We start from the raw sequence: 288,358 nt of genomic DNA, 5'->3' as shown, positions 1-288,358 counted from the left end.
ACGAATAATCAAGAGATGATAATGCAAATACATTCGATCAATATGCAATCTAACAATTCCAACATGCATTTAAGTGACACATGTGGGTCTTGAGTGTTGTTTAAGTGCATCTGTCTTTGCGTCCTCACGTGGTGCAGCTGACCCAGGGTGGTCACCGGCCTTGCCTTTGTGACCGCTCTCCACGCTCTGGTTGCCCTCTGACGCGGAGCTCTTTCGACTTGTGTCTGGTGTGTACTGCAAATGGCAAAGAACTGTCAAGCCAGAAGGCTGTGATGCATTACGCAACACAAGCTGTCACAGCTCTGAAATCTAACATATATGAATTTAATGTACAGGCCAGGCGGTATACTACTTGTTAACTCTTAATTATCCACATTATGGATTAACTGTGAGTGCAAAAAGAAAATCTCTATTCCCTCTGGTTTTTAGCTGCTCCTCACTTGCTAAAGGTCAGTCACTCAGTGCAAACATGTCGGCAAGAAAACCGATTACTTTTCAAGTTGTTTCAAAAATATTATGCAAGTTATGTTTTCACTTCCCTCCGAATAAGGGAAAGAATAAATATGATATTGCCTAATTTACAAGTTTTTCTTCATAGATATTTTTGCGTTATCCAGGTCACCCCTCTACCCCCATTATCCCAAATAATTGAGAGTTGACTGTACTCAACTTTCTTACATATTTTTTCTCGATAAATTTAAAACCATTTATTTTACAGTACATTTATAGCGCCAAACAGAACCACCGGGGTACTGCTTACGCTGGTACTTGTGCTTGTGTTGAGGAGGAAGTTGGCAGTGTGTGCATCAGCCGGCAGCATGTCTGGGATGGGTTTGAGTCCCAGAGCCATGCCTACAATGGCAGTCATGTGCGTCTCTGTGCCAAACACGTGGATGGGGATCCCTGTTGTACGCCCTGTAACATCAACAACACGTGCCTATTATTTAAGATTCCATCCAACAAATCCATCGGTTAAAATACATATCCTGTAACAGTTTTGATTCACGGTTGGGGTGAAGTGCACAGCACCAGAAACCACTCAAGCTTACAAAACCATTCACAATTATAGCATTGCTGCATTATAGCCCAACTTCCCAAACGCTTAAAATGCTTATGGAGCTATATATTACATACAGTGGCATGCACGATACATGACACCCTTGACAATATATTACATATATTAGATACATACCAATACAAGATACCCGAATTAACCCAATTTTCATTTATTAAATCACAATGTATTGTGGAAAAAGTATTAGTTTGAGATCACGAACCAACTTCTCGCATGACACGCAGGCCCTCTTGGTAGTTGGGGCCTCCACGGCGTACAAACACACTGACGCTGTGCTCCTTCAAACGTGTCTGGAAGTCCGTAATCGCTCGCACAATGCCCTATGCAGATGCACGAATTCAAACGCCAGGTACAAATGTTAAGAACATTTCACAGTCTTAAAAAGCACGTTCGTGCTAATCAGCATTAATTTCAGATTAAATGACCTAGGCAACTACATTAACATGCTTCTTTGTACAAGTCATGCACAATTACATATAAGATACGTACAATGAATCTTTAGTATTTGTGACATTATTTTTATTTCCGTGTAATGTAATTGGAAAATGACAATACATTACACAAAATGCAGCCCAAGCAGCACACTATTTGAACACGTAAAAAATGGGAATAATGACATGTACAGCTAACCTTTAGCAGCTACCGTTGAATAAAGAAGTGTTTTAAACCATACATAATTCATGAACCTGGCATACAGGGCAACAAACTGGACAGAGATTTAACCCGTAATCTGTGCCAACGATTCTTTAAGGTTTCACTTTCCGATGTCATTTCATGCCAATTTTTAAGGCAGCCAATATATGCATGTTTACAATAAATTTGCTATAAAACATGATTAAATGTGCCTCCAGTCATTGACAAGTGACTAGACGATTTAAAAGGTTTGATCACTTTCCAGTTGTTATATTTGTAGATTCATAAGCATCGTGCCCATTTGACAGCTGTAAAAGGCTATATCAACTTCTTCAGGATGAGCATTGACAAGTGAAGTGCCGAGGTTAAATCTCGTCGGCACCTCCTACTGCCCGGCACTGTTTACTTCAAGGCATGTCAAAAATACTGCAATATTAACCGTAGAGATTGTCCTTCACTCCATACCCATATGTTTATTGTGACAGCTCTGAATATGATTTACGGTTCAATTTTACAATTGTTATTCAGCTGAAACTGGGCATCACAGAACTGGTTGACATTTCTTCCCAAATACATTTTTTTTAAAATACATTTTAAAGAAAATTACAATACCTTGAATGTTGCAGCAACGTTTGTGAAGTTTGCAATTCCTCCTCCTATAATCAAAACTTTTCCTGCAAGAAAAAAAACAATATACATTTTTATAAAATCACAGCTGCTGAACACAGGCCCCAAGGCCAAAATCACCAAGCAGCCAGCAACAAACAATACGACTGAGGGTGTAAACAAATTATAGTTCATACGTTTCTTGATTGAGCAAGGAAATTAGAATCAAAATACTTGACAAGCTATGCTTTAACATGTCAAATAAATTCACGGCATTTTTATTAAAAATTTCAGTTCACAACTTCTCAAAAATTACAAAAGCGAAGACGTCATGATGCTTACAATTACAGTACAGATATTAAACAGTGGTGCATGTCAACAAGCGCGAACCCAAGGGCAAAGCTACCATCGTCATGCCTCTCGCGGGTCATGAGGGAGAGGATGGTCTTGGCGTAGTCGTAGGTTTGCTGCTCGCTGGGTGCTCCCGAGTACTCGCCATAGTTTGCCAGCTCCTGCACCCCTCCCAGGTCACAGATGGTGTCGCTGGCACGAATGAAAAAACTATAGTCAGCATCATCAGTTTAGTGAGGGTTTTTTTAAACCAATATTAAGGAATAATCGAAGCATATGTTGTCGAAATTATGTTCATATTTTAAAACGTGAGCACTTAAAATAAAGTGCAATAAACTGACTGTTATGCACATTAGTGCCAAATAAAATGTGGTGCTGTAATTATATTTCTATTTTTCACCGTTATATTTTTTATTGCACACCTACATTGAAACACCCAAACTGACGACCGTGAAGTACGGTCAAATTACCTGCTATAACCCTCACTGTGTGGAGTGGCCCTCATTCAGCGATGGACTAACAAAGGAGCCGTACATGTACAATTATGGGATCTCCGTGGATGTGTCGTGGCTACCTGTAAACAACCGAGGCCCCGCCGCCAGCAACCATGGTCCAAATACGCCCCTTGGGGTTCAGAATGGTTAACTTGAGGCTCGCTCCACTCTTGGCATCCAGCTCGGCAATATAGGCTTCCTGCAGAATTGTAATGAAGATATACCTTTTACACCAAAACAAACTGCAATGGATACAAAGCAATATAATTTTATCCTGAAAGATATGTATGCTGTTCTGTAGATTATCCAACATAATGCAAGCCTAATGTCTTCACAGAAAAATTCTGCATAAAAAATAACGACAGAAGATTATAACCAATATATTTTATTTTAAATCAACAACTGCATTATATTCAGTTATAGAACACGTGTTCTAAAGCATCTTGTGTCGCCCAATTCCCTGCACATCCTGAGGTTAAAATGCCAAATCCGACTATGACCGCAGGAAAGCAATTTTTCACATATAAGCAAGATTACATTACATGTTTGCTGAATGGAAGGCTGCAGCATGTTATTATGTCTGTAATGAGTTTACAAATTACAACAAAATACCTGCAGTTGTCAGACCATGTTTCTAAACGTACATATAAACATATGCATTGTACTCCGTTTTTATAATTGTTATATGGTATCATTATCCCAATACAAAAAGGCAAATTATTTGCATGAGGGAATTAGAGCAAAAATGCCATTAATATCCTAATTAATTTCATGACAGTTCGATTTATATATATATAGAATCCCTCACCAGAACCTGAAAACTAAGCAGGCTTGAGCCTGTACAATGCTTGGATGGGGGACACAATGCACGTTTGGAGGGCAGTGCAGCAAATTCCATTGTTCTGTGAAATTACAATTCTCGCGCTTTCATCTCAAACTCACCGAGCATGGTGAAGTATGGTCAGATAACCCCATGATACGCACGGAACAAGGAGTGACCTCGCCAGCAGCATTACCTATTATGTAATGTGTTTTGTCATAGTGGCTTTAATAACGATGTATACAATCAATCAAATCTCGGGAGCAAGGTACAAGGTCTTTGTGTAGATAAAAGCAACGTATACTGCACCTCTGGGTAGGCTTCTCGGCCAAAGGGAGGAGGGAAGTCAATGTCTCCCCACTTGGTCTTGCAGAGGTAGTCAGCGGTAGCATCAATCTTTGCAGCCATGTCCAGCACATACACTCCATTGTCCGTCACAACTGCGTGATGGTATCACGGAATAATAAGTATCACTATGCAATTGTTTTGCAAGATAAGCGTGAATCTAGTTTTAATGGCAAAAATCAACAAAGGCTACATTGATGAAATATTTTATTTAACACACAATGGAGAACATGTAGATGAACAATATGACATTCAAATGTAAACGCAAAAATAATGAATGTAACTTTAAAACTTACTTAACATTTGGAAACAGTTGTACTTTAAATCTTTTGAAGAATGTATTAGAGAGAGCACAACTTGCCAATGAAAATACATTACCTAAAGGATTGATTTCCAGGTAGGTGAAGAAAAGATCTTCATAAACCTTAAAAAGTCCAGCTATAAATTTAGCCAAAAGCCTAACAAAAAAACAAACACAATTAAATTCATGAAAACATCATTTACATGGATCAAGATGAGATTTATCAATTAAATATATTGCATTCTACAGATTTTTGCACCCCCCCCCCCGCCGCCGCCATTTTTTAAAGCAAATTTTTAGTGCATTTTATAATCTGGTAGGTGTTTTAATGTGCCCAAATTTGTATAACTGTATTGTCGTGAGAATTATTTTATTATGTTTTATTTTTATTATTTTATTACTTCCCTTCTACGTGACTTTACCGAAAGAACCAAGAAGATGAATCCCTGCAGTCACGAAAGCTTTAAATCGAAATTTAACTGTATTGGTCTTAGATGGAAGTTTTGGGTGCATCATATAATCCTGAGAATACAGTAGATGATTCTCCTCTAAGTAATCTTCCCAAGGGCAGGTCCATGGCTCAAACTCCTTCTATCACATTCATTCAATTTAACCTAATTCTCATGGAAACACCAATATTTACACGAGGGTTCTTGAGCCATAACTATGGCAGAATAGTGGAGGTGGTTCCCTTGCCTTTCTCATCAGTATTTTTGGTTCTTTCGGTAAAGCCACGTAGAAGGGAAGTAATAAAATAAAAAAAATGTTTAAATTTTTTCTTGTTTTAGATTTTTATTATTTTATTATTTCCCTTCTACGTGACTTTACCAAAAGAACCAAGAATATGAATCCCTGCAGTCATGAAAGCTTTAAATAAAAATGTTCTCATCAGTGTTTTTAGGTGACATCACCAGATGTAATTTAACATTATACAGAGGATGAACAATATAGATGCACATGTACACCCCATTTGTCATTCCACTGTTGAAGAATAGCTTCCCCATGTCATGTGGGTCGTAGGGGCTATATGACCACACTTCACCATCATGGTCAGCGCAGGTTGGTGAAGGCAGGAGCATAGAAGTACAGTACAAGGATATATTGTGTTGCAGTTCTCTCTGCTTCCGAACATGTAGCCCTCAAACATGATTGTAAACACTTTTACAAGATGAAGTGGGGGGGGGGGAATTCCAGGCGATTTGGTCATAGGCTTGGATATAGGTATAATGACAAAAATTGAAGACAGAAGTGTGTAACTGAATGCATTTTTAAGCACTGAGCAACAGCAACACATACTCACTCTTTGCGCTTTGCGGGTACATTCTGCAAGAGTTGCACCTTGACACTGTCAGCAGTGAGGCCACCCTCCACCCCCACAAGCAAACGCAGAGCCTTGGCATCCACGTCACCAACATCTACCCCGCCCTCGTGGTGAAACAGCACCACGTCACCCTCCCGAGTTGCGTACACACAAACATAGAACTCTTCCTCCTGCAGCGGGCACATATTAGACACATATTACAATATGACTCCTTGTTTTTTTAACATTCGGTAAATTAATTAGGTCTGTCCATCTGTATATCTGTAATGGGGGATCCAATAACTTTCGTAAAGAGAACCAATATAATTAAAACATTTGTATAAAGTTGTGCTGTTATTGGGAAGTTACACCATTAAAAACAGCCAAATCGAAATCTGAGTTATATTTTGAGATGACATAATTACGTATGAATTAATTTTATTGTACGCCTTGAAAAGAAACATCATTATCACTAGTTATATAATTTCAGCAACACGCACATGTAAGAAATCTTTAAAGATTCCATGCATCGGTAAAGTCACGTGACTTTACCAAAAGACCCAGAGTATGAATTCCTGCAGTCACGAAAGCTTTAAGTCAAGATATAAAATATTACTTATAAAACTGGTAAAAAATGTTTACTTCACATCCATATCACACGTATAAATTACACGGGGATTGCTGAAGGAACTATATCCTTCTTAATGAATTTATAATTTGAAAGACAAACAAAACATATTTGGGCAAACATTTGTTTTTAACATCAATAGATCAGAAAAAATAGCAAGAGCAAGAATGGCATTTTAAATAGCGTAAATATACCCGCATGCAATTAATTTGCATGCTCTGCACACAGCACATGAATGCCGTTCAATCTATTTAAGAGCCTACCCTGCACACGGCGATTTGAAAGATGGCTTGATGTCCTGCCACCAAAACCTGATTGCTACATTTCTGTCTGGTCAGGAAATATTGCTCATCTCGTAAATGGATTGCACTAGGGGAAATGAAGGTTAAACTCGTGGTAGCCTAAAATTGAATCAACCGTTTAGTAACAGTGGACCTTTTCTTACACAATGTCTATCACTGAAAATTTACTTTAACATGTACATTTACTTTTTCTATAAGCTCACATCATTACCTAAACAAATTAATCTGGCACATACAGTAAGCATTATTGAAAAATGTATTTACAGCCCATTGTCAGCCACTGCTGGATAATTGAACCCCCCCTCCCATTCCATATTGGTTGTGGGGGATGTTTGACTATACTTCACCACGCTGATCAGTGCAGGTTGATGAAGAGGAGCCCTGGACAGATTCAGATATCACTTGCTACTTATTTAAGCTGGTTAGCTGGGAACTGAAACCAGGTTAGGTGGGTCCATAGCTCAATGGGCATTCCATGTGACGATATGCTTCTGTATCCCTTATCTGGCTAAAAACATGATCAGGATAAAGTAATGACAACCCACGTACCTGCTTATGTGGTACAAATGGTTCAATGACAAAATTCTTCAAAATTCCTTTTGCTGCGCCAACCTAGAAATAATATAATAGGCACATGTTAAAATGGGCAACTTTATTTTGAACACAGGCTTGTTGACATGTTACAGGTCTCTGATACACGAGTAATTTGCAAAACTAAGCAAACATTCGCTGGAGTCGTATATTATCATACACATTGCAGTGAAGGCAAAAAATAAAAATTCCAATGCTGTCAATGACCACAAAGCACATCATGGGTGTGTTTGGTATTATATTTACGTCCGCATGCCACTTACCACACCCATGGCAAGTTTTAACCTGGAAATGTTGACATAGCCAATTTTATTTTTTCTAGTATTTATCATTTTTCAATCTTAATATTTTCCATAACTTGCAAAGGTAACTCAGATCAAAATCATCTGTGTACCAATCTCTATTTTATTTGCATGCTATAATTTTTGTGAATAAAGCCGTTTTTACCTAATTAAGTCCAAAGACGATGAGCCTATTCATATGTGAAACAAACCTGCACTTCCTTGCCCATGCGTGGTTTCAGCCAATCCCGCACGCCCTTTAGGTCCAGGTTGACCCCAACGAGCCCAAGCTTCCCACGCCGCTTGATGAGCTGATCTGGCTTCACCACCAGCCGCTGATGTAAGAATACAAAAAGAAAAATGATCAGACACTTAATTGGAAAAAACTCTTAACCTTCCAGATTCTTGCACAATTACATAATAACAATGTTCTGTGCACCACTAGCCAGAGATTACAACTCTCAAATTCAGGGGTGAGTGCCTTGGTAAAAAAAGAAATTGAAAGGAAAATACATATAAGTAATATAAAAGAAAAGTAATACAACTCCAAATTAAACTACCAAAAATCACAAGCCAATTACAAATCGCACTATCCAATGCTACAACAGTTACTGAATAGTGTTAACATAAATTACCTGGCAGGTAATAGCACTTCACGGAGTGGAGAGGAAGCAAACAACAATTTAGGATTGATTTGGATGCCGGTCAATTTTGTGGGTTTCAAGAGTGTGATTTTTCATTTATTTTGAAGGTCGCCCAAAACCCCCTCCTCCCCTCCTATATACGCAAGACATAGTACATCCGAAAATGTTATTTCAAGGACGTACTATTTAAATTGTACAGGTTTAACAGAATACATAAAAACGTACCTGTGTGAGGAGCCAAGAGTGCTGCTGGATAAGCTTATCCCAGTTAGTATCTGGGCAAACCGTTGCATAGCGAAATTTATTTTGCACCGAGGCCACACTGTCGAGGTGTTTGTACAGCAGCTCTTTGCCGGTCACCTCCAGCACTGCTTTTGCAGACATGTTTGCGTGGGCTTTGCAGTCAGCACAATATCCTGTTAAAAAAAACCCACAGATTTTAAATAACAGAACAGTGGAAATCATTATTACAAAACACTGTTACTCATTCCTCACAATGCAAATTGGAAATTGCAGTACATTACATTAACTCCGTGTGACATTTACATCAATCCAATTACCAAAAAGCATGCGTTTTTAACAGAAAAGATCGATAGAAGGGGCTGTAGCTCATTTTTAAAATGGAGTATGCATGCAAATGTCACGTCCGGTGCCAATGGTTAACACAAACCAAAAACACAAAGTCAATAATAGAGGGGTCTTCATGAATGAAACAGCTTCCAGATAAATTTCCGTTTAAAGCGTTCGTGACTGCAGGGATTCATCTTCTTGGTTCAAGAAGAAGCTTCCAGATACATAAATTCATACCTCCAGCCAGAAAAAAATGCCAAGTCATTTTAATACTAAGGCTTTTCAGGTCTATATTTTAATGACGCTCTGTATTTTACTGGTACTGCTGTTTGATGTTGGCAAAGTACAGACAAACTGCTATACAATGAAGACACGAACAAAAGACAAATGCAGAAATGCATTAGATACACAGAATCTGAACATTATATTATTAAATTACCAACAAAGATAGTAAATTACAATTTAAGTGGTATGAAGTACAGTTGATTGATTGTTTTATTTAAAATGTATGACAACGTCGATTATTTTGATAAGTAAAATAAAGCAAACGGGAATGTTTAATACGGACACATTCTCCTTCCCCAGAATAAGAAATGTAATAAGCTTGGCATGAAAGAAAAACATTTATGATTTTAAAAATACCTTGGTTGAACCATTTTTAAGGTGAAATGGCAGAGTTAATACTTTTGCAAATACCCTCGCAGTCCTTGAAAAGCATTGTTCTCTCATCCCTCGGGTATGCAAGAGGATAAAAGCTTCATGCTTTTGTGATGCCCATTCATGTGTAACTTGAATAATAGCTTGCGGTAAAAAAAAGCATTAGTTATTGTTCTCTACGCTCCATTATCTAGATGGCACCGTGCCATAGGCTAGAAAAGTACTCAAACTAAAAGCATCATATGATTAAATCACATTTCCCTATAAGTCATTATATCAGTCATGCAGATTAGTTGTGTACAAGATTAAGAATATGTGCATGGTGCAATGGCAAGGTAGGTTTGTCTTTGCATGTCGGATTCAAAGCAGTGTACAGAGTATAATGTGTTTGCATAGTAAGTTTCTAGTGTTGAACCTATGACCCGCGTCCCTCGTGTGTCTATAACCTTTGCCTAAGGCTGGCTACTGCCACATCACTGATTCCTCCCTGTCTCTGTTTATTGCCTCATACCTTGGCTGATGATATATGTCTGCCTATACTTAGTTGCATTGCAACACATGCAAATTCAAATTACATTCATCCCTTACAGCTCGTCTATGGAGTGGGCCAACAGCTAATTCAATGATTTCCCATGAGGGTGACCTGGGTTCGATTCCAGATTCCAACATGCAAATCTTCAACAAGACTTCTTTGTTCTCGGTTTGGCCTTTGTTGTCGTAGCTGAGCATGGGATGTCCACCCAATGGGAAGAGGGCCCTGTGAGAGGCAATGCCCATTCACTGGAACCTGTCTGTGCTCATGCCCTGCAATACCATACAGTATTTTACATTTGAATTTAGTTGTTACTGTGCTCACACACCACGGATGTCCCTTTTAAAATAGGCGGACAACTGGCTAAACGGGATTAACAAATACAATAATAAACCTAAACATTCGTGGTCATCAACACTACCAAGATAGTCTATGGGACCCAGCCAGGCATCCCTTTTGTCAACATCTCTGATTTTGAATTAAAGCTTTCGTGACTGCAGGGATTCATATTCTTGGTTCTGTCGGTAAAGTCACATAGAAGGGAAATAATAAAATAAAATAAACATAATAAATGAAAACATTAAAAAATGAGAATTTAATTTTATGTTTATTTTTATTATTTTATTATTTCCCTTCTATGTGACTTTACCGAAAGAACAAAGAATATAACATCTGTGATGTTGCAAAACTTTCACCACCACCATCATCCTCATGAGCTCTGATCTATAATGTGCTGGATGAAGGCCTCCTTTACCCGTCACCATCTCAGTCCTGTGATGTAACGATCCATCCGGCTCTGGCAAAGAGCAGATCTATTTGCTGTATCACCTTGGTGGACACAATCTCGGCGTGATGCAACCTTTGGCTGTCACTCCGTCGTTAGTCTTAATCTACTGGCGATTTGTGAAAAAGAGCTTTATAGCTCATCCGATTCCTCCAGTATAAATATTGATTCCGATTAACTGGCCTTTGAGCGACACATCCTGTCCATAAACCCAGTTTTCATCACTTTGGGTGTATCAATTTCTCCATGACCAATACAAGTGCATTATGCATGACCTTTTAAAATGAGATTAGCACAACATTAACGCTTTACCACTTCAGGTGGCCCGTGGACTGATCAAATATGTGGCCAGAAGAAGTCATTGTCCCTAGATAAAGCTAATTTCCACATACAGAAAATATACCCTGGCAGCTCTTGCTTAATGAACCGAAAACAACTCCTGTAGAATGTCATCAGTGCACACCTTTGAAACAACAATTTCAAGTCGGTCTTCACTAGCAAGTGATTATCTTTTGACAAGTCTAAGCCCAGACACGTACTGCAAATATAAAACTGAGGAATACATTATGACAGTGTTATATACCCTACCCTGCGCAGCATCCAGGCTTTTGCCACCAACATTATCAATTTACAACGCAGACAGCAATGAAAGTGCAGCAAACAACGAACATCGATCCATCTGTCTCGAGACAACACCCACTGGCATCAATCACATCAATCACTCCCCTTTAAAGTGGGCGACAACTCATCACGCAGCAGTACAATGACAACATTACGTATCACACGCGCCCTACACGGTGTATAAATACTTCATAACACGCGTGAATGAATGTAGCCAAGCTGGCAAAAGTAATTCATGCAAAAAGCGGCAGCAAGCTACAGCTGGTTAAGACTTTACACAATGACGGCAGCATCATCATCAGTAGCAGTGACGACCCAGCACTTGCAAGCAGCGTTGAACGCAGTGCACCCAAGTTCGCTGAACGTCACCAAATCTCTCCCATTGACCAGCGTGGTGAAGTATGTCAACAATAACTCCTAACGACCGACACGGAGCGGGGGAGGCTGCCTTCGTCTAGCAGTGGATGGACACATGAGCTATGCATGTGCTAGTACAGTCGTAGCAGTGTTAGAACGTGAGCATTGGTGGTAGCAAGGGCTTAATTTCTCACGGAAAGCTGGCTTGAAAGCAAGGATTACCGGCGTAAGGCACTACCACTTAGAATATAAGCCTCACAATAGTTGCAATCCTACGCAACATGAATTTCACCCTATAGTGCGCGAATACCAAATGCACGAAATTCATATTCATTAAATCCCTACAATTCCCTGAACACAATTATACAACTTAAGATGCACAATATACGGCCGGATGGATGTGAAGCGCTATTGCAATGACAACTTGCCGGTGAAACGAGGCACTGATTAGTCGCTGGAACGAAGCACCGATTAAGTTCTGTAGGTTTAGTTGGCGTTGAGAGACTCACTGGGATCGACTGTCGGCTGCAAGAGCAGAGAGCGGAGCTCGGGGAGTCGGCGCGGCAGCGGTGGTGGTGGTGGGGCAAGTCGCGGGGGGGCTTCGCGCACTCGCTCCTTATTTGTCTGCTCCCCCCCTGGCCCCTCCCCCATTGGCCCCTCCCCCTAGCCCCTCCCCCACTATCCACCCTTCCAACCCAGCCACCGCCACAAACCCCCCCCCCTGACTCCCTCAAACAACCACACTTCTCACGCCCACACCAAACCCCCCTATTCATATAACGGCACCAACCCCTCCCCTCAACAACCCCTCCCCTCACTAAACCCCTCCCCTCACCAACCCCTCCCCTCACCAAACCCCTCCCCTCACCAACCCCTCCCCTCACCAATCCCTCCCCTCACCAACCCCTCCCCCTGACTCCCCAACAACCCCTCCCCTCACCAACCCCTCCCCTACCCCTCACCAACCCTTCCCCTCACCAACCCCTCCCCTCACCAACCCCTCCCCCTGACTCCCCAACAACCCCACTTGTCACGCCCACACCAAACCCCTTATCCATATAACGGCACCAACCCACCCCTCCCCTCACCAACCCCTCCCCTCACCAACCCCTCCCCTCACCAACCCCTCCCCTCACCAACCCCTCCCCCTGACTCCCCAACAACCCCTCCCCTCACCAACCCCTCCCCCTGACTCCCCAACAACCCCACTTCTCACGCCCACCAAACCCCCAATCCATAACCCCACCAACCTCCCCCCCCCTCTCCACGTGTCCCCGCCCAAACGCGCGAGCTCACGCCGGCCCCTCGCGCGAGCCTTGCGCGCCGCCGCGCCATTGGTCAGCGGGATCGCGCGGCCCCGCCTACTCGCGCCCGGATTGGTTGGCGCTCGTAAGGTAGGCGGGGCTAGAATGCGGGTGGGGCGTGGCTTCTCGCGCTGGCGGCGCGCGGATTGCGCGGGAGAATCGCACGTGGGTCCCGTGGGTGGAAGTGGAGGGACGCGCTCATTATGTATTGTGGTGGTGGCGGTAGTGGGGGATTTGTAAGTGGGGGTTTTTTGGCTTCCAGAAGCCCAAGCCAAGGAGGCGCGGCTTTGGCCACAGGTCGGCCGATCGTGAATTGGTCCACGCATTTTTGGCGTGGCGCAGGGGTTACAAACGGGCGTTTGATTCCCTTTTATAATTCTGAAATTGCGAAATGCATTTACAAACGTCCCTCTTGTCGTGTATACAATTGTGAAATAGCATTTTTCCACATGTTGTTGCATTGTCTGCCCCCCTCTTTGTATTCAATTTGAGGCATTATCTGGCCATTGTACTGTGTCTATCACCACCCATATGAAGACATTTCACAATTCCCAACTGGTGCATGTGCAATCCGATTGACAGTCCACTGCTGAATGAAGACCTCGTCGTGGGGGTTATTTTAACATCACGATTAGTTGCGCACCTCCAATTAGCACTGGTTGGCTACGTACTGTGCGAAAGAAGTTGAACATACAGTAAATACGCTGGTCAGTGTTGGGAGAATGTAGGGAGAACTTAATAAAATAATTTGCTGTCCTGTCTTCTACTACTGCTCACGACGCCTACTACGCATGTTTGTGTATCCAGGCTGAATACCGCTGAGCTTCCCAGGTCTCGGGCGTATTCCAGATTTGGCCAGATGCAGGCATAATAGTGCAAAGCCTGTACGTACTCTTTATTTTTCAGGTATTTTGCATACAAGGGGAACAGATGAAATCTGTTTAATATTTTTATTATTTCCCTTCTACATGACTTTACCAAAAGAATCAACAATATAAGAAGAAATCTAGTTTCAATGCAGCGTATCTCGTAGACATTGCGTAACTATATTTTCCGTAACGCAGTTGCGTATTTGCATTAGTACGCAATTAAATCGCGTTGCGGTTTTTTTTTAGGGAGTCGCACGGGCCACCGTAGTCCAAGCAGTTGCAGGAGGGGTCAAAGTTAGCCGGAAGCCAATCCGCCTCCATGCCGCCTGAACCATCTTCAAGACACGGCGGGGGTGGTGGCATTCGAGTGATTGCGTCGCATTAACGAATCGAGCGAAATATTTCCACGGGGGAACAAAAAATCCCAGCAGCTATTCATTCGACAGCTTTACCAACGTGCTACGTGCCGTGCACTCGCCTCGAGGTCGTAACACGGTAACGATTTTACGGAGTACACCGCGGGCGCGGCCCCTCTTGCGTGTGGAGATCCAAACTCGACGTCTGCAGCTCGCGATCAGAGTTGTTGGGAGCGAAAATAAATAATAAAAATACCCGCGTCAACAACGAGGATCACAACAACAACGACGCGGCAACATAAACTCACCATCGCACACCTTCACTAAATAACCACGTAGTAGTCGCCGGGCGGTAGGGGACACCCCCCCCCCCCCTGCTCGAGTGTTATTTTACTCGTGAGTAGATTAGAGAGCGCCGGGCATTTCCCTCTTCTTTTTTCTTTCCGCCCCCCTTGCAAAGCGAGGGATGCGAGCAGGGACCTCCGTGCATGGGAGCGGCAAGGGGACGAACGCCTCTTGCCCTCGCTGCTGCTGCCTCTCATCGTGCTCCCTCTCCCGCCCAGACTGAAGCGGGAAACACGCAGAGTCGCTTTCATTTCCCCCCACCACCCACCCACCCACCCCACTTCCCTCCCTTCCCCACTGATCCTTCTTCTTCTCCCTCTCTTCTTTCCCTTCTGCTAGCCGCTGCTTGCTCCGGTTCCTACCTGGACTGAACCGGGAGATGCATTGAGTAGTGTTCCCCTCCCTGCTGTTCACTCCGTCTGCACTTCCTCTTGCTAGCACCCGCTCGGGACTGAGAAAAAGAGATCTTCATCCTGCTGCATCTCTTCCCCTCCCGTCCGTCTCCCTCCCCTCTCCGTCAACCCCCTTGCATCCCCGTCGCTCACCCAACCACACGGACAACAATTACAGTATTACAGCTGTAAATAACGCAGTGCGCCGGTAGCGGTTACAACAACAACGACGACGACGGCGGCCGGGGAACGAAGACGGCGGCGTGGCGGCAGCGGCCAACAATTCATTTCAGCCGCCGCCACCATCATCATCATCACCATCGCTACCACCACCATCGCTGTAAATAATCACAAGGACAACACCACGAAGGCGAGCACGACGACGACCACCACAAGATGTCTGCCGCCGCGGCGCGGGCGGCGAGCGGCGGGCGAGACGTGGAGGGGGAGCCCCGCGCCCCGGCCCCGCAGCAGCAGCAGCCTCCCCCCGCCGCCGCCGCCGCGCCCAGAGCCCTCGCGACGCCGGGCGACGCCGCCGCCGGCAAAGCCGCACGGACATGCGGGGTCGGCCTGGGCGGAGGAGGCGGCGGCATGGGTAGCCTCGTCGTCGTGAGCGGAGTGGCCCGGTGCCCCGTGAAGACCGCCCCGCCGAGGCCCGAGCAGCAACAGTTTCAGCAGCAGCTGCAGCAGAGGCCGCAGACTGCGACTGCTGCGGCCCCGCTCGGCCCGGCCAAGGCACCGTCGGACTCCTCCTCCACGCCGCCCTTCATCGCAGAGAGCGCAGCGAACAGCAGCAGCAACAACAACATCAGCAGTGGCGGTATCGGCGTCGTGGTTGGCGGTGCCACCACCGTCACGGCTGCCCCGGCGGTGGCTGCCGAGGGCGGCCAGGGCAGAAGCCGAGGCAGGAAGACGCGGCGCAAGAAGTCGGGCGGCCGTGCCAAGGGCAGTGGCGGCAGGGGCTGTGGTGGGGACGATGGCGGCGACGGTGATGGCGGTGGTGGTGGTTCGCAGGTCGACCACGTGAAGCAGCTGCTGTTGCTTCACCTGGACATGATGGAGGAGCAGCAGCATCAGCTGCAGAGCAAGGAGAAGGAAATACAGGCGCTGAAGACGGAGAAGGAAGCGGTATGTTGGGGCCATTGCAATGCGGGATGGGGGGAGGTTGTGCTGGGGATGTTGAGGTTCAGGAACTAGCCATGGGCTCTCATAGCTCGTGTTGTGTAACCCCCCTTCTTCTTCTTACTGGCTGTGCTTATGTTGTGGGTTGATGTTTGTAACTATAAATGTACTGTTATGTGCCCAGCTGTGCGTGTGTATAACTCAGTGGTTGGTGTTTATTCATGATTGTCCATCTGTGACATGCAGTCCAGCGTCTTGTTTTTACTGTGTGCTTCATGTTGACGGCTTGTGTACTTTTAGAAATGTGCAAATTGGACGGGAAGTACTTTTATAACCATTCACCTCCGTGACTAAATAGGATATTATAGCCTTCCCACCCTTTGCAAGCACACGCCTCGACAATATCCTCCGTACGTTTGTGTGAATGCACCACAGTATGTGCTCGTGTCCTGGGATATATAAAAGAGACCAATGTTGCAGCACAGGGATTCCCTCCCCGTCGTCACCGTCGCCATGCTGCTGCCCGCCAGGCTTTAATATCTGGGGGACCTTGGCCATTGCGGCCACAAGGAAGCCCCCTGCCGAGCAACAACAACAAAAACCATCGACCGGGGACGGGGGGGTGGAGGCGAGTTTCTGCCTCGCCCGGCGGGAATCCGCTTATGGGAGTAGGAGGAGGTAGAAGCCTCCCATGGGCAGGTGGGCGGGCTGGTAGGGGAAGGCCCCCTGGGATGTAGAAAAAAAGAGACGCATTCCTCCGTACGCTGGGTTCTTATGTCTCCATCATCAATCTTCATATGACGCCATCATGATTGGCCCCTTTATGATGTGTGACCGCGTGTTTGGGAGGGTTGGGGTGGGTGATGTTCGACGCTTTGTCCTCCACGTGCCCAGGGGAGCTTCTTCAAGAAACTCAATCCAGCACGTGGACGAAGCTGACTGGTCATTGTCGACTGGCAAACCATACAGAGCTATCCTCCTTGAAAGTTCTCTCCCGCACACACGGAAAGGACACCTGCCGTGCGAGTCACTTGGAGTCGTCCGGAAGGGGGTTACGATGAGTGAACTAAGCAAAGACAAATCACAACTTGAGTCTTGAGCGACATGCCGAACGACATATCTCGAGAGCTTTACGGAACACAACCACCGAGCACCACTTGTGTGGTAGTCGATTCTTTATAAATGACCAAGCCCCATGCTTTAGGCTGCTGCTGACGGTGACTCTGGGGTTCTGTGCCTCTACCCCGAGATGTAGAGATGACGTCTTGCACTGCTCCTGCGACAGTTACCAAATCAGAGGTTTTTTTCTTCAAATTTCTTCCACCAAGGGTCTTGAACGTCGATGTTTTTGTCAGTGCTGGTACAGTATTGCTGTACCATTTTTGAAACTTACAGGGCCTTGTTATAAAAATACTATTTTTTTAAGGATGCGTTTAAGTTGGGTTTTGTTTTCATCGAATCTCCGTCGACCCCAGTGACTCACAGCTGATGTATTTTTAGTGTGTATGTTTGAGCTTTTAAGGAAGACTGGTACAGTTTGTCGATAACGATCCGTTCGTTTCGTAATATAAAGGCGGTGGTCTAGAAACTTGCAGGGGTTTTTTTGCGCGTTTGCATCGTTTACCTTTTCTTTTAACCTTGGAGAAGCTGTCAACAACCGCAGGCGTTGTTGCTATCAACCCATCCAGCAGCCAACGTTGCCGGTGCTGCCGCTCACACAAACACGTGAAACTAAAGGCCAGACCTGCACCACCGTTGCACTGAGTTGGTAGGATACGGATATGGTGGGGGGGGGGGCATGTTGGTTAGTGGTGGTAGGAGCAGCACACCACGGTACGAACGACACTGTTAACAACGACGACGTTAGGGACTTCATTGCGCTAACGAACGTGGCGTCGGCTTCGTACATTTCCCAATATCGTCCCCCATCATCGGCACTTGTAATTCAGTCACGTACGGGGACCCTCCACACTGCGGGTCCACGCATGGCCCGGGAGGCGGGGGGGGGTCATGGGGCCCGAAGCAAAATGAACCCGGGAGAATGATTGTGTGTGTGTGATGCTGGTGCTTGCTGTTTGTATGGTTATGGGGGACAACGGGCTTTGCGCTACTTAAAGAGGATACCCGGTGCAAGGTACACACGTATGATGTCGTACACGTACCGAGGTCGTCTGTGTCCTTGTAAGATTGTGGGAGAGCACAGTTACTCTCACGATTAGAATGCGTGCGCTCTATTTATGTTGTGGATGTTGGCACAGTATGTTATATATACACACACCGCATGCTGTGTATAATCACGTGTAGTCATTCGGTAGTGTGCTGATTATTATGTCAAGCACAAGTACCTGTACTTTATTTAAGTGTGTATACTGTACGATATATGCAGAGTAGTAAGTTCAGTAGAGGCATTGTTACAGTACATGTACGTGTAATACAGCTACTATAATGAAGGATTCTCACTACATTAAGCAACGTGTTGTGGAGCAGTCTGTGTACTGTAGTATTACTGTATTTATAGTATGTCCGCATGCACATACACATTGTACAGTATATGGAACCACGTACAGTATATACAAGTATGTTGTGGTAAGCATTGTCAATGTTTACAGTAGATGTAATTATGCGTATAGGCTACATGGTATGCATACTTTTGAAAGAGTACTCCATAGTTTATGTACGTTCAATACTAAATATAGCATCCATGTGTACTGTTCTAAGGGCGTTGTATACATTATACGTAAGCACGTGTAAACAGTAGAGGGATTTACTTTAGTTTTGTACCATACAAATGCAGTATTGTTGTATTATAATAAGACTATTTTATGTAACGGGCATATTCAATTATCTGTAAACAGCACGTCCGTATCTAAATTACTGAAATGTTGTGTTTTTATTTCTAGACGAGTGTGCACTGTCCATCGTAGGACAAGAAAATTGCCAGCGCGGCTTGTGCAAAGCGTATTGCGTCAAAGCTTGTGTGTCATGTGTACATTATATAGGTAGGTAGTGTTCAGAGCGAGTACTGCATGCCTGTCGACATACGGTAGCACGTAATCACGTACTGTCGGAAGGATGTAAATGTTCAGAGTACTGTAGGTATACAGTAGATGGTGGGTGTGTATATGGATTGCAGCGAGTACCGTATGTAATCGTGTGTAAACCGAATGTGCGTAACCTAGCCGGTGAAAGCGTTGTCTTAATACTGCGTACGTGCATTATGCTTCTAAGTAGGGGCCATGCTAATTGCGTGCGCCACGCGTATTGTAATGCGGTGTGTGTCTGCTGCCGTTTCACGCGGTGACCGCGCCGGCTCGCTCTGCTCATGGCTCTCGTTAATTGAAAAGTCCACGAGCTTCGTTCTCGGCACATTTAATAGTGTGCGTGCTTGTATGCTGTTCTCTCATGCCCGTGCGTGGCTCGCTCTTTTGCTCGCGTTTCGTTATCGTCCTACCCTTGCGCTATCTTGCACGTAGTATTATCCAACACCCGTGCTTTTGTCGCTCTTCACGCCGATTGGCTCGTGTGTTCTCCATACGCTCCCTCCTTTGTGTTGACGTGTGTTCTATTAGCGCGTGTCCCTTCTGTAAACGCTCGTGTGATGTTCGCGCTCTCGTGCAATTTTTACGTGCGTGGCTCCCGCATGAATCGTACATTCTCATGCACGTGGTTCTGTGCGCGCGCATTTATACCCCGCCCCTCTAGTTACGCCCCCTACCTCCTAGCCACGCCCTTCTCTCCTAACCACGCCCATGACTCCTCCCACCCAACCCCGTCTTTCTCCCTCCCCCACCACCACACCTCGCCCCATTGCTTTGACGTGCCCGCGCACGCACGTGACCGCGTGTTTTCGCGGGAGTGCGCGTGCTCGCACACGTGCCCGCCCTCTTCCGGGTGCCGGCGATGACGGGAATGTGCGACACGTGGTTCCCCCACAGCTATTAAACTACCTCCCACCCTTGCCCCACCGCCCCAAAAAAAAATAGTGGCATAGTTATTCCTTGCCCTGTAAACTCTGGCTTGCAATAAGCGCCACTGTCAAATGTATTAACGAGCCCCGTTACTTACAAACTATTTAAAATCTATATATTTGACCAGTTACGACCCACTGAGCTATATAGCTCTTTTTCAGAAGCGACTTGGCCACAAATTAAAACGAAGTGGTTTATGTGGAAATTGATAGTAGCCAAATACTCCAAACGCACAGAAGTGTGTGTATGTAGCTACAGGTCACGAACTCTTGAGATGTTTAAGCTGTCAAAATTCGACTTGTGCCACTTGACCTTTCAGAAACCCACGTGTTTTAGTGCTTTGTGGTTGTACTGGCCTTGATCATTATCGTCCGTGTGTACAAATTGTAAATGAGCCCCTTTTGTGTTCGTGGTCACTCTCCAAATTTTAAAGGTGACGTATGTAAGTTGAACTTCTTTTGCACCATACGTACCCAACTATGCTAATTATAGAAATAATGAAAGTGCTTAGGGTTGCAGTCGTTAACATGTGATCCAGTCTGACTTTATTTTTCGTGGAACATTGATATGATTAAAGTTCTGTTAACCCCAATGCACAAAACATTTGGTTATCCACGTGTGCATATGGAGGTGCACTCATAATTACAATAGACTGTTAAAATTTAAAGCATAAAAGAGTATGATGAACTTGCAAAATGTAACAAAAATACATTTAAATTTTCTATTAGAAAAGGCATTCCTCAATTGGAATCATGGCTTTTCAGTGGTCTGTACAAATATTGCTTTCAGATCACCTGTTACCTTAATTCCATAGTTTGCACAATAGCTTCTCATTGTTGCACTGTCCATCGTACCATATAAACTAATTAAGGCAATCGTTTCCCTTGAGGTGCCCCAGTCAATATGTTTTTGGTTGTGGGGCAGCTGCTGTCACGGTTGGAGCGCATGGAGAGGCGAATGCTGCTGGCACGGAGAGATGGTGAAAAGAATGACCAGCAGATTCGGAGGGACCGCAAGGAGCAGCTCAAGGAGAGGAACGAGGAAAATGAGGGTCTGGAGGGTTCTCCGCAGGAACAGCCTCCACGGTCGCCCCTGTCACCACAAAAAGCTACAGATCAGCATGGCCACAAAAGGTGATACATGCTAAAGTTTGGCCAAAATCAATGTCAATGTGGTGCTGTTATATTTTGTAACATTGGCGCTATATGTTAATTGACATTTAAAACCCAGTGTAAAAATGATTATCAATGCTGTTGGCAAGCATAATTGCAACATATTTTTGCAGATTCAGCGACTTTGTTTTTTTGATAATAGTTCCAACTTTACAATGATGTAAACATTTTCACTTTCTCTTAGGCCTCAGAGCCCTGGCGAACATGACCCAGGGCCCACTGCAAAGAAGCTGGCAATGGAGAGTGAGAATGAGAGCAGCCAGCCAAAGGCACTTACGCGAACTCCAAGCAAGCCTGCCAAGGGCAGGACTTATCACGGAAAGAATGGGAGAAAGTTCTCCAGGCGCAAAGGTTGGGCCCGATGCAAAGCATTGACTGCCTTGAACAGTGCGGCAGAGACGACAAATGCTGATTCACTGTCCACAGTTTGCCGCCTGAAAAACAAAACGGACAAGACAGAGGATTCAAGCCCTGTGCGGGAATCGTCAGAGCCATGTGAAACCCCTGAAATTGTGCGACCGTGGGAACGGAGTAAGGGAGTGAATCGTAAAAAGAATTCATGCGTAAAATCTGCTTTGCCTGCGACACCAGAATTAACAGAAACAGATATTGGCAGCCCACGAACACCTTGGCATAAAAACAAGAAGAAGGTAAACTCAAATCACCTGTCACATTCCCCTGCTGAGTTGAGCTCAAAAAACAGCAAAGCCAAGGGTGGCAGTAAGGCAGCATTGGAGCTTGACACGCCAAGGCCCTCACAGTGGTCAAAGGGCAAAAAAGGTTCGAACTCGGCGAATCATTCCCCCAGCTCACCTGCCGAGACCAGCACACCTCAGAGCTCGCGGACAAAGGGTGGCAAGGCCTCATTGCCGGTTTGCCCCAAACGTTCGGGCTGGTCCAAGGGTGGCAGGGCACGGGGGAAGTGGAGGCAGGCACATGCCAGCCCGGCACCCGGAGGCTCGTGCTCGCCTCTGCGCGCGTGCACAGCAGACGATGGACGGGACGAGGAAGAGGACCCTGTTTTACGGACGAGTGAAATGTACTGGTGTTACCAATTTCAGCCACCTGCCGTCTCCATGGATGAGCCCATCCTCACAGAGAAGGACGACACTGTCGCAAGTCAGTGTTTTTAGCTTTGTAATGCACTTATTTTTTCAAGTATCCTGATATGGAATGTTACCTGTTATTAGATACAAATTTGAGAGCAAATGAACCTGTATACTAGAGCAAACGTGTTTGTAATTTTTTTGTTACAGTTCCCTCATGGAGAGAAATTAAACTGGAGCCTTTAGACAAAATCCAGTCTGAATATTTGCTGGAGGTAAGCTGCTCACTCAACATTTTTAAAATATTTTCATTTCTTTTTTCATGAAATGCCGCGGCCACCATTGATTGTTTTATTGAATTGATTTTGAACAGAATACTGAAGATGAAGCCTTCAATAAGAGACACACCAAACATGAGTTGGATGAAAAAAGGAGGAAACGGTAAGCCTATCAATAATCACTATTTCGATTTGGGTAACTATTGTTTTTCAAACTTTTCAGCCACTAATATGCTATACAGTTTGTGGCTTCATCAGTGTTTTACAATTAAATTGGTTAAGTGTTTTAAGAAGTTGTGTTAACACATACCCGCCATTGTATGTATTTTCCTGGAAAATATGCTTAACACTGCAGTGTGTGTAAAATAATGATCCAAGCAGCAAGAAAATAGCCTACATTCACAGAACGCAAGTTGTGCGTTGTTTCTATATGTTGGGAAGTGCTTGTGATCTGACACAAAAACTTGAACAGGTGGGACATCCAGCGAATTCGGGAGCAGAGGCAGCTACAACGGCTGCGGGAAAGGGCATTTCGCAAAGAAGGAATACCTGAACCTGAGCCAGAGATGTTATCCTTCTTCCCTGAGCCTGAGGATGGTGGGAGACTGCACATGTACACACATGTTCAAGCAAAACTCATTATTTATGACTTTGTAAGGCTAGTTTTTACAGCTTCCAGAATTTCATATTTTTATTTTGTCATTATGAGATGGGCAATGGATTGCATACTTTTTACATCTTGTTCTTTCAATTTGTATACAAACATGTCCATTTCTGTATGTATTTCAACAAATACAGTGGTTGAGTAAAGTTTTTTAGTGTAGGTGTTTCCTGAAATGTGTTGACTTTGTAAAAATAAAATTAAACACTAGCTATTAAAGCACTATATTGCGCTGGTGAAGTATTGTGTTTGTAATCGATATAATTTTGCAGTTTGACAAAATGTTTTAATAGTTCTCTTAATTTGGGGTTTTCTGCTATATTTTTTTTTACAGTGGAGGAGTTGGAGGTAACACCATTGCTGCCTGTCATTGCTTTTGGAAGGGCTTTACCAAGATTATTGCCACAGTATGTACCACATGAACATCATCTTGTATTTTGTCTCAAATAACATATATATTTTTTACTTGTCTAGAAAGTCTAGCAATGGCTGTTGTAGCTTGCTCTAATAACAGTAAACCAAGCTTCATTTGATTACATTTCTCAATTTGAAATGCAGTATATTCTGCTGAAGGAGTAAAGATAGCTGTTAAATTTGCTCATTTGTTGCTGTGCTGGGATCAAGAAACATGAGCAGCCCATCATCATTTGGACTTTGCGATCTATCCATAGCATTGAAATAATACGTGTTTTTCCTTTAAATATGAATACTAACGGAACATTTTACACGGTTCGAATATATCGCATGATCAAAACAACATTTTTTCTGCATTTGAAGGGACTTTGAGCTACCGTGGCTTGATGACAGAACGAGGCAGAGGTTGGAAACCCCCAAGAAAACGTCACATGGCCGAGGGCGGTGCAGGTGAGGTCTGCTTGTCGGCGGGCCCTCAATCTGTCCAGCTGCCAAGGCAAACTCTGCGATTCTGCACACTCGAGCTCGCTCACCGGCGTGGACGAGTGCCACCGATCACAAGTTTGCCCGGGAACTGGGAGGACGGCTTTTGGAAATACTGCCGACATACCAGACTTGAAATTTTATGAGACTCGTAAAGAGATTTTGTGATGATGTTTACACGTTCAGGTCCAACGAGGAGACCTCCACATTTGTTTGCTCAGGCTGTTTTTTTTTACGTTTTCTTTTCTGTTTATGAAGGTTGCACCTCATGGTTGTGCAAAACTGAATGATGTGAACCAAGATTTTTTATCTAATGGCAAGTTTTGTTGTTTTGGTTTTTTGCTCTGTTGGCTCCACTTTCTACGTGGGTTTGCCTTTTGTCATTCCTTTATAAGATCTCTTAAAACTGTTTTTATTCGTATAAGCACATTTGCACTTGAGCATGCATACAAACAGCATTCATTTATTTTAACAGTTGACAATTTAAAATACGGGGTAAAGATGTTGCGTTGACTTAAAAAAAGGCAAGTCTATCTAACAAATCACAAAAGAATCTGTGCAAATGTTATTGCCATCATTTTTTGTAAGCATTCTAATCATTTGTCCAAATGACTGCATCCATGGTACTGTAACTGCTTTAATTGTGCTGACATGCTTGGTGCTTTGTATTGCCATTGGAAAGCAGTGTGATGTAGATAAAAACGCTCCATCTTATAATCTTCTGTAGACATTGGTGCTTTGTGCACAGTGTACCTGACATTAAACTGCACTATGTAAGCTTCTCTATGTTTTAAAGCAGTTCTGGAACATGTGCTTTGCATCCCAAGTAGATCTGTAAAATAGGAATATCAATTATGGTAAACATACTTTTTTGACCTCTTATTTGCATACCATTTTCGAGAAGTGCTTGAGGATTTGCCTCGTTTAAGTGTTTACAAAAAGGAAGGTAATGTGTATGATTTTTTGATGCACTGAGTAAAGAATTTGACAATGTGCAGATGGAGAACTAAGAATTTGACAATGTGCAGATGGAGAACTTACACAAGATAATTGACTTGATGCACTTAAATAGTCGAAAGACCAACACTTACTGTATTGCTGCAAAATATTGTTTGGTACTAATACTACATATGCACAAAATTACCTATTCTCCAGCCAATTTATTGGCCACTTGTTGGTGTGGATCATTTGTAGACTTTTGTAATCTGAAAGCCATGAAGGTTGATTTTTGGGCATATACACGATGACACTTGGTTGTACTTTACCATGACTGCAAGGATTCATACTCTTTGGTTTTTTCGGTAAAGTCACGTAGGTAAAAAAAAATAAATTAAATTAATTTTTTACCTACGTGACTTTACCGAAAAAACCAAAGAGTATGTACTTTACCAGTTTAATTTTGGCTATTTTTTTGCTATTGAGTCTGGGATGAGCGTCCTAGCAATTTAGTGCATCCAAAATGTCTGATCATTCGCAAATAGTAACATGGTCCACACCATTGCTAAATCAAAGTCTCGGCAATTTCTCATCCATTTATAAGAGGATATGTTTCTCTCGTGTGATATGGTGTACAATACAATCGTTTATGTCCTTCGCCCCCTTCGAGGTTGAACAATGCTGAATTACTTTTGACTGCAAGATTGTCTTGACACCGATTGATTCAAAAGATCCTCTTGTGTTCAAAGCACATGATTCTGATGCATAGATTAAAGAAAAGCTCTAATGTTAACAAATCCATTCTATTCAAGTACCTTGCTTTTTTAGCCTGTGCTTACTGTTTCAAGTGTGTGGTGTGTACTGCACCATGGCACGTGGTAAATGTCAATATTGTATTCAGTATATTGTGACCACTGGTTTAACTGAATATTGTCTTCGTATGGAGACGGCTTAGATAATACAGTGTATATATTGTTTAAAACAGTGACGGATTCTGTACAGTAAAAACTGCCATTTAATGCTGAAAGATGTTGCTGGGATGGGCTGTAAAATGTAAACTAAGGAATTTGTTTTGTACTGACAAGTTTGTCATGAATGTAGATAATAAACCGTAAAATGTTTCTTGTTAAAAGCTATTTCATGGCGTTTTTGATATTGTCTTTGAGGAGAGGAGCTGCGAGCACTCACAGCATGCCCGGAGAACTTGACCGGAGCACATCGTGGGCAGCGGAGTGAAGTACAATAAAACACAATTGTACTGTACTTATATGCTGCCATGTCTTTGCTCCCACCTTCAACAACCCACATTGACCGGTGTGATCAAATAAATCCCGCAACCTGCACGGCGTGGAGGTCGTTTTCACCTCGCAGTGGATTGACACGGGGATTGTCGAAGTATAGCACAGTACCTCTCATCAGCAACTTGGGACGAAGTGTGGTTTTGCAACAGTTTGGCTGGGTCGCCATTGAAAAAAGGATAATCTTACATTAATGGGCCTCACTCGAAATAAACTGCAGCTTTTGTACGATGACATGACTTTAATGTACCGTACATCACAGCGTGTATCGGAGGAAGATCGGTTGCACACTTCCCAATGAACATTCAAAAGTTCGCCTTAACGAGTTTGCCCAGAAGATGGCAGCATAGGCACTTAAGTTTGTCACCGTGAAGACGACTGGCACGCACGTCTTGAAGGGCTGCGTAAAGTCACTTTGTTCGGATACAAATTATACATCGCAGAAGTGTGCAAAAAGATGAGCGAAATTAACACGTTGAGGATAGAAACATTTACAAAATGCATCCCGTAACTTAAGCAGACGATACGCCTTCACATATCCCTATCCCTCCATGTAAAATAATATATTAAAGTACATTTTACTCATCAGCAACACGGCCTTGTGGGAGTGCATCATTTTAGCAGCAATTCATTCAATGCGGCAAATGTTTATAGGCAATGGGCCTCTTCCACCAAGCTTGGGTTCCAGCTCGACGCAAACCCATATATACTCCATTGGTGTGCAGAACACTGCTGTCTCATGTCTTCATATGGACACGTAGCCACAACACATTCCTGCGGAGGGAGCTGGTAGAAACGTTGGGTTGCTCGGTCAATGGCCAGGGTCAACGGCGGCGTGGTGTATTCCTAAAATATGCCCGACTGTGAGGGAGGGCACAAGCCGGCGTGAGTAGGTTAAACATTGAGTTTTATAAGGGCACCACGGGGGGACCAGCCCCTCCCCACCCAGCCCCACCCACCCCCACCCAGCCCACCCCACCCAGCCCCTCCCACCCTCCCCACCCAGCCCCTCCCCACCCTCCCCACCTAGCCCCTCCCCACCCTCCCCACCTAGCCCCTCCCCACCCTCCCCTCCCCACTCACTCACCCAGCCCCTCCCACCCAGCCCCTCCCTGCACGACGGACGGACGGACATAATAATCCCCTGTGGGCTGGTGTAACCAGGAGGTTCCAATCAGTATTATTTGAAGTCTATAACTTCGTGTATGTCCTCCTAAATGACTAATACAAAATGTTCGTGGTGATGTGGAGGACCAATACCGTGCTTCCTATTATCCGCAAAGAATTACTGCGGATAATTTTGGATCAAAGGATTAATACGGCTGGATAATAATAGGACCTCTGGATTGCAAGTCGAATGTCCATACCATCTAAAGTACTGTGCAATATACGTTTGTGAAATAGGAGAAAACACGCTTCCACGTATGATATGTAATTAAACAGAGCTCCCAACACTACACAGCAGGTAACAAGGTCCGTTCGATAAGCGCTCAACTGTACGGTAATTCCCTCAACAAAGATTGATCCAGAGTGTGTATGAAGTGTTAATTAAATGCGTCTTGTGGTGAAGACTGACCGGTGGCTCTCCGTGTCGTGTCACTTGGCATTACAATTGTGGCCAAAGGGACGGAAAAAAAAATCAAAGCTATTGTTGTTTCACTTGGCTATTTTAAAATACCCAAACCCCACGACTCAGAGAGCATGTAGCCAAGTGGTTAAATTAAAAGGACATGGCAGCGGAAGATCTTCATTCACTGACCAATAAATTGTGTGTGCATTGCATAGGAAAATGTGACATGACAATATATGTAAAACGATCTTTAAAACATTAACTCGCAATTACATTTGGTGCTCTATTGACTGTATAACAATGCTATGTTTTAGTACCCATTTAAATACAAAGAATGTATGAAGTAGAGATCATCTGTGCAAAAGATAACTTAAAAGACAAAAACAGGCCTACAGGGAGTGATTGCCATTGCCAGCTGCCATGTGATGACTGAAGAGAGAGGAGAGAGAGGGGGATTTAATAATGATAATAATTATTCCCATTTTTATTTACCCAAAAAAGCCTCATTGAGTCTCAAAACTTTTCCAGGAAGGTCCTGCATTCGGATATTTGGCTAACACGATTGACGAGTGGCATGTCGGAGGAAACCGGAGTTTATCTGAAGAAAAAATTAACCCGTAAAAACAAAGTTTTTCACTATAAATCCTTTATATGCGTGGCGGCTAGAGTCCTCTCGTCCTCTGGCTTGAGATGGCTGCCACCTATGGGTCAGATGATTGCCTGCCACCATTAAGCAATTATAATTTATTTTTTCCTAAAAAGTGTAACATTTAGGAAAAAAAAAATTTCACGAAAATAAATTGTCACGCACAACGAGTATGTGTGCAAAATGTCAGCTCGATTGGATCACGGGAAGTGGGTTAAAAAACGACTGAAAGATTTGCACGGTCGTAAGCGCGCAAGCAAGCAAGCAAGTGAACTTAATATAAAGGATTTAAAAACCCATGCACAGGAGGGGGTAACATTGAGCACGACCATCTCCTGGCCACTTTGCGGCCCCTATTTACAACAGCTAGCTGGGGCCAGGTGGTCAGACATCAAAATCTAACCAGGAACAGGACCCTGCGGGGTGGGCTGGTAGGAATAATACTTAGTACCGGTACAGGGATATCGACCGGGTATAGAGGAGTTAAAGAAAAATATACTGTATTCTAGTGTAATGTTAATTAAAAGTGTTTGTTTTGACAAGAAACGCTGTGAGATTTAAAGACTCGTAGTCTTTCATTTCCAAACGATCACATCTGAGATTAATTGACCTTAGATGGGGAAACTCGAATGCATTTACTAGTATAAAGGTGAAATAAAATAGAGGGAATAAACGGCACCTTGGTGCATTTTATGTCGTCTACATAGAGTTGAATAAACGGGCGTTTGGCATATTCATATAACAGTACTACATTGAGCAGTGTTTGTTTGGCACTTCGAGTTTTTATTCGCGCGCACGACATGGATACCGAAAACAACCACGACTTTGAAGACCCCAATGGTTGTCTGGACGCCCACGTTGAAAAGATGCTTGCTGAAACAGAGACCGCATTTGCTGCTGGAACCCTTTACAAACTCGCAGTGAAAAGCGTCGTTTCCATGGACCCAGAACCAACCGCAGTTGGTGCTGCTATAACGGTAGCATCGCCACCAAACATGCAGCCAGCAGCTAAATAATCAAAGATTGCAGCACAAGTAGAAATACTTGCGTGTGAATACGATGTAGTGAACACGACAGAGATGTGGTGAACACGGCAGAGATGTGGTGAACACGGCAGAGATGTAGTGAACACGACAGAGATGTAGAGATAATAGTGAACACGACAGAGATATAGTGAACACGACAGAGATGTAGAGATGATAGTGAACACGGCAGAGATGTAGTGAACACAGCATATGTAGTGAATACGGCAGAGATGTAGTGAACACGGCAGAGATGTGGTGAACACGGCAGAGATGTGGTGAACACGGCAGAGATGTGGTGAACACGGCAGAGATGTGGTGAACACAGCAGAGATGTAGTGAACACGACAGAGATGTAGAGATGTAGTGAACACGACAGAGATATAGTGAACACGACAGAGATGTAGAGATGATTGTGAACACGACAGAGATGTAGTGAACACGACAGAGATGTAGAGATGATAGTGAACACGACAGAGATGTAGAGATCTTCTTGGTTCTTTCGGTAAAGTCACGTAACCAAGAAGATGAATCCCTGCAGTCACGAAAGCTTTAAATCGAGATGTAGAGATGATAGTGAACACGGCAGAGATGTAGTGAACACAGCAGATGTAGTGAACACGACAGATGTAGTGAACACGGTAGAACTATAAGCGAGTGAATAGCAGCAGCGACGAGGCCTCTCGCTGCCTCTGCTCTGCCGCTGCCGGGCTGCAGATTCAGCCGAGTCAGGTACCACTGCCAATATGCACAACAACAACAATAAACGTGCTGCGTTTCATCTCTGTGTTAATAAGCCTGCTGCACTAGGCCTCACGAAGCCTGCCGCACTAGGCCTCGTGCCGTGCTTTTCGTGCACAAATAAGGCGATTAAATGTATCTCGTCTCTGTGTTAATAAATGTTTCTTGTCTCTGTGTTATAAAAACGTGCTGCGTTTCAGTAAAATAATTGTTTTTAAATAAACGTGCTGCGTTTCATCTCTGTGTTAATAAGCCTGCCGCACTAGGCCTCACGAAGCCTGCCGCACTAGGCCTCGTGCCGTGCTTTTCGTGCACAAATAAGGCGATTAAATGTATCTCGTCTCTGTGTTAATAATTGTTTCTTGTCTCTGTGTTAAAACAACGTGCTGCGTTTCAGTAAAATAATTGTTTTAAAATAAACGTGCTGCGTTTCATCTCTGTGTTAATAAGCCTGCCGCACTAGGCCTCACCAAGCCTGCCGCACTAGGCCTCGTGCCGTGCTTTTCGTGCACAAATAAGGCGATTAAATGTATCTCGTTTCTGTGTTAATAAATGTTTCTTGTCTCTGTGTTAAAAAAGCGTGCAGCGTTTCAGTAACGTAATTTTTTAAATAAACGTGCTGCGTTTCAGTAAAGTAATTTTGAAGCGAAGTTTAAAGTTTTGCCGTGATGCGCCGGAAGCGACGGCCATCTTGTTTAATTCACATATCGCAGGGGGAGCGGGCGGCCATCTTGTCGGACAGGGTCATGCCAAGTGTTTGCAGTAGGGGGCGATGTTGATACACGGACGGACGGACGGACAAACGCGGACGGACGGACGGACGGACAAACGCGGACGGACGGACGGACAAACGCGGACGGACGGACAAACGCGGACGGACGGACGGACACATTAATCTATTGGTGGTCTGGTCCACTTCGTTCCTACCAGTATTAAACCTTGACTTAAAGCTTTCGTGACTGCAGGAATTCATACTCTTTGGGTTTTTTGGTAAAGTCACGTATCTACATATCTAGGTGACTTTACCGAAAGACCCAAAGAGCAGGATTACACCTGTTTAGTGTCTGCGATTCTTAAAAATTAGGTGCTTTTATGGTGATTTCATGTTAGGCTAAAGCTGAAAATATGAACAATAAAGCTTAAGTTGTCAAATGGAACACCATGGATAAAATGGTAATTTTAGGCATAATTGAAACATGCCTTAGGAGTACCAAATTACATTTGAAATAATGCAATTTCGTGTTCTTTGCCAACCCATTTCATAAAATATCAGCATTCAACAAGAAATTCCCATAAATTATGTGTTTTTCTTTAAAACATGAGATTGAATTCGCTAGTGTTTAAATATGTAATTCTTCACGTGTCATATTAAATCAATCTAGAAATACTGGTTTGGAGAATGGCAAATGGAGACAGTTTCATTACATGGTTTTTGCACTAGGGGTCAGCAACACACTGCAGTCATATTTTAAAAAAAACATTCCGATTGCAATGAAGTTGAAAATCTATGCAAGAAATTGGCAGCCATCTGTAGTGCAACATTTTTGTGAATCACCCACGCTTCGCTTACTTGTCATCTACAATAAACAACTACAATATCTCTTACTCAAATTTACTTCAAACCGACTGACTTCATTTCTCAAATCAGGCAAAACTCAAGGAAAAAAAAAATCCACTTTGTTGGATTTAAAAAAAGGCTTTCATTAACAACTGTCAACACCACAGTATAATGAAGTGGTGCTAATGTATTATGTATATGTAAGATGTCCTTTGAGTGCATTCTGGCACTGGATGCAATTTGTAAAGCATGTATGGTGTGGTATGTGAGCTATTTGGTAATACCGCATTGGCAGCGATGCACAAGCACACATAACAGAAACTCTTAACACACCTGCGTCAATGACACTGCCTTTAAAGGTGAAATATATCATAGTAAACGTTTTGGGAAATGGCCCTTCTTCATAGCACATTGATCGTAATTAGTAGAAGCAAGTGTTGCACTTCAGGTAGCAACCAGAGTGCGTGCTTTTTACCCTCTGCTCTTATCACCTCTGCCATACACGTGGTAGAACATTTATGTGTAGTACTGGCTTTTTAAACATAAAAATCAGTGCATTTTAGGGTTAGTAGTTTTAAGAACGGTTTTAAAAGAAATAACTTTTTTAAAAAGTAATAAATTATGGAAAATGGTAGCAAAGGTGTTGTAGCCACAAAATTATGGTCTACTTTTCAAACGTTACTTTGCTGACATATAGAGCACATGATGCAGTTATGAGACTTATGATCAATACTGTGTTGTGAATGCTAACATGTATTTTAAGTACAGTATGCCGGCTGGAATATCACTTTTACATAACGTAATTAGATTGTAAAATTATGTATTTAGTGGTACACTCCACAATTTTGGTATTGTGCTATATTATCTCACACCTGTACAGATCCATAACTGCACTCATGACCTACCCTGGTATGAAACTTTCATAGAAGAATGTAATATTTAATTCAGGAGCTGTTCCATAATTATACCGTATTATAATAAAGCCCTTTAATTACTAAGGAAAACTTTACTGAGTCTCAGGTCTCTTATTTTCATGTGAGTTCTGCATTGGGATCTTGCATTTTTTATTTTAATGAGTAGTTGGCATGTGGGAGGAAATCGGAGTAGCCCATATATATACAATGTGGTGACACTCAAAGTTCCACACAATGAGATTCAAGAAGCCAATGCCATCCATTCATAAACACGTCATGGCCACCTAGCAGCCCAAGCCAACAGTATTTCATATTCCCAGGCAGTCCCCCATCCACGTCCTCGCGGAGTTTCACCTTGCTTAACTTCAGAGATTTTACGAGATGGGTCGCATTCATGCATGCGGGCTGACAGTTTTTTCCATGCATCGTGGAATGCATGAGTGTAATGTTAAAATATACGGCAGAGGATAGCTATGATTTTTTAAACGGCATTGTACCGAAAGTATATTTAGTTTAGGCAGAGGCTTTGAACCCAATATTAAAAACTTTGGTTGTTAAATTTCTGCACATCGAAAGTTTAAAAAGGTCTCACAGATATGCATTGCCCATGTTTTATACATTAAAATGAATGTTAAGCTTTGATTAAAGCAACCACACACGTAGTTGGTGCCAAACCTTTTCTAACATTTTAAATAGTCTTCTTCCATATGTCGATATAACAATAATACATTTTTGACACGGACGACAAGGTGGTCATTTAGTTTGGCATGGCCTTGCTTTATATCATCACTATTCAGTAGTGCACCGGCCTTTGTGTATGCTCATCGCTACTTTCCAACTGGCCAGACCTGCCCTTCCAGAAATGGTAGCCCAGGAGAATTGGGTGATTCTTTGAAAAGGGGAGTTGTAGTCAGTGTAAGGCCTCAAGGGTGATTGATTTGCCTCAGGAGACAGCATTCCTTTCCCCGGCGTAATCCCCTATCTTCAACACCCCAATCTAGCAGCTCACCTGGTGCGTAGCGTACAGTACGCTCAGGCACTACATTTTCTGGTCCCACTAAAGCAATGGGATTTTACTTTGTTCTCGAGACTCCGCAATTGATAACAATGGCGCAAGTTCCCTAAATCCTACTGCCTCTATCCGCTCAGCAGTGCCTACACCACAGTTAGTTGATCAACAGGTTGTGTGCGGTGGGGTAAAGTGTGGGTACTTTCACTTCTTCCAAAACGTTCGGCTTGCGTGGAAGCATAGGCCAAATACCCCGTAGAGGGGCTCTGTCTAATCGAGGTTCCTCTGCCAGTATTGGCCTAAAAAAGAAATTTCAGTGCTGTATTTTCTTAAAATTCTTAATCTTTTTAATCTTGAGCGTTGGGTTTAAAACCATCGGCGTTGTTTTTGCCCCATTTTATCTTCAACTATCACTTAAGCTTAAATTCCAATCCAATCTTTATCATCTCTTTCTATTAATTTGTCTGACGATTTGAGATTGCATAACAAAGAGTATATCTTAAATCAAATTTTAGCTCCTAAATGAAGTGATTGAATTAAAACTGTCAGAGAAAGCTGAAATATGTTTTTCTTATTAAGGTGCCACGCATTTGAAACTATCTGCCCTTAAAGGTGCCCAATAGTTTTACAATTATTGCTAGTAAAAAACAAACTAGGTATTGCACAATTGTCTTTTTTAAGAACAGAGGGATGCTACTGTCAATAATGATCTCTTGAAGATGAGGGATGGGATTAAGCAGGTAGGCAAGCCCCACATTAGGTAAACTCGAGGAGGATCAGTTGGAAGGTCTGTGGACAGCACACAGAGCCTGGGGCTGTTCCCAGCCAGACTGGAGGATCGGGGCAGTTCGTGTGTCTTGAAGAGACCATGCTAGCGGATAATGTCATGCTTGCATGTCTTGCAAAAAACATCTTCTTGTAATGAGTTTGTCGTTTGGACCATAGAGTCATTATACTACCTATAGAGAGGTCTTCATGTTTAATGGTGCCAATGGTATTTTCTGCACTTTATGACATTTTATTTAACAATTTTAGTTATCCTCCATTGAGAGATGATACGCCCTCAAATAATGTTTTTAGCTGTCATTCAATGGAAGGTAACGCTCTCTGTGACACGTGGCATTTTCCTTTTTGGAATTAAAAATTTCATGAAATCGACTTTATCCAAATTACCTCAACCAGTCTCCAATTGACAAGAAGGGTCACGCGTTTGAGCATTTGCACAAGGCAATTGAGTTTAAAAGGCGTGAACTCATGGTCACAGCAATTTTGAATGAGAATAAAATATCTCAAAAATTGCACCCTTGGTGATTATGAATGATTAAAGTGGATTATAAAAAACACTGGCCAAACTCAAACAACCGAATGCCAACATTTGGTTTATTTTCATTTTTCTTGGCTGTTTAATTGCTATGAAAACTTGTATTATAAATACATTTTTCAAAATACCTCCAACATATTTAGGTGGCATTAACGACTTCGATCATGTTGATATCATGATGTTGGTGCTTTTTAAGTTTTGCTTTAAACAAGGGACTATAAAGAAATATATAAATTAAGCAGTATGTTGTGGGGTTGTTTTCAAGTACAGTATTAGAAGGGATTTCATCATGGCTGTGAAGTATTGTATGACACCGAGCTGCCCATTCACACCCCTGGGAAATGTTGATACTCGATTGAGAGTTGAGACAAATGACAATGCTTAAGGGTATTGTGCCAAACAAGACCATTCTACATCACTCTGCTGAATCATAACATGGCTTCAGTAGTCCTGTTACCTGTACTCCAGTACAGGTAATTTTCTTATGGGATTGCATCACTTCATGGCCCTGAGCACAGCGGTAACAAAAACATCAAAATTGCAGAGAACGAGTACAGAGTCCTGTAGGAACTAACAAATGAGGTATTTGTCGGCGTAAAAGAAACACACGTGAAACAAAAACATGCACAAACATAATATGAGAGCAAGAGGCACCAGAAAAATCGTGTTAGGTACAACTGCAAGCAAGGTATATTTTAGTATAGTAGAGACATAAAAACATGCAAATAAAAAGACAGGGCGAATATGATGTCAAAGTACGAGGACCAAAAGAGCGGGAGTGAAGGGAGAGAACCAAGCTGTAAATTAGCGGCAAGGCGGAATTTTTTTTTACCAAACAAAGCTTTAACTAATTTAAAATGTATTAGGAATAAGGAAGCACCTGTGAGAGTATGGGAGGGGGCTAGCAAAACTAAGTGGTCCTTTTGGGTAATTGTAGGATTTGTTTAAAAATACCTTATTTATGAAGACAGGCCAGTTATGGTCTCTCCGGATATTCAAGGCGGACAGATTTGAGTTAAGGTACAAGTTGCAATAATGCGTTCTATATGGGCGTCATGGGCAAAACGGAGAGCGGAGTGGTAAAATTGTATGAGGCATTTTCGAGTAGATTCGGAAGCAAGGCAATAGATGGTGACACAATAATTATACACATGGGCAGGATGGGGATATTGTTATATTCAGGTGTAGTCGAGATTTTGTTTCTGTATAGGAATGCATTTAAAAAAATCTTATTGGCCATATGATCAATGTGTGTGGGTCTACCAATACTTTACTTCACAAAATTACGCTGTAACTACTTAGGTGGTCCTATACTAAAACAACTTGAGGGGAAAAAATAGTATTGTTATTCACTTTCACAATGTCCCGCAGAAATAACTGGACATGCTTTCTTACGTGAACTGTCGAAAGTGAGCTGCAGAGCATGCTTATTATAATACTTATATCCAGCCACAAAGGGTGCACTGGAGACTATCACCAGTTGCACAACCTCACAAGTTATGTGAAATATAGTAGTAATACGAGTGAGAACGTACAAGTTGAACATATTTCTCTATAAACCCAAGCCTGGCCGTGATGTAGGACAATAGAAAATGATCTGGAGAGCTAAGCAATTGAAGACGGAGCAGAGGGAGGAGAGAAAGTGATAGCAAAGAGGCAAACGAGAGGGGTGTCCAGAAAAGCAAACACAATTTAGGTCATTAACAAGCCATGAAAGCATTGCCCCATTCTTAAACTACCAATTCTTATGGTTGCCTCAATTATCAAGCAGCAGACAACAGACTGCCAGGGACCACATCAAATGTCCTCGTCAATGGCCCATAGACCACCATCGAGATGTGCGAATGAGGAATGCTACAATATTGTGAAAGATGTGCTGTTTTACAATCCCTAGTCTCCGTGAAACTAAATCCACATGGCCCTCTGTGGGATTTTAGCATTTTATCATCTCACATCCAATGTTAAGTCATAACTCATTTTAAAGAGACATAGATAGTTAAAAAAAACACGTTTATTCGGTTGTCATGTATTCGAAACAGAGAGGCAACCAATTGCAGAAACTGATCCTCTAGCTCGAAAACATCTGGTAAAGTTATTGTGTGTGAACTTTTAGATGTGGGTGACATAAAGCAGCTGACACAATGTAAGTGTGACAAGGTACGTAATTTTACAGGCAGCTGGATATTCCAGCGGTCAGTATCCATGTTCTTACTATTGAGGCTTTTTACACTGGGCATTGGGATTCCATTGCCCATGGTATTTCCAGAAAGTTAACATACATTCATTAACTGCATTATTTTACAGGCAACTGGATATCCCGGTGGTTAGTACCCATGTTCTTACTACTGAGCCTATTTACACTGGGTATTGGGATTCTCATTAAACATTGCATTCCTGAAAGGCAACATACATGAACTGCATTACTAATCATTGTGTGAGAGCTCATTAAAACAAAGGTGTTTTTCCAAGGAAAACCTGGGGTTTAATCTAAATAAAGTACGGTGTATTATCACGCTTTTATTTTATGTTTAAATGCCATAGAATTTCAAATCACCTTACAACACAATCCATAAAATGCAAAACACTTCAGGCATAGGCGGAGTTTGACTTCTATATTTGGGGGGCAGGGGGGTCGCTTTGTCCTGCACATAAGAAATAGTGGGTGCATAACATGTACTTATGTATTATCTTAATTGTAAACTATTGAAGATAAATAAATAACGATTGTAAATGAATTAATAACTCCACCCATGACTTAGTAAAAACAGGGAGGAATGATAAATATTAAGTAACAAATTTTAGATAACCTTGGAAAACGATACAACGTTGAGCGCGCGCGCACACACACACATAGTCCAGACACCAACGAAATCTGGGGGAAAGTTCAATGTACAAGATAGATAAGAGGGCCAGTGCAGACCGCCATCAGCCCAACCCAACTAAAATCAACCAGACCAGCTACACCCCAGCACCAATACCCCCCTTAACCAGTCCCAGTAGCTGAGGCAGCACAACCACGGCGCAGCACAGGAAGACGACGAACAGACTCCCTTGCTTCCAAGATGTAGCGCAGACGGTTACATGAGCAGATTTACATTTAATATATGAGAGTAAATAACTGGAATAAAAGGTCTAGGTGATGAGATGTTAATGGATACTCAAAATAAAAATAACAAATGATTTCAGAATATAATGCACAACTTTATTTTCAATTAATTTAAGAGGGTTTTGAATAATCTTAAAACAATTGCACGAGAAGATTAAGCCAGATAACCAAATATTTATAATCAGTAGCACGTTACTGTATCCTCTGAAATTTGAGATGCACTTTTTTCCCCTGTAAATGAAAGCAATAGTTGGGGATACATCTTAAAATCTGGTAGGTATGTATGGCCACATTTGTATAATTTTATTGACACTGGGTACAAATTTGGGGTTTGTCTGACTTTCCCGAGCATTGTATAATTCATAATCAGTGCAGTGTTGGTGAAGATGGGGAGCATAGACTTGGGAACATAGAAGTAGGGTACAACGAGTGGATTTGTTGTATTTAACTCTGCTGCTCACCACATAGCTCCACAATCTATAACACCTCCTATGCCTGGTAGTCACCCATCCAAGCACAATGCAAACTAAAACTTGCTTAGCTTCTGAGATCTGACAAGAGCGAGTGCATTCCGGGGTAATTTGGTAATAGGTCAAATCGTAAATTGGTTACGTAAAAATTAATGCCATGTAATTGTATAGTCTTTCACATTTTAATCTACATAATGGAGTCATTTTTTATATAAACAGTTATTTTTTTGTTCTATTTAATAAACGGCAGTGCCCTTTATTACTTTGGCGATGAATGGCTTCTAAGATGGATGACTCACGCAGCATAATAGTAATAACCAGAGCACATTTCAGCCAGGGGGAGCGCCGCACTACAATTATGTTTTTTTGTGCGTAGGAATTACATTTTTTTAGGAGATCTGCAGGAAGATATCACTCAAATCTCGCGGAACAATACAAAAGTATTGTCATGCTGTCCCAGTTGTTGACACGTCCTGGGTCGTTCCCTTGTAAATGTGTGCCACAGGGCTCTTGATAGCTTGGTTTGTGATATGGCCGACAATGATTGAAGTCTGCTTTAAAATAAAAGCTAACCCTGAAATCTCATGCTTTCGTAAACAGTAGGCACTCAGATAAATAGCAAGAGAATCTGCCAGCCTGTTGGGACCTACATAGGCATGCTCCATTATTATTTCAGTAAAAGAGAGGACCATGGCTGTATGTATGTTGAACTTCTTCATCGCCGGACGTAGCCAACCGTGCTAATCGGAGCTGAAGGCAATTATTAAAGCTGACTTAAGTGTAAATGCTTGTTGGTCAAACAAATACAAATTGGTAAATGAGGTGATTCATTTAACTTTGTAGCAGGTGCTTAATGTCTGATTGCTGCGGGCTTTTCTGGCAGACGTGATCTTTGTATGTTGGTTCTTGTTTATGAAGTGTCAGCACTGTTTTTGGTAAATTTTCCAAATTGTAATTGTATTTGTTCTGTAAAATGCAGAGTTGACCCTGCTGTATTGGGCAATATGAATTCCGTAAGTGAGCTGTATTTCTAAACAAGATAACAGCAGAACGGAGGAACCATGAATCATTAGAAAATGGATAAAACAATAACGTAACAAAGCCCACAACTTTGGAGTGCCTGAATTATTCGTGCAAGTTAAAAGTTTACGGTTGTAACGTTCACACATTCCATGGCCCAGTATTTTTTGTGAGTTTTTGTTTTACAAAATGTTGATTCATATATACAAATAGTGATTTGTATTCCTCCTTCATCTGATGACAACCAGACTTAAAACTACTCTGGTCACCATTTTTGACATTCAACATTTCAGATGAAATCCACTTGGGGGGAAAGTCAGAGCCCAGCGCGGACCACTGCTCAGGGAGCTCGGTTTCCTCCTCTTAACCCCCCTTCACATTTCGAATTCTTTGAAAATGATAAATCACTTAATTTCTCCGCTTTTCAACAATTGCTGTTTGGTTGCTGGCCAGAAAGATGTTCTTATAACCACCAGCTAGGGATTACTTTATATGCTGGGCTAATTTTGAAAAAAAGAGGTATTACTCCAGAGAGGTTCATAAAGTAAAAAAAATCCCACAACAATTTCAACGTTTCATAAACCATTCCTCACACCTTTACTCACGGCAGCCGTTATGAAGATGCGCATGTGTCCCGATCATTATTAGTAGTATAACCTACTTTTGGAAACTTCCATGAACCAAATCCTGACCACCACCAACACATTTCGTTTTTAGTTTTCACATGTGGCTCATAGTGCTGAGTTGAGAAATTGCCTCCCATTCATCCATGTTACTATACATAATTCAACTCCTCAACTGCCCAGCAATGGTGTAAGTGCACTACTTTATTTCCAGTCCCGGCCTGTAGCATTTGGGTCAATTTGCATCTCTCATTATGTTGTAATAAAACATTTAAATACCACGTTTGTACATTGATATGAGTTGGGCTTTAAGTGTGTGTAGAGGACTGTTTGAAATCCACAGCTATCATTTTAAACTACCTTACTCGGAAGGTTGTTCTGTTGCTACCCAGAGAGCAAACACACACACATCTAAAAAGAGGCAGCAGCATGCATCAGCTGCAGTTTACAACACAACCTGACACTTAAACAACACTGCAAGTAATTAATTCCGTGAATCACCAGGGAAATTAAACAACACAAATCTGCAGTTTATCAGATTTTAAATCTGTCATTACTATTTATATAACATACATGCAGTGTGGAATGTAGCTAATAATACTCGACGTTGGAAAACAGATTTTAAGTTATTTATTTTTGTTAATACCTTGCACGTAAAACAATGCATACAATACACAATATATATACAAAATGAATAAGATGAACGTACACCATATGGCTTAGAATTGTTTAAGCTCAAGAGTAATGACATTCTTTGGCCAGAAATCAGTCACTGTGTAAGCACTTGGGGTTTTCCATTGCGATTACGTTTTATTGTAAAATGTTTAAATATAGAGACTATTTAGACTTCATATAAACATCTTTGGTGGGAAAAAGCAGACTTCCATCCCTTTTGCATTACTTGGTCATTGCAATAGCATTCTTACAATACTGCCCAACCAGAGCCCTTAATGGGACAGAAGGAATTCCATTGCATGACTTGAGGGGAGCTTGCAATGACAGAACATCACAGATAATGCTTATCTGCAGTCTTCACTCTCGGCTACTTTAATTATAGTGGGAAAAGGTTTATCTGATTATTGCAATAACTGAAGTGCTAATCTTTATATGATTTATTGTTATTGCTTGCTGTCATAAATATTGCAGAGGTTGTGATCTATTCAGAAGTTTGCTGTGTACGTTTTCGGGATTGTACCGTGGAGCTCTCCGAAGTGTTTTGGAGTTGTACCGAGTTTTGGAACTGAAGAAGCTCTCAGGACGTGGAGCAAAAAAATCAGACATCATGCGGAACGACATACGATACAATCCGAAAACACATTGCAGAGATACATTTTTACTTAAAACTTTCGTGACTGCAGGAATTCATATTCTTTTTTTCTTTCGGTAAAGTCACGTAGATAGAAAAATAATAATTTAAAAAGTTAATTAAAAAACAACAACAAAAAACACTCATGTAGACTGTAGCCTGGTTCTTAATCGGAGTGAGTGTACTGGCAGTTTATAATGTAGACTGTAGCAATGGTTATTAAGCTGGGTGAGTGTACTGGCAGTCTATAATGTAGACTGTAGCCTGGTTTTTAAATTTGGTGAGTGTACTGGCAGTCTATAATGTAGACTGTAGCAATGGTTATTAAGCTGGGTGAGTGTACTGGCAGTCTATAATGTAGACTGTAGCCTGGTTCTTAACCTCGGTGAGCGTACTGGCAGTCTATAATGTAGACTATAGCCTGGTTCTTAACCTGAGTGAGCGTACTGGTAGTCTTTAATGTATACTTATTCTTGCTTCTGTCAGTAATTTAAATGTAATAAAAAAAAATAGAAAATAAAAATAGAAATAAAAACAAAAGCGCTAAGATACCAGTCAGCAACATCAGTAAATATGAACATTTTGAGTTATATCTCAATTGAAAAAGAGGGATGATATCGTCATCCTCTCAGCCGACAAGGGAAATGCCACGTCACCATGGACAAAACCGTGTACAATAACAAAATTCAGGACCTACTTAATGATGGTAGCTACACAACAATTAAAATAGATCCCACCAACAGCCTCGTTACAAAAACGAACAGTATCGTCACTGATTTAGCTTAATTAATTTAATAGACCGAACGGTTTTCCTTTAAACCTTCTGCTGCTAGACCACCCAGATTATATGGCTTACCAAAAATCCATAAAGACGGTACACCCCTTCGTCCCATCGTCTCCACCATTGGCTCACACACCTACAAACTGCCCGATATCTGTCTGAGACCTTGCAGTCATTCACTGGTAAGACCACCTCTTCTGTACTTAACTCAGCTCACCTGGAATCGTCAATTACAGACATGTCACTGTCCCCAGGTGATTTGCTCGTTAGTTTCGATGTAGTTTCTTTTTTCACCAAAGTTCTTGTGCCCGTTACCATCATTGAAGATTTGGTCCAACAAGGATTGAATGTACTCTTGGTAAAGTCACGTAGGTAAAGAAAATAAAATACATTTTCTTGCTGTGGTTGTCACACCTGATGATGATTGCTTGTGTTGCAATCGAAACGTCGTGATTTTATGTTTTTCTTTACCTACGTGACTTTACCGAAAGAACCAAGAGTATGGGTCCTTGCAGTCACGAAAACTTTAAATGCTGATGTACCGGCTCTGGTGAGACATTGCTTCACCAATACATACTTCACCTGGAATGTAACATTTTAATGCGGCTGGTTCACACAAAATGTATGTATCTAAGATGATGGTACTTTGCAAGGCTACTGGCTATCAACAAAGATTAGTTCATCAAGCCATCCATATATACAGACACAGACACAATTTCAACCGAGAGGATGGTTATAAACTCAGCAATCATTGGAAAGATGCCATCAAACACTTTGGGTCATGACTTGATTTGTGTTTTCTTGTCAACCTCCACCGTCAGCAGTGTGGGTGTGTGAAGCGAGGTACAAATGATTGCCTGGCGGCCCTTTTAATTGGTGTAGACCCACTGCGTTGGCGTTGCTTTCTCCTACATTAAGATTAGCGGCCTTGCCTATGCTGATGTCACACGTGGGCTACGCCCATCCCTAAACCTTTATAAATAGTTTGCCTTTAGAGGCTAATCCCCCTTTTCCTGATGACGACCGCTTGTGTTGTGATCGAAACGGCGTGATTTTTGTTTTCATTTAAAGATATTTTTATATATATATGTTTTAATCATATTTAAATTACTGAAAGAAGCAAGAATAAGTCTATATTATAGATTGCCAGTACGCTCACGAAGTTTAATAACCATTGCTACAGTCTAAATCATAGACTGCCAATACACTCCCCAGCTTAAGAACCAGGATACAGTCTACATTATAGACTGCCAGTACACTCACTGAAGTTAAGAACCAGGCTACAGTCTACATTATAGACTGCCAGTACGCTCACTGAGGTTAAGAACCAGGCTACAGTCTACATTATAGACTGCCAGAAACGTCGTGGTTTTTGTTTTCATTTTTACATGTTATATATATTTTAATCATATTTAAATTACTGAAAGAAGCAAGAATAAGTCTATATTACAGACTGCCAGTACGCTCACTAAGTTTATTAACCATTGCTACAGTCTACATCATAGACTGCCAATACGCTCACCAGCTTAAGAACCAGGCTACAGTCTACATTATAGACTGCCAATACGCTCACTGAGGTTAAGAACCAGGCTACAGTCTACATTAGTAGTTGTTTATTTTTTAGTATTTTTATTATTTGTATTCGCTTTATTTTTTTTTCTATATACGTGACTTTACCAAGAGAACCAAAGAATATACATTACAGAGATATTCTGAAGTCTTAGTATGGTGGCAAACAGTTTTTTTCATCACTTTATTAACTTAATTGTACCACCGTGTAATTTGCATTATTTGCATTTAGACAGTAAATCATCGATTCTTACACACGTGACTCAATGGATGTTTCGTCATCGCAAGAATACATTTCAATCAATGAACTGATGCATTGCTACACACCCACAACAGCATGGAGGCTGACTAGGCCTCGGCAAGGTAAGGTAAATTACCTTTATTACCGGGTAAAAGGGTAAAGGTAAAGGGTAAAGGTTCCTACTCTACATCCTGGCACTAGACAAACTCCACTCTACATCCTGGCACCAGACAAACTCCACTCTACATCCTGGCACCAGACAAACTCCACTCTACATCCTGGCACCAGACAAACTCCATTCAACATCCTGGCACCAGACAAACTCCACTCTACATCCTGGCACCAGACAAACTCCACTCTACATCCTGGCACCAGACAAACTCCACTCTACATCCTGGCACCAGACAAACTCCACTCTACATCCTGGCACCAGACAAACTCCACTCTACATCCTGGCACCAGACAAACTCCACTCTACATCCTGGCACCAGACAAACTCCACTCTACATCCTGGCACCAGACAAACTCCACTCTACATCCTGGCACCAGACAAACTCCACTCTACATCCTGGCACCAGACAAACTCCACTCTACATCCTGGCACCAGACAAACTCCTCTCAACATCCTGGCACCAGACGAACTCCACTCTACATCCTGGCACCAGACAAACTCCACTCAACATCCTGGCAATAGACAAACTCCACTCAACATCCTGGAAACAGACAAACTCCACTCTACATCCTGGCACTAGACAAACTCCACTGTACATCCTGGCACCAGACAAACTCTACTCTACATCCTGGCACCAGACAAACTCCACTCTACATCCTGGCACCAGACACACTCCACTCAACATCCTGGCACCAGGCAAACTCCACTATACATCCTGGCGCCAGACAAACTCCACCCAACATCCTGGCACCAGACAAACTCCACTCTACATCCTGGCACCAGACAAACTCCACTCTACATCCTGGCACCAGACAAACTCCACTCTACATCCTGGCACCAGACAAACTCCACTCTACATCCTTGCACCAGACAAACTTTACTCAACATCCTGGCACCAGACAAAATCCACTCTACATCCTGGCACCAGACAAACTCCACTCAACATCCTGGCGCCAGACAAACTCCACTCTACATCCTGGCACCAGACAAACTCCACTCTACATCCTGGCACTAGACAAACTCCACTCTACATCCTGGCACCAGACAAACTCCACTCAACATCCTGGCACCAGACAAACTCCACTCTACATCCTGGCACCAGACAAACTCCACTCTACATCCTGGCACCAGACAAACTCCACTCTACATCCTGGCACCAGACAAACTCCACTCTACATCTTGGCACCAGACAAACTCCACTCTACATCTTGGCACCAGACAAACTCCACTCTACATCCTGGCACCAGACAAACTCCACTCTACATCCTGGCACCAGACAAACTCCACACTACATCCTGGCACCAGACAAACCGCACTCTACATCCTGGCACCAGACAAACTCCACTCTATAGCCTGGCATCAGACAAACTCCACTCAACATCCTGGCACCAGACAAACTCCACTCAACATCCTGGCACCAGACAAACTCCACTCTACATCCTGGCACCAGACAAACTCCACTCTACATCCTGGCACCAGACAAACTCCACTCTACATCCTGGCACCAGGATGTTGTGTGGAGTTTGTCTGGTGCCAGGATGTTAAGTGGAGTTTGTGTGGTTTATAGCAATACAGTATATAATTTAGTGTTGGGTTTGTCTATGGCAGTATATAGTACGGTGTAGACTCGTGTGATGTAAGAGAATAAAGTTTAGATGGAAGCATATTATATTTTTATGACGTAGAATTGTAATGTATTACTTACTGTTAGTAACTCAGCTTATTGTAGAGTATATTTATTATACTGATGATACTATGTAGTTTATACTTTAGTTGTTTACGTGGTGGTTTAAGTTACTGCAGCTACATACTATTAACACTCCTTCCCTTTATTAATGCTACCCCTATCCCCCCCTTTTGATGCTGCTAATCCTGCATAATGCACGGGCATAAGTAGCACTAATCACATACCTGTATTTCCCATATCCCCTCCCTTTGATGCTGCTAATCCTGCATAATGCACGGGCATAAGTAGTACTAATCACGTACCTGTATTTCCCATATCTCCTCCTTTTGATGCTGCTAATCCTGCATAATGCACGAGCATAAGTAGTACTAATCACATACCTGCATTTCCCATATCCCCTCCCTTTGATGCTGCTAATCCTGCATAATGCACGGGCATAAGTAGTACTAATCACATACCTGCATTTCCCATATCCCCTTCCTTTGATGCTGCTAATCCTGCATAATGCATGGACATAAGTAGTACTAATCACATACCTGCATTTCCCATAAATATGCTAAATTCCTCTTGATATGCAAATTCTTATGTCAAGGCGCCCTTTCCCCCCCTTCCAACCCAGATTAAATATATGCTCCAAGCATGATGCTGTTTCATTCAGACGCTGTCTCCCCGACAGACCTGGTCTTCACCTGAGGACGGCTGCTTGCGTTGTGGTCGAAACATCGTGATAATTATTTTAATATGTTTTATTAATATTATTTTATTATTTCCATTCTACGTGACTTTACCGAAATAACCAAGAAGATGAATCCCTGCAGTCACGAAAGCTTTAAATCGAAAAATGAATAAAGCGCTCTAACTAGCATTTATTACCCTGTAATCGCGAAATTGATATGGGATAAGGGTAAAAGGTAAGGTAAAGGTAGGCTCGTTCTTTTTTTACCTTTTACCTTACCTGCTAAAGGGTAAAAGGTAGGGTAGCACGATTGTATTGTGGTAAGGTAAAATGTAGGGTAAAGTTTATCTTGTTTTTTTACCGTTTAACTTTTACCTTACCTTGCCGAGGCCTTAGGCTGACTATATGATTTCAGGTTATTTAATGTGATTACGATAATGATGGGGGCGTGCCCAGGGGAAACTAGAGTGCGTATTCTGCAGTTTGTTCCGGGCCTGCTATGCACACTGCCATTCCATAATTACATTTTTTTCTTAAAATTGCTAAGAGTCTCTCATTGGCCCTCTTGGCACACAGGGCAGGCAGCAGGTAAGTCACATGTCTGTTTTCCAGGGAGGATATTAACGGTGTGTAAACCTTTCAGCCAAGCATTTGAGAAAAGGGGTCAAAATAAATTGACACTGGTTAATGATTTCAGGAAAATCCAATCTGACTGGCAGAACAGCTTCTGCAGCTGGTGTGGAATGTTATTTGCTTATTAGTTACCATCTACTTATTTATTTTCTTTGTATTTATATTATCTTTATTATCTGCCATCCACATATATGCTACATTTAGAACTATCGAAAGAAGGAATTAAGTTATACGTATCCACTGAAAATTACTGCATTATCAGTTTATACGTGGGGTAATGCATGCCACGTGAAAGTAAATAAGGTAATTTGTACATGAAGTGGGGTCAGTCGCTGGGCTGGATAGCAGAACACCACGGATATTGGATCCGATTAAATGAAAGGCTCGTCACTATTAAAAGAGTTTGTCACTGTGCAATAATGTTGATGTCAATACAGATATTCTATTGAATAGTCTATGCGAAGTAAATGTTTCAATCTATGCAAAATGACCTCACTCTGGACGAACTGGAGATGGAAATAACCTATGCGATAGTAGGAATTGAACAGTGTGTCAAAGTGTTGGGTTGTGCTTGGATGTCAAAGGTTACCAATGTCAGCAATTACTGTGAATCTGCGATAAAACAGTTCTACTGCATAGAGACGTCTCCGTTACCCTCTAGCTCAGTGGTTCTTAACCTGGGGTGCACGCACCCCTGAGGGTGCGAGATGCCCTTTTTGGCTGTGCGAGACATGCCAGCATTTTTTAGAAGGTAAATAATCTAAACACAAATGAAGCATTGGAACGTCAGTACAACTATTTTGTTTCATCAAACCTATGTATGTATTAACATTATAAATTTTTTAACGATTGAGAATCGAAGGGGTACAAGGCTGCAGTAAAGGTTATAAGAACCACTGCTCTAGCTAAAGCAACAGTAACCGATGAGAAGGACTCCAAATGTTTGTTCGCCACCCTCCTAGGCACAACAAACCGGGACATATCGTGGCAAAAAGAAAATATCTCACAATGCGAGAAGAGGGGATAATTACATGCAAGTGCATTGCATTGAGTGATCGTGTATTGTTATGCAACCATAAAAAAACTACTTTTAATGTCCGAGGAAGCTTTACAGAATTTCCAGAATGGCTAACTTCACAATAGGACGATCCTGGCAAAACCAGGTGTCAACCATACATACATATTGGAATTACAATATTGTGTACCATTTCCCACTCTGTCATTGTGAACTTAAACTTGTTATGTGCATAGAGATGCCATACATCAGATAGTGCGTTTAAGTATTTGTTTAATCTGCCGCTTTGTTGCGCTCAATAAAAGGCTTCAAAATGAGCCCAACATAAGGTTGGTGCAGAATTTTCACACCTTTTTTTAAAATCAACTTTATTTACTTTCCTTCAATTCCATTTATAAATAAGTATAGATTCTTAATCTCACGATACATGCATCCAATTGCACGTTGGCGGGAGTTAATAATTCTACTCCAACTGTACCCACTACTTATGCTAATTTGTGCACAATTTAATTTATAATCATACCATTTAAACGAAAGCTCTTGGGGGGGGGGGGAGAAAAAAACTAAAGAACAACAGACACGACACCTTACAAATGTTGTAATTCCAGTATGGCCACGTGGAGAATTAACCAACAATGGAGCTGGGGGGGGGGGGTTCCTCCCATAGCAATCTTGTAATACAATGCCAATGAGGCTAATCACAGTCCGGCTGCTTGATTATTTCCACTTGGTTGCACAGCGGGCAGCGCTGCCATTTTTGGTCATACTCTGAGCTTGAGGAAACAAGATCCCAATAATGAATGACAGCGCCGTTCAAGTTGGGGTGACGCACATACCAGTGTGGGACCCCAGATACCCTTGAATTGGTCGTTTGTGGTGACTCACATAGCCGAGACAGTTACGAGCCATGCGTTGGTTACTCCTGCAAAACAAAGATGTGGAAGGATGTGATCCTTAACCCCTCTCATGCGTGAATCATTAAAACAATGCCACATTTTGGGAGGTTTAATGCGATGTTAGAAATCAAAGTAACCTCAAAAAATGTGCTGAAAATGTTCCATATCATTTCATAGCAGTCATATATAAATAATATCAGTCTACCCCCAGTAGACATGATTCATGAGTAGACTAGTTTTTAGATCATGGCTGAATCTAACAAATATTAATAATAATCTTCCGGCATTTGTTATTCCACTGCTGGATGAGAGCCTTCCCATGCCTTGTCGGTGATGGAAGTTATTTGACCATACTTCACCACACGGGTCATTGTATAGGAGTGAAAGATGGGTCCAGGATTAGTTCAAGTATCACTCGCCACTGGTGTTAGCCGTAGTCACGAATCAAGCTCTGGGTTCATCGCACAGTGAGCTAATCACTCCACCAATGCTCCACCATCTATACAACATACATAATATAATATACACAACCCTTATCATTGCAATCACTTTTGATTTACCCAGACAAGTCTCTCCGAGTCTCAATGCTTTTTCAAGAGGTTTCTGCATTGGGATATTTGACAAAATCCACGAATGAATGTTTAGCCTGTGTAGGAGGAAACCGGAGTACCTGGAAAAAACCCACGCACAACCAAGGGGTAACACTCAAGGAGCCAACTGTTGATATTGAAGCATCCATTGCTGTACTGATCTCTCCTGGGCACATTGTAGCCCAACCTACAACACCCGATATTCCCAGAATGTCTCCCTTGCTAAGTACTAACTGGCCTAGATGCTGCTTTTACCTTCTGAGATCTGATGAGATTGGGCACATTCAGGGTGCTGGTGGCATAAGCTGCTTCATGAGAGGTGGATACCAGCACGTTGGGGTGCTTTTGAATAGCTGAACTTTATTATGTCAACTAACATACCAATGTGCCTAATGAAAAAAGAGTTTAATCAGTGCTCATTACCTGCTCTACCATGGTTCAAAAACATGATCATTACTAAATAATACAGGGCAAAAGCAAAGAATTGTGCAAAGCAAATTGGAGAGACACGTGATTGTAATTATATTGAGAGACACTGAGAGGACACACTTGGATTCGTGACCACATGCGGATTAATGACTTCATTTAAGCAATTAAAAGTGGGATTCGGCTCGATGGAATGATGCCCCACGATCAAGAATAATAGCAAAGTGGCAGCCAAGGAAAATAACGTGTCCAAGACCATGTACATCGAGGAGATGGACTGATTGAATTAGTTCATGTTCAGGTGCTAGGTGGATTACTGTATTATGTTATACGATTGTGGGAGGTGGTTGTAGCTTGGAAAGATCTACATATAGCAGTGGATTGACCATGGCTGCTGTTAATGGACTGAGGGATGTATAAAATACATGTATTTTAGTATACTAAAAATATGTTCATAGTTAATGACCATGGTATTGCTGTGCAAATATTTACAAATGGGTTCTTGGTTTGATTTAAGTTGTAACAAAGACCAGTTATAGTTTGTGATTGGTCCAGGAGGGAATGAGTGTTATTTTTGGCAAAGTACAAACTGCTCAATTGCTTATTAAATAACGGTAATTATTTTAATTATCGTGCCGATCTAATGCTATTTAACAATCAATTTTTTGTTACAAAAAATAAGAATAACTTTTGTTTAAATAAGCAGATATAATATTGGACGGGTTTGGGTAACTTACCAATAACTTTTTGGAGTTTGCACAAGTCGAGCATGAAAAATGAATACCATCTGGAACAATTGTAAACGAAGCCCGTTCTGTCTAAATCAGTTAAATAAATTAGTCAGTATCCTTTGTGGATGCTGGATGAGAAATGCTTTCTGCTGAGTCATGTGTATGTAAGTCTAAACTAAAATTCCCTGCGTTTGAATCCCAGACTGTCTGGCTCTTGTGGTTGCATAGCTGTGGTGCTTTGATATACAGTTGTAATGTGCCCATTAAATCCTTGTCATCCCTATTTGAGTTCAGTCTGGCAGCAGTGAATAAATAAATACTGCAGAATACAATTTCGATTTATAGAACTGATATATGTAACAGCATCTCAATATGCTGTGCAAAATAATGCTGAGCATCACAGGGATACGAGGCATTTGTGTTATATGCTGCAGAGACACCACTAAAATTAGCTTGCTTGGGGACTGTAAACATTCCTCAACATGCATCACAAGATAAGTTATTTATTCCAAATTTCACGGAAAATTAACCGTAGACTTACTATGAATGGGAGGCTGAGTGGTTGGGGAGGGGTAGCAAGTGGTTGGCGGTTGGGGAGTGGAACAGCAGAGTTGGGGCACATGGATAAGTGATTGCTCAATGAACCTGGCAACTTCAGTTTCATTCCCAGCCATGGTTATCATCAGTGGCGAGTGATCTAGGAATGGTCCTTGGGCCCCCACTCCCCACCGCCCCAGCCACCATGCACTAAATCAGCATGATGTAGTATGGTCAAACAAACCCCATGACCGACACAACCCCCATGTTAACGGGTGGAATTGTATTCTGATTATTTTAGAATTAAAGGAACTGGAGCATTGGCGTAGTGGTTAGTGTTCTACACTATGAACCCAGTAACCTGCATTTAATTCCTGGCCACAGCTTACATTATTGTTGACTGATATATAAATGGACATAGAAGTACAGTGTATTGGACAACATTATATTTTTATTCACTGCCTTCTGCTAACAATGTGTAGGCCCGCAGCAGTCTCCACACATCTTTTACGAAAGGTGGTTGCCCACCATAGCACCATAGCTTTCGATACCTGACGAGATTGGGCACATTCTCGGTGATTTGTGAAAAGGCAAACATTCAACAATATTGTACATCCGCGGGGTACTGAAGTAAAGCCACTTTATGGCAATGGCTATGTGAGTTACGGTAAAAGATTTTGGTTTCTAAGCAGTACTGATTTGCATGTCTGCGCTAGCAACTGTAAAGACACATACTTATTTGTGTTACAGAATCTGATGATTCCATGCACTTGGACACCTCATTCATCCACATCCTCTGTTAGTAAATTCTCAATTTTATTTATTTTCTTTATTTTAGAAATAAACTGAATAAACTCTTCAAGTCCATCAGAAAATGTCTTCAGCATTCCACATCCAGTGAACCTCAGCCTTGATAGTGATGTAGAGTGACTTGGATTAAAATGTAGAGGAGTGATGATTTAAGTGTTTTTAAAGTGTAAATATTTAACCTATACATACGTATTTCATTGTTATTAAGTGTCAAATAAATGTCGTAGGAATTAATTATGTGTACATGCAATTAATATGTTAATACAAATGCACAAAATGTCTAATTATTGGCAGTATGTAAAGAAATGCATTTAATAGATGACTCGCTAAAATGTTAAACCTATCTGCTAGTAGGGATGCGCAGACAGTTGATAGGCCTTGTTCGGATCATGCAGTTTATAGGGCTTGGTAGGGGTTTGCAGACAGTTGATAGATCTGGTAGAGGGGTAAATGATAAGCAGCATGTTGGGAACCACTGCGATAAATATGTCACATCAGAAGAGCTGGCACCCATGCCGGATATTTCTTATTGTTTTTAGTTTAAAAAGTGGTTAAGCTCTTCTAGGCAGGAACGGTGCCAGTATCAGCATGCGTCTCTTCAAATGTCTTTCTTAAAATCCAAATGTGATGAGAGCATAGCCCCAAGTGATTGATTTGTGCACTGCTGAGATGTTTTAGCTCACACTGTTTATTGTCCCGTCAAACAGACCGTGCATTGTAGTGCTCTCACTGTGCGCTGCATTGTAACACGATTATCCTGTCTTCTTAGTTTGAAGCAGAAGCCATGTTTATTTTACAAAATTAAAACATCTGCAGGCGCTGTCAAACATATATTTAAATTATTATTATTATTAAAAAGCAAAACTACGGTGGTGTCGTGCTGCTGACAAAAACACACAAGACAAAGCATTTTTGTGAACAAAATGTAAAGTCACGTAGGTATAAAATAAAATAAATCACGACGTTTCGGGCGCAACACAAGCGTCCGTCATCAGGTGAGAAAGCATGGTCTGCTGCTGAGGCCGACTGTTTTAAAAGGTTTGAAATGGGTGTAACTCAAGGGTCATTAAGACGTGGGCGGGGCTAGTAATGTTAATGTGAGAAATTAGCATGTAAATGTAAGATGTTTAAAAATTTCGATTTAAAGCTTTCGTGACTGCGGGGATTCATATTCTTGGTTCTTTCGGTAAAGTCACGTAGAAGGGAAATAATAAAATAATAAACATAAAACATATTTAAAATGTGAGAGCATATCCCACGTTAAACCTATATTTTGCAGCTGTGTGCATTGATTTGACAGGTTATTAATAAGTAATGTATCTCATTCCATAACGTTTGTTTATTTGGCTCCCCATTAGGGGAGCGGCCACACGTGGATGCTCGAGGTGTACTACTTGTGAATGCTTCCTAGAAGTTATTGATTACCTTACACATCAGATCCGCCGGGTTTTCTCCCCACGTTGTCACGGATAGGAATTGTATTGTACTCTAATTTAATTAAATGTACACAACTACTGGCTTACTGGCTGGGTTTTGAGCAAACTGTGTTTTTTATGTTCTGGCATCAGCATTTCTGTCACGTTGTTGAAGATATAAAATAAATCGGATGCAAAAACACAATTATTTTTGCCCAAAATGTCGTGGATGTGTCTCTTAGCAGTATTTACAAATGTTTGGGGGTGTCCGGAAACTCACGACACACACAGTGGCTGCGTACCTGCACACACCCCCCACCCCCCAACCCCAATCGTAACCGGTGTCACAAGCAAATGGATACAAAGGAGTGTTGAAAAGCTGCTTTTAAGACAAGAAGCGCCTCTTCTCTCGGACCAGTGTGCACCTGCAGTGGGGTGTAGAGAAGGCGCTGTTTGATGTCAGAAGCAGGTGTTTTCACAAGCCAGGGCACCACACTCAGATGAAGTGATTAGAGAGGGCCCCGTCCTGCATTCAACAGCAACATCCAGTCGCTTGCGTTATCCTCCACGCAGCCAGCCTCAGTCATCTCCTCCACGAGCTTGTTCAACACTGAGCCTGCATATTGAGAAGCAGCTCTTCATGGTTTCAGACATAAAATGAACAACCTGGTAGTCAAAACATTGTCCGTGTACATGGGATAGAGACATGGTTCAAAATGCAATCCTTACATGGATGGCATGACGCCTGCTGGGTTTATAATCTGATAAGCTGGTTCAGAAAAGTGTGCACGAGGCAGCATAAATAAGTAACCGCTATTGATCATACAAAACTAGAATTGCACCGTTTACATTAAGTTACATTCATTATTGCATATACTGTATACTATGTAACATACATGATGCTTGCATGTATGTATGGTATCATCATCCATTATCTATCAACTGCTAGATGAAGGCTTCCCCATGACGTTACCATTCCTCGCAGTCGCTGCCACAATCGATCCCATCACTCCATATCTGTGTGTTTTCTCCTTTAATCGCCATTCCATCACCAATTACATAAATTGGCCATCACCCCTTCTAGCAATGTCTTTGCCAAGCCTCCCTAAACAGTCAATATGTCTGTGGTTGCATTTGTTCTGAGCCCTCTCTTTCTATTTCTGTCTCTGAGTGCAACTCCCAGCATGCTTCTCTTTAGACTTTTCAGGCTTTTGTTCCATTTTAATTGTCATTGTTTATGTTTTTGATCCGTATGCCATAATTGGGAATGGATGTAATGAAAAGTGTATGAATTATAAACTTCCTCAAACTAATAATCAGTTGGAGGTTTTACTAGATATATGGATAATTCGTTCAATGATGGCGATGCTTTATTGTCAAGTCTTGTGTGACACTGAGGACAATTTACTACGTGCCCATCTAAGATGCTTTTAGATGGGCACGTTTCTTAAAATCCCTAGCTCTGTCCACCCAGCAGCATAAATTGTTACACGGCAGTCAGTTGATTGCATGTGACAAGGTAAATTGTGGGTACTTCCACCTCTACGAAGACGACTGACTAGCACGAAGAGTAGACCACACACCGTCTTGAGGAGCTCTCTGAGCTCCCTTTGCTAGAGGTCCTTCCACCAGCAGTGGCATGAGCAAGTAATTGCAGCTAGGGCTGCACCTGCACATTTGTATGTTTCTGGATCATATCTCACAACTCGAAAAACAGTGTATGCATTGTGTAGTGTCTGCATTATATAAGCTTACGCAAACAAATAATTTATTGGATGCTATGCCGCATCGCTTAATTGGATATCTCAGCAATGATGGAAATGCTTTTTTGGCAAGTCTTGTGTGACACCGAGGACGATGTTACTGAAACAAAGAAGGGCGCACATTATTCTCAGATTATTATTCCGTTTCATGAGGCCGCCACCATCAGTCGCTCCCTATCCACGCTCTACTCCAGGCTTCCAAACGCTTTGAAGTCCACTGGGACCGCATCATTTTAATTGTCTACCCTTTCATGTCTGAACATTGTTTTTTTTGTTCTCATGTTCACAATTCCGTTTCTTTCATTTTGGAAAGGGATTTTTTTTCTCCTTCTCTCTCTGGTGGAAGGCCTGAAGGGCTCTTTTGAACATTTTTTTGTGAAGTCATCAGGGTTTATACCTGCAGCTCTGGCCCTGGGATATCTTGGGTTTCCGCAAGTCTCCAGCAAGTCACTGTCCTGGCTCAAACCCCAGAATGAACCAAATCAACTGAAAAATGAACAGCAGCTGTGCTCCAGTGGGATGATTGCAGGAATGTGAATTGAAAGCCAATGAAGGATTATTTATATATATGTTTTATTTCCTCAGGGAAGTAAAGCTTAAACAGGTATGCTTTTGTGTGCCTTCTGAAAACGGGCACATTTCCCTGCCTGGGGATAAACACCCTGCTTAAAGCACAGGTTGTCACGATTTATTGTTGTCAAGGTTAACAAAAACATTTAATGAGCCTTAAATGTGTTCCTAATGGTGTCACACGTGGGTTCACCTCCCTGTGCGAAAGACAGTAAAACAATGTATCAGTCTCCTTTTACTGTGCACCGTTAGGACACACTGGGCTCCTCTACCATTGAGAGCAGGGTGCATTGGAGCACCGCTAAGAAGTGATCGACCTACTTACCACCTTGTCTCTGTCAAATGCGAATCCTGGTTATGAACTGGCACTCTGCAAGTAGATCCCGCTAATGAATAAAATTAATGTGTGTTCACGCCATGAATAGGGCTCTCGGCCTAAAAGAAGTTGCTCCAGGAAGATGGTGTTTATACTGGCTGTGCCAATAACCCACTCCCACTGGTCTCTTGTGAGATTTCTTTTGGCCCATTTCAGCAGAACAATGGAAACTCCAAATCTGGAGAATCACTACAATTTAACTTTGCAAACGTTTGAGATGTTCACATGTATATCAAATGAACACAAAGACGCTTGTATTAAATTCATATTGCCATAATTAACCATGTGTGCCAATGTTTTGAAAATCCTCTTAATTTAAGTGGCATACTGCATATTAATGTAACGTGAGCGGTGCATGCTCCCAAAAATAAATGCTAACCTCGACCGGGATGTCTTCACAATCTCAAAAAATGTGTTCCACTCTATGTGAATACTTTTCAAGCATTTTTCAGTTCGGGGAAAAAAAAACTGCGTGTCATTTGCTAACTTTGACGAATGCATGCCAAGGCACACATCCACACCTCCCGTAGGCTACGCCGACGCAGCTCTATTGCCGAAACCCTGCAGTGTCCGGGTTGTGTGAGTGTTGGCAGGTGTTTTTTTTCATGGATCAATTCAGGCTGCATTTACATATTTGATGGTTGCAGCAGTAATGAGATTAAGTGTAAAATTATTAAGCCCTACAAATTGATCGAGAGTTTTAATGTTCATGCATTTATCCGAACGACTGTTGTATTTCTTGCTGTTGCATACATTCCGTTCATGGCGTAAATGCTCGCATGGCACAACGCTGGACAAGTTTTGTCACGTGTCCAAGCCTGTTTTATTTTTTACAAATCCCCCCCTGCAAGTAATAAATGTGCGTCTTGTCAAGAACATAAATGTATGACAAATGATTGCGATATCTCTTCTGTCAGGTATGACCGTTGTGCACCGGTAAGTACATTCATGACATGCACTAACCCTGACGATGCATCAGTGAGTGGATGAATGCATGCTGATAAACTGTGTGAATGAGGGATTGTGAAGCGGGAGGATTGGGGAGGAGGGTGGAAGTTGTCAGGAGCGAGCCAGGCGATTTGAGATGTGAGCAGCAGCGGGGAGCACTGACATTGTGGGAAGTAAGGGGAGCAGCTTGAATTGCAGATATTAAACATGACCTACCAGTGTTGTGGGTGAAAAGAAACCATAAATAACTTCCTGTGTCACCCCCTAACACACCCAAGATCCCTGCGTTTTAGAACAGTCATCCTGCTGGGTGTGAGAGTCCACAGATGGGGTTGTTGGAAGGAAGTTTCAAACCTTCAAAAGCCATCTACGTCTTCTTACAAATCTGCCCCCGCACAATAAAAAAAGAAATCCTCCACGCCTCTGGAGATATTGGGCTTCACTGGCAGTAAATCGTGTGGGGCCTGGAGGCGCTAGAGGGGGACAGGCCATGGGCCACTTGAAAAAAAAATTGAGATTCACACGTGACAAACCATAATCTGAGGCTTGCAAGTGAGCACAAGCAGGGTCTGCGGCAAGAGGGCAGCCAGATCACAGGGGTAACACAGGCGAGGGCCGCAGAAACAAAAGGACTGCCTTTCTGCTCAGTGACCTTGGCAGTCAATAGACCATGCTGGCTTTGCCCTTTGTGGGCACGTTTGAAGCAAGCTAATAGAATGATCCCAGTCTTGTCCAAGATAAGAGATAAAGGTTGTGGTCATTGTTGTCGCTGGATTCCAAGAATAAAGCCAGCGCAGAGTTTTTAATTTCTATTACAAATTTTGAAAGTTCTCCTTCGGCATTGCTAAATTAATAACGAATGGATGTCATTTCATATACATGCAAAACTATTTAATTGCACACTATGTTTTTAAAGATAATTGTGCTGATAGAGATTTGAGTTTGAATTAATAATTACTTAATTAAATTAGTATATTTTAGAGGATTCATACAATCCATGTATTTTTCCTTTTCTCAGCTGAGTTTGTGGGACATTTTGGCCACTATTTTCCTAAATGTCTTCTGAAGGTTATTTATATTGGAAGGATAAGTGACATGAATTGCCATGAAAAATACAATCCCTACAAAATGTAACAGTGGAATGTATTAATATTTTTCCAAACTCCTGATGTGTTTCCATAATTTGGACACCTACAATGCTTGGGCAAAACCTCTATCGCCCCTCTCTCCATGATAATTCTACCCATTATATATAGTAATGTGCTCCTCGGTGCGCTCCCATCCCAAAACACTTGGGGCCAATAAATGTCAACGTTATTGAAGTCATTGCGATGTTATGGGTGTACGTAGCCATGGACGCCACGTTGAGAAGATAGGAGGGCTCAAAAACTATTGAGGTGGTATTGTAGCATTGAACCCGGTTTGACATGATGATAGTAGTGGTGGAGGAGCTGATGGTTGTTGAGGTGGTGGAATGATTTTCATCTTGAGGGGGCATTTAGCCATTTGAACCAATTGTGAGTAGCTAAGTGAACTCCATAAGGGATTTTGGGGGCCACAGCAACACGTATCTCTTATATTGGGCAAGACTGAGATCATTCGATTACAGATTTAATCAAATGTTTTGGGGGCATTTCACCCCCCTACACCCACCATTTGCCTATTTTCCACACTATGGATAGGAACTATTATATCAGGGATTTTTCAATGTATGATACCAGCATATGTAATTGTCTTTGTTATGTTTTTGTTTACATTTGATATGACTGGTTGATGTAAATTATGATGATGTTCTGGTAGGCTAAAATGCTACAACTTGGCACAAATATTGTTGTGTTTAATTAGAGAAATCCAAAAAAACAATTTCTCGAATTTGTGCCCACAACAACGACAGCCCAGAGACTGAATATTTCAATGACAGGGCAGGATCAGGCTAAAAGTTATCAAATGTTTTACGTCTCGTACTGAACGTTTACAAATTTACAATCACTATTATCTGTAAACCAAGCAATTAACCTCTAGTAGAGTGTGACGCTAGACCCGATAAAAAATGGACAAAGCCTGTTGCAGCTTGCACATAACACACACGACCATATAGGTGTGATCACGGAGTGGAGTAGTGGCATTATGAATCGTGGACCGCACTATGAACCCATCATCCTTAGTTTTATTTCCAGCCACGACGAATAAGTTCCGAATTACTTTTTGAACCATTCCTGGGCCCCCACTTCCCAACTCACACTGTCAAGCGTGGCGAAGTATGGTCAAACAACCCCCAATGTGTGCAGGAGGCTTTCATCCGGCAGCGGATTGACGTAGGACTGTGATTGTTTTGTTTTATTATTACGTTTAATCACATGTACATTATTACTCTGATGAATTACCTCTCCATCTACAGAAAGCCACTGAAATTGATAGCCCCTCTTAGTTCAAACAGTCCACACGTGCACAGGAGTGCAACAAAGCACTGGATAGTTTGCGAGGTGTTTCTCGTTTTGAATGGGGCCGTCGCACGAGCAATAGTGCAACCAGGGGCACGGAAATCTAACACACGTTGTCTCTGCTTCTGCTACTGCTGCTGAACAACTCTGAGCCAATGAACAGCGGTGGTGTTTGCGATTTGTCTCCCGAAGACCCAGTCCCCACCCCTAGCCGGAGCAATTCTTTAGGTCTGTACGTCTCTGTGTGTCCGGAGTCATGAGGAGGGGGGGAGGAGGGGGGGTTGGGGGTGGAGAGTAAGATTTTTTTTTCTATGCGAGGCGAGACAAAGGGGTGTTTTGGGGGGGGGGGTGGAGGGAAACGCGCGTTTGTCGAGCCCGCAGTAGCAGCAGCCCCACTGGCAGAAACTTTCCGTGGTCCGCTCCTAAAGCTCGCAGCGTGAGCTCGGCAGTGAGCATCATCTCGCCGCACCAGCACGGAGCCACGCACGCGCAGGCTGGTCGGACCGTGAAGATGACAACACGGTACGTGGTGGTGGTGGTGGTGGTTGTTGTTGCGGCCACGAGACAAGCCTAAACGCAGAAAGTTCACCCGTGTCCCTGTCTATCAGTCAGTCGTTTTGCAGTGATTTGGGATGCTATTGGCCGTGCGTGCACCGTGCGCTAATAGGAACGGCGCGCACTATTCAAAGTTTCTATGAAAGTTGCTAAACAAGGGAGATGTTTGCGCATCCGTTAGAATTGTCTGTGATTTGGGTTAACTTGTGGTTGTAGTTGTGGCTGTACCAATGCATCGCTATGCGAGGAGATGTCTGCGTTGTGACCAAGTTTTCATGAAAAGTTGCTGAATGAACATATGTAGCCTTTCACGAATTCTTTGAACATTCACTCAACTCATGTTGTTGTAACAAAAAAGGTCTGCATGTGCTCCCGGGGACGACACTACACAGGCGAAAACGTGCGTTTCTTGCGTTAACGTGTGTGTACCTTGAAGAGACAACGCAAGTGTGTAGCGTATGATGTATATATTGGATGCGCGTTTGAATAAACGGCAAAGGTACAGCCCTGCAATTGCTTCCTCGTGCCACTGCTGACGGAAGGTGCCTTCCCTAGAGGGGAGTTCAAGGAAGCCCCTCTGTATAGTAGATCTACTCCTCCACGCCGGACAGATATCGAGGAAGCGAGTGTATGTGAATGTTGTACGTATATCTATTGTTATTGGGAGTGTGTGTTTGGAGCATTTGGGAGACTGACTTCAAGGCGTGCGTGTGGTGGGTCCCGTGGTGCAGGTGCGGGTCGAGTTCCCCTCTCCCCGGGCTCCTGCTGCTACCGCTGCTGCTACTGCTCTCAAGCTTCAGGCCCTCTGCATCGCAATACGACGATCAGCCATGGACAGGTAACAACAGCTGCTGAGTCACCCAATGTTCGCCACGTCTCTCCAACGCTTCACTGCATCGCGTTACACGCACCCACCAAAACCCCAAGCGCGCGGTTGCTCAGTTGTTCAGTTCACGTGGCCCTGGATTCGTTGTGGTTGTGAATGAGTGATCGTATTTTCGATTTTTATAATCTAACTGGACAGTATGGACACCGAGTCTTTAATTTCAGCCGGAGCTGTCCGGGGCTGAGCTCCGGAAAATGTCCCCCCACCCCCAGGGCCCGGGGTTCGCGGGGGTGGATGGGGAGGGAGTTGAGAAGCTCCGCAAAGAATTCCGTGAGAAACCAAGCCCTGGTAGAAGACACTCGCTGGGTGGTGTGACGGCGTGCCACTGTGTGCCCAACAAGCAGATCTGCATTGTTATTCCATATAGGTCTGTTCTCCGATAACGCTGCGTGTTTTTATCACGCGAATTGAATATAACGTGATGAATGTACTAGGGAACGTACATTTTTTTGTAACAAGGATTCGAATAGGATATAACGCGATTGAGTGAATAGAACTAGGTCGCCCGAGTAGGAATAAGGGGTTGTACGGCTGCCTCGGCATAGCATCACACAAGGCGGGATGCTGCTGGATGCTTCGAGTTGCTCCCCACACGCCTCAGTCTTTGTTCAGTCTGCGTATGCATCTCACGTCCTATCGCGTACTGTGCCTTTCCCTATATTACATATCATTCATTAAAACGCGATTCTTCCATAACGCGGTGTTCTTCAGGAATGCAACTACCGACATGTTATAGGATAACAGACTGCACGAAAGGAGAGTGGGGCAATGGTTCGCGCACTGCGCTGTGAACTCTGCCATCTGACTTCCGATAACCGGCCACGGCTCCTAACGTTAGTGGCGAGTGTTGACTTCTGAATTGGTTCTGCCCACCGTCTGCCACCCCCAAATCACTAATTCGCACTTGTCCAGCCTGCTGAAATATGGTCATACAATCCCAATGACCGACACATTGAGGCGAGGGCCTTCTTCCAACAATGGATCATTCAGAGGGCTGGACATTATTATTATTCGGATATATCATGCGGAGAGCATTGCATCTCATCATCCCACACCAAACCAGTAACTCCAGATGCATGCATGGCTCCGTGCTGTGTATGAGATTTGAGCTCTCAAACGCTGGGTTGTATAATTCAACATGTGCATTCGTGCGTTGAATTCAAGCCGCGGTATGCAAAGTGCTGTTTTCTTATTTGGTCCTAATTTCAGTTTAGTCTACACTGTGCGCGACAGAGAAGAAAAAAACCGGCCAACAATAAAATAATGTGGAGTTTTATGACCCTTTGGAATGCGGAATGTCCCCCCCAACCCCCTGGCTTTTCTTGATTAAGAACTGGTGACAGTCACTGATGGAGCGCAGTAGCGCCGAGGAACACTGGCAGCAGAGAGAATGCGTAATTAATCTTAGGGCCCCCCCCCCCGTGTCACCTGCGTGGCTGTTGCTGCCCCCCCCCCCTGCCACAAGCACATGGCTCAATAAGTGACGAAACACCATTTCACTTTGTGCGGTATTTTCCGGATTCTAAGACGCCAGGGAAAGTGCGGCGCGCACAAAACATATGCTCGGTATCAATAATATAACGTTGCACACGTCTGGTGACACATACGCACCAATCGGATTGTAAGATGCACTCCTCACTTTTGCTTTAAAACGCGGGGGAGGGGGGGGTCGTATAATTCGGAGAATGCGGTTTTAGCGCATTGCACCGTAAGCCTGGCACGCCGAGCTCTATTCCCTGGCCATGGTTATAAACCTATTTGTCGAGTGATATTATCTGAACCAGTCCTGACTCCTTACTTTACCAACTCGCCATTCTGAGCAGTCTGCACTGACCAGGATGAAGCATGGCTTTCATCCTCCGCTGCACTGACTTTTAATGGGCAGTAGGCAGCCAGCTGCGGTTTCTTACACGTCACCTGTCTCAGAGTAAAGTTTTACACATTTCTCTGACTCGGAGAAAAGGGATATGTTTGGAATGCGTGCAGAGATATTTCCATTTTGGGCCATTTAACATATGTTCAGTGAGTGCCAGTTGTTATATGACATTTTAGATTCTATTATCAAAGATATTGAATGTATGTATCCATACTTCACCACATTGGTCAGCGCGTGTGTTTTTGAAGGTAAGGGGCTGGCACGGGGTTACTAATATTACTTAATGTTACCATTACTACTTTCCCGAAGTAAGCAGTGATGACATGCACTTCACCTTTTTTCATAAACCAATTCATGTCTGTATGAGGTTATATATATCCTAAAAAAATTCAAATATATATTGTGGTGCAGTAATTAGAAATCAAATTGGATTGTGAAAATTTTAATAGTTTACTTTTAAATAATGCCTCTGTATAGGAACATCATTTAGTGTCAGTGTTGTACGTCGCGGATGTCATGTTAAGAGTTTCATAGCACACGGTCCCTTTATTAGACTCAACGCTTGCAATCGAATTTGAAATGCCCTCTAGTGGCAAACGCCTTGTGTTGATCAGCCGATGTCGTCCATTGCTTTTCAAGTCAGTCTAAAGACGAAAGCATTTCTCAAACTTCTACCAAGCTAACCATGTTCGTGCGTTTCCCTCTTTGCAATTAATAATAGTCCTCACAATTTGTTGGTGGTCGAGAATAATCGAGTGACATCCAAGGGATGCAACGCGTCTGAGAAGGACATCTAGCGCAGAAACGGAGCACATAGATCAGCTCGTGGACAGGTGCTCGGTTGATTGTGATATTACAGGATCATGAGAAATGGAGATGGCTTGGCCTCATCATGGCTGATGATGATGACTGATAATGTACAGCCCGTTGCATTCTTATGCTGGATGAACGAAGGACATTATAGATCTTAGTTTTTTTTTAACCCTATTTCACCACTCGAGTTAGTTTGTAGAAGGGGGCCCAATACTAGTTTAGATAATACTGGCCACTCATGCCACCCATAGCTAGCATTCAAACTAGACCCACGATGTTCAGAATGCAGTGCACGAACCACCGCTCCATTTGTAATTGCTACTGTGCACTTACTTTAATGTAATTACTAGCGTATGCTAAACGCCTACACGTTTTCAGAAATATGGCGAATGAGCAATAACTTAGCAATGGTCATGGATTCGGATCATTGATTTAATGGCAGTGGTGATAATGGCTGTTTGTGCTTCAACATAAGCAGTTCATATCAGCAGATCTTTTGATGGATGCACAATAGGCCTACTACACTCATGTGGCTTTCATTGCTCAGGAATCATACATACTTGTACCCACATCCACGCTGTACCGTAAATACTTTCACAGAGCCGTGTCCAGAAGCCTGCTTGAGTGTAATGGTGCATACATCCGTAGTCGTTTAGGGCTTTTTTCAGTCGATGAAAAATACATTCCCATTCATGGCCATAGCTTTCTGCACAAGAAATAAAACCTCGCCAGAAGTACTGGGTGTGTGGGTAGGTGGGGGGCAACGCATTTTCTCTTGTTTGACAAGGGGTTTTCCATCTCAATCCTGACACTGTGGTGATGTGTGGCCAGCAAGGCCGCGTGGAGTGTGCCGCCTTTGTTGATGGGACTTTAAGGTGGTTTCTTCAATTGCTCGTGGGCGTTGCAGATCTCACGGCACTGTCTGCGAGCAAGAGGAATGTGGACTCAAGTAATGGCCCAATTAACCACTCACTGTGTCATAACCCCTAAAGAACAAACACAGCCTCTGTACATACTTAAATATCAGCGATGATAATCATGGCGTTTATGTCACTATCGTTATGACTAAATGAATAACATCAGTTCTTTTCAACTTTAACATGAAATGGAATCGGTATTGGATGTAATACAATATTTGAACATGATGATTTTGATACAGACTATCATATATTCACTATGAAAGTAGCAATATAGCACAGGGATTTCAGGTTAATTTACTGCCCTGAATTAAGCTGATCCAAGGTGGATTATTTGAGCTTTTTTTTTACTTGCTTTAAGACATCCAAAGTTCCGTTTCAAATAAAAGTTCAACAACTAAATCCACAACCGTAATGCAAAGAGGCACTTAGAAAGTGATTTCAAAGATCGAAGTCAACAAGAGATGGGGACCAAAATGTTTGCACTGAGCGATCCTTTTTTCTTTTTGCATCCATCATTGTCTCAGTCCTGAGTGCCTGGCTGTGGAAAAAAATGTGACACTTCGGTTTGACACATTGTAAATCATTGCTCAAATGATTAGTGGTGCAGTCCCTCTGGTATGCATATGGGATTGTGTGAAAGGCAAGGGGTGGCACAATGGTTTTAATTAAACATTTATCCAATTCCTTTTTCCCAACCCTCGGTTCACAATGCCCTAATTTTTTTGTCGTAAAAAAGATCTCATTCAAAAACATAAAAAAAAACACAATAGTATTTTTATGAGATTTTTGTGTTTCATGTCTGAGTGTTCATGCTTATTGCTGAATCCCCAAAAAATCTTTTAAATGCTGAGCTTTCAAAAACAGTGCAACACAGGCTCTATCTTATAATCGTTACCTAGGGGCCGTCTGCGGAGGCAGATTCCGGCAGTCAGGAATCCGCGCGTAGGGCCATGGTATCGAGTGTTGTCGCAGGGCTCCGATTACCCTTAATCCCTGTTTAGTCTAAGTGAGAGTCCCAGATATGGATGGGGTGGGGGGCATTGGTGCGAGAAGGGAGTGGGGCAGAGTGGAAGGGGCAAAGACGCAGCAGTGAGGAAGAGGAGGTGTAGGGGGTAGAGATAGGGCTAGGGAATTAATGGATAGAATTTGCAGAAGATGTTTTTTTTGGTGTGGGAGTGAGGGTGGGGAAGAGGCCAGGGTTATGAGATGGACAGAAGGGTATGAGACTTTTGACTTTTAAACAACTTTTATTGCCGCCAGCAGCAAAAGCACTGGAGGCGATTTCGATATGAAACACACAAAGTCACCAGCAAACAAATGAAAATAAACGCTACAAATCCACGCGCTGTGGCGCTAAAAGCACCGCGCACAACACGAAAGAAAAGTCACGTGGTTGTGGGGGTCATCGCGCACGCCACGGTGACGAGCGAGCGCTTCAGAAGGTGAACACGAGGGTGCCGTCCACGCTGGTACAGAGGGCTTTTCCGGCTCCCCAGCGTTCGAAGAAGACGTGCACATCACCGAGAAAGCTCAAGCTGAGCTCAATCATTCAATCAATTTTCATTTTACGTGCCAATATTGCCCTCAATAAAGTAGGTATTGGTGCACATTACAGCGGACAAGATGTGGTACAAGAGTATGAAGGGAAGCAAATGGGAGACGAGTTTGGTGGCAATGTGTTTGGTCCCTCGGTAATTTTGAACGCTCTTTATCCTTTTACAAGTTGAGGCCACAGTGGTTGGTTGCTTTAGATTTGAATCTGTTTCTATAAAGGCTTTTATAGAAATAAAAACACGATAGATATTGACTTGAAACCACATCTGACGATTGGTCGTTAAACAAATGTTAACATGTTTTGCCACAATAATGGAGGTTTAAAAGTTTATAATAGCATTAACAATAGCAATAACAAAATAAAAGTATGAGCAAGAGCAACACTGACATTATTAACAACAGTCAACAGTAAATGGTAACATAAAACCGCTGCCGAATCTATACGTTCACCCTTGTATGAGGGGCTCAAAGTGAAGGTATTTTATGATCTGTCTCCAAATAAAACAAGCGTTCCATGACTTGAGAAAACATTCACTCTGCTTTGTGAACATATTGTAGTGTTCACCAGGCTGCCAACATCATCCTGACTTCAACATCTCTCTGGCAAAAGCCCGATGCATTCACCCTCCTCACTTGGCATGTGTTTGACCCACATCTGAAAGGGAGGTCCAACAACTTCACATCAATAGAGGAGGCAGTTTGTTTTGGTCACCACACTCAACTTAAAACAGCAAAAAAATGTAAACAAAGTGGTGTTTGCAAACTGTATTAAACATAAAAGTGGAGTGTGCATTTAAAATTTGAACGTATCTTCAAAGGATTTCAGAGGCAGTTATGTGATATCTGGTTCTGCGGGCTGTTTTCGAAAATGAGATCCAAATGGATTCTCTGTTTCACGACATGATGACTGTCGCTTGATGAAGCTAATTGTAAATACAGTATTGGTGAAACGTCGTACTCGGATTGCAAATGTTGTGGCTGTGCTCTCCAACACACCGGTGTGCTGTACTCGTGACGAATTGGCATGTTCTGTTTGCGTGACAAACCTTACTAATTGGCTGTGTAGGATGGTGGCGGGTATAACGACACATTTATATATTTACGCGATCTAACCCAAAAAAATCTCGATTATGGACATGATACTGATCGCACAATTGGGACACATTTTCGTGGGGGGGGGGGGGGGATACCAAAAAATGCTGATAAAAATATATGCTAAGAGAAATTTAAGCAATCTACAAGCTTCCTGGGCCATTTGGTGTTCCATGCTAGGGACGTAGAGAATCTGATCATTTTAATTTGGAAACAGCTGTGCAATTTTTTTTATCACCGCCAATCGTTCTTGATTTCCTGGTAAGTTGGTTGGGTGATGAGCTGCATGTGTGAGCTGCAGATGTACGTTGCATGACACGTGCGCACCAAATTTGGCGCAGCCCATGTGTGGTCTCGCCGCACAAATGCAGCGCGGGGCCCCCTTGTGCAATGCGGTGTCTCGCAAACTCAGATTGTGGAAGACCGCGAGAAGGGCCCCATGTGAATGGCCAGTACAGAGAAACAATGATTCACGTGCAATCGGGTGTTCACTGCCAAAAAAAAAGTTACATTAAACCCAACACATTTTACAGAATGTATTGCTACACTTTATTTTTTATACAGTGGGTTGACTTAGAAATGAATACCATTGTTAAATACACTACGAGATATTAAATTATAGGCTGTTCAGTACAAGTAAACAATACATTTGCTTCGATAATTATGTATGCCGAGCGACATTGCAGTGTCCGATATTGGAGTGTAATTTTTTTGGGTTTGCTCGTGGAGTTTATCTGGAGATTATTTTCACAAGGGGAGAACACTGCTTTTAAAAGCCTCAATCCGTATGGAATTTCCTCATGTAAACTCGGTGCCCTCTGTTATATCGCACATGCCATATGCAGCGCATTTAGATAGCAAAAATGGAGCCATGGTTTTGCAGACATCTGTTTAGAATGAAGGTTTGACAACAGCATCCCCACTACAACTTATGCTCTGGTTATGTCATTATATACTATTGCCGAGGCTGGGTGGCCCATTTCTACATGCCATAGACTGTCCTTTATTTACTCCATAATATTTGTATTACGTTAATTTTCGTAGTAATGTACTTACACATATTATGGGGCGGGGGGGGGGTGTTAGCTACTGGGGCCCGAAGCTTAGAGGAACGTCCAAGAATTACAACATGCAGTATAAACTAAACTTGATATTTTACCAAGTAAGGCCCACTGAGCCATATAGCTCTTTTTCATAGGTGACCTGGCCACAAATGATAGCTCAACGAATTGGCTTATCACGTGGAAATTGAAAGCAGCCAAATACTCGAAATACATGTTTCTAAATGTGGAGGGAAAAACCGGAGGACCCTGGAGAAAAATCCACGCAACCACGGGCCGAGACACATGCAGACTCCAAATATACAGGCGTCAGGGTCGGGATCGAACCCACGACCTCCTGTATACCAGGTGAGGTAGTTAACATCTCACCACATATTGTCTTTTATCTAATGGGCTCCCTCAGCCAGCATTATGTACTGGACACCACATCTCTCTCAATGGGCCTGACTGTCAGTGTTCACTTAACATCATACAATGATCTCGCGTATACCCTTTAATAGACTGTTGGGGCAAGTAATGTTATCAAGCAATTATGAAGGCCGGCAAAGCACACCAGGGGGAGTGTGGGTGGCCAGCATGACGCCCGGCTGCCTTTGTCTCCCTAGTGGCGATGTTTACATACTGCACCAGGTACTTATTTGAGGCTGGGTCAACCTAGGGGAGGTCCAGGACCGTATCAGATAATCATCAGTGGTGCTGCCGTGAGCAGAAATCGAAGCCAGGCGGCCAGGTTCGTAGTGCAGTGCACTAACTGCTACTACTACCACTCCCCACTTGTACACGTACGCACCGAATGAGTGTGTGTATTCGTGTGAGATACAGTCGTGATGATATTTGAAGTATATGACATTGCCTAATGCACTCAATGTGAGTTATGTGTTGAAATAATCTGCTCGTAAATTAATTTCTCTTTAAAAATAACTGTCTTTATAAGATCAATGGATTTTCTTATCTCACCACAGCACAGTCAGTGGCTCAGAAAATATTAATTTCGTTTACCAATTCAATCGTTATGAGTTGTCAATTTACAAAGCATAAAATAAGATGACTATTCTATAACAGTAAAGAATGTCAATCTGACATTTACATGTATTTAATGTATATTTATAAATGTATGTATGCATGAATTCAGTTGTAATTCAGAAACACATTTTTAATAAATTCCTTGGATTATTTTAATATCAGCATTCCTCATGCTATTCCACTTGTGCTCACCTCCTTGAAAGCCGTTCCTCTTGCTCCCTTTCCCACATGCACTGTGCCACAAGCAATCCGCAGGTGCTCTGCTTGCACATGCCGAGTTCCCTTACGCAGTCACATTTACAAGAGTGAAACACTTTTGCCGTATTATAGTTAAAAACAAACAAGCGAGTAACTGTTGCTGCATCAGTTGCATTGCAGACTAGGTAACAGGGTTATGAGAAAAACACACATGTGGAAGAGTAAGCCAAAATGCTTTTTCAGAGGGGCTCTCCAAAATTTTCTCTAGTGAAGGCCCTTCTTCCAGCTGTGGTGTGAGCAAGGAATTGCAGGGCTGCACCTTTACAATATCCTAACTCTAATTTATGTCGCTGACAAAAAAAAAACGGCTCCTGATATTTCAGATGTACTACCTTTTACAGGGACAATAAAACCCCTCACAGAATTAATAAAAGAGTTCCTGAGGTATTTATATTCACCATCATCATCCTAATCAGCCTTGATCAATCCACTGCTGGATGAAGGCCTCCCCAAGCCGTCGCTATCTCTCAAAATCCTGAAATATAGCAATCGTCCATAACCGCCTGCACACGAGCTGATTTCATCACTCCATCTCTGTGGTGTTTCTATTAACTTTATAAATAGTGGAAAATGCTGCATTAATAATATTTTGTATGAAGAGAAAGTTATCAGATTTCTTATCTTTTTATTGCAATGGCATGTTAAATCATATCCGAGTGGAGGGAGTTGGTCAGCCATATGTTTGGTAGTTGTCCAATCAATCTGCTGCTCTGTCCTACTATTTTAAAAACCTTGAACAAAATCCAGCACAGTGAGTTTCAACCTTTGCCAAAACAAACGGAGGAACTCGTGAATAGAGGGATGCCATAATAATCCTGATTTGGCAAAATAAATATAATTTGAGCCACAATTCTCTTGCAAGCACTGCAATATGTGGCTGTATTTTTTTTGTAGGATACATTTTTTTAGTTGTTTATGGAAAATTCCAGGTGCAGAGATGCCACCAAGAGGCCAAATGGTTATCATCATGGTTCCATTGCTAGTTCTACAGAAATATGGCAGTCTTATACATACACTACGCTTGTTTAAAATGTTGGTGCAGTTACATGTATAAATATCCCAACCTCGATTGTGTTTCCCACTTGGGAAGAATTCATTTTCAAAAGTGATATTTACAGTTAGAATACTACAATCAAAAGAGTGCCAGTGTTTTTCTTCTCACATGAACATAACTGTGGTGCACTAACCTGGTTTAGAAGTTTTGAACCGGGAGTTAAAATGATAAATTGTTATGGAAGGGACAAATCTATCGATAGGACAACCAATGTTGAGTTTCCACAAAGTGGTATCTATTTTATCGACCTGGGAAAGATGGAGCATTTAGTTAACCATGCAGTAGGAGTTGAGCGTTCAGCCTTGTGAATTGCATACTTAAACCACTGTGCCATGGACAGATAGTTATACCACTGATCCTAAAGACTATAATGGTTGAAATATGGCCGCATTCTCCAATGTGTGTTTCTGGGTTGCACTGCATGTTGTCTGGCATGATGTCAGACGATTCGCACAATTTGCTATGAGCTTCTTGAGGAACTGAATATATTCAGACATCATGCCCAACAACACATGGTAAAACCTGACAATACATCAGAGGGCTATAAAGTACAACCGTAAAAGCCTACGAGGTGGTTACATGTGAACTGTCGACAACATATGCAAACAATAGTTTTATCATTATTTATGTGCAGCATGTATATTGGACTTCTTTTGCACCGTACGTAGCCAACCGTGCTAATCGGAGGTGTGAGGGAAGACAACAAACGAAATACAATAAGCAGTACTAAACAAATTAGTTTTCAATCTAGATTTAAAAGTGCATGACCTTATAATGCATTCGTTCAGCAACTGGAAGCCAATACGGCTCGGCAAGCGCCAGACGGACATGGTCAGATCTTGCAGCACCCGTCACAATACGTGCCAGAGACTTTGTGCACAAGCTGTACACGTGGGTTGTTCACGAGGCCAATACAAAAAAACTAGTGGTAGATCCTTGGGGTACAGAAACAGATGGGGTGTTTATCATACGGAAGCTGCTTTAGTTTTAAGCATAGGAAGTAATGAATTGCGCAATTAATTGGGTCTTGGTCCAAACCAGGGTGGCTTGGATTACTGTTAAAGTAGTTTTTTTTACTCTTGTCAGTCAAATAAAATATATCAGCTGTGGCTTGGGAAAGGATGTGGTGGTTGTTTATTTTGCGTGTGCGTGTGTGTGGAAATATTGGCAATGGCGTAAATCCAATACTTATGTATAATTTCCTAATGCCTATTGTCCATTCACTCGGAATGCACACAGTTCCGTCAGCTCTTGGAAACTAAACCGTTTTGAGGCTGGGTAGTGCTAGGATGGGTGATCTCTGTGCATGCCTGCTCATTGTAGGTGACTAAAGGGTTGTGTAAGGATATGGAGTTGAGTGGACTTGCCAATAACTGGTACCATCGGTGTCATGATCGGCCTCTATAGAGGAGGTGCGTGAAGGACGCTACTGGGCAGTTGGAGGCAGTCACCCTCCAGAAACAACGGAGGGCAGAGGAGCGATGCTCACAACAACGAGCGGAGCGCCGGGCGGCTAACACGCAGCAAGTTGGCAAAGTAGGGAGCACAGATGGTGCATCGGCCAGTAATCTCAGTCCGTCAACCAATGGCACCTGGGTCTGTCCAGTGACCTCCTGCCAGCGGGCGTTCGACACTTCACGTGGCCTTAAAGTGCACATAGCCTGGCACAAGTGCCGTGGTGACGTCACTGCCACTTATTGCCGAATGGCGGTTGTTGCTGTGCTACGTGATGGTCAGCAAAAGTCATTGCAGAAAAATTAATTGTTGTACTTTACGTCTATACTCCCATGTCTATTTTCCCTGCCTTCACCAACCCACACTGACCACCAGTGTGGTGACGTCTGGTCACATATCCTCACGACCTACATGGTGTGGTGAGGCCGCTGTCTGGCATTTTAAAAAGAGCAATTGTCTTTAAGATCTAAACACTCAGAATTTATATGAAAACATCTAATAACGTAGGATTATAGCAGACAGGACATAAGTTGAAATATAAAATAATTATTCAGGAAGACGCACCATTCTTGTTACCCAACCAAAATGATTTCTTATTGCAGTGTATTGTACTTTTTTTCCGAGCAAGACATCGAGAGAAAATGAACTCGCCGGCACAAAGTGGCCAGCAAGGTAAGGCAGCTTTGTCAACGGCCCAAAGAGGCGGCGTTTTAAAGTGCAGCTCGGTGAGACTGGAATGTCTGGGTTTATCAAGGCAGAGGCAATGAAGCCCCGCTGGCTGTTAGGTGCGGCTCACTCGACATTTAAGGAATGAATTCCCTCTTGGGGGCCCTTTTGTGCAGAGGCCCAATTGAAGAAAATATCCAGAGCAAGAGAATGTGAAATGGTGCCGTATATAGATTTGGAGATTTTTTCCCCCCTCCCCCTTACTTTTCATTTCATAGTCGAAAGTGAACGTTATTTCCTGCACAAATAAGCATTGAGGTGGTGCTCATCTCCTTGTTTACAGCCCTGAGCCAGTGGTCGAAATTCCACATTCCTATGACTAGGGCGAGTAATCTACATCAACAACTTCATTTCATGAGGACATTGATATTGGAATGCGTAAATAGATGCACGCAGCTGTGTAAAACTAATAAGCTACGCTTTTATTGGGCATGAGTAAGGGGATATCCTTGTGTTTCAAGTTCTGTTGAGACGTTCCTCCCACAGCACGCCCAATCCGTAAGCCTATTATCCCTGTTCTTCCCCTGCCCACCCGCATGGGAACACAGTTGGGATGTACGACTGCGTTGGACCACCAGTACTGTTCCAGTCCATTTGGGGATAAGAGCGTGTGCTCTTGTGTGAGGATTTGGGAGTGCTCTCTCACGCCCACTGTGACACTCCCTGGTTCTTACTCTCAAACAAATGTCTACTTTTCGTTCTTGTCCGGTCATACACAACAGCTGCGAAGGAATCAGTGCGCCCGGCACACTTGGGGACTGTTTCCTGAAGTTGCACACGTGAATGTTACACACACCTGAATGTTGCAAACACCTGAAGTTACACACACCTGAAGTTGCACACACCTGCTAGCGTGACTCCGTGCGATATGGGGAGGTACGTTTAATGGTCTTTGCGCCAATGCAGACCGTGATGCACACGTGCTTTTATGATTAAAGTGTCTCTGTTAGTAGCCAGAGACAGACTATATTGCATTATCTATGAGTGCCCGTGTGCTAACAAGTAAAGCTCCCAAGATTTATCTCCCACCCCCCCCCCCCAGTTCTTTCTAGGAGTAGGTTTTGCTGAAGACTGTACATACCTACAACCCAAGCAAAGTCATTTCCATTATTTGTTGTTTAGTCGTTCATGTGCTCATTCCATTCATTCATTCAAAATGAGCCCCCCCCCATACTGTGAGAAGTATAGAAGTTGAGAGGGTGGAGAGAAGGGATAGGGGAGATGGTGGTTAGTTGTCAGTGGACAGATTTTTCTTTTTTTTTGCGTGTAAATTGGGAAACTATGTGGGCCCTTTGTTACCCTCGTCACCGGTGCCAAAAAAACAGACGGCAGGAATTTTCAGCCTGGCCGCCCCATGGTACGAGCTCTCAAGTTGCTGCTGCTGCGGCATCCTTGAGATGGCCGTGGCCGTCTGCGTGTCTGCACAGCAGCGTTGTCAGATGGGCCGCAGGGAGGCTGGATCAAGGATGAGCAAGCGTTGGCTGCAGAGTTTAAGGTTGTCGATGGGGCAGCTGGCCGTCCGCCCCACTCACTAACCCTGCTGCTGGCGTAGCAGTGCAGCCGTCTGCTACCAGCAGTTCAGCCGCCTGCTACCAGCAGTTGTTAAAAAGCCAAACCGATATTCTTGTTTTTTTTTGGTAAAGTCACGTAGGTAAAAAATTAAAATATTTTTTTTTTTACTTGATACAGCGATCGTGCTGTGACGGTTCCACCCGAAGACGGAGGCTTGTGTTGCCTCCAAAACGTCGTGATTTTTATTTTTCATTAATTTTAATGTTTTACCTACGTGACTTTACCGAAAAAACCCAAGAATATGAATCCTTGCTGTCACGAAAGCTTCAAATCTAGAGCCAAACCGATATCCACGTTTAGACTGCCTTTCAATCGTGTTGTTTTTGTTCATGCACTTGATAGTCTGTGTTTCCTATGTGAAAATGTAGTCGGAGTTAAGATGTATAAACAATTTAAATAACGCACGTTTATTTCCTTTGTTGTACGTTTTTTGTTGTTGATGTTAAGCGTGTCCTGTGAGCTAGCCGTGTTCAATAAAAAATATAATTCCAAATCTGTCAATCGAATATCGGCTGTACGCAAGTATACATGGACCCATATTGTGGGAAACACTTGTGCAAGTTTATACAATCATCCAGTCTGGATAACTTAATGAAAATGGTCAGAGCGGCCGTATGTTTTGTGAAGCAGAAGTTTTTGATGTTTGCTTGTAGAAAAATAAAATACGATACTAATACTGCTGATAGAAATGTCTTATTTCCTGTGATTTGGGTTGAATAAATGTTTGCTTATTTAATAGATATTGTAAGAGAATATTATAAAAACAAGTAACTTTTAATGCATTTATTGTTTTATAGTAGTAACAGGCATTTAGCAGGTAATTAGCATTCTTAAATTTGGAATATGTCAATCTAACGACTGGAACTCCATTTGGTGAACGTTTTGGAGTGTCGCTATGGATACACCAAATTACTTGTAAACTTTGGAATGTGTCAACATGCTGACTGGCTTAAATCATTGCAGCTGCACGTGGTGATTTACAGTCGTGGCTACAGTATGACGTGTTTAGGGATCGGTTTCCATAAAAAGCAATACTGACAGTTCACAATTACATTTGACGCAGTGGAGATGTCCACATGAAGCTTTGAGTGGAAAGGGAGTGGAATCTCATTGGTGACTTGTTTGAACAACTCGCATGGCTCCATAGCCATTGCATCTACTCCAGACTTTCATTCAGTTAGAGGTTTAGACATCCCTCTTATCATCTCTTTTTCCCAAGTTCTTCTCACAATTATTCAATTCAAGAAACGCACAAACGGTTGTATTTACACCTTTAGTAGTGCTGCCCGTTGCTGGGCACTTAGCACATTTGCCATTTGGTCCTTTGCTTAGCAACTGATAATACAAAGATAAAGAAGTAGCACTTTTTTTAGACACCTCAGTATATATCTGTTTTTTGTGGTTGTTTGAAAAGTCTCTTTCTCGATCCAAAATGCCATTAGAACACAACAGCACAAAAACATTTTTGTATGGTCTTCGTACAAATTAATTAATTTGCCGTGAAACATTGACCCAGCTGGAAGCCGGGGTGGGGAGAGGGGGGGGTCAGAAATGTGGATTACGGTCGATGAGGAGCAGGGGCAGCCCTGGCATGGAGCACGTTTGGCTGCTGCGGTGTGCTCGGGGCATGATTCATGGTCCCCCGAGAGCCCAAATCGCGGCTCATGGATTATTCAGTAGTTGCTTCCAGCAGCATGAAGAGGTGTTGCGCTGATAATAAATCCAGTGCCCATCATAATCCTTTTGGGATTACGGCTTTAAGCGCAGCTCTTTTTTTGTTTTACAAACTAACAGCGAGAAGAGCCACATGGGTTTATGCGTTCATTGGAAAATCGATTTATTTTATGTGTTTTATTGCCCCTCTCTTACAAAATCACGAACGTGTGCCCGTGACTCTTAAACAAACCAGTGCTCAGAATTTGGGTAACAGTTTTTTTTTCACCAGCACATCAATCGGCTCTGGCGCGTCCACTCGGGGGCTCTGCCTAGGATGCCTCCGGTGACTTCCAGAGCAGCTCGCTGAACGTTGCCCACGCGTGCTGCTCAAATGACGGCGACTCTCCTGACTGTGTTTGCAGCTGCATGGAATGGGGGGCCGGGGGGTGCCTGGCGCCTTTGCAGAGGCGTGGCAGAGCACACACAGCTGGTTGCCATAGACGTGTGAAATGTAGCAGTGAAGAGAAGGGGAAGTCATCCAAATACGAGCAACCAGTGGACGTCCTTCCAAATAAAGCACTTGCAAAAAAAATCAACCACCGGGAATCCCCGTGGCCTTTATTTATTCTTCCAAAAATAACCACAAGTATATTTTTCCTCCCAATAGCTATAAATAGTGGTTGTATTTTAAGGAAATTACAAGGTATGTTGTGGAGTATAGGATACAGTAATTTTTTTACGGTGTTTCAAAAGTTTGGCAACATATAGAAATGTAAGAGCTGGTTTATCAAACAGTGTTTCCTTCATGTTTTGTATACATTCTGTTTACAAGGGTGATCTGCTTTCTAGAATGGTGCTCAAAAGTTCTGACTTCAGCATCGTAGGCAATTGGTTACATTTAATGCAATGCCTATGGTAGAAATTGGAAGCTGGATTTAAAGCTTTTATCACTCGACTTCAGTGTTTTAGCCACTGGTGATCTGTGCGGTAAATAAAAAGCTACATAAACGAGGGACAGAAAGGTATGGCCAATTACTGTCAGTAATTGCCTAAGTATGAGTATTGCCAACTTGGCTAATTGGGTAAGAAAATCAGACGGCAGTATTTGCTACCACACTCCGTCTGTCTCCGCCACTCCAAGAAACAAAAGCAGGCTACTGCCATGGACCAAAAAAACATTCATTTTCCTCCTCTGCCATGGAATTGCCGTGTCTGTCTGTGCTTTGCGTGCGGTGTGGGTCGACTTCTGGCCATATTAGTGCTGAGTTTGTCAAATCACTCGTCTAGCGAATACGCTGCTCTCCGCTTCCCTTGGATCTTCAAACTACAGCTGAGTCTCATTTTAAAGATGACTCAAGCACTCGGCATATGCATCGGTATTTCCTTTCCATCCGCAAAACCGTGCGATAAAAATGTATTGACAGAAGAAAGATGTTCAAAGCAGCGCTAAGATGTGGCTTAGGCCTGCATGCTTACTGTCAGTTAATGCAGCATACAGTCGGTGGAGAGGTTTTAATTTTTGTGAGCATTTAAAAACGTTGCATTTAAATAAACGGAACATTATAACATTGTAGCGTTGCATATTGTGTCCTCATAAAATGCATCATGAAAGTCCTAATTAGCCTTCAATATTACTTTTGCACTCGTGTATTCTCTTACATACTTAAATGACAAGCTGGATAACAATGTAATCGAGAAATTCTGGAGTATTTATTTCATTTCTAAATCTGTCAATCTGTTATCCTGCTTGTCTGCCTGTCGGTGCTTGTATGCACAATAGTGTTTGAGTTGGTAACGAACCCCAGGTGAATAGCAGAAACCCTAGTCCTGCTGCTCCTCCTGTACTCAGTTTATTATTCTCAGTGAAAGCATAAGCTACACGTCTCTTAGGTTTTTTTCCCACTTGCTAAACTGAGATAAAATTGCTTTGACAGACTAATACCGTTCAAAGCAGCTATATGCTTCACCCAGTAATACTCCAGTGAATGTGCTCGGACATTCCCTTGACGTTCAATTAACGAGCCGTTTATTTCACCAAGTATTTTCGAAGCTATAGTGTCCTGTGTCACCTGTTGCTCTTTCTACATTCTCAAGGTGATTTTGTCAAAAAATATTTGTCCATGACATGTGTGTATGCATGTTGAACTTCTTTCGCTATAACCAGAGGCTGTTTTACACTTGAGTCGGATAAAAACCCATGTGTGTAAGTATTTTCAATTGAACTGTGTCGGGGTTAAACCCAGGCTTTTCTGTATTGGCATCCTGACACAGGGTGTATTAGATTCCAAGGCCATGGCAGTCAGGCAAAAACTTGGTATGAAAGTAACAGTGATTTGCTTGGAGAATAATACTGTCATCCTATCCAATATCAAGGGCCACCTGTTCTGCATTTGTACCACAGGGCTTACTTATCTCTTGTCAATTTGAAATGCTTATCGACCGTGCAACTAAGTTTTAGAGCTATGGCAGATACAAAGTCGATAACAGTTTCAAATTGTCTGGAAACAAATAAGGAAGATCAAAGAAGAGGTGGTAAACTTACCAATGACTCTTAAATCATAGACAATTATGCTAAAGCCTGCTACTATGCTGCTGGCAGCCTTATCATCTTTCGTCAACTCACCAACAGACTTTGAACTATTAGAAATACAGTGACTGGTGCTGTAACATTTGACGAATAAACATGGGCATAGACAAATAATTTCATACAAAAGTTAAAAAGCGCACATGAAAGGATAGATAGGTGTATGCTTTAATTTACACAGATACGGCAAGAGGAACACATGGATTGGAGAACACAATCAAGTTGAAGACATCGTATTGATTGCTAAGAAAAGTAAATGGACTTGGCCAGGATTCATTGCGAGAGGGAATGGCCAGTGGTCGAGACTAACAAAGAAGTGCCAGCTAATGGAGGAAAGATCTCCAAGATGATATCCGCCGCAGAGATGGAGTGATGAACTGGGTTCATGTGCGAGAGCTAAATAAATGTTTTGTACCGTGGGACTAATGAAGGATAGTAATGGCTTGGAGAGAACTTTATGCAGAAGTGGATTGATCATGTCTCATGATAAATATGACTGGTGCCACGTAAAAAAATATATTTTCATATATATGTATATATATACAGGATCATACTGGGCACAAGTGAATTTGTAAAAAAAATATGTCGTGAGGATGGTGTAGCTTGGGGAGGCCTTCATCAAGCAGTGAATTGATGATGGCCAAATAATTATAATTGGTGCCATATAAATAAATGTGCGTTCATAAAAATATCAAATGGGTATCGGGTGCATCGATTATCCTAATGACAGCAGTGGAAGTTGCAGCACTACTGGCCACTGGGCTGTTGAATAGAGCTGGAAGGTGAGTCGATTCTTATGACAAGAGGAGCCATCTGGCTGCTGTTCAGAGACCTCTACTCCGACAAGGAAGTTAACGAGGTGAGCGGCGCTGGAAGGAATGCGCCCGTAATTACGTCGCTCTGGGGGATCCAAAGAGATTATCGCTTTTATTTCGGTTGGTGTGCGCGATCGAGCCTCGACAGATTTGCTTTGTGTGGGCGCGTCGGAATTATTTTTAGATCAAACTGAAGGCGACCGGAGACATTTTTGGTGCTAGGGCTGCAATGATTTTCTTTCTGTCGGAATTTATGTCCAGCAATGAGAGAGATTTCCCAGATCAACTAGCAATTTTGAGATTGTAAAATGATCTGGACATCACAAACGGCACGAGCACATATTACTTAGATTTAGTCTCTTTATCTGGCGAAGTAACTTTTTATCTGAAGTTTGCATTTATTTATTGTTCATAAAATGTTAATTGAGTTCCACATTGACCCAACGCTGGTCCCCAATGACAGTCCTATATGACTTCTAGGCACTGTAGTAATGGTGTAACATTTAGCACAAAATAGCTGCATTAAAGCCTAATTTGTGCTTAGTGGCAGTAATTAAACGTACTAATTTCCCCATGGTCACCATCGTAAATTAAACATTGAAATAATTTCCTAGACGTTATTAATTGTTGCTGCCGAGCTTTTACAGGCACACATTCCTGCATGAGCTAATTATTTTACAATTGCTAATTACAGTACTATAATATGGTTAGTCCCCAGTGGATCTTTTCTGGGTTTCCTGGCACCACTGCCCAATTATGATCACAATTACTATTTAAATTTATTACAGTGTCTAAATTCAAGAAACAAAATGACAATCATTGACATGACAAAATTGCTAAAAATCGTGAACAATGCGAGGTCAACATCGCCATCAACATGAAAACCATTTATGAATCATAGATTTAGACAAATGCTTACATGATATCTGAATTCAAACCAAAGCAATATTGGATGATTGAGAAATGTATCATTTTGTATGAAGGGAGGAACAGAGTTCTAGGAATGAGTTTGTTTCAGCCTCTTCTATTTTCCTATAAGCAGCCATGAAACAATGTTCTCTTTCCATTTATGTTTTTGCTGGAAACCTAGAACACAGACTTCCAAAACACATGTCCAGTTATTAGTTTCCATTATTCATCTGTCACATCTGCTATGGTAAGGTAGTGTTTTGCACAATAGTCGCATATGTTAATTTACGTGTGTTTATTTTTGCAATTATTGGTGACCATAACACGAGACCATCAAACTTGCTGATGCATGAACTGTTTTAGACTTGTGCAAACAATTCTCTTTTTTGTCTCTTAGCCTCTGGGCTCTAAGAAACACAGATGTGCTGGCTCGGTTTAACTCTCCCCAATAACCTTTTTTTTTATGCAAGAGTGAAAAAGAAATATTGACAAACTTTGTTAAATCTGATATTAAGTATTTATTATACAACATGTCAGAAAACCTACTAATTGTGTATATAATCTATAATCTTCCTTTACATTTTCTTTACCTCTTAAGCCAACATTGGAACTATTAATTTACGTGCAACATAATGAGGTTTGACCTGGCTGTACAGAGTGGAGTTTCAGACACGCAGAGGAGATAAATCATGGTGCATTTTCTACCCCGTTTTGAGAAGAAAGCAATTAAAAGAACCAAATATGCCTGAATAATTGCAAAATTATTGCATGATTATGTGAATTGGAATTGTGCGCTCCTTTAGTCATGTTTAATCATATCCACGTGAGGATTTTTTGCAAGTCGGTCATGCGATTGCAGTGGATGGAAAAGTGTTCGTGCTGCCATTTAAGAGTACAAACTGAAGGCCCGATGGGCATATCGATGAGAATAGGGAGAAGGGGTTTTGAGTGGGTGACAATCCATTTAGGGAACCGGCTGCTGCTGGTAGAAGTCAGGTGGTATGGCGCTCGGGGGGCCTGCGTTCTCTGTGGTCTGGGAGGACATATGGAACCCATTGTGGTACATCCTTTGGGGGCTCGCGTACGTAATGCCATGCAACTCATCATTGGCTGCCAGGTCCAGCCTCGAATCTACAATGAAATGAATCAACATCAAGATAATTTTCTTGCTAAAGCGTGCAATTACGCGAGTAAAGAAAATGTGCAGTATAACAGAAGGTTATAATTTCTGAGTTAATGTTTCCGCGTCGTGCGTGCGTGGTCATATTTTATCATTGAAGCTTGTGATCCTAACCCTTTTCCTCTTAAATCATTTTTCTTTTTTTAGCCATTAGGATATTGGAAAGAAAGAAAAAAAATCCATCGTACTCTCACAAGAATAAGATAAATGTAGCTAAAACCCTCTTTAAAACATTTTCAAACACATCACTGAAAAGGGGAAGTTGTATGCCTCTTAACAATTCCAGCACGCTGCTGTGTGCGATTCTCAAGAAGAAAAAAAAGATGTTGAATGAGGTCTCTTGAGGGCACGGAGACGAGGATTCCCTTGTAGGTCATGTCAGGGCTTGAATGGTAAAAATTTCCACTGGGGCAATGGAATAATGGACAGATAGGCGGGGGGAAATAAATGCGTGAATACATTGAAAAAACAGAATGTTGGAGCCGCTGACAAATCTGAACATTTATTTCACCTTCCGTCACTCTGGGTGGTAATTTGACACGTGGTAGAATTGCCTCCTATAGGGAACGATGTTTGGGGCTTTGTGTCATGGAGAAAGAAACGTTGGGAAAAATTGTCTTCAAGGCAAGTGCTTATACATGCTTGAAATGGCACGTGAGATGGTTAGGTCAAGGGTCAGGACTATTTAATGAAACAATTATCTCTGTTCTCCATTGTGTCTCTTTACATGTTCATTTCTCTCTCTGTCTCTCCGTTTGTCTCGACATCTACATTTGTCTCTTAGTTTGTCTTTCTGCATTTCCGTGGTTGCTTTTCCGTTGTAGCTCCGTACCAATCTATTTCTTGCAACAGAGAGAAACGTGTTTGAAGGAATTCAAACACGTATTTTTCTGTTCTGAAATAAACATTGCACAGAAGCAAAGTAGCGAAACAAAGACCTCCCAAACGGACCTCCCGTCTAGCGTAATTGTGGGCTACACGGGAGGTCTTTCTTTTAATATTTATGAGCTAATATGCCCATTTTAACCGGTTTAAACCAGTGTTTGGCAAATGGTGCACCAGACTGAACGTTCCACGATGAATTTAAGTGGTTATGGTTCAAAGTGTTCATCAGAACCATACCCTAAAATCAATCGGTTCGACTTCATGGTTATGACAACACAAGTTTTTTTCAGAAACATTTCCAATACATAGAGAATAGTTATTTTCATAGTGGATGGGTTTTTTTGAAATCCTCTCAACAGATACAGTATATACGATGTATATTTTCTCGCGGAAGGTTTTATCCTTATGAACACGGAGCCAAGTCCTCACCATGAGGTCTTCGTTGTGGCTTCCCAGGCCGTGCCAACTTGTGCTCTCCCACTCTCGGTTTCTCGATCCTGGAAATATCTGCGTGGGCTCTGACTCATAGGTCCGCTCTCGTCCACGTGACATGGACCTCGGTCGTGTCCTTGTCGCCAGACTTCTGGATGATAAAATAAAAAAAAAGATCGACATGTTTAAATGTGTATTTGTTTAACTACTCATAATTGTATTTGCTCACTGCAACCTTATATGCGAGTGATGCAGAATTACGATTTTCAGTCTAACTTGCGCTTATTCGGCTCTTCCTTAACAAGATGACTACGAAATATCATCCACCAACGAAATGTTGTCAGTTTTAGCCTCCTTGTTCTTCTACAAGAGCTCCATCTTTTTCGGCACAAATTGTAATTCTTGACCAGGAATAAAATTGACACACTGATTTAAAGAAACTCGTGAATATTAAAAAGTTGCTTCCTCTCCAATCATTTTATATTTTTCAAAAGACTCCTAATCCTTATTCATTCTTTGGGTTAACTTATCTTTTGACCACTATGTATCCTATGTATCCACTTTGAGGTTATCTGTCATTTGAATTCCGAGAAAACAAGTCTTACAACTCCATCAAATCTTTACTCCAGCAATGAACATATACCTAGTGTAAAATAAAAAATATATAAAACATTTCAGGACATTTTTGTGCACATTTAGGTAGCATCTCTCAGCTGTAGCACTGTCCAAGCATGATTAACATGTACTGACGTAGTGTGCATGGACAGGTGTGACACTAAATGTAATGTGGAGTGTTTCATGTTGTGCATGGGTAGTAAATGGTGGCGAAGCAATCCAATGTGCAGGTGGTGCAACTCACCTTGGGCTGTGGGCAGAAGGGCCCAGAGACTAGGCTATAAATAGAGGGGGGAAATAAGACATGGGGCCCCATTTCATTTCTTGAATCAGGGCCCATATCAACCTAGCTACACCACCAGTGGTAATCCTGCATTTATTGAAATATGCATGCAAGCCTACTTTATATTAATTGTCTTGTAACTTTATGGCTAAGATTTTTATTTTCATGATATTTAAAACAATCTTCCTTTCACATAAAGTACGCGACTAGGCATCTAATTGTGCGGTAATTATTGCAGAGTAATGTTTGATATTGTAACAGCTAAATATTACGTGGCATTGAATTTTCCTGGAACTGTTTGCCATGGTCTCACTAAACCATGATGGTTTCGGGAATTTTTCGTGTTTCTTTTTTGAGCTCGTACAATTAAGTATCTGTACAATTATGGCCATTCAACAGTAATTGTAATTTGCAAGGTGAAGGCCATGGGCTGAAGTTCAAAGAAGGAAATTGAACAAAAAAACCAAGAAAAACAAAAGAATAGCAGCTGCTTTTTGGGTGCCTGCCTGCCGAGCCAATGTTGAATTTTGGTCTTCTTGGGAGGCAGCTGCCCTTAGATGCCCTGTGTTTCATCCAAGTGGGACATGTGGCAAGTGCAACCATGGGAAATCGGCTGCAGAAATATCAATGACCACTTTTGTGCAGAAAATTCAGAATTGCAGATATCCCTGTTTCCATGGTGCACATTGGTGTACACATACTGCACATACACGTGCATGCTTATTTGCCCCGATACTTTTTTTCAAGGCTACAGCTGTGCTAATGCATTACAACAATCTGCCTATTTGTGTTGAAGGTTTTTTTTCAATTAAATAGTAAAAACATCCCATGTGATTTGTATTCAATTCCACCAAAATTAGAGGGATTTTTTCGTATTTTATTCTTATGGTATTTAAAAATAATTGGAAGGAGGAAGAAATAATAAAATACACAGAGAATGGAAAGAAAAAAAATCACAGAAACCATCTACATATTTTAGCCGAAGTCGATTTGGCAGCCTTTTATGTGTGGATTGTGTTGCACAGAGATATGAAACGTGACCCATTCACGCTGCCATAAGGTCTATAAGAAATCCATCTTGAATGGCTCTGCAAACTGAATGCAGAGCCTTGTGATGTGAAGCTTTGCGATGCATTCATGTCCATCCTTGCCCAGAATGTATTAATTAGGTGATTTTGTAAAATACCTATCCCACCCTTGCAACCTTTTTCTGAATAGTCTTGCTATGCACTGCAAGGTCAGGGGCAGGAAATGCTCCAGCTTCGAAATAAGGTATGTAAATTGAACCTTCAGCTCTTGTAAGTGTTATAGATTTGGCTATATTTGTCTTGGCAGGTCCGGCTGTATGCTGGAATCAATTTGGCATGGCAGCCTCCCCTTTTAGGAGTTTTCTTTGCAGTTGCTTCAAGTGGCTGGAAAATCACAGTGCATGCACACAAGTCATAAACCGTGAGAATTTGGATGAAACGTTTTCAAAGCCATAAACTCTGAAGTCTGAGAAAAATATCTATAAACAATCTGATGGTTTATCGAGGCTGTAAGCTCAAGACAGCTGTAAACAATATTTAACTTTGACTGCCATGCTTGCTGCAAGAGTGTTCATGAATCAAGCTGATATCCTGCACATAACCAATATTATATGTTTTTCTTTGTAAATATATGTATTCTTGAATGCATTTGTACTGGGAGTGGAGTGCTTGTGTATGCAGTATCGTGCAGTGTTATGAACTCCCTGATTTAAGTTTGATTACCACCCACAGCTAACTTGATCGGGGAGTCATATTAACCCCCCCCCCCCTTCTTTCACCAATGCACATGACCTGCCTGGTGAAGTATGGTCAAACAACCCCCATGGCCGACACTGGCCAGTGAGGCCTTCATCCATCATCTGGATTGACAAAAGGGTTGTAAATACATGTATAATAAACCAATGTACTGGAAAGTGTCTTATTCCTGAGATATATGCATTGTTGCTATCCAAATGTGCATAAAATACCTCCAATAATGTTAAGATTATATCTCTATCGCGTGTTACCGCTCAACTTTCACTCCCAAAGGGTGACCATTTACGAAAGGTCAATCATCTACCTGCCTTTTGCTGATGTCATGCTTCTATTGCCTGCTGCGATGTCTTCAGTAATTCCTGTGTGGAGTTCTTTAACGTATTTCTCAATCTTTTCCTATACGTTTGACAAGAGTTCTGTGTATGGAAAGTTTTGTTCAGCATATCTGCCACCGCCTGCTGCTCAACGTGTCCTTTGTGGTTTCACATGGCTTGTTTGCTGACCCCACTTTCAATGCCCTTTCCATAACTGTGCTAGTTATATATCTATGTATATTTTTAACACATTTATTTACCAGGAAAGCCTCACAACATCTCAAGAATATTTTCTTTCAGAAGGGTCCTGCCAAGCATTTTGCATTTGGGCCCGATCCTGCAAAATGTAATCCTAAATGATTACGTTGGTTGCTGGTAATTATTTATAACAAAGAAATAGCAGTGTGTCTATTACTTTACATTACCAGCTATGACATATTCATCACAATACGTCAGGATCGGACTCAAAATATGTATTTATACTGGAGGAATCCGATGAGCTATTGAGCTCTTTTTCACAGATGTCCATTTGGATATTTATATAAAATTTTACAAGAGTGCCAAAAGAATCACAAAGAGGTGCATGCTTGGAAAACGCCCCTGAAGGTTATTAGATACATCACATTGACTGTTCATGGATAGTTGCATCGTAAGACTTGATATTGCGACAGCTTAGGGAGGGTGTCATCTCGCAGTGGAGTGAACATGGCTGGTAATTATGTATAGTATATGTATATGCATTGAGTGTATATAATGCATAACTCATGTTTTCCCTTATGCGACAATGTATATTGAACTTCTTTTATCACCATACGTAGCCAACCGTGCGAATCGGAGGTGTGGGGGAAGGACAACAAACTAAACACTAAAAGCAATTTTAAAGAAATAGTTTAGGAAATGGACATTCCTGTAAATGTGGGCGATTGCTGAAATTGCCCATGATTAAGTTATCATAGTTTGCGGACATTTATTGAAGTAGTCTGGTGTTTAGCTTGCTTGAGTGCATGCATACGTGTGTCTGCAAGCATGTGTGTATGTATGGGAGTGTGTGAGCGCGCGCGCGCGTGTGTTTCTGCATCAGGCCTTCCTAAGCTGTTCTGCCACTTCTCATTCAGGCCCTGCTGTGGCATTGAGCTGCAAAGAAGGAGGGTTTTGTGTCCTGGAATCTGGGAAGCGTTGGGAACATTTGGGGTATTTAGGAAACTAACGAACACTGCCTGGGTAACACGGTTTCATTTGTGGTGCTTGTGAAATGAGGAGTAACTATTCCATCTGTTCTGCATGCTATATCGTGCCAACCTTTAATGCATTTTCCTAGTTGTGTTTTTATTTTGATATTTAAATAAATTATATTTTAATTTTCGGGATGTCTGACATCTGCGCAAACCTTACATTGTCTCGACATGATAATTTTTCGTGATACTGTAATGCATGACACTGTTGTTAACTGCAGACTATTGGTAAGCAGTATTGCCAGTTAAGTGTCCTATTGCAGGAGCACAGACTACGAGAGTGGTTTACTATATGGTCCATAGTTTGAGTTGCATTGCCACAGTCGCACTACTGTGGCTTGTCTTGTGTGCGCATTGGCCTGTGGGTGTTCTGACGTGATTGATGGTTAAACCAGTATCTTCGAGGAGGAATGCCAGAGCCAGGAGGTGCTGATGTTTGGACGTCTGTGGTTGTTCCACTCTGTTTTTCCAGATCTGGGTAAGATTCTGAGATGGTGACAAAACGATCTCAAAAGGGATGGGATCAGGATTTGAGTTGGCGGTGAGGTACATTGTTGAGGTCTTGGTTGATGAGTTGGTGGCTGTCGTTGGCAAGAAAACGGGCAAACTCTTTGCAGTTTTGGTGGCTTGAAGAAATTGGAGTTTGCAAGATGTCACTTCGGATATTTGGTGGCAGAATGTTCGCCAGTACAGGGAGCCAGGTAATTAGTGTCGGTTGCAGTGTTATGATGCACATCACGTTATTTAATTGTGCATCTGGCAGTTTTGTGTATGAGCTCCCGAACCAGACTTCAGCTCAATACTCTGCCACTGAGTAGATGAGTGAGAGGGCAGAAGTTTGCAGCACATCAGCAGAGGTGCCCCAAGTCGTTCCTGAAAGTTTCTAATGCAGGGCGATTCTTGATTTGGTCTTTTCACAGATCTGTTTTTTGTGGGGCTTGAAGATCAGGCTTCTGTCCATGATAACCCCTAGATATCTCGGAGTGGGATCATAGCACACTGGGCTACCACAGAAGGCCACATCAAAGGTGGCATGCTGCATGATTGTTCAGGTGGAGAGCACTTGTAGTTGTTTTGTAAGGATTTGATCACAGTTTTCAGCAACGGAAATTTGCCTCCAATAAAGTTAGATCAGCTGTAGGACAATTACAATGCAGTATGAATGAACTTTAAGAATATCGCAAACATTTACTGTATATCAATTTTTTCTTGTTTTGAAAGTAACTCGTGGCTAATCAAGAGTGAATAGGTTATTTTTAAAATATATGTAATCTATTTTTTAAATGTATGTTCAAATGATGAATCAAGTTAAAGTCATCGACCATTATAAAGAATATATTCAGTCATCCAATAAGCAAACAATCATTGGACTTCAAAATAATATCAACATTATGTTGCAGGATGTTTTAATATTCATCGTCATCAATCATGACAAATCAACTGTTGGATGAAGGCCTCCCCATGCCGTCACAATATCTCACGGTTCTGAGATGTAACAATCCACGTAGCACCTGCACACGAACTCACTCCATCTCTCCGTCTCTCCCGTGGACGGACCCTCTGGGACGTGTTCTACTCTTTGGCTGCCGCTCCGTCAGTAATTACTGACCAGTAGTCATTGTCCCTTCTAGCGCCCTGCCCTGTGTTAATACATTTTGCTTTCCCTCGTTCAATTTCTGACATTTGTAACGTGCATATTATTTCGCTTGCAGTGCTATGGTGATAGTATGCTGTTCACAGCTTTTGCAATGTTGTTGTTCATAATAAAAATGATGGGGGGAAAATTTGAATTTCTTAAATGGAGGCTATCTGAACCATATAATTTATATTATAATTTCAACTGAAGTCTGTCATTAGAGACTGTGCAATACAAATACTGCGTGAGTTTGACTTTATAGACTTAGGTTACTTCAGATGTTCACCAAAATGAGAGGAGAATGCTGTGATACACACCATCAAGAGAGTGGTGTTAAGTCCAATGTTTGAGCACAACACAAAGTAGAAGTCTTGAACCTCATGTCAGTAGTTCATGTGGGTCCAATTCTTTTAGATTTTTCTCAAAAAGTTCTGAAGAAAATTCGCCTTCCTGTCATTGAAATCTTCGGTGCTTGCCCTTGGCACTGAATGAAATGCACCTGGCTGGAATAGCTAATACTCTTATCCATTTTTTATTTTAACATTCTCAGGAGTAAAATACACCAGCAATTATGTTCTTCAACAGGAAAAAGGCACAGAACTGATGGCTGATTAAAATGTGTAAAAATACCTCAAAAGACCTGCACCAGGAGGACCCAACTGTGTCTGGCAATTTAGTTTTTCTTTTAAATAACAATAAAGTTGGCTTCGGGAGCTTTAATCAGAGCAGAAGCATTTTACTAAATCACACATAAATGCATCGTGTGCAGCAGACCTCTGCACAAGATCACGCGAGCCGCAAGCGACTGACACATTGCAAAAATGCAATTACCACATTGCCAGACTGAGGCAGTAGGGCTCCCCTCCTGAGCTATTTTCCCGGTGGCTCGCAATAGGAGCCCGAATGGCCCCAACCCACCTCTCGCATTCTCCGCCAGCAATTTCACAAAACTCATTGGCCAGGTTTGCCCTCTTGCGGTGCCGCCAGAGGGTCTCATTTTTCTCAGACAATGTACGGATCAGGCGGGGAGAAGGGATTACCTTGCCTTGGCAAGCGTCCCACTTCCGGCTGTCGGGGGGGGGGCACATGAAACACTGGCAGTGTTTGAGAAATTACGACGTCCAGTAATTTTCGCTATCGAGGGTTTTCGTGCAAAGGCGCCTTGTGTATGTGTATTTGTGCACCATTGCATTGTGGCAACATGGGCATTGGGGAGACAAAGGCAGCCAAGCGTGGTGCTGGTCACATCGCCTCATCGTGCACCGTACCGGCCTTCCTAGGTGCTCGCGTATAGCACTTGCTGCCAGCAGCCTTAAAATGCTTCAGTCTCCGGGATCATTATATACATTTTCATCTTTATTTTTTGTATGCGCCATCATCCCAACACTATGGTGAGTCTTGCTCTCACAGTTAAATGAGCGTTGTCCGCTTTAGAGCGAGGTGGCACACATGTCGATGTGTGTGTGTGCGCACGTGTGTGTGCATGTGTGGGGAGCGCCGGGTGGCGAGTAGGGGGCACAGATGGTGCATCGGCCACTCATCTCAGCAGGTCAACCCATGGCATAGGGGGCACAGATGGTGCATCGGCCACTCATCTCAGCAGGTCAACCCTTGGCATAGGGGGCACAGATGGTGCATCGGCCACTCATCTCAGCAGGTCAACCCATGGCACTTGGGTCTGTCCCGTGACCTCCTGCCAGCGGGCGTTCGACACTTCACGTGGCTTTAACGTGCACCTAGCCTGGCACGAGCGCCGTGGTGATGTCACTGGCGGTTGTTGGAGCAGTCGTGTAGTGGTTAGCGCCCTACGCTACGAACCCGGCGACCCGAGTTCGATTCCCGCTCACGGCCAACACCAGTGACGATTATCTGAACCGGTCCTGGGCCTCCTATAGGTCGACTCAGCCTCAAATGAGTACCCGGTGCGGTGTGTAAACATCGCCACTGGGGAGACAAAGGCGGCCGGGTTGTGGTGTTGGCCACCCACTACCTCGTGTCGTCCTTCATAGGTGCTCGCTAACAGCGCTTGCCCCCAACAGTCTGTTACAGGCTACACGGGGGATCTTTGTCTTCTTTTGCATGGACAGAGCAGAGGCCAAGAAATAACAGGAGCATGGGGTGAGAGGTGAGAGGTGGTCGGCGTGGGGGGCAGATCCTCTGGGTGTGAGAGTGCTGCACGTTAGCCATTGTTGCGGTGAGCACTACGGGCGGTGGGACTTCACGGGGTTTGGGAAATAAAAGGGAGGATGAAACAAACATTCCTCGTGAGCGTCTCCACAGAAATGTTTAATTTGTCTGTCACCAGCTTAGCGCGTCCCTTTGCTGGGTCACAACAACCACCACCCCCTCCTTACACGTTTGTGGTGTTTATGTTCAGGAAGGGCTGCTGATCAAAACACCACCCCCCCCCTCCTCTCTCTTATTAGTGAAACGTGTCGTTTGTTTATTGAAATATTTCCCAACTCCAGCACGAACCCATGCAGTGGTGCAAGATGCTCTAAACACATAACTGTTTAATACAGAGAACACACACAGAGTACATGTGTGTTTAAATCAGAGCATGTTGTGTTGAAACAAACCCAAGGTATATAATACAGTATCAACATTTGACCCTATTCCAATATTGTTTTAGTTGAGCAAACTTGCAAACAACACGTGGAATATTCAGCACAAATATTAAGACGGACATTAACTTTGTGACTTTATAAATGCTGTTCAATCGAGTGCTGCGTGGGACGGGTTGGGGTGGGGGGTGTGCACGGAGTGGGAGTGAGTGGCAGAGTGAGTGGAGGTTTGGGCTGGCTCAGAGCAGGGGGTTCTCGGGTATCTCTTTACTCTCCCCACTGCGGTATGACGAGAATGGAGCCGATGCCAATCTTACAAGTAATACGTGGAGGCAGGAGGATGTCAGTTGGGCGATGTGTGTTGAACTTCTTTCGCACCGTACGTGGCCATCCGTGCTAATCGGAGCGATAGCATGCACGCGGTGCGTCATGTTCCGTGTCTTCGAAAGTCTTACCCCCAGCTCCTTAATGCGCAATGGATTTATTTCACCTTTCGCAGAACAGCAATGAATTTAATGAACCTGTGCGAGACTAGCTGCCTCTAAAGTTGAATAAGGGATTCCCACATTGAACACTGGGCCTGAATTACATGGATTTAGTGCTACTCTTGTTTTGATCAGTGATGTCAAATGCACAGCTCGCATTTTATTTAGCCCGTGTTTGTCGATTACAACTCCGTGCAAAGCTGCGGGAGCTCAGGTCGTCGACGATGCACAGGAGATTACTGCTTCAAAGAAGTAACAGAGTTTTTTTTTTCGCAAGAGTGGAATCTCCTCCTTCACGCAGAGCAGGGTTTTTGGCTGGACAGTTTGTGGACAGATGGTTACCAGAAAGATGCACTGTGGATCGGTATTTCTGCTCGAGGGCATTCTTTCACCAATTTTTACTTTCCAGCGTGGCTTCAATTCACTCACCTGCCAAGGACACAAGGCACAGTAGCAATGTAAACTGAGATTTTTATCCCAGAAGTTTCTGGCACATGCAAGCACATGCACGCGCGCACACGAATGAACACACCCAGACACAGGCATATACACACGTGCTGACAGGCTTTCATCAGGAGATCTTGATTTTTTTTTGTTTCGGGCAAAAGATTCCTTATTCAGCATTTTAAAATACTTGTCTGTTATCTATGTATAGTATAAGGCAGTGTTCTTCACAAATTTTCAGAGGTGGGCCAGTTTCGCCGATAAGACATCGGTATGAGGGCCACCACACATTTGAAACCATTGGGGTTGACAGCATGATGGGGGGGGGGGGGGAGTGTTTTCACATTTCTGTATTGTCAGGGGCGCATGTCAGGGGCCGCACTAAAGGCCACCAGGGGCCGCAAGTAGCCCACGGGCCTTGCAATGAAGAACACTGGTATAAGCTGAAGCGGAAACGTACTGTAGTTGTATGTTTAAATGTGCACAGTTTTACTACCATATTCCCATGCCATGCATATACTGGATTACACACATCAGTTAAGGTCGTAGAAGTAAAGGTCCAGCCCTGCAATTTCTTGATGAATTTTTTTTTACTTTACCAGTTAAGGCCCACTGAGCTATATATCTCTTTTTCAGAAGTGACCTGGCCACAAATGATAACTAAGTGGCTTCTCTGGAAATGTATCGCAGCCAAATACTCTAAATGCACGTTGATTAATTATGAATGCGGAGGGAAAATCGGAGGACCCAGAGAATTCTGCGCGACTACGGGCAGAGATAGGCAAACTCCAAATATACAGGCGTCAAGGTCGAGATCGAACCCACGAACTCCTGTATACCAGGCCAGGTAGTTAACATCTGGCTAAACGAGGCGCCCCTACGCTCATGTTAGTGGAAGGACCTCCTCTCGAGGGAGCTTTAACAACGCTCATCGCGATACAGTGTTTTGGGTTACTGTTCCACACTGGCTAGACTTCTCTGGAGTGCTGTACCCATATGTAGCCCTCCACACGTGAACTACTACCCATTTATACGACGTTACTAGGGTGAATGGAGGTGAGGAGTTTAAAGGAAATTTGCCCGTTTATATGTTAACTTGAGCTATTCATTTTTCGATTTAAAGCTTTCGTGACTGCAGGGATTCACCTCCTTGGTTCTTTCGGTAAAGTCACGTAGAAGGGAGATAATAAAATAATAAAAATAAAACACAATAAAATAATACAATTCTCACGACGTTTCGGCCACAATGCAATGAGCCGTCCTCAGGTGAAGAACAGGTCTGTCGGAAAGACAGCGTCTGAATGAACACCGCCAAGCTTGGCAGCGTATATTTAAGCTGCGTTGTGGCCGAAACGTCGTGAGAATTGTATTATTTTATTATGTTTTATTTTTATTATTTTATTATCTCCCTTCTACGTGACTTTACCGAAAGAACCAAGAAGTTGAGCTATTCATGCTTTGGTGTTTTGCATCGCCCTTGTACTGGTTGCCTTTTGGCGACCTTTGTGTGGTTAATGCAGACTTGATGCCTTGTAATAGGTGACTATTTGGTGTTTGAACATAACACCTGCATTTATACATAAATAAACTCGCCCATTGTTCAACTTCCATGCCAGGAGATTGAACGGTGGACATCGGGATTGCAAGTCTTGTGTGCTAACCATCACAGCATGGCAGCATCCACTACATAACATGATTCGCAACTTTTGGCTGCATAATTTGTTCAGCAATCATTTTATGGACCTGTATTAAAGTACTGTATAAGTACTATAGCCAATCCCTTTAGATTGGCATGATCCAAAGCAGCTTTAAATAAAGCGAGCAATTGTGCTGCCCACATACATGCTTCTGTATAATACATGCAAGTGCATTGTATATTAACTTACTTGGGATTGAAAACACATATAACTTTGTTGCTTTTGCCTGTTGGGAAGTGTGTGCCATTTCAATGACTTGCATTGTAACTTTTTTTTCCTTGAATTTTGTGGCTATCAAAAGTAATATTAGGCTCAGAATGTCCATGTTTTTTTTGTTTAGAGTTAAGCTTTTTCTGCGTGGAAACAATGTTGATTCAAATATTAGTTTAGGAAAAAGAAATACTGTAATAATATACCCACACAGAGCTGAAGCTGAGTAATGGCATACCCTTCATGGTAATTCATACACTGTATGTGGCCATCCATTATGTTTAACTCAGAAAAATCCTAATGCTATATTGGCAAAGTTTTAAAGGATTCTGAACGTACTGCATATGTGTATTGCTTATGTCGCATGCTTGAGAGTCTTGCACGTACAAATCTGGTATAGAATAAAAACTTACGGCACTGTATGCCCTTTCAAATCTACACACATATGTTACAGTACATAAAATCTGTTCTAGTATGTTGAAATATGGTTATGATCATTTGAAATAATACGAATGCTGTCTTTACATTTTTTCCCATATTTTCCTTTTTACCCCCCCTGTATACAATTTCTTTCAGTAACTGTGTTGAAAACATTTGAGACGACTGGAGCTGTGTGTCAGACACATGGCCCTGTGCTGCCACTCCCTGCTGCCATGTTTATTATCGCAATGATGTTATGACAGATGTCTAGTAGGAACACTGCGGCCCGGTTCCGAATGGCACAAAAGCAAGCACGGACCGAGAGACACTTTCATGATGAGTGCCGGGCCAGCGGTATCGCCGGGAATATCTCTACACAGACCCGAAAACCAAAACACGTGTACTTTGTTGGGATGGTGGTGGAGCCGGATGGGGCTTCTTAAATGCATTAAATGGAAATCTGATCAGCGCCCGTTTTGCTTTGAAAGTCGTTCAAACGACCGCACCTGGACGGAATTGCTCGTGGAACGATGCGGCAAGATGTCACATCGTCGGCTCGCAAGCTCGTCCTCGCCGTAGGATGGGGGGGGGGTGATCCCCTTGTTCTGCTTTGCTGAGGATTCTCCTCTTTTTTTCACGAGGTAGCTGTCCTGGCAAATCTGTTATGACTTTCCAGAAAATGTAATATTAATTTGAAAAGTCTCCGTTTTTGTCAGTTACATGTAGTTCCTTCTTCTCATGGTTATTACGATTTTTGTTGTAACTCTGAGGTGGCAACCCTGCCGTGGAATGGCATTAGAGCGATCAACACGTGCACTTGGTAACTGTGGATGAGTGGTCCGCGTGCGAGTTCACCGTGGACAAGCTTCCAAGTTCAATGCTCCAGCGGCTCGAGTCCCCACCTCGGCGACACCGATGAAGTGTCGCGGAAATTTTGTCAAAATAGCAATGGCTGCTCCAGAAGGCAAGCCCCATCTGCTTCTCCTGCGGACATAAAACGATCCAGCTATAGAGTTAACAAGAGTAGGCCATTGTGCTCCATCGTCGTGGCCAAGGTTTCCCACACTTTGTTCCACAAGTTTCTCCAAATTCCTGCTCTCTTGGGTGGGGTCATTGCTCTCTTGAACAGAAGCTGCGCGCGGCATATTTGAGCTGCCGTGCGCAAGGACTTCAAAATAAATGGACAAATAAATGAACTTGCTCATTCGCGATGAACTGTGAAAGTTACATTTAAAAAAAACAATCCCTCGACACATGTATATTTATTCACAGGTCTGTTGTAACACATTAGTACTCTATGTTTTGAAAGACATACTGGTAGGATTAACGAGCATTTTGAGATGCTGTTGCAATCATCCTGCATTGTAAATCATCTGGGCGCAGTAGTTAGTGAATTGCTCGGCTCTGCGCTATTAACACGCCGACCTGAGTTCGATTCCTGGCTCCGGCTGACCGGTGGTGAGCTCTGGGAGCCCCAACTTCCCATTCATTAACTCTTATTGATGAGCATGGTGAATTGTGGTCAAACAAACCCAATGTCTGACACGTGGTGGGGATACATTATTTCAGGATTAGATTGACAGAGCGCTATACATTATCATTTTGAGTGACATTTGAAGTTATTGCTCACAGCCTATAATATTTTTAAAACCTCCTTATTTGTATTTTTGCACATTGTCGCAGCTGCTCATAACCTCTATTCAGTCTTTGTTTTTAGCTTTTGAGACCTCAAACACGGTCTTGCTAATGACATTTTAAGTTGAGTTATGCACACATGCATTTGTATGTGCTATGTTTTCCAAGGTTTATGACCCCCTGTGCTTTCTCCTGAACTGGAATAAAACTATGAAAAAGTTAACAACATTTTTCTCTGGTTCAAAATGTTTCTACAAGTTGGCCTTGAATGCCACGAGAAGGGCTCTAATTATGTTTGCTATGAAAATGGCTCTGTAATTATGTTTTCTATGAGAAGGGTGCTGTGGTTCCCTCAGTTGCTAAAGCAACTGCAGTGGCTCCAAAGGGTGTTTTAATCCATAATGTTGCAAGTATGTCATGCGTTCGACAGGCGACACTTTCGGCTTTCTGAACTTGCATAAATGTGATGCGTGGAGTGATGTGGCATTAAAGCAGCCAGATGCAATGGAAAGCAATTTCAGTGGAAATATGCTGAATGACCTGGATGAAAACCACCCGTAACATATATATTTGAAACGGACATGTGTTTCTAAGTAAATTTCAAGATGTTGAACGCTGCGAAATGAATGTTTTTGATCCTCTTATTTGTGAGTTTCCACCACAACTGAGAGAGAAAGCATGCATATGTTGTGGTCTTTTTTGTGGTGCAACAGTTTGTAAAAATTTTTTTTTAAAACAAGATCAGATTTTGGCTATTTTGTTCCAGTAAATATAGTGACACAAATTAACATTTATTAATAACGGTAAGATTAATATTAATTGAAATACAAGTGTTCCATTGTTATGTAGTACTGCATTTCAATTCTCAGCCATGTTTCAATCTGCTGCTGGATGAAGGCCTCTTTATGCCGTTTCGGTCATGGGAGTTGCTTGACCATACTTCAACATGCTGGTCAGTGTGGGTTGCTGAAGGTGATGGACCCATGTACAGCTCGAATATCACCCACGACTTTTGTCAGCCTTGGCCAGGAATCAAACTCAGATCGCCAGTTTTATAATGTAGTGCACTAACCATTGCAATATAGCTCCACTCCAAGATTTGCATTACTCTATTAAATACAGCAGCAGGCATTCCGAAGATTATTATTAATACAGTATGGTAACCCCTGGGAAATGGTCTGAACCTCGGCCAATGTGCTCTCATTAATGCTATCGTTCTGTCTAAACAAAGTGCGACTTATTTTTTTTGCACTTGGCCACAGCTGTGTTTCGCAGTAAAGCCACATTAAAAGATGGCAAAATGCTAAGGAATGGTGCCAACTTAAAAAAAAGCATAATTACTAGTGTTAATTAAAATGAATGAACCTATTCTGAGAGAAATGTACCATCCGGGTTTCACTGGTTGCCAGAAATCGTCCCAGCTGGTCAGCCTTTCTGACCAACAGTTTCACCGTGGTGGGATGAATTCTAAATCTTAGTGGAAGATTCCCTGACACTTGTCAATAACAGGATTTCCCATTCACTTTTTATAGTGTGAATAAGTGTAGTTTTTTTATCGATATGATGTTGTACAAGTAAAAATGTATGTCCGTCCGAAACGTTGTGTTTTCAGCTCAAGCAGGATATACGTTTACATTGTCTTCATGTGCTTTACGTTTATATTCTTGGTTCTTTCGGTAAAGTTACGTAGAAGGGAAATAAAAAAATAAAAAAGATATATAACAATAAAATTCTCACGACGTTTCGACTGCAACACAAGCAATCACACCTGATGATGAATGCTTGTGTTGCAGTCGAAACGTCGTGAGAATTTTATTGTTTAATATTTATCTTATTTTATTATTTCCCTTCTACGTGACTTTACCGAAAGAACCAAGAATATGTTTTACGTTTGTCAAAAACAATGCGTAAAGCACGGAACCTGTGGTGGCCATTTAAGAGAAGCAAGTCTGTTTTAGAAAATAATCAGTTTCTCACCTTAATACATAAACCTGGATTATAAGAATCTGAGTTATGTCTCCCACTTTTCAACTTAACCAAGAAATTGTGTCCTAATACTTTAACTTGCTAGCATAGACCGTTTCTTGGCCAGTTGGGTGGCCTCAATGTGGAAACCATTTTCCATCATCCTACGGAAATATACATATCTCTTAAAATGTGATAATAAACATAATTTACTGCCCGTTGTCGATGCACTTCTAGAGACGGAGCTTCACATGCGATGCCAATCGTGGGTGTTTGATAGAACCACTAACCACCATTAACCATGGCCAGGAATCAAACTCAAGTAGCCATGTTCATAGCACATTGTGAAAAACCACGACTCCACCACTCAACCCTTATCACTTGTAGCTAATGTAAATAGATACAAAAGCAAAAAATATTAAAGAATGCTATTCTTCTTACTTGTTGCCCTATGACTCATGATTCTTATTATCTGCAGTTCCATTGTGCAAAAATTCCATTATCCCTGAACGGATTATTTGTATTGCCTGTGTTTATTCACATGTAAGAGGAGTGACCCACAAGCAGCAGCACATTTATCCTATTATTCATTTTTATTCACGGGTAACTCCATGGATAAGAGGAGTTATTTTAGCATACGGGTGTAGATAAATGGATGTGCTACTAGCATCATCCGAATGAATGTGCATTTGAGGGATTCCTCTGTATATGTATAATACAAATATGTCATAAATGTGTTTTACTTGAGCACATGATTATCTTGTTTGATGGATTTTTTAAAAGCATTATCTTGTTTTGGATTTTGTAAATGTCTCGTATAAGCGTTCGCAGTCAGTTTGTGATAATACACTAAAGTTAGATTTCAATCGCTTTTTTAGCTGACTTTCTCAATTGCTGCACATATTTGTCCCATTTGGTTTTTGAGGAAGAGTATTTTATCTGGAAAGTTTTCCTAGAGTCAAAGGTGTAATTCCGCAGCGATGGGGGTTAACTTGAAATATTACCTTCATCACATCTATGGAAAGGTAAAAAAGTTCCTAACACGCTTTATTGCATTAAGAGGGCATTCCCGCAGCTCAGCATCCATTGAAAATGTTCCAGACACTAAATTCCCGTGTACATACATAAATAAATAAACCATAAATATACACACACAATGGTAAAAATAAAACAAATCTCAGCAGCGTTGAACCGTGTCAAGCATTTAATCCCGACCAATCCCGTCGACGTTGATGTACTGCCATGAGCTAATGCGTGGCGGTAGCAGCGGCAGCAGCGTTGTGGATTTACGTGATGGCACGGACTGCCGTCCCTGCGTGCTCATGCGTGCGTCCTCCTAGGCGCCCACCTGCCGGTTTGTGAGCAGCTCACGGAGCAGGAAGCTCGGTTTGTGCCACAGCACCCCCCCCGCCCCCCCCGCCCCCCCCCCCGCCCCCCCCGCCCCCCCCGTCGTGTGATTTACACCTCCTCGGTGCACACCTCCTTCGTGATTAGTGATTAACGAGCGAATTACAGGCCTCATTGGAGGCGGTGGGCAAAAAAGGGAATTGAAATATACTTTTTTTCAGCAAATTGACCACGAGTGATTTTGATGGAACAATATAGTATAAATTTAGTTTTTTTTGCTCAACACTTTAGCTTTACCAAGTAATGTTTAAACTCGTATTTATTCAATATCATTTTTTACGTAGCCAACTCTTTTGCATTTCCTTCCTATGAAAATAAACAGCTTTTTTGTCTTTTGGCTGCGGTTTAATTTAACCAGGATGTAGTACAGCCTGCTGTACAAGCCCAGCGATGGTCTGTTTGAAATGTGTGTGCATATATGGTGTGTATTTATCATTGGCAACAGAATTAAACCAAAATCGAGTGGAATGCAGTAATCGGTGTGCCGACTTGGGGGCGGTACTTATCAACTTTATATCTATTTCTGGACCACACAAGACCTCCTGCCTGTCTTGGGAATGAGAGACCGCAGGGATGCATGTCACCAGCCAGGGGAAATTTTAAATGAGCCAGCCTTTGAAATATTTTTGCACACTTTCCTGCCTTTGTAAGTTCCTTATCTTCTTGACTGAAATAATGAGCTGACAAAAATGATTAGATGGAAGACCAGATTACACTTTTAGATATTTGCATTTGTTTTGTTACGCCTGGGGCATAGATTGGGACACTATTGAAAAGGGGAAATGAAGGTGAAAACAGAACAAGAGTAAAAATAAAAAGAAAGAAGGGAATGTGTAATTTTACAGACCTCACGCAGGGGATATTATAGGGAGTGCGTACTTGGAAATTCTTTGACGTGACCTGGTGTGGGAGGCGGTGGTGGGTGACATTGCGGGTACTGATTTCATGGGGCTCCTGTGGGACGATACTTGTTGAGAAACTGGAAACTTTAATAAATGAAAACTGATCCAGTTATTTCCTAGTATACAACTCAGAAGAGCGCTTTTATGCAACCCAGTGTATTTAGAATTTCCAAAGAAAATGTTTTAACATAAAGCAGATCATTGTGAGAATTTTTAGGTTTTTCCCTGCTTACAAAAAAAACCCTACAAATCAAGGACACTTTAATCTTAGCTATTAATCCCATAGATGCTTAATGCTGACTTCTCAAATTGCCAGGAAGTACTGTACAAGTTTCCTAATGTGGCAATAAATTGTTTTGGTAAACAGTTCTCTGTGCCCAGCTGTTTAAACTTAAGCTGCCCTCTTTGTTCCTCTGTGGCACAGAGCTGATTGGCTCTTACGAAGATTAAATTCGAGCTGAATTGTTCGTAATTTTACCTTTTTTTGCCCAGACAAGCAACCCGGCCGCCATACAGAGATGTAAAACAAAATCTTTGTAGTGGATTGTTGTTACATGAACACCAAAGACGATATCCAGTGTGCCTAAAGATGGCAGTGCAGATATTTGTCTTAATTTTTTTCTCTCGCTAGAATGAAATTGACTCAATATGTGGATAAGTGGGGGTAATGTTTTAGAGAAATATGTTCCAAAAAATAGTACAAACATTGAAGCATATTTGAAAAAATGCCAGCCATACACACCATATCCTATGACATACACATTTGGAGCAAATGAGATATATATATAGCTATGAATGTTATAATCAGTACATCCATCATAATATATTTGCACGCATGACATAAACCCGTTTGCACTATATTTCCACAAGGGAAAAGAAGTAGAGGAAAGTTATTTATTTTTCCCACTTTTATTGAAACATATGACACAAGTACCAAGCCATACCATATAAGTGCCTCACCGATGTAAGAATAAAAAAAGATGCGGTGGTGAAGTATGGTGAAACAACCCCCACGACCCGTACAGAGATGGATTGACAAACGCGCTGTACAAGGCCTTGTACAATACCTAGCAGGAGGAGGAATTTTGATTGCTTTTTTGTGTGTGTGGGGGGGTAATGCAGGTGTGAAGAGAGGGTATTTTGCAGGCTCTGGAAGTCCTTGGAAGCCTTAACCAGATTGTTTTGGGTCTGGCCGGTAAAGCAAATATTTACCTTTTCCTGGGTGAAAGGGACCAAGCCATTAGCTGCATCTGTACACCATTGTCCCATATTTGGACGAGCAAAGCCCTAGATATTTGTACTGAGGAAATGTTTTGAGAATTCGGCAGATTTTCCTCCAGGGAGCTTCATGTTGTTTGAAGGCCGTTACAGCGTGCTGTTTGTCTAGAAGCCAACAGTATTGCACGAGAGAAGGAGTCAATCGTGAGGCCAGAACAAGAGCCCAGAACACTCGGATAACTCGCTTGCTTGCACAGCTTCACTGTAGCAGCAGCAAGCAGTTTCTATTGAATGTTTCGAGGAAGTTGTAAAAACAGATCTTCAAAGAAAGCATATAAACGCATAAATTATGACGATTTTTGAAGCCATCATTTGGGTATGCTTTCGTTGGAATTGTACAATAATATTGTTGGCCAATATTGTTGGCTGAGTGTAAAGCTAGCAGTTCCCTTTTTACTATTAAGATTATGATGGATGCTGCATAATTTGTAACGTCACTCGATACTTGGTGTGTTTTTATAGTGACACATAAATTTAGATTGGACATTTAGCAGTCCGACATATGATGGTCTCTTGTTACAATGAAAAGCGGTGGGGGTGACCTCATCATTTGAAACGCAAACATAACCTCAGATACCTCTAATGGTCCATATAGTTCTTTGTGAAGGATTATCCCACGGAGATATTTTGGCACTGTGTAAAATTGAGCTCCCTGCCGTTTTACACTCGGAAGTGGAAATCCCTATGGGCCTCTGCCCAACTCCTACCATTTCTTTCATGGAAATCAAGGTTACATGTGTTTGCTGTCATTTTGGAAGTAAGTATAGCATAGCTACCAGTAACTGGTAAATTGCTCGTGTGAACATAGACTCATTGACTTCCTTGTAAGCCACATTTCTCCGTGTCAATACCACTAGTACCACAGGCAAGAATATAAAAATGTGTATAACTTGGAGCACTACCGCGTGGGTTTTGTGGTTGTGCTGCATAGCCCTCTTTTCAGGCTGTACCGTGTGTTCAGCATGGTGTCTGTTATTTCGCTCCACATGCTGGGATCATCTTTAGGAACTGAAGAATATTGAATGCTTCCTGAAGAAGCATCCTGATCAGCACATGGTTTAACCTAACGCATTGGAGAACATGGAACATTTAAAGTGGCTTGTAGTCATTCTACATGTTTTTTTCCTAATTTTAACATAAACTGATCGTTGAATGGGTTAATTGAAATTAGGAATGGGTGTATGAATGATATATAATGCATTATTATAACAAAAAATAAGCCTCATTGCATAGACTGTTTTAGCTGGGAAAAGTTTAAATTCCAAATTGAACAAGCCTGCAAGCCACTTGAAGTTAACGACTGAATATTCCTCTAATATGGACCGAATATTGTTTACTATATTTCCTACCAATGCATTAGTGTCAATTTTATACAAATACGAATGGGCTAATAAGAATCTTAATTGGCAGCCCTTTAAGAGCGGTTGTGGCATGTGACGTGATACATGGGTTTTGAGGGAGAGGTAGACTAGTGAGGTCAGAGGTCATGTGTCAGCCTGGCTAGGAAAGCACACTCCCAAATCTCCAATGGGGGCTGCCCAAAAGGTCAAACCAGGAATGCTGCTGGGAGCAAGCGCTGCAAAGTGGTGGCTTCATTAACGTAATGTTTGCAGTTTGTGCTGCATTTTAACACTTAACTCGTTTTCTCATTTCGTGTTTCGGAGGGTTAACGTTAAAAGTCTCGGAAATAGAATAAGTATGGTTGATGCGTTTTAAACCACAACAACGAGCTGCTAAATCGCTTTGGTGTCAAAGAGTTAATGTTTGGAGAGTTATGGTCGAGGATCAGACTTTGAAAGGTGGCAGATGGCATTTGATCCCAGCAGTGTTTTAATTAAAGGTGATAACAAGGTGATCTGTAATCAAAACATGGCCCCTTCTACTCCACTGCCGCTTCTCCCCCCCCTCCTCTTCTGTTGGTGATACAAAGTCATGCATGGTTATTCTCTGAATAATTGCTACCATGAGAAGGAGTAAACTTAAAAGCTATCTTTGTTTGCGGAGTAACTGAACTGGGTTCTGATAACAAGTCTGGTTAGTTTTAAGCTTGCCTTTCCCTTAACCCCAGCGCCAGTCTCCTTCAATGCCCATACACCCCTGGCAGTTGCCTTCCTGTGCATCTCTATGAACACACTAACAAGTACCGGGATATTGTGTATTGAAGATAAGGGAGAGCTAAAGTATACGTTGAGTTGGGAGATTAGATAAAGCCAGCGTTTAGAGAGCTATTGTTGCCACTTAAAACAAACTCTTTGAGTGGGTCAGCAAGCAGCTGGTCCTGTTTGCGGTTTGAGGAATATTTTTTTTGCACAAAAATCTGCGCATTTCACTTTGCAATCAGTGAATTGTCACAGCTGCATATGGACAACCGATAGACATAAATCCCTTTAGAGCAGCAGGATTTGTCCTTTATTAAATACTGCCGCTTGCCTGCGGCTGGTTTTGAACATTTTTAACGGGTTGTTGGGAGGGCATGGTGGTGGGAGCGCTCGTCTTTGTGTCACTCCCACTGTCTGTTGCTGAGAAGTCCAGACTACACTTTTATGTCTTGTGTCTGTAAGCACTGACTGCTTTTTCCCATCCCATGGGCGAGAGATACAGCTGCTGCTTCTCATTCCTAAGGCAGTAGGCAATACACGCTGTTGAGGATGCTGTTACGGCCCACGAGTATCGTAACTCAGAATGACCTACATATTAACAATGCACTTGTAGCTTGGTTCAGAGCCAATTCGGAAAGTGAGGCCATCTTAGCCAAAAGTACAGCACCAGTCTTAGTCAATGAGAATATAGATGCAGAAGGTTGCATATTCTTGTAAATGTACAGCTCTTTTCCAGGCACTGCTAGCTGAGGTCCTATCCACATCATGTAGGTCTTTTGGCGCTAATTAACCATACTGCACCACACTGGCCAGTGAGCATAGATGTGGAGGAATAGAATAACAGTTTCACCAATATACTCCTGTGTTCTGTTATCCAGTCCAATAACATCGACACAATGATTGTGGTAGTGTAATGGAAAACATTGTGAGAAACAATGACCAAATACAATTATAGAAAGAAAATTGCAATTTCCAATGTGCAATCTTGCCCAGGCACGTGTTTGCTTAGTCTAGGAGCTAGGCTTGGTAGGGTGCTACTTGGATAAAGGTCTTGCTTGCTTTTCAACATGAACGTTTGGTTCAGCACTATAATTAATGGGGTCACTCCAGCATGTCAGCCAGTCTCATTTTTCAAGGAGAGCTGTTTAATATTGAGACAATTGTGCCCTCTGGTGGACAGTTTCTCTTTTCTTCTTGGTTCTTTCGGTAAAGTCACGTAGAAGGGAAATAATAAAATAATAAAAATAAAACATAATAAAATAATTCTCACGACGTTTCGGCCAACAACGCAAGCAGCCGTCTTCAGGTGGAGAACAGGTCTGTCAAGTAGACAGAGTCTGAATGGCACGCTCCAGGCTTGGAACGACTATTTATGCTGGGATGGAGGGGCGAAGAGCGTCTTGACAAAATAATTTGCATATCAAGAGGAATTTAGCATATTTATGGAAAATGCGGATATGCGATTAGTACTACTTGTGAAATGCGTAGGAGGTTTGGCGAGGGGTTTAAAGTCATTATGCCCATGCATTATGCAGGATTAGCAGTATCAAAGGGAGGGAGTAAGGATATAATTAATAAAGGGAAGGAATGTTAATAATATGGCGCCGCAGCAACTAATATGCTTATTGACTCTCTTATCCAAGTTTTACGTGTCACCATTTGCTCCAGCACAATACTTTATTTTGTTACTTTCGTCATGAAGTTTCAATGTAAGTGTTCCATTTTTGTAAACGGTGTTAATAATATATTCTTGGTTCTTTCGGTAAAGTTACGTACATAGAAAATAAAAATAAAATAATAAATTGAAAATAAAAGCAAAAAAAACCCACGACGTTTCGATCGCAACACAATCGGTTTTCATCAGGCGGTGTTAATATTACTTTTACATAGGCCTGAGTTTGAATGAGTGCATCAATATCTACTGAGTCAGATGCATTTTCAGAGTGTTACAAGACTATAGTGATAGCCTTCAAAGACCAGACAATTGGAGAAATTCGTAAAGGCATAATCAAACAGTAAATGTAATAAAATATATAAGATCACCGACGTTTTGGGTAATGGCCCTTATTAATAGCACACAGACGGAGAGGCCAGACTATAAACATGTATTTTTTCTTCCCTATAATACATTTTTTATTTAGTTGATCTTTTCTCTGTGCCCTCCGTGGTTACGTCTCAGCAGTCTGGTGAATGTAGCCATGTTACAAATCTTGGATTGATTGAGATAGGGAATTAAACCTAAACTAAACTATGTATATATTACCAGATAAAGCCAGTGAGCTATTAGCTCTTTTTCAGAAGCGACATGGCCACAAATGATAGCTCACCGAAGTGGCTTATCAATTGCAAATTACAGTATTATCCCAATATTCAAAAAGCACGTTTCTAAATGTGAAAAAACCCCAAAGGACCTCAACAAAAAACCACGCTACCATGGGGAGAACATGCAAACTCCAAATATACAGGCATCCGCGTTGGAATCGAACCCACGAAGGCCTGCATACCAGGCGAGGGAGATAACATCTTGCACCATTGGAGACTGCACTTAACAACCATTTCGCCTGATGATAATTAAATGACAAAAAGTGTTCTGATGACCAGTTTTTAAATAGGCAGATGAATAGTTGTAGCTATCCAGTACCAGACAAACCCTTTAATAATCACGTAATTCATGAAGGGTTTGTCTTTGTAGGCAGTGTTGACGAGCGTGTTGAGGTTATTTTTTTAAATAATGTGCTTGTGCACCACTGCCAATGCAGCATCACCAAATGATTTGCGTGAGAGGACAGATACACACACATATATACCGAGGGTAATTGTTAAAGGCGGACTGGGATCAAAGTGAGGATATAAAGTGGCAAGACGAGAGAGAGCAGGTTGGAGTGTTTTGGGAAAACTGATCTTGATAATAAAAAGCAACTTACCAGCATGTAAAAGAAAAACTAATTAAATCAATGCATTTGTCTTGTATTGTTGTTGCATATGTATTAGAAATACGGCCAGTTACCAAGAAATGTAACAAAAGTTGAAGAGTGCGAGAAAGCATGGAGAGGTGCACGCTTGTTACAGAAAGATAAATACACGGATCAGAGCGTAAATGCAAGTGAGAGACGTAATGATTGCCTTCTCAATTGAGTAAAGTGGCCTTGAGCAGGACAGACGCATGAGTGCATCAATTTACTTTGAAGGGACGATGACCGAGACTTGACGAGGGAGTGGCCGCTAAAGGAGCAACATGGCCAACAGCACGTGCATCGTGGAGATGGAGCGACGAAATCAGCTCATGTGCAACAGCGAGATGGATTGTGGGATTGCAGCGCTGTGGGAGATGGCGACGTCTTGGAGAGGCCTTCATCCAGGAGTGGATAGAAACTGACAAGCGTGCTTTCCTCCGTATGGTTCATGACAGACCTAGTCCATGGGCCAGAGCGGAAATTGGTATCACCTAAATAGCAAAACGTTTAGGGTGCCGATTTGTTTACGCTACTAATAAAAGTAATTCACTTGATTACCTCACTCATTTGAAATGGTTATCACGTAACCACATGTTATTGGCCACATAGACAAAATGGAACAAAGCTTGGCCTTCTCAGGTGGTACCAAGTGAAATAACTGGTCTAGGCTCATGATAAAATGAGAGGGATGGCTGCTTTACTTATACGTGTACATTCTCCCATATATTCACTCACGTTGCTTAATTGTATTTTTAAATGATTGACATCTCAAACGTGTTTATGAATGAAACAAGTGCTTTGTTTAAACACAGAAACATTACAGCAACCTGCACTGACCAGAGTGGTGAAGTATGGGCAAACAACCGCCACGACTGACATGGCGTGGGGAGACCTTCATCCAGCAGTGGATGAACAAAGGGCTGTACATGTATACTTGTGTCGTGACATGGAATTGGCTCACTATGGCGCGTAGCGCTGGTTGCTGGCAGAGAAGGGGACCTGCTGTTGTAGTAGCCCTGTCTGCCAGCAGGTCATGTGATAAGCCAGAGAGAGGGATGTGGGGCAAAGGTGACAGAGGGGGCACGTGAGGTAAAGGCCGGGTACCTTCTAGTAGTGTCTAGAAGGGGGGCGTGGCCGAAGGCGGAGCGAGGCCACGCTGGGTGGATAAAAGGGGGACCCCGAGCAAGTTTCGGGGCTGTTGGAGTGGAACCCGTCGTGATGCTGGAGTCTTCGTCACCATCTTCACCTCCTCGGCGTTGCTAGTCAGGCAGCCGGTTAGCTGTCCTGACCATAGTGTAGTTACTCCCTGTACCTGTGAAGGCGATAATATTAGTGTCTCTGAGTGACTCACTCCACTTGTATTACTTCCACAACCACGTGGAAAGTAAAGTGAAGGTCATTCAAATATTTCTATGAAGACCACGAGATGGCGCTAATGTAGTGGTGATTTGAGTGTCTTGTCTGGCTCTCCTGAATCTACACAGGGAACGTGAATTTTTAACCAAAGGAGGCACCGTAATAAGCAGCCGTATAACATTACAAGTCGTTGCTTGTACCCTGAACGCACACGGGAGTTTCATAAATTATAGGCTGAACGAATTGTGTTGCGGCATCCACACTCACGTCCTCGGCTCTCCTTCGAAAGGTCAAATGCTGACGGATTTTCATTCCCGAACGTGCGATTGATTGAGAATGCTGAATAGCCCTTCTTGAGTAGGAGGTTGAGGCGAGCTAAATAAACATATGAGGTACATATACACATTACAATAATACAAGTTCTAATAATTCCCTTCGTCAATATATTGCTGGATAAAGGATTCCCCATCCTGTGTTGGTAATGAGGGTGGGGGGGGGGGTAATGTTTTGACCATACTTCACTAGGCTGGTCAGTGGAGGGTGATGAAGAGGGGGAACCAGTGCTGATGTTAGCTGTTGCTGGGGATCAAACTCAGGTTTCCAGGTCCATAGAGCAGTGCACTGACTACTGCACTCCACACAGCACCATTATAAATGTCCCACAAGTCATGTAATTATGAAATAAATAAGCCGTAAGAAATGAGTTCCCTCAGCTTTAAATACTGGCCATGGTATGGGTTATGATTAGGTTAAAAAATACCACTTACCACATAAGCCATTCTCAGCACATTCATAGAGCTTAGTTTTTCAATTCTCTCTTAGATAACAATGTGAATTGTAAATGAAGATGATATCCCTGAAATGAACAGATGAGAAAACAAAGAGTACTTATCAATTAAACATTAAAACAGCACTTGTTAAAATCAAATTGCACTACACCACACGTACCGCTGTGATTTCTTTGTGATGATCTCAGGTAAAAACAGGTTAATGATACCTCAGTTTGTCGATATTTCTGATTTACATTTATAGTTCTTTGTTTTAAAAAAAATGTAGTCTGACGAAGTGCAAAAGACATGAAAGGCTGGGAAACGAATGCCGGTCTCTTGGAATCCATGTGTGGATCCCAGGATTGATGAATGGTGTGAATTACACAATGAATATGACAGTGAGTTTGGAAAGGACTACGTTTTTTGGCTGAGTGCATTAGGTTTGTTGGCTGCTGTTCAATTGGTGATACATATGTAATAAAAAATGTCTGTATTAGTGGCGATGCTAGCACTTCATTCTGCACTAAGAGCAGAAAATATCAACCGTGGCCGAATTCAACTTTTATTCCGCTGTATTTTCGCATCCACATAGTCTTCCCTTGGACAACGCCCGGTGTGAGGTTTTATTTACGAAGGCAATGTGAGGCACTCCTCCTCAGTGTCTCTCTTCTCGGCCCCTATTCAGGAGTTGTCTCTGCCATGGGCATAAACCTTCAACAATAAAAAGGCCTCTTCTGTAAATTGCACATCCGCTCACTAAGCACACAGCACTTGGGAATGAATTTGAGACGTTAAGTTAGGCTGCCTCTTGAGCGTAGCATACATGCCAACTCTACTAATTTAAACGGTCAGCTGCCAATTTTCTTATCCCGTTCTGCATACCGATTTTAAAAGCTAACCATAAAGTTTCATAACATTTTGGGGGATTTTTTTTTCCTCCCCCTGATGCCTTTATTTTAACTTATAAAAACAGCAGGCTACCCGCTCAAGTCTGCAGAATCAACACGTGTGGTGTGGGTCCAGTAATTTCGGAGTGAAAGGGAGAGACCGATTGCAGTGAAAGTATGGTGAGGCTGCGTTAAGCTGGAGATAATCTGACCCGCCACCCAAGGCTTCAGCCTTTCTCTATGGAGTGATGCCTTGACCGAGGGTAACCCCTTCATCACAGCCCCCCTCCGCCCCCCCCCCCGATTGGATAAAAGCAACCACAAACACCAGGCTCCCCCAATGGGGTGTAGCGTCTGGGTGGGGAGAGAGCAGTGGAGAGATCCACGATTGGAGGCTGCCCAATGCACCATCCTCATCAACTCAACTCGCACACTTTCCTCAAGCTTTTTGTTTTTGAGACCGAAAGGGCAGGGAAACCGCTTGCATGGTTTTGCCCAAATCAATTGAGACCAGAGAGAGTGTTTTACTGAGGGCAGGCACAAATGAATGTAGTGTGATTTTTGGCCTGGGCTTGGTGCAGGAAGAAATGTCCAACCAGGTTCTTTGATAAAAAAAAAGTTTCATCTTTTTTTTACGAGAAGAAAAGAGTTGTGCGGAACAAGAAATGTGGCCTTGCTACGTGAAAGCGTCGTGAGCGCACACATCCCACGTGCAAAAAGCGCTCAGCCAGCCGGTTGTGAGATCAATTGGATATTGTGCCTCCCCATCCAAAATCGAAAGCTACATGGTATAATCCGTCGTGGCAAGGGGGGAGGGGTCCCATTAGCCTTTTCATGGGACCTCTGTGATTAAACTCTGGAGGGTGCATGAGAAGAAGGTTGCGAGAAGGCGGCAATGCATCTGCGACCGTGGGTCCTATGGAAATAGAAGGGCTTTGACTCGAGTTGTTTACCTTCTCAAGTGACGTGGGTACCCCTCGTTTCTTAGCAGGGGAATATTGCAGCGTTAAGCGACGCAGGTGTTAAGCAACTAGATGGACATTATTTTTGGAAATGGTTTATTATTTTAGGTTAGAAATTTTGTATAGACGGCTACAATCATCTGTTAACCACCTGAGTGAGTTTGGGGTGTGTCTAGGAGTAAAACAAACTAATTCTTTAAAGTTTTCCAAACCATTGATTTCCATTGTCTGTGCGTGAATGGTCGCGCTCTTAGTTCAGACTAGCCCTAAACAAAGCAGAACGAGAGGGACATTTAAAGCTGCCCTGCCAACCTGCATTTCTTGTACTTCTTGCTGCGAGATTAACTTTACATCAACATCGAGTTGCAAACCCGAACAGATTAGTAATATACTGAAACCCCCCCCCCCCCCAATAATAACAAGGAATTAGTATATCGATTTGATTTTAAAACGAGAACAATTGTGTACATACAATTGTGCCTTTGTGTAAAATCGTCCGTGCTTGACAACTTTGAGACATGCGTGGGAAGTTGCTGCGGTCGCCACCGCTCGTGTGCCTGGCTCTGGCGCTGAGTCTCTGCCGCACGGGTCAAGCCCAGTACCTGAAGTGGTTCTGGGAGCGGTGGAGTGGGCAGGAAGAAACCACGACAGCGCCGTCTCCTTCGCCGTCACCTACACTGCACGGCGATGTCTCAGCATCTGCCGTCACGCGGCCTCTTGGGTTTAGCACGGCCAGACCGGCGACCGTCGCTGAGGAGGAAAGTAGCGGATTCAAATCTGACGATTTGGCCAAAGATGGCAATTCTGCAGATGAGAGGTTTGTCCTCTCGCAGCGTGAGGAGTCGTCAGGTCAGCGTGAGGACTCCACGCGTGGGAATGAGGATGTGTCAGCGAGATACGGTGACCTACTAAGTCAGCTTGATGGCATGAGTTATGTTGGTTCTACGGTTGGGCCACTCGAAGATGCCTTACCAACATACGTGGAACCGTGCCCTCTACTGCACTGGTTTGGTCCGAATGGTAAGTGTGCTTTTACTTGTTTGTATAAACTATTTTAACTTCTCAAGAGCAGCTTGCAACACTCATAGGCAGCTGTTGTAAATAATTAAAGAAATACAAACATATATCTTTTATCACAGTTCAGTGCAATCAGAGTAATGTGAGAATGTGTATAGATTGCCAGAGTTAGCCCCATAATTTAAAACGTTTGTGGTTGCGATTAACTACAATTTGCGCTAACTGAGCTGTGCATGTGTACAGGAATTTCAGATTGCATTCATTTATTTGGCCATTGTTGTGTTTAATTGCAAGTTCATACATATCCAAAAACTATATTTTGTCCACTGCTTGAGTTTAACCAGTCTGTTTGCCATCAATGATTCTTCCTCACTTAAGGAGGGCAATGTATAATAAGAAAGCTCAAGTTATCTTTCCAAACTAAAACAGCTATTTCACAAGCAGAATTTTCCTTTTTTCCACTCCAGTATTATATCTCTCGTTAAATTACTTTGTCATGGCGTTTGAATGTTACGGCACTTCAATGGCAGAACAAAACAGAATAAATACTAAAGCCTTACTTTGAAAATCAGCCCAATTTTAATCGTGGTATTGGTATTTTCTCTACAAACGGTCATAGTTTATTTAACATTCACACATGTGCATGCTTACCGGCTTTCGATGTAAAGTTCTAAGGCAGATACACTGGGTTGATGGTGTTTTGGTGTAATGCTTAGCACACTGGACTTGCAATCCAGAATTTTACTTGATCAATTCAATGTCGCCTCTGTCCACCCAGCAGCATTCACGGGAACACCACAGTTAGGTCGACTGGCAGGATAGTGTGTGGTGGGGTAAAGTGTGTGTACTCCCACCTCATTCAAGTTATCTTTCCAAATGTTTGACTTGCATCCCACTGGGATTTTTGTACACAGCGTTGGTGTACGGTGCTTTTTCTGCAATATTTTGCTGTCTTTTCTTGGATTTTCTGTTTGCATAGTCACATAGTCACTTTAAAATGTTTTCTTGTTCATGTTTTTGTTTTTCGTTTGTTGCGGTTGCACCTGATTCAAGAGCCGAATGGCTCACAAGGGCTATGCCAAAAAAATTAAACTGAAACTGATTCAAGATGTCTGGCCAGCGTGAAACAGTAGACCAAATACCCTATGGAAGGGCTGTTGAGAGCTCCGTCTCGTGAACCTTTGCTTAGCAGTGGCATGAAGCACAAATTGGAGGGCTGAATCTTGACCTATGCACTGTACTGGATTACAAGATGCTCACAATCTTACCTTTGGGCTCACTACCGTAATTGCTCTACCCAATGAATTGCACTTCTGAAGGATCTGACCTTTTGCAAGCTACGAAACAATGTGGTGTGTTTACACTTTCAAATATGATGTGTTCAATAATGTGATGTGTTTAAAAACAAGGCTCTAAGTTTGCTATTCATTTGTAGCTTTGTGCCATAATGGACATGTGGTGAGTGCTTGAAGACATCCCGTTTGACCCTGTCTTAAGAAAGAAAAATGCTGGCATTTGTCTGCTTACAAAACACCCGTCCACTTTGCATTTATTGCTTTGGATTGTAAAATGTAAATTGAATTCTTTGTGCTTCTGTTTTTTGTTGCCAAGTCTTGGCAAGGAATTCGCTTCTGTTGTGTTGAAACGACTAAATCCATTTCTACTCAAAAACTCACACTTAAGAAGGAAACCAGCACTTAAATTTTTTGTTCTGGCAAATGCAGTGCTGGCCATAAGTTTTCTTCTGAGAGCTGAGGAATTATTTGGACTGAAACCATTTTAATTCGCTGTCACCGCAGGTTAAGATTAATAATTCTAGCAGTGGCTGCAGTGCGGTTTAGAGGTGGCTTACACATACTCACATGCTTAATCATTTATCAATGAAATATTGTTGAAACTGCAATATCAGCTTATTTGTGCCTCAACATTTCTGCTTTAAATTCCTACCTGATTGACTCAGGATTTAACTCAGATATATAGGAGTATCCACTCCTTTCTTTCACACTGAGGACAGTAATTGTGATGATGGGGCTAATGATGAGGTGTCACCCCACACCCTTTGTTTTTTTTTCACCATTGCAGGTGAGGAGCATGAGGTGGACCTGACTCAGATAGTCGGCGTGCCTCTGCCTGCTGCGGTCTCCTTTGTAAGCGGCTTCGAAGGCTTCCCTGCCTATCTGTTTGCCGAGGAGGCCAGCGTGGGCCGACCGGCACAGAACTTCCTGCCGGAGCCGTTCCCGCAGGACTTCTCGGTCCTGGTGACGGTGCGGCCCTCGTCGGACGAAGGGGGCGTCCTCTTCGCGGTCACGGACTCGTCGCAGCAGGTGGTGCAGCTCGGGCTCAAGCTGTCGCCCGTGGAGGATGGGGAGCAGACGCTGCTGATCTTCTACACGGAGTCGAGCACTGCCGACACGCGCATTGCCGCTGCCTTCCCAGTAAGGGGGGGGTGGGTAGAAGGGGGGGGGGGGACGGGTGGGGGGAGGCGGCCCCCTGTGCCACATGCATAAAAGTTCCTCACAGAAGCTTCTTTTTTTTTACATCAATAAACAAAGTTCACTAAATATCAGCTACATCCTCTATTAGCGCAAATTGTTTTTTTTTAATCACAGTGAATCACAACTCGGTACAAGAATCCAACACGAAGTTGTTTGAGGTTTTTCACTTGAGGTGACGGAGCACTCCTATAATTTCTTGTGCACACCACTGCTGCCAGAAGGGCTTCCAACTCGAGGAAGCCCTAGGGTATTTGGCCTATAATAATCGGTTTCTTACCCTTTTTTCTGGCAAAAAATACTGATACCTTTTTACAAAGAATCATGTTTGCATTAACCACAATACCTGCGGTCAAAATGCAAAAAAACCACTTGCTACTGGCAAAGGTGGCCTTATGAGGTATTTGGCCTACTCTACTATGCTGGCCAGGCATCTTGGAAAAAGGGGATACCCACACTTTACCCCATATTAATCGCACTGTAAATTAAAAACGAAGGTACTCGGTCTGAAGGACATGTTGTAAAAATGAAAATATTTCTGCTCGTGATCGTGATGCAGGGCAACAGGCATGTTTTTGATGTCCCGTTGATATTTTTATTCATTTAATAATTTATTGCAGGCTCTTTAAAATAAAGCAAGCTTGGGAAGTTGTATCATTTTCTGGTCGTCCGCAGCCACCCTTGTTAAAAAGACAAAAGCGCTCATGCACGTGTCCCTGGTGGTTTGCGCGCTACAGCTTCCCGTGGCGACGAACCGCTGGGTGCGAATGGCGGTGTCCGTGGACGGCGACACGGTCTCGTTCTACTTCGACTGCAAACTCGTCGAGCGGTCGGCCATCGAGCGTTCCAGCAATCCTCTGGACATCGAGGAGGAGGCCAACGTGTTCATTGCGCACGGTGGCGATGCTGACTCCGACAAGTTTGTGGCAAGTTTGGCTGGGCCTCTGGCCAGAGAGCTTTTTTTTTTTGCCACATTTAAACCGTGCAACTTCCACTTTGCTCCGCAATCAGCCGATAGCTCATATGGGCAAGGTTAAGCGTGGAATCCATCCCATAACCCCACTGGTACCCCACATGATCTCATGGACTTATCCCAGCAAAGAGAGAGAAAGAGTTAGTAACTGAGTGTAAATAGCATTTTCATTTCAAGGAAGTTTGATATGGTATACATTTTTTTTAATCAAGAAATTTAAAATAGCCGATAATACAGTAAATGGTCGCATATCCGACTCTCGCATATCTGACCTGAACAACTAACTGCCCGTACCCAAATGGTACCTGTGCACGTTGTAACTGTAATTTTCTATATATGTTCACATATCTGAACTTTTCACATATCTGCCTATACCTCAGTCCGCAGGGAGTACTGGAGCACATTCATTGGCCTTGAAAGGGCAATTAAAACAAAGGCATATATTGTTAAACACTGTTGGCACGGTTATGTTGGCGACAGCCTGGCGGTGTCAAAGGAGGTAACAGGAATTTAGGAAATGTTTTCTGGGCTCGGAGCTTGTAGAGGCACAAGTGAAACAAATCACTGCTTTCTTGTTGCTGGTGTGAATACAGTGGCTGCATTGAATGACCACTTTGAAAAGGAACTGTGCGGAGAGCATTCTAAGAGCTTGTGTTGGTACAGGATTGACCCGTGGGGGCAGAGGGTGTGAATGAGGAAGGATTTTAAACCTTCGCATGTTACCCCCCCTGCTGAAAAACGTGGTTCCCAACGCATGAAATATCCCACATCTGTTGGGCAACCTCACAGCCCGTGCATAATGGCGCAAGTGTTGAACATCCAGTTGGGAGGGAAGCACCATTATTATACGAGTAGCAGAGAAAATGTTCCTCTGTGGGATTATGCTCCGTCATCCCGCTCACAAGAAATCTGGCTTTGTGCGGTTGCTGATCCCACCCCACCCCCGCGGCATTGCAATGCTAGGCGAGAACAGAATCCTCTTGTTAATTTGAAATCTGGCCCATGGAGAGGTGGATTTGGGGTCAGGAAAATGCTTTTGATTGGATCCCGCCGTGTGGTCCTAACATCGCTGCGAGGTTTCCGGTGTCTTGTTTACCTTAGCGATTTTTTTCCAGGTATTCTTTTGCAGGTATAATTTTGATATGCTTCAGTATTTCCTGAATAATTAACATGAACGATAACACATAGTGGTGACTGGCTATGGCATTTATGCAGCTGGGAGAGGATTTGCTTCATTGAGATGGGCGAAGGTGGGCTCTTGGGGCATGGGGTAGGGCAGAAAAGGGCACCAGGAGATTTAGGAAATGGTGACATTTGAGAAATATCTGCAGGAGGTGGAAAGAGGAGAGATGAAGCATTAATATTATAGTAATTCAGACTTTGCCGGGTCTGGCGATTTTTTTTCCTGCTGACAATTTTTTTAAAACAGTGGCTTTGAGATGATGCTCACCCTGATATTATTGGGAAATCCATTGTGCGGCAGCATGTGTTTAAAAACAAGCTTGTTCAATCAGTAACTAGCGTGCCACCGGGATAAAGGAAGTGAGATTGAGGACTTGCTGTAGTCGCTGTTGCTGCTCTTTGTGCTGCTTTGGAGTTTTTTTGAGCTTAGTCCCTCCCTCAAGCGGGACAAATGCTTATGCAGCTGGCTCGTTTTCTGCCCCTTTGATGGATGCAAGAATAATAATAGTAATTCATTACATCCTTGCTGTTGTACGTGGGTGGTACGTTTGACCCTTTAAAAAATTTTCACTGGGATTCCAATTGATACTGGCAGGGCTGTCGGGGAAGCAAAGCTGTCTTGTTAATCTTTCCTAGAATGCCACGAGAGTTGCTCAGGGAGGCAAACTAAGATGCCTTCGTCATAAAACAATCGAATTGTCAATTGAAAGGATCCTCAAAAAAAATCTGAAAATGTATTCCTAAAAAATTACAGAAAGATCTGTGAAAGGGTGAAAATTACGCGTCTAAAGAATCATGTAAGAGCCATAGCAGTTCAGATACTACCTAAAATAGCTTGTTTGTTCAAAATAGTCCTCCACTTACATAGAATGTATTTGTATATAACATATTGTAATAATACAACTCAAATAAAATACATTGTACAGATTTTGCCATAAACGCACATTTGAGAGCTTCTGTTTTGGGCTCTCAAGTCTCATACAGGAGCCACGTATGGGACAATACTCCCTAATATCCACAACTCCCCACTCGGCCTCGCTGATTCTCAGCATTAATACTCTTTGATTGACTGACAGTCGAATGCATCAAAGCAAAAATACGATCTCAATGCAAAATTCCGCTCATGCATCCACTCATAGTCTTGCCCCTCGCATAATGTCTCAACTAGAAAACAAACCCGCATACTTCCCCAGCGATCCACACGAATGTAGAGAGTGATCCCCAGTGGCTTCTGGTTTCCCGGCTCCCCTGGGAAGGATGGTTTTCTCGTGCCCGAGGGCGTCTGGTCGTTGGTGGGACCAGAGAGGGGCATGGGAAAATAAGTGGTTTTGTTTATAGGCTCAGAGGCTCTGGTCAGCAGGGGTTACCTTTCAGCTGTGATTCAAAGAATAAACACTTTTGGAAAGATAAACCAGCCAATTGCAATTTTATTTTCAGCACGTGAAATGTTAAGTGTTTATACCACGTAACACAAGTCCATTGCAATGTAAAAAATAAATGCTCCAAAATTTAGCAGTATGAGAGAGGATGTTCGAACGGAAAATAACGCGTAACCATTGTAAAAATGTTAGATTGTCAGTTTAAATATTCTTTGCAATTTAGAGCCCTTTGTCAATCCACTGCTGGATGAAGGTCATGACAGTCATGGAAGTAATTTGACCATACTTCACCACTCTGATCCATGTGGGTTGATGAAGGGGTGGGTGGAGCCAGGATTGGTTGAGATCTTACTCGCTACTAATGTTAGCCATGGCTATGAATTGAATGTAAGTGTCACAAGCGAGGCTGTAAACACACTTTGCTCTTGTGCCGTCTTTACACAGGGGGCCATCCAACAGATGCTCATCCGGCCTGACCCCAGTGCTGCTGCAGAGCAGTGTGCCGACGATGACGACCGTGAGGTGAGAGCGAGTAACCGGGCAGCCTGGCGTTGAGCAGGCTCACCATTGGCCTCATCCAGACAGGCCTGATGGTTTGAATCAACAACTGCAATGAGATCTGGTCAATACGTGGCATACACTGTGAAGGCGGTCGAATACAAATGTTATGCACTTTCAACGTTACCGTGCTTACAGTCCCATTTTATATATTAAGTAATTATTTTCATTATTTATAGACCTTAGTAAATCCACAGGTAGTTGAAGGCCTCGCCATGTTGCGTCTGTCACGGGGTGTGGTATAACCATACTTCACCGTGCTGGCCTATGTGGATTGGTCAAGGAGTGCCCAGAATGGTTTTGCATGTATCACTGATGTTAGCAGTGGCCAGGAATTGAACTTAGGTCACTGTGTTGATAATGCAGTGCGTTATCTACTGCACCCACCACTCACCAACCTGTATATGATATTATTTCTACCAATTATAAACAACAAGTTGTCATCAATCTTAAAAGAACAAGCTGTTACTCTTACGCAAATAGGATCTCACGTAAAATATAAAAAATAAGACACGAATTACACCTGGCAATGAAACACACTGAGCTAAAAGCAATTATCCAGGCTGAACTAATAGAAGAGCACACACACAAACACAATTATCTGAGAAGCCAAGTGCAAATATTCGTGTGTTTATTCTGGGTCTATTTTTGAATGCAAACAGGGCTGTTGTGTTTACTGTATTCACACATCACACAGGTACATTCCTCAAGAGACGCTAAGCGGGTGAGTGATGGAGAAAAAACGATGGCATAACCTCTGGTGTGTTCCAGATCGTAGTGGCACTGTGGTCTGCTATTGGACTCTGATAATTGTCCACCGCATGGGTGGTCCGTGGAGGTGGATTAACAACAATTGCATGCTGTTGCATAAAGATTGACAGTCAATCTTCATGCAATGACTTACCTCTCTGGTGGGTTTTTTTTGGGTGTTAAGGTCACTTTTCTTAAACTCTGTCTGGGAATGCAAACAAGACCTATTGTAGACCGTGTATTTGCACAATATGTCGTGCATGTCCCAAGAAAACACACTCCAAAATGTAGTTATTCTGATCAGCTTAGCGCTGGCACGCTGGAATGCGACGGTTTTCTTTGTGTCGCTCGGAAATCCCCACTTTGCTTGGTGCTGCAGGCATCTGGTGAGGAGGGCAGTGGATACGACGACGGGGATGGAGAGAGCGAGGAAGAGAGCGAGGAAGACGTAGAGAGTGAGCACGATCATAGCGAGACCGGGGGATCGGGGAACGTGGAGACGGTGAGCTGCTTCTGCACCCAATATTTAGGATTGCCACCTGTCCTTGGTTTCCCAGGACAGCCTCACATCCTGGCACATTGAATGTCCTGATTGTTGGTTCTCCCCTCCTCTTCTGGAATTGTGATATATTCTTCCCATGATATGTCCTGCTTTTTTGTACCCCAGAGGAGGCAAACCACCAATCTTACCATATAAAATCTCCCCAGCCACACTCTTGCAAGACATTCACAATAAAGTCTTCCTGTGTGGGAGCACCACAGGAATTTATCACAAATAGCACACAGCCTATTTGCCCTCATTGACTGTATGAAATGGCTTGTGCGGTAAGTAAGAAAACTCAATATCTGAGAATTTAGTGTAGTCTGTTATAAAGTGGCTATTTTCCATTTGCTCGTTGGTGAAATGCTATTTCCAGCTGGCAATTGGTTATGGGTTTTCTGCGGAGACCGTTTCAAGGGCAGTGGTTATTCTGCCCCCTTGAGGATCATTGTATTATTACAGTACCACACAGTCATCGGACAAAGACTTCCCAGTGTGAAAGTCTTAAAGTACTTTACAGTGTTTGGTTCCCAAGCATTACAAGTGATGTGATGTGCTTGTAACGTAAGATTTTTTTTTACTTCAATTGAAGTTTACCTGAAGCTTGTGCTAATCGCATCCATACTGCTGGGTTGACAGACGTGGGGAAATTAATTAACGTGCCCATTCTTTCAATTGCCATGCCAAGAAGTCGAACCATTGACCTATGAATTACAAGTCCAATGTGCGAACCATTGCATGACCAAAGCATTCACGTTATGAAAGTACACCGTACTATACCCATGCAGTAAATGCTATATTGAGGTATTTTAGCTGATGTATGGCCTCGCATATTATAATTACTGTATCATTTATTTACCGCACAGGTGACGCGCCACCCCAACCAGCAGCCAATAAGACCTCCCCCCACCATGGCGCCCGAGAGGAGAAGGCCCAGACCAGGCCACGACGCCCGGCTTCGGCCAGAGTCAGACTCTCGCTCCAAGGTGGAGGCCCATCCTCCTCTCAAGGAGGACACACAGCCAGCACGGGAGGAGGCAGCCATTGTGTCAAGCCAACCTGGAGAGGCGCTTTTGAGGAGGGAAAAAGGGGAGCATGGAGAAAGTGGCAGCCCTGGACTTAAAGGCCAGAAAGGTGAGCACGTGGAGCCCGAGCCATCGAGCTGATGGCTGAAGCTGTAAACTGTCCTGGGTTTGGCCTGGACTCTACACTTTCAGAAAGGCTGCCACAGTGTCCTGAACAATTTGTAGAAAATGGGGATTTTGTCTTGGTTGGCTCAAGATTCGAGCAAAAGGGTGGAGCTACCTTCGTAAGTTCGTGGGGTTGGGGGGGTATAAAGAGTAGGGGGCGGGGACAATATCAATGCGGACACCCTACAGTGTGGCGGTGCTAGTGATTGTGTGGATGTGGCGATATAAAGGTGGGTGGGGCTTGTGGAAGGAGGGACTTGTCAGCTTGCCCTGTGGCACGGTTGACCCTCCCGTAAATTTGGTAGCTTTAATTATGCCCATCAGACATCTTGTGTCTATCACTTAAGAGTCCTTGTTTACACGATGAACTGCTTCCATTTTGTAGGCGAACCTGGTTCGGATGCCTCTGAAGGTGGAGCGACTCCTGGCTTGCGAGGCCCTCTTGGTCCAACAGGTGGGTATTGGGTTTCCAATTCACTATTTTTTGTTCAAATAAGTGCCATTTATATATTTAATAATCGATGGAATGAATAACAATGTATATCTCCTTCAAAATAAACGTAGCCTACTTAAGAACAGGATATAAATGTGTACATCCTTTTTATTTTGTTCTATTGTAAACATTTGCTGCATGTAACAGATTCTATGCCATTGCATGCAGTTACAGTCAAGACACTACTATAAACACAACATGTACACAACACCATTAGTCGCCTGAAATAAGTAAGTCAATAAATATTCCATTCTGGAAAATACAATGCTTTAATTAACTCGCACAAATAAAGTTTGATTCAAGTGGTTTCCCCTGCTTGTTTTTTTTACGGAGCACCCACTGATTGAGAAATCGATGCGGGGAGAAGCTGCGATGATATACTGCAAGTGGGACCTGGATGACCCTGACACTGGCTGGCCTCTTTCTCTCGTGCTTCACAGGTTCTGGCGGTGCCAAGGGTGAGCAGGGGGACACTGGTCTGAAGGGCGACGTGGGAGAGAAGGGCGATATTGGCACTCAGGGTCCACCTGGGCCCAAAGGAGACACCGGCATCATGACGGGTGACGTCGTTCCTGGAACCAAGGGAGAAAAGGTACCCCCCCCCACCCCCCACGAATATTACGGTGAAATTCCTCTCATTCTATGCTTCTATTATTGACTCTTCCTTTCATCTGCATGCGTCGAGTCGTCCCATGATGAGGCGCTTATTTAAGGAGTAGAAGAGTCTCATATTCTTGGTTCTTTCGGTAAAGTTACGTAGAAGGGAAATAATAAAATAATAAAAATTTAACATAATAAGATACAATTCTCATGAAGAGTCTCCTTGAAATGGTGGCAAATGTATCCTATGATCTGCACTTATATGCGGGTAGAGACTCGTTGGAAGTGGTATCCCAGAAGTACCAATTGCAGCACATTTATTTGTTTTCTTAGTCAAGAAGAGTGACTGTGTAAGTGGCGACAAACTCATCCTGCTCACAGTTATCTGCAGATTGCCACGTAGATATCAGGAGTAATTTTTGCAATAATAGGATCCCCCAATAATGCCCTGACATCATCCTTGAACAGAGGTGTTTTGCTGGAATGCATTCAAATAAATATATTTATTTATTCGTTATTGTTTCCACTACTAATCATTTTTTTATATATATTTGCAGGGTGACATGGGAGATCCTGGTGTGAAGGTAATTTCTTAAGCTTCGTAATGTTATTGATCGGCAATCATACTGACACATGGTGCAGGACGTTAAGTCATTGTAAAGGTGTTCCCCTGTGACAATCATATAAAAAAAATACAAGGACAATTATGTTTCCATTGTTTATAGTGCATGTTATATAGGTGTTCAGTTTCATACAAAACTCTCATACAGTAATAGTTTAATGCGCTCAATTGGTTAACTGTCATTGACACGCAATGTACATATAACATGTACTATCAATACTATAAATATACTGCTGGATGAAGACCTGCCCACGATTTTCGGGTTGTTTGGGTTATATGACCATACTTCACAATGCTGGTCAGTGTCTGGGTTGGTGAATGAAGGCTGAGAGCAAAGTACAGTCAACAATATAATTTTCTTCCTTGCCTACCGCTGCCCACACGCAGGTGTCACGGGCTTCTGCGTAGCGTAGCAGCCTATGCATTGTGGTCGTTCATCCAAGCACTATCCAGACTAAAGCCTGCTTAGCTGAGATTGGGCACATTCTGGATAATTTGGTTATAGATGTGTGTATTTTTACAGCTCAACTTAATGCTCTATTCTTTGTCATTCGTCATATTGGCCTAATTTCCTGCGCTCGGTCCCATTTTTTCCTTTAACATTTTTAGGGTGGAGCTGGTTTTGGCTACCCTGGGCCAAAGGGGGGCAAGGGTGACGCTGGGCCCCAGGGCCCCATAGGTCAGCCTGGCCTCCCAGGTCCCGTGACGTCGGTGGTGCCGCGAGGGGACGGCTCCGTCGCCCAGCTGGTGGAGGGCCTCGCTGGGCCCCCGGGCCCACCTGGCCCAGCTGGCCCATCTGGGGATGCTGGCGAACCCGTACGTGACCATTGCACAGTCCCTGTCAAAGTCCTCGTCACAGTCCTCGTTTCTCGTTTTACACGACTCTACATCATCCTCTGTTGTCATTTTTTTGCTTCACAGTTCATCGAGTTATATTTCCAAAGTCAAAACAAAGATTCTTGATAAATGTTGTTGTGAGATCTGTATTGGCCATTGTAATGATTTTGTTAGCAAATCAGAGATTGTTAATATACGTGTCATTCATACTTATGCCTGTTGTTTCTACGATCCAATTTTGGAAAACATCTTATTTTGCTCTGATCTATAATTAGTGTCATAGAGGTCTGTTTACCCTTTGAGAAGTGAGCATTAATTATATTTGTATTGTGTTCATTGCCAGGGTGACCCAGGAGAAGATGGTCTTCCTGTAAGTTATATAGCGCACATCATTATCATCACCATCCATGATCTTTCTACTGCTTAATGAAGGCTTCTCCAAGTTGTTTCCATCTCTCATCCCTCTGCGGTGGTCTTTCACTTGGCCATGATTGCTCTTCTGGCTGCTATTCCATTACCTGCCTTAACCATCATCCCTTCAACCAATGTGTCCTTCCCAAGTTCACTAACTTTTCTTAACAGATAAATGTGATGTCTCATATTTGGACTCAATCCCTGATCCATGTGTTTCTCTTTCTGTCTCTTGGTGTATTTCCCAGCTTGTAGCTGCCCATGCTACCTTGCACATTTAAGCTTTTGTAAAAAAAAAATGTGCCACTCACCATGTTTCTGGTGCATAAGTTACAGTGGGTAATATATATGATTTAACATTTCTTCTTTAGGTACCTTGGTTTGTTGCTTTTCATTGTCAAGTTCAGTTTTCCACTCTTCTTTATTTCATGATGTTGATCGTGATCCACCCTAAATAATACAAGTATACATATGCTGTGTTGTTATTCATTCATGTTCCTCCAGGAAATCTTTTCTTTTTCTTTCGCAAAGAATAGCATACACAAGAGTAAATAAATAACACAATAATAAATATTGCACAGAAATACACGTATGAACAGAATGCACCATGACGTCTGCTTGTTATAGACCCCTGTCACTGTTACGTGTTTGTTGTATTTTTTATATTCTTGTGCAGGGAGAGAAGGGTCCCCCTGGCTTTCCAGGAATTGCAGGAGATCCTGGTCTTAAAGGAGAAAAAGTGAGTCTATGTGTTAACAGAATCTATGCAAATTCCGTTTGAGTCTCTCTTTTTTTTGTCCCAAAGTGTGCTTGCTTTACAGGGATGTAAAAAAATGTATGTTGTGCAACTCGTATCGTCATCACAGGGTGAAACTGGAGTTGGAAAAGCAGGTCTCCCTGGGCCACCTGGTCCTCCTGGGCCACCTGGCCCGACAGGACGACGCAGCAGACTGGTAAGATCATCCTGTCCTGCCGCAATGGCTTTCGCTTGACCTCCGAGTACATAATAACTGGCAGCCCATTTTCAGCCCATGTTAATCCACCGCTGGCCTAAAGCTCCCCTCTTCCCCATGCCATGTTAGTCAAGGGGATTGTTTGATCATACTTTACCATAGTGGTCATTGCGGGTTGGCGGAGTTGGTTGGGCAGCATGAATTCTGGTATGAATCACCACTGATGCTAGCCTTGCCTGGGAGTCGAACTCAGGTCGCTGGGTTCATATTGCAGCACGCTAACCACTGCTCCACCGTGCCACTTGATCTCCCATTGCAGCATACAAATACAATGTGTTATTAGATGTAACGAGGCTACATAGGCTCAAATGAATGAATTAGCTGTTTTAATGAATGGGATTGATTACCTCAAGTTACTTGATTTTTAATGGAAACAATTTCCTCAACTAAATAACCGTAACCGGGGCCTTGAAACGACTCAGGCGGAGCGAACTGAGCTTTGAAACATGGCTCTGCCAAGTGCAGCTACATAATTGAGGCATTTGTGGAATCAAATTGGTCGTGGCTGGAGTGCAAGCAGTGTGCAAAATGTGGTTGGAGGAAGTGAACCTAGAAATTGATTTGACCTCTGAAGCTGCCCAAGTTAATTTGTGCTAATCACTGTTTAAATTTTCCTCAGAACCTTGGTGATGCCGAGGGGTCAGGTGACTCAGATGACGATGACACGGACACAATCCGAGTGAGGCTTTACCACTACACTTTCAATTCTTGCAAAATTGTTTGTGACAAATGTTGAATATACCTTGTGGGGTCTGCTAACAATATCAGGTGTTGCTATGAAGTGGCCAAGGATATGCCTGTATAGTATTGGATTCATCAGTTATACAGAACCGCAAAGCTAAAAATGTTACCCCTTGTATGTATGGGTTTTCTCCAGGCATTGTCGAGTCCTCCCACAAATGTTAAATACTCCTTAATGGAATTAGCCAAACGTCTCGGTGTAGAACCTTGCTTTTTAAAAGAGCCCAGTGAGAAAATAGTCTGTGAGACTTCCCAGTGACATTCAACCTTGGGCCAACGTTGGGATGTGGTTGGAACCATTGGCCCAATGTTGACCCAACGTTCTACTATTACAGGGTTTCGTGGGGCATAATTTATCATCAGAAATAATCAATCTACTGCTGGATGAAGCCCACCCCATGCCATCTCTATCCCTCGCCGTCCTGTAATGCAACAAACCACCCAGCACCTACTCACAAGCTGTTCTTATTGTTCCATCTCCGGGGCAGACATCCTTGGGAAAATAGATTATCATTACTATAGTTCCCAATGTAATATTATAGTCGTGTGAATCACCAGGAAGTAACGCTTGATGCCATATGTCATTATGTGACCCCTTGTGGCAGGGTCCCCGGGGTCCGGCCGGCCTTCCCGGGCCTCCGGGCTCTCCTGGTATTCCTGGGCCCCCTGGACAGCCGGGAAACCTGAGTTCCCTCACCGCATTGGCCGGCGTACCAGGAGCCAAAGGGGCGCCGGTCTGTTGTCTCTTAAGCTTTGCATTTGATTAAGCAGAGTGTTTTTGCAATTATAATAATAGTCTTGTTTCGTCCACTGGCCCCTTTGGGCCATTGGTGTATGACCATGTTCTTCAACCATATCTCCTTGCAATGGTATTTCCATCTCTTTCCACCTCTGCATCTTTAAACTGAGAACTTACATCCCGTCCAATCTGCATATGTTTTTTTTTTTTTTACCAAAACAATAACTCCATGTTTCTTATCAATGTGTGTTAATGAATCCAAAAAGAGTATTTTTCATTATTTGCAGCTAGATGATAGATTATTCCTTTTTAAAATTAAATGGTGCTTATGTAGACTAATATTACATTTTTTGAAAGAAAATTGTATAAATGTTTTAGTGAATTAGTGTTTCAATGATTATTACAGTTTTATTCTCAGCTTTGTGAGGCAATGCTTTTAATTTAGCAATTGCTATGTTCATATACACTTCAGAGTTTTACTGGAATTGATGTAGGGCTCCGAGGGTTGCCATTTTTTCTGTCTTTCCTAGAACATCCTCCTTTTGAGGTAGTTGTCTTGGGAAATTTGTACATCTTTCCAGGACATTAATTGTACAGTTGTTTTGTTTCATTTTTGCAATAACACGCCATTCAATATGATGCAGTTATTTGTAGCTCTTCTCTCTTACCATACTGTGAGATATTCTTCAACTGTCTGTCGGTTTTTTTGAGCCTCAGAGGTGGCAACTCCAGAGACTGCGTGCACATTCATGTTCTGTATTGGATCGTTCTCAGGGACCTGTGGGCCCTGCTGGGAAGAATGGACTTCCGGGTCAACAAGGGGTCAAAGGAGACAAGGCAAGTTTTCATCTTTGTGTGGTTACCGCAGTGTGCACAGTTAATAATACCCATGACAATGATGATGTTAAATGGATGATGTTGAGATATTTCTGCTTTGTATTTCCCCCCTCATAACAGGGACATAGCGGAGAGGCAGGAAAGGCTGGGCCAGTTGGGCCAAAGGTATGAAATTCATGCATCATGACTAATTTCAAAATTAACATGTTAATGATCTCCTTGGGATCAAATCGAGGCAGCCACTTGTGATTAAATTGAGTTCTCAAGTGTGGTGAGTTGATGATCTCTGCCTGGTCACCAATTACTGCACAAAATCTATTACTTTAAATTTGATTCTGTACTTGAGTTCCTTTGAGAACGTTCTATATTTTTTCTATCGGTGATACATCAAGAATTGCTGTCATTAGCAGAGCCACGGGGAAAGTGCTGCCTCCTATTGTGTGCATCAGAGATCACTTGAAGGGATCTCAGATGTAGCTCTGTGATATCCACTTACTTGGGCTGTTCTCGAGCACAAGTGGTTGCATTGTTCTGCCAGAGATCCGAATGGAATCTTTATTTCATGACATGATGCCAAAAACACACTTGGGATAACACTATGGGAAAAGACTACAATAAAGTTATTGATGTCTTTCAATGTTGAATCTTTTATTGCTTATTTTTGTGAAGCATGTGGAGTATATAAAGGGCAAAAATTGTCTGGCACATGATTCTTATTATAAGAACGTCCATGTTGCCTTCAGTTAGCTGTATGGTGGATATACTCAAAGCAGATATTTACCATACACTAACGTTTATTATATCTGAGCTTGTTAGCACATGTTCGTAATCCAGCACTTTGGAGGGAAGGGTTGATGGATCACGTAAAATGTGTTAGCCTTCTGGACCACGAGGTGGCCAAAATATGAAAATATGTCAGTCCAGCTCGTGGGTTTATTAACCCATCTGTGCGGACCAATGTGTTTCCCCTCCCCCACCCCCACCCCCATCTGTTTGGCTTTTCTTTGAATACTATAGTTTCCTCCCAAATGAAAAACACTCATTAAATATATTACTCAGACATCCAAATGCAGGGCCTAATTGGAACTCAATTAGGCTATATGTGTAATTAAACAATGTAGACAAGAGTTAAAATGAAAACAAAGCAACGTCTTTAATAAAGCAATTGGAAACATCTACGAGCACCGTTTTCACATGAAATGCATTTGAGAGGTATCCGGGTGACCCAGATGGCAGCACTAAACTGGCACTCCTGAGAACCTGGATTTTAATTCTAGCAGACGTAGTAAGTTTATGACCTCAGCCTGGTCACTGACTGAATGAAATCCTTAAAAATGTTTGTATTTTTTTCACTTTATTAAGATTGCATTCCAGCTTTAGCTATTCCAAAGATTTTTTGGTGGGCATGTAACAAAAAATATATTGTGCATTTAAATTTGTGCCCCTAGCTTGGATAGAGGCTCTTAACTAACTTCAGAAGTAGTTCTGTGACATCATCTTCCAGGGTTGATCTCTGATACAGGGTGATGAATGGTAAGCTGCAGTGTTCCAAGTGGAAATTAATTTTATTGTGACGAAGGCACAGATAGCACGATTACAATATAAATAATGAATAAAACATTGTTTTGAAAAGGCTTAATTTTGTATCACATAGTCTGTGTTACCACCACTTGCCATCACTGTAATCTCATGTGTTATCCCTCTCTTGTGCAGGGTGATGCTGGATCGCCAGGGTTGATGGGACCTCAGGGGGCCCATGGGCCACTGGGGTTGCCTGGCCCAATTGGACCTCCGGGTCCACCAGGGCCTCCCGCACATACCAGAGTGGGCTTATTTGAGGTGAGCCTCGGAGTGTGTGTAAGGTTTTTGCTCTGTATGTACCTGCCGATTAAGAAACACACGGAGCGGATGCATTTAAAGATCAGAAAGTCAGTTTGTAGTGAAACTATTCACCTCATTCGGTTGGCTTCCTTCACACTTACCTTGCTCATTTGCCACACAGAATTAGCTGATAATGCTAATTTTGAACATTTGAAAGCGTTCCTTAATATACATATTTTTGTTAATAAATATCTCTGAATTGTCTTGTTATACTATGGAATAAATTTAGAATAAATAATGTCCCTGTGTACTTAAATAGTGTTACATTTATATTGCAGATATTAATTACGTTATTCACATCAGAATGCATTTCATCAACATCAGCCAGAATAACTCCACAGCTGGATGAAGGCCACCCCAAGCCGTCACCATCACTCATGGTCCTTGCGATGTAACGATTGACCTAGCACCTGGAAAACCAGTTAATTTCATCACTCCATCTTCTTGGCGAACGTTCCCCCATGTTGGCTGCCCACCCCGTTGTTATTTTCGACAACTGGCCACACAATCCCCTCTAGCAACATGACCGACCCAAGCCCACGTGTTTTTTTTTCACAGTAAATATTATTTTGCTTGCCTAATGCATTGTATTTATCAAGCGTGACTCGTGTTTGTGCGTGGTTCCTAGGAGGAGGAAGGCTCTGGCGTTGGATCCAAATCCCGTGCAGGGGCTGCTGTGAGGGCCACACCCATGATCGCACGATAACTCCTGGCATAGGCATCACCATTACTGTACCACAAGTTCAGACCAATATCCTGACAGAAACAAAAAGTCATGTCCACCTGCATGGAAACAAAAATCACATCACTGATTATACAGTACATGTGGATGTATAGGGTCTTAGTACAACCGCATCTCCAGACGATGCACAAAAATAGGGGAGATAATTATTTTATAGCAGTTTGTTTACAGGCACAGGCACAAAGGAAGTTCTTTGGTCTGGACTTGAACACTGGCAGGGAGTCAACGGCACGGACTGGGGGAGGGCATTGCAGATAATGGGGGCAGCACAGGAGTAATGATCGTCTTCCGACTGGGTGAAAGTTGACAGGGCACTTTGACACAAAGCATGGTTTGCTGAAGCAGAGAGCCTGTGGATAGGAAGAGAGTGAGATGAGAGGAGAAAGGTAGGTACGAGTCCCAAAGAGGATTTTAAAGTTGTGAGCACAATCTTGAAATTGCTCCATGATTGGATTGGGAGCCATTGGAAAGATTTGAAGTATTGCGGTGATGCGGTCCCCTCTTTATAGGTGCAGATGAGAAATTTAGTAGCAGCAGCAGCAGCATTCTGTCTTAAATAACGGGACGTAGCTCAGAAAAAAGGTGCTTTTAAATTATGTGCTTGCACTTATAAAAAAGCAAGTACCAATGGTTATTGTTGGATAAAATGTGGTTATTGTTATAAAATGCCTACTGGTTAATCGATGTGGAAGCATCACTCCAGCGCACTTCACTGCACTCTTCGACAGAAACAAACTTTCCTTGCTTTAGCTCATCAAAACTTTGCCTTTCAATCAGAGTGATGTAATTTTAGGCAGTCCGTCTGGCCCAGGAAGAGACACTCTCAGCATTGATCTGCGGGCGAGTGTTGCGTTATCACGGCCATTGTAAAGCAGACCTGAGATGTGCTGGGCCATTCCAATGTTTTAGTGGACCTCCTAAAACACTCCATGGGCTCGAACATTCCCACTTCATTCCCCCAACCACCTCTATTCTCTCAATGGCCAGAAGGCAGCGATTTTAAATGAAAATAAATAACATTTTCGAAATGTATCACTGGCGTGTGATATGTAACACTATTGCTAAGATGCTTTTTTATATTCTTTTAAATATAAATGTCCGGATAATTTTTGCCGAAAAAAGTATTTATATATAATCTGATTTTGAACTATGCAAGGGACGTCATTTATTAACTCCTCGTGCCATTTCCACTTTGACGCCATGATGTTCCCGACTGCATCCAAGGGCAGGCCGGGTAAAACCTGCATGCCCCTTGGGAAAGTGAGCCGCGAAGCTCGGTTTGTTCCCCAGGCAGCCGTGGCTTACCAGGTTTGAAAACCAGACCAAGTCACTTCCCCGTGGTGTCAGGAACATGGCATGGGAGTGCGGTGGCATATAAAGAGTTAACAAAGGAATGAATCGAAAGCCAAATATGCTGACCTTGACTTGACGTAATGCAATGTTGATCTTTACTTATGACATTTATAAGCTGAGTTTCGGTGATGGTCGCTCAATGACTTTCTGTCAACCTCACTTTATAAAGAGGCTCATCACAGATCTTTATACATGAGTCAAACATTGAGACTGAAAAAAACATTACACCTGAACTATTCCATCATCTCTGGAATTGACATTCTGTAGTCCATTTGTGTTTATCGTTATCAATGCACTTCTAAATATTGCTCAGCTAATTCAGTACCGTGACTAACTTTTTTCACAGGGAGAACCAGGGCTACCTGGTCCAGTGGGACCATCAGGACTTCCAGGCCTCAGAGTAAGTCTGTCAAATTACATTTGTGTGGCTCAGAAAACTGTACCTCTTGATGTTTCGTGCATCATGCCACTGCTGCTTATAATTTGATTCATGACTCTACAATGAACTTATTTGGCATCTGCATGAAAACCCACTTTTTAGATTCAAACATGAAACATTTGGGAACATTTAAAAAACACCATTTGCTCTGCAATCTACGCAGTGCGAGTAATGCTTCATCACGTCCTGCCACATTGTAAGCATGAACGTGCCGTCTGCCTGTCAGGGTGAAAAGGGAGAGAAAGGGGACCAAGGCCCTCGGGTGAGTACCTTGGGTGAACATTCAAAGTGCAGCATGGGAGCAACCCATAACCCTGATGCTATCACATATATACAACTTATTTGGGATATTTTTTGCCACTTTTACCACTATGTGTGGTTAATGCAGAATTTATGCCTCGCCATAGCTGTCTTTTTTGGCGTTTTACAATCTTAATACCAGTATTATTTCCAGAAAGGAATTTTCTTCTTATTTCAATAATTATTTTAATTTTCATCGAGGCAGTTTGCACAGATATCTCGCTCGGGCATGCAATTGAACTCGCAGACTCCTACGGATGAGGTTATTGTTTAGATATACAGCTAAACGTGAGCAGCACCATTTTTTTACAAGTTGTTAGGCCCTTGTGACGGCTTCAATGTTACTGCACTATAGAAGTTGTCATTATTATTAAATTACTCTGATGGATGTTTCTGGGGGGTGGGACCTGAGGCTGGGGGATGATGTGACGCCACAGATTTTAAGTTGGAATACATCTTTGTCTTCTGTGTGAAGGCGCTATAGCTCAGGGGATAGGACAGAAGGAAGCTGAGTTTAACATTTGAACAACAGGGGTTAAAGTCCCTGCCTAAGATTCAGATGTAGCCATCTGCTACAGCGTTTCTCCACTGCAGTGACACAATTGTATACTTTTTAACGCATGCTATGGCATTTTTTTTAGTAAAACATGCGTGTTTGGCTTTTATGGAGAGTTTATTGTTTGCCCCCTCCCCCCTACACCCTCTGTGTGTTAAGTTCGGGGGCAATAACCCCCCCTCACCCCTCCCCCAATGGCGCTGCCCATGCGTGTGAATACGTACGAGCATTTAAGACAATCTTCCAACAGGGAGTCCCCGGGTTGGCGGGACCAATAGGGCCTGCTGGAGAGGAAGGCAATCCTGGGCTTCCTGGTCCCCAGGTAAGGGTGAGAGACATCTCGCAGAGGCCTCATTGTACTCTTTACATCGCTCGAGCAGGAATAAAACAATAACAACACTCAATATCAGCAATATTAAATGTGCACGTTGCTGAATATAATTATGTGTATTTTTTTTGCAGGGCCCTATAGGTGAAAAGGGCAACCAAGGGGAACAGGTAACAAAGAAGCCACGCTATGGATTATCACTATCACTAATTCTGGCATTTCTAAAATATCTTTGTTGTGGTGTACCACTCAACATAATGAAAACACATGAGCAAAATGGCAAAGGGAAATTCACCATGAGCATGTAATGGTAGTGATTCGATTTGCGCTAGGAGTTATGCTTTAATTTCTCGAAAAATAAGTGCTGATACAGCAGCACGGGGCTTAAGCGGGTTACAAGAATGAGGGCGACTGCACTCAGCATCTTTGCTCTCACGGCGAAGCTGCACTGGAACAACTGCACCCACAGTGACACATGACGAGTTCTCTGATGTGTTTTCGGGTGGTACCGTGCGCTGTTAGAATTGGGAAGCTCACTCTCTGCCTGGATCGTGGGAGAAGGTGAGTTTCTTAGTGCAGTTACTCAAGGAGCTCCCAGCAAGCGGAGCAAAATGTCAGGCATTTTACTGAGCAACACCAAGGTGCCATCCAAAATTACATCAGAGATATACGTCACAACCTATGCAGTAGAATGACGTGGCTGTTTATGCTACGCAGGTTGGCATGGCATACACTGACCTTAATTTTAAATGTGCTTGGTACGGATTTTCAATAAGGTGGATGTTAACTGCTTGCTCAGGAGTATCAGCTATTAGGCCTACATTGATTCACACCCTTGTCATTTGACAATTTGTCATGATTTGGGGTTTTCATTCGGTATTGCGGTGCGTTGTTGAACTGGCCAACTCTGTGTCACGGAAATAAGGATGCACAGGTTAATGTGGTTTGGCCACGTGCACCATATAAATTGTGACCGGCTGCGTAGAATGTACATGAAGTGGGTATCTAGAGGCCTTAGATCATATGTGGAGTGGCTGTCTAGATCACACCTAGAGTTGGTGCCATCTGGAAAGAACAGGCATCGAGGGAAAATCATGAACGGCTTGGAATCAAATGACCAATAATCTTTGGAAGTTACGTGTATCACAGGAAGAGGCGAGATCGATGATGACTGGCCAGGACCAATTGTAACATTTCTGTTCAACACAATTGACCAACAAGGCTGACTGTGACTGGCTGTAATTTATCACCTCCAGTAGCTGCAAGGGTCATGTGAATACAGTAAATGAAATGCAACATCATTGGAACCTCATTTGCCAGTAAAAAGATGATAATTGTTTTTTTCCCCTTTTATCTGGCAACAAAACTGACACCTTTTTTACGAGGAGTCATGTTTGCATAGACCACAATACCTGCAGTCATAATGCAAACAAACAAAAAAGTGCGCCTTTTGGCATCATCTGGTCCAACACCATGTGAGACTAGGCTCTAAGGAAAGCTGTCACGGGTGTGGACCAATCAACTTCAAGGACAGTGCATACATTATCAGAGTTATGTTTTTTGGTTGCATTATGACTGCAGGTATTGTGGTCTATGCAAACATGACTCCTCGTAAAAAAGGTGTCAGTTTTGTTGCCAGATAAAAAGGGTAAACAAACAATTATCGAAATGCAACATGTTTACGAATCAAAAATCATCTGTTCTCGCACCCAAGACTCGATGCGTGTATCACAAGCGTAAGAGCTTATTTTATTTCATGAATTAACACGTTGTTATGCACCCATCGGGCTATGGTGAAATTCCCTGTGCTGTGCCATCATCCTCGTGTCATTCCAGGGTGAAACAGGTCGTGATGGTGAGAGCATCATGGGGCCACGAGGCCTTCCTGGCCTCCCTGGGCCTCCAGGCCCAGCCCTACTCGAGGTACAACTGGAGAAAAGTGCCCATGATGTGTGCAGACTGAAAAAGTGTAGAAGTAGTTTTTTGTATTTATTCTGTTCTTTTATTTTTAATTCATTGACGTCTGGCCGCGGTAAGAAAGCAGATGTTTTATTACTCCAATCTCAAATGCATGTAATGAAAAACGAGAGCAGATTGCGGAGAAACGGACAACTGCCAGAGGGCAAGGGCTTAAGTGCAGGCAGGCACCACTTCCGCACAACTTTGTACAGAATTAAATATTTACGCGTCTTAAAGGTAGCTTTATTTCACCACAACAAAACTTAAACGGAATCATTGATTGATGCTTTTTTACCTCACGGATAACAGATACGTAACTAGAAACCCTATTGGCATGTAAACACAGTTACATTTATCTAAATTTGGGCTACGTTCAGGGTCACGCAGTCCTCATGGCACCTTATGGCACCTGGGCCTTAAGAATTCCCTGCTGCTGAGACTTTATTTTGTGAACGGTGTTGAATACCTGCTGATATTACATTCCAGAATTTTGTGAAAGGAATGAGGCTGTGAGTGTCATTTCGTTGCAGGGGCTGAATGACTTTGAGGGTCTTCTGGGAAATCTGAGAGGCCCATCAGGCCTGCCGGTACGTTACAATACATAGTTTTCCAGCTTGCGCGTATGTGTTTGTGCAGATCCTGCAAAAAGTTGTTAAAATTAAGAAATTAGAATTTTATTAAACCGCATCATCACAATGCAAGCCTCATGGTTGTGGAAACGTTTTGTTGAGTAGAACTGGGTTCATGAAATATCTTGTAGAATGTGCAAGATATCTCAGTATTTGATTAAGTCAGAGTTAACTCTGCTCGTGTGTCGTGATACATTAGATTTATTGGTGATTACTCACATTAAATGTCACCGATTTAATTTTTAGGGACCAGAGGGCCTGCCTGGACAAGCTGGTTTTCCTGTGAGTATTAATGATCAAAGACCAAAATTTGATCAAGTTTGAGATTATTTTGATATATATGATCAAGTTATTGTTATGCATATTTATATATAATATAAACACATTTTCATTGCATGGATTGCTTAAGTGTTTTTCACTGAAAAACTGTCAATCATTTGGTGGCTCACATGTTTTGTCTGTAGGGCCCTAGGGGACCCAAGGGAGAGTCTGGGCTGGACGGCTCAGCAGGTACCATCGGCCTGAAGGTAAGAGGGCTTCAGCAACGTATAATGATAACTCAGTGGTGGACTGAATTGCGTTACTGTATTACCATAAATATTCTCATTTGCATTAGTCTCAACAACAACAATGTTTCTAAATTATTTGTAATCATTATTTACAATATCTGTTCACGTGAGAAATATTTGAATTTATGAAGTGAATGTTTGTGAGCTTGAAGTAAACTACCATTAAAATATGTAAATACTTAAATGTAATAATCAGAGCGATATGTGTTTTGTATATCAATGGTTTCCTCAGTTTTTCGTCTTCCCGTCCTTATTTATCTCTGCTTCATATCTCTCTCTTTCTTCCTGAATATTCAGGGTGAGAAAGGAGATCCTGGTGGTTTGATCGGCCCAGATGGGTCTCTGCTTCCTGAAATGGCCGGCCTTCCTGGACACAGAGGGGAGAAGGTGTGCATCTGTGCTCGACTACACGGCTTGCGGTTCTCCACTTTAAAGATTCAACTTAGATATTTTGAAATAGCACGTATTGCGATTCACTTTGACTGAAAACACGTTTTTGTTCTGATACTGCAATGGAAAGTGGTGCCAAAGCACAAACCACATCAATAAGACTGCCCAAAACTATATTAGGTGACATTGGGGCAGTGGTCATTCTTCATAAGTGGGAATATTGTATCATAAACCCAATTTGGACTTCAGTTCATAACTCGTTAATATTTTTTTTTCTATTGTATACGTCATCACGTACTCAATTTGAATATTCATTAATTGTTGACAAAGAAGGAATCATATTCGTGCTTTACAATTAATCTTAATTTCTTCCCTTTTTTGTTTGTTTTGTTTTGTTTCCATCAAGGGTGACCCTGGCCCTGTGGGCCCAGAAGGCTTGCTGGTAAATCCGGAAATTGACCTTTGCACCACACCTCACTGCACCGACGCACATCATGTCTGGGATGTTGCATTGCAGTTTTGATGACTGAGTTTTTCTTTTTGTTGTCGCATTTTTCAGGGTCCTGTTGGCCCCAACGGCACGAAGGGAGAGATAGGCTTACCTGGCCGGCCGGTAAGGCTACTGATTACCTGTTTTGAGGGTGGACCATATTTGGGCTTTAAAATAATGTTGTCTTAGCTGTTGCCTTCACAAGAATTTGATGGAAATTGACGTGAGGTTGGTGTGGTAGTGACCTCGATGTTTATTTTCTGGACTGCATTGAACTATATATAAAGATTATCTTTATGCTGTAGGCAATATTCAATGCTTATGGACCTTTTATTCTGAATAAATCCCGATCGATAAGGAAAATAACGAGATGATAATAAGGCAGAGACATCAATCTATTTGGTTTTGCTTAAAGATGCATAAACTTCATGAATGACGTTTGACTTTTTTGCCAAAACAATGTGTGCACATGGATAGCATCCATTCAGGATAGGTTTAATTGCACGTAGTTTGGTATTCACAGGAGTGCATGTTTAACAAAAAAACGGTCTTGTTGTGCCAGGGCCGACCCGGGATGAATGGCTACAAGGGTGAAAAGGGTGAACCAGCAGACTTTGGGTTTGGGGTGAGTTTCATTGTTTTGTGTCGAAACAATATTTATTTATTCTTCAAAAAAATACACTGACCTCAATCGAATTAGCCCAGGTTGGCCGTGACCTCAGTCTAATGGGCCAGCTGGAAGAGATTCATTCTCTGCAGTGCAGTAGGGTTTTAAAACATGTCTCTTATATTTTTGGGAGAAAAAAATACATGTTAAGTAAAAATAAAAACACGGTTTTCTTCATCTGAAAAGAAGAGGTAATTTGGTTGAAACCGAAGGAGGGCAATTGGTCAATGAGTTAAGATCCTCATCCTCTCCAGAGCAGAGAAAATAACAGCAATGATAAAAATACCTTAATTATTTGTGTTGGATCGCTGACATGGCAACATTTAAATTGTTTTTACTGTAAGAATACATTATGACAACAGACTATTTCAATGGGAATTATAGTAGATGAATTGCTTTATATCATTAAATATCAATCACATATGTATACCATTGCATTATAGCATTAATCTCCACGCTCGCTTTTGTATTATGGTGTCATTTACCTTATGCGCCCACCACACGCATATGTCTTTATTCCCCATGATTGCCAATGCAATGTGACGTGCGATTGTTAACTTTCAAATGTTTCAGTCTGGCCCAGGCCCCGCCGGCCCCCCGGGTCCTCCCGGCCCTCCTGGCTCTCCTGGCATCACCGTGGTGAGTCTGCAACATATGTTGAATGCGATTCTGTCCCCAACCCGCCAAGACCCTAAAATTACAATTCTCAAGCTTTTCCGTTTTCGAAAGGCAACACTGTGTAAGTGCTGTCACGTCCAAGAGACAAGATCATTCGTCTTTAGTGAGCGGTATTAATGAAAAGTCTGTTTTAAGGAAAAGTAATCGCACATTAAGATGTCATTGTGATACCATAAAACAGGCATCAAAGTAGCAAAATTAGATGGCCGATGAGCGTGGATTTGTAAAATGTGGCTCAGTGTCTCGGCTTTGATTTATTTGCGCTGACTCTCATTACAGGTGGAACGTGGGCTGTCTGCATCACCACAACAGCACGGTAATAATTTTTTTTTCTTATTGAGATGAAGCTGTGTAAAATAAACATTTTTTTTATTTTATGTTTTTTGAAATCAGACTGACTAAACCGTTGTATATAAGTTGTGCAACGCTGTATATTTAATGAACATTTATACACAAACACATACGGCAGCAACACTTTTTGAGAAGTATTTATATATGTGTATGTATATAGCGACACAACAAGCCAATAGGACTGAGATACTAAACTATTTTATATATCACTGCATACAGATGATGACTTCTAAATATTTCCAACATAGTCAAATTTTTAACATCCAAAAAGATGTCAATCACCTCTCATATGCATATAATTCTGTATATATGTGTGTGCATGTGGGAGTAGTAGTGCAACGGTTAGGGCGTTGTGCTATGAACCTGGCGACCCGAGTTTTAATCCTGCTCACGTCCACCACCAGTGACGATTATCTTAATCGGTTCTGGGCCTCCCCTAGGTCGACTCAGCCTAAAATGAGTACCGAGTGCGATGTGTAAACATCGTCAATGAGGAGACAAAGGAGGCCGGGCGTGGTGCTGGCTACTCACCCTCTCATGTGCTCTGCCGGTCTTCATAGGTGCTGCTTGCTAAAAGCACTTGCTCAAACAGTCTGTCAAGGCTACATGGGGATTATGTCTTTGTTTATGTATGATATATGTGTGATAGGTCCCAGGGGGGATAGAGGCTTTCCAGGTTTGCCAGGAACCCCAGGGACCAAGGGAGAGAAGGGAACAGCTGGTTTTCCTGGTCCACCAGGTGAGTCCTCCAAAAAGCTATGATACTCAATGTTCCTTCTGCCTGGCTGTGTTTGAGATTGTGGTAATCAAGTGTTGTTGTTCTTGTTGTTTTTAACTATACCTACAGTACTCTGATTTGTGGAATTCTACATGTCAGTCATGCCCTGCAATATATCAAATTGGCTGACTAAATAAGGGTGCTATGGTGGCGAGATGTTAACTACCTCGCCTGGTATACAGGAGGTTGGTTGTGGGTTCATCTTGATCTCGACTGATGCCTGTAGTTTTTCCCACAGTCATGTGGATTTTTCTCCTGGTCCTCCAGTTTTTTTCCTTCCACATTTAGAATCAACGTGTTTGGCTGCTATAAATTTCCACACAAAACGCCACTTTGTTAAGTTACCATTCGTGGCCAGGTCACTTTTGAAAAAAGAGCTAAATAGCTCAGTGGACCTTAACTGGTAAAATAAAAAAAATATAATTTTATTTTCTCATTATGTTTTCTTTTACTTATCTGTTGCTTCTGCTTCCAAATTCTATTACTCCTCCTCTTCCTCTTCTTGCTGGGAGCTTCTTCAGGAACTGAAAATTCCTGAAGAAGTCACCTGCATTGTGCTGAACAACACGCGGTACAGCTTGAAAACTAATTTAAGTGCTTAACATTACAGCCATGGAAACCTATGTGATAGCCTATCTCAGTTTTGTGCCACATGTGAAATTTATTTCAGTTAAAAGAAGATGGAACTCAAACTCGTCTTGGACACAGATAGTTTGTGTGTGTATCCACAACATAATTGTTGTTTTAGCACGGTTGGCTACGTACGGTACAAAAGAAGTTCAACATAGATACATAAGACCTATTTTTTTGTTTTGCATTTCCTTTTGCAAATGGTGCCCTGTTGATTCATTACATGCAAGAAATATGTAAAATGACCAGCAGATGATAACACAAACCAATTTCATATCTTTAATTGCTCCACAAGCAAGTATGAACACACTGACAGGTTTGCAAAATCAATTCCATTTGCTAAAAAAGTTAATGTTCTAATTCTCATTTAGCATATGCATCAGACATTGTCTCGCTCTCCCAAGATTATTGCCCCCCTCCCCTCACATTCAGATACAAATGTTATATTCTTCTTGTTGATTTTATCTCGATCGAGCCATTGTGGTCATTATTGACTTACTCTTCATATGGTGTTAATGATTTATTTGAAAATAGTAATAATAGATTAACCTCTCAATCTTTTCTTCACAGGCCCACCATCGAATTCCAACTTCGTAGATGTATTTGGGAATTATGCTTCAAGGGTAAGGCTGTGTATATGTATGTCCTTCCTGATCAAACCATTGTGAAGTGGAGTTAAAAAAATTAAAGATTGAAAATACAGCTAATCAATATTGTACAACTCATTTGAATGTGATGAATTGAAGAGAGAGCATTACAAATGGAACCTTTTGAATTTTAAATCATTCTAGTAAATATCAAATGCATTTAGAAGCATACAACCACTTATTAATATATATGTTTTCTGTATTTTCTCAAGAAATTATATTGATGTACCCGTTGGTCTGATAAATCCTGCAATGTGGTCATGAATTTATATCCCATCAGGGCACCAAGGGTGACATTGGGCCCAAGGGAGAGAAAGGAGAGCCTGGTGGAGGTGGCTTCGGATTGTCACCACCAGGACCCGTGGGACCGCCCGGCCTGCCTGGGAGATCCGGCCCTCCGGTACGGATGTGGCCTGGTGACTTGCAAGTCTCACTCAGTCATCTGCCATCAAAAAACCTAAACCTTTCACGAGACGGTTCTCTATGCAATGCAGAATACACTACCACCGCTCGTAGCTGTTTATGCTGGGGCAAGTGCGTTCATTATCGGTAACTACAGTATAAAGTATTTATGCTATTATTGTCAAGGAATATATTTTAAATAGGGTTTTTACATGTTTACGTCAAATATGTTTTTAGTTCATTTGGCATACAGTGCAGTACTTATTTCACTTGTGATGTGTCTATTTTAGGGTGCCATGTGCCTAACCCCATTATTTAGGTATGGCTGAAGTAGTGAACATCGCGGTTTTGGCTTTTGCGGGACTTTCCAAGAGCGTAACCCCCGCGATATTCAAGAGTCTCCTCTATTACACACTTAGCACGCTTTTACAATTCAAACCAACTCCGCTGTGAACAATAAATACTTCCAATTAACATTCATCTTAGTAGCAGAAACTAAAGTCAGCAACCGTGACCAAATACATCAATATCAGCCGGGTCTGCATTGTGAAAGAACCCAGTGGAAATTGTTTTTGACTCTGTGCTCGTAGCGCAGGGCATTTTATTACATGCGGTTGTGAACAACTCGTGCAGTTGTAAAGTCAGGCTTGCGTGGCTGTAAAGGCAACGTGCAGTCATAGAGCTGCGATGTTGTGCAGTAAGTTAGTGGACAGATGCCCACTTTTCCTCATTGGTTCGTAAAACACCTATTCTGTAAATGCAGCCTTGAGGGCAAAAAAATTGACGTTGCGGTGTTCTGTGGGAATAAGGAATTAAACTGTTAACAGTTTGTTAAAGTTTGTAAATCAGCCACTGGCTTCTGGGTCAGTATCAGCATAATCACAAGTGAGGCAATGTCGAGAGGCAATGCAGGTGTAGCGGTCATATGGGCATAATGCAAATTGTTTATTTTATATTGAATTGTTTCCATCACCTGCCATGGTGGTGAGATATTAACTCCCTCACCTGGTATGCAGGACGTCGTGGGTTCAATCCTGACCCTGATACTTATATATTTGGAGTTTGCATGTTCTCCCCGTGGTCGGGTGGATTTTTCTCCGGGTCCTCGGGTTTTTCGCTCCACATTAAGAATCAACGTGCTTTTAGAGTATTTGGCTGTTGTACATTTCCACGTGATAAGCCACTTCGTTGAGCTATCATTTGAGTGGATCGTGAGGGTTATTTGACTGCGGTACTTCACGTTGGTCAATGCGGATTCGTGAAGACAGGAAGCGTAAGACCTGGAAAACATTGAAGTACAGTACAACAAATGGATATTCCTGCACTGTCCTCAATTGCCCCCATGTAGGCCCGTAAGCCTTATGACCCCTTGTTTGTGCAGTGGTCCCCCATCCAAGCACTATCCAGGATTATACCTGCTTAGCTTTCAAGTTAGGATGAGATCAGGTACATAATAAACTCAAAACTTTTTTATTTTACCAGGTAAAGCCCACTGATCTATATAGCTATTTTTCAGATGCGACTTGGCTACTCAGGTGTTGGGAAGGCCCCCGTCTACCATTGGATTGTCAATAGAGCCATGAATGTACACGAGTCGTAATTCCACCATCTCACAATATCCCTGACTTCAACACCCGGACGCCCGTTGTCCCCCCCCCCCACCTTGTATGGTCAAGTGTTCTCAAGAGTGGCCACGTTTCTGGGTCTCGCCGCTCGACCTAACTATAAGAGTCGTAATTCCACCATCTCACAATATCCCTGACTTCAACACCCGGACGCCCGTTGTCCCCCCCCCCCACCTTGTATGGTCAAGTGTTCTCAAGAGTGGCCACGTTTCTGGGTCTCGCCGCTCGACCTAACTATAAAACGCAGCAGGGGGAGCCAGACCACAAACTCTAATACAATTTTGATAGGGGGCCATTGCAAAGAAATTTAAAAAAAGATATCCTGCCAATGCGGATACAAAGAGTGATGAAAATTCTTGGGGATACTAAAAGCATCCTTGTTTTATTTTTCACTTAGAATTGAAAATGAGGTCAATGCTGAATTTTCATTGTTTTTATATGTTGAGTTCATATGCTGTTCATATACATGTATAATTACAATAAGTGAACAAAAATACTTTGTTGCCATGAAAGTATTATTTAAATTCACATTAAGGTAATAAAAATCCATCATTACTATGGTGTGTTATTCGCGTTTTTGCTATATATATCTCTGCAGCGCGTTTTTTGTTGTTGGGTTGTACCGTGTGTTCAACATCGCTCTCCACATCTGGGAAACTTCCAGCTGCTCATCATGACGTTGTATAACACTACGTCAGTTCACCAATGCTGGGTGATTACCACTCTTTTTTTCTTTTTAGGGACCCAAAGGAGATGCCATTTCTGGCCCAAGAGGGCACCCTGGACCCCCGGGCCCGCCCGGGCCCTCTGGTTTTGGCTTTGAGGGCCGACCAGGCCCGGCTGGGCCCCCTGGGCAGAAAGGACCGCCGGGACCTCCTGGAACAACTTTTGTTGGTCAGTGTCCTTGCTCGCGACGAGACCTGGAAGAGGCTGTATTGGGATTCTAAAATACGAGACCAAACTACTTTGTGAATTGCCAGTCAATAACCGATAAAGTAAACATTCACATTTGACATGCACAAAGGCTGTACATGCACAAAAGGAGCTGTTAAAATTTCGCGTGGATTGTGGCAGAGGATTTTTTTTTCTATATTTCTATGAAAAAAATGTAATGTCCACAAGAGGCATAAGGTTATTTTATTGGGTAAAATGTATATTTGTTGCAGTTGACATTCATTCTGAATCAATTTTAAACCAGTTTACAGCATGAAATTGTCATTTTCAGTCATTGCAATTATTTGTTGTTAACTTGTCGTCATTCCAGAACATCACAGATCAGTTGTCGCAGGGCCTCCTGGACCTCCCGGTCCCCCAGGCATAGCCAGCTCAGCTAAAGGGGTACGTGCACAAACATAACTGCTTACATTCGTCTTCTTTTGTTCTTGACTGGTGTAACAAAAACATATTCGTCTTAGGATAAAGATTTGCTTTTATAGGCGTGCATAAATGCTGCAGAAACTCAAAGCACCTTACACCATGTCTCATCTCAACCCATTCTGATGGCCTGCTGTAGTCTAGCGAAGGGGAGCGCCGCAGAGGGCAGTTGTGCGGCACAAGATTGAGAACAACAGCACCAGCCTAGAAGTGGGCAGCTCGCAAAGTTCCGTCGACTGAACTTGCCTCACTGTGCTCCACAGTGCAGAAACGTTGGGTGGTCCAGTCCGTGTTAATGCGCGCTCGTAACGGTTTGTGATGCTCGTGTGTTTTCTTTCACGTCTGTTTCTTCTGAAGGCAACCGTTGTGCAAAACTTTGAGGCGATGGTGCGATGGTCACGGGCCGCCCCCGAGGGCTCGTTTGTGTACGTCGTGGAGCGTGGCGAGGCGTACGTGCGCGTGCGCGACGGATGCAGGCAGCTCTACGTGAGTGCAGCAGCCGCCCGGCCCGTCATGCAGCAAAATGCACCGCCAAGCTCACTCCCAACTCTCCTTTCTTTCTTATGTTGGTTTTTTTGTCTCGTTGCTTTGGAACAAAACAACAAAATTGGTTTCACAACAAACCTTTGTGATATGATGCATCTTCTTCTTGAGATCTTCTTCACTCATTTCTGTCCCTGGCTCATCTCCACATCCACTCCACAGCCCTCATAATCCTAGCTCATTACTCGGAACCACCTTTCGCTAGGCCTGCCTCTCGGTCTCTGCCTTGATGCTTCAAAGTTCATCACGACTATTCCAATTTGGTTTTCCTTCTATCTTACAATATTGTCCTAGCAATCTTAGTTGAATTTCTTTCAGGTTGTCCGAGATGGGTTACCACCCTTGTCTTCTCCGTAATCTCGCCATTTCTGACCTGATGCAGCTTCATGATCCCTGAGATCCATCTCGTCGTCTTCATTGCTGTAGTAGTTGACCTTCCACCACACCTCCGATTAGCAGGATTGACTACGTATGGTGTGAAAGAAGTTCAACATAACAAAAATTCAACATACATAGCACACAACAAGCACTCCTTTCTGTATTGTCATATGATGCCTGTAGCTCAATTTGAACATCCTTTTTTTATTTTGTTAATGAATGTTCCTGTATTTATTACAGCTTGGAGAAGTGCTGCCCATTCCCAGAGAAGACGAAGTTGTTGTAAGTTACAGTTGATTTATTTTAACGCATTGCTACTGTATTGTTTCCATCGAATACACAACACAATCACTCTCTGAAGCACAGTGCGAAAGACGTTTACCACAGTTAAAAACATGGTCACAACATTTCATAGTCTTTTGCTACAACTCCTGCTGCTGCTGTCACTGCTATCACTTCACAGGCCTCGTCCCATGTGCTCAACATTATAAACCCGCTGCCCAGCTTCCCGGTGGTGGACCGCATCCCGACAAGTGGGCACGCCAGCTACCACCACCACAACAACGGCAACAATAACCTGGGCAGCAACCATCTGTCGCCATCTCACGTGGGGCATAACACGGGAGGGATCGCGTACCCCAGCGGGGACCTGGGCCCACCGTCGCCCGCCGTCGGGTACCCGCAGGCGGGCAACGTCGGCCTGACATCGGCCGGGATCGCCTACCATGAGATCAACGCTGGTCACTCGTCTGCTGGCACCAGCCACCACGGGGTGAGCATCAGCCGGAGTGAGCCCAGACAGTGACTCGCGTGCAGAAGAAGCCCGTGTGGCAGCATCTGTCACTGTGAGATGAGCTGAGCTTGGTGGTGGCATGGTGGAGCAGTGGAGTGATAGTGTGGATGAGTGGTAGTGTGGTGCAGTGGTTGCGTGGTGCAGTGGTGGAGTGGTAACATGGTGGCGTGGTGGAGCGGTGGTGTGCTGGTGTGGTAACATGGTGGCGTGGTGGAGTGGTAGCATGGTGGAGTGGAGGCATGCTGGTGTGGTGGAGTGGTTGTGTGGTGGAGTGACTTTATTGTGGTAGCGCACTCCTGTAATCCAGTGCTTTGGAGGCAGCGTTTCTTGGGTGCCTCAAATTTTTTAAAATCCCAAACTCACGGTGGTCACGAGATGGCAGTACAGCAAATGGTTGATGAACCGATTTGTGCGGACATTGAGTGTCATCCCCTTTGTATGCACGATTTTCCTCCTGAATACTCTTTCACCTGGCTATAAATAAATAAAATATTAAACCATCTCAATGCATAACTCTCACGCAAGATTATTGATAAATACATATAACACAAGGTAAAGGTGCAGCCCTTGAAACTTATTTCTCGTGCCACTGCTGGTGGAAGGGCCTCCACTCGAGGGAGCTCTAGAGAGGCCTGCTAGATTATATCTGATCTACTCTTCCATGCTGAGCAGACATCGTGGAAAAGGTGGAAGTCCCCACACTTTATCCCTCCACATGTGAGACCTGTCGATTGACTAAATGTGGTGCACCAATATTTACATTTGGCTGGATGGTGGCAGCAGTGGGCTTTTAAAGGAACTTGCTCCATTGTTTCACCTGACCGCGCCAGGAGATAGAATCGAACCGGTCGCCTCTGCATTGCAAGTCCAGTGTGCTAACCGTTACACCATGGAAGTGTATATAGATTTAATGTTTTCTTTCGTCGCATGAGGGAGGTACAGTCTCTCTAGAATACTTGCCCATGTATATGAACTCTGCAAAGGGGAGGTGGAACAGTCAGACGACTCTTATATGGAGCAGCTGCCCTGCCTGCCCCCATTCATCATCTCCGTCTCGATGCTGCCTTCCCTGTCACCTTCATCCTTTCAGCAGCGGTGCTGCCCCTCTCTGCACGTGTATGCTAGGAGCACCGCAGGGGGGGTCCCAGGACAATAAAGAGCTTAATTTTTTAGAATATATATTGTTACGTCTCCAGGGGGAAAATGAATTTGTTTTGTTTTATTATTTATTTACCAGTTTATTTATTTTGTGATAAATGGAGATAATATTTACACTGCTTGTTGGTCCCGTTTTTGGACGGAGATTCCCGCAGAGAAAGGAAATGTTCGTGCTCAAAATCACGTTTAGAGAACCGTAAATTTGCCTCTTTCCAGCCCCCTGCATGGAAGGGATTTATTTTTCTGCCAAGAGGTCAGAGGTTGTTTTTTTTATATAGAGTGCGTCACTAATAAAAAAAACTACCATCCAAGTACCGAGCAGAACTAGATTTTCAAGATACCAATATACAATGTTTCCATGTAATGATAAAATATTGCCATTTTCACTTTTGATATTTGTTGATGTAATAATTCCCACAGTATTTTTCATGATTGCTTATGATCACCTATGCCGACAGATATGCCACAAAATAAAACAAAATATTGGATGAGAAATATACATGGTAAATTCTTTAGCTTTTTCTAAAATGACCTTCGGTGTTCCGATTTAAAGCTTCATATTTAGACAAGATCAATCTGCGACTGGATGAAGGCCTCTCCAAGCCTCAACCATCCTAGTTATGAGTCTTAGTAAAGCAAAGCATTAAAGAGGTTCGTCCACTGCGGAGATGGAGTGATGAGATCAGTTCTAGCTCAGGCGCTGGATGGTATGTTGCATCACAGGATCGTGACAGGTGGTGGCGACTTGGGGAGGAGGCCTTCAACAGTGGTTTTACCATGGCTGATGGTGATGATGATGACAATGACAGTCTTCTTATAGCACCTTCTGCTATTGCGTGTCACACCTGCTAAAGTCCACCATTCCCCGCTCGTCCTTTGTCCCGCAGCTGCACCTGATAGCGCTGAACGCCCCGCAGACGGGGGACATGCGTGGCATCCGTGGTGCAGACTTCCAGTGCTTCCAGCAGGCGCGTGCCATCGGCCTGCACGGCACATACCGCGCCTTCCTCTCCTCCAAGGTGCAGGACTTGGCGTCCATCGTGCGCCGGGCTGACCGTGCCTCCATGCCCATAATCAACCTCAAGGTAAGCCCCGGGAAGAGCGTGTTGTCACGCGGCTCTGGGTTGTCCATTATTAGAGGCGGCCTCAGTGTTGCCGACTCTTTGAAGCGGAAAGCTGCCAAATGAAGCACGGAAATTCAGGAAATGTCGCTCGATAGAACGTTCTAAATTCGTAAAAAATGTCACGACAATTTAGCAAGTATTAAATGTAGTAAACTGATACAGTATTCTTAATATCTGCCAGGAATCATGTCACAGCACATTTTGGCAAGTATAACGTGCCACTTTTACAAAATTTTGTTGTTAGGGAAAGCCAAAAAGTCAAATCGATCTACAGACAAAATGTTAAGTTGCAACACTGTAGCTTCACTGTGTTTTGTGTACCCCCTCCGCTCCAGTAACAAAGGCCTTTCCTCAAAACCCCTGCTCAGTGGAAACTCACGGCTGTGCTGTGGCCCTTTGTTGCTTGAAACTCCCACCTGACCGTTTTTACTGCTGGCTTCTCCTTTGCCTACAACCAGCCATGCATTCGTTTTTAACCCTTTAACTTTTCTTTCCATTACACCCTACAATCTCTAATCTTGGCCTTAAATTTGTCTTACAAAAATATAAAGCCCTCGTTTCTTTCCTGCTCACCTGCATCATCTCGTGATGTTCATCCTTTGGTGTACATTGTCTTGAGATGTGGCTGCGTTCGTGTTTTTTATTAAACAAAAAATGTTTTATCCATAGCCACTGCCTTTGATTGAAACAGGTGAGATCCCCAAGGAGGAGGAAGCTTTTTTTTACAGCTGTGCACCTAATCTCATCAAAGCCCGTGACAGGGTGTGGGATTTTAGCAGTTTCCTCACTCTATTGATGTTTATATCCAGGGTGCAAATATGCTGCTTCCGTTGTATATAAGCAAAACTTCGTTCTGTGTCGCTACATATAAATAAACAGATGTTTAGTTAATCAGCCTATTGGCATTCCACACCAATATACAGCAAAATGTGTTTAAGCAATCAAACTTTGGACTCGTTTTGACCTTCCAGTCCAGGTCTCATCAGTAGAGTTGGGCTTCATCTTCTTGGTTCTTTCGGTAAAGTCACGTAGAAGGGAAGTAATAAAATAATAAAAATAAAAATAAAACATAATAAAACAATTCTCACGACGTTTCGGCCACAACGCAAGCAGCCGTCCTCAGGCGAAGAATGAGAACATTATCAAGCTAGGAGCTTATATAGGTGTAGCGAGGAGGAGCGCCTTAACAAAAGAATGTGCATATGAAGAGGAATTTAGCATACCAATGGACAATGCGTAGGGTGTGGGCGGAGGGGTTTCAAAGTCCCATTATGCCCATGCATTATGCAGGATCAACAGCACCACGGGGGGGCGCAAGGAACAGCGTTAATAAAGGACAGGAATGTTAGTGATATGTAGCTGCATTTACCAAACAACCACGTAGAAAACCGAAGTGAAAACTACATAAAAAAAAAACTAAAATATAAACTGATACTTACTATACTCTACAATAAGCTGAGTTACTAACAACAAATAATAAAATTACAATTCTACGTCGTAAGAAGTATATAATATACTTCCATCTAAACTTTATTCTCTTAGCATATACAGTACTATATACTGCCATAGATAAACCCAACATTAAATTATATACTGTATTGCTGTAAACCACCCTATACTTTATACATTTTAATATAACACTATGTATTATTCAACTCACCCTAATGTGTATCGAAATGGTTTATTACGTCCTTCCAATGATTGCTAAGCCTGAATCCATCTTCTCGGTTAAAATTGTCTCTGTGTTTGTATATGTGGATCGCCTCATGAACGAATCTCTCATGATAGCCAGATGGCTTGCAGAGAACCTCCGTCTTGGAGAAGTCAATGTCATGTGAGCCCACTGAGTTGTAACAGTGGTCTGCCACGGCTGAGGTGTTTGTCCTACCGTGTTTTAGATCAGCTTTATGTTCACGAATGCGGTCTGAGACGTGTCGTTTGGTTTCCCCAATGTAACTGCTACCACAGAGGCAACTTAGTTTGTAGACGCCAGGGTACTGTATGTCTGGAATCACATCTTTTACAGATGGTACCAGATCACGGATTTTATGTACTGTGTTGAATCGGACCTGGATCTTGTGTTTAATCAGGATTTTGGAGATCTTTTTTGTGACCCCTGCAATGTAGGGTAAGGTGATGGTCTTGAAAGGCTCCTCAACAGGATCTTTCTTGATGGTTGGAGTGATGGCTTTGCGGATTGTGTAGTCGGAGTAACCATTAGCCTTAAGAGCTTGGCGTACGTGTTTGAGTTCACTGGAAATGTGTTCATGGTCGGAGATGCATTGGGCTCTATGATATAGAGTCTTGATGAGGGAATTCTTCTGGGATGGATGGTGGTGGGAATCCGGTTTTAGATAAGCATCCGTGTGGGTGGCTTTCCTGTAGACAGAGTGGCTCATTGAACCATCAGGTCTCCTTTTGATTCGGACATCCAAAAAGGGTAGCTTGCCATCATTTTCGACTTCCATGGTGAATCTGATGGCTGGGTGTATGGAATTGATGTGGTCGAGAAATTGGTCTAGAGCAGGCCGGCCATGTGGCCAGATGACAAAAGTGTCGTCTACGTACCTCTTCCATAAGGTCGGGCGTAGAGTGGCAGTCTGGATGGCGTCCGTCTCAAATTTTTCCATGAAGATGTTGGCTACAACCGGAGATAGGGGGGAGCCCATTGGGGTGCCCTCAATTTGCTTGTAGAAGGTCCCATTCCAGGTGAAGTATGTATTGGTTAAGCAGTGTCTCACCAGGGGGGGTACCCCAGCATTTAATCCTTGATGAACCAAGTCTTCAATGATTGCGATGGTGTCAGGCACAGGCACCTTGGTGAACAAGGAAACCACATCAAAACTGACAAGCAGGTCCTCTGGGGACAGGGCAATCCCCTTGATTGTCGATACCAGGTCAGTAGAGTTTAGTACTGCAGAGGTGGTTTTTCCAGTGAAAGGCCGTAGGATTTCGGACAAAAAACGAGCCAGTTTGTAAGTGGGGGAGTTGATAGTAGAGACAATGGGACGAAGAGGTGTATCTTCTTTATGTATCTTTGGCAAGCCGTACAATCTTGGTGGCCTGGCTGCAGAAGGTTTCAACGAGAACTGTTTGGTCTGATCAATTAATGCGGTTGAAGCAGAAATGATGTTGTTGGTTTTGGAGACGAGGCTGTTGGTGGGGTCTTTTTTATTTTTGTGTAGCTGCCATCGTTGAGTAGTTCTTGAATTTTGTTGTTGTATTCTATTTTGTCCATGATGACAGTGGCATTGCCTTTGTCGGCTGAGAGGATGACAATGTCATCCCTCTTTTTTAATTGAGCTAATTCAAAACGCTCATCTTTGCTGATGTTGCTAGCTGGCATCTTAGCGTTTTTGAGGGTTACAGAGATTTCAGATCTTGCTACGTCTGCAGCGATGTGACTCAAGCCCTTGAGAGCTACATCTACTCGAGCAATTATATCATTAACTGGTATGTGTCTAGGTGTGACTGCAAAGTTTAGTCCTTTAGCTAAGACGGATTTCAAACCTTCAGAAATAGGACTGTTACTGCGATTAATTACGACTTTGTTAACATCTAGCTTTTCAATGTGTGGGTCCGGTTTCTTGTTTGAGAGGCGGTTGAATTTGGAAATCAAGTTGTCCTTACATTTAGTCGACATAGCGGCAGCTGAAGAGGCAGTCATTTTTTCCACGTGTTCCCAATCCGATGTGGACATTGTTGCACTCAAAGATAAGTGTGATTTGTAGAGTGTCTTGTCTAACTGATCTAGTTTGGTGCGCGTAAGTCTGATTTTCTCTGAGATAAGAGCTAAGCTAGTTCTAGACAGAATTCGTTTCGCATTAGAAGAAGTTACAGCAGCAGATGTTAGTGTAAATGCGTTTGGTATTACCTTAGAGTCGCGGCATCTCTTCAGAAAGGTGAGAGACTCGATTAGCATGCATCTCCGACCATGAACACATTTCCAGTGAACTCAAACACGTACGCCAAGCTCTTAAGGCTAATGGTTACTCCGACTACACAATCCGCAAAGCCATCACTCCAACCATCAAGAAAGATCCTGTTGAGGAGCCTTTCAAGACCATCACCTTACCCTACATTGCAGGGGTCACAAAAAAGATCTCCAAAATCCTGATTAAACACAAGATCCAGGTCCGATTCAACACAGTACATAAAATCCGTGATCTGGTACCATCTGTAAAAGATGTGATTCCAGACATACAGTACCCTGGCGTCTACAAACTAAGTTGCCTCTGTGGTAGCAGTTACATTGGGGAAACCAAACGACACGTCTCAGACCGCATTCGTGAACATAAAGCTGATCTAAAACACGGTAGGACAAACACCTCAGCCGTGGCAGACCACTGTTACAACTCAGTGGGCTCACATGACATTGACTTCTCCAAGACGGAGGTTCTCTGCAAGCCATCTGGCTATCATGAGAGATTCGTTCATGAGGCGATCCACATATACAAACACAGAGACAATTTTAACCGAGAAGATGGATTCAGGCTTAGCAATCATTGGAAGGACGTAATAAACCATTTCGATACACATTAGGGTGAGTTGAATAATACATAGTGTTATATTAAAATGTATAAAGTATAGGGTGGTTTACAGCAATACAGTATATAATTTAATGTTGGGTTTATCTATGGCAGTATATAGTACTGTATATGCTAAGAGAATAAAGTTTAGATGGAAGTATATTATATACTTCTTACGACGTAGAATTGTAATTTTATTATTTGTTGTTAGTAACTCAGCTTATTGTAGAGTATAGTAAGTATCAGTTTATATTTTAGTTTTTTTTTATGTAGTTTTCACTTCGGTTTTCTACGTGGTTGTTTGGTAAATGCAGCTACATATCACTAACATTCCTGTCCTTTATTAACGCTGTTCCTTGCGCCCCCCCCCGTGGTGCTGTTGATCCTGCATAATGCATGGGCATAATGGGACTTTGAAACCCCTCCGCCCACACCCTACGCATTGTCCATTGGTATGCTAAATTCCTCTTCATATGCACATTCTTTTGTTAAGGCGCTCCTCCTCGCTACACCTATATAAGCTCCTAGCTTGATAATGTTCTCATTCTTCGCCTGAGGACGGCTGCTTGCGTTGTGGCCGAAACGTCGTGAGAATTGTTTTATTATGTTTTATTTTTATTATTTTATTACTTCCCTTCTACGTGACTTTACCGAAAGAACCAAGAAGATGAATCCCTGCAGTCACGAAAGCTTTAAATCGAGAGTTGGGCTTGTTAAACAAATGTTGCTTAGGTAGATGGGATTGGTACGAGCATTCCATCTCTGTTCATTGCAAAAAGCAATATTCTACACGATTCCATTCCATTGTGAGAAACCCACAAATCAGCCTTTGTTACTAGAAGTAAAATCAGCCAAGGTAATGATGGGAGTGCTGCAGTAACCCAAGCTTTAACCGTTCACTCTCCTGTGTGACGTTCTGCAAAGAGCTGGAACATGTTCCGTGTGTCGCGTGTGAACTCGCATAATCAGCCTGGCGCCGATGAGAGACCGCTGGCTCATTGGTGAAATCCTCCGTGGTGCCACACGCATTCAGAGCCTGTGCGGAGATGCTGAGACGATCAATCTTTCTCAACGACAGCACCGCGAGCGCCACCTTAGAAAGAGAACAGCTCGACGCTTATCCCGTAAATCGTTGGCACTTGCATAATGGATTGCCGCTTTGCAGTGTAGTAGTAGTGTGCGTGTGTGTTTATATGTTGGTTTCTTTACTTTTCAGGGAGAGGTGCTCTTCAGGAATTGGGAGGAGATTTTCTCAGGGTCCGGTGGACAAATGAACTCCAATGCTGCCATCTATTCCTTCGACGGCCGCAACATCCTGACGGACCAGGCCTGGTAAGAATTGCACCTCCTTGCATAGCGCTGTTATAGTGGAGTAAAAGAAAAATGCATGTGCCTGAATATTAACGCGCAATAGTTTGCATGGTTACGTACATTCTTTATCTTTGTGATCATTATCAGTATTTTATATTTTAAAAGCACTTTATATGTCATTATGTATCAAACAGCTTTAAAAACGGTTTAACATGTGAAGCAAAAGCCCAATGAGCTATGTACACAACAACCAATTACTGCACGAAGAAATATACGAATAAATATCTGGTTTTATAAAAACAATATAATGAAAAAAATGTATTGTGCAAATAGATTGGTGAAAAATATCACAGTTACATCATCATAGATACTCAGTAATGAGTAGAATGACAAAGAGAGAGATCCTACACAGAAATACAATAAAACAATATAAACAATTAGTTTACTATAAGTACAATAATCAGATGGACCGATGCAATTATCTGGTGTGCAGATGTTAGGTGGATTACTACATCGCAGAATCATTAGAGATGGCAGTCGCTTGGGGAGGCATTATTTCAGCACTGGTTTGACCCAGGCTGATGATGATAATAATGATGGAGTCCAACCCGTAAACGTTTACAAATTGTGAATAACATTGACGGCAATAATGATATTAATTTCAGGCCCCAGAAGGTGGTGTGGCACGGCTCGGATGAACGAGGGCGCCGCCTAGTCACACAGTACTGCGAGATGTGGCGTGTGGGCGAGATGGCCGTCACGGGCCAGGCCTCGCCGCTCTCCTCGCACCGCCTGCTGCAGCAGCAGCCGCATGGTTGCGCCTCCAGCTTCGCCGTGCTCTGCATGGAGAACAGCGTCGCTCACGAGCACGTCCGCCGGCGCTGAGCGCTCATCCTCCTCGTCATGATGCCCTCCCTCCCCTCCTGCTCCTCCTTTTCATCACAATCTTCCTCCTCTCCGTCCTCCTCATCCTCTTCATCCAACCACTTCTCCTCCTGCAACTATCCCCCCTCTTCTCTCACTTCTTGCCACCTCCTACTCCAACTCTTCCACATCATCACCATCCTCCTCTTCCTCACCTCACTCGCACACGAGTCCATGTGGCAGAACAACTATGGTATGTGTTTGTGTATGTGTACATTTGTTATTTCAAACGTACGTGCGTACAACTATATATATCTGTCACTGACGGTACGAGGTATGTTGTTTGAAAAAGTTAAGTACCCATTGCACATTTAATGAAACGATCGCTCACTGTCATCTGTGTCTGCTGTTTGATTTTGATATATCTCGCAGTGTGGACTGCAAGGTGGGTTATTTGGCTTGTGTGGCCCCTCTTGGGCCATGATGCATTGGGGACCATGTGGATCCCCGGCCAGTTGCCGAAGGGGATATATGATGCCTAATATGGGAAACGAGGTGAATATTGCCATTTTGAGGATGATGAGAGGTAGCGTGAAGGGTAGAGTGAGAGGTAGAGTGAGATGCTTACTTACCCATGACTCTGCTCCAGGTGCCACTGCCATCACTGTTGACCTCTGGTCCGTTGGCCCTCGGTATCATTACACTGTAATTTATAATGGATCAGCCTTGGTCATGCCTTCTACATGACAAATTGTCTTTCTCATTGTCTGTGAATTCACGTCTCAACAAAATGTGTTAAAAATTTGTTTATGATAAACTACGAGCAGATACAATAAAAAATAGCAAAGTAACTTTATCTGACCGTTTTAGAAACTTCCAGAGTGCTTAACATTTTTTTTTATAAGATGCTGAAGAGCACAACAAACTGAGGCATCCTCTTAAGATCTTAATTTTTACGGTAAATGTTTGCCTTCATACCACTCAAAATTGGATTTAAATGTAACCCAAGCATTTGTTTCTATGCACCCTATGAAATGATGCGTGTTTTTAAGTTTGATTCTTTCGTGTAAAACTCACAAAATAACAAAGATGTAAATAGTTATGCTTTTTTATGCAATTTTTTTAAAAAATTTGACATCCTAAGAAAGATAAATCATTGTAAATGACTTTTTTTTTAAAAATTCACCCTGAATTAATAGATTCAAAATCACAATGAAAAAAATTCAAGCAATTTTTATATTGGCAAAAAAGTGCTAAAATAACGTAGAGTTTTTTTTATGCTGTTGAGCTGGTTTGAAATCGGTTTAAAAATATTTGTATTTGATATCAGTCCACTTGCTTTTACCAGTTATACTGCATTTTATTTACCGTTGTAGCTGTCGGATTTAACTGTATTTTTAACTCTGAGATTTGTTTGCAAATATTTCCAAAAGTATTTCACCAATAACGACCCTTTAGTGTTGTATTAATACCTGTCCGGCATACAGTCTCCTTGTCATACTGAATGTGTGCACTTCTTTGTGGGTCTTGTATCGTGTATATTAAATGTGTGCATTGATTTTTTTTTACATAATTTCCCACTCCCTTTTTGCAATGTTTATTCTTCAAAATGTATCCAATATTTATAATCTGGGCTCTGTAGAATGGGTTTTACGATGGATATTTCCATTGCGCAAAAATTTACCAAAAAGTTGTTTTTTTCTTCCACAAGTATTTCTTATATGGTGCTGTATTAACTACTAGCAAGGCTTGAATGATTGTCAAGTTGACGAATTCATTGTGTGATCATATTCCTCTTTAAATGACCGTGAATATGATTAAGTTTTAAACCACGTTTTTTTACATTCTCATGTCATGTATAAGTTTCAAAGATACTAAAAACAGTATATTTTTGCAACGCATTGCAGTTTTTAACGTGCCAATCGACTTCCTAGTTGTGTGAAGAAATTGAGGACGCACGTGTAATTGTGCAGTTCTGGATTGCATTGGGAGCATTTTCGAGAGTAATTCAAGCACACGTTAAGAGCCAAGTTAATGTTGACCACCTAACAGAACTCGCACTGCACTTCTCACCTGTTACTTAATGCCACGACACATCATGCATTTTGGTCCCATGGTAACATTGAAAGCAACAGTCGACAGCCAGAGTGTAGCCTGTGTTGCATGTGCACACTGACACTTAATAAAGTGTTGGGGCTCTGACCTGCTCCTTGCCTTTGACTCAATTGAGGTGGATTGAGAGTTGCTGTGGTTACACTTTTCCATTCACGTTCACAGCTCATGAGCCTGGAATAAGTTATTGTTACCGAGGGGTAAGTTCGTCACTTGGCAGGTCGCGGGTAGTAGGAGTAAAGTGTGGTTACTCCCATAGCTTAGAAGATGTCTCACCAGCATAAAATAAGAGGCCAAAATGACCCTCTGTGAAGGGGGTTCTCGCTCTCTCCTGGAGGCTCTTCTTCCTGCAGTGGCGTTGAGCAAAAAAATCGGAGATGGCTGCAGCTTTACCCGACCCAGCAAATGAGTTACTCGCATACACATTTTCTACTTCTATTTATTGTACAAAGGTTTCCGTGACATTGGGGAAAAAAAAGATCTACAGATCATAGCACGTTACATTTTTAAACACAGCAAATGAAAAGTCCTAGTCTAGGATCAGCTTTGGTTTCTACTCATCAAACCCGGCAAGCGGATGTACCGTGAGTACACTCCTGGCGTCAACGTCACTCTCCAAGTGGCCGAGCTCACGAGAGCGTCCCGTTCTCTTTGTCCCATAAGCCTCCCGCGTGACGCGCAGCACGTGTCACTCGAGCACGGTGAGACGCAGCACGTGTCACTCGAGCACGGTGAGACGCAGCACGTGTCACGTGTCACTAGAGCACCGTGAGACGCAGCACGTGTCACGTGTCACTCGAGCACCGTGAGACGCAGCACGTGTCACTCGAGCACAGTGAGACGCAGCACGTGTCACTCGAGCACAGTGAGACGCAGCACGTGTCACGTGTCACTCGAGCACGTTGAGACGCAGCACGTGTCACTCGAGCATGGTGAGACGCAGCACGTGTCACGTGTCACTCGAGCACGGTGAGACGCAGCACGTGTCACGTGTCACTCGAGCACGGTGAGACGCAGCACGTGTCACTCGAGCACGGTGAGACGCAGCACGTGTCACTCGAGCACGGCGAGACGCAGCACGTGTCACGTGTCACTAGAGCACAGTGAGACGCAGCACGTGTCACTCGAGCATGGTGAGACGCAGCACGTGTCACTCGAGACGCAGCACGTGTCACGTGTCACTCGAGCACCGTGAGACGCAGCACGTGCCACTCGAGACGCAGCATGTGTCACTCGAGCACCGTGAGACGCAGCACGTGTCACGTGTCACTTGAGCACCGTGAGACGCAGCACGTGTCACGTGTCACTCGAGCACCGCGTTCTTCCGCCGCGCGATTCTTACAAAGCACGTCCACGACGAGCTCCCGCAACACGTGCCGTGACGTCACTGAGGAGCGATCACGCAGCGGCCGACCCCGAGGAGCGGGATCGTCAGGCCACACGATTGTGCTGCTAGCCCCGCGTCAGGCCTCCTTCTATTTGCGCTGTGCACGTTTGTTTTTGCCCGAACGTTTAGAAATACCGAAAGGTGAATAACACATAAATAACTGGATTAAAAAAAAACATATACAAAAGACATTTAAAAAAATGCTTACATCTTTTTTTCAAGAAATCTTTTCATTACATTTTTGACAGTATTTTTTGAGGCTGTGTTGAGTATAGAATTTGTTGCGTTCTATATTGCTTAACTTTTTTTTCATCTTGGCACTTTGACCAATGTTCAGACATCAGATGCTTGAGGATCTGCGCTGGCTCCTTGAATTACAAGCCATTGCTGTAACTCCCCTCTAAACTGCAAAACGTTATTATTCGTATTCTCATTTATGGGTTTCGTTATAGTTACAGGTGTGAAAGCAAATGTCAATATTTGGTAGAGCATTGAGGATTTTACAAATCAGAATGCAGGGTTTGAGGTAAATTAGAGCGATTGACTTCCTTGGCATTAAAGTTTAACCCATAAATCGTCAATCCTTCAAAATTGATTTAAAATGATATGAAAAAAGCTTACTTAACCAAATAGAATGTAAATAACATCAAACGGTTGATAGAAAGGAGGTGCTTTGGTCCAGCTGGAGGAATTGCTGCAAAGGCATTACAGGATATATAACAGCAGAAATATACTTTTTGGTTAAAGCTTTAGCATATATAATATACACATCCACTGTGGTAGTCTCATGCACGAGTCCTCTATTTTTGTCACTGTTAACCTAAGCTCGTATGGTTTGGGTATGATGGTGTATGTAGAACCATACAGAGTGATTGGTACACCAGCAACGTTCAAACTACTTAGGGAGAACCTCTCATGACTGGGACATATTCTTTGGTGGGTGGGAAAATGTTATTATCAGGAGGAAATGTGGCTGCAAATGGTATGAAGATTCTTATTATTTAAATAGTTGTCTGAGATGTATGGGGATTTTGGCCAGGAAAAAAATGCATGATGACCTCGCTGTTAAAAAGTACCACTGCTATGTGCCACCTTATATGGCGTCTTTGTGTTGCTAATCAGAAAACACATCGTTTGCTCATGTATGCTGCATCAAAGCCTTACAACACCAGTAAAAATTATAACTGCGTGCTGTTCAGTATTTCCATTTCTAAATGTTCTAATAGTACTTGTATACAAACATTGTACATCGTGAGAAAATAATGACGTAAGCAGTCCTGAGAATCTAGGTTGCTAATTTAATGCCCTTACCATTGACTGTGCACATCTATGGTGGTGGGCGGGTGGATGTGGACTGGTGTGTAATTTAATTTGTATTCATATCTAATTTGAATTTTACTGACAACTACAAGGCTGATATGGCGAATACAATGATGCAGTATTGTATTATCTCATATGATGAAAGATACTGTTTCAAAAACATTTAATTGGTTCAATATAAACCAAAAACTCAGAAACAATTTTTTTACTACTCTTGCTGCTTGGTATATGGATTTAGTTGAATATTTTGACCGTAGGTGGATAAAAGTGTTTCTTTCGGAAAGGTATACACGGTAATCGCAGGAGCAAACTGCGGCCTTGCAAAGTCATAAATCTTGGGATCATTTTATACGTAAAGTGGACATGACAGCCACCTTTTTGTCATTTTGAAGGATGACAACACAGCATGAGGGTACAAACTGCCAATAACCAATGAACCTCAGACTTTCCGACAGTGGATCGTGTTGCCTTCCTAAAGCTGACCAATTTCTGTTTAAAATAAAGCGTTTTTACGATTTTTACACTTTGCAACCTTTCCCTTTGGCTTTACATCTTGTGCAAGGCAGTTTCTGATTAATGCATTCAGACTGACTCAACTGCTGGTGGCAATTCTGAGATAAGAGGTCAACGCATTAAACGTGAGAGGCCCTAATGGTTTCTTCTAAGATCACGCCCATCTGTGACAAAGGGAGATGGAGCTCAGCAGTTATCTTCAACTGCAATGCCTGCATGGTGTGATGGGGCTCTGTGATGCTGCGGGACATGCAGTGAACTGCTCAGTGGCGTAACTCGATGTCTCCGGAACTAAGATGATCCCTTCAAGAAAATGAACACGTGGCAGTCCCTGTCCACAGCCGTGAGCGATGCAACAACAATGCTGCAAACGTATTATGAAATTGATTTAAATGGATTAAATATCTACTTTTTTTCGATGATTGAGAGCGTACAATGAATGTGCTGGGAAATGATGTGTTTCTCATGATCTTCAACTGCTTTCACTGTCAGGGTCACAAGTTAGTCTGCTTTCTACAAGACACCCACTGCAGGCTGTGTAGGTCTCTTATGGGCAACACTCTGGGCCAATCAGCCCAGGAAGTGCATTTGTGACATACTTTGGGTTATTTCTGTTTTACAAACACTCTTTAAAAATCCATCTAATAGCTACCACGTAACCAGATGTGTCCATTCTCATTATAATTTTTTTGGAGTAAAGTGTGGCTATGGAGCACCACTTTGCTATTAGTGTGCCTTGTACGAACGGATTTGGTTTTGCTAAGGTATCTTTGGCTGAGTCATCAGAATAAAGTAATTCCATATTAAAGCTTTAACATCACGCAGCGGATATTCACTACAAGTCACATTTACATATATGCAAAGTGTTAACACATCCAACCAGGTATACTGTATATAAAGCCTTTTTCACTTGTTTTCCCTCTAGTTTTTTTTGTTATTATCACCTATACACATCCCATCAGATTAAAATCTGACCACACTTGTAATAATGTAAAGGCCAGACCTTAAGAAACCACTCTTTGGGACAAAAATTGAAATACGCATAAAAGACCAAAAGTCAAACATTTCCCATAAAATCAAATTTTCTGCAGTTGAAGCTCTGCATAGAAAATAGAAAGAGATTGGCAATATCATTGATGGTCGATAAAGCTTTGTGATGGCATTTTTGTGTGCATGTGTATACATATACTCTCAAACCAGACTGTTCCCATCACTTTGCCATACTTCCAATATATGTCAAGAAAAAAACACAAGCTGTTCATAATTTGCACAAAAGTTAAAGTAGAAGACTTTAAGCGGAAAGACATAGGTTGGCAATAAAACGTTAACCTTCTGAAAATGTGCAGAAATGTGCAATAATAGTATGACTCAAACAAAGCTCAGTTATCTATGTAACGCTACGAAGGTGTACCTTACCATCAAAATTAAACAGAACCAAAAACACAAGCATAGGGAATATTTTCCCCCAATAGTGGAAATCACTGTAAATCAAAACATTTTTTTCTTATCTTCAGGTTAAAAAGTGATCTTTAATTCTTCAAAAACAAGAGTCCATTCCAGTTATCCAGGTGGCCTGGTCTCCCTGCGCATAATCCACACCGAGCTAGTCAAAGCCGTGAGATGATTCTTCCTCTGCTGGGATTTTGGTGAGGCCTTGCGACAATGCCGCATGTTCAAAAGTGCCAGGGCCCGGTTCGGTCACCACCACCTTTGGCAGCCCGGTTGCCGGTTGTGGCACGACCAGAGATTGCGACGTTGTTGGCAGCGCAGGTGGTGGTGGTGGCGGCAGCGGCGGTGGCGGTGTGGCAGGGTCGTGCTGCTTGAGACGTTTGATGGTGTTTTTGAGTGCTTGCCGCTTATTGCAGAACCAGACGCGCACAACCTCGCGGTCATAGCACAGTCTCTCGGCAATGGCCGTCATCTCCTGGCCCGAGGGGTGTGTGTTTCGCTCGAAGTGCGCATTGAGCAACTCCAGCGCCTGGGGCGTGAAAGAGGTGCGACGCTTGCGCTTCTTGGAGGGCTCGCCGCCCACGAAGTCGCTCAAGCTCTGGAGGCCGGCCTGCTTGCGGGCCTCAGCCTCCTCCATCCAGCGCTCCAACACAGGCTTGATCTTCTGCGCGCTCTTGGGTGTGATGTCCAGCTTCTCGAACCTGGCAGGACATAAAAGCCCAGGGTTCAGTTTTCCTGAGGCCCCGTGGGAGTCGAGAGAGCTGCTGCTATTAGCGCTCGCGTTAATTGCGTCTCCAGCTCTTGCTGCTCCGAAGGCCGGCAGGAACAAGTCGGCTCGCATGAGGAGGGCGTTCCTGCCAGAAGTTGGAGAAAAAAGTCTCACTTTGTGGCCGACTGCCTTAACAGTTTGCTTTACAAATTTTCTGCTGCTTTGTGTTTGGTGAGGGTAAATGTATGGTTTACATAAAAAAAAAACATATATTTTTAAAATAACTGCAGTTGAATACTGACATTTGAATATTTGCAGTAATTAGTGGTAATTATATATTTCCAAAGGCTTGCGTTTGAATTATAGTGATTAGTGTAAAAAGTATGGATGTAAAAAAAACATGTTTGATCTATTTGGGCGAATACATAAATACTCATCACTTATCATTTGCATGACGTTTAAAGTGAAGGTCAAAGAATGAGGAATTAATGTATAATTAACTACTTACAACGGTATTTATCCAGGAAAGTCGCACTGAGTCTCAAACAATTTTTGAAGAGTATTATAACTTGTGCTTTTTGATCAATTTATTTTAAATAAGGATTTTGCATGTGGTAGAAAACTGGAGAACCAGGAGAATATCTACTCATAATTTAAGGTGTGGTTGGCTTCATGAAGCCATATTCTGTACCGCCATCATCTGGCCAAATTGTGCTCAGTGTGTTTTGAAGTTTGAGGATTCTGCGTGGTCCGGAAACCAGTCTACACAACAAAGGCTCATTCCTAGCAGCAGCCTCAGCTGCACCAACCCTACAATAATAATACAAAACTCCGATCCAGGGGCCTATCTTGGCTCCTCCCCCCTCAACCAGTATATATTCAAGGTCGGGTCTCTTAGAATTTCTCTTCACTTGATACAGCAATCGTGCTGTGACGGTTCCACCTGAAGACGGAAGCTTGTGTTGCCTCCGAAACGTCGTGATTTTTTTCATTTTACTTTCATTAATTTTAATTTTATTTTTTACCTATGTGACTTTACCGAAAAAACCTAAGAGTATGATCCGGAAACCTTTGTCTCCAAAGCACTGGATCGCAGGCGTGCGCCACCACGCTGCCAGTCATCAAATCTTACCATAACTGGGATGCTAAAACTCTGGACAGCATTGGCGCAAGTGTCTCCACGTCCATTTACAATTCTAAAAAGGTGTGCCGCGCGGTGGTCGTGCTTACCTGCATATTGCCGACTGGCTGTAGGCAGGGCCCTCGGCGGCACTGAGTGCCTGTCCAACCTGAGTCTGCGTCAGGCCCAGCGAGAGGCGACGGATCTTGAATGCTCGGGCGAACTCGCGCATCTCCTCCAGGTTCACACCATCCACCTCTCCGCACGGGCCCTGTGGGTCTGCGAGAATGGGCACACAATCACATTGATCACCAGGGCTTAATTGCAGCCGGGTTTGTCCAGGGCTGACAATATATCCATACTCGACACCCCACATCCAGTATACCACCATCCATTCAACGACCATACTACAGATCTAAACACTTCTCTTTCTGCTTCTGTCCACGCATTGCTTGACTTTTCAATAAGTGTATTAACTCTTATCAACTATACCTTCAATAGTGCTATTTGTTGTAGGCAGCAGGGCATTTTGGACCTGTGGGCCTATGCTTAGGAACTGTACTAGGAAAAAAACCTCTGATTATGTCTATAATAATAGTGCCTTCTCCAGCCTACCTGCAACATGGAATCATTATCACTTAATATTGGCATAAATTTTCAATAAGGAAAACGTGTAACAATGAATGCATTAATTATGTTATTACCAGCAACCTCGGTGAGAAATTAAGCCCTGCTGATGACACACTTTAATGCAGAATGTAACAATTGTTGAAACCACGGGAGGCAGATAAACCCGAAAGGTTGTGAGTCTTCTTGCAACATGACCAGGCAGTTTGTTGAAATGTTTAAACAACAGGGTGGCCAAATCCGACTTTAGCGAATGCTATCAATCGTGTACTGGTGTCGGCTCACATTAGATTCCAAAAACACAGGATGAGATGTTACTATCCTTTGTGCAAGCACTTCCAAGAGTTCATGAACAGTGAGCCTGGTGAAATTTGGGGAGCGCATCGTCAGTAGTGAACCTTTGGTTCCTAGGGTGTTCGGCCTTTCATACTATACACCCTCCCCAAAGGCGGCCAGCGACAGGGTGATCAATCCTACGCTTGCGTCCCATTCCCAATTAGTCATAGGAGTTGCCTTGTTGTTGATAGCCAACATGTGGATAGCAACAGCGAGCGAGCGACCAGCGCTCACCACTTTGAATCCTCCTGACTCCACTTCCCCGCCGCTTTGCGTGTGGCCATGGGAGGCTTTGGGGCGAAAGACTCACTGTTCACCAGCTGCCCCACGCTCGGAGAAGAGGGAGACAGCGACTGTGGGGCGGACGAGCCGGGGCTCTGACCCAGCCCGCCCTGCCCATGCGCCAGAGACCCGGGCCCAGGTGGAACTACGTGGAGAAGGCCAGGCGGGGTGGAGCCTTGTCCCCCTTGTTGTCCGTGCACCTGGATGCAGCAGCACAGATCGTAAGAGCGATACACAACGCAACAAAAGGCCGTGATGCAAAGTGTATTGATTTAAAAAAAATAATCACAATTATATTTTCTCTTGGCATTAAGCTGTAAGAATTAAATTTACGTTCACAACCCTACAGTTAGAAGTATGTCACCCGTGTCATATGATGGCTCTACAAAGTAGTGACACAGAACTCCTTCTGAAGTCACTCAAATAGACTTCTTTAGTCATAGCAGGGGCACAGCTTTTAATGCCCTGCACAGATTGACAGGCTGTCAGAGCTGAAATAAGCTATATAAAATAAAACAACAATTTTGATATGATGGAGTTTTTTTTTGTACAATCATTTTGGCTGAGAACATGAACTCCACAATGTGTAAGCACCCAGTTATGCATTGGTAGCTGCCTGGATTCCAATCCAGGTTTTCTGCAACGTCGGCTCAATGTTCTAACCACCAAGCCACCTCCACGATGGAGTTATCTCTCAATTACCTGTGGATGGAGGGTTAACTGTGGTATCGAGAAAAAAAACGTCTTAGTCCACAATTAATTAAGTCTTAGTCGCTCCTTACTCATCGAGTGCCAGTGATTCAATGACCACAAACATGTCGGCAGGTACACCAATGACTTTGAGAAGCAAAGAAATACAACAAATGACACTGCACATCGACTCTGTAAGTGAACATTTATTGTTGTATAGCCTAATATGCGTATGTTTTGCATTATCCGTGTTTTTGTTTTATCCAGGCCACCCCTTCCCCTATTAGCCCCAATAATTGAGACTTTTTTTCATCAAGGTTGTTGAGCACAGACATGCCAAGTGGCGAGTGACAAATAGTACGTCTTAAAGATGTAATTGATAAGTATTTTTTTCTTCTAATTTCTATGGCATCGTGAGAATGTGCAATGTCCAGTTCAAGCGTGCACCTGCTGCTGCCCAGGCGCCTTCATTGAGGATAGGGTGAGGCCTTGCGGGTTGAGGACCGGCAGGATCTGGTTTCCCACCAACATGGCCACCACTTGGCCTTGGGTGTTGGTGAGGAGCTGGGGGCTCAGAGGCAGCCCAGTGGCGCCCATCCCCGCTGCGCCGGTGCCTGACCCCCCTCCCCCGACCAGTGGGATGGTCCCGATGAGCTGTGTGGGAAGACGGGCGTTATCGGTCAGAGGTCATCGCGGAATTTAACTTGTCACGGGGATTTTTGTTGTTGTTGTTGTTGTTGTCACGCATTCAATAGCCAAAACCATGGTGTTTTTAATCTAGATTTTGAAGTTTTTGTGACTGCAGGGATCCATACTTTTTGGTTCTTTCGGTAAAGTCACGTAGGGATAAAATAAAATAAATTAAATCACGACGTTTCGGCCTCAACACAAGCGTCCATCATCAGGTGGGACAACCACTTCAACAATTGTTTCTTGCTGTGGTTGTCCCACCTGATGACGGACGCTTGTGTTGCGCCCGAAACGTCGTGATTTAATTTATTTTATTTTATACCTACGTGACTTTACCGAAAGAACCAAAGAGCATGGTGTTTTGATTCCTGCTTCGTGTGCCCTGAAGTGTTTGGGATGCGCACGCCTTGAGATGCCAGAACCCCCAATAATCCACGCACATTCTGCTGGTGCCTCAGCAAGTGTCCCACGCAGACTGCTGCTGGCAGTGATAGGGAACTAAGCCTAGGAGGTAAAGCATTATCTGTCAAAATAAATCGATGTAATGACAGTGACGAATGTGGCCAGTACCAATAAAAGCTTGTTAATCATCATTTAATCATTATCAATAGCCAGGGCCAATCCGTTGCTGGATGAAGGCTTGCCCCCCTGCTCTGTCGCCATCCCTCACGGCGCTGCGATCCTGCAGTACATCTTGGTGTCATGCAAATGTGCTAATCTTATAGCTCCATCTCCATGGTTTGGACCTCGGCCGTCTTCGCTCCTTCGTCTGCTATTCCGTCTCCAGTCTCATCCATCAGCCATTATCCCTTCTACTCCTCAAGCCTACTTTATCTCCTAACTAAACTCACTTTTCTGAGCAGTCATTCCCTACTAATTTGCATTTCTTCTCCAGATCCATGTCTTTACGTTTATGTCTCTAAATGCAATGCCAAGCATGCACCTTTCAATGCTTCTTTGCACAGTTTTCAACTTTTTATTCTGTTATCTCTGTCAACATCCATATGCCATAGCAGGAAATATACACTGATTGAAAATTCCCTCTGTAGGAACCATGTTATGTTGCTTCTTGTTATCAACAACTATTGATCAAAAAGCACTTCAAAGTTCCTCCAATAACTGCCATAATTATACATTGTCTGTTGTGTTTTCCAGTTGTGTTCATCCAACAATGATCTTCTTTTGTCCAACAAACTTGTACATAACTTTTGTTGTGCTCAAATTTGCTGAACCCCACCCTGCAGTCTACTCTTCTATATTTTTCCCTGTAGTTAACTTCCCTTGGCTGTCATAATCAGTAGGTCTTCAACTAAAATCTAACATAGCTCGTTTTTTTATATAAAAACCTTGACCCAACCCGGATTTATCGAACGCGTTTTTCGGCTTCCCTACCACACGGTCTGTTTTCCTGAACACGGGGGTGATATTTCGTCTCGACACGTGATAGTGCTGCATCCGTTGGGAGATGTGAATGAATCAACTGTGAGAACGATTTCTAGACGATGTATATGTTTTGGTCTGTGTGTGTTTTTTTCCCCGTGTGATAATGTAACACGCGCTCAACACGCACAACGACAACTTCGCATATCGCGCCGCATGCATCGAGCCGTCCACTCGTTGAGGCCGTTCAAGTCACACGGACGCCTCGATGGCGAATCATGAACCAAGAAGATAAAGGGATTTATCTTCTTGGTTCTTTCGGTAAAGTCACGTAGAAGAGAAATGATAAAATAATAAAAATAAAACATAATTAAATAAAATAATGTTTTATTTTATTCTATTATTTCCCTTCTACGTTTTTTCGGTAAAGTCACGTAACTTTTTTTTTATGTATATAAAATAAAATTATGTTTTATTTTATTTGAGTATTTCCCTTCTACGTGATTTTACCGAAAGAACCAAGAAGAACGCTCAAAGTGACAAGAGATCGGGCCGAACGTTTGGCGTGAGTGCCGCGGTGCGGGACAATGAATGGAGACAATGGAGACGGGGATGGGGTGTTGAGGTGACATTGAAAAATAAAGAGTGTACACACTAGAAATGGAGAGCGACTCAGCATCCTTCTGTACAAATAACATGGGTGGAATACATAAAATTATTTAAAAGAAGCAGGGGGTGATCATTTTTGGACCCAGAACAGCAGCTGTTTTTTCCCATAAGGTTTATTATTCGTCGGACAAGGTTTTGCCCAACAGAATTTTCCAGGAACATAACCCCTGCGTTTGGGGAGGTCTGGCTGCCTTTACATTTACAGTATATATTCGAATGTCACCATGAATAGCCTTTGGTGAGGGCGTATCTTATCGCATGACTCATGTTATTTTTGTTACTTTTATCAAATCAACTAAGAATCACATTGACCACGTACATACATTCGATCATTGGATTCTTAAGACAAATCTCAAATACCATTATGGCTGGCTTTTGTAGGCCATGAGAAGGCATTTATTCGGTGGAAACTAATGCAATCATCCAGGCTCTCGATGAACGAGGCCTTAAATAACATACAGTAATAAAATACAATACATACAGAAACGATCTAAACTATTTACAGAGATGACACAGCTACATTGAGATGCAGTTGCATTTACATATTCATCCAGCATGTACCGTGTTGTAGTTACTCATGAGGTAACATTCCCATAGCAAATGTCAACTAATGCCTACTGCCACTGTGTATTGTTGTGTAATGATATTTATTGAAATTACAGAATGGAAATATGTTTTCATAAATTACTCTCCTCTTGGCATCCATTCATCAAACACAACTTAAAGTAATACGCAACCCATAATATAGAATGCCTTGACGACACACACTCAGGCAGTGTATCAGGCTCCCTAGCGCAGTTTAAAGCTTTGTAAATGAGAAAAAAAGACACTTAAGTAACTTTAAGCTTTTGCTCTCGCTCCGTCACTGCAATGCCTTTCAGTATTAATACGCAAACGGGCAGTTATCGCCCACAGCCTAAGCATGCCACTTAAAGGATGAGATATTTTCTACTTTGCGTTGCATCTTCCTTGAAGTGCAATCACTAACGTTTGTATCAAGCAGCGTGGTGCACGTGACGTTTTGTCGGCTATAATGCCCACTGCACAGGCGATAAACACGGCAGTTTTGTCTACGGCATACGATTGTTAGCACCAAGTGTCTAATTCAATCAAATCACTGGGCTAGGGTAGCAGAATACATTACACATTGCTGAAGCGGCAGTTTCATATGAATGCATTTAAGTATTTATATGGAACTAATGCAATAATTATCATCAGTCGGTGGCATTGTACCAGCCAAAGAGAGCGCGCGTGGCGTCAATGATTTAAGGTCGTGTTTTGTAAAAGTTAATATTTATATAAAAGCCTTCTTAGATGGGTACATTATGTTTCATCTCTAGTTGTAAGATTCCTGCTCTGGCTTGCATGTCTTATTCATAATTATAACTCCAACTAAAAGCACTTTGTGTCGGTATTTTCCTGGCATTTTACATGTTTTTTCCCCCTATTACATCATTATTTATTGATGGAAATTAAATGATTCATTACAAAATATATCTGGCTGAGAATATTTAAATTCTCAAATAATTTTAGGAATGAAAAGTCAGTCATTTCTAATGTGAATATATCTTCAGAGTAAGTTGTGTTGTTTAACAGATTTAGTACAAAGCCATCCATCCATAAGAGATTTTTTTTGGGTTAGATCGCGTAAATATATAAATGTGTCGTTAAACCCGCCACCACCCGACACAGCCAACTAGTAAGAGTTGTCAATAAACAGAACATGACAATTCGTCACTAGTACAGCACTAACCGGTGTGTTGGAGAGCCAAGCCACGACATTTACAATCCGAGTACGACGTTTCACCAGTAATTACAACACGCTTCATCAGGCGACAGCCAGATTTGTGGAGAAGCCTACCTGTTTCTATTATGGATGATATTGGTCGCGAAAGCCTACGTGTTAAAAAGCCGTCCATATTATGCAAGATGTATGCTATACTCACGAAAAACTCCCAATGAATCAAATTTAAAAATCACTTCATAATATACAGTAACACATAACTTACATACTCCGTGTGAATAGTAATCATAAAGATGGGGAATTTGTAGCAGATTTTTATTCAATCGAAATTTAATTAGACGGCATGGAAAATAACAAATTAACGGTTGCAGCTTTCAACACATGCATGCGTGCCATTCATGGGCTAATGAGCAAGCCTCCATTAAGTTAATTACAAAGTCCTAAGTGGGGAGCTATTCACACTTGGCGATCGATGGGCGCATAACTAGGCAGCGCCTCCTGCCGCCTAATCTATTGCACGGTGGCCCGCAACACGCCACTCATGTTGCCAATTACTGAGCCATCACGAGCAAGAGTTAAAAGACGCAAACGTGGGCTCTCTGTTGCACTTTCTCTTAATTAGAATATAAAAAAGCTAAGAAAATGGCCGTGCTCTTTTCAGACCTGGTTAAATTATTGAGTACAAAAATAGTGAAAAGCACCACTTTTTCCACCCCCTCTCCACCTGCCCACAAGAGCTTGCTTTCTTTGTCACTGTCACAGGATTTATAGCTGGGTTCTATGTCATTTAGGGTGCACATTCGGACCCTGTGGGAAGAAAATAAAGTAGGTAGAACGTGCACATTGTTGGTTAGGTTAAAACAAAAATGTAACCCGATACGAGCCGTGAATAACTTTTGAGAGTGGAGGCACTACGTGTTCGTGTGATTTACTAAAATTCACGTGGTGTGAACTCCACACCTCTTTCATAAAGTGTCATGCTTTATCCTTAATTAGGTAACAGAGATGACAATAATGTGGCTTTAAAAATGGCTATGCACGCAGCCAATCTATGATCGTTTTTAATTACTGAAATAATTGTAAAGGCCATAAAGAAACTCCAAAAAACAATAAACTTCATTGAGAAAATCAAGAATGTCATTAACCTAGTGCATGACAATAACAGAGTTCTCAACGTGACAAACAAATTAAAATAAGTCATAATCGAGCAGAAAAGAACAGCAGCAGCCACACCGCATGCATGTTTGACTAAATCTTCTTGGTTCTTTCGGTAAAGTCACGTAGAAGGTAAATAATAAAATAATAAAAATAAAACATAAAAATAATTCTCACGACGTTTCGGCCACAACGCAAGCAGCCGTCCTCAGGTGAAGAACAGGTCTGTCGGAAAGATAGCATCTGAATGAAACACCACCAGGCTTGGAGCGTATATTTAAGCTGGGTTGGAGGGGGAAGAGCGCCTTGACAAAGAGTTTGCATATCAAGAGGAATTTAGCATATTTATGGGAAATGCAGATATGTGATTAGTCATTACTTGTGGAATGCGTAGGAGGTGGGCGGGGGGGTTTCAAAGTCATAATTTGCCCTTGCATTATGCAGGATTAGCAGCATCAAAGGGAGGGAGTAGGATTATCTAAAGTTAATAATTATTACATGCATATCTGGCTATAGGTCAAGGCATGATCCTCGCAATAGCTTTGACATGTAGATGATAGCAGAGCCCAGCTGCGAGTCACGTACCTGCCCCTGTGCGTTCGTGATGAGCTGACCCGCCACCCCGGGCAGGCCCGCGGCGAGCGCCCCGGCGAAAATGTGAGCGCTGGGAGGCAGGGACCCCGAGGCCGCGACAGCCGCCGCCACCGCGGCCACCGCCGCCGGAGACGTGAGAGGGCCTCCCACGAGCTGCCGGGGAGAGCAGCCGTGCCACACGTAGCCTCTTTAACTTCCCACACCGCACACGGCCCGAGCATGTGAGCCCCTTGTGTGCCGGGCGGCATCTACATGTGCATGCGGTTGGCTTGGATGTGAGACTAGTTGCATATGCCACAACACAGCGAAGGGATCTAATGTCTTGGAGGCTCTTGGTGCCAACAAATGAATGTGATGCTGAGATTAGTAATGGTTCTGTACGTATTGTAAAAAGCCGTGTTATATGATGTGGGTTATAGTGTAAGCTCATCTTACAAAAGAAGACATTTAACAAATATAAATGTCAGTAGTCTATGACCATGTATTACACACAAATACATTTATACTGCAGTGTGGCCTGATATTGCTTCACTGCCGTACATCCCATGGTTATTGTCGCACAAAGAAATCATGACATTTAGGCGCACACCCTTATTGGCGTAATGCCCTTTAACGTTAACTGCACTTATTGTCAGCCATGCCGGGAAATGAAACGCACAATATTAAGTCGGTCCCACTGTATACAGTTGTAGCTGGCTATTGATCGGTTACTTGAGGCACACGTTGAAGCAAAAAAAAAAACCCGACAAGGACACTCGCATACGTGAGAAGGACACAACGGGTTGAACAGTGTAACAGGAAAAATAATTCAAAAGTCACTTTTTGATCAGTCAGCAGGCCTCAAAGTATAACCCATTATCATGTCCTATCAATCCGCTATGTCTCAGGCCTGCTCTTGAAATATTCATCAAAGTGTTTGGCGCTGCCGGTTGGACCCGTGTGAAGATGCCACAACAAATCCTCGAGCACCCACATCAGAGCAACATTATGCTGCTTTTAAATCCTCGGCGTGTTACTTCAGCCCCAGAGATACCGTTTTCAGACACATTTCTTCTTCTTCCTTTACAATGAACTCAATTTTCCTGCATCATTATTAAGCTGCCTTTGACCGAGATTGTTTGGCCCTTTTCTTAAGTGGTCATAGGATTCTCATCAATGTCTCTTCGGGAACTGACCATGTGAGCTCAGCCACTACACAGAAGCTAACCAGCCATGACATCCAGAAACTGCACAATGCGCTCGCCTCGGATCAACCCTCTTCACCCCGTTTTCCTATCCTCGCCAGAAAGAAAAATCTGACACTGTGACTTCAGTGGTTTTTCCTTCCTGAACACAAGAACGCCATTAAAGGTGCTGGTAAGAAAGCCCTAAAATATCCGCGCGGGGAGTACACTGCTACGCCCAAATATCGACCCCTAGTGCGGCTCAGTGGGCATGTTGATTTCTGGAACTGATGTGTTCGTGGGAAGGAGCGGAGCGTCCTGGGAGAAGACTTCTTTCCACTCGTGCAACCGCACACTTTGGGGGCAGTGCGGGCAGTGTCCGGCTGTGAGTAAAGCATACGTCTGAATCTTATACATATAAATTGCAACTCAGCCGTGCATTAATGCACTGAATTGCTTCAGAAAGCATTAGTAAGGCTTTTTATATTAGGGGGAAAAAAGAGGACATTTTAAATTTAGATACCTGTTAAAAAAAAATCCCATGAGCTTCACATGCGTATAAATAATTCATATACGTAAAAAAACTAAACAAATGCTTTTATGTTTTGAGTATTTTTAAGTGTATAGACATGCCTGCCTACTATCAAATGGAATGCGCTGACTACACAGGCTCATACCATTTCGACTACAAAGTAACCAGGTACCACAACTCGGGTACGGAGAATCACAGCAAAATGCGGTGCGAAAACAGGAGAAGGCTTGCGAGTGTGCACTTAAGCGTGCGTTTTACGGGAAGGCTGCTGCCTTGGCTGGGTGGCGGTTGGCTTGGGTTGGCAGCTGACGAGGATTTCCGCGGAGATGCTCCATGTTTTGCTTGCTGAGTCTGAGGTTGCTGTTGCTGCTGCTGATGCTGCTGCTGCTGTTGCTGCTGTTGTTGCTGTTGTTGCAGCTGCTGTAACTGGTGCAACTGCTGGATTTGAGCATTCAGCGAGGAGGTAGCTGCAGAAAGAATAATGGTAATATTGATAAAGACAACAACGATGGCAGTCAATATATACTATATATTCAGGATGCGTTACAGCTTATGAAATTATATTCAACTGCATGAAATAAGCTCATAGAAAACAACAGATTTAACAATGTACAAAAGAGTGCATTACATGTGACCAGCTGAAAATAGCTCAATGTGAAAAATGGGTACTTATTCAGTTATTTTGAGTTGGTGGTTGGAATAATGCTGAGAGGTGTTGTACATACAATGCACAATCTTGATTTGAAGCTTTCGTGACTGCAGGAATCCATACTCTTTGGTTCTTTCGGTAAAGTCACATGACTTTGGAAGTAATATCTTCTTTCGGTAAAATCACATGACTTTACCAAAAGAACCAAAGAGTATGCAATATACACTTTCGTGGACTGTTAAATCTATTTGTTTCCAAACTGCATACATTTTTTTCTGTAGTGATAGCTTTCAGTGTCATTTTCAAATCTGAATTCGAAGAAAAAAAACGGACATTATGTTCGGATAAAAAAAATGTCAAGTGAAATGTAAGTACAAAAAATAAAATGTATAATTATTTAATTGGAAGTAATATCTTTAAACAAGAGATCAGTCGACAGCCACAGCCATTTGACAGTTATTTTGCCCTGAATCTCCATATATTCGTGTTAAACGAAAAGGTACAGCCCTCCACTAGCCCTTCTGAATAATATCATGGTCTATTCTTCTACGGTGGCTAGACATCTTGGAAGAAGTGGAAGTATTTACCCTCTACCCCGCCACACACAACCTGCCTTTCGACTAACTGGTGTATCCATTTATACTGCCGGGTGGACAGAGGCTGGGGGATTTCAGAACCTGGCCCATTGCGTCGTGCCACACCTGGAGATCGAATCCAGTTGGCAATCTTTTGAATGGAAGTCTGGTGTGCTAACAATTACACGATGGCAGCATCCCTATACTGTGTATTAAAACTAACTAAAAACATAAACAATTACATATTATATTATTTCCCTTCTACGTGACTTTACCGAAAGAACCAAGAAGATGAATTACATAATAACCAAGGGCACAGGTAGTGGCAATAATAATATGTTTATATATATTAATAAATCAAATATTTTTGTATTGCTTTGTCACGTTCATTTTACGTACAGACACACCACTCACCCAAGGCTAGAGGATGATGGGGGCTGCTTAGTGGGATTCACAACACCAATCGACTCCTTTAACAAATGTAGCGACCTACTGCTCGTTCTTGATAACTGTGGCCTCAAAACATCATCGAAGGTGCACAGATTTGAAGAATGAGCAGCAGGGGAATCCATTTTCTCCATAAAGGTGATTTGGTACTGTGAGCTGCTCTCATAACCGACAATAATCCAGTGCAGGATGCGGGGCCTTGATGTAAGTACGCACTTGGCGTATAACGATGTATTGATAGAATTCGATATTTAAGCTGACAACACATTAATCGAATCATGTGCCTGAAATTGTATTTGGTTAAGGTCCACACAAATGACGTAAAAACATATGCTAATGTTATTTAGACTTACGGAGCAAACTGTGCCAAAGAGACAACTAAAATTATCGCCATTTCTCAAGGTCTCCCGATGCCACATTTCATCGAGGTCCTGCACATGAGCTGATCTCATTGCTCCATTGTTCTTTCCATTGGCTGCCGTTATGTTATCAGTCACAACCAATGGTCATCATGCCTTCCTTGCGATGTGTTCAGCCTAAGGCCACTTTTACTTCACAGTCAATAACATTTGCTTGTTTGGCTCTAATTTCTTTGTTTTCTGATATTCATTGTCTCGCTGATTGCCCTTTCAAGCGTGCCTCTCCACGTTTCTTTGTGCACTTTTCAGCTTTCGTAAAAACAGTGTGCTAGTGTCCATGTTTCTCATCCATGTGTTATATGTAGCAGGTAATGTGCACTGATTAAAATTAGTCTTATTTTAGGTGCATTGTTGTGTTGCTTTTCATAATCACATATTTCCAAAAAGTACTAGAACCTGCTCTTGTGCAGCTCTTTATTTAATTATATATTATCCAAGCAAGCCTTCAGTAATTGCCCTAGGGATACACATTCTGTTGTATTTTCCAGTATTGTCCCTTGAACGATTTTTTCTTCCATGAAATTTGTTGTTCAAATGTGTATTATAGCTCAATTTTGCAACCTATTTAGTCAAGTTCTTCAATAATATCCTGTATTTATTTCTCATAAGTTGTCATTATGGTAATGTCATCGGCAAAATCTGAGATATACCTCCTCCATTCATGTTTGTCTTCAAGCCAATTTTTTTTGGAAATTCATGTAGTCATCCATGTTTGAATCAACCAATGCAAAAATAAATGTTTTAGATTTAATATGTTTAAAATTACAAAATTACAAGGATTGAACAGCTGCACTGAGATTGCATATATTAAGGATTTTCCTGAAAGAAAAAATATAAATAATAAATATATATTTTTTTTTATCGTATCGGAGATATGCTCACATGAAACTTATTCAGTATCAATTTAAAATATATTTTGAAAATGTAACTGACATTCTTTTCATACAAACATAATAATCCTAACAGGAGCGGTACATTTTCTGGTTCCTAATTGCTACATTATAGCTATGGGTTTTCGCATAATAGTTTTAAAGACTTTGAGCATACTCTTTTAATAAGCTCACATCTCCATCCCACTTAGTGTATCTATAATACAGCTTGAAGACAATTATTATGTTCCAGCCGGAGCGTAATCAATACCTCAAGAGGGATACATTTTTGCATGGACCCATCCCCCAGCGTCTCTTTGGGTTATGTTTAATACCGGTTTGTGATGCTTCACCAAGACTAGCTCCCTTTTTGAGATTGCTTGTCCGAGGAATGTTAACTGGAATGTCCTCATTATGAACATAGCATACATACCTGCGGCACACTGGACAGATCAATTTCTCCCTTCGTCATGCAAAATATCTATTACAACACGAAAGCAATATGACCAGATTTTATTTTAGTTTTCAGTACATGGAAACATTTTAATATATAATTTATACACACCTGAAATCAACTACGGTGCTTTGTAATTGGGTATCAACTACATTCTTCTTTGTGTCCTTTATGAAATGTATTGACAGACATAATTTTTGTAGTTTTGTATTTTATATTACCATTTTAAAAAATATACAATTCTATGTTTTAAGCTTCTATTTTTATATAAAACACATGTTGTGTGTGCATTTTATATATATATATAAGTTTTGGCTTAAAAATTACTGCTATTAAATGTCTAGCACCGAGAATGGCTCTCTAAGCGAAGCTATTACCGGGCATTTTACTTAACCGCTCCATTCACCGTGATGTATGCTGTTTTCATGATGTCTGTATGACAGCTGCAGTTTAGCCGTGTGCCCGATGTGAGCGGAGAAATCGATAGTTCTGAAGAGATATACAATTTTAATGGTGGTTAAACTGTCAGCGCTGTGTCCGTAATGGGGTCACGACGAATTTCATCATCCGCTGGAACGTGACTGAGTTATCGTTATGCGGCAGGCGCGCACTGGTGTTAGCCTGTCAGACACCGCAGACACCTCTGATGACTCCCCAGCCGTGCTGCTTTATGCGGGCTCGTTGCGGTCTGAAAAATATGAACTCGGCCAATCGGCCTTTAAAAAATATGCGCATAAAGTGGGCTTCTTAAATAGAGTACATTAGAGCCATGCGAGAGAACATGTGAGATCAAGTGGCTTTCTTTGTATGCCACATATAAATGCAGATAGCAAACAAAGACCGCTGCATAGGTTTTCGTGGTTGTGCTGTTTCGCTCTGCAATGCGTTTTTGGGTTCTACCGGATGTTTGATTGGCACGTCGGAGAGCTCTAGCAATCAAGCCATTTAAAGTGGATAAAACCCCAATGATATGCAATCGCTCTTTTGCACCGAGACACAATATCTCTTTGGAAATGCTGTACTTGTAATACACCCCGATGGTGCTTTGCAATTTCAAAGCACCGGAGCTGTGGCTGGTTTGAGAACGAGTATGTGTAAATCTACAAGCTGGACATGTTGGCCAGTCCCACCTTGGGCACTCGAATATGGGAGGTGAATCACGACCCGGACTGTGAAAGTCAGCAGCAGCTGGGCCCGGCACAAAGGAAATCTCCCACCACGGAAAGGTGTGTCAGCAAAGTGTGGAAGAAGCCCATCTGCAACACCGCCCACCGTTAGAGGGAATGCAGCATTCAGCCTCAAGCTACTCGGTGGCTGGTTTAGGATTGTTAATTACTGAGCTGATATGCAGGTTAAGTTTGCGCAGGCGAGGATAAACCTCGGTTGCTCATGGATGTATTACAGCCCTTATAAACGGAAAGCCCCATGCAAATGCTGTTGGTGAAAATGAAAAAAAGTAGTATCAACATAATTGTATGTGTGAATTAATCAATAATTGTTCCTGTCTTTACATTGCATAAATGGATACATCACTATTTAATATCTTCACAATTTGTTTAATTGCCTTTAAACACAATAATCCCACTGACATGCACACAGCTTATATATGGAAGATTCCTGTAATTATTTTTTTTATGGGGGCTGATGTCAAATCTCAGATGGGTAAAAACTCTGCTCTCAATATGCCAGTGTGTTACAGATTTAATTTAAACAAATTCGGCAGACAAATCTTGACACACGTACACAACGGCAGATTTAAAAACAAATCTCAATTTGTTGTGTTTAAACATTTTAACATAAACGCTTTACATTTCTCCTTCCGTTTCTCAAAATTCTTTCGACCCCCCCTCACCCCCCCACCAAAAGAATGACCAGAAGACGCAACGATTGCCCGGAGGCCCCAGCGGTGGACGGTGGGGTCCGGCGAAGGCACACACGCGTGTTCCGTTCGGATTGATCCCTCCCTTTCATTACCCTGAGTGGAGCAGACAGCTGATTACAGCCTTGCCCACCCGTGGCACCGGGCCTGTCAGCCCCGCACACCCTGCATCACGGCAGAAGGGCCTGATGCATAATTTATTCCCATAGTGCTTTTTCCGCCCGAGAAGACCATAGGATGGCGGTTGAGGTGGGAGGGGAGGCGGTTTGGGTTGTTGAGGCTCGGGTTGGGTTTTTGGGCTGGCGTGATGCGGTCTTGCAAGGGAATGGGTGAGGTGTGGAGTGTGGGAGAGCGTATGGTGGTGGCGGGGGTAGGGTGGGACTGGGGGTGGATGAGGAAGGGAGGTGGGTCGGAGGGAGGTGGTGGGCGGGAAGGGAGTATGGGAGCAAAAGGAAAGAGAAAAATCGATACTACCCCTGCCCGCCGCGAAATGAGTTTTGCGGCTGACGGGGTCGGCTCCCAAAAAGGGGACCGGTGGTGGATGTGTGGGAGGCATGTTCAGCGGAGGTTGCTGGGGCGGTTTGTGGTTTTTCCTGTCCTTTGCAATTACTTCCCTCTACTGGGTGCAATGGGTGGATAAAAACACTCTCCTTTTGCCCCATTGTAGTCAGTAAGGATGTTTATGTGTTTTTTTTATTTACTGCTTTTTTTAGGTATGCCTTTTCTTCCAATTACCAGCGGTATATAAAGAGATTATTATATAGAACTGTGAACGCACGCAAGAGGGCACTATCAATTTGAGCCCTTTTTAGAGAGGGGGGGGGGATTATTGTTGTATGACCAATTTAAAGGGAGCACCTTGGGAGGTGATGCTGTAAATGGTGAAGAATGAGCACAGCCTCTAACCCACTGCCTGTCGTCCAACCACCAGCCTCCGCATTCACCCATCTCCCCTAGTCCCCCAGTGCCACTTAAGCAAGCACATTCTACTGAATCCTATTCTTTAGATCGTATGTTCCATTTTGAAAACGTATCTTCTTTTTTCGTATGGAAACGTATGCTCTGTACGTACAATATATATGTATACCATCAAATTTATACACTACTTTTTTTTAAATATATTTCCTGTATTTTTTATCATGCCAAAATTACTAGAGTTACAAATTTTAACGCAACTTTGTGTTCATTTGTACAATGCACTTATGACAAAGGCTTGTGACAAGACAATAAATGGACGCGTCACCAAGCCGCCTCCGTGTAGTATCTCTCTTTATGCAATGGAGCAATGCTGGCATTTCGGTGTATCTGTTGATCCGTGCACACACACATTTATAGAGCACCAGCTGTGCTAGCAGAAGCCTGACTCGCTGAATAATACTCGTTGTTTTTCTTCTTAAAAATATCAACCTTAAAAACGTCAATATGATCGCTCTAAATTACCATTTGTTTTCTCTTATCTGTGTTTTACTTTTCCTAGTCTCTCGGTGTAATTCCAAGCATGTACACCTCCTCACTACTTTACACACTTTTCAGATTTTGTTCCATCGCCTGGCAAAATGTGTTACCGCCTCTCAAGTTTTCACAGCAGCCAGCCAATTTCATTTGTGGAAGTTCAGTGTATGAACGGGGGTTTTAGTGGTGCGTTTAGACTAGAGGATTGAATGCACATAGACTTATCACCTGGAGATTCCTAGAAAACTAGACAGATTTGCATGTGGGTGTTCAGGCCATGTAAACCCTCGTTGCCCAAAAAACAATACACGTACACACACGGACATTAACAGAAAACGCCTGCACTGCTCTGAATGGCCACCACGCATGTCCGTCTTTTATGTAATATTCCCCAAGTGTAACCCTGATTGTGCAGAAGGCATTGTGTAATTCGATGAAGAACCCATTTGATCCCATTCGGTCTCTTGCAGAGCAGTGTAACCATTAGTGTTAGAGAACAGCCCAAGAAAGCGGATGCTGTTGATCTCTCGTTCACGTAACAGGGGTAAACACTTTCGCACCCGCTCTGCCATAGGACAGTAATGTTTGTCTATTGACAGTCAAACCAATATTTAAAGCATCCGAGCTGCTGGAATTTAGGCAAATTAAGCGCAGCACCAAATTTTACGTGATGTATTTGTGTGTGCAGTCATTTGTAACTGGGCTGAGACATTTGAGAACCCGGTTTAATGACGGGTGGCTGCTTGGATTTGAATCCAGGCCCTCAGTGGGGTCAGCTCAACGCTGGTGCTTCTGAGCCACCCAGCCACCATGTACAACTTTTTTTTTAAAATAGAGTTGCCATGGACGTAGCCTTTTGTTGGCCCTGCAGCATACGCTGCCATGCTGGAAAGCAAAGGCAGAGAGAGCTGGTCTGGAAAATAGAGGGGACAGAGCCTGGACGTGACCTCTGCGATATTCTTATAGCCGTCCGCTCTTGGAGGAGAGCTGTAATCATCAGCGTGCTCCCATCAGACCTGTCTGATGTTTGGACATCACAAGCCTCCCTCAAATCGGGAAGCGCACGGCGCACGGCGGTAGTACTGTCGTGATGATGGATCGCAGGCTGTCTCTTATCTCCGCCACAGATGGCCTCCAATAAATAAAAAGTACAGTGAAATGCACAGTTCGAAAAAAAAAAGTGACTTGTTAGAGTGGTACAAATTCTTTAAAAGTTTCCTTTGATTTATCTCTTTTGCCTTATCTTCCCAATTGTAGCACATCACATTCCTTCTCAGATTTTTACCTTTATATGCATGTTAACGCATTGCTCAAAGTTAAATTATAAATGTCTGTTTTATATTAGAGAAAAAGAGCAAATGTATAAGGAATGCGGAGTATATCTGAGACATAATAAACGAGAACTTTTGATCATTATAAGACCAACACTTAAATGAAGTTATAAATATTAATTCAGAGAACCAATTGACACTTTTACTCTAAAATGTTTTAGACGTGTAAATGTTGAAAACACGGATTACAATTTGAGTAACTTAACTTACTTAAAGCGCTGAATTCATTTCACAAAATGTTGCGTTCCAGCATTTTCAATTGTAGCTGCGCTAATTCACAATCGGGTGGTGAAGGGAGCTTTACTCGCCCTTTGCTTAACGCACAATAGCTGTGAGAGAGCCTGCAGGTGAAGATGTAAGTTTTACAGCATTGAGCTAGAGTGAAGTACATCCTTAACAAAATGCCAGGGGACTGACGAAGTTAATTTGGCCATGAAACTGGCACACAAAGGGTTGCTCTATGAGTGGATGTTATGGAATTGCTTTTTTTTTAAACACCAGCAGGAAAGCGCCTCTCAAACAAGAAACCGGACCCACACATTGAAAAGCTAGATGTTAACAAAGTCGTAATTAATCGAAACTTTGCAGTCACACCTAGACACATACCAGTTAATGATACTTCCCTTCTACGTGACTTTACCGAAAAAACCAAGAAGATGATAGCTTGGTCTCACCTGTGTCAATGGGCACATCGCGTTGTTTATTTTGGACCTCGTGACTGAAAAGTGTTATCATGGAAAATCAAGGAGAAAACTCTATTGTGCCTGTTATTCCTCAGCCTCAGGAAGAGTTTATGCCACCTCTAGACTGAGATTAATTATTCAAAAGTTGATTCGGCTAAAGGTTGCAAGGATATTTATGAAGCCACCTTCATTTGTCGAGAATATACTTTCTATTTCTCTGTTCGTTTATTTTGTCCTGTTGAAAGCCTCATCTTGCTTGACTGACCCATTATAAAAGCGGACCTTTGGGCTTCCGATAACCTACAGCTTTAGGTGATATTCATATGGCACTGTGATCATGATTATCTGAGTGAGTTAAGTATTCCTGCTCTTGTGACTTCAAATCAGAACATTAAACAAAGATAACCATTAGTGTGTCTTCGGAAAGTTGTGCCCACGTTAGTGGGACATCTTTCCTGATGTATAATAAAATACAAGAACATAAATATTATTATAATAAACAACATATAGTCGTATACACTTATCTTTATCTGATTTTCAGTAAAAACCTGCACACTCTAAAGAATGATGGGTTTTGCTTCGAGCACCATAGGTTATATGAATTGCTGCCTTTGATATTTTTGTAAGTGAAGATGTGCCTTTTTTATGCAGTGAAATATTGACGTAAAAAAAACTAAAGTTCGTAACATGCTTTTGAAAGTAGTAAACACAAATTTACTCTTGAATTGCCAAGGAATAGTGTCTCCTTATAGTCTACAGACCCAATCTATTAGTTCTGTTGTTAAATTAACCAGTTGACCATTGTGCATGCTTGGAATGCTCCATATGTATTGATTTGCCTTGACTTGCATTGAAGAAATTACTAAACCTCCACTTTATGTTTAAAATATTTACATTCTAGAAGTGGATTTATTTTGACATGCAGTGTTTTTCTTTGCATCATACTTAGCTCCACACTTTGAAAGGACATTGAAACTGAAGTCTGACATTCACCCATACAATAAACACGCTCTATTAGCGAGCACCTATTAAGGTTGGCACAGCACACTGGGGCGTGTAGCCAGTATGACACCCAACCGCCTTTGTCTCCCCAGATAATGATGTTACATTTAACTTTGCAGAATCACCTGTAAATATTTTATGCAATTAATTCCTGAGCGATTCTTGGGCTTAGATGCACCAATGATAATCTGAAGACGGATTCCTATTTTGAGTGCAGAATTTGGGAAAGTGCAGTAAATATAATAAAGATGGCAATTACAATTATTGAGAGGTTACATGCGTACGTGTGTGTGCAGTGCCTTGGGAATAAGTATACATGGGAAAGAAAAAACGTTGGAGCATCCGATGACTGTTTCAAGCACATCTGTGACAATTTGCACCGCAGTTATAAATTATTTTATTTTTGGCAGCAACACACTTCCTACCACAAACCACTTTGTGCGCGCAAAGCTCTCTGCGGCAGGCTGGCCGAGTGTTCGCCCGCAGGACGTGTGGTTGAGGCCGCGTCGATCAATAACCCCCCATTTAACAGGCAATTAATTTGAACGCTAATGCGTGCGGTCGGAAGAGTGGGTCTTCGACTTTCATGGATGTGGACAAAACTTGCAGGCTGTGCGCTTAGACCCAGGGGCGAGAAATAAAAAAAAGCCTCCACCGCTTACACTCATCCGTAAACGTTGAAACAGCAGAGCGATCTGTTACTTCTAATGGCAAATTTGTTACCGCAGAGTGGTCTGTAACGGCTTGATTTTCTCTTAAGTCTTTTGAACAACAAAGTCATTCAAGACACCGTGGTCACCTTCAATTAAGTGGTGTGAGCTCAGACTTGGCTTCTACACCAATATAACAAAAAGCCATTTCAATCAGTGCCAGTGCATTCAGTTGCACTGGCAATAACACTGATGCTCATTTTCTATCTCATTTTTCGAGGGTCATTTGGATAATGCTACTGCCCTCTGTACACTTGCATGCCTTTCCTAATTTTGTTCATGAGAACGGTCCACTCAGCTTGTATTCCTGCAAGGTTGTCTTTAACAAGACTAGTACTGGCCAACGGCTTTACATTTCTGCACTAAAGAGAACACTAATTAGCTCGAGTTCTTTACAGAGTCCCGTTATTGCACTCAAGGGGGGCCCTTTCTGGACTTTTATCACATGTACCTCAAAAGTGCCACCGTGCTTCTAACAAGAAGCAGTGTGTGGTTTTGTACGACAAAGGCCTTGCATACACACCAGGTATCCCATACTATTCGTACGGTCTGTCTCACTCAAGAGTAAAATCAGGGTCTTTATGGGAGAATTTCAAGAAGTTACATGTTTTTTAAATTTATTTGGTTACTTAAATAAATATATGTGCTCATACAAACAATTTGAGTGACCATGTTTTCCCATATATATCAAGTGCATTACAGCGATTTGGAAATGTACATTTAACAGATAAACTGAAATACTACCGATAAGGTTGTTTTGTCCAAACATATCTGTGGTTTTCTGTTTAAGTCACTGGCTGTGGCTTAAAAAGTATAGATAAATGCTCAAACCATTTGGCACAAGTGTGCGCAAAATATAATCATATGGTAATGGAAAAGCCACAGAGGCACAAATCACATTCATTGACTTTTATCCAGGATTTTGCCAAGCTTTACCCAGGCATGTGTGGAGCCTACGGGTGTGTTTAAAATAACACTGAGCTTATCGGAAGCATAATTGATAGTATGGAAATGTATTCCCCCAAAAGTGTCAGATGAGCTCCGCCATCTGTAGTGTTCCGTGAAGGAACTCGGTGCCACCTGCGTAATCTAGAAACTAAAAAAATGACTCATGATGAGGGAGTCCTTTTTCTAAGTCTCATGACATTGTCCTCACTGACTCCCCAAAATATGTGTACCTACTCGTTGTTTGTTCATTTTCCATGCCCTATCAAGTGTATTGCTTTGTCTTTGGGCTCTTAGGAGTCTCTTAGCTTGGCTATGAAAATCTGGATTTTTTGGAAATTAATATGATCTTGAAATGTGATCTTTGAATACTAGTTTTGAACTGCATGATGGTCAGTAACAAAGAAAATAATTAGACATATCTAACTGCTGGTTGATGTATATTACTTACACATACATTTAAGTGTTTTTCAGAAAAATAATGGGGCCAATGATTTGGCCAAACTGATTCCAAAAGTCACACAATACATTGTCAATGTTTCGTCACATGTTTGATTACATGACATATTGAGTATGAAGCAATTTGCAATCATATTCAGTGGAGGGGTGGGGGGGGGAGAACCCGTCACGTAAATTTTTTACGTAAAAAATCTCCTTGACCTGTGACCCCCGCAGGACCTGTACCCCGTGAAGCGAGAAGAGGGAGCTCGTGCATGTGCACGTCTGGTCTCCACGCTGCGCGCGTCCGAACATACATTGGGACAGCAGATGCGCTTATTTTGCTCGCGAAATGCCCGTGTTTCCACGCGCCGCTCCATTTCACACGATGCGGAGACGCATGCCGGGCGGGGGGAGCTCATATTTTAATGACGTCAGATCCCAAGACTGGCCCAAAAGACCCAAGAGTTGGGCCAAAACCGTTGGTTTCCATGGCCACGGGTGCCAAGGGAATCCGACTTGAACCAGAAATGCAGTGTCAGGTACATTTATCCCTATTGCCACGCCAGGGATGAATCGAGCCGATATTTTTTGGGGGGTGGGGGATGGCGGGCGGAGGGGGGGGGGCAAGGTGGGGTTAGCCGACTTGAAACGCCTGAGCAACTTTCACTCAGAAAAAAACACGTAAAAAGACCTGTCGCGTACGAGTGAGTGTAGGATTTCTTGGACCAGATAGGTAAGTTTTGCGAGCTGTCCTCACTATCCTGGAGTGAGAGACGTGAGGTAAAGGAGTTTTCAGATTATTTCAGACGATGCCAAAAATTAAAAAATTGGCTCCCGATTTGAGCGCAATAGCCGTGTTTAATATATATATAGATTTCAAATTCAAGTGGATATCTTTTGATTTTTCAAATATACTGTTGTTGTATTTCAAAACATATCGTGCTTGCCCTTTCCATGGGATAGAGTTATTCTTAGTATGAACCTACCATGGTTTGAAATCTAATTTTATATCAACGTATGAAAATAAACTGCTGCATTAAAATGTGAACTTAGCTCGGCTTAATCTATGTGGAAGATCTCGGTTGCAAGATAATGCAATGGGAATGCTCAGAGGAAAGGTTTTGTAACAATACCTCTCCAAATCACCTGAAATGCACCTGATCTCATCAGATCTCATAAGTGCAGCAGGTTTGAGCTGGAATTTTTTGCTTGAATGGCCAACCACCGAGCACAACACAGTGCTGCAGGCTACTGCAATGCAACACTGTCAACAGTTCAGCCAACATGCATTGTTGTACTGGAGTACACTCCCACATCCATGCTCCCCACATTCACTGACCAGCATTATGAAGCATGATCAAAGAACACCAGCAAACCGCACGGTGTGGGTGAGGTGCTCATCCAGTAGTGGATAGACAAAAGGGGTTTAACGTGCACGTGCACACGCGGCAGCGCAGAGCGCCGTGTGCGCCACTACCTTGCATGTTGTGCAGGGGCAGTGCGAGGATTCCACTGGCCGCCGCTGCCGCCGCCGCAAGCCCCTGCATGTTGGCCAGGCTGGCGGCCGGGAGAGTGAGCACCATGCCTTGCTGAGGCCCCACGCCAACCGCCTGTCCCGCTGCACTGCCCAGCGCCGAGCCCACTCCCGCCATGCCGAAGGGCAGCAGAAGCGGGGACACCAGCTGAGGAGGGCACACACGTGTCTAAGCATTTTGAACTTCTTTCGCACCGTATGTAGCCAACCGTGCTAATTGGAGGTGCGGGAAAATGACAACAAACTAAACACAAAAAGCAGTTCGAAAGAAATGAGGTTTCAATCTCAATTTAAAAGTGCATAGCTTCAGTGGCTTCGTAATATCGGAAGGAAGAGCGTTCCAGATAGCCGCAAAAGAGTAGGTGCAGGGACCACTTATAGAGTCATTATAATAGGCAGAGGTCGTCCAGTCTGTGGGGTGGAGTGGTGGCAACATTGGTGAGTGTACTGCGCTCTGAAAGCTGTGACTTGAGTTTGACTGAATGGCGAGTGATATCTGCACTGGTTCCAGGCACCTCTTCACCCATTCACACTGACCAGCGTAGTGAAATACGTTCATACACCCCGATGACTGAAAGGCATGAGGAGGCCTTCATCCAGAAGTGGATTGATAAAGGGCTGTAAAATTAAAAAAATCCAGTCAGTTAGCCTACACTGAGTAAATAGCAATAAATTGTAATATTGGTTAGGTTTTTGTATAGTGTAGGTCTATCAACGTTTCTGACCCATCTGACTGACCATCAAAAGGAAGATAAATGTATGTATGTATGTCGAGCTTCTTACGCAGCGTGTGTAGCCAACCGTGCGAATCGGAGGTGTGGATGAATGTTTCTCACTGAAAAAATGTCTTCCATCAACATTGGTACGGGAGTTTGCTTTTTTGTTAGCTGAGCAGCTGTGCAGTTCTGACTTACCTGTGGGCCTGTTGGCTGGGCTGCAGGAGGATACTGTCTGGAGGAGGATGACGTCTCCTGCTCTGTCTCTCCTCCTTGGCTGGTGGTCGCTCCACAATCTGTTCAGTACAAAGAACACGATCACATGACAACTCACCAAAGGACACAACAAATATCACTGTAACTTATAAAGCTGTAATTTAATGCAAAGATCGGTGATTAATATGGATGTAGTGAGTCGCGATTTGATTCAGTGACCATCCCATTTGAAGTTTAATTGCTCTCATTTGTACACATTTGGTGAATTCTTTTCAATAAAATTTGACAGAAGAATATAATTCGTACACAATGTGCATACATTGTGAACACTGTAATAGATTCTTGCACGCATAATTCAACGCACGTGTTGTGAGCATAGGAATCAACTGTCAGTGATACATTGATGCATTATTACATGCCTGTCTTTTAATATTACAGTGCTAACTTTACTATAGTTTACATTTGTTGTAATGTATACATGTATATGTTATAACTGTGTAATGCTATGAGCGCCAACAATCTGTACTAAAATCCTCTCCGACTCTCCGAGCAGTGTTTTTTTTTCAAAAAGCGTAGACGCAAACATATTTGAAAACGCATTGATGTGGCATTACATGTATCATGTACATGCAAATGTACACCGATGATAACGTGCTTCATGATGAAATGAAGAAACAATATTTTTTATTGCGTGGAATACTTCAATGTGTTTTTAATAACATGACCTAAGACACATTTGAAATTTTGTTCGTAAACATTCCAGAGCAAAATACAATAATGCAAAAATGCAGCAAGGAACCCGAAACAATAAATCATCTGAGGAGTACCTAACAACTAACCAGGTTGAATTTTCAATCACTTTTGTGACCTGCAATGGGACACGGGAGTACCTTGTGCAATTTATCACACTTTCCCAGCCTGTTCACTTAAACACTGAAAAAACTAAACTTTCAATTCTTCTCTCCACCCACAAAAAAGCAGTCTAATGCTCCGTGAAATGGGGTGGCTTGTTAATGGACCCACTATCGAATTATTCATGTTTTCCAGGACTCATGTCAAGCCAACTTAAGTGTGTGCACTTTATTTTCTCCTCCGCTGACCAAGGGTTAAAACTAAATCAAAGCTGTTTCAAATGCAGTGACCATGCCAAAACAAAATGCAATGGTAAGACAGGAATTTTAGGTGCCAAATAATAATAATAATAAAAGAAAAAGACTGGAGGAATAGCGAAACAAAACTGTTTAAAGCTTAGCAGGCAAAACTTTTAAAGCAAGAATTGCTTGACAAGGCATTGCGAGTGCCAAGTTTTCATCGCAGGGTTAGGTAACGTGGCATGACTTCTTTGCGTTGCTGTACACATACAAAAAAGAGCGTAACATGAATGCGATGCAAATGGGAATCACAGTATATGTCATGCGCGTTACAGATAACAGAGGTGTGCAACCAGGCAGAAAATTATCCGAGTCTTTATTCACATAGTAATGAACTCCGGTTGGAACCGATAATTTGTTTTAGCATTTTGGCCTGCAGTGCCTAAAAGTCGAACTGAAAATAGTGTTCGGTGTACACTCAAGATATTTCTACAGGCAGTCCTCGACTTATGCGCACCCGCCTTACGAACACCCGCAGTTATGAGTCAGCTTCCATTAAATATAAAAAACAAATTAATTGACTTAAAAGGCAAATTCGCACCTGCAAACTGAACCGCGGGACAATGTTCTTCAGCAGAGCAATCCTCCGCGAGATGTAACGAGTCAGCCTCGCGCTGGCAGTGAGTGTTTTTGCATGTGAGTGTGAGTGTGTGAGAGTGTATGTGAAAGTGAGTGTGTGAAAGTGTGTGTGAAAGTGAGTGTGAGTGAAAATGAGTGTGTGTGTGTGAAAGTGAGTGTGTGTGAAAGTGAGTGTGTGTGATAGTGAGTGCGTGTGTGAAAGTGAGTATGTGTGTGTGTGAAAGTGAGTATGTACGTGAAAGTGAGTGTGTGTGAAAGTGAGTGTGTGTGAAAGTGAATGCGTGTGTGAAAGTGAGTATATGTGTAAAAGTGAATATGTGTGAAAGTGAGTATGTGTGTGAAAGTGAGTGTGTGAAAGTGAGTGTGTGTGAAAGTGAATGTGTGTGAAAGTGAGTGTGTGTGAAAGTGAATGTGTGTGTGTGAAAGTGAATGCGTGTGTGAAAGTGAGTATATGTGTAAAAGTGAATGTGTGTGAAAGTGAGTGTGTGAAAGTGAGTGTGTGTGAAAGTGAGTGTGTGTGAAAATGAGTGTGTGCGAAAGTGAGTGTGTGAAAATGAGTGTGTGTGAAAGTGAGTGTGTGAAAGTGAGTGTGTGTGAAAGTGAGTGCGTGTGTGTGCGGGAAGTGGTAGTGCAACGTTAATCACGTTGCGCTATGAACCCGGCGACCCGAATTTGATTCCACCTCACGGCGACCACCGGTGACAATTATTTGAATCGGTCCTGGGCCGCCCCTAGCTAAAGACTCAGCCTCAAATGAGTACCTGGTGTGGTGTATAAACATCGCCACTGGGGAGACAAAGGCGGCCGGGCGTGATGCTGGCCACCCACCCCTCATGTACCGTGCCGGCCTGCATTGGTGCTCGCTAACAGCACTTGCCCCAACAGTCTGTTAAGGTTACACGGGGGATCTTTGCATTTGTGTGTGCACGCGTGCCCCGTGTGTGTGTAATTGTAGTGACTCGTTGCGCCCCTTTCGACAAGCAAGCCACCATTAGGACTCAAGGTAAATGAAAATTAAACGGATTTTTTTTTCTATATATGTTACTTCATTTATTGTTTTATTTACTCTCCAGTAGTTTTACAGTGTTACATGCAAATGTACAATCTTTATTCTTATTTATGAGTTTAACAATGCTTCCCTTTTTTGTAAATCCATAATACGTTCCATTAAATTGTCTTCCGACTTACGAACCATCTGACTGACTAACGGGTCTCAGGAACGAATTATGTTCTTGCAAAGAGAAGCATTTGGCTGCTAACTGTGCCAATCCAGGATTTGTTGGAATGACCACTAAAGGTGTGCCCTGTGGTTGAACACAGTGTTGGTGTACGGTGCTTTTTCTGCAATATTTTGCTGTCTTTTCTTGGATTTTTTGTTTGCACTCAGTCACATATTCACTTTAAGATGTTTTTTGTTCATGTTTTTGTTTTTTGTTTGTTGCGGTTGCACCCGATCCAAGAGCCGAATGGCTCACAGGGCTATACCTAATAAATGAAACTTGAAACTTGAATTGTACGATTCATAGTTTTGTAAATGTCTTGCACTAGCTCAGTTAGCGCTGCCTAATGACGGACTCTTGCAGTGCACAAGTTGGCCAAATGGGCATATATGAATATTAAGTCACTCATGACCCTGTATACCTTTTCGATTTCAACGTTGTGCTAAATTAATTTACGTGAGTATTTGTTTTACAAACGTAAATGGAGCTACCCCAGGAAACCCCTCAACAATGACTCAAATAACACTCTCTCCTCCTCAGGCACAGACGCCTTCTAACAAAAGCCATGAAATTTAAATTTTAAATATGGTTAACATTAAATACAATGAAATGCCACAGTGTACTTTCCGGTGAACATAACACATTTTATATCACTTATATTATAAAGCACTCATTATTGTCAATACATGCACACTAATTAAACATTAAATACAAGTTCCCAAGATTATTGAAAAACTTTCTTCACGATTATTTACGGAGAATTTTTTTAATGGAAAATCAGCATAGAACCATAACATAAATCAAGCATATAAATGTCAGAACACTTTTAAGATCCCATGACAGTACGACTGCAGTTTTACAAAGAATTACATTTAAGGCATCAGGGTTATTTTATAACTCTTCATATGGAGCTTCACAAAGGTGTTCTTATTATCATTCACAAACTATTCAGTGTTGGAGCTTCAGCCTAGAGTTATAGACTTGTGTTTTTTTTATATCTGGTGGGCCCCTAGTTTGACTGGAGAAAACCTTACTGGGAACAAAACTGAACATCTGACAATATGACACAAAAGTGTGAGGCTGGTAGAACAACAGCGTCAATCTGGAATTCCCAGAGGCTGAAGCTATGTTTCAATGCTTGTGAGCAGTCTATAGTTTGTTGTGTTTCCTCGGGGTAAGATTAAAGAGAGCCTTTGCTTTATCAGAATGTGAGCTAGAATAGTTTCCCTCGGACTGATATAGCGCAAGCTTTTGCCTTGGCCGTTGCATCAGTTTTCAAAAGGCACATTTTAGAAGCTCTACCATGATTTGAAGCTTTCGCGACTGCAGGAATCCATACTCTTTGGTTCTTTCGGTAAAGTCACGTGGGTATAAAATAAAATAAATCACGACGTTTCGGGCACAACACAAGCGTCCGTCATCAGTCTGCATCAGCAGCAGGCCATGCTTTCCCACCTGATGACGGACACTTGTGTTGCACCCGAAAACATCGTGATTTATTTGATACCTAAGTGACTTTACCAAAAGAACCAAAGAGTAAAGCTCTACCATATGCCGTGTAATCTCCTTTTGGGCAGTCGTTGGTAACCAGGTTGAAACCATTTTTATTTACTACTAAACTTGAGAACCCAGAGTTTAATCACAGGCAGCTGCCCAGATTCAAACCCAGAATCTCAGCAGTGCCAGATCAGTGCTCTAACCTCTGAGCCACCGCCCACAACGAGGCTTTCCCATTTAATAAAAAAAGTTTTTTTCCTTCATATTAGGAGTTTTCTTTATATTTGATAGTGCGGACTGAGAATATCACCATAGGTAATATGAGGAACAAGTTGTGCAGCATTACGTTTTTATATGAATGGCCAAATTAATTATATATATTTAAAAAACACATGTATTACTCTAATTATTATGAAACACGGCAAAACTGTTTGACAAAATGAACATCTACACCATTGGAACCTCATTTGCCAGTAAAAAAATATGATAATTGGTTTTTTACCCTTCTATCTGGCAACAAAACTGACACCTTTTTTTACAAGGAGTCATGTTTGCATAGACCACAATACCTGCAGTCATAATGCAAACAAAAAACATAACTCTGATAATGCGCACATCTGGTCCAACCCATGTGAGACTAGGCTCTAAGGAAAGCTGTCTTGGGTGTGGACCAATCAACTTCAAGGACAGTGCACATTATCAGAGTTATGTTTTTTGTTTGCATTATGACTGCAGGTATTGTGGTCTATGCAAACATGACTCCTTGTAAAAAAGGTGTCAGTTTTGTTGCCAGATAGAAGGGTAAAAAAACAATTATCAGAATGAACATCAACAACGTTCACTACTTATGTAAACCGTATCCATTTAATGTCTTTATTGTGTAGTATTTAAGGCCTTGAACCCGCACTTTTAGCCTCACGTTTAGTTGGAGCAGTTTGGCGGGATGCTGCCAAATTGTCTGCACGCCACAACTTTTCATTTTTAAATCGCTCCCGTGGGCCCCTCGGGGGAGTCATAACTCGCAGTGCTTACTCGCCGCAGATGTATGCAAAGCGAAGTAAAGCGCTGGGCGATTGGAAAATCAATAGCGATCGAACGCCCCCTGACAGCTCCCGCTCCATAAAGCGTGGCACGTCGGAAAGCTCTCGCTCCCGCACCAGCAAAGAGCTCCGCGGAGCGCGTTTGGTTTTGCCGCCTCCCATTCACCATCCCAAAATCTAAATCCAGGACATTCATAAATGTCGGTACAAGGAGCCACGGAAACACAGATAGGCGTGGAATTGTTTCCGCTGTTCGCAGTAATGTTTGCGTATGCAATAATATATATACATTTGGTACTATGACAGTCAGTAGTCTCAGAGAACAGACCCAAATGATGATGGTTAAGAATTACTTATTTATCTTATAAGGCCCTGGAAAGTGTGTCCATATCATGCAGAAGAAAATGTTTAATTCTCACATGGTTGATGTTGATTTGGACCAAGAACTATAATTTTACATTGAGGTGGTTGAGCTAGATATTTTGTATCAGTAGTGTATCACCGTGATGCCTCCTTAATCCTTGTGAATCGGGCATCGAACCGTTCCATGTAAAGCTGGAATAAGTGACATAAACAGATTTAAAATGATCAGGATGAGAACCCAGTTTAAAAAAAGATTTTGGGTGGCTACCTAGATTCAAACTCAGGATCTAAGCGGTGTGAGCCGAGTTCTCTGGCATTGGCCACCTGGCCCCCTCCGCTGTTATGGATCGTTTTCAACAGTGGCGTCACACTTGGGCCGTGACATATTTTTCTTTCAGCACACATAAATTCCTCCATGGGTGGAATTCTTTTTGTTAGCATTATAGCCATATGTGCACACGCGTGCCTATGTGTGCGCACCTGTAAGTGCGCGTATAATGTGTATATAAAATGAAAAGTGCTGTTGCCGGGCAAGCAATTACAAATACAGTAAAACCTGCGAAAGGAAGCACAAACACTTCGCTTCAGGGTCGTTCCACTGTGCTCCCTCATACGACCACACTGGTCACACTGTCCTGCCAACATGCAGTTATTTTACATCCAAGGTCCTCGCTATTTCCTCGTTCCATTCACAAAACATTTGGCCTTCAATAAAGTTCATCACTGAGAGTATGGAAGGAGCCTCGGAATGTTTCCACACAAGCACTGAGAGTGCTTATTTCTGGTATTGAAAGTGCTTATTTCATAAAACGAACATGAGTTGGAAAATTTTTTTATCTCGATATTCTTTTCTGTTTTGCAAACGCCATCAGCCATACATTTTAGATGCATTTCGTGTCCTGGTTGCTGGTATTCATTTGAATGTAGCACTTAAAGTGAAATGCATCGCTTTATTTTCCCATGTCCTTTCACTTGTACGAAAATGGTCGAAAGAATCAATAATTTTAAAATGGTTTTTTTCACTTCTTTTTGAATATAAAAGTGATTCAGAAGTATACGATTTTTTTAAACACTTATGAAATCGCATAAAGGAAGATATAAAATATATATGGTATGAAGTGATATTTTTTTCCAAATATCACTTGCAACAATTTTAGAAACCCGACAAACAAGATTTGTTCGTTGAAAAAGTGCAAATATTTAAGGTCGAGTGATATTTCACAAAACAAAACCGCAAGAGCGTTAATTTGTTCCATGCTTACCTGTGTCTGGTGTCATACTGCCATCTTGGTCGCTGTCATCGGACCTCGTTGCCATGAGCGACGACTCCTTGAGGTGCATTGGACTCTGCTCCGGTTCGTGCCTCTCGCCGGCCTGCAGAGCCGTGGCATCGTGACCCTCGGCGGAGCCCGAGTGACCCCGAGCCGCGCAGCTTCTGTCTCCACCGGCCGCCAGGATCCTCAATTCCTGCTCGAGACGACGTTCTGCTTCCGCCCGGCCCTCCCCGCTAATGCCACCGCCACTGAACAGCGGGTCTCGTGCCTCCATGAGACAGCCCGCAAGCAGCGCTCGTCTCTCGGCTTCCATGGCCAGGGCAGCCGGGGCCTCGCCTTGCATGCCGAAGACGGCTCTCCTCTCGGCAGCTGCGAGCAGGGAGCTCTGGATTTCGGCGCCCGTGAGACTGCCGAAGATGCTTCTCCGTTCCCCGGGCTCGGAGGAGAGAAGCGAGGAGCCCAAGGGCAAGGCTTTCCTGCTCAGCTGCTGCTGCTGCTGATGATGATGCTCAGAGATCATGGCATCCTGAAGACACAACACGTCGGAATGAACGCGCCCTGTAAAGCTTGCAAGGCCATATGTTGTAGTGTGTGCACTAGAATTCACGCAGCAGTAACGTCTATTAGTTGGTGAGTCCGTGTATATTTGCGAAATATTGTATTCGATGTGTGACCAGAAATATTCGAATTTCCTTTACGCAACATTAATATAGTTTATGGAAAACAATTATAGGATACGTTGTATTATTTTACTTTTTAACAAGAGCGATGCACGGGTATTTCAATTTTTATCCAAACTAAACATTTAAAATGTAATTTAACAAAAAACCTGAATTGCCAAGATTGACATTGACAGGGGTAACATCTTCTAAAAATGTAGATGCTTTATCTTACAGAGTCAATAATGGCATGAGGAATATGGCTTTTTTTATTCTGTGAGCTTCCTCGTGGCAATGACCAACAAGTCCCGCATTGATAGATCAATCAAACTTTATTGCTTTGTGTCTCCTAGTAACTCACAAATACCACGTAGAGCGGGACTTCTGACGCTAAGCTGTGTACATTGCAGATATATATTTTTCTGAGTATGAGAAAATAAAACCAACTGCTCAATAAATGCAATCTTCAAAAATGATAAGTTCTTAAGCTTATTAAACCCATTTTGATTTGCAATGAAAGGCATATTTTTTTTAATTAAACGTATTACAAAAACAGAAGATAATATATGTGTGGGTGTTTAAACAATGTTTATCATTGGTGTTGTGAATTAACATTCACTGTGGTACACACAGCTGTGATAGAAATGTATTATGAAGTAAAATCTTACGTAAATTAAAAATGTTACATTCTTTATTGTCAATGTCGTATATAATTTATGTTTGTTCCCTGATTGTGTTCCTTTTTCTGTCTCTCGGTGTAATTCCAACTGTGTACTTATCCACACTTATTTGTGCCCTTTTCATCTTTTGTTCTATTTTCTTTGGAAGTATCCCCATGTGTTTGACCTATACATCACAGCTAGCAGTACGCACTGATTGTACACTTTACATTAATAAAAGTAAAAAGGCTTGCTCAGGACACTTGATGATTAATGGATGAGACTGGTGACAGAATGGCTGCGAAAATGAGAGACCGTTTCCAAGAAGATTACCATCGTGGAAATGGAGTGATAAGATTAGTTAATGTTCAAGAGTCCAATGGATGGTAACAGAAGAACTGAACTGTAAGGTATGGCAACGGCATGGTAACATCTTCCTTCTGATATTAGAAGCCACTGGAGCTATGCACTTTTAAATCTAGAATGAACATAACTTCTTTAGAACTGCTTTTTGTATTTAGTTTGTTGTCCTTCCCCCCGCACATCCGATTATCACGTTTGGCTATGTACGGTGTAAAAAAAGTTTGACATACAAACATGGGGAGTCCTTCGTCCGGTTGTGGATGGGACAATAGCTAATGATGAATGTTACATTTCGAGTTAAAATAATACATTGTTAAAATAAAAACATTGATCTTGTGCATCAGTCTGCAACCCATGCGAAATGGAACAATTTCAAAGAATGTATTATTATTATTATTTTGGCTATGATTGAATGTTCAGTAGGAAAAAAATCTGACTTGGGGGGTTACAAGAGTTGAGTTTTCAGGTAAAGTCACTAAGCAATGCTTCACACGAGTACATTTACAGTCTATTCTTATAACGCAACAAAAATAGAAAAAAAATAAACAGGTACACGTTGCCTGGAGCTCTGGATTATAGCATAGCAGGCAGCCTCCACCTTATAGCACTGACAAGGACAAATGTTCGCAACACACCACGATGCCTGTGGTTTATGGTTTTACGTGCGTACCGGCTAAGGTTGATTCTACATGCATTTCTCTCAGGTGAGTTGAATGCCCTTTTTTCTTGCTAATTCATTTATCTATATTTGCCTCGCTACATAAGGGGGGGGGGGAATCAGTGGAAGAAGCGGTTAACACACCACGCGTGAACCAAGCGACCTGACTTTGATTCCCAAGAACAGCAAACATCAGTGGTGAGTAAGAACCGAACCATCGCTTGGCCACATCTCTAACAACTAATCCGCGCACACCAGCGTGGCCTAATGTCAAAGGCAGAGTGACGCCTTCATTCAGCAGTTGATGAATAAAGGGGATGTGAATTTTAATGAGCATTTATGTTTATGCATTTTTAACTTACTATGTAGGAACGAGAACACAAAAGGATATGCTGATGGTGCGGGTGATAGAAGTAATGTGAACAGAGACAGAAAAAAGGAAATTCATTTTTTGGTAGCACTGAAAGTCATTTTTATGTCACCTAAGCCCTGGCAGTAAACACTTTAGAAGTGATGGTTTTCTATCAATAGGTACTATTTTCAACTGTGATTCGTGATAATATGATGCTCCCTTGGAAACCCTTTTTGCGTGTGAGAAGATCGAAGCGTGCAGTGCCACTCTGAGCTACCTACCAGCCTTTGATCCCAGGTCCACCGTCCTCCTGGAATGCCAGCACCCCCATCTCCCAGGGATGTGTAAGCCTGCATTCCGCCGTGTCACGCAATCACATCGTCTGCAGTCACGCGCACGCTCTACATCTGTGTTTCTCAGTCTGTCGGTATCCTTTCACCAGCAGACCAAACACACCTATCGCGAGACACATTTGGCGATGCTACATTGGCAGTGGCGCTCATGTAGAGTTTACAAAAAAACTCAAAACATTCGTCAATAACACCGTGGCATTATAAGGAAAATATATAACAGGCAAAACCTCTGGCAATGCCCCTCCTTCATAGCACATAAATTATGTGCTATTTTACGTGCTTATGACAAAGGACCATTACCCGAAACGTCACCTATTACATAGTTTTTTGTTTTAATTTTAAGGCAATGCTACTGATGAAGGTGTTGAGCTTTTGATTTATTTGGACGTGTGGAACATTGCCTCTTTTGTAACACCGACGTGGATCCTCAACTCCGGCCCTCGCGAGTCACCCTGGAAGCCCAACCTCGCTCATCCCTTCCTCCCCCCACCTTGCCCCCCCCCCCCCGCAGTGTTGCTTCACTTGCATACGAGTAGAAAAATTACGAACAACGAAAAGTTGGGAGTGTGGCCAGAGGAAGATTGAAGTTGAGCAATACCTGCTTGGAGACGGAACATGCACGGATGCATTGCCACGTGGTCTCCGTGTACAACAACCGTCTAGCTATATGCCTCCGTGGCATTTTTTTTTATTACACAACTCATGCGATCAGAAAAATTTGAGAGAATAGTAGTTTTCCCTGTGGGATTGTCAATGTTAACAATTAATCCTTTCCGGAAATGGTACGTAATTTTGAAGTGTATTTTAGTCAGTATTTTAAACTTATCCAATTTAGTTTTACTGACATTTTGCTCCTAGACATATAAAAATGCAGTTTAACCAAAGTACGTTGAGAAAATGTCATGCAAATGCAACTGAAATTTTATTTCAATATCTTATAATAAATAAAAACTCAACATTACCAATTTAAATCAGTAAAATTACCACAATTAGTTACTTTATTTCTACAGCATAGCACATGGTAGCTATATATCCTTAATTCTAGATCATCTGGTATTTGGTGAAATCTTGAATTCGCAAGACGGTATCACTTGGCATATGTAGACTGCAGTGGATAACCACTAATTGGCATGCAGTTTAGTCCCCACACTTGACCAAGAATAAGTAATGTGCATCGTGATGTTTGTGTAGTACCTACCATGGGTATTACCAGTCAGCCGTGTCCTCATCAACTACCTCCCAAATCGACAAACTGAAGATTAAACAAAGAAAAACAAACAAAAAATACGTCAATGAAGGCATCAATGTACCTCATCATTCTAGAAATTCACATTGAAACCAACAAATTGTCATGCTGCATTATCATGCGCTCACAACGTATGCATTTAAAAATATTAAAAACAAAGATTTAAGGTGGCTTTCAGATATTTTTATGGGTTGTATTCACTGAGATATATTTAGCACGAAGTCCGATGTTCCCCTCCATGTGCTGGGAGCTTCATCAGGAAATGGATTGGAAGCTACCAATACGTGGACCGTGCTGGTAGCTTCGCGTGGAGCAACCCGAAAACACAGCGGAGAGCCATCCAGCAGAACCACATATACCTACATGGTAGTAATATTCATGGTTATTTATCACATGTACTGAAAATTTACTGTATATAAAATATAATATATTGATAAATTGTGATGAATTGTTATATATATGTATTTACAGAAAAAATGCCAGTGCTTTCGATGCCTGCAACGCTTACTTCCCTAATGGTGCTATCTCATTCTATTTGTCTAGAGCAGAACCCAATAACTCAAACGGCAGCTCATTCTGCCCCTTTAAACATCTCCCTCGCCACTGAGCCGAAAAGAGCAGAGATCTCATCACAGACGCGCTCATGTAAAGCAACCGAATAACGGGAGTTGCTGGTTAATTCAATTTATGGACGACGCAGAAGAGAGAGAAAATGATGCACACAAAGACCCCAAAACTTTCCAACCCTCCTAGCTCAGTCGATGAAGGCCGTCTTGTTGCCGGATTTTGTAGTCTCCTGACAATGTCACTTCGTCTGTATGAAGAAAATCAATGTGTTCTTCTCCTGCTTGAATAAGTTATGCACTCGCCCCTGCTACTCTGCATTCATTTTTGCAAAGCCCTCCTTCTCCCTCTCACGTTATTTGCCACGCCATTTTGTAATTCGGCGAGACAGGATAAGTATATTAGGGATAATGCACCTTGCCTGAGCTAAAGTGGGGCTGGCAGCTGAAAGGTTACTCGAAGGATCAATACCGCTGCTGTGACAAGACTCTCATGTGCATCCATACCCTTGCGTCTTCCCGTGCAATTAAAGGCGCTCACATACACGAGACACTCAGCCTGTAGATGGTCAACCAGTTTGCGAATGTACGCTATTTCTTTTCAGGCGTGCTTTGCTGGGAGGAATGATTAAAGAAGGTAACTTACAATACGAGAAATATAATTGAAAAGTGATTCGTTTTAACTGCTTATAAAGTCTGAAAAGATGTCGATAATCCGTAAATTAATATTCAGCTCGATGTTATGACAGTAATAGACATTTCAGCCACTTAGCATTATGTCCAATAGATGTATTTATTGTCTGGGTACAGCATAGAAAACTATTCTAATTACCACTATTTAAAACAAAGGCAGTTTTAAATATTGTTGATTAACATACGTTATATACTTTATATAATGACTGCGTAGAGGTTAAAATGTTGTCCTATTTAGTTATTTTAAGCAGTTGTCTTTTTATCATATCTCGTGGTTTATTTGAATCAAACATTTCGTCAGTGGAGAAAAAAATCACAAAAAGATCATTTTCATTTCTAATGTAGTGACATCGTGGACGTCACTGTGTAATGCCGGCCCTAGAGAGGCACGGCGTGCGATGTATTGACATCCCGGACCCCCAGTATATGTGGGTGTAGTTCCGGCCCTGGAGGGGCTCGGTGAGCGCTGATGGATAGCGCTGAGTGGCACCACGCTCGGCGTGCAGTGCCGAACCCTACAGGATGGGGTGAGAGAGTGTCAGCCATGGAATGGGGTTACTATAGGCCGTGGCACTCTGGTTGACCCCGGAGGACACGTGACTGGTAAAGTCTACACAGGGGCCCCCAAGTGGGGGCTAAGGGTGGTCACGTGCCGGGGGGGGGGGGATCCTGCTAGAGGATTCGAGAAGGTAGTCGTTGCCAAGGGCGGAGTCAGCCACGACCAGTGAGGATATAAGCCGGGTCCCCAGAGGGACCGGGGTTCAGCGTTGTTGTTGTCATCCTGAAGAATCTACATTCGACGTCCAAGAAGAGTGGTCCATCACCATAGGTTGTTACCCCTTTGTGTTGGTATGAATAAATGTGTTGCCTCCAAAGAGTGCATCTGCGACTTAGTTGAACTCACTACAACTGGTGTCAGAAATGGCCAAACGCTAATTTACTTAGCTAGCCATTTAGACTATGTCTACGCGACGCAGACTACGTACCAGGACATCGGACGACGAAGAGGAAGATCTCATCCCTCAAACAACCCTGGGGATGGCGACCCTGGAGGATGGAGGCGAAACGCTGTCAGCGGAGCAGAGCACCGACCAGGCACGAGACAGCTCACTGCCGGCGGGGAGGGAGCTCCAGATAGCACACGCCCGCCTCGCAGAGCTCCTCCAAGCCACGGCATCCATCCTCGCGGAGCTCCACCCCGCGAAGCCAGCGATGGAAAAGGGAGCAACGGAGCCGCGTAGGGACGATGTTCCCGCCGCCATTTCCCGGATATTATTTCACCGTCCACCAGCTTGTGGGGAGACCCAATTGTACTCGTTAAAAAGCAGGATGGTAGCTTGCGCTTTTGTGGACTTCCGCACGCTTAATAAGATATCTGTTGCTGATACGTACCCTCTACCTCGAATGGACGACTCACTCGATGCTCTAGCAGGAGCATGGTTATTTTCCACTCTTGATCTCCTATCCGGGTTTTGGCAGTTGCCGCTAGACGAAGTCTTTAAGCCCAAAACAGCCTTTCGTACACCACAAGGCTTGTTCGAATTCAATCGGCTTCCGATTTGCCTTCATTCCGTGCCGGCTACGTTCCAACGATTAATGGAACTGGTTCTGACTGGTCTCCAGTGGGACTCGTGCTTGATATATCTCGATGCTGTTATCGTTTTTAGCCGTACATTTGACAAACACCTGGAACGGCTACGCGCTGTCTTTCTAAAAATGCGTGCGGCCAACCTGAAATTTAAACCACAGAAATGTCACCTCCAGAAATCGGTTCGGTATCTTGGCCAAATAGTAAGTGAATCGGATATTGCGACTGACCCAGACAAAACCGCGTGTGTTTGAATTTGGCCGACCCCCACGTCGGTGGGGGAGGTGCGCAGTTTCATAGGATTCGCGTCCGATTACCACTGTTTTGTCACCAGGTTCGCTACCATCGCTAAACCTCTCCACGCCTTGATGGCAAAGGGTCATAAATTCCAATGGGCGGAGGAGGAGGAGACCACATTTGTTGCGCTCCGGGATGGCTTGGTGAACGCCCGCCCCCTCGGCTACCCCAACTTTTCCTTGCCGTTCATCCTTGATACAGACGCTAGTAACACCGGAATTGGAGCTGTTCTGTCTCAAGTTGTCAATGGCGTCGAGAGTGTTTTTACATATGGTAGCAGAGTGCTGTCTCCGGCCGAACAAAAGTACTGTGTCACACGCCGGGAACTGTTAGCTATTGTGGATTTTGTGCAACAGTATCGCCTCTATTTGTATGGTAGACGCTTTGAGGTGCGCTCTGACCATGCAGCGCTACAGTACACGCTGCGTGTTGAACAGCCGTCTGGCCAACTTTCACGCTAGTTGGAGGTCCTCCAGGACTACTCTTTTGATGTTACCTATCTCAAAGGCTCCCGACACACGAACGCTGATGCCCTGTCGCGATTACCAACGAGTGGTGGGTGCGCGTGTTTTTCGGGCTCCGGGCACTGTAAGCCGCCCAACGAGCACTCGACCCCTCCCCTTGCGGCGTCGGCCGAGGTTGTAACATCTGAGGTGGCCGAGGGTCCGGTGGCGCGTTACGCCGTCATTGGGTTGGACTAGGAAGAATGGGGGTGCCTCCAGGATAAGGACGTTTACCTGCTTAAATTGCGACGCCGTGGCAGAGAGACTGTTGGGGGTGGGGATCAACGAGGTGTCACCTCTGTCATTCTTCAGGGCAGATTGCTCATGCATTAAGACGGAGGGTTGCGCCGTTATAACATTGTTGTGCCCAATGCCCTTCGGGGTAAGGTCATTTGGGCAGTACACGAGCGCCTGTTGCACCTGGGTGTGCATAAGACGTTGGCCACACTTAAGTTGGACTTCTTTTGGCCTGGCGTGGCTGAGGATGTCGCTAATTTGTTGAAGGGGTGTGTGCAGTGCGCGCGGCGAAAGCCACTGGCGAACCCCTGTTGTCCACCGTTGCAATCGATTCAGGTTTCCCGCATAAATGAACTTGTTGCTCTGGACATCCTTGGTCCATTTTCCACTACCCCTCGTGGGAATAAGCATTTGCTAGTGGGAGTTGAGTATTTTTCACGATGGCCTGTGGCCTGGCCGCTCCCCAGCCAGTCGGCGGTGACGATCACTCAATGGCTATACGATGGACAAGGGTGCTCCCGAACGTCTTCTGATCGATCAGGGCATACATTTTTCTTCTAAATTGTTGTGCGAGGTGTGTGATTTGTTGGGAACAAAGAAAGTACGCATGTCACCGTACCACCTGCAGACGGATGGCATGGTTGAGCGGCTGCACAGGACTCTGACCTCCATGTTGAGCCATCAGGTCAGCGAGTCCCAACTCCACTGGGATTTGCATATTCCCAGAGTCCTATCTGCATATAGGATGGCGCCTCACGCATCCACCGGCTCTTCACCGTTTTTTTTAATTTACGGAAGAGAATACGACCCTCCGATTGATGTTCAGTTATGCGCCCAACAAGGTTATATCTAAAATTTCTGACTCCGTGCGCTTTTCCCTTCAAAAGCTTTCCGAAGCGCGGGAAGCTTCCATGGTAAATTCCAATTCGCGCCAATTGGCAAGGGGTTTCCATGCTTTTTCACATGAGTGGGCGCCTGGGCACAGAGCCTGCTTGGACTGTCCACAGGTACTGGTGGGTATGTCGCCAAAATGGTTCAAACCCTAAAGAGGGCCGGTTGATGTGATTCGGGTCGTTTGACCACAGTGTGTCCAGATCCGCTTGGGATGGAGTTGGTTTGTACATCCATCACGCCTCAAGCCTTTCATCGCTCCGCGTGAGTTCGTTCCATCTCCACACTGCAGGGGCCGAGTGTCAAATGTGTCCAACGAGCTGAGGTGTGTGCCCTCAGGGGAGTCGTGTGATCCTGTCCTCAGGTGCCGCGCGCCTGACGCCCACCGAGTCGCCGCCTGCGCCGTCTCCACTGAATTCTGGAGAAGAGAACCCATCAACCCGGCCAACTGCTCTTCGTGAGGAGCCGGGTTCGACGGGACGTTTGCATATTCCCCTCGGGACCTCCAGGGAGAGCGAGCCCACCTCCCCTGGGGGCCCAGCCAGAAGGACTCGATCAAAAACTCTTCGGTTTTCGTAATCCCCATGCACACACACTCCCACACCGTCAGTTGGTTGTCACACTCGGCAGGCCGTATAGGTTATTGGCTGAACCTAGCCTTTATTGTGCGTGTGGATATTGTTACATGGTGAGGGTGGGAGATGTTGGTGAAGGAGGGGATTCCGAGCGTTCGCGTTACTGCATTTTTTTCTCTCTCGTGTTTGGGTATTTGTTATTGTTGAGGCATACATAGCGTTTTAGTCACTTTTTACTCACTTTTTATCACCTTATTCACTTGGTTCGTTGACAGGCGGGACGGCTGAGTGCTATGAAGGGGGGGGGGGGGGGTTGATGTAGTGACATCGCGGACGCCACTGTGTAATGCCGGCCCTAGAGAGGCACGGCGTGCGATGTATTGACATTGCGGACACCCCGTATATGTGGGTGTAGTACCGGCCCTGGAAGGGCTCGATCAGCGCTGATGGATAGCGCTGAGTGGCACCACGCTCGCCGTGCAGTGCCGACCCCTATTGGATGGGGTGTGAGAGTGTCAGCCATGGAATGGGGTTACTATAGGCCGTGGCACTCTGGTTGACCCCGGAGGACACGTGACTGGTAAAGTCTACACAGGGGCCCCCAAGTGGGGGATAAGGGTGGTCTCGTGTCGTGGACCTGGACCCAAGCTCGGGTCCTGTCCGTTGTAGCTACTCCCAGTGTAATTAGTGTAGTTAGCCGGGTGGTCCACCACCATAGGTTGTTATCTGGTGAAGGGGCAATTACCCGTTTGTGTTGGTATCAATAAATGTGTTGCCTCCAAAGAGTGCGACTCAGTTGAACTCACTACACTAACACTAATGTAGAGGAGCCAAGGATGACATAACGTCACGGGTTACATAAGGGGCTTTCGGAAAGCACTATCGGGAACATGGTCAGGGCCGAGCTGGGGTATGGAGCCGCCCAAGGGGTTCTCAATGGGGACCCCGTGACGGGGCGTGGTCGTCGTTGGGAGCCAGGGTAAGGGTCTCTCTCCTCGTCGCGGAGCGGTATTGGCTGCTCCCCATTCCGGGCAGATGAGTGAGAGAGCCAAAGGAATAGCCGAGGGTAGGGTCCAAATAGTATTCAGTGTCCGAGTGAAGGACCGAGATCGAGTGCACCTACACTGGTGTGAGTGTAGGATGCCGAGTGTGAGAGTTTTAATAAAGGGCAATAGCCCTTATAGTATTCCTCGTCTCCGTGAGGTTGGACTGCACAACACTAATAACCCAGCTTATGTGCTGAGGTAATTTTCAAGAGTTTACGAGTTACGTATTGCAGCAATATATGTGGCAATATATAAATAGTAACATGTATGTGATGCTAAATATATTTGTGGCCATACATAATGCCACAAAAATGGCATTATTTTAACATTTGTTTTACGAAAATGAAGACTGATAGAAAACTCAAAAAGGTGCTCTACATTAAAATGCCACCCAATTTAGCTGCCCATATCGGAAGGTTACTCAGTATTGGGCCTCGAGGCAGACGATGAAGGCGATGGTAATCTCTAAGGTTAGCCAGTGAGGATTAAAGAAAATACATTCAACTCTATTAATACGAGCGGAGAAGCCACAATATTCTTGTATCAGCACATCAACTCCAGAATTCCCACAGAATAGACTGTGGCAGAAACGCGGTTGTTAAATCCACGACGACACCCTACTTTAATGCTGGTCTGGTTGACGATGGTCGTGGTGGGGTGAGGATAGCGGCGGGGTGGGGGGGGCAGGGGAATAAAGAGAAGAAAAAAATACTCGCCAGGAGGGAGCAGCCCACATGTCACACAACAGCCGGCAGAACTTGCCCACGGGGCCCGAGCGGATCAAACGGCCCATGGACCACATGCAGTGTGGCATGTGATAATCTATGAAAATGTTAATCGATAGAAATAGTTTAAGCTGTCGTGAAATGCGTCCTTGAAAGTCAATAACAATTTCACTCCCAACAATGTCCCATGCCATTAGGACCTTATTTATACAGCACTTAAAGACCCGACAAATGCACATAATAGCTGCCCTTGCTAAACTACAGGGATCTATTGTGCTTGTGTCTGTAAACACTTTTGTTGTTGCTTTTTGAACAATAAGTGGTGCTAGATACATTCTTCTGTTGAATTTGGGCTCTTGTGTGTAAAATACACATGCTACTGCCAGCCTTTTGCACACCTTTGTGAATACCATAAAAAAGCTGCAGATAAAGGGCAAGAAACGTTTGATGAGCGTGACGATGTTTCTCACCGATGTCTCTTAATGTTTAAAAGAAATGCCTTATGTTTTCTTAAATGTAGCTCGTCAATTGAGTCTGTTCATGTGGGAACAGCTGGTGGAGTCCTGCTCATCGTTTTTATTTTGTGCAATTAACTTGTGCCACAGCTGCACCAACAATATGAGCCATTGACAAATTCAGCATATTGGTACATTAACATATAAATATCACATTGAAGTACCGTATTACTCTGCATCAGTCGGTGTTGAATTTTTGCAAGACGTTCACAAGAATGTTTGACCTTGACATTCGCTCACGATAACCTACTCTTCAAAACTGCAGTATGCAATGTTTAATGTGAGCAGTTAATCGTGACAAAATATAAAGACAGCATGCATCCGGTGATTGGGATGGACAGAGGGTGAATCGAGTGAAATTGTAGGCGATTATGGGCCATTAAATTTAACATTATCAGACACGAGAATGACAGACGTGATATAACACAATCGCGTACTAATATCTTGTAGATACTATATGTGATCTATAAAGCTTCCCGTTCAACACCTTTTACTGAATCTCCACTGTACCTTTATTCACCTATATTTATGTAGTGTTAACTGATTTTATAGGAGAGGTGGAAATATGCCAGTGTGGATAATCCAGCTTCACAAGTGCTGTCCATGGTCCCATCTACTTTTTTTCAACTGCAAAGCCATTGTAAATGCTGTCAGATATTTGTCAGTTCTCCAACAAAGGATATGACATACACAGTAGTAATTACTCTGTATCTAAACAAAATTTCACGTCTTTCATGTAAGGTCATTACAAGAAGGGACACTTAATACATAGGTAAATGTTCTTTCATATAGCTGACGTACATGCAGTGTAACAACAACTACAATGTTTGGCTTGACCACCTGGATGTTAAATAAGTAAGTATTATATTTCGATTTAAAGATTTCGTGACTGCAGGGATTCATCTTCTTGGTTCTTTCGGTAAAGTCACGTAGAAGGGAAATAATAAAATAATAAAAATAAAACATAACAAAATAATATAATAAAAATATAATATAATGAAATAATAGAATAAAATAATAAATGTTTATATTACTATAATGCTTTATTTTTATTATTTTATTATTTCCCTTCTACGTGACTTTACCGAAAGAACCAAGAAGAAGTAAGTATTACTAACGGACACTACCTTGAACAAAAATAATAATAAACAAAAACACACATTTGAGGTTTCTTTACATCATTATCTTATGTTAAATGACGCAGACACTACTAAATATCTGAATCACATCTCCATGTTAATTACACGTTCTTGTTCAGCGTAACATCAAATGGCCATACACAGCATTCATACGTAGCAGACAATAGATGGACAGTTAACGGCTTTTCACTCGGATAACAACATTTGGTCAGCGTTTGTGCCCTTGACAGCCAACAACTTCGACAATGTTTGAGATGTACTTTTTAAATATTTCTTGAAAAAAGGGAGAAAAAGAATGTCAGTCGGCTGTATAATTGATTCCGTAAATCATATTGCTTTTATATAGTGTTCCGAGCAATGGTCAGCACCCTAGCATCCATCAGACGTACAGTGATGACCATGCCAGCCAATAGCGGCCCCCTTCTTAGCATTGTCATGGCAACGGATGATATAAAATCTCAGGCGTCAGTCCCTCTTTGGCCCACCTTTGACCTGATGTGGCACCAAAACCCTGCACCCCTCACGCATGGCTCGGCCAGCACTGTATTAGGTCACAGATTACTAAAGCAATGTTAGATTGAAGGCAATGCCTTTTGAGATCCCACTCTGAGCTAAATCAACCAGAGAAGCATACATTTTTTAAATTGTATTCTGATAGTTACAAAAAAACAGATAGAATGGGCGATAATAAGAGTAATGTTTCGTAAGTAAATGGGAATACATATGCATCCATAATCAAGTTCTACAACATACACACACAGTGGTTAAATATGTATTATCATACACAATATTCCATAGGTTTATGTAAGATATTGGTGTACATATGTTTGGGTTAGTGGTGCAGTGGTTAACGCACTGCACTATGAACCCGCTGACTTGAATTTTATTTACAACCATGGCAAACATCAACACATTCTTCTCCAGATAGAGGCTAACTTTGGTGGCGAATATGTGAACCAGTTGTGGCCTCCCAATGATACCCTTCAAGCCACAATAGCCAAGGCAGATGAATTGTGGTCAAACACCCCGAAAACTGACATAATGTGGGGAGGCCGTCATCCAGCAGTGGATTGACAAATGGCTGTACAAATATATATTTGAGAGTGTATGAGTGTTTGGGTAATTCATTCTGAAGTAAGAAAAAACCGTCTTTCCATGCAGGTAAACTTAAAATTATGTGGATAAATGATTCTTTGTTATGAAATTACAAAAGAATCGTTCTAAATACACCTGACTTCGACTTAGTGGAAACTTCTTTCAGAGCATGCTCTGAAAGAAGAGTAAAGTTTCAGAAATAAAAACTGATATCAAAGCATGATGGCACCAGACAAACATTGAACGAGCTCACAAATAGATCACCACCAATCTCTAAAAGTATTTATACCGGCAAAGATCAGAATGAGTTTTTGCAAAACAAATGCGAAACAAGAACACGCTCGCCTGAGACCTTTCTGGGCAACAATATCGAATGTACTATAACCCGAGTGCGCAATGGGCATTGTCGAATTATTTAAATCGTCACAGAGATGGCACCAGCACAGACCCACGACAAAATTGAGTGGAACGAACCCGGCTGATGAGAGCTTGCTATGATCCCATCTGACAGCCATGCCTCCTTTGATTTGTTTCCTTGCTTGTAACTGTGACCCCCTACCTGCACTGATCGTATTAATCAACAGCAAACCCCAAGACAAAATCAGAGCAAAGAAGAAGGGCCAAAGCCATTTCTTCACATTTGCTGACCTTTCGAGAAGTTAATCTATTACGCAGCCACCACACTCCTTCACGGGCTAACTTTACCTTTTAGATATTACGATGGCCATTTTCAAAAGCGTAAAATAAGCAATTTGAACAGAAAGCACTGTAGAAGTATTTTCTTGGTTTGTTCTGGAAAATGTATATTGACTCTGATCAAGGTAATTATATTATTTATAGCACGTGAGTGGCCATCTGCTTGCCACTATATGAACAATAAATGGACTGTTGCTATATTATCTGTTACATATTACAGATCAGTCATGTATTGTATCCACTATATTACTGTGTCCATTATATGACTTAGTAAAAAAAAATAGGTCATCGTAGCAAATGCATGTAAAATGTTGTATTATAATGATGAAATAGTATAACTTTCTTGATTATAGAATGATTTATAAAATGCTGAACTGACTTTTGAAGAAATTATTCATTATATTGTGATTATGTTTGTTCCGTTTCGGAATAGAATGTCATCTTTCGGCAGTTTCAGTCCGTGATCTGATGACGCTAAAGGGTACGTGGGAGTATAAATTATGAATCATCTAATAGGAAATACAACACGGGCTCTCGTGCCAGACCAAGGACAATCTACTGGACACACTTTTCCAAACTAATTACTTTGCTAACACAACATGAGACACACATTCACCGGAATTACAAACTACATGATACTTGGCATTTGTTTTGCACTGCATTTCTTAAAACAAATAAAACCAATTGTACGACTCTTAAACACAGATTTACTTAAAGATCAAAACTTAACAGTATTCCCTATTAACAGAGCTTATGATACATATATTTTCATAACCTCTGTGACAAGTCAGTACACATGAGCCAATTGAGGTATTGAATAATGCTATAAGTTACACGAAATCAAAATATAGTGCAACATATGTGGTCTTATTTGCTAACACTTAATTAACAAATAAAACATTTCAAAGTGTGTGTATATATGCATCAGTTAATACTGTTCACACATTCAAGTGGTTCGGTAATACAATTAATGTGTATAAAGAGGTTACGGAATTTCAAATCATGGCAAACGACCTTTAGTTATGCTTAGGGTCATCATTAGTTGTGTTTATTAAACCCGAATGAACCTGCATTGTTATTTTGAACGAGGTTCCTGTAGTATTCCTGTAAAAGCAGAGCCTTGCACCTTAACACCGAATGCCTTCGAGTGTCCAAGAGATTCCTGCTGAAATAAAAGCAATGTACCTAACACCATCATTTTTAATATCAACTGTTTTGCAAATGTGTTTTTTATATACCATATGCTTTTCCTGAAAAAAACTGTAATTATGTGGATTGCTGTAATGAGTAAATGGAATATTTAACCTAAATATTTTGTTTAAGTCACAATAAAATAATTAGTTCCACATATGAAATTACTTAAAACACTAACTATGTTTTGTAATGCAAATACGGTCGTGTATTTTTTTAGGCATTGCAACATTGCGTAACACATATATTTAAAGATGGGCAGCAGTGGATATTGAATATTGGAATGGCATTTTCCTCTCACCTAGAACAACGAAAAAAACGAGTAACGTTCGGGCAAAAGGTGGGTTCATACATAACCACATCTAACCATCGCCAACGCTGCCTCCGATTATAATTTTCTTGTTGTTGTTGTTACTTGCAGGAACAAAATGGCGATCATGTTGTTTGTGTGGCCCCATTGGTGGTGGTGTGATCAACGGTTGGCGCCTATGGCTGCAATCGTCGTGCCCATCGGCCAAGAAGTGCGGTTAGCTCCTGGTGTGACACACATACATACACACACGCGCGCACCTCTAGAGAGCCGCCACGGTTTTAGCGCCTCGGTGGAACTGATCCGTGCACCTATGCGGGAACTGAACAGGTAAGTGTGGCTCGCCTGCTGGATGTGAAGCACTCTTAAATGCGGTGAGACAACCTCCGTTAACTTGGATTTGTCGTCAATTCAATAAGCACCTTACTGCTTCTCGACTCTCAAAAGTATATTAATAGTAATCACTAATTTTTCATCAACCCGCAGTGACCGGCACGGTGAAGTGATCAAAATAACCCCAATGACCAGCACAATGTGGAGAGGCCTTCATCCTGCAGTGGATTGACAAAGGGTTGTAAATATTAGCAAAAAAAATTAAACATTGGACATGCCCATTTTGTTATATATTAATTAATAGCGTTATTATGATACGCAAATATTGCGCTTGTGAATTAAATCCAAGAGTTGTGTAAATTTCATAACCAGACCAAAACATTGCTATTAGCTCGAACTGAAAATTGATACAGAACCACGTGTTGTGATAAACACAATCTGTAGTAACAGAGTGGATAACGCGTCAGTAAAACATTTCTTAAATTGGTTTGGAAAACAAGTAGCATATTTAATTACCTCCATGACATGATTTGCATGGGAAGCAAGATTGGAAATTGTATATATACTTATAAAGAGTAGTAAAAAAATCACATTTGTCTATTTACGTAAGTAAATATGTGGATATACAGTCTACTATTCAAAACATTGTATCTGCAAGCATTTTATGAAAGCAGATATGCCTGTCATAGAATCGTTTCAAATCGAGCTATCCTCAGAATATGCGTGATACAAACTATAACAAATATTCAACTCTTGTTTTATATTAATATTATTTTATTATTTCCCTTCTACGTGACTTTACCGAAAGAACCAAGAATATAAATATTCAACTGTTTTAAATATTCTTCATACATATACAACGCCTGTAAGCACAATCTGTCAGGATTTACATTTTTGTAAGAGTTTTATATTCACATGTACTCGCATCGCAAATTTAAAAGATTCATTAAATTCAGCACCGGGGCTCGGGTAACTGCGTTTAAAATAAAAATAAAAGTCGCCCAAGCATAGCGTCGGGTTATTTAAACCAAGCAGAAGGGCAGTCGTGGATGTGCAGGTTAAGAGGGCAAGCAGCTCGTGGTTTAAAGGGAGAGAGAGGCGCCCCGCGCAGCTGGTCTGCTTTCTCACCAGTGCGCATCTGCAAAACTTGGGGATAAAATTAACGAACTTAATGGCAGCGCAGTCTCATGCAAAGGTAGACGAATTAACTGATTCGTGTATTTGTATATACGTAACAACATTCTGCGTAGGGTGCACAGACACCTGAACAACGTTGTTACTGCATGACATGCTGCGTATACACAAAATATATGACAACTAGGTAAATACGACAATTTAGCCGCAAAACGAACAATCTAAACTCACTTTTTTTCCTTAACTCCGAGGCGCCCCATTGCCAAAGAGACAATGCATCAAATGGATTTACGACGGGCAGAGGTATCGCACTGGTTCGCGCACCACTGCGTCGTGAACCCGGTACAGTCGTCCGAGTTCGATTCCCGGCCACGACAAACATCACACCAACAGGGGGCGAGTGACCTCTGAACCATTCCTGGGGCATCTCCGCTTCACTTTACGCGCATTGACCGGCGTGGTCGGTAGTGACCACGCAACTCGCATAAGGCGCACGGCGTGGGGAAGAGAGGCATTCGTCCAGAAGTTGATGTAACAAGAGGCTTAAACTGAGCGTTTGATTACCGTTTACACACAACTCTCTACGCTCAAAAGGAAAGACCGCGGAACCATGTGGCACGGTTATTCTATCGTTGCGAAAACAAAGTTGCTGGCATCACGAATATTTGGTTAATGGAAAAGCCGCGTAACGTCGATACCCCGCGGTCTGCTTGTATAACATCGCACCTCCTGGCTTTGACATTCCTCCTCGAAGACATCAGTGTAAAGCATCAACCGCATCAAAACATCAACAGGCCGATGTGCACATCTCCTTCACGAATAGAAACTGAAAGACAAGTCACAGTAGTGCGATTGTGGCCATGCAACCAAAAACGATGGACTATTTTATAAAGCGCTGCGCTCCTTCGACGGAGGAGGAATAGCTAAACTGTACGAACTCTCTCCTGATGCCCTCTCAACATTGACATTTAGCTCCTGAACATATTGCCACACACAATAATAGAATCGTTGATGAGACTTACGATCGCCGTGGCACATTCGTTGGGAAACGCGTGGAGTCCACGAAGCCAATTTCTCCGAAACGGTTCGCACAAGACAAATACAAAACGCAGCTCTCCCCCCCTCACCACCAAACTCAAATCCTGATCACCCTCCTCCTTCCACCCCATCTCTCTCTCACCCCTCCCCAAAAAAATCAATACACAACAAACCGCATTAATAATCACAACTCCTGGGGAAAATAAACCCCCCAAAAAACAAATTAGAGGACCGTCTTTTGACAGACTTTGAGCCATTGTAAAGTCATGCACAATGTTTATTAATGAGAGGGGTCGTGATTGCGTATAAATAATAATAGTAATAATGCGTGTTAGCCCAGTAAAGCAAAAAACCCATTAATTAAACATAAATATTAAATGCGAGCCTTTTACCATGCAGGTTAAAAGGTTGTGTGCTTTGATTAAACGGGAACACACGTCCAACACCGGTAAATAAATACATATTTAAACATTAGAACTGTTGTTATGAGCTGCGCCAAACTTACATAATAGAGTCCGATATTTATTACACGTTGAATGAGTTGCAAGAAAACGTGCTAAAAAGCGGGCGTGTTTCTTTAATTTAATATCGAGATTCATACTGTGTTTATAAAGTCTTCACGCTTTACCATACATTCACTTGTGCCCGTGCTTACATTGTATTGTAAAAGCAACAACAATTCATATTTGTTTGAAAACAAAACAACCTTCTTACATATATACACACACACACATTACCTTACCTGCATCCGTAAAGCTCGTCACGTAATGAAATTCATCATGGACATCGCACGAATAAGCCAGTTAATAAATGCATAGACACCTCTGCGTTTCTGTAGACGTGAAAAGCGGCCCTTAATCACGCTGGTGAAAGCAGACTCGATTTATATGCAATTGAAAACAAAAGAACCAACCCACCTAGCTACATACCTATTGCCGACCTGCATGCACATCTCATCCGCACGCTGAAAGTAATTTCAGCACCGTGGACAGCGCAGGAACAAGCCAGGAGTAATACAATGACATGGGGACCTCTTAATGATTGAACACGTGAAAGCGGCCCGTCTTAACAATTACAGTAATACAACTGCAACAATAAAACAATAACGGATCACACACACACACAATAAATAAAAGAAACATCTTCAAGAGAAGGCGATCAAACGTGATCTTCTTACCCGTCAATATTTCCCGGCGAGAGGCGTCCGGTGTGATGATGGTGTCGGTGTGAGCTGGGGGAAGGTTTCGTCTCCCAAATTGAGCCCCAAATCTGGCACGCGGTTGAGCCCCCGTCTCGATCAGCTGAGCGCAGGGGTAGGGGAATCACGGGCAGAGGGGGTATACTACCGCCGTCATCTCCAGCCTCACCCTGCACAGCCAAGACCAGCAGCAGCAGCCCCCCACCACCCCAACTCCACTAACACCCCCCCCCTTCTCTCTACCCTGTACCTGTTGCCTTGTCTATGCACAGCCCTTTCAATGTGAAGATGAAATACACATACGTGCACACATACATAGACAGTCATGCGTGTGTCTGTATCACTTGAGTGTGTACACTTTCTTGTTTGGTGGTATATATTATTTCTTAAATATTTAGAATTGTTGGGTTTATCACACCTCTCCGAACACCTCTCACTCACTCCTCTCCCTTAAGGCAGCAGCCGTGCGTTGTTTTGAGCCAGCATCACTCATCCCGTACCAGCGTGGCAATACTATCTGTAAAGCAATTTCTCTCAATGCCATGCGTTCTCATTATCATAATTTATGCTGTGCTAACTTGCGGCGCGGAGCCCCTCCCCCCACTACCGCCATAAATTATGTTAATGTTACACGCAATTTCCACGCCCAACGCTGCGCATTCCCTTAACTAATTAACATAAAATAGATCCGAGCAGACCACGCCCCCGACCTTCCCTTTTCCTCCCATCGCCTTCCGCGCATTGCGTAGCCGTGCGCCGAAAAGGCTGCGCGGACCGCCGCGGTCAGCTGACGAGGGCCGGAACTACTTTCTTCGCGAGGCACGTGACCGCGCGACATGGCCGACGTAAATAAGGTGCGGGGAGAGACGCGGGGCCGCGCGTCCAACGTGTTCCCCACTTGCCCTGTAACACTGTGACGGGGCACAGGACGCATGCCACCCTGCGTGTGTGTGTGTGCGCGCGCTTGTGTGTGTGTGCGTGTACACACAGCATTGCTGTTTGTTGCAAATAATGTCTGTACTGTGTGGTGAGTGCTGTACGTGACACGTACTGTTTGGGGACTACTGTACCTGGCACGTACTGTTGGGGGTACGTGTACTGTACGTGTACTGTGCTTGATACGTGTACTGTGCTTGATACGTGTACTGTACGTGGCACGTGTACTGTACGTGGCACGTGTACTGTACGTGGCACGCACTGTTTGGGGACTATACTGTACCTGGGACCCACTGTTTCGTGGTACGTGTACTGTACGTTGTACGTACTGTTTGGGGGCTATACTGTACCTGGGGCCTACTGTATGTGTACTGTACGTGGTACGTTACTGTTCCCCGCACAACTACTGTATTGTGTGTACAGTGCGCTCGTCATTGTGAATGCCTGTGCAGTATACACAGGAACTATACTGCGAGTACTGTGTGTGGTAGCATATCACAGTACTGTTGTACCTCCTGGTGAATGTGTACAGTCTTACACCACGTTCCCCGTTTTGATGCAATACGTAAAGTCCGGTGTTTTCTGAACACCGTGTACAGAATTCCCATGGGGAATACAGTACAGTAGTGTGTACATTCTATGCAGTACTCTACCCATGCAGAATATGTACTGGCACTGAACTGGGTGAATTGTTTGCGTGTGGAATGAACAATACAGTGCCTATGTGGATACATGTATTTTGTGTACATTGTGTCAATGGTTAATAAGTTCGGCGATACTCTTTCCACGCCTCCTGGGCGTACTTTCTTCTTTGGCTGCCAATGTTTTCGGTCAATTATCGACCGAGCGAGGTGCCCTGCCCGTTCTCACTTCCTCTTACATCTGCAACTTGGGTATTTCCTCTAATCCATGTCTTCCTCTTCCTGTATCTTCTGTAGACACGTGGTTAAGTTTGACAAACGCTCGCCCTCTTTATTCCTGCACAAATCAAGGCCTTAAAATATACAAAAATGATCCAATCCATTTATATAGAGAACAGTTAGTTAAACTTGAGATTTTGTAAAGAAAGTGACAATAAAAATACTCAGACATGGAGATGCACTCTCACCTTGGCTGAAAATGATAAAGCAATAAATGGAGAATGTATTTTACCATTTCATTACGCTGACGACATCGTCAATATAATAAACAGTGTAAATGCACTAGAATATGAAGACCTTATATATTTTTTAAAGGCCCGAAAATCTGAGCTCAAGATAAATATGAGCAAAATAAAAATAGTGTATGACACGTTAGCTGAGCAAAATGAAATAAATGCTGGAGGGATACAACCCGGAAACACGAGGGTCTACGTTAGAAGTGATAACGCGGGCGTACGAATCTATTATCCCACTCGATTCGTTTGTGATTAATGCTGCCGTCATCCAATAGTGGGTTTAAAAGGGGATGTGAAGAGTGAACATGTAATCGGCAACCCTTTCGTCTAGCGACACTTTTCGACGTGCATTTGGAGATTGCGATACAATGTGTTCCACGAAACGCCAAAGTTGACGTGAATGCTGTTGAATTGATTTATGAACATTTTTTTATTCAGTTTCATTTCAGTTCAGTTTCATTTATTTGGTAGAGCCCTGTGAGCCATTCGGCTCTCGAATCGGGTGCAACCGCAACAAACAAAAAACATGAACAAGAAAACATCTTAAAGTGACTGCACAAACAGAAAAAAATATTCAACCATCAAATAAGGATACTTAGACTGATGAAAATAAAAGCAAAAATCACGACAATCTGTGGGGTTTTTTCTGCTGTTATATCTTGAAAAACTTTGGCGGGTCACGCCATTTATACGCTTAAGCCAGGTTGTTTTATTTCTTCTACCTAACATTACTACATGCACTCTTCCAGATGTATATGAGCACCATTATATATTTTTCGCCCCCAATTAATTGCATCATATTTAGTTGCATGAACTATGTATGCTCCATCATACATGCAGTCGTGTTAACGTGTTAGTGTACTGTATGCATACAATCCTCTTGCATTGTACTGCATACACTATATTCCTGCACATGTGGGTTTGTGCTTCTGGTTGTAGTGGAGATCTTCTAGAATGTTTCGCATCGGATACATCTTAGTTTTGCTTATTTGAATTCTGTACAGTTTAGCGACAGCTGTGCAGAACATACAGGAGCAAGACTTGTCACTGTGGTGTAGGGTCATACCCTGATTGAGGTCTCACTCTTTAACGTCGTTTCGCAAATACGTCGTCACGTTATTAATACTACCTCCTGATTTGCGTCGCCTCAACCCACACGTCGCTGAGAGCCTCCGTCCTCTATCGTATCCGTCGCCTGAGCCATCGCCTCTATCTATCCTGTAATTTGGTTTGATTTACGTCGTTTCGATATTCGACACACGTTTCAGGAACCGCATCCCCGATGTAAAACGGGCTGTTATTATTATACCTTGATAGGAGATTACACAGTCCTTCTGTGTGTGAGTGCTGCACACTGATCTGCAATGCTAGTGGTGTATTGAGAGCCCAGGGAAGTTGGGATTATTGTTGACATGGGCTTGGTACTCATCGTATATGCGTGTGTGTTTGGTAGAGGTAGTCCTAGTCCTCTCTTAACCTCACACACATAGAGATATTCCATTGTTGGCCATGTCACTAGTGGGCGACGAAACGAATAAACGTCACAATCAATTCCCAAAACAAAGAACTTTCGTATAAGTTGTAACCACACCTGGTCTGTAAACAGCTGTGCGTTATAGCAAATGTGAACAATACAGCTGTTCGCTGTCAATGCATTGTTTCACATTTAAGTACTATTTTATATTGCCACAGACTAAATACAAGTGATACATTGTTTGAGGAAAGTTATTTGTAAATAGTTAATGAAATATAGACACCTATACAGTACATGCATTTTGTATAGTTGTAACAAGTAATGGTAATATAATGATTCAGTGTAAATAGTGTTTCCTAAAGTTTCGATGGCAAGTGCACATCCATTTTCAGGAGTATTTTCAAACATGTGCATGCCAGTGCTTTGTTTTCTATCATATTGTCAGTGTGTTTTATATTTTACAAATGTACGAACACAGCAGCTTTAAGCGTTATACTGCCACGATGTTGAGAACTGGTGTAATTAAATGCGCAACGTTAGAATTAAAAGCATGCTGTTTTAATAAATGTGTATATCCTTCCCAGGAAACCTTTAACACTGGCGACTCTGAGGATGACTCCGAGGTAAGTTGGTTATTATTTTCAGATTTACTTTTGATGTTGAAGCATGTTTCCGTTAATATTAAATATTATTTAGTGAAAGAGATTCCTCAGTTTTTGAAAAATCTTTTTAAATCTCCACCAAGGGTGGCTGGCCAGGGTATTATCCATGACTTCTGGTGTCCTCCAGTTATTGAAACAAATAACTGGAAAAGTAGAAAAATATTGTTATGTAATGCGTTTCGTTTACTGCGAGGAACACAAAGGGCTATGAAAGCGGTGAGATTTGTGACATTGATTGCCTTGGTGGAGCCCATGAAATGCCCTGTGATTTGAGCGAAGTGGATGCCGGATGATGATTTTTGGGGTCAAGAGCAGGAAAAGCTGAACATGACACCAATTTTGTCAAATCTGTGACTGCACTTAATGCAATCTAGAGGGATGAGAAAAGATTGCTTTCAAGCCAAGGTGCAGCAGTCAATGAGAGTGCAAGATAAATGTGATCAGTTAACAGCTTGTGCCAGCCCATAAGAGCTTGCCAGCAGTATAAGCTTAATAAATCTACCAAACATAACCTCAATGGTCTCGCGTATTATTTACCAACCGAATTCATTTAACTTAAAATAGTGCTTTCATTGTTGGTGTAATTTTCTTCAGTATGTTTTTTAGGTGTTTTTTTCATAGCAGTGTATACTGTAATTTTATCTGTCATTCTCTAAAGCTCTAGGATGAGAGTTTAGCACCGTGGACAGCAGTAAGAGTGTTCTCTGGTGATGGGATCATACAGTGACTTGACCACAGATTACAGGTCTTGGCAATGGTTGCAAAATAACAGTTGCTCTGGGAATAAAGATAGTAAGGTGCTTGTCTTTCTGATGCTTTACTATTAGGTTTTATTCTATATTTTCATTTAGTAGAACTTTCTAACATTAAAAGTAGTCTTTGTTTTGTAACAAACATTTAACTTGAGTTTTAATTGTGCACATTTTCTGAATTGCAGATCATCCTTGTAATTGACTGCTTAGTAATCCAATGCAGCAACACTCATTTTTAAATGCTATGTCGTTCTGAAAAAAATAGGAAGGTACAATATTTTGCAAAGAGTCAGATTAATTTCACTTTTGAAGACTTTAATTTGGCATTCTGTCATGCACCCTAATGCCTAAAGTAAACTTGTACAGAAAAACACATTTTGGTTTATGCAAATCTATTCGTGAGCACGAGATCTATTGGACTATATGCACAAAAGGACTAACAATGGTTTTAGCTGTATAGTCACTATGTAGCATATTGTATGTGCTCCCCATGAGAAGTAGACATTATTTTGGGAAAGCTTCACATGGAAAATACTTTTAACAGGAGCAAAGATAAAGTATGTCACTGGAGAAATGCTTTTAGAGCTGTAGGCCACAGTGCAGACAATAGGTCTTGCTGATGTGGTTTATACAATCACTAGAAATGAGAAGTATGCATATTCAGTTTTTTTGGAAATGTGTTCACTTCTCATGTTAAATCACCCATAATGCACTTGATCTCATCAGATCCTCAAGCTAAGGAGGATTTGGGTGGGAACAGGGCTTTGATCGGCCACAACCAATTATAATATAGGTGTTGTTGGCTAGATTTGAAGTTTTCATGACTGCAGTGATCCATGCTCTTTGGTTCTTTCGGTAAAGTCACGTAGGTAAAAAATAAATTAAATTAAATCACTATTTATTTCATTTTATACCTACGTGACTTTTTCCGAAAGAACCAAAGAGTGTGTTGTTGGCTGTCGTGGGGCTTTTTTGTCAGAAAAGTACGGTGTAGTAAAATGTGTTTTCTTGTCATCTTATTCTCCTGACATCTATGCCCCTGGCCTTCACCAACCCATGTTGACCTTCATGGTAAAATATGATCATATAACTCTACACAACCTGAACGGCATGGAGAGGCCCTCGTCCAGCAGTGTATTGACAAAAGTACTGTACCTGTACCTGTACCGTGCCTTTTGTTTTCCAGGAGGAGCTGGAGGAGCCCAAACTGAAGTATGAACGCTTGGGGAACGAGGTGACCGATATTTTGAAGCATGACGCAGCCAGCTGCATGGCGGTGCACGACAAGGTAGAGTGCTGAATGAGCGCGCGTGTCTGGGCGCGAATGCCTCTTCTCATGTGTGCACTGGGAATTCATTATTGGTGGAAAGCAATCTGTGTAAATAGTATATATATATAAATACATATTTTGAAATCCAAATTATAGCTGAAGAAATATGAAAATAATTTATACTTTGAGGTTGACATACATTTTCTGCATAAGGAAGTAAAGAATATATTTGAGAGTGATGTATTAAAAGTAAGTACAACTTAACCCATTACTTAGATGTTTTTATATACTGCAGTATTTTATATTCATAGATTATATTGTCATATAAATGTTATTGGTTAGCACATTTAAATGCGGCTTCAAAATCATTTTAAAATTAGGTCAGTGCTACTTTATAACATTGCAGTCTTATGACTTAATTATGGCCCCTTATGCATCAATTATATGTCCAGTATTCCCAGCAAAATAATACGTATAATGCAATTTATACAATTCTCATTGAAATAATATACATTTTATATTTATCAGTTGAAAAGCCATGTAATTGTGGCACCCTTGAGACCATATACATGTATCGAATTATCTACATTTATTGTGTATCGCTTTCTCTCATAATTTTGTTCCGTGTGCCTGTCTATCTTTCCATGTATCTGTTTACTTGTTTACTTATATATTTACGCTATGCGCCAGCAATCGCGGTGCCGAGCGGAGCGTTGAGGCGAGCGAAAGCAGTGGCGCGGCGCAGTGGGCCAGGCCAGGCATCAGGCCTCGGTGGAGCGGCCCCGTGTTTTATTAAACAGTATTGATTTTCTGTCCACCGAGAGTGAGGAGGGAGCGAAAGGGCCGCCGCCTTCCTGGGGAACAGTAATCATAAAAAATGGCGCCTCTCCGCCACACTGAATTTTTAATGACGTCTCTTTGTGGTGCATTTTGTAATTTTTTTTGGCTTTTATTTACAAATCTTTCGGTTGTGTTGTATTTATAAGCATCTGACATGTGTAGTCTCATTACTAAAATAATTCAAACCCAGAATGCCCTCTTTTTATTACAGATGCCTATATTCTGCTGTGTCCACAGTCAGAAATCAACACAGCTGTATATTGCAATATAAAACACAAGTCCTTCCAGCTTAAAGTTGCACTGGTTTAAAGTAATGGGTTTAATAAAAAATATATTTCATATGTTACTGGATTTAACCTTGTATATACAGTCCTGTGATATGTGTGTTTTTCCATTTTACTAATTTGGACTTTATAGATGAATAATGCCAAACAAATGAATTATAGATAGGTGTATATTTATTTGCTTAATATGTTAGCATGACCTCTTTGTTCGTAACAAGACAATATTTTGTGCATGTTGGCAGCTTCAGTTTTGTAACGGTGAATAAATTCACTTTCAGTTCGTGGCGTTGGGAACCCATTTTGGCAAAGTGTTTATTTTGGATGTCGATGGCAACAAAATCAGAGAGTTTTCATCTGTAAGTATCGTTTATATCTTGACACCACAGTCTATTGTCACGTATAATAGATTATATTTTGAAGTATTTTGCAGTGCCGCATGGTATGTATATATTCCATATATCTTAATCCTAAATCATTTTTAAAAATCGAACATTTTATATAGTTTTCCGTAAGTATATTGGGATGTATTTCTAAAAGAAAGTGAATGAAATGTATCATGTTATTTAGTTGTACAATGTATATTTTGCACATGTTAACACATACAATGTATATTTTGCACATGTTAACACAAATTATGTGAGCTCCATGTTTCGTGTACAGTTTCACAATATGTGTAGACACCCTTTTTAAACAATGTTAACACGCAGATTTAAAAGCACACTTGCTTGAATGCCTTTTGGTGTTGCTACTTAATGAGTACTATTTTCTGGCCAGCACACAGTGACTGTGAATCAAATCAGCTTGGATATGGATGGAGAATATATCGCCAGCTGCTCTGATGAGGGAAAGGTATTTTATGTTTCTTGCCTGTATTTCACCCCGTTCATCGAAATTTGTAATTACCAACCTAGGCACCACAATTAAAAAAGGTCACACAAAATGTCATGTCTTTGAAATGGTTTGTGTGCCTTATCCTCTTGTTGAATACAACAGTACTAAGCATTGCTGCAAATTGCAGAAACAGTTAGTCTTTCTGCAAGTCTTGGGAATAAATTGCAGCTAATGTGTACATGTCAATTGAAGTCAGGCGAGCGCAATGTACCTCAAAAGTGTCGTGGCTGCTGTATAATCAGAGAACATGACTGATGGATGGTTTCCAGTTGTAAAGAAGGAAATTCCAATTATTTGCTATAGTTCACATTTTGAAGTCAAGCACTAGCTTTCTTTGAGTAAGTGCACCTCTGATCCTCTTACCTGATTCATATAATGTTGCTTGCTTGAAGTGCTACTGTTGGGGTCTGGTTTGTGCGTTTCATTTGGTTTGATGTAAAGGCGTTTATTTTTCCTGGGAATGAGAAAGATGTAGCTAGTGGTGAGTGAAGTGGCAGGTTCTATGGAAGGACAAGGTCAGCTTAGCCAAATCTCAATTCTTTGATGCATTGACCTCCATGAAAATGGCACATTTCCGCACCTGCGTCACTTCTCAGATTAGTTATAGCTGTATATCCCGGACAAAGTAATGATTCAACAACAATGGAAAAGGAGTATTTCCAAAGACACGTTGGTGCTTGTGGCATGATTAGTGGTATATAGCTATTGCATATTAGGTAAATACTTGACTTTTCTGAGGCTGCCAAAAATCTAGGCTGTTTCTCCATCATATTTCTGCAAACTCTGAATGGCTGCCCTTTGCATGTGAGGTCCCAAGATGCCAAGCAAGGCATTACAATTGATTGAACCTTTTACCAAAAGTAAAACACCCTGCAAATAGATTTCATTTACATTTAATTATTGCTTCCATACTGAAAGAGCAATTCGTGCTCTATAAATATATGTATACCGATGTATAATGCATTTGGCTCCGCCATTGCCAACAAGTTAATTGCACTGAAATGTATTTACCATGTTGGCGTTCATCTTTTCAGGTATTCATCCATGGTCTTTACAGCAGTGAGGCCAACACAGACTGCAATTTTGATTCGCCTATTAAAGCAAGTACATTTGTAATATACTACAACATTAAATGCCTGTTGTCTTATCCATCATGTTGCTCACTTTACGATGTATTGAGATTAATAAATATGTTATATAATCGTTAAACAATGTTAACTGTGTTTATTTTTGTGCTTGAAATGCATTGAATATTATATTTCTAGTGTTGAAATGCAACTGAATATCATTTAATACTTAATTTATTATCTGAACTGTGTGACATGTGGGACCCATGGTTCTGGTGTATTGAGGAGAGTAACGTAAAGTGGCTGGTTTTGTATTTCAGGCAGTGGCTTTACACCCAGAATTTGGAAAGATTCAATCCAGGCAATACATTACAGGAAGTGACAAGGTAACTGGCATGTTTTGACTGCATGAAGCCCTACAACGTCCTCCTAAAAGAATCCAGTAGATAATCAAAAAGTGGCAATGTAGCCTTAAATAGATTTTATCGAGACCCCTTTGGAATTTCAACACACTGATTTTACGTTTTTTTTATTGTGGTTTCATTTTACCTACAAAAGTTCTGAACAAATCTAAACATTATAAAGAGTCGTGCAGGGTGATAATAAGAGTAATAGCAACCACTTCGATACTCGTACATATAATGTTTTTAATCTGACTAACATCAAAAAGTAATCTTCCTGGCTGGCTCCTATCTGGGCGCCTCTCCACCCCAAGAAAAACTGTTGTTGGCTATCGCCCATTGCCACCAAAGCTAGCTGGGTAACTGGCTAAACGAGATTTTCCGTGTGTAGTGATGTAAATGGAGTCACTCTGGCGTTTAGCGCCAGCTGCTGTCACAAGACTAGAATTGTGAGTCTTGAGCTTCTCTCTGGCACCGGAGTGGGTATGCCATGGAAGCGGGCCCTAGGGGGCATAGTTCTGGCGATGGTCAGAGGGAAGTGCAAGTGAGGACGTGACAGTCTGGGTGAACCCGAGAGGGCATGTGATATGGACAGGGTAGTGGGGGGGCCCGAAGGGTGGCTTGAGGGATACGTGATGTTCGGTCGAGAACCTTCTTTGGCCGAAGGCGGAGCGAGGCCACGCTCGGGAGCGTAAAAGGGAAGTCCCGGGAACACTCATGGTCTGTCTTCTGGAATCAACCCACCATGCTACACCTCCTCGATCTTCGGTCTTTGCTCGGCATGGTGGGTCAGTCAGAGTGTTACCGGTTATGTAGTTACCCCGTCGGGGTCTAGTTAACTTGTGTACGTTTATGTAGTAGCCCTGTTGGGGCCGTGTAATAAACGTGTTGCCTCCAAGTTCAAGTGTGTGGCTCCGTGAAGTACACTACACCATGTAACGAATAAACATATAATTGAGTTCGAATGGCGCAAGAAATTTGAAGGTCTTATAATAGCGACACCGAAGAGGTGAAAGTAACGAATAGAGAAGATTGACACTCCTTCTTGGTTCTTTCGGTAAAGTCACGTAGAAGGGAAGTAATAAAATAATAAAAATAAAACATAATAAAATAAAATAATGATTTTATTTTATTATTTTATTTTATTATGTTTTATTTTTATTCTTTTATTACTTCCCTTCTACGTGACTTTACCGAAAGAACCAAGAAGATGAATCCCTGCAGTCACGAAAGCTTTAAATCGAAATTTAAGATTGACACTGTTCATTGTAAAGTGCTCTAAACTTTTAATTTTTGCTCCTATTGTAATAATTTTGTCTGATTTTTAAAAAAACCCATGAGAATATAAAAATAATACTCACAATACATATGATCTTGACATTTTATTCTGTAAAATAGCAGACTACTGTTAGTGCTCTCAGTACAGGATTGTGGGAAGAGTATGAAAGTGATAGCTGTTAACATTTTTTACTTTGCAGGGTAACGTGTTTTCTACTCGTTAATTGTAAAATTAATTTATAGGGTAATTTCCTATTTAGTAAGACATGCACATTTGTGTTCATTGCAAAGGCCTGATAAATATTTCAAAGGCATTAAGAGTGTCAGCAGAAAAAAACTAGCACTTTGCTAAAATGTAATAATATGCCATATTATTTATCTCTTCTTGCAGAATGGAGTGAATTTGGTTTTGATGGCATGTGATGTTTTTGTTAAAAGTTGAGTTGAAACACAAGTGTCATAACAGTGCAAATACGGGTCATTAATGGGTGGAGATGAGGCGTCAGTGTCTCTTAAATGCACATCATGTGATCGAACATGCAGTAACACTGACACCTGCGGTGCATTAGTATTGAGTTTTCTGCAGATAGGGGCTTTTAAGTGTGCCCTTGCGTGATTGTATTTATTTTCACATTTCAAATAATATGATAAAACTGTTCAAACAAGATATTGGGCATTCTTGATTTTCTTTCAGTTCATTGAAATCCATATATAGTTAATTAAAATGTTAATTTTATAAATTCTTTCTCTTTAAGTGTAATGCTCAAACGATTGAAGATGTTTGATGCAGAGAGTATTGGACAGTAATGACAAAAGAGAACACTTGTCATCATGCTTGAGGACTCTTGTAACTGTAATTGGGGGAAACTTGTTTTACAGAAAAAAGTTATTGAAAAAAAGGTCATGTATATTTCACAACTAGGCTCATATCAATACTTGTGTGGGCTAATGTCTTTGAAGCATTGTTAATGGGTACGTGCATGTGTGGGCTGTGTGATTGTTTTGTATCCATATGACTCGTAAAACAATATAATGTATTGTGTGTGAGACTGTTTACGTGATGAACCATTTTGTTTGGCCAGAACACAGCTTTTTTTGCTCTTGGTTTGCAGTTTGGATTCCAGCAAAAACCACGTTTGGTCGAATATGATATGTGTTCAATATGTATGACACTACATGTTTGTTTGTTTCGCACTTATCTACAGCTTTATCTGTGTGAGCGTGGATGGCTTGGAAAGCAAAAATTAACAGTCCTACATCAGGGCGAAGGAATCATCACCACCATCAAGTGGAGAGCCAATCTTATTGCTTGGGCGAATAGCAAGGCAAGTGAATTGAACCATTACGAAAGTGCAGTTCATTGCTATATACCAATAGGATTTTTTTTTTACGTGACAGAAAAAGCTTGCAGATGCAGCAAACCTCACATTTGTAAATTTAGTGTGTGATCAGGAAACTTTGTTTACATTATTGGTGCATACGAAAAATTACAGAATCATATCCCCAAATTAGTATAAAAATTATTAGATCAAGGCACACATTGGCATTTGCAATTCAATAAACCATCTTTGTGATGTACTGCGTGCATGTGCATCACAGATGCTGTGTGGTTTCTAGAATCCAAAATTTCACATTATCATGAAGTTGTATGCAAATTACGAGCTGAACTAGTGCACTGACATGTGGTTTTTGCAGGGTGTCAAGATGTACGACATGAACCTTAAGCAACGCATCACGACGGTGTCGCGAGACAATACCAGCCTGCGGCCTGAGATCTACCCCTGCAGCCTGTGCTGGAAGGATGACCTCACACTCTTTATCGGCTGGGCAGACACTGTGAAGGTGCTGAACATGGCTTAGGTTTCTTTTGTCCACCGTAGCCTACATTTCAGCAAACGGTCATATAACTGAACAAATTATTTGTTATTTAGACTCTGGCTATTGCTAAACACTTTTTTTTATTTTCCTGTAAATAGATGCTTCTGTACATAGTTTGAGTATGAAGAACATTCTATTAACAAAATGTACGTAAAATCAAGTTGGATTTTGTACATGTGTAGCCTATTTATGAATCCACTGCTGAATGAGAGCTTCCCCACGCTGCGTAGTTTGTGGGGGGGTTATTTGAGCGTACGTCACTATGCTGGCCAGTGCGAGTTGTTGAAGGCGAGGAGCATAGATCAGTGTAGGACAGAGAAGTGCAGCAATGGATTTTGCTACACTTCCTTCTGATAATTGCCAGATAACCACGCAGCCACCGATGTCCACCTTGATTTTGTATGGTGATCACCTTTCTAAGCACTATTCAGTCTCAAACATGATTATCTTTCATGATCTGATGACATCAGGTACATTCAGGGTCATTTTGTCATAGGTGGTTACATTTTATCTGTCGATATGAACACATTCTTGATTAGGTTGTGGTTATAATAAGATGATACATTGGCTCAGAATAATGATCATGGGTTAAAAGGTCTGATTTATTATTTTTCCCCCCTGTTTTTTTCTCCCAGAATACACTGTTGTTATAACTTAGTTTTTAGCAATGAAATAATGCAGCAATTCACGTGGATGCCGCAAATGTTTCCTTGTGTGTGCGTGTAGATATGTGTGGTTAAAGAGAGGGTTGCAGCAGAAAACCGAGACCTCCCACGCCGCTATGTGGAAATAGGTAATTTGAGTACGCAGCATATTGCAAAGTAGTTGTGCAGATATTCAAATGCTTTTTTTATTGTGGGTTTTTTCAACAAATAATTTTGTGGAATGTTAAATTACTGCTGTAAGTAAAATATGTTGGACAATAATACTATAACATACTTTAACATGTAGTTCATCAGCATTAGTTCAAGCAATCCTGACATTGAATGTCGAAATCAGTCCACAGTTTGCATTTATTAAACTAATGCATATGAATTCATGCACTACCAGAAGGATGTGTGTCTAATGGGATGTGATGCTTTTATGGTATGTGGAGGGGCAGATATGAGGGATGCCTATTGGTTTATTTATTTTGTTAATTGTACATGGACCAAATGGCAGGTGTTTCCAATGGATTGAATTCACATTGCACCACCTAAGCATTCAAATCATTTTACACAGAAGAAGGTTATATTTGGTGGGCATGCTCCATTGACCTTGTTTTCAATCACCCATGCTGAAGTTTGTCCTGTAGCTTGTGGTCTTGTTTATTGTATCAGTAGCATAAACTGAATAGTAATGGCATTCAAAAATATATACAGTGTTTTGCATTAATATTTATCAAATATTTTGTTTAGTTTCAGCATTCCAAGTAGACTTCTTTGTGAGTGGCATCGCACCCCTGGGAAACCAACTGGTTGTCCTGTCCTACATGCTTGATGTAAGTAAACTGCAAGCCACCAACTGCCATAAAAGCTGAGGCTTGAATTATGATTAGTTTCTGAATCAGCTTTATCGCCCTAATATATCTACTGAAGACAGTCATTAAGCAGGAATTGTGTAATTAATGTACACCCATCCTTTAATCGGTAGAATTTGTGTAAGACTGCCTCCAAGAGGTTGCTCGTGGAAATGCAAACTCTCCGATGAAGCAACAATAGATCCGTAGCATATCTCTCAAGCCTCAGGTTCCAAAGCGGTCTTTTTTTTCAGGCTTTTCAAGCAAATATGTTATGGTTTGTGTTTCGGTTACATTTTACCGTAATAATTGTCAGGTAGCCATGTAACTCTTTTAATATACTCCCAAAGATTATAAATGAACAACGTTGGTAAAAATCAGTGGTGGGTAACCTATGACCTGTGGGCCAAATATGGCCCACAACTTAATTGTGTGCTGTGGCCATTTAGAAATGACCCCTAAACAATATTTATATGTCACTGTAAGCATCTTTGCCATACTAAATAGGTACCTTTGACCTGGCAAAACTGTTTTTGCATATCAGATCCCTCGGTAATGTCTATCACTGCAATCGCCTCTTGTAGTTGCAGAAATGAGTAAGGTGTATGTTAATGTGTGGCCTACAAACATAATTTTAAAGTCATGTTTGGCCGTTGGTCAGAAAAAGGTTCTTCACCCCTGATACAATTAGAATTGACCTTGTCTGTTTGTTTGATATCTTATTGTGAGCCACTCCATAGGAAAGTACCAAAAATGCGTACCGACCACAGCTGCGCATTCTGCAGCATCAGGAAGACTCGTACGAGGAGACCTCTTGTGATGCCCTCTCCATTCGTGGGTACCATCAATACCGCTGCTGTGACTATCACCTAGGTGAGGGAAACTTTATTTTTGCAATTGTGGGAACACCAAGGCAATTAGGAGGATTTTGTTACCGAGGTGATGGGATGCTCCTTATTTTTTTATAAAGTGTTATGATGTGAGGTCACGATTAATTTAAAGAATAGTTTTTTTTACTCCTTTTTTCCACCTTTTGTATTGTTTTTATAATTTTTCTGTCATACAATTGTGTCACTTAATTGTGGAAATGTGACAGTTTCATGCAATTTGCATGTATTTTAGTGATATGTTTTATACACATAATTCAATTCACATATCATGAGTATAAGAATCAATTTAAATTTAATCGGTGCATTGCGGTTGGCAGGAATGAAAGTGGTATTCTAAATGACCTTTTGGAATATGTATGACACATTATGGTTAGGGTTGGATGCACACACAGAGCACTTAACCCCACTATAGCCATGAGCATTCTAGTGCGGTCAACAATAAATGCCAATTGCCCACATACTTAAGGGCTGCGAGGAAGAATGTGTATTAGGCTGAAATGTCCTTTTCTGTGTCTTTTAGCTTACCCTACGGAGGAGTTGATGTATTACATTGTGAGCCCACGGGATGTGGTGGTGGCAAAGGAGAGAGACCAAGATGACCACATTGCCTGGCTCCTGGAGACAAAGCAATATCAGGTTTATGGCTGCGTGTGTTGTAAACGAACAGTGCTATTTTAGGAAAATGTTTTGGAATAAAAATGTTCTTGTATACATTTTTATTAATAATTTTGCTTTTGGTAAAATTTTAACACAACTCCCCTTGTGGCACATAAATGTGTCTCCTGGTATTAAAGTAATCATCATCCCTATTCAATTGGACATTTAAGGAATAACAAGTGACTTATAGGAAGGCTCCAGCAAACAAAATAAAGAAAGGGTAAAAAACTGAATAATACACTCGACATAAACTTAATGGATAATTAAATAAAAGCATCCTGATAAATGGAGATTATTTCATTATTTTCATCCTGGTCTGCCTTACATCACTGACCTAGGTATACACACAATGATACATGCTGAGCTAAACAAGAGGAGGTTGGAGTAATTTTGGAAAACTGAAATTAATAATGCAAAGAACATTTACCAAAGCAGAACATTATTAAACAGTGTGCTCCTGCAATGACATTGACCAGAAGCATGGACGTGGACAAAGAAAATGGAACAAAAACCGAAATGTGTGCAAAGAAGCGTAGAGCTGTGTATACTTGGAATTACACCGAGAGACAGGAAGACGAACAAATGGGTTACAAAACACACACACACACATGTTCGACAAAACATATTGACTGTTAAGAAAAGTGGGCTTGGGCAGGACGCGTCGCTAAAAGGGGATGATGGCAGGTGGTCAAGAATAACGGTGGAGTAGCCATGACATCGGCTTGTGTGCAAGAGGTAGATGGGTTGTAACACCACAGGACAGTGAGGGATGATGACAACTTGGGGAGGCTTTCATCCAACTGTGGACAGATCATGACTGATGTTGAATAATGGGGGGAAGCAAAGACTGGTTAGCTGATTATTAGCGCCAGAGCAGTCATTCACAGCCACCCAGTGTGTACCACTTCTCTGAGCACCTTGTGCATGGACCAGCAATTCAGCTGCATAAATGAATCATGAAGGGGTAGATTTTAGATCAAGGTAACCATGTGTTTTGCAAACATACATTCTATGTAGGGACTATTCTCTTGGTGGTAAGTTGTAAGCCAATTACAAAATCAGCAGGAATGTGCCCCAATCTCATCATATCTTGAAAGCTAAGCAAAGTTGAGCCTGGGAAATTATTGAAATTGTAACTCGCCATGCACAGCATCTTGTTATATGCTTCGGTGTGAAATGATCGGCAGAGGAGGACAGTGCAGAAAATAAATTGTTGTCCAACGACTGCTCCCCCCACCTTCAACAACCCACACTGATCAAAATAACCCTAATGGCATTAGGAAGCATCCATTCAGAAGTGGATTGACCAAGGGCGATTTGCTACTGCATCTGCACATAGAGTATCTAGATATATGCGAACCATGGTGTGTTGCACGACGGCTGCATTTCATTCGTGATGCCCATACAAATGTGTGCTGTGAGCAATTGTTTCCGTGTAAAAATTTAACACGAGCGCATGATGTGGCAGTGCTCTGGTCGTGAAAATGCTTTGTTAACTCTTGCTTGATTCAAGATCGTTTTATTTTCGATTTCAGGAAGCTCTGCTTGCAGCAGAAGTCAGTCAGAAGAGTCTTAAGAGACACAACGTTTTGGTATCTTCAACTATTCTTTTCTATTTCTTCATATCAGAAGCAGTTTGTTTCACTTCTAATCTTAAACTTCACTCAATGCCTGTATGTAGTTAACCTGACTTCTGATGCAGATGAATATCTGGTATTAAAAACAGTAATTTTACAAATGAAACTTGAAATGGCATGAGCAGGTTGTATGAGAAATTGTAAATGCATGTGAATTTCTGCACTTTTTTCGATAAAAGTCTGGCTTGTATATGTCATTACTCCGTTGTTCTCTGTCTGATTTGTCGACTTTATTGATTATTTTACCGGTTTGTTTTAGGACATTGGCCGTGCCTACATTTCTCATCTCTTGACAACAGGTGAAAGTGACACAGCCGGAAGGTGAGCGCAGAGTGATGATGAACTAACCTGACCGTTTAATTTCAGAGCACCGACCACACGTGTTGTGTGAAAATTATAAACATAAATAGTGTTACGTTAAAAAACATTCTATTTTTTTAATACATTTTATTTTCAGTATTTTTATAAATGTTAAGCCTATATAATATTATGGCAACCGCTTTCGATTTTGACGTTGAACATGTTTATATTTAGTGACTGCTGGGGTTCATAGTTTAATATATATATTTTAAATGTAGCATATTTTGGGTGGCGAATTAAATAACATTTTTAAACCAGTACTCAAAATTTATTTGCATAAGTATAGTAATGTATTAAAAGTAAATGTAAAATGTGATCATAATCTTTTAAATAAGGTGTCTGATTCACATGGAATGGTAATTCATTACATTTATAAATACAGCTATCATATCAAGTTTCTCCACACAAATTGAATCACTTTTTCGCAATCGTCAGTGTAGATATTTGGAGAATGTATCAAAAAATTGCTTCCCATATCCTTTCAACAGGTCTCTTTGTCAACACGATGGGTTTAACTTGTTTGTTACATGCCTAATAAAGCGTATCACATGGCAATCGGCTAACGTTCAATTCTCATGAATGGAATAAGCAAGTTTAAAGTGAAAATTAAATGTAATGATGTATCGCAGTCTTTTGTGATCACTTGGAAAAACCCAGTTTTATCAAAGGTGGCTGCCCAGTTTCAAACCTAGGTTCCCTGTGGCGGTGCCATCTCAGTAATACAACGTGGTATTCATCCCCTGAGCCACCCTGTCACCTCGTTTTGTACATTTGTAGCACAGATAACTCGACACATACCTCAAATGTAAAGATTGTTCTGTGGGGGCCTCGGGAGGGCTTGTCTTGAATCATCATAGCTCTGAAGAATTTGTAATTTATTGGTGTGAAATGTGTACGTGGAAGGAGGCTTTTAATGTTTACTTTTGCACGCACAGTATGAAGGGTTTATGCTGATTACCATTGTTGATTTTTAAGATTGTGGTATTCATGTTTCTACACTCAGATTGCATACCTTACTGTAAAGTTCACGTATGTAGTTTGGTGATATGTTGTGCTTTGCTTTGTGTCTTGTATGTAAGCTTATCATTTTCTCATTCTTGTTTATCATTTGCACTTAGGTTTAATTGATAAAATATCTTCCAATCTCTATTAGCTAAATAAACAAATGTAAATCTATTTTTTGGTTATTTGGTCAAAAAAACTAAATAAATGTGTTTTATCCCAGGATCTGTCAAAAGGTACTGGGAAAAAATATGGAGCTGTGGGAGGATGAAGTGTACAAGTTTAAGAAGGTTGGGCAGCTCAAGGTACGAGTGGCATTGGGAACATCTGACACTTCTGTGCAATTTCACCTGGTCTCAATGATTGGGCACTGTTGACCCCGCATAGGTTAAAGCTGACTGGTGAATCACCTGCCTTAAACCCCAACATAGCATTGTGGGTTATTGGAATTGCAAGTCATCTCAGGGGCAGATTTGGAGAAAAGTATCAAGGCTAAAAAAACCTGCTTCAGAAAATCAATAGCCCCCACACCTGCCGCTCATTCTTGTACACACCATAGCAGTTGTGAAAATGAGAGTGTTTCCAGGGGCTTGTGGAGGGTCACACTCGGTGGCTTCCCATCCAGTTTGAGTGGGGTCTGGATGCAAGCCTGAGGTTCACATCACAACCTCATTTTCACGCAACACGTGCGGATGGTGCTCTTAACTGAAATGGTTAGGTTGGGTAGTATTAGATTTGGATGTAACAACTGTGAAATGAGGTTTTGTAAACACTTATTGCTTATTTTAAGTATTGATGGAATTTATATATTACGGAAGAGACTTGATTTGTGAAGTGTGGTGATGTATTATTCACTTGTACAATCATTCCTGACATATGCCTTTACTTGTGCTTGTGAAGGCCATCAGTCGGTATTTGCCACGGGGTGATCTGCGCTTGAGACCTGCCATCTATGAGATGATCCTAAATGAGTTCCTTTACTCGGATATAGAGGTGAGCATGCAGCCTCTTTTGCACTGACCTGTGAAAACATGCATCATACTTGTAGTGGTCTACTTATAGTTATAAAGAGTCATTGCCCGAAACATAGGGCAGTGTTATTTATTAATATAATATCACATTTGTATGTTTACTTCATTCGGAATGGTACATAAATTCAGAAATATGGCAGTGTGATTTGGAGTGATCAAAGTACGTGCTTAACAGATATATTTTTCCCCTATGTGTTTCACCAGGGATTTGCATCCCTCATTCGTGAGTGGCCTGGAAACCTCTATAATAACCTGGCCATCGTGAAGACGGTCATTGACAAGCTGAACCGTGACCCCAACAACCCTGTCCTGCTCAAAACGCTGGCCGAGCTGTGAGTTTGAGCTTCAAGCACTGATCCTATTTAGATGCTTTCAGAGTGGGAAATACAGACATGTTTGTGACATTTTTTAAACGTTAATTCATCATGTTTTACTTTTGTGATAATATAGTAAAATAGGTACGGTAAGATTTAGAACACAATTTTACATATAAGAGGCAGATTGGACATTTTGTTCAGTTTAGTTTTTGACCAATCTGATTGTAAATGTTGTGGCTTGGCTCTCTAACACACCGGTGTGCTGTACTAGTGACGAATTGGCATGTTCTGTTTACATGACAATCCTTACTAGTTGCCTGTGTTGGGTGGTGGCGGGTTGTAATGACACATTTATATATGTACGCGATCTAACCCAAAAAAACCTCTATTGATCTACCTACATCTTGACTTTAAGCTTTCGTGACTGCAGGAATTCATATTCTTTGGATCTTTCGGTAAAGCCACGTAGATAGAAAAAAAAATGCCTTTGCTCATGGGCTTTACTGAAAGATCCAAAGAATATATCTACCTACATATTAGCTAAATCTCACTTTGGCAAATAGCAACACTTGGGCTAGGCCAGTGAACACATGTAAAAGATCACGTTTTCTTTTGCGGTAGTGTGACTGGGATTGTTTTTGTCCTAGCTATACGTATGACCAGCGCTATGACAAGGCTCTCGCGATTTACCTGCGCCTCAAGCACGAAGATGTGTTCGAGCTGATTCACAAGCACAACCTCTTCTCTGCTATACAAGACAAGATACCTTTGCTCATGGACTTTGACAAGGAGGTTTGTGGGAAGCAATCCCTACTTTGATTTATATTGTCCAGGCAGCCTGGATATATATTTTGATGTGTTTATTAGATCAACACCAATGGAGTTCCCATTACAGCTCACATAGGGCACTCTAGCAGGAATATTGGAGCATGCTGAGGACATGAGGTTGCCTCTACGATGTGACACCATCATCAATTGGCACAAATAAAAGTACATTGACAAAAACAAACATATAATGTGTGCCACGTAAAGGGATAATATATAAGACTAGCTTGTTTGCCCGTCCAAGGACGTTTATATTGCAGTAAATCTGAAATATTAAATAGAAAAATTGTTCAGCTCTTGATTATTAATGAGGGGGCGGCACATGTGGAGTGACATCATGCGCGGGACACACACATTATTGGCTTATTATATTAGTAATGTTCGTGGCAGATGCGAAGAGTGGTAACACTTGTGCCTCACAGCAAAGAGGTCCTGGTTTCAATTCCCAACTCCTGAACCATTCTGTGTGGTGCTCGCATATTCTTTCCCTCTATTCTGTGTGGGTTTTCTCTGGATTCTCTGGTTTCTTCCCACAGCTGAAACAACATAACTTGTCTTGGCCAAATATCCCAATGCTATAAAATATCTGAAAATTGCTCAATTTGGATTACACATAGCGACATCTCCCCCTACTGCGAAAACGTGGCAGGATCCTCCTAAAAAAAGAGTCTTGAGACCCGGGCTTTCCTGGGCAAAGAATAATAATAATAAATGTAACAAAGCTTCATTATTCTTTAAATGTAAGAATGTGTTTGTTCAAATTAATCTTGTATTTTATTTTGTGTAGAGAGCTGCAAAGTTACTTCTGGACAATGAAGACAAAATCCCCGTGAGTTTTTTTTATCATCATGACTTAATTGTTTATATAAGGTTGTAATTGATTTGACGTTTTGCCTGCGCAATAAAAATCATCATACCTATGAAATGTGTACTTGCATTGCAGATCACGCAAGTAGTGACGGAGTTGAAGGATCGGCCAGAGCTGCAACATGTGGTACGTTTATTATCACGTTAGGGGTATAACCACGATATGCATAAAGAAGAGGGTGATTTTGACTTAAAGCTTTCGTGACTGCAGGAATTCATATTCTTTGGGTCTTTCGGTAAAGTCACGTATATAGGATCAAAGAAGGGTGATCATTTATGTACTATTACAGCCCCCTTTGTCAATCCACCGCTATATGAAGGCCTCGCACCATGTTGGTCCATGAGGTGTTGGTTAGCCATATTTAACCAAGCTGATCAATGTGAGTTCCTGAAGGGGGAGGCCTACAACGGGTTGGGATATCACTTCCCACAAGATGTGATCCGTGGTCTGAAATCAAATTCAGGTGGCTGGGTTTTTGTAGTACATTGTGCCAATCACCCCGCCTCATACAAAGTCATAGAGAAATAGAATTTTCAAATGGCAACATGCATTAAGTCTGCTTACTTTCAAAACTGCAATTAGTAAAAAAGCATATTTTTTCAAAATGTAATATTTTAAATATGAATATAATGAGCCAAGAATGTATGTGTCCTGCGCGTGACGTCACTCCACATGAGGTCTACCCCCCCTGCGTGACGTCACTCCACATGAGGCCCACCCCCTCATTAATATTCATGAGTGGGTGGATTTTTATACAAACGCAGAGGAAGGTCGTGCTGAATTAAATAACTTATTTAGCGAAGTCGCTTCAAATATGACGTTTCTTTACAGAAAGTGACGGTAAAAATGTTATCTACGCTGCACAGTGCTACATCCGTGCGTGACGTCACTGCAAAAGATACCCCCCCCCCCCCCCTTTATTAATATTCATGCCCGCGTGGAAATTTACACTCACGCACAAGAAGGTCGCGCACTCCACATGCTGCACCCCTCCCCAATAACCGTGAGGGGGTGACGTCACTCCACATGCCGCACCCCTCCTCAATAACCATTAGCGGGTGACGTCACTCCACATGGTGCAACCCCCCCCCCCCTCATTAATAATCATGAGCTGAACAATGTTTCTATTTAATATTTCAGATTTACTGCAATATACACCCGTCTTTGGACGGGCAAAAAAGCTAGTACTATAGATATAAAGGGACACGCTTGAAAGCACCCTTTAAATGAATATTTTCAATTGATGTGCACCATAGATGATTTCTTTACTGCGAATTGTTAACATGGGTATATACTTTGTCTTTTACAGTCAATTATTTTAAAAGATTCCAATTTTTTCACGTCTAAAATGTAATAGTATTAAAACACACACGTTATAAAATCCATGATTGCCTTTTGCATCTTCAAAATACATTTCATTGTCGCCATGACAAAATACACTTTGTTCTTCACAAGTGATAACCAGATCAAATACATCTGTTGCAATGAAGTAGAGAGCAAAGATTTCCTCCGCTTACTCATTGCACCGGGTTAACAGGTTCTAAATATATAATCACAGGACTCGGTGTTTAGGTCACAGCGTTCTCTTTGTATTTTCAAATCAAAGTAATAGACACGTCGCCTCCACATATTCACCGGCGTTTGTCATCTTGGTCTTACAGTACTTGCACAAGTTGTTCCAGTGGGACCCACACAAGGGCGACAAATACCACGAGTTGCAAATTGGGCTATATGCGGAGTACGACCGTCCGAACCTGCTTCCCTTCCTGAGAAACAGCATTCACTGCCCGCTACAAAAGGTATGGTTGGAATGCCCTTTCCCGCGTTAAACAACTGTGCTGTCGGTGGTCCTGTGAAAATGGCAGTGTTTTTTGAAAGCTGGAAATGTTTTACAATGTTGCGTGACCCTTCGATGTGCCCTCATCACGATAAGCAAGCAAGCAAGCTATTGTGACCGCGTGGAGCGTGCCATGATGGCTCGAATGTTGTGTGGCGTAGACAACGAAAAGCCGCTTGTTTGACCCAAGTGTCACAAAAAAAACCCTGAAATGGAGGTCATGTTGACTGTAGCAGTTGTGCTTAATGCTAAAGGCACGGCATTTCCCAGAATGTGATCTTACACAGATCCCACTTTTCTTTATGAATGTTCACCGGGTATCAATGCACAAGTCGTATACCAGGAGCCTGAAGTGCCAATTGAAATTAATTATTGTCATCTGAATGAATGTATGTCACTTTCTCAGGCTCTCGAAATCTGTCAACAGAGGCATTTTATTGAAGAGACGGTTTTTCTCCTTAGTAAGTCTCATCGAATGCAGTCTGATTTTTCAAGTTATTGCAGTTTGCATTTTAATGCACGCATCACTGCCCAAAATAAATTCAATCTATAATCGTACTCTTTGGTGTGGTTCATGTACAATGTGTTGCAGTAGCTTTGTCGCTAACACGGTGATACCTGCACATTGCAGGTCGTATGGGGAACAGCAAGCAGGCCTTGCGGATGATCACAGAGGATCTAAATGACGTGGACAAAGCCATCGAGTTTGCAAAGGAACAGGATGACCCAGAGCTCTGGGATGACCTCATCACCTACTCTATAGATAAACCTGGTTGGCATATAGACTATAAATTGTGCGCACAAACACATCTAACAGAATCTGAAACGATACAAGTGACAGAAGCACCATTCAAATAACGGTGTATATTTTATGAAGTTTATATATTTGTCGGTAAAATGCATTCTGTGTAACCATTTCATGGATTTTGTGTTTTCCATTATATGCATTTCATGATATATTTTAGAAATAACTGCTACTATTAAGACATTATTTTGTTTAAAAACCAAAATATGTTTGTGTGTCGCCTTACAAATAAAGCTTTTGTTACGGGCTTGCTGAACAACATTGGAACACACGTTGATCCCATCATCCTTATCCGGCGTATCAAGGAGGGAATGGAGATCCCACACCTGCGTGACTCCCTTGTGAAAATTCTACACGACTACAATCTCCAGGTGTGTTATGTCTAACACACGCGTGTTATGTCTAACACGCGTGTCTCAGCTGTAAGGAGCGGTAGTGTAGCGGTTATTACGCTGCGCTACGAACCCCAGCTAACCGAGTTCAATTCCCTCTCATGGCCAACACCAGTGAAGATTATCTGAATCGGTCATGGGCCTCCCCTAGGTCGACTCGGCCTTAAATGAGTACCTGGTGCCATCTGTAAACATCGCCACTGGGGAGACAAAGGTGGCCAGGCATGGTGCTGCCCACCCACCCCCCTCGTGTGCCGTGCTGGCCTTCATAGGTGCTTGCTAACAGTTCTTGCTCCTACAGTCTGTTAAGGCTATATGGGGGATCTTTGTCGGCTGTACATCAAGGATACTGAACGTATCCTCTCCAGCCAAATATTCAAGCCACCCAAGATCCTTGATACAGACAGGGACAGAAAGGGCACTGATTGCCATTGATCGTTTGTGCTTGGAGAACATAGCTTGGTGCACGGTTGCATTTCAAAATATGAGGTGAAGCAGAACTGTAATTTGGTTGTCCATAGGGTAGGAATAGTTGTATTCTTGAGAGAAAGCACATCGTGTTTTCACCGCTTGATGTTAGCCCTGAGATGTGTTTATTCGATAAGGTGGTGCAGCTCTCTGATATCCCCTTTGGAGTTTGGCGTTTTGAAGAACAATGAAACATAATGAAATCGATTGTCTCCAGGAATCTGTTGAAGTTAACATTTGAGCGATTTAGCTTTTCTTGTAACCACAATGTTTTATTATAATTCTTTATTTAACAAATACCCACGCAAAAATATAATTTTACCCAATTGTTCGTATAATTTTAAGTAGAAAAAAAGTGCAATCATAGTGTTCATCTCCCCATCAGATCTCACTGCGTGAAGGTTGTAAGAAGATCCTAGTTGCCGATTGCGTTGCTCTCATGAGGAGGCTGCAGAAAGTTCAGCGACGTGCAATTTATGTTGAGGGTAAGACCAGACACAATAACTTAATGAATTTACAAATGCATTTATGTTGTTTCATTAGATTATGATATGTGGGTACACTGCCATATAGTTTTCTATCACTCAGGTCCACTTTACATAATATTTTGCATATTGTTTTCTATAATTAATGTATTATTATGAATTACATTGTTATTGATTAGTACACTGCTTAGGTTGTTGTTGGGTTATCCACTTCTTGTCAGTATAATCTGCATTTTGTCATGTGTATTGTATTCACAGAGGAAAATATTTGTGAGGTCTGCCAATCATCTATTTTGCCAGAAGGTAATTGCACTTTACGTCAGATTTGTATCACTGCCCTAAATGAAGCTTTACAAAACAGTATACATACAATTTTGTATGCATTTGTGAATTCCATCCCAGTGTTTTATGTTTTAATCATTCATGAACTACAATTTTAAGTCATAAGTTAATTTGTACTCAACGCTAATATATATATTTTCATTGTTTTTATTTGCGTTTACACAGACCGAGACTACTTTGTACAATTATCATTCGATTCTTCTGTGTCATTGGTCATTAACGGTCCTCTGTGCTAAGCACCATCAGATTTCCATGTTGAAACCTGTTTTTCAGTTCGTGATACCTGCTGGCCCGATTGCTGTTGCGCTCTCTCCACAGATTTGAACAGAGCTACTGACATCGTGGTCTTCTTCTGCCATCACATGTTCCACAAGGAATGCATCTCCAGCAATGCCACGGTCACTGCGCTCTCTTACTCTCTCTTATTTACTGTCAGGTATTGGCAGCTTTGAAAGAAATCTCTTTCAATAGTACCTGCATAGGTGTTAATACGGTTAGCAGCTATGCCGTTGGTTGGTCATGTTAACGTATTAACATTTACATGCTTTGTCAATGCGATGGAGAAGAAGAAAAATATATATTTTTTCGATTTAAAGCTTTCGTGACTGCAGGGATTCATCTTCTTGGTTCTTTCGGTAAAGTCACGTAGAAGGGAAATAATAAAATAATAAAAATAAAACATAATAAAATAATTCTCACGACGTTTCGGCCACACCGCAAGCAGCCGTCCTCAGGTGAAGAACAGGTCTGTCGGGAAGACAGCGTCTCATTCAGACGTCTCATTCAGACGCTGTCTTCTCGACAAACCTGTTCTTCACCTGAGGACGGCTGCTTGCGTTGTGGCCGAAACGTCGTGAGAATTATTTTATGTTTTATTTTTATTATTTCTCTTCTACGTGACTTTACCGAAAGAACCAAGAAGATTTTTTTTTTGTCAATGTCAATCCACTGCTAGTGAAGCCCTCCCCACAATGTCGGACATGGGAAATGTATGACCATACTTCACCACACTGGGCAGTTTGGGTTGTTAAAGGGGCGAGGCATGAAGTGAGCCAGGAGCGGTTCAGATATAACTCGTCACTGTTTAGCTGTGGCTAAGATTTGAACCGAGGTTCCCCCGGGTTCATAACACAGTGTGCTAACCACTGTGCCACCGCTCCACCTCCACATATTATACTAAACTTAAATTGCTTACACGCCGTTATTAAAGCTAAACCACACATCTTAAATTTCAGGAGAATGGAGCTTGTCCACAGACACTTCTGGTCAAATGTGACATAATTTACCACCTTTGTTCAATCCATTGCTGGATGAAGGTTTCCCCATGCCCTATCAGCCATGGGGATTGTTAGCCATACTTCACCATATTTATTAGTGTGGGTGGTGAAGGGCATAGGCAGGCAAGAACTGGTTCAGATATGACCACTGGTATTAGCCCTGGCCAGGAATCTAACTCAGGTTGCAGTGCAGTGTGATGTTCCCTTTCTTCCATGTGGCTGATTCGTGTTTGAAATGTGTATGTTCGAAACATGAGGTTTGTGGAACACCGAATTAAATTAGGTTTTTATCTTTACCAAAGTACCTTTATTTGCATGCTTCTTCTGGCACATAATACATAAATAACCGAATGTCATGTATAAGCCCCAGCCTCGACTCTATGAGACATGGATTTATCAATCGATATTTAAACGAAAGTACTTGCATTTACGTGTCATAAGGGATTCATGATATGAAATTGCATTTGAATGTTTATACTGTACTAATTTGAATATGTTTTGCATTTTTGTCCTCAGTTCTGCAATATCTGCAGTGCCCAGCGGAGGGGGCCAGGCAGTGGGTTTTCAGGATTCAAAACGTCATGAGAAAAGACCATCCGTACCACGTGTGTACAGCAGAGGGCAGTCCTCTCGGCGCATTAAATCTATACGCTTTGCGAAGTAGTAATTCCCACTCCACTGCTGAATATGTAATCACCACAGTGTGAGACAGGTACTACGTCAAAAGAGAAGGTTATGCCAATTATTGATTTGGTGTACTAGTACGAAGGTATGTGAACGTTTGTAAAAAATTATGTTAACTATCCAAAATAAGAAAACACTCCACATAATTATCATTCTATGATTAAACTTTGATGCCTGTTGCTAGTTTAATTTTAGAGGATTTTGCAATTATACAGCGTCAACTGGATAATTTGTTGTTGAAAGTGCTTGAATAAATGCATGAAGCATATGTTCGTCACCACTGAACCATAACTTTAAATTGTCTAATTTTAAATGCCCTCAACATTGGTGATATTCACCAGAAAAACATTGGACATTAAATCTAGTAAAAATGTTCCCACAACTTCGATTTCTATGCTAGAACCTATATTTGACTAAACGTCACAAATCTGTCGCCTGATGAAGCTAGTTGTCATTACTGGCAAAACGTCGTACTCAGATTGTAAATGTTGTGGCTTGGCTCTCCAACACACCGGTGTGCTGTACTAGTGACGAATTGGCATGTTCTGTTTACGTGACAACCCTTACTAGTTGGCTGTGTCGGGTGGTGGTGGGCTTTAACGACATATATTTACGTGATCTCACCGAAAAAACCTCTATTAGGGGTCGAAAATGAGTTCTGTGTAAAGTAACACCTGCCAACATGTGCCTCCAGTTAAGTGCTAAGTTCACTTGAAAAATACGAGGGTTATTAATAATGTATTTGTGCATAGCAGTACACATCATCATTGTACAGATTGTCTTTAGTATGGAATTGAACATTGTTGTCAAAATATGTAAGGCTAATAAGAGTAACTTGTAATTGAATGTAACTAATTAACATTTAAACAACACATTAGGCATCCAGTGACACCAGGAGTAACCCAAGCAAGTCCAACTTAGCTAAGCAATTGCTCGTATTGAATTTCGTCTACTTTGTGTTTGGCCATCTGCTATCAAGTATTTATATTGATGTAAAGTGAATGAATAGTGTGGCTTACCTGCCATTATTCACCATGTTTTGTTGTAAGATAATAAAATCTTGCTTATGAAATATTCAGTCATTGTTAAGCCTTATCATGTGTGACTTGCACAAAGCCGTAATTGATCATTATTTGAAAATGTTAATTATATGAGACCAAAAGAACACTTTTCACCATTAAAATTTTTTATCTATTTACAATGCCTTAAATTTACATGTAAAGAAATGGATTTTGCTGTAAACTTTACTTGGTCCTATTACAAATCATGTAAACTGGACCATTTTCTCATCTAAGACAACCCGCATAAACATACGCATGGGGGAGAGGGAATGCCTGAGAAGATGACCGCTGCGAAGGTGGGAGAAATGATATCGCTCGTGTGCAGGAGCTTGATGGATTATTGCATTTTGAGACTTGAGGGATGATAATGACTTTGGGAGGCCTTCAGCAGTGGATAGATCATGGCTGATGATGGTTGGCAAAGTGGAAATCTTTGGTAGCTTCAGTTGTATCTAATTTAAAATAGTTTATGTATTCATACAGTCAGATTTCTGTGGAAATATACTAAAGTTTATGTAAAAACACTTTTCTCGCTAAAGTTGGGTTGAACAAGTTCATATATCTAACATTTATTCTGTGCAGTAAGTTTTACAATGTAAAAGTGAGCTTGTTCAACATACACATGTATCAATCATTCTTCACATTTCCAATATGACAATTTAACCTTGAACAGTTACACTACTTGAATATATAACTGGGCATAAATCTCTTGAGGCTGTGATCATATAGGTAAACTGTCAGGAGGCAAGTGCAGCCTTTCCTGTATTTAACAGTATATGAACTCTTTGACTTTCCATTCCAGACAAAGTGGTAGTTAAAGAATAAATGTTGAAGCTTAAGAGCTGTGACCTGATTTGAGACCGAGCACTATCGATCAAAACTTTTGACATACAATAACAAAACAGCCATAGGACTTAAAATGTGAATTTTTCTCTACTCATGAGAGCGAGACTGCAGACAACGGGTTCGTATTCAGTTTTCATTGGTTATAATATGCTTAATTTATGTCATGGTATGTGTATGCATCTAGCAGGTACTTGTGTCCATTATCTGTGTAAACAGCAAGCATTTACTGAAATGTTAACATTTGGTGATATTGCATTGGCAGTGGTGCACGAGCATAAAAAAAGCTCAACATTTGTCGATAACTGCCTTAAAAGAAAACAAATATGACCGCTGTGGAGATGGAGAAATTAGACCGTCTCATGTGCAAGGAGCTTGATGGATTGTTGCATTGTGAAACGCTGGGATGACAATAACTCTTACCTCTGGCCTTTCCATGTGAAAAGGGCCATTGCCTGAAACGTCACCTGTTTTATGAGGTCGCGCTCATTACACACAAAGTGCGTTGCCGCAAACGAACCACAATACCCTTGGTGGTGTGGTCAGTCGGCATCAACCTCACACAGGCTCCGGTCATCCTCGCAAGCAGCTTTTGGCGAACCATCAAACAAAGACGGTCACCGTATCGCGCGCTTTCAGATGCGCTTCTGCAGCCGTCTGGAACGCTCTTCTGATATTAAGATGCCACTGGACCTATGAACTTTTACATCAAAATTCAAAACGAATTTCTTTAGATAAAGAATACGGGACACACAGACAGACACAAGCAGAGAGAGCGACAATACAGACAGAGATACACAACATAGACACAGAGAAACCTCTTGTCTGTCTGTGTGTCCAAGTGTCTGTGTTTTGTCTCAAATTTGGCAATCTTTGGAGAAACGTAATCAACCAGGTAAAGTGCTGACTTGTGTTAGCCGACTTTCTGTGTTGGATTGCATTCTATTTCTAAGTTCACTAGGTTTGTTTTCTACGTGATGACGATTGCTTGTGTTGCAATCAAAACGTCGTATTCTATTTCATTTATTTTCTTTCTACGTGATTTTACCGAAAGAAGCAAAGACGAATTCCTGCAGTCACGAAAGCTTCAAATCAAGTTTTAATTTCGTTAGAACTGTTTTTGTGTTTAGCTTGACCTCCCCCCAGAACCGGCCCTAGACCTTTGGGGGCCCTAAGCAAAATTTGGTTGGAGGCCCCTTTGATGTATGATTTTTTTTCACCCACTATCTAGCAGTGACTCTAGGGGGCCCTCTGCTGGCCACGGGGCCCTTTGCAATTGCAAGGGTCGCTTAGTGGCTGGGCCGGCTCTGCCTCCCCCCACACCTCCGATAAGCACGGGTTCCCAGCTCTTGCGAAAATGAGTTCAACATACAAAAGAGAGAACATGCACGAGAGGACGTCCACAAAGAAGATGGAGCAATGAAATGAGACGCTGTGTATGAGATAGATGGATTGTTGCGTAGCAAACCCATGTGAGACGATGACAGCTTGTGGTGACCTTCATCCAGCAGTGGATTTGATCATGGTTAATGATGATGGCGGTGGCTACTATTGCTCTCGTATTTGGTATTTCCTCAGCTCATGTTTGGTTGGACTCCGGTTTGGAGGCAAGACGGGAAGTGTGCAGTAGCCCAACTTCATGGGTTTCCTGGATAATTTGCATTAAAGCAGTGTAATGGACAAAGGAGAGTTTTTATGTAATTCTCTCGTTGTTGATTGGGCTATGGGAATTCCACAAGAGTGATGAATAACTGACACTGTTGCATTTAATAATATTCACAATGTTTGGAGTGTGTAGCCAAACGAGCACAGTATTTGTAATTGCTTGTGATCCAATTTAATTTACAGCACAAAATGCGATGTTATACATCAACAAGATTTCTTGTAAATTGAACTGAACATGCTACCGCCACTCTTAATTAATTGTCCTAAAATGGTAATTTATTTACAATCCAAATGTTTGTATGGTGTGAATTGCCACGAAGTAATTAAATATATAATTGGACTATACTCTGAATAACATCACAATGATGTAACTGTGTTAAATAAAAAAACGATTTGTTCCGATAAAAATGCCCTCGCTGTCGTTAATGAGATGCTGTCACGATGTAAACAGCCCCGTGATCAACTGGATATCGTTCGATTAACATGCGTGACGCATTTATCTTCGTGGCTTGTTATTTATGTTTTAATTATCTTTAATTTGTGGTTTGAGAGCGTAATTATCGGGGACACTATCCGATGTACTTTTGAAATAATAAAATTACACGACCAATAAACACGGCCTTCATCCAATAATAAACATAGATTGTGCCTGCTGATACGGGGGAAGGACAGCAAACAACACGAAAAGTTACCGACTAAATCAGTTGGAAAAACCGATTTAAACGCTCTTTTTTCATTGAATTGTCATCATCAGTCATGATCAATCCACTGCTGGATGAAGGCCTGCTTGAGCCGCTGACACTTCTCACGATCCGGTGATGCAACAATCCATACAGCACCTGCACACGAACTGATCTCGGCACTCAATCTCCCCAGCCGGTGGTCATCCTAAGGAACGCCTTCCATTCCGTAGCTGCCGCTCCGTTATTATTGACCATCGGCCACCATCCCTTCCAGCGGACCTATTTTTATTTTTTAAGGATGATGTCTCCTAAATTGCGTACGTTCTCCGATGTGTGCGTTCCTCTGTATCTCAATGTAATTCAGGCATGCATCTCTCCATGCTTTGCGCACGTTTTAGGTTATGTTCGATCACAGTATTCATCGTTAATGACCGTGGTGTTTCTGAACCGTGCCACACATAGCTGACAGCATTCACCGCTTAAAAAAAAAACGTTATGGGGCACATTGCAATGTTACATTTCAGTATAAAAGTTCGGCATTCTAAAGCACGACAAACAACCTGCTCTCTTTCTGATTTGGGTCTTTTTGATTGTGGGTCTGCCCTCAATCGCTGCCCTAGGCATACGCAACTTTGTTGCCACTTACATTGGTAATTCTGGAAAACGTAGCGGCGTAGTGGTTAATGCACTACGCTACAAACCCATTTCGATTCCCAGCCACGGCTAACATCAGCGGCGAACATCTGCACCGGCCCTGGACCTCGCATAGGTTGACTCGGCATTAAAATCAGTACCTGTCGTGGTGTGTCAAACATCAACAGCCAGAGCAAGCATCTATGCCTATATATAAGTGTTCGCTAAGAGCACTGCTTCCCAACAGCCTGTTCAAAGGCTATTCAGACGGCGTAAGTATTCGGGACATATTCGTCTTAACACGTGGAGGGGACTGCGATCGTAACGTGGCTATATCATCGCATCAGCTGTCAGCGCGTCCAAAACAATTTGCTTTTCGCTAATGCCCGATCCGGCCGTGGATCGCTAAGAAGCGATTCTATTCGGAGTAAATAATTAAACAAAACAAATAAAGCCCCCGCCGCCGTGCAGGAATAAAGGGTGAAGCGGAGCAGAAGGAGGAGAGGAGGTGGAGAAGGAGGAGGAGTCGTGATGGCGGATCCGGGCAAGACCAGCACTGGCATATTCGCGAAAAATGCGAAGAAACGCATAACCAGAGCCCAGGAGAAGGTACAGGTCGGGCAGCAGCCAACACCTTGTGTGTATGTGCGTGACCTGTGCGTGTGTGTGGAGGGATGCACGCCATCATCACACGAACGAATCCAGGAGCGAATGAGCGAGCGAGCGACTTAATGAATGGGGAGCAAGCGCATTATGGGAGTGTTGATGCGCAACGGGAGAAGGGATTCGTGTTTTAGTGTGAATTGCCGCATTGTTCCAATTTGTTGGGAACAATGCCACCGGTGGATGCACTCGCATTGTTGCAATCTGTGAAGCAATGTTGACGACGTGGCCAGGGCTGTCGTGTTTGTCGAGAGGGGGCACGCCTTTTACTCGCAAGAATGAATCGAGGAACGCGAACGAATGAGTGCACGGGAGGAAACGTCGGGTGTGATGTGCACAAAGGAACAAAAATACTGCTCTTACGCTCTCTCTCCCAGCTGTTTCTGCGCAAATAACACACACTTCTTTTTTTTGCATACATTTTAAACAATGTTAGTGTTACCATTTGGTGGCATTGTACGTAAATTAATTCTGCTCTGTAGCAGCAGATTAAGTAGTGCATTTCTGAACACCGCGCTACGCCACGGGGTTGGACAGATGAATGAACTCCCCGAGATCGTAATTAAATGTTTGGTATGCGCTCGACTCATTCCAACATCGCCGTCTTGTCGTGTGCACGGAGCTGAATTGCATTAAAGTGCTTTGCTGCACACGTGTGGCGGACGGATGGCCTTTTATCCTGGCGATTCCCAATTGCAAATTCTGTACGATGGTGCTATGATTACGATGCAATGCAAAGAATGAATAAGGAGTACCGTATATTGCATATCATTATATATCCTTCATTGTACACACCGTGGCCTCTTGTGGATATTAATATTACCAAACATTTGCATACTACATCCAGTGCATGGTACTGTCATGGTGAAATTGTATTATGGCTTTAATAATTTACAACCTTTTTGTCGAAAACCGCTGTTTGGAAGATGAAGACACCCCCCCTCCCCATGTCACTAATCAGTGTGGTTTGGTGAAAGAAGAGAGAGCCCCTGACCTCTTATAGATATCACTCGCCACTGATGTTGGCCACGGCTAGGAATCGAACTGGGGTTTAGTTCGCGAGCCACCGCGCCGCAGCTCCGCCGAGAACCTGCTTTGCGGTACTGCATGTTATCCATTTATAGATACCCCACTGATTTCTGATGACCCACTTATCAACAGGTGATTGAATATTGGGGACGCGATGGCTCCATATCTTACGGTGGAATTCATTACGTGCATGTTGTATTGTCAGATTGGTGGGTGGTGACATGGAAATGCATTGAAATATTTTTCCCATAATTTTCCACATTTATTTTAGTGGGATATCTATAATGAGGATCACCCTGTGTATTCAGTCGTTAATTTCAGCCGGTCTGTCCTGGAACATATTTCCACACTCGACAGACCTCATCCGGAAAATCTCTCCCTACAGCCTTGGCTACTTCAAAGTAAACATGGAACGTTGGGCCAATGATGGACCAACGGTTCCAACCTCATGCCAATGTTGGGCCCAACATTGCATTTGTATTGTTATTAGTCACATGGCATCTCCCCAGTCTTCCAAAGAGAAATTAAGTCGATGGTGTATTACACTTGGTGATTACGTACAGTGAAGAGGACACGCTGTAATTTATTTGTATAAATTACGCCGTCAGGTCATGTTATTTGCGAATCTTAGTCTTGGTATGCACTAATCCAATCTGAGAAGCCATAGATTGAATGTCACACGGAATCCAATCGGCTGACGTAACTGCTGCTATTTTTACACGTGCATGCTTTTCACACCGCTTGCTTACGTGACCCCTTTGGATACAATCCATATGTTCCATCAGAAGCGGAGCTGCTTTAATGCCCCCTGTTAGCAACCTGGGGGAGTTAATCTCTGTCATCATGGTGAGATGCGCGTGTACCATGTCCACGGGGTGTCCGTAAAGGTATATCAATGCACTTTTGTGCCTGTGCATGTTACAGCCCTTGTGTCAATAGTGTATAGTGCTGTAAGAGAGGGCCTCCCCACGCTGTGCGGGTTGGTCAAAGTGGGAGTATAGAGGTTGAAGCATAGGACAGGCAGGACAATGATGGATATTGCTGCACCGATCGTCCTTTGCTGACAACGTAGCCCAAGCAAGCTTGCATGGTGGTTTGCCCATCAAAGCAATCCATTATTGTACAACTATCAACGTACAGCAGTATGAACTGCGTGGTTGGAATGCAGGCATCGTTTTCCTTATACAATGTGCTTCAACCTTTTAAAACCAAACGAGTGCTGTTCAAAGCACATAACAGAAGCATTTGATGAATTTTCAAACACCTGGGTCTCTCATCTCCATACAATGTGATTTGACAACGTCATTGTGGACACGTGGAAGGTTTAAAGGGATGACACTCAAACGAGCATATCGTCACACGACCAAGTGTTTGCGTGTAGTTTTATCGACCGAGCTTAAACTGCTGTCCAACTATAATTCTTGAATAATGGATGGATGTTACCTTCATGGACAAACACCCTGTAGTTTGGCTCACGGAGGATTGCACGTTTCATAATTAAACACCAAGATGAAGGAAAGCGTCACAGCTTGTAGCAATCGCATACTTTATCCTCTACCATACAGAAAACAAAGCCAAATAAATCCCACATTATTGGGATTCTCGTGACCAAATCCACGGGGTTTTTACCCCACACGAATGTTGACGATTGGGAACCCAAATTTGTATTGGTATGGCAATGCACAAAAGCGTGAACACGTGTGGGGGAGCAATGATGGAGAAACGAAAAGAGGAAACCTAATGAGTGCGTGTGCTTGCATTCGTTATTGGAATTGGTGGCCGTTTTGCTGAAGAGGAGCATACCACAGAAGTGCAGTACAATTTGGGATTCTGTGCTGGAGGAGGAGTGTGTGCATCAAGGGGATCGGGGACAGAAGGGTAACGCAGTTGGAAGCTGCAGTTAAACAAAACGGAGCAAAAAAGAAATCACGTGAGCGAGGAAAGTTCACAGAGAGACTGAGAGATAAACGGTCGTAAGCAGAAGGAGGTGGAAGGTCTTAACCCTAGACTTGAGCATGGGGAGGTAATGGCGGTGCCAGGGATCATATGTGTGTTGTCGCTGTAGGGAGACTTGGATGTGGCTGGTGGTGATGGCAATGGAAGTGAGAATATGACAATAAAAATGCCTTTTTGCTTGTTTCCTATGCAACTTCCTGTCCTCGTCACCTAACCATGTGTCATTATTTAGAATGAGTAGTGAAGCACATGCATTATTTTTGTTACATTTTGAATGTTAGAAGTGCATTGAATGTTTGCAGCCCCTAATGCGTAGATGCCCATGCCGATCAATACTGAGATATGTGATGAACAAATTGCCTGAGTTACATGTAAATTGATGCTCGGTTTGCATACGATTGAGATGTCAGTTGTCATTAGATCTAGGTTGAGGTCCATTGCCATAGGAATTGACAATGCTTGACGAATCGGCCCACTTTTGATGCGTATTGTATCACCAGTGATGCTTCGTGGCTCCAGGTTGAAGAGGCAACAAAATCCTCCTCGGCAGTTTCCAGTCTCATGTGATAATGACTCCTACAGATGGACTAATTGATTACTGGAACACAAAGACAATGTGTGGTGATAATGCACAAGTGCTGTGCTTCCATCACACAATTTTCATGAGAAGCTACGTGGGATGCCTGTGCCCATCTGGTGGAGAAAGAGGTGATGGATGAAGCCACTGCTAGCACATTTGAGTTTCATTTCGGTTTCTTTTTGATTCTCTGGGTGAGTCCATAGGTCCTCTTCATAATCAGAATCTTTATTTAGACTGGGGGAATCCGATGAGCTAAGAAGCTCTTTATCACAGAAGTCCAGTGCGGGCGGGTCTGCAAGTTACAACAGCAAAAAATACAAAAAACTATAGGAGTGCAAAATAGAGAAAAAGATGAGCAAATCACTTAATATAAATAAATCAGACAATTAATTATATACATCCCATTTATCAAGCTTGGGCAAGGCAGCAAAAATAACAACAAAGTGGTCTCAGACCATACCATGATAACACACAGTAAACCCTCAATAAAATGGCACATTAGCACTGAATATCAATATACAGGTAAGGAACAAAGCTACAAAATCACATTTGTATCCGGCAATAATCTTCTGCTTCAGGATATATTTTTTGGAGGAACATGGTGAAGCCACCGCCGGCACATTGCAGTTTCTCAATTAATCCACGTGTACGCAGTCTCGCCTGACAACGGAAAACGCGAGGCAGACTAAGTTGCCTCCTAAACCTGGAGCCACGGACCGCCGTTGTGTTGTTTTTCTTCGCATCTCAGATACACAGTGGGTGGTGGTCCATGGAGGCTGAATTACTCTTTCTCAATCGAGTAAGTGTGAGAGGCAAGTCGTTAATGAGGAAAGACCAGTCCTGACGGCTGAGGCCAAGGCCGAATGCAAATTTAATTTACTTTTGGAAAGGATAAATTACATCTGAGGGAATAGTCAAATATCCTTCTCAGTAAACATGTTTATAATAGAATCAAGGTAAATTTACACGTCGTTTCACGTGTAAATTATCTCCGGCGTAAAGGAAAATAAGTAATGGTATTCAAGAATTTAAACAAGCTAGTGGCGCATGAGTGCTTCGCTGGACCAGACGGATGTTATAACAAGGCTCTCTAACTGCGCGTTGATTAGTAGCCTGTACAAGTCTGTCATGCCAGAGATACTGTGCTGATAGAGGAATAAAATTGGAACTGGAAGAGATGAATTATTGTGTCATTGATGAAGGTTAAAATACGATTGACTTGATACCGACGTGTTATACATTGCTGTATTTAACATGCGCAGGCACAATTCTGTAAGAGTTCACCAATGTCAAGCACAAACCGCATACTGTAATCGAATTTGGCAACGGTGTGTCACGTGTTTACGCCATCGATTTAATATAAACAGACTTGAATACTGCCTGATAAAACATCGATTTGAGGGCTAATGTAATCAAAGTATTTGCTAAGCATTATTAATCACGTACATAATTCCGTGCGGTGAGTAATCGAAAGATCTCTTGCATCGTAAGAGCATTTGAAAGGCACGTCTAGTCGCATGATGAATTAGGAGTGTGAATATTTGTGTCATTAATGGTAATGACTGCTGGCTCTTTAGCTTCTTTCAAAGGTTAATGAAAATGTAATTATATAATCATGATTAGTAATTAAAAGTTGCAATTTAGGTGCCGTTGTAAGTTTAGCTATAAAATAGCCTGTCGTTTTTTATACGGTGATGTAACGCACATTTTTTTTTTGCAGGTCCTGCAGAAGTTGGGAAAAGCGGATGAGACGAAGGATGTACAGTTTGAAGAACAAGTGCAAAACTTCAACAAACAGTATGTATGTATCACAGCTAAATGTGGGACAGCAGTGATTGTACATACTTAAAATAAGCAATGTAACAAGTACACACAATATATTAATAGCAAAATATGCAAATTCCTGATATCGGCATAGCTTTTCTGTGGCCTTGTTTCCATTGTGTCCTCTTTGGGAGGGTCTTGCTAAAATAGGCAGTTAAGTAATATGGAAAGTTTGGAATATCTGGAATTTGGGAATATCTCTAAAGGGTAAGCGAGGAGGAATTAAGAAGTTAGCAGTGGGGATATTCATGGTATCGAGGAGTTTTGGGAGGCTAGATTTAGAAATTTGCGCACGGGCTGAGAATAAACGAAGCGAATGCATTGAATAGGGCTATGAAGGTGCCATCGATGCAGGGCAGAAGGAGTAGAGGGGAGAACTGGGGTGAGATGGAAGGATGATGCGGTGGAATGAGATGTGAGGACTGTGGACGTGACTCGAGTATAGAAAGGTAATTCGAGCACTCCCCCCCTGACCCCCACCATGCATTAATAGGACTTTTGACTCAAAGAAAAATATCTTACATTTTCAAAGCAACCACAATTAACAGGGTCAGGCACTTTCTTGTCTTCAAAGCAGATGGTCGAAATCTCAGTAGGTGAAATTAACTCAACACTCAACCTCTCCAAACTCATCAGTCAGAACCATTTATTATAGTAATTGCATAAGAGGGGCGTTTGATTGCTCGGCTCTATAAATGTGATGACATCGGGTTCACGGCTTAGCAAGGCAGTGGCAAGAAACACAGGGAATGCAGCCTGAGCAAACATGCACACACACACCTTGGCAGCACGGCAAGACAGCACGCTTGTCACATCACATTAAGCACTTGGATAAATTAGTTTACCACGTATTGGCATGAGCTTATTCTAAACAAACACATGATTGAACCGTTTAACTTCATTACTTTTAATTGTGTTGTTGTTGATTTGAGGTAATGCATTTAATGGATGGCCCAAAAGGATGATTCCTCTCTGTAATTGTGTTGCTGTGACCTGCTAATTCTGTACATTAAAAAAGCCAGAAAGAATGTTGAAAGCACTGAGGCTTAAGATTGAAAATTTGTGACTGCTTGTTAAGTAATTTTACAGTATTGGCATGAATAAACATCCCATGCAATGTATGCATTTCAAACGGATGACATAATATCACTGTTATCATTCAAACGTGCAACAGTGTAATGGTTATGGGTGTTGGTTTAAGACTAGATTTATAGCTTTCGTGACTGCAAGGATTCATACTCTTAGTTTTTTCGGTAAAGTCACGTAGGTAAAAAATGAAATTAAAATTAATAAAAATAAAATAATAAAAATCACGACGTTTCGGAGGCAACACAGGGTCTCCGTCATCAGGTGGGACCATCACAGCCAGATTTGCTTATCAAGTGAGGCAGGGATTCCAAGATGCAAGTTCTTAAATACAAGTTAAGGGGGAGAACTTGCATCTTGGAATCCCTGCCTCACTTGATACAGCAAATCTGGCTGTGATGGTCGTACCTGTTGACGGAGACTTGTGTTGCCTCCGAAACGTCGTGATTTTTATTATTTTATTTTTATTTATTTTTATTTCATTTTTTACCTACGTGACTTTACCGAAAAAACTAAGAGTATGTTGGTTTAAGAGTTTGGTGTGCTCACTTTCAGTGTTTCTTTTCCTTCTCCTGCATAGAACGAGGGAAGCCGATTACAGAAAGAGCTACGAGGCTACCTTACGGCTGTGAAAGGTAAATACAACAATGTTACAAATTCCTGCAAATTTCTCATTCATTGTAACACACACAAATGAATTATCCTGGGTTACCAGGTAAAATAATACCAAGGTATGATCATTGTTGTTTTACCCTTCTATCTGGCAACAAAACTGACACCTTTTTTTACAAGGAGTCATGTTTGCATAGACCACAATACCTGCAGTCATAATGCAAACAAAAAGTTATGTTTTTTGTTTGCATTATGACTGCAAGTATTGTGGTTAGCTGCACCGCATAACAAAACGTTATGTTTTTTGTTTGCATTATGACTGCAGGTATTGTGGTCTATGCAAACATGACTCCTTGTAAAAAAGGTGTCAGTTTTGTTGCCAGATAGAAGGGTAAAAAACCAATTATCATATTTTTTCTGGCAAATGAGGTTCCAATGGTGGAATACCAAGCTATTTCTTTGTCTTGAGGCACTTGTTCTTAATAAGACAATGCGGCGCAGCTAACAAAAAACACGTCAGAAATCTGATGTTATCGAGGAAAGGTCTATACTGGAATTACACGTACCAATCATTGCTCACGACTGGCAGACGAATGCCTACTTGCAGGCCGGGTGCCGAGTCGTCTTGTGCTGCACTGGGACAACTGCCACGAGGGGTGCCCTTTAAAATGTTTGAGATGTGACGTAAGTCACTTATTACGTGTAAAGCACTCTGCTACGCTCCGGGTTAAAAGAGAGTGCTCTATAAAAAAAAAAACGAATTATTATTGCTGTCAAGTTTCCAGTGTGGATTATGTCCCTGCAGCAATGCATGAATCTTCAAAGAAGATGAATGAAACCCTTCAAGATATTTATGAACCTGACTGGCATGGAAAAGAAGATGTACAGGATATATCACAGGTAATCCACAGCCACTTAGTGCAATGGTATGTATACCGTGCATATGATAAGCGGTGAACACGTTCGTTAATCAGCTATTATAACTCTACACAATCAGTTGAGTAAATACATATTTTTAAAATCTCTCAGTATATTATCGTAACATTAATATTATCACGTGAATATAGATAGAGCTCATATTAGTCTAAAATTAGGCTGGGCAATGAAACATTTTGAATCATTGTCAAAATAATTTTACTGTCCCTCCATTTATGTATATTTACAATGCTGCACATGTTCTCTTTGAATTCGTATGCACGGACACTAAGGGGAAAAGATTATAAGATTAAACATGGCGCAGCAAACCTGACCTCCATGGCCTCATTAAAATAATGTTGACTATGAAAATGATGTTGACTTTATTCATGTTGGCTATGTAAATCGTGTGGACTCTGTGCACTTACGTGCATCTTGTACAGAACAGCGATGAGCTCTGGGGTGATTTTCACGAGAAGCTGGTTGACAACTCACTCCTCACTCTGGATACGTACCTCGGACAGTTCCCCGACATCAAGGTATCACCGATCAACGAACCGTTCATGTTACATTTCCTCCACTTGTTGAATTGCCTCCACCTCTAGTAAGACAATTATTGTAAACGTGAAGGTTTGTGCCAGGCGTTGCTCAACACGATGATCCAACGCATCTCATTCCACGTGCTGGAGCTGCCACTTGATTCTGGGAGTTACTTTTTCTCAATCCTTCAGGCATCATGTCCCACGTTTGTCTCCTGCATCCTGGGAGATTTTGTTCATTATTAAGGAACTGAAAACGCTCTCAGCTCGTGAAGTGAAACATCAGACATCCTGTCGATCAACACACATCACAACCAGAAAACACATTGGAGAGCTATGACACAGGTTTTGCGATGTAAAGTGTAATTAACTAACTTGCTGTTATTATGTCTGTCTTTGAAGTCACGCATTTCCAAACGTGGACGGAAGCTGGTGGACTATGACAGTGCCAGACACCACCTTGAGTCACTGCAGGGCACCAAGAAAAAGGAAGATGTCAAAGTAGCAAAGGTCTTTGCAAGATGTAGCATTTATAAAATAATTTGAATGTGCTCATGCCATCCTTTTCAGACCACTCATTTTAATTTAAACATGTTGGTTTTCTCAAGAAAAAGGTCTACACTATGGGAACCTCATTTGCCAGTAAATATATGATAATTGGTTGTTTACCCTTCTATCTGGCAACAAAACTGACACCTTTTTACAAGGAGTCATGTTTGCATAGACCGCAATACCTGCAGTCATAATACAAACAAAAGACATAACTCTGATAATGTGCACTGTCCTTGAAGTTGATTGGTCCACACCCGAGACAGCTTTCCTTAGAGCCTAGTCTCACATGGGTTGGACCAGATGACGCCAAAAGGCGCACAACTCAAAGACAATGCACCATCAGAGTATGAGAGCTCGGGGCAAGCATCTACACTATGGGAACCTCATTTGCCAGTAAAAATATGATAATTGGTTGTTTACCCTTCTATCTGGCAACAAAACTGACACCTTTTTTATAAGGAGTCATGTTTACATAGACCCTGCAGTCATAATACAAACAAAAGACATAACTCTGATAATGTGCACTGTTCCAATGGTGTAAATGCTTACCCCGAGGTAAATAACCAATTATCAAGAAAAAGGTCATGGATGTGGCTTATGGGGAAGCCAAAAATATTGAATATTGATGAATAGCATTTAGATTTTAGTCTTGACAACTATGCCTGGATTTGTTTTGTTATGTTTCCTCTCCTTCGTAACACTGTGTAATACAATTTTTGTTCCTGGGTAGTAAGTGTTATTTCTGAATTGCTTATGCCTAAAAAGTATAGAAAATGGCTATTATTCCCCACAAACTTTGCTTTTGTGACCAGGACAGTGATATTTTGAAATTTACCTATTTTCAATGAGAAAACGGGCGAATTTGTGTCTTTTCGTTCACATAAAGTCAGAAAAAACCGACATATGAATAAAAATGGACATGTTTTTATACTAAAGTAATACACAAATGACTAAAAAGATTTAGAAGTGAGTAGTTTTTCGAGATTTACGATTATACTGTAATTCACTTTCACGAATCAGCCCCCAAATGTAGTCTCCCATCATGTTCATGTTATACTGTTCTTGGTAGCGGAGTTCAAAGTTCAGTATGTCCTGGTGGAAGCGCTCGCCTTGCTCCTCTGAGTACGCTCCCATGTTCTCCTTGAATTTATCAAGATGAGCATCAAGGATATGGACTTTGAGGGACATCCTACAGTCCATTGTGCCGTAGTTTTACACCAGAGTCTCAACCAGCTCGACATAGTTTTCGACCTTGTGATTGCCCAGGAAGCCACGGACCACTGCGACAAAGCTGTCCCAAGCCACTTTTTCCTTACTAGTGAGCTTCTTGGAGAATTAATTGCACTCCAGGATCTTCTTTATCTGTGGTCCGACGAAGACACCGGCTTTGACATTTGCCTCAGACAGCTTAGGGAAGAAGTCTTGAAGGTACTTGAAGGCTGCCGACTCCTTATCTACAGCTCTGACAAATTGTTTCATAAGGCCCAATTTGATGTGCAGTGGTGGAATCAGCACCTTACGGGGGTCCACCAGTGGCTTCCACTTGAAGTTGTTCCTACACACAGAGAACTCAGTCTGCTGTGGCCAGTCCCACCTGTGGTAGTGCACCTTGGTGCCTCTGCTGTCCCAAGGCAAAGATACCAGGCAAACTTGGTAAAACCGCCTTGGAGACCCATCAGGAATGCCACCATTTTGAAGTCTCCGATGACCTCCCAGCCATACTCATCATACTTCAAGGCATCCAGCAAGGTCTCGATGCTGTTGTAATCATCTTTGAGGTTTACCGAGTGAGCCAGGGGAAGAGACGGGTACTTGTTACCATTATGGAGCAGTACAGCTTTGAGGCTCCTGGATGAGCTGTCAATGAAGAGGCGCCACTCATTCTGGTTCCAGGCGATTCCGATTGCCTCGAACAGACTGGTCACATTGTGGCAGAAGCAGAGTCCATCTTGACGGGTGAAGCTGCAAAAATGTTGGTGACGCTTTCTCTGATCCGCGACTTGCACACTTTTATCCAACAAGTTCCACTGCTTGAGCCTAGACGTCTAAAGCTCGGCATTGGACTTTGTGAGACCAAGATCTCTGATCAAGTCGTTGAGGTCTTTTTGGTTAGGGTAGTATGGGTTTCTCTCCTCAGCTCCACCTCTGAAATTGTCATCTGGATCTACAACGTCTTCCTCGCTCTCTGACTTGCTCGTCTCTTCTAAAGACAGCTGCTCTCTCTCTGGAGGAGTGGGTATGGGGAGCTCTTGGCAGTGTGGCACCGGGGCGATGGATGAAGGAAGGTCCGGATACGTGATAGCAGGTGCATTCTTGCCAGTCCGACGTTTGGAAGGGTCCACCATGCAGAAGTAGCAGTTGTTTGAGTGGTCAATGGGTTTCCACAAAATTCTTGGGATAGCGAAATTCATCCTACAAGAATACATTTCAACCATGACTAATGTGTAAGAAATTCTCGCAACATTTTTCATGATATATTTTTTTAATAACATTAAAAATTGTAAAACGTTTTAAAATTAAAAACTTTTACAATGTACATTTTTAAACGAATTTTATAACATAAAATTCTGAGCAACCATTTGTCCATCTTACCTTCCAGAGTTTGTTTTAATTTCTTGCAGCTGAAATGAGGTGCCCAGGGTTTGTCTTGATCCCTGACAGGCATACCAAAATATGCATTGTAGGCCTCACACATCTTAGCAGATGCTTCCACAGAGTACTTTTACGCTCTTGTCTTGATAAATTGCCGCGGACATAGCAAAATGCGTCTACCGGATGCTTGCAGCCTCTTGATGCCATCTCAGAAAAATGCAGATATGTATCCACTTAGGCAGCTGGAACTAAACTGAACTGGTGGGCTTAAGGCCCCTGTATTTATACTACTATTTATATTACTGAAAAGTTCTAGAATGTTCGAGAAGTTACTCCAAGTTTACTCAGCACTGAATCTATCTGGAATGTTCTGGAAAATAGGTAAATTTCAAAATATCACTGTCCTGGTCATAAAAGCAAAGTTTGTGGGGAATAATAGCCATTTTCTGTACTTTTGAGGCATAAGCAATTAGGATATAACACTTACTACCCAGAAACAAATAGTTACTCAGTGTATAACCAAAGCTCGGGCTCAAAGTGAGATTTTGTGGTGGCAGTAGGGGCAAGCGGTGTATGCACGGTCGCATCGTAAAGTCCTCCCCTTGCCGTCTCTGTTGTCTCGTGTCGTCTGTGTCCGTCAGCCGGTCTTGCTGCTCGAAAAAGCTGCGCCTCAGTGGTGTCAGGGAAAAATCCAGGCCCATCTCATTGCCCAGACAAACCTCCTCAAAAACCAGGTGACGCATCGGTCTTCCCCCTGATCATTCTGTACATCGTGCCTCAAAAATTGTCCTATTTTCAACTCTTTACCTTTCCTTGTCCTAAATAACATTTCCATTCACATTCATCATTGTTTTAAGAAGTGCCGGGCTCTATTGTGTGCATGCCTTTGCCTAACCCTTGAAGCTGTTAATTTTAGATTTGAAGCTTTCGTGACTGCAAGTATTCATATTCTTAGGTTCTTTCGGTAAAGTCACGTAGGTAAAATAATATTAAAATTAATAAAAATAAAATAAAAAATAAAAATCACGACGTTTCGGAGGCAACACAAGCTTCCGTCTTCAACACAAGCTTCCGTCTTCTATATACGGGGTAGTATCTCTTAGAATTTCTCATTTACTTGATACAGCTATCGTGCTGTGACGGTTCCACCTGAAGACGGAAGCTTATGTTGCCTCCGAAACGTCGTGATTTTTATTTTATTTTTATTTTACTTTTATCAATTTTAATATTTTTTTACCTACGTGACTTTACCGAAAGAACCTAAGAACCTCGAAGCTGTCTTTGAATGTGCGGTGCCTTTTGAGCAGTGTTTTTTATATTATATAATAATTTTTCATACCAGATTACTTTTTTGACATGGTGATCACAAAGAGACTAAAAACTTTGCGTGCAATAATTTTCCTCGCACATATTGAATGTTGCTCAATTTGTACCAAAAGGCTCCTGTGATGTGCAGTTTCAGCATTAATGTCGGGGTGTGCTTTCTTGATGTTCCATTTCGTGCCATAGAATACATTCCATCTTCATGAGTTTGTAAAATGCTTGAGATGCCAAGCTCTACACACTCTTGATCTGGCTGGATTTTTTTCCTTGCCTACTCTTCCAGTAGCTTTTTCAAAATTGTCCCTCAGCTATCTGACTGACCGAGTGAAGTGCTGTAAATATGGAGGGGTGGCCAAGTTCTACGGAAACCCACATGATGGTGTGTGTGTGAGATAGTACACTTCAGTCATCTCTGTTAAGTCACATGCATGGTAGTGGTTAGTGCACCGTGCTATGAAACCGGTGACTTGAGTTTACAGTTTGGCTAACATCAACGGTGGGTGATATCCGAATGAGTTCTGATCCTACCATGCTCTTCACCAACCCGCACTTGTCAGAATGGTGAAGTATAGTTAAGCAATCCCCATGACCAAAACAGAATGGTTATAAATTACAGTACGTAAGTCACGTGTCACCAGAATAAGTGTCTGAGTATTTTGCCTTCCTACCTATAATTTAAGATGTGCGGTTTAGCTTTCACAATGGTCTGTAATACATTTGAACTTTGTATAGTAGTCATGGGCGGAGTTTAGGGGGGGGGGTGCATGGGGGGCCCAATGCCCCTCCAAACTGGACACCTTAATACATTTATTTTCAATAGTTAACAATTAAGATTTTTAATTAATTACGTGCGATTCCTTATGTGAGGGACAAAGTGAACCCCTGCCTCCCCAAATGTAGAAGTCAAACTCCGCCTATGATAGTAGTGCAGAGGTGGATAAGTGGCACAGTAGTTATCGCAGTGCGTTTCGAACCCGGAGACCTGAATTCGATTCACGGCCACCGCTAACATCAGTTGGTGGGTGGTATGTGAACCAGTTCTGGGCCTTTCCCTTGATGAGCCCACACTGATCCGTGTAGAGAAGAACAGTAAAACCTTGGATTGCGAGACCAAGTTACTCGAAATCCAAGGTTTTACTGTATTGTCAAAAAGCCTCATGACCATTACAGCATGGGAAGGGCTTCATCGAGCAGTAGATTGACAAAGAACGTTATTCTTACTCCAGTAGTGTATGGCGGTACATTGTGCAGCATGAAAATGTAAACATCTTTGTTGTTTATGCCTTTTCCCTGAAGTTCATCAATGGCCTGATGTTTTAATCAACAATGCCAGTTTGCACACGGTAAATACAACTTCCCAAATTCAAACAATGTGCTCTATTCCATCTTGATTCGCGTTAGGGGAGTCCAAGACCAGCGAGCATGGCTTTGATTGGCCTCTGCTTAGATGTTCAAGGTCAGGCTTATGAAGGGTGATGAAATCATTTTTAGATTGTTCAGTTAAATTACTTGAAAAATTGTTTATCTAATGAGCTGTATTTGCATATACTTATATTTTAACACATAGCTGGTACTGGAACGTTATTGCAAAAATAGCAAACATTCCGTGAGTCAAAATTTGCAATGTCTGTACCAAATAGTCAGTAGAACCTATGAAGCCTCTCTGTCTTTGGAGGTGTAAAATGTGTTGATGTGCAAATATAATCTTGGTGTAGGCAGAAGAGGATTACATGAAGGCACAAAAGGTGTTTGAGGAGATCAACAATGACTTGCAAGAGGAATTGCCAGTGATTTTGAACAGGTATTTTGGTATTTTGGATTTGTGTGACAGCTTTGCATGCCCAGGGTTGGTGACAACAAATATTCACAATTGCCAATGTGTTCAAAGAGCGAAATGAAATAAAATCACGTTTTACTTTCCAGTTCTCCTCAGGGTCTCCCAGTATCACTGCATTTGTTGTTTATTTGTCGTAATCTCTCTACGGACTCGGCTCATTGGCCAGATAGAGCTGGAGTAACGGTATTACAGTTCGTTGCTCGTTTAATAAACTGCTATTTTACAACAGGGGCAAAACCTCAGAGTCTTTAGATTTTAAATGGTTTTGTCTATTGTCACTCATATGACCCCACAACTGAGAAGGCCACATTACATGCAAAGGCAATATTTGAAACTCTTTTTGAAGCAGTCTGCAATTACTGGATACATAGATACTAATTTCTTCACATTGCAAACGTTCCAGGCTAGGTGATATATATTTTTAAAACTTGTCAGCCTTGGGGTTTCAAACCCACGAACTCAGAGGTGCTGGCTCAGTATCCTGACACAGTGCATTAAAGCCCTTGAGCCTCAGAGCCACATAAGTTTGAATATCTAATACTGTTCAATGACATTCCCTGCAGGGTGTTCTCTCATTGGATTGGCCCATTATTTTCAACCCAGTGTGAATCAAGAGACGTGCATTAACTTCTGCCCTGTGGGGGCACATGTCCTGTTTTAACTTTTTTTCTTTCAAATTAATGTGATCGAGTTCAATAACGTTACAATAAATGTTAAATTGGTGAATATTTTTTTCTCGGTGGGAACTTTATTTGATGGTAGAAGTACTGCTGTCCTTCACTCTCTCCGAAATGTGGGTTTAACAAATGAAGAAAATTGGAAATGCTTGAATGTACTGTAGGGAGAAGCTACACTCACATGTTGCCTTGCATCTGAGTGTCTGTTCTGTGCTTAAGCCTAATTTGTCCATCAACAAAACAGGACCCTGTCACACACTGGGAATATCGTGGTGTATGCAGGCACTTGGATTGTTGCTCACGAGGGTTCGTAGGAGCCAACTCGTGGTCAAAGTAGCTTGGATGAGATTATGTATCTTAAATGGGTAAATACGATCGTTCTGTAAATTCATGATGCATATTATAGAGGTGGATCCATTCATTGATACCCCACTGATTTTCTAATGACCCTTGTATTTAGAAATCAATAACATCAGCTTAAACATTATGGAATGCTGTAAACAAGTTAAACTGGTTATGCTCGACCGTGTATCAGGAGTGTGTTAAATATTTAATAAGTGTATAAAGATCAGTGCAAGACATGTCGAGTGTGGGAATGAAAATGTGATTTCTATCTAATTCCTCAATATTATTTTTGTGGTGTATCTATATATGGATCACCTTGTAATTTTTATTATCTTCTCTGTACTTTATTTCATTGATCGTTACCAATTGATGATTCCATTGTATTCCTCTCTGTAGCCGAGTGGGGTTTTATGTGAACACATTCAAGAGTATCGCTGGCCTTGAAGAGAATTTTCACAAGGAAATTGGACAGGTACTCAACTTCTACTTTATTTATTTCATGTATGTAGTTTTATTTACTACTATATTTACCCAAGAATGTCAGTGTGTAACGCGCGTGACGTCACTCTACGTCGACCAGCCCCCCTCATTAATAATCATGAACAGGTTACGTACTCCACATGGACCCGCCCCTCATTAATAATCATGAGCAGGTGACGTCACTCCACATCGAACAGCCACCCTCATTAATAATCATGAACAGGTGACGTCCTCCAAATGATAATTAGCAGGTGCCGTCACTCCACGTGGGGTTGCAAGGCGCCTCCTCCCCCCTCCTCAGCGTCAACTTATAACCCTCACTACAAAGGCAGAACCCTCATGTCACGCGATCTCCGTAGCGCTGTTGAGACATAGAAGTAAAAAGGACGTCATGATGAACAAGAGATTCTAACCTTGTAAATTAATATCATGTTGCGGTCTGCTTTTCGCTTGCAAGTTTCAGATTTACTGCAATGCCTTTTTCCCGTGGATGGGCAAAAGGCTAGTTACTTATATACTGTCGTTGAATTGAATGAGGTACTGATCTAAATATTTGACCAATTACGTTGGAAAACACAAACTTTACATTTCCTTGTAATATGTGTGCTAAAACACAAAGGTTGTAAAAACGTACAAACCTATGACCGGTTGGACAAGTGAAACACTTTCTGTGGTTTAAAGCAGCATGAAGTTAATGGTGTTTGGGAAACTCGGGGCTCAAGAGCAATGAGCCAGCTCTCCCGAGGGCCTGCATTGGAATCCAGGTTTCAGCTGTTAACTGTCCGTGATTGAACGGAGTTCTCAAGTATAGTTAGTTGATGGTATCAGGCCAGTCACCAATGACTGCACAACAGGTATTGTACCAAATTTGATTTTCACTTCATGTGGCAAAAATTCCAGGTCTGAGAATTCAACATTTCCATTTGGCAGCCATGCGACGACCATGACAGTGGGAAGGTACAGTGCCTCCAGTGTCAATAAAATGTCAGAAGTGATAATGTAATATCACCTTCTACAGGCAGTTCTCTAACATGGAGTGATGGTTTCCTCTTCGAGAGGAGTGTATGACCCAATGATGGACAAATTTTCGACGAAGCGTCCTATGCTCCAAAATGGCACTTGAATCTCAATAGTACAAATTGAAATAAAAATGTGAAAAGGGAAATAAACATACTTTGCACGAGTTATGAGGACGAATTACTGACGGTGTTTTATGCAATAAAGACACTGATTGTGTTTCTGTGCTTGTGTACACTTGTACCCCCTGTCAGCTGAACCATGAGCTACTCGATGTCATGGTCAAACTGGAGGGCCAGCACTCAAACAAGGCCTTCTCCATCCACGGAGCTCCCAGGTGCCATATCGGTGCCCTTTCAGTGCTCTCACCTTTGAACTGCGACACGAATTACTTAATTTTACACGTGTGTTGGGAATTGTGTTTGAACTTTCACTCCACGTGTGTTGGGCATGATGTCTGACGTTTCACTCCAAGTGTCTTGGCCATGATGACTGACGTTTCACTCCACCACGTGTATTGTCCATGATGTCTGAAGTTTCACTCCACGTGTGTTGAGCGTGATGTCTAACGTTCTACTCCACGTGTGTTGTCCATGATGTCTGACGTTTCACTCCACGTGTGTTGAGCGTGATGTCTGACGTTTCACTCCACGTGTCTTGGCTATGATGTCTGACGTTACACTTCACGTGTATTGGGCATGATGTCTGATGTTTCACTCCACGTATATTGTCCATGATGTCTGACGTTACACTTCACGTGGCTTGGCTATGATGTCTGACGTTTCACTCCATGTGTGTTGGGCATGATGTCTGATGTTTCACTCCACGTGTCTTGGCTATGTCTGACGTTTCACCCCACGTGTGTTGAGCATGATGTCTGACGTTTTACTCCACGTGTGTTGAGCATGATGTCTGACGTTTCACTCCACGTGTTCATGAGTTTTCTTATATTGTCTTTCAAGCTGTAGTTAGTTGATCATACAATCATAGTTGCATCATATTTAAACGTTGGATGCTTATGTGTATATCCACACACCATGCTTAATTTTTGTTAAATAATTAACTATCATCATCATTAGCCGTGATTATTTCAGTTCTACGTGAAGGGATCCCCACACGGTCACTCTTCCACACGATCCCGTGATGCCTCTCCACCTCCCACGCTTGAGCTGGTCTCTTTGCGCTCGCTTCACTTGTGGTTGTCCTCTCTGGCGTGTTTTCTTCTTTGGCTGCCATTTTGTTCGCAGTCTTTCCTTGAAAGTCAACATGATGTCTCTAATTTGTGTTTGTTCTCTGATCCACGTGTTACTATTTCTGTAACTCAGTCTAATTCCCAGTTAGAATCATCTCCACCATAGGCGGAGTTTGACTTTTATACTTGGGAGGGGCGGGGGTTCGCTTTGTCCCTCACATGAGGTATCGCAGGCGCCTATAATCAATTTTAAATCTTTATTGTAAACTACTGAAAATAAATTAATAAAGGTGCCCAGTGTTAGTGGGGCATTGCACCCCGTGCCCCCCCAAACTACAGCTATGATCTCCATGCTTCTTTGTGTGTTCGTTCAGCTTTTGTCCCATTTTATTTGCCATATTTCCTGTTTACAACTCAATTGTTAGCTGGCAATATGCAGCAATAAAAACATTCTTCTTCTGGCACATTGGTATGTTCGTCTATTAGCAATTTGGTTTTCCAAAAGCGCTCCACCCATATCTTGCTCGTCACTTTCATTTGATCATTTTGATCCTGATAGGCCTTCAGTAATCATCCTAGTTATGCATACACTGTGGTGTTTTCCAGGTGTGGGCCTATGGCAGTTATTTTTTTATATTTTGCACACTCGAAATGAAGGACGTGGGCAGGTGCTCCAAATCGAGGGCAATCACATTTATTGTGGTAACCTGTAAAATGCAACAGCACGTGTGTCACACACAGCAGTTTCCAACCGAGTTGCCATTAATCACGTGATTGGTGTACAGATCAAGTTACTCAATAACATTTTCCCTTAAACCCATTCCACTACTGATACACCATCTCTGTCTTTAATCATAATCTTTATACTTCACTATTCGAATATTACTTAATCCTAAGCTATGTCTATCGATACCATCCACTTATATTGATATATTACACCCATTATACTGGTAGGAACGAAGTGGACCAGACCACCAATAGATTATATCGTCCGACCGTTTGTCCGTCCGTCCGTCCGTCCGCGTCCGTTTGTCCGTCCGTCCGTCCGACAAGATGGCCGCCCGCTCCCCCTGCGCGTGTGTGTGTGTGTGCGTGTGTGTTTGCGTGCGTGCGTGTGTGTGCGTGTGTATGCGCGTGTGTGTGCGTGTGTGTGCGTGTCTGTGTGTGCGTGCGTGTGTGTATATGTGTGACTGTGTGCGTGTGTGTGCGTGCGTGTGTGCGTGTCCGGCCCACTCGAGCGGCGTGATGAATGGGCGCTATTGGGCTTCGGATCGTTATTCACGGCGAACTGGAAGCGTAGCAACACAACTTCATTACGTGTGCGTGCGTGCATGTATGTGTGTGTGCGTGCGGTGTGTGTGCGTGTGTGTGTGCGTGTGTACGTTTATGCGCATGTGTGCGCGTGTGCGTGTGTGTGCGGTCGATATCCCTGTACCGGTATTAGTATTATTCCTACCAGCCCACCCCGCAGGGTCCTGTTATGTACTGTATACGTGCTGTACTTTTCACCATTATACAACTTACTACTGTACATGTGTTATATTCTTAATAGCATTGCAAGTAGTCATACTCTGGGTGCATGGGCATGGTTATAGAATAAACAGTATTCGGGTTAGAGAATTACCACCAGTATTAACTACAGTACGTCACCTTTTACAGTGCACAGTGCTATTGAACATATGACAAAATACCAATTCAAAGCCAAGTTTAAAGAATATAACTTTTCTATAAATATCAAAAACAATATTCGGGTCCTTTACTTGCAAAATGCAACAGCACGTGTGGTACAGACATTTTCAACCGAGTCGCCATTAACCACGTGACTGGTGTTTCGGTCAGGTTATTCAATAACCCTGCCAGCCATCTACAGGCCCGACTCAGTATCGCATGCTGAGGTACACGTGCATTGATGTACTGCACAGCACATGAGGACCTTCACAAAACCACACTTTACTCCATTGCTGCACGAGGAAATAATTAAAAGAGTGGTCTATTCCTATTGTGCCACACTTTTTATTTAGTGAACTTGTTGTAAAGTACTTTTATTGCGATTGATATTTATATTGAGCTGAACTTTGCGGCTTCTTTTGAGCTCTTCAATCATTTCCTGTTGTTCATTGCCATGGGTTGTTAATAATGACTGTCATCAGTTAATCTTAAATGGACAATACGTACATTAGATGAGTGTGAGTTTGTTTGTGAATTATCATTAATCAACTTCCTTTTTTGTTGTTTTCATTCTCCAATAATGTGTGTGTTGTATTCTCTGACTTATACTCATTCTTTTTAAATGCTTTTATATTCTATGCATTCTATATTTCCCTTTTCTTCTTTATGCGTTTGGTGATTTCAGATAGCGTGTTCTTTGTTTCCCACTATAAATAATGAAAAATAATTAGCAATGTACTTTCACGTATGTTCAGTCCACTGTCCACTACAATTCTAGTTAATTATTTATCGTGATTACGTCCATATTTCATCGTTTTGCTTCTCTCGGGATTTTAATACGCTCTCAGCTTCAACGATAAGTGGTTTAAAAAAACATAATTCATGAGGGAACATTAACATTTTCAATGAAAGCACAAATGCAAGAACATTTTTGTCAAACTTAGATGCAATCCGTTTTCTTAAGGCCATGTCTTTCCAGAACTTTTTATAGCATACAGCAGATTAATTAATTACATTGATAACTGCTATCATAGGTGTGGACATTATTGCGGCATTAAGCCGTGGTGGAAGGTTACTTGTAGTGGTATTGTGCTTGTCGATGGTTACTGATGTAAACTCATTGTAGTGTGCATCTCGTTTGTCAATCCACTGCTGGATGAGGGCTTGCCCACGCCACGCAGGCCATGGGAATTATTTGACTGCACTTCATGCTGGTCAGTGTGGATTGGTGAAGGCGAGGAGACGTAGAAGACTAAGCACTGCCCTCTGTTGCCCACGATCTTACCCAGCAGTGGCCTACACCTCCTGTTTCATGTACTGTGGTCGCCCGCTAAGTAACTGTACGGGCCCAAGGCTGCTTAGCTTTTGAGATTTGACGAGACTGGGGGGACATTGCAAGTGATTTGGTCATCTGCTGCATTGTAACAGTGGAGGCTAATGGGCTGTGCTGTTTGTGGTTGTGGTATTATTGCAGTGGTGTTTTGTAGTGTTGCTGTGACGGTTGCTATAGGGGTTGTTGTTGTGGTGGTGGTTGGTTGCTACTCTAGCTGTGCATGTTTGCAATAAAATGGACGTGGAGAACCCAAATGAAGAAATTATAAATATATTTCACTTAATTTTCCTGAACTTACTCCAGAATCTCAGAGATGTCTCTGTGCTCACCAAGTGCGATGCAGTAAGTGATCACATGCTGCAATGCAATTTACACTTGGACATTTGCCAAAGAAAGGACAATGCAAATTAAATGTTAATATTAAATATGTGGTTCAGAAGGTAGGATAATTTACACTACAAGCAACAGATTTCAGCCCACAGAGCAGCAACATGATGAAATCTCACCACGGTGGCGAGATGTTAACTACCTCATCTGGTATACAGGAGGTCGTGGGTTCGATCCTAACCCTGAAGATGGTATATTTGGATTTTGCACGTTCTCCCCGTGGTGCCGTGGATTTCTCCAGGTCCTCCAGTTTTTCCCTCCACATTTAGAAACATGCATTTAGTGCATTTGCCTGAGATTAAATTGCCACGTGATAAGGCACTGCGTTGAGCTATCATTTCTGGTCAGGTCGCTTCTGAAAAAATAGCGATATAGGAGCTCAGTGGGGCCTTACCTGGGAAAATAAAAAATGGTTTACAAAATGATTTTGATAAATAGGGATTTGTGTCTGGCAGGGACTCAAGGCCACTCAAGACACGCGAGCTGCCACCCAGCATCGTGGAGCCACCCGCGGGCACCAGCCCAACGAGCGACGATGCGACGCCGAGCCCCACCCATGCCCCCACCCCTCACAAGTCGCCCATGCAGGTCACACTCATGTAATCGCATCATGGTAACATTCGGCTTTATTTAGCCGCGGTAGCACGGCGGCTGTGCGACGTAGCTGTCCGATGTATATTTCGGGTTGCTCCTTGGGTTGTTTGCTCATTTGGCACGAAGTCAGAACAACATGCTCAACTCGCTTGAGTGTCGTGGTTCAACGTGTTGTCTTGAGGAACTGAAGTGCCGTTGTTCGGCGTGATGTCTTGAGGAACTGGAGTTGCTCCATGTATGGTATTTCATTTTAAGTTAATGTCTTAAAGAAGACTATGGGAACCTCATTTGCCAGTAAAAATATGATAATTGGTTCTTTACCCTTCTATCTGGCAACAAAACTGACACCTTTTTACAAGGAGTCATGTTTGCATAGACCGCAATACCTGCAGTCATAATACAAACAAAAGAACATAACTCTGATAATGTGCACATTATCAGAGTTATGTTCTTTTGTTTGTATTATGACTGCAGGTATTGCGGTCTATGCAAACATGACTCCTTGTAAAAAGGTGTCAGTTTTGTTGCCAGATAGAAGGGTAAAGAACCAATTATCGTCTTAAAGAAGCTTCAGCCACGAGGAGCGAAATATTGGATATTACGCCAAACAACACGCAGTACAACCTGACACGTATTTCACAGAGTTTTCTTTACATTTTGTTACGCGGTAAGATAGTGTGTGGTACTGGGATCGAATGGTTGAAAAATGTATGTTTTTATTCTTTGGGTCTTTAGGTAAAGTCACGTAGATAGGTTCAAAGAAAATAACAAAAAACTGCGACGTTTCGATCGCAACATAAGCGGTCGTCATCAGGAAAAGGGGGTTAGCTTCTAGAGGCAAACTGTTTATAAAGGTTTGAAATGGGCGTAGCCCAAATGTCAGCAGCATGGGCGGGGCAGCTAATGTTAATGTAAGTGGTGGGCGGCAACCGCGACGGTGGTGGGTTTTCCACCAATTGAAGGGCTATCAGGTAAAAATTAGCATGTTAATGTAAAATCGGTGAGTGGCCTCCACGGCGAATGCGCTGAGGTGGCTATGTTAATGTGAGAGATTAGCGTGTCAATGGCAGATCGCAGAGACGCAAGCTCTAGGTCGGCGCGCGAAGGTGGCTGTATAAGTGTGAGAAATTTGACCTGTTAATGTAAAATCGGAGAGCCGAAAATAACAACTAACATCGGAAGGTGGTAGGATGGGAACAGCACAGCCAGTTATGACTTAAACTGGTTGATAATGTCCTTCCAATGATTGCTCAGTTTGTACCCATCTTCTCAGTTGAAATTGCGTCCGTGTCTGTATATATGTGTAGGACCTGAAAATACACGCGCCACCGCTTCGTGGGTCTGTTGCTAGGCAGACAAGCAAGTGGACAGTGGGGGTATATGAGGACGAGGTTGTTGTTGCTGAGGCGTGAGAGGAGACGCGTTAAGTGGCGTAACAGGTGTTAAGGGCAACCGGGGACACAGGCCGGTGATTGGTTAAGAAGGTGAGTGATTAACGAGTGGCGCTGCTCTGGCAACAATAACAAAGTCACGTGACGCTGGGGGCCTGGGGGCCGAGGGGTAATCGGGGGGTGAGATAATTAATAAGGACTAATTGGGGTGCATATAAAAGGCACAGCGCAACAGAGAGACGGGAGCTTTTGGGGGAGTCTTGGTCGGAGTCTTGGTGGAAGCTGGAGCTATGGGGAGCTGGAGTGATGGTGCCCGGAATAGCGGAGAGCAGTAATAAGAGAATACGATAACGGTAGCAGTGGGGAGAGAGATAGGTCAAGCACGGTAGCAGCGGATAGAGGAGACAGAGTGAGTGGTAGCAGTGGTAGCAGTGGTAGCAGTGGTAGCAGTGGTAGCAGTGCATCAGAGAAGATACGGAGCAGGGTAGCAGCGGAGCGACGGACCCTGGGGGAACTGGAGAGAGAACGGAGGGACATAGAGCGCGTTGATGGTGGATGGCGTGGCGGAGTGAAAGGGTGGCCACAGAGGGGTGATGAGGAGAAGGTGTGGACCTTGAGCAAATAAACGGGACGAGAAAGACAATCCGAGTACGAGTCCTACATATGGATGGCTTCATGAACGAATCTTTGTTGATAGCCAGTGGGTTTGCAAAGTACCTTCGTCTTAGAGAAATCAATTTTGTGTGAGCCCACCGCATTAAAACAATGATCAGCCACGGCCAAGGTATTGGTCCTACTGTGTTTCAGATCAGCCTTATTTTCACGAACACGATCCGAAGCTAACCCCCTTTTCCTGATGACGACCGCTTGTGTTACGATCGAAACGTTATAGTTTTTTATATTTTTTTTGAACCTATCTACGTGACTTTACCGAAAGACTTAAGAAATATGAATTCCTGCAGTCACGAAAGCTTTAATATCAGAATTTAAATGTCTGGTTTTTTTACTGCAGGTTTTTTTACCTTGTGATATAGATTTTACATTTATACAAAGGTCACTATCACTAGTACGTGTTTAGTTTTTTATTATAGAACAGCTCCCATGTACAAAATGCCCTTGCGAAATTAAGAACATTAAGACATTTATATCCAACGGATTTATTGCACTCAATTTTACGTTAATGCAATTCCTGCACTTAACTTAGTTCAAGGTGAAAAACGTGCGTTATTCTACATTTACTTACTTTTCTCAAAGCTACCCTTTTGTCTAGCTGTGCAGTTGTATGTAGGTGTAATGTGAATTTGTGCCACTTTCTCATTGTTTTGTCCTTCCCTTCAAAGCAGGGCCGGAAAGGACCACCGGTCCCACGACCTCCCAAACTCACCCCCAGCAAGGAGATGACGCAAGAGGCCATCGTCAACCTCTTTGATGACAACTTTATGCCCAACGCTGCCACCGCAAGCACACCCGTAAATATTTATAAGGGTTCTGTGGGTTTTATATTTTGCTGAGTTTGCTCACATCAGCTAATAGTTATGGATTTAGTGTATTGCAATAGAAAACATTATTTGGGTTTGTAATGGAAAGTTGTGACCACTTGGCTGTAAAAGCTAGTGCATTTTAAAATGTCTGATTCGTACCTTTTGTTTAGCATTTTGTATGTTTTTCACTCCTGGAGTATGATGATTGCAAGATGAATATGTGTGTGTATATATACAGAAATATATTGTGTTTTCTCTGGAAAGGTTGGGTCACTTGTTTTAATCCAATTTGTCAGTTGGAGGTTCCCTTGTCCAAGAGAGCAGACACAGGAAGCCTCCTCGATCTGGATTTTGATCCCGTGAAACAAGAGCCCACGTCTCCATCCGTATTTCCACCGCAAAAGAACCAGGTATGTTTCAGTGCAGTGGCTGGGTCCTCCACAACATTAAAAATGCACGTCCCATTCGTTTTAGGATTTTCATTATTGTAGCGGCCGCGTTAGTGAAATAAAACATTTATTTGCTATTGGCTCAGTGCTTTTGTAGAGTTTGTTTTTATTGATTTCACTGACATGGACAGTATTACATATTCACTTTGTCATAGTCTTCTTTGATGAATATTGTATGCTTCCATTGGTTATGCCTATGATCTCTCATCTCTTCCCCATTGCTGTCAGTCTATATTATTGGATCTTGCATGGGAGATTAGTGTAAAAACGTATTATAGCAGTACTAACGAGGCACTTGTAGCATGACTTGCGATGTTTCTCTACTACTCTAGGCTGTTGGAGCCTTTGGCTTTAACACTAAGTTAAAAGAATCCTTAAAAAACTCCGGTGTGACTTATGTAGCTTGCCGCGACGTACACTTGGTAGATACACTGTTTGTAAAGGTGTTTCTGTTTTTTGATTTTTTTTAGAAGAAATTATTCCAATTAGCATTCTTATTATTAATGTGAAGCACAAAATGCGCTGTGATGCGTCACCATTATGTAACCGGCAGATTCAAAAATGTTCTGCTTATTGCGTAAAACTTGTGTTTTTGATTTACGATTAAAAAAAACCTCATGTGCTATCGATTTCAATCTCCAAATGTTACGACGAAAGGTCAGGAGCCTCCTTTTGATATAAACTTAATATCTGTATACAATTTGTAAATTAACAATATAGGGATACAGGTATTAGCATATATATATGATCAGATAGCATATATAGTATAAGCATCTCCATATTAGAGAAATGAAAAACGAACAATTTAAATATTAATGTATGTTGAACTTTTTTCGCACCATACGTAGCCAACCGTGCTAATCGGAGGTGTGAAAATTTGGGAAGCCATAGGCTTAAATAATGGAGTCCCATTTACTACTATAATGAGCCAAGAATGTCTGTGTGTCCCACGCGTGACGTCACTCCACGTCGGCCAGCCTCCCTCATTCATACTCATGAACAGGTGATGTCCTCCACATGGACCCCCCCATTAATAATCATGAGCGGGTGACGACACTCCACATGGGGGGTTGAGGCACCTCCTCCCCGCTCCTCAGCGTCAACTTACAACCCCCACTACAAAGGCAGAACCCTCACGTCACACAATATCCGTAACGCTATTGAGACATAGAAGTAAAAAGGACGTCATAATGAACAAGGGATTATAACCTTTAAATGAAATAAGTCTGTGTCACCGTGATCTTACAAATTGCATATGAATTGAAGCCAGGAATATCACGTCGTGGCCTGCTTTTCGCTTGAAAGTTTCAGATTTACTGAAATACACTCGTCCTTGGATGGGCAAAAGGCTCGTAGTTTATCAGGAGTTCCCTTGCGAATAATATCTGTTAATGCAGCAGCATTTGCATATCTGCTGATGAGAACCAGAAAGTTGAAATTAGTACATAGTTTGCATGATTAAACAACTGCTTTTTGATCAGAGTGGTCTCAAAAGCTGATTGGTTGATGGACTACAGATCTGTGTATTAGTGTGAAAACCAAACACAGAACAGAGTTCTGCTTAAATATTATTTTACATTTAAATATGGTACTCTCCAAAATAATTGTTCCTTTTTTAACTATGGACCATTTTTGTGAATTGCTTGTAATGTATTACACTATTAATTAATGTTTACGACGCACAGCTAAAGGTTTAACAGCCCATCACTCATCGTTTGACAAGTGCAAAAAGGTATGCAGCACTATTTATAGAAGGGCCATTGCCAAAATGTCACCTATCATCTATATATTTGTGTTCTTGACAAATGTATGGAGTTTTTTGTGAGCTGTGCTTGTGCAGCATTGCCAATGCAGCAGTATTTCCACTACATTATTTATAGACGCTTATAAAAAAAAATGACCAATGGAAAGCAAGAAATGGTAATTTGGGTGCCGTGTTTTATAGCACACCAATGATGACAAGACGCTTAATGTTCTCTTGCTTGAAATGACAAAATGAAGCACGTGTACCAGCCTTAACCATCCCATTGTGTATTTTCAATTTGTTCTTGTTTCCGTATAAGGTATCGATCACCGGTCAGGCTGTGAATCTGACAAGTTGGGCTTGATCCGCTGTGTCAACGGCACTCCGTTTAGCTGCCGCTTGCACATTTTTTCTGTTGGCATCTGTAGTATATTTCGGGTTATTCTTTTCATCGTTTTTCCACTAGCCATTTTCCAAAAACGTATTGCGTGTTTAACTTGTAGTTGTTTATTTGTCATGTATTTGTCACGTCTCACGATAAAGAACATCACCACTCTTGGTGATATGGGTCGGTCATCTATGAGGATTTTGATGTGTCCCCTGGTGTGCTTCACCACTTAGCCCAATCTCACGCCATCTGTAACCATTCCATATCGGTCGTGATGTATTCCGTGTGTTTAACACAAGTGTTCAGCGCTTGTCATTTATAACCCTCGGTAAATGTATCTGCTGTCCTTTTTTTTAACATCAGTCTTTGGACGGTGCAAGCAAACATTGTCCTTCTAAGATGCCCATCGTGGAAGTCGTGGCCAGTACTCCCACGGTAAACAGATTATGCATTTGTATATGTATTCTATCATAGAAATTTTTCATTTGGATAATCTCTTAGATCAGGGGTCGGCAACCTACGGCTCCGGAGCCGCATGCGGCTCTTTGCGGGCTGCTTCTTGACGATATGTACGTATGTACAGTATATGTACATAGATGCATTGCGGCTCTTGAAATACTGAATTTTGTACCGAATTGGAGAGAAATGGCTCTTCTTGTTATTTTGGTTGCCGACCCCTGTCTTAGATGGAACGTCTCATTTGCAAGGGAGTCCGGCCAAGGTGTCAAGTGACACATGCATAGCAAACCTTTGAATCTACTATATATATAGCATACGTGTATACACTGTCAACTACATTCCTACCGATTTGAAAACAGGAATGGAGCAGCCAGGGCAGCACACGTGAACGTCACACGGAAATCAGACACGTAAATAAATAGTGCTGTGTCACACCTGCATCACAAAGGCATTCGTTGTTGTTACATTTTAAACTCTACCAGTAAAAATGCCATAAAGAATGCCGTAAGATGACCGTATTATAAATTGGTGTAATTGCAAGTGAAATGCAAGTTATTCCATTTGTGCTGCAAGTACGTGGACGTCTGCTTATTGGAACTATGTAGTAATATCACTCTCTCGGTGTTCCAGCTAGTGGAGCTGACCCCGGACGATGCGAGCTTTGGATGCATGGCAAACATCTCGGCGGAGTGTCCCCCGATTGCCAACGTCTCCACTCCGGCCCAGTCTTATGAATTTCCTCCAGGTTTCTTGTACAAGGTAAAGTGAGCCTGCCACTGCCACGTTACTCCCAAGAAAGATAATTTAAGGATCTAAATTAATAGGGCACTTAAATGTCATGGCATCTTAAAACGCTTAAAATAAAGCGTAATTGAAAATCACAAAATATTAGAGCGGTACTAAAATTGGTATTGTCAAATTCATCAGCTCTGTATCCTATTGTATTTAGGGAAAACATTGTGAACTTAGCCAGAAACGGTTAAATAATATATATTTTTCACGTACCGCTTATTATTTTAACTATACGGCAACGTTTTTTGCAGTTGTGCCACTGTAGAGCTCTCCAATGTATTTTCAGGTTTTACTGCATGTTGTTCGGCGCGAAGTCCAAGGTTTCACATCACTACATGTTGTCAAACAGCACGGGGACATCCAGAAAACACATCTGAAAGCTCTACAGCACAACCGCAAAAAAACCCCCTTTACTGTTGAATTAAATAATAATCGGTGGTTGAAAGTGCTTTGGTTGAGCTTGTAAAACTTTGGGTGATGTTGACTGTGCTGCTCCTGCTGCTTGTCACTACTCAGGTGCAGGTCCAGCACGACTACACACCTGTGGACACGGATGAGTTGTGCTTGGGCAGTGGCGAAGTGGTGCTTGTCCTGCCCTTTGAAAGCCCTGAGCAGCAGGTAGCAAGGTTCCCTTTTGCTTTCTTTGTACATTGTACACAGTTGTTGAGTGCTTTAAATGTAACCCTGGAACTTGGGAGGGAGAGGGTACAGGAAGGACAGATGGAGCAGGGAGTGAGTGGTTTAGAGTTAGAAAAAACACTGTCTAATTCGCATTTTGTAGCATAAATACATATTTATAGTAAGTTGCACATTGGATTAGAAAACGCATGGACTTGAGAATATGGCAAGTTGGAGGCATATTGACAATTAAAAAAGCAAGTCGGCTTGGGCAGGACATGTTGCTCGAAAGGATGATGACTGGTGGCCCATATTAATGATGTAGTTGCAGTCAAACGAGGGAATATGCCCAAAATGACATTTGCCTTAGAGATTGAACAGTGAAATTAGCGCATGTGCAAATTTTAGATTGATTGTTGCATCGCAGGGACCATGCTGGGATGGCAATGACTCGTCCAGCAGTGGATAGATCATGACTGATGAGGATCAGCATGCACGTAACTGTACATTCCAAAGTCTGTTTTTCAAGTTGTGCGTGCCACATTTGGTCGTTTTAAATAGATTGAATGTTGGCCGTGCACCAAAGCATTTGCATTAATTGAATTAGCAATATCCTGCAAAGGGAGCTATTTCGTAAGATCACCATCTGTGTAATTTAGAGTTTATGTACGCCCATGTGCTTCTGTTACACAACATTACTTCCATTCTGTTAAGCCATGAGCAATACCAGTAACGTGCCACAACAAAATATAATTTCATTTAATGTGATAGACAAACAGAAGCCCGCACGATGATAGTTTCGTGCGTTCGAATGGCACATCCTTTCCAAAATGAAATAGCTCTCCCCCAATGGTTGCAGCTGTGCATCTGCATGCATCCCAACCACCCTTTTGGTGGAACGACGTTCGCAATCAGAGTTGGCCGCTGCTTGTATTTAAAGGTGCACTGCTCTCCTCGCGACCTGGAAGATTGGCGGGGGCGAATAACTGACGCGACGGCGCATTCGCTTCTCCCCCCCTGTGCCCCTTGCAGGATTCGGGCTGGCTCGCAGGCATCAAGGAGGCAGATTGGATCGCTCACAAGGTCCTTGAGGGCCACAAGGGCGTATTCCCAGACAACTTCACCCTTCGCATCGAATAGACAACCATTTTTATCCCGTTGCTATCTCGGGGGTCCATTGTGGCGGGGACGGGGGAGGTGATTTAAATCCCATCCACCTCTGCACGCAATGGGACATCTTGAGTAAATGACCCGCCGTGCGTGTGCGCTTGTGTAACTGTGTGTGTGTGTATTATTGGTCTATACCATGGTGAAGGCTCTTGTTGTGCGTGAGACTTCGGACCCGGGGTTTCTGCTGCATGTGGTCCCCGGACAGCTAGCAAGCGCGAGCTCGACAAACCCATGTTAAGTCAAAGAGAGAAGCTTCTAAATAATCTGCACTGCTGTGTGATGATTACATTTCTGTCACGTTGACAGATATTTGTATCAAATATGTAGTTTGACTACGAGATTTGGGTTTGTATGACTTCTTATTAGGGGCTGTCCGTAAATGACGTCACGCACCTGGGGGGTGGGGGGTGCAGACATTTGTGACGATGTGTGACGAAGGGGGGGGGGGGGTGAGAAATATGACGTCACATCAAAATGCGCAACTTTAAATAAATATAGACAACACGTTCTACTTAATTAAATATAAATTTTTATAAATGTTTTCTCCTACAACAGAGTTCAGCACCGCATTAAATACGCACTGCAATGACAATAGTTTAAAGCGATTTGAAGCATGTTTTATTTTGGGGGGTGGGGGGAGCAGAGCTTTGTGACGTCATATTTGAGGGGGGGGGTCTGCCTTTTTGTGACGAGGAGGGGGGGGGTAAAAAATCGTCCAAAATCGCGTGACGTCATTTATGGACGGCCCCCTAGCTTATTGGTGGTCAGTGCACTCTGACGTCACCGTTAACATTCCGGGCACTGGGACCTTTGCTCACACAGTGTAGTTAGGTTCCAAGTGTTTTATTCCTGTCACACTTGTTAGGCTTTTATATGGCACTAAATGTTACTTCTTATACCCATTTTAAAACAACCTTTTGTCCATGTGCATCCAGTATTAATCTGTTTATCGAAATCCCAGGTGTTATAACAATGGTGTTAAAAACACAATTCCTGCTTTAGTATTGTGAATTATCTTTGGTAAATTTGTTGAAAGTTGTAACCAACTGACCAGCTTTTGTTGATCGATTATTGTCATTCAGTGCTATGTAAGTGTTAATTCAATAAGTAAAGTATTCTTTAAATGTTAAATTGTTGAGCTGTGATTTTCAAACGTTTGAAGTATACGTAAAAACACCACAATAACGGAATCTAGAAGAGTTTGCATGTTTCGTGGGATAACTAGTTGTTTGCGTATTTATTTAACATGTGTCAGATAAATTTAATTAATATTAGGTTATTTTGTAAACAATCTGGCAGTGGGGGGGGGTCCAATATTGGAGCCTAAGAGTCACTGTTCTCAAGTAAGTGTCTGAAATCACCCTAAGAGTCATTTTTAATGTGCCGTGTTTTGACCCCACTGATTTGTTTTCCAGCGCGATTACGAATAAAGTGGGGTAGAACGACAGGAGTGTGTGGTGGTGTCTCCTGTGTGCACCGCCAGAATTCACTATAAACACGAGGCACAACACAAAGTCCTTCCACTATTGACAATATATTATGTGCGTGCTACCAATTCACGGGAAAATGTGACATTTACCGAGTAGCAGAAAAGTAATACTGAGCACCAAGATAAGACAAGTTCAAGTTCATTTATTAGGTATAGCCCTGTGAGCCATTCGGCTCCTGAATCGGGTGCAACCGCAAAAAACTAAAACATGAACAAAAAACATCTTAAAGTGAATATGTGACTGAGTGCAAACAGAAAATCCAAGAAAAGACAGCAAAATATTGCAGAAAAAACACCGTACACCAACGATGTGTGCAAAAATCCCAGTGGGACGACCAACTCTGCTTTTGTTTCTGATCTTTAGAAATCAGTCAACTAGTTTGTAAAACCAGGAGTGGCATCAAATCTGTTGCCGAGCTGGGCAAGGACCGAAGGAGGCATCGCGATTTCCATTGCATGAGACTCGGCCACCACAGATGTGCCGCACACAGGAGCTCTTGCACTTACATTTGAGTCTCATTAAAAGCAGAATGGGCAAATCATGTCAGTCAATAAAATAGACCAATGCTTACGTATATATGGAGAGACATTGCATATCTGCGTTTTGTGTTCTCCACGACGACGCCAATTAACACATTCCTGCGGAGGGAGCTGGTAGGAACGTTGGGTTGCTCGGTCAATGGCCAGGGTCAACGGCGGCGTGGTGTATTCCGCAAATATGTCCGACTGTGAGGGCGGGCACAAGCCGGCGTGAGTGGGTTAAACGTGGAGTTTTATAAGGGCACCACGGGGTGACCAGCCCCTCCCCACCCAGCCCCACCCCTCCCACCCCCCACCCTCCCATTTTTTGATGCACGACGGACGGACGGACACAATAATCCCCTGTGGGCTGGTGGAACCAGGTGGTTCCTACCAGTATTATTTTGTTTAAAGTACAAGAAAACGTTGTCCAACGTGGTGTTATCGAATGCTTGTTTGGACTATTACTTGTACACGGTTTATCTAATGAGCTCGGTTTTCCTGAACACTGGGGTGATGTTTCGGCGATGCTCGGTTTGACGCTGCTAAGATTCTCATCTCCGCGTCGACAAGTCGTGCCGTGAGAGTTCTGCATCCGTTGGGAGGTGTCAATGATCGACCATGAGAACGGTTTAAAAACGATGTATGTTTTAGCGTGTGTGTTTTCGCGTGTGATAATGTAAACACAAACTCAATACAGTCACACATTGCCACATGCATCTCGCCGTCCACCCGTTGGGGAGGTCAGTCATACAGAACGCCTTGATGGCGAATCGTTAACGTTCAAGTGACCGTGCTAAGGGCGAGCTTCGGGCGTGCGTGCGGGAAGAGGAATGGAGCGGGGGATTTGTGTTTGCGTGAAATAAAAACAATACAAAGAGTGTACACACAAGCAAATGGAGATCAACTCGGCATCCTTCATTACAATAACAAAGGGTGTAAATCGTGTAGAATTAATTAACAAATAGGGAGGGGGTGATAAGTTCGGACCCAGGAACTCAACCATAGTTTCCCCATGAAGGTCTACTATTTACACCATTGGAACCTCATTTGCCAGTAAAAAATACGATAATTGTATTTTTTACCCTTCTATCTGGCAACAAAACTGACACCTTTTTTTTATAAGGAGTCATGTTTACATAGACCACAATACCTGCAGTTATAATGCAAACAAAAAACATAACTCTGATAATGTGCACTGTTCCAATGGTGTAAATGCTTACCCCGAGCTCTCATACTCTGATGGTGCATTGTCTTTGAGTTGTGCGCCTTTTGGCGTCATCTGGTCCAACCCATGTGAGACTAGGCTCTAAGGAAATCTGTCTCGGGTGTGGACCAATCAACTTCAAGGACAGTGCACATTATCAGAGTTATGTTTTTTGTTTGCATTATGACTGCATGTATTGTGGTCTATGTAAACATGACTCCTTATAAAAAAAAAAGGTGTCAGTTTTGTTGCCAGATAGAAGGGTAAAAAACCAATTATCGATCTACTTCTTAGGTTTTTTCGGTAAAGTCACGTAGAAAGTAAAATAAAAACAAAAATCACGACGTTTCGGAGGCAACACAAGTCTCCGTCATCAGGTGGGACCGTCACAGCCAGATTAGCTGTATCAAGTGAGGCAATGATTCAAGATGTAATCCCTTAAAAGCGAGTTGAGGGGGGAGGGAGAGGGAGGGGGGAGCTCATCAGACTATGGTAGCCAATGAAAGGAACGTATCGGGAGGGAGGGGGGGCGAGGCCAAAAGGGTGGGCGATGGACGTGGAAGCGCTTGTGCGCAAGCGGCCAATTACTGCACACGCCAACACAATGGAGCGATTGTGCACAAGCGGCCAGCCACTGCACCCGCCAACACAATGGGCATTGTGTTAGCGTGTGCAGTAATTGGCCGCTTGCGCACAAGCGCTTCCACGTCCATCGCCCACCCTTTTGGCCTCGCCCCCCCTCCCTCCCGATACGTTCCTTTCATTGGCTACCATAGTCTGATGAGCTCCCCCCTCCCTCTCCCTCCCCCCTCAACTCGCTTTTAAGGGATTACATCTTGAATCATTGCCTCACTTGATACAGCTAATCTGGCTGTGACGGTCCCACCTGATGACGGAGACTTGTGTTGCCTCCGAAACGTCGTGATTTTTGTTTTTATTTTATTTTACTTTCTACGTGACTTTACCGAAAAAACCTAAGAAGATGATTCCTTGCAGTCACGAAAGCTTCAAATCTAGAATTATCGATCTACTATTTGTTAAACGCGGTTTTGGCCAATTTGCAGGAACGTAACCCTCGCGTTAAGTGAGGACCTTATTATGAATTGAAAATGTTTTAATTCAACCATCAGTCCATAGATGTCTCCAAACACTCCATTTCACTTGTTTTAATGCTCTCGAAGACCAGGCCACGTGCTCAAAAAACATACTTGCGTTTTGGGAGAGTAATTTTATCAGAACGATGTTGAATTGGTCCTAAATATACTATTCATGAATCTCGAGTTATAAGCAGATTGACAAACATCTTTAAAATACAATAGTATGATCATGCGTTAAAACAGGCATCATGCACTCTTTTAAATTGTTGAAATTTGGTTAAAGCAAGCACAGGTTTGCACTGTTGGTAAAAGTCTAGTAATTCTAGATTTGAAGTTTTCGTGACTGCAAGGGTCCCATACTCTTTGTTTTTTTTCGGTAAAGTCACGTAGGTAAAAAATAAAATGAAAATAAATTAAATCACGACGTTTCGGAGGCAACACAAGCTTCCGTCTTCAGGTGGAACCGTCACAGCAAAATTGAGGACCTTATGATGAAACTTGATACAGTAATTTTGCTGTGACGGTTCCACCCGAAGACGGAAGCTTGTGTTGCCTCCGAAACGTCGTGATTTAATTTATTTGTATTTTATTTTTTACCTACGTGACTTTACCGAAAAAAAAACAAAGAGAGTAAATAGTCTAGTAGTTTCACTCTGTCACGATCAGCAGATTTTAATTTATCTTTGAGCAACAGATTAAAAAGTCAGAAATAAAATGTGATATTAATTAGTTTTTGATAATCATTCATTGCAATAATTACATTTTATAAGTAGTTGCCTCCAGGTAATGAAATGTAATTAATGTAAAATTGGTAACCGTAGATTTTTTTCCAAAAATGTGACATTTACAATTTTAGTATTTGCATATGCCTGGAAGAGTAGCATCACTTGAACATTTAAACTGAACATTAATTATAAACTTGAAGATTAATGTGCTCAAATTATAGGTGTATTTTCGTTTCTTTGTTTCATAGTACACATCCATAAAACAACTTTATGTTATTTTTCTTATAATTTGGTTTGGTAAATGTCATGGTAACACAAAATTATTGGAGATGACCAATACCACTTCCTCCATACTCACGCGATGTCAAAGTCTAGTTAGTATTTGGTGATGCTGAATAGGAGGATAAGCTAAGTGCTATTTGAACGAGAGCAATGCCTTAGTCTCACGTAGCTTCATTGTGCATAATGGTTTTCGGGCACTGTGACAATAACCTCCAACAACCATTCAGAAAAGATTGAGCTACCCTTCCATGACAAAAAGCATGTCTCGTGCTCACATTTCATGGGGATTGCCAACATCACTGGTTTTGTCATCCCAATACTGGCAATTTGAGCACAGTACTCAACCGTAGCTGTACTGCATGAATCGTGGCAACAGTACCAAGATTACGCACGGAATTATGGGAAAAAATATTGGAACACCCGGCAGGTCTACAGCTACATTGTGCTGCGTGCATGCTCTAACATTCAGATTTAATATACATATGGAACAATTCTAGGTCAAGCCTATTACGCACAGGCAGCTTGCAATATTGGCCTGCAGTCTGTCAGTTCTACGTGTTCTGATGTTCGAATGAGCTCCTAGTGATTTAATGTCGTTTGTTCCCAGAGGTAAATGGCGCAAGAGAGAAGATCAGTGTGCAAGTTGATGAAAGCTGAGCAGAATAGAGACTGGACAGTGGTTGGATGGGCGACCAGCATGCACTAAACATGTGTTTTAGGCTGACCAGCGAGGGTAAGTATGGTCAATCAACCCTCATGACAGACACTGCTTGGAGGACACCTCCATCCAGCAGGGAGTTGAGACAGCATGCAGTTATATTTGCTCACCACGGTGAGGCGCGCGTAGTTTAGCCTGGGCCGCCGTTACTCGTCTGTGAAAATATCAGCCAGCGTTGCAGCCCAGCGTTGCAAACTTCTCAAAGCAGAAACAAATCTAAAAAAAAGGGTCGATAAATAGACATTCCAAAGTTGTAAAAATGTCACCAGATGATTGGGCAACTATTGAACGGAGTCAATTTATGCAGAATCCTTAAAGCGTATCGGAAACCATGTCACGAGTTTAGTTTGTTGTCCTTCGCCCGCACCTCCGTTTAGCACTGTTGGCTATGTACGGTGCGAAAGAAATTCAACATACAAACGAAACCGTTTACCAAGTATTAAACCGTTAACTCATGTAATATCCTTATTAAATTATTTGGTGATGCTGCATTGGCAGTGGTGCACTGCCATAAACAACCAAAAAACCTCAAAACATTCGTCAATAACACTCTTGTCTTAAAAGGAAACATATAAATAGGTGACCTTTCAGTAAATTGCCTTTCTTCATAAGCACATAAAGATATCCTTAAAACATACCTGGAATCATGTCACTCGACTATTTACCGAGTAATTGAACTGATGCAGGATATTTTATACATGTCTGGAATCGCTCCTAATTCTGCATCATGTCCTCATCCCAGAAAGTCCGCTATATTTGTCGCACGTCACTTTGACGAAATGTTATCGCCATGAAAACCCAAAAAGTCGCGAGATTATGGACATAATCGCTCATTTGTTACCAGTGAATCGACCCGGCATGAATGGTGTTTCCACTATTTATACCAATAATGTCACTAACTATCGGTTCAACCAAGGTAGAATGGACTAAAATGTTTCTCTAAATTGTTTAAAACTCGTGCAACAGCTAGATAAAAAAAAATACACGGGTAATTTTGATAATTTATAAATGACAAAATGGTATTGATTTTGAAAAAGTAGACATTGAAATGTAGTGATCATTGAGAGCAGTAATTTGCATGATGGGTCAGTGACACATACACACAACAACCACAAATGTGGCTGTCACCTGATGATGCTAGTTGTAATTACTGGCGAAACTTCGTACTCGAAATGAAAATGTCTTGGATTTACTCTCCAACACACCGGTGTACTGTACTAGTAACGAATTGGCATGTTCTGTTTACGTGACAAACCTTACTATTTGACTGTGTCGGGTGGTGGCGGGTTTAACAACACATTTATATATTTACGCGATCTAACCAAAAAACCTCTAAATTTCGATTTAAAGCTTTCGTGACTGCAGTGATTCATCTTCTTGGTTCTTTGGGTAAAGTCACGTAGAAGGGAAATAATAAAATAATAAACATTAAACATAATAAAATCATTCTCACGACGTTTCGGCCACAACGCAAGCAGCCGTCCTCAGGTGAAGAACAGGTCTGTCGGAAAGACAGCGTCAGACGCTGTCTTTCGTGAGAATTATTTTATTATGTTTTATTTTTATTATTTTATTATTTCCCTTCTACGTGACTTTACCGAAAGAACCAAGAAGACAAAAAACCTCTATTATGGTAATGTTGTTCGCAAAAGCCTGCGTGTTAAATAAATGAGTTAATTATATTATTAAACCAGTGGATTGACAATAAATGATAATACATTCCAAACAACTCAAACATATGGCTTTCGGGCTTCTTCCGCATTGCCTCTAGAGGGAGCCTGGTAACTGAAGCAGAGACCACACCTTCGCCCAGCAAGCAGACACATCGCAACAAGCACTTGTTCACGCAGCAGTTGAACATAATCTGTTATTCAGTTGTATAATATACACTGAGAAGCACCTAATTTGCAGTGATATTTAATGTGTGCGGGCGAAGTCAAACTTAGGACCATTTAGACATATAATAATAGCCCTGTGGAAAGGCAAATGCAGTGTGTGAAATGTATTGTGATTCCACTGCATGCAAACAGTTCCAGCTGTTACCCCCACCCCCCCCAAAAAGAGAAACTCAATTACGACAAGAGTTAATACGTGTGACCTCAATTTGCAGATTCCGAACGCAATTAATGAAGCAGCAATTAAACAAATAGATGCTACTTTTAGTACGATGCAAATGATGTTAATTTTAAAAAAAGTTACTTAACACATTCCAGAATATTTTGCAGGCGTTAATTTCTGTTTAAAATTGTCAATTATAAAATGTTCATGGTTGTAAATTAGTGATTTAGCCCTCAAAAGCATGTCAGTGTGCCAAACT

The 288,358-nt window shown here is 42.3% G+C and overlaps 6 protein-coding genes across 19 annotated transcripts in view; 4 read left to right on the top strand and 2 right to left on the bottom strand.

Moving 5' to 3' along the window:
* LOC144934475 (ATP-citrate synthase-like) overlaps nt 1-12,510 on the bottom strand; it is a 20,265-nt gene extending 7,755 nt beyond the window's left edge. Inside the window, exons 1-13 of one of the 3 annotated variants that reach the window (XM_078860274.1) lie at nt 12,402-12,510; nt 8,597-8,787; nt 7,940-8,062; nt 7,405-7,467; nt 5,926-6,116; nt 4,703-4,782; nt 4,289-4,419; nt 3,240-3,358; nt 2,721-2,857; nt 2,321-2,382; nt 1,278-1,395; nt 761-915; nt 129-234 (exon numbers count right to left, since the gene is read on the bottom strand). In XM_078860274.1, the coding sequence (XP_078716400.1) occupies nt 129-234; nt 761-915; nt 1,278-1,395; nt 2,321-2,382; nt 2,721-2,857; nt 3,240-3,358; nt 4,289-4,419; nt 4,703-4,782; nt 5,926-6,116; nt 7,405-7,467; nt 7,940-8,062; nt 8,597-8,755 (1,444 nt within the window). In that variant the 5' untranslated portion in view covers nt 8,756-8,787; nt 12,402-12,510. Of the gene's footprint in view, nt 1-128; nt 235-760; nt 916-1,277; nt 1,396-2,320; nt 2,383-2,720; nt 2,858-3,239; nt 3,359-4,288; nt 4,420-4,702; nt 4,783-5,925; nt 6,117-7,404; nt 7,468-7,939; nt 8,063-8,596; nt 8,788-12,320 lie in introns of all 3 variants that reach the window. The other 2 variants (XM_078860276.1, XM_078860275.1) reach the window with 2 other exon arrangements.
* A 2,066-nt stretch (nt 12,511-14,576) lies between these two features.
* On the top strand, nt 14,577-26,374 carry MSL1 (MSL complex subunit 1). Its single transcript, XM_078860273.1, has 8 exons — nt 14,577-16,286; nt 21,173-21,381; nt 21,605-22,539; nt 22,677-22,741; nt 22,840-22,907; nt 23,217-23,341; nt 23,740-23,812; nt 24,183-26,374. The coding sequence occupies exons 1-8, from the start codon at nt 15,555-15,557 to the stop codon at nt 24,271-24,273; spliced, it is 2,298 nt and encodes a 765-aa protein (XP_078716399.1). The 5' UTR covers nt 14,577-15,554; the 3' UTR covers nt 24,274-26,374.
* Nucleotides 26,375-60,472: 34,098 nt separating this feature from the next.
* LOC144934473 (uncharacterized) lies at nt 60,473-157,381 on the top strand. Of its 2 annotated transcripts, XM_078860272.1 has the most exons (45): nt 60,473-60,641; nt 61,406-61,512; nt 114,424-114,776; nt 115,571-115,759; nt 118,812-118,889; nt 120,055-120,177; nt 121,083-121,350; nt 121,792-121,860; nt 122,340-122,491; nt 123,057-123,083; nt 123,731-123,937; nt 124,302-124,328; nt 125,046-125,108; nt 125,236-125,322; nt 126,002-126,061; nt 126,729-126,857; nt 127,637-127,699; nt 127,820-127,864; nt 129,413-129,538; nt 130,209-130,256; nt 132,022-132,075; nt 132,341-132,376; nt 133,221-133,292; nt 133,433-133,468; nt 135,135-135,221; nt 135,788-135,844; nt 136,133-136,168; nt 136,351-136,413; nt 136,753-136,842; nt 137,252-137,287; nt 137,405-137,458; nt 137,898-137,960; nt 138,576-138,641; nt 138,960-138,996; nt 139,681-139,770; nt 141,010-141,062; nt 141,367-141,486; nt 143,854-144,007; nt 144,378-144,451; nt 144,845-144,973; nt 145,649-145,690; nt 145,872-146,180; nt 148,247-148,444; nt 154,229-154,344; nt 154,989-157,381. In XM_078860272.1, exons 1-45 carry the CDS (start codon nt 60,631-60,633, stop codon nt 155,206-155,208), a joined length of 4,524 nt encoding a protein of 1,507 aa, XP_078716398.1. In that variant the 5' UTR covers nt 60,473-60,630; the 3' UTR covers nt 155,209-157,381. The 2 variants fall into 2 exon arrangements, with proteins under 2 accessions (XP_078716398.1, XP_078716397.1); XM_078860271.1 differs by lacking the exons at nt 60,473-60,641; nt 61,406-61,512 and adding an exon at nt 110,721-112,344.
* A 339-nt stretch (nt 157,382-157,720) lies between these two features.
* Nucleotides 157,721-215,690, bottom strand: POU6F2 (POU class 6 homeobox 2). 5 transcript variants are annotated; one of them, XM_078860265.1, is made up of 13 exons: nt 215,581-215,690; nt 215,142-215,265; nt 199,348-199,401; nt 198,078-198,146; nt 195,094-195,631; nt 187,964-188,061; nt 186,993-187,197; nt 173,918-174,126; nt 171,956-172,117; nt 166,180-166,386; nt 165,071-165,242; nt 163,908-164,076; nt 157,721-162,822 (listed from the first exon to the last, which is right to left on the bottom strand). In XM_078860265.1, the coding sequence occupies exons 3-13, from the start codon at nt 199,348-199,350 to the stop codon at nt 162,123-162,125; spliced, it is 2,532 nt and encodes an 843-aa protein (XP_078716391.1). In that variant the 5' UTR covers nt 199,351-199,401; nt 215,142-215,265; nt 215,581-215,690; the 3' UTR covers nt 157,721-162,122. The 5 variants fall into 5 exon arrangements, with proteins under 5 accessions (XP_078716391.1, XP_078716395.1, XP_078716392.1 ...); XM_078860269.1 differs by having other exon boundaries at nt 157,721-162,669; XM_078860266.1 differs by having other exon boundaries at nt 215,604-215,664.
* Nucleotides 215,691-215,910: 220 nt separating this feature from the next.
* Nucleotides 215,911-244,504, top strand: VPS41 (VPS41 subunit of HOPS complex). 3 transcript variants are annotated; one of them, XM_078860261.1, is made up of 29 exons: nt 215,911-216,016; nt 219,313-219,351; nt 221,329-221,430; nt 222,815-222,892; nt 223,311-223,385; nt 224,462-224,531; nt 224,819-224,880; nt 227,379-227,498; nt 227,869-228,015; nt 228,778-228,844; nt 229,449-229,531; nt 230,290-230,422; nt 230,960-231,075; nt 232,632-232,688; nt 232,993-233,054; nt 234,319-234,400; nt 234,996-235,088; nt 235,331-235,458; nt 236,091-236,235; nt 237,056-237,097; nt 237,212-237,262; nt 238,798-238,935; nt 239,380-239,434; nt 239,605-239,745; nt 240,013-240,149; nt 241,024-241,123; nt 241,382-241,426; nt 241,784-241,863; nt 243,259-244,504. In XM_078860261.1, exons 1-29 carry the CDS (start codon nt 215,999-216,001, stop codon nt 243,325-243,327), a joined length of 2,535 nt encoding a protein of 844 aa, XP_078716387.1. In that variant the 5' UTR covers nt 215,911-215,998; the 3' UTR covers nt 243,328-244,504. The 3 variants fall into 3 exon arrangements, with proteins under 3 accessions (XP_078716387.1, XP_078716389.1, XP_078716388.1); XM_078860263.1 differs by lacking the exons at nt 215,911-216,016; nt 219,313-219,351 and having other exon boundaries at nt 221,351-221,430; nt 222,779-222,892; nt 223,318-223,385; XM_078860262.1 differs by lacking the exons at nt 215,911-216,016; nt 219,313-219,351 and having other exon boundaries at nt 221,351-221,430; nt 222,779-222,892.
* A 4,147-nt stretch (nt 244,505-248,651) lies between these two features.
* BIN1 (bridging integrator 1) lies at nt 248,652-281,449 on the top strand. 5 transcript variants are annotated; one of them, XM_078860255.1, is made up of 18 exons: nt 248,654-248,920; nt 254,260-254,340; nt 256,030-256,084; nt 256,867-256,961; nt 257,420-257,515; nt 257,918-258,025; nt 261,301-261,393; nt 263,698-263,783; nt 265,238-265,313; nt 266,593-266,675; nt 271,374-271,506; nt 274,247-274,372; nt 274,681-274,794; nt 277,329-277,400; nt 277,784-277,834; nt 278,055-278,183; nt 278,733-278,834; nt 279,867-281,449. In XM_078860255.1, exons 1-18 carry the CDS (start codon nt 248,843-248,845, stop codon nt 279,972-279,974), a joined length of 1,686 nt encoding a protein of 561 aa, XP_078716381.1. In that variant the 5' UTR covers nt 248,654-248,842; the 3' UTR covers nt 279,975-281,449. The 5 variants fall into 5 exon arrangements, with proteins under 5 accessions (XP_078716384.1, XP_078716381.1, XP_078716383.1 ...); XM_078860258.1 differs by lacking the exon at nt 257,918-258,025 and having other exon boundaries at nt 248,652-248,920; XM_078860257.1 differs by lacking the exon at nt 277,329-277,400 and having other exon boundaries at nt 248,656-248,920.
* Nucleotides 281,450-288,358: the final 6,909 nt, after the last annotated feature.

Source organism: Lampetra fluviatilis, chromosome 10 (assembly GCF_964198595.1).
Source record: "Lampetra fluviatilis chromosome 10, kcLamFluv1.1, whole genome shotgun sequence".
Lineage (NCBI taxonomy): Eukaryota > Metazoa > Chordata > Hyperoartia > Petromyzontiformes > Petromyzontidae > Lampetra > Lampetra fluviatilis.
This window is presented reverse-complemented; position numbering and strand designations above follow the sequence as displayed.

Excerpts from the sequence above, each read along its gene's own strand:
- MSL1 (XM_078860273.1), top strand. The coding sequence starts at position 15,555 with ATGTCTGCCGCCGCGGCGCGGGCGGCGAGCGGCGGGCGAGACGTGGAG. Across the intron at positions 22,540-22,676 it reads GAAGGACGACACTGTCGCAA|TTCCCTCATGGAGAGAAATT; the intron begins GTCAGTGTTTTT and ends TTTTTGTTACAG. Across the intron at positions 22,908-23,216 it reads GATGAAAAAAGGAGGAAACG|GTGGGACATCCAGCGAATTC; the intron begins GTAAGCCTATCA and ends AAACTTGAACAG.
- LOC144934473 (XM_078860271.1), top strand. The coding sequence starts at position 111,843 with ATGCGTGGGAAGTTGCTGCGGTCGCCACCGCTCGTGTGCCTGGCTCTG. Across the intron at positions 135,222-135,787 it reads CAGGCCCAGCCCTACTCGAG|GGGCTGAATGACTTTGAGGG; the intron begins GTACAACTGGAG and ends ATTTCGTTGCAG. Across the intron at positions 136,414-136,752 it reads CAGGTACCATCGGCCTGAAG|GGTGAGAAAGGAGATCCTGG; the intron begins GTAAGAGGGCTT and ends CTGAATATTCAG.
- POU6F2 (XM_078860265.1), bottom strand. Across the intron at positions 187,198-187,963 it reads CCCAGCCAACAGGCCCACAG|CTGGTGTCCCCGCTTCTGCT; the intron begins GTAAGTCAGAAC and ends TGCCCTCCTCAG. Across the intron at positions 166,387-171,955 it reads TCACGAACGCACAGGGGCAG|CTCATCGGGACCATCCCACT; the intron begins GTACGTGACTCG and ends CTTCCCACACAG.
- VPS41 (XM_078860261.1), top strand. Across the intron at positions 233,055-234,318 it reads GAAAGTGACACAGCCGGAAG|GATCTGTCAAAAGGTACTGG; the intron begins GTGAGCGCAGAG and ends GTTTTATCCCAG. Across the intron at positions 235,089-235,330 it reads TCCTTTACTCGGATATAGAG|GGATTTGCATCCCTCATTCG; the intron begins GTGAGCATGCAG and ends GTGTTTCACCAG.
- BIN1 (XM_078860255.1), top strand. The coding sequence starts at position 248,843 with ATGGCGGATCCGGGCAAGACCAGCACTGGCATATTCGCGAAAAATGCG. Across the intron at positions 271,507-274,246 it reads CTCACAAGTCGCCCATGCAG|GGCCGGAAAGGACCACCGGT; the intron begins GTCACACTCATG and ends CCTTCAAAGCAG. Across the intron at positions 277,401-277,783 it reads TCGTGGCCAGTACTCCCACG|GAATGGAGCAGCCAGGGCAG; the intron begins GTAAACAGATTA and ends ATTTGAAAACAG.